At 39.7% G+C, this 274,182-nt stretch overlaps 1 protein-coding gene and 1 pseudogene across 7 annotated transcripts; both read right to left on the reverse strand.

Moving 5' to 3' along the window:
- Positions 1-3,042: 3,042 nt before the first annotated feature.
- Positions 3,043-11,961, reverse strand: LOC109249820 (actin-related protein 2/3 complex subunit 2-like; annotated as a pseudogene).
- A 79,607-nt stretch (positions 11,962-91,568) lies between these two features.
- AKAP7 (A-kinase anchoring protein 7) lies at positions 91,569-243,475 on the reverse strand. 7 transcript variants are annotated; one of them, XM_019420616.2, is made up of 9 exons: positions 243,169-243,468; positions 236,684-236,821; positions 220,290-220,429; positions 207,646-207,782; positions 201,193-201,353; positions 184,718-184,830; positions 155,203-155,350; positions 130,245-130,313; positions 91,569-92,707 (listed from the first exon to the last, which is right to left on the reverse strand). In XM_019420616.2, the coding sequence occupies exons 1-9, from the start codon at positions 243,422-243,424 to the stop codon at positions 92,502-92,504; spliced, it is 1,368 nt and encodes a 455-aa protein (XP_019276161.2). In that variant the 5' UTR covers positions 243,425-243,468; the 3' UTR covers positions 91,569-92,501. The 7 variants fall into 7 exon arrangements, with proteins under 7 accessions (XP_019276161.2, XP_019276163.2, XP_053760462.1 ...); XM_019420617.2 differs by having other exon boundaries at positions 92,593-93,590; positions 243,169-243,475; XM_019420618.2 differs by lacking the exon at positions 130,245-130,313 and having other exon boundaries at positions 243,169-243,456.
- Positions 243,476-274,182: the final 30,707 nt, after the last annotated feature.

Here is a 274,182-nt window from a genome sequence, read left to right on the forward strand (position 1 = left end):
GACAAAAGTGTGCAAGGTGTTCAGCCTGGTGCCAACCCCGTGGACAGTAAGTGCCAGCCTTCATGGTGCCGAGAATAAACATGGCTCTTGCTGCCACTTATCATACATCCAAAGCTTATAAAATATTTTCAGCTCTTTTTCAGGTCAAAATTCCAGGCTGACTCAACTGAGGGAGGTTGAATTCAAATGGAAATGATATTTGATGAGTCTGTTTATTGTCTAACAGTCATGAAATGCTGAAAAATGTTTTTAAATATCTAAGGTTTCCTTCTGACTAGATTCAGAAATTCTCCCAAGTTGGTATGGCAACCTCCAGAAAAATTAAGTGCCCAGGAAGCATTTTCTGCCTCCAGACCTTTTTAAGAACATACATCTAAGGGCACCTGGATGGCTCAATCAGTTAAGCGTCCAACTCTTGGTTTTGGCTCAGGTCATGATCTCAGGATTCCTTAGATCAAGCCCCATGTCAGGCTCTGCACTGTCAGATTTGTTGCTTGGGATTTTCTCTCTCCCTCTCTTTCTGCCCCTTCCCCACTCGCTCATGCTTGCGCTCTCTCTCTCTCTCTCTCTCAAAATGAATAAATAAACATTCTTTAAAAAGAACATAATCTACTCTCTAACAATACCATTATTTGCTTGGACATAGTACAATCTAGGCTGTTTTAAAAAAAATAAGTAAACCTCTACGCCCCCATATTTTAACTTAATTTTAATTTAATTTTAATTAAATTTTAATTTAATAGCACATTGGGCATTCAAGGTAAAGTTTGCATCAATTTCCTTCTTAATAAATTGTATATCTGGGCTTAAACTAATAGCTGTGGCTATTCTGTTAGGAGCACCTCATAGAAATTCTGCTAAAGGAGCAAGTTTGTTCATTTTTGCTGATCTTTTTTTTTTTATTTTTTAAATTTTTTTTTAACGTTTATTTATTTTTGAAACAGAGAGAGACACAGCATGAACAGGGGAGGGGCAGAGAGAGAGGGAGACACAGAATCTGAAACAGGCTCCAGGCTCTGAGCTGTCAGCACAGAGCCCAACACGGACCATGAGATCATGACCTGAGCCGAAGTCGGACGCTCAACCGACCAAGCCACCCAGGCGCCCCCATTTTTGCTGATCTTTATTCAGCCTTTGATGCCATGGCCTGGTATTAAGTACTGCTATGAACTAAGCTCTTTGAATTCAAATATAACCCTAGTTATTGATTTTAATAGAGAACTAGCTCCTTATCAGTATGGGACCTGTGGGAACATTCTTCACCTGTGTCTGATAACAATGTTTACTGGGATTATAAGGAGTGTTCCCTGGCCCCCTGAACCCAAAGCACTTGAAATCACTTTCTGATGAGCTGAATGCATAAAGAGCAAAACAATAAGCATTCTTCCATGTGCAGGCAACATGATTCATTGTCACACAACAGTAATTATCTTAACAGAGCCTGGCCCTGCTATTTATAGTACTATTAGAAATAAGAGCTAAAGCTCAATGTTTCCAAAGTAAAAGCTATAATTTTTGGAAAATGACTTATTGTTTTGAGAATACAACTCTTTCAGTTAACTAAGGGTACATTTTACAAGTACCAAAAATATCTAACAAGAAGGTACATTAATTAAATTTTAGCCTCTGAGAGTACTTTGTTGGGGATTTTTTTCGTGACATGAGACAGACCTGTTAATATTGATTTTGAATTTTTCTTTCTTTCTTTTTTAAAGTTTATCTATTTATTTTGAGAAAGAGAGTACAAGTGGGGGAGGGGCAGAGAGAGAGCGAGAGCGAGAGCGAGAGTGAGAGTGAGAGAGAGAGAGAATCCCAAGCAGGCTCTGCACGGCCAACGCCAGCACAGAGCCCAATGCAGGGTTTGATGTAGGGCTCAGTGTGGTGTTACATGCAGGGCTCGAACCCAAGAACTGTGAGATCATGACCTGAGCCAAAATCAAGAGTTGGACACCAACCAACTGAATCACCCAGATGCCCTCTTCTCTTCACTTTTTAATTGGATTTTTGTTTTCTTTTTATCGAGTTTTAAGAATTCCTTGTATATTATCAGATATGTTTTGTAAAGACTTTCTTCTAGTCTGAAGCTTTTTGTTTCATTCTCTTAGCTAGCCTTTCACAGAACAGAACCTTTTAATTTTAATAAAACCTGACTTATTAATTTTTTCTTTCATGGATTATGCTTTTGGTGGTGTATCTAAAACATTATTGCCAAGCCCAAGATCACCTAGATTATCTCCTATGTTGCCTCTTAGAAGTTTTATAGTTTTGCATTTTACATTGCAATCTATAATTCATTTCAGTTAATTGCTTTTTTTAGAACAATTCAGAAAAATAAAATTCTAGTTTATCGTTGGACAACACTGTTTCACGCATATATGAAACAGGCCGGAAAAATAAATAAATAAACAGCAACTTCACTGACAAAAAAAGGAAAAAAAAAAAACCAAACACCTTTATCTTTGGCCTTTTTAACCATCTCATACAAAGCAACTACTTAAAGTATAGCTAAGTACATACACAAAAAAAGTTACCAAAATGCTCAGAGTAAGATTGGTTTCTTGTCGTTTTGCTTTTTTTTTTTTTACAAAGTTTTATTTCTCCTTTGAGATTATAATGAACATGGACTCACCACAAGTAGAGTCAGAAGGAGGACAGAGAATGTTCCAAAGTCTGGTTTGGTCATCAGAGATCATTAAAAATGACCCCTAAAAACATGTGGGAGGGGTAGAGAGAGAGAGGGAGAGAATTCCAAGCAAGTTCTGCACTGTCAGCACAGAGCCCGACTTGGGGTTTGATTTCATGAACCACGAGATCATGACCTGAGCTGAAATCAAGAGTCAGACGCTTCATCAACTGAGCCACCCACACGCCCCGCCCCACAGTTTTTCTTTTTCCTTTTTTTAATTCCTGAGAACTACGAATTCCTTGCAACCACAGCTTGTTTCTGCAGATTATTTTCCAAACATGTACAAAATGGAACCAAAATGGAGAATCCCTTAAGAACCCGAAGAGGTGTTCCATTACTTTTAAAGCTACATTATCTGGTAGCAAGTGTTCCAGCCTTCAGTTGCCAGCCACTTCCTCATCCTGTTCCCAAGAGTTAGCTGGATGAAAACATCTTCCCAGTGATTGTTTTCATTTCTTTTTTCTTGGCACCTGGGCATGCATGATTCAGCACCTTGAGGAATGTGTTTGCCTGCATACTTGTGTGAATATGGGCCTGAAAGTCCTTGATGTGGTAGTGCAAATAGTCCCGGAACGTGGGAATCACCCAGAACATGGTGTTGTCTTAAGACTGGCATTGGTGTAGTGAGGGAACAGCATGAAGCTAAGATAGCCAGTGTTGTCACCCATGATAGCATCTGTCTTTCAGCTCGAGAGGAGGTTCCCTGTGGCTAAAGAGGACCTGTAGGGCTGTATGGCTGGCTCTGCCTCCTTCTTCAAAGTCCTGCATGAACACTTTTCCAATGGCCGCATCATCAACATCCTTAAGCGCTATGCTGAAGACGACTGTGACTCTGTCTTTTTAAGACTCGGCGTACATGGTCTCATCATCCCTACATGGATAACTGCCCTGTTCTCTCCTTCTTTATCCTCTTCTTGGAACTGGAAGTATTTCTCAAAGACAGAGGCAAAACAATTTCATTTCAACATGCCAACCTGATGCACAGTGGAATCTTGGATGCCAGCAGATTTCCAAAGTCACAATAGCAAAAAAGATATTGTATCTTGACTCAGGATTTACCAAGAAGCTCCCATACACTCTCTTTAATAACTCATCAGCACTATGTGCCTCAATTCCTTGCTGAATTTCAAAGAAATACTGACCATCACTTTTGTTTTGTCTCCATTAGGATTTGAAATACGATAGCAGACTCCATCGAAATCTGCACATGTGACTGCTGCTTCTGGTTTGCTGTGAGGGGCTGCATTCTCGAAATTGAGTGCCAGCATCTCCTCAATGATGCACTTGTTTGCCTCCAGCAGGATCCTGGCAGCAGTTGGCCCCAACGCCTGAACCCGCCTGCCCAGCCACCTAGCCACCACCACTGCCACCTCACCCACCTAGGCTGAGTGATTTATTGTTGTTGTTGCTTTTAAGCGCTTTTGAGTTTACCCTGATGATGTTTTCAGAACATTTTTCATCTTTCGGGCTTTCAGATTTAATCATTGTATGATTTCCTGAACCTGGAATGGCTTCTTTGTGGAATTAGCCATTCTGTAGTATTTATTAATCATAGTATTCAGATTCTCTCAGTGGTATTTGCTTATTCCATCAAAAACTGTTAGTGATATCGTGTTTTCTGTCAAGCATCACGTAAGCAGCACATAGTTGAATTTTAATTTAAAAAATAATCTGAAAATCTTTGCTTTGCCCTTTTCCTTTTATGACATAGCTGTTCTATTTAATCTCACCTCAATCATTTTATTGCATGTTTCTTCTTTTTTTTTTTTTTTTTTAATGATTTGAAGTTTCATTTGCTTTCTGCCTTGTACTGTTTGGACTATACTTTATCTAAACTGTTTTCTGGTCTTGTTTTGCTGTATTTCTCATTACATTTTAGACTTTTGCTCACTTTCTCCTTGAAACTCTTGCTTCCTGCAGCATCCATGAAGCCATGTATCTCCTGATTCTTCCGTCTTTCCTCCGGCACTTTCTTCTCAATTATGATGTTAGGCCCCTCCCTCTCTTCCCATTCCTCAAATGCTGATGCTCTTCAGAGCTCCCCTTTTCTTCCCAACCCACTTTCTCCAGGCCATTTTGTCCATTTCCTTGGATTTAATTATTATCCATACATTAACAATTCCCAATCCTTCAGATCTATCCTAGATCCCTCACTTGTACTCAAGACCATAGACATATAACTAACTGCCAAATATCTCCATTTGGACACCCCACAGGCACTTTAAACACAATGTGATCAAAATGACTTGTTTCTTTCCCGGTGAATGTGATTCTCTGCCAGAATTTTCCCTCCAGGATTTGATAGCACTATCCACTTCAATCCTAAAGCCAGAAAATCTGGGAAGATATTTAACCCTCTGGTTTCCCTCAGCCCTCATAGCTCTCACCACACCTTTCAGTATTCTTGATTCTGGATTCTACATAACAATGGAATTCATCTTCCTCTCCCTGTCCCCAGAGCTTCTGCTATGGAGTTAAGTGACTACCAGCTCTTACTTACTTAGATTCTACAAAAGCTGCCTAATTGGTCTTTTTCAATCTATCCTCCCTCTTGCAAACAGAAGAATCTTCTAAAATGCAAATCTGACTGTGTTGCTCCCACACTTAAAACTCTTCAGTGGATTTCCATTACTTTTAAACAAATCTTGGAAGGCCCTCCTTGACCTTGACCTCACTTATCTCTGCCATCTCTTCTTTTTTTTTTCCTGCCACCTCTCCTTGAGCTACCCTCTCTATCTCACTATATTCTCCAGCCATAACTATACTACGTTTATGTTAGCTCCTTGGACATGCCATGAACCCTATGGCAGCCACTGTAAATTGCCACCAGTATCCATCCATTTTCTTCTTTTTAAAGAATTGATCTCACTCCAGATTTGGTAGGGTGCATAACTGCTGGTTACTACTTTTACCAGCCACCCCTGCTGTTAGGTGTGGCTCTGTGACCAGGCTTTCATGAATGGAATGTGTGGAAGAGTGATATGTGCAACTTTAATGTCACTTCCTTAAAAATAAGTTGATTGCCCTTCATTCCTTTCATGGGGCTGGAGTGTGAATGTGGAGCTGGTGAACAACTTTTGACTATGAGAATGAGGAAACACACAAGGAGGTTGGGAAGGCTATAAAACGGAAGGAACCTGTGACCATGAAGGACTATGTGGCATACAGATTTTTGAGTTCTTAATTATAGCAGTTTAGCCTATGTATCAGTCAGGATCACTTGGGTAATGCTGCAGTAACAAACAACCCTTAAAGCTAAGTGGCTTAACACAACAAAGGTTTATTTTTCACTCATGCTACAAGTACAGCACGGATCAGTAAGGTGGCTTTGCTCACGTGGTCATTCAGGGACCCAGCCTAATAGATGGCTTCATCTAAATATATTCTTTAATGAGAGAAGGACACTTGGCAAACTGTGTTCTGTCTCTTAAAGTTTCCAGCTGGGAGTCAGGCATACTACACTCAGGGTGCAAGTCATACTGTCTCACCTAATTCAAAGAGGATTAAGGACAGATAATCCTATCATGTTTCCAGAAGGAAGGGAAGACCAGAATATGTGTGACTAGTCCTGATGACTAGCTCAGCTTCTGCCTTAATGTGTCTTAACTGGTGCTCCCTCAAAAGAGGTAACCTCTGTTTCTCTTGCTCAAGTGTTTGTAGGATGTTTTCTTTATGTTTCCAAATATATATTTCAAAGATCTCACAAGACTATATCTTCTTCTTAATCCTTCCTGCAATAATTACCCTTGGGAATCCTAAAGTAACTATTCCCTTTGCATAATATTTTCCTAAATATTTATCTCAATATCTGAACTCTCTCCAAAGCTCCAGTCCTAGATTTCCAACTGCCAATACCTGTCAAACTTGGCAAGCTTAAAACAATTGACTGCAGTACTTAAATCTGATTCTTCTGAGTTTATATTCTTATTTTGTTTTATCTCTGTATCTCCAGGCCTGAAAATTAGTGCCTGGCATGAGAAGGGGCACTGCATACTTAATGAATGAATGAATATTATAAAGATTTTTATTTATTTTAAATGTTTATTTATTTTGAGAGAGAGCATGAGCAGGGGGAGGGGCACAGAGAGGAGGAGAGAGAATCCAGAGCAGGGTCTGTGCTATCAGCATGGAGCCTGACACAGGGCTCCATCTCATAAGCTGGGAGATCATGACCTGAGCCAAAATCAAGAGTCAGGCGTTCAACCGACGGAGCCACCCAGGTGCGCCTGTAAAGATCTGACAATGGCTTGCCAACCAGGAATCTTCTCTGATTCCAATTTCCTCCTTACGAGCCTGAGCACAGTCCTTCTCCTTGCCACAATTGGCTAGTCCAGTGCTCTTTGCCTAGCAACTAAATGATTACAATAGTTTTCTCACAGTTATCCCCATCAACAAATTTTTTTCATTCTTCTACCTACTTTATGGAATGTTCCCATATTAATTTCCTCGAAGCATGTGACATTCGGTCACACATTCTACAGCCCTGTAAGGAGTGCAATCACATGCAAGCAGTATGGTATGTTCTGAAGGTAAGCACAAATAAGGCACAGTCTCCACGCTTGAGAAGCTTACAGTCCAGTGGGAGACAGACATGTGTCTAGAGACACAGAACCGGGAAAGCAGAGCCAAAAACAGAGGAGCACAAAGGTGGAGTGACAGATGTGACAGATGTTGAATCAGCCAAGGAGTCAGAGAAACGGAGACACTTACTTCATCTCCTAACAGACAATTAGACATTCTCCAGAATCAGCATTAGATGGAAATAGGAATGATTCCTGTTTTGAGTCAGGAGGGGGAAGAACTGGGCACCAACTGGGGCTAGTTTGGGAGTGGGCAGGGATTGACGGCAATTTTATCTGAGGACCTCTGTTTTCTCTCTGATGCATGAGAAGGACAAAGGATGATTCACTGTGCTGTGTAGTCCTCCAGGAAGGCCTGGATGTGCTGCCAGCTGGTGAGAATGGCTTGGTTCCCCATACCTGCTGGAAACCTCTAGCTACGTCCGCAGCATTCGATTTAATTCTACAAACAGGTACTGATGTACTGGGACCAGTGTTTGGCTACAGTACGTAGCTTCTCTTCCTTGTCCTTCCTTGCACATCTCCAGAATTCAAGCTGTGTTTTGGCTTTCACAAGAATACTCAGATATACACTGCTTTCCAGGGGAGGGAGCCTGAAGTCAAATGAATTGTTGCATGGATTTTGTAAATTCAGAGCAGACCCAATTGCTTAGAAGCAAAGCCTTGGCAATGTTTTATTTACACAAGCCAGGCTTTTTTCAGAAAGAAAATAAGAGGGTTTGGGTTGGGGAAGGGGGCCGGGAGGAGTATTATTTTTGGAAATCCAAGGGCTGAATATGAATATAGAGCCAAAGCCTGGAAAATTAAAGGCATAGATTTTGGGAAGGGAAAGATCATCCTGTCCCCTGACTGCACCCCGCCCCCGCCCCGCCACCACATGCACTCCATCAAAAGGAATATAGTCTGACCAGCAGGCAGGAAGATGTGGAATTTTGTAGTTTAAGTGTGCCTTTTGTGCAAGGCCCTTGCAGAATAAAACAGATCATGTGATCTGATGAAGGTGATGGACAAATCCTCTTAACAGAAGCACACGAGGAGTGTTCTTTGTCTTCCTACTGACCTAGACTTTGTTACGATTCCTGGCTCTTATGCTTGGGATTCCAGAAGCATACAGTTTTTTACAAGATACTCTAGAAATGTTCATGGACCTTTCCCTGATGAATTTCCAAAAGGACTAGAAATGCCACTTTAGAAAATACGCAGGATGCTGAGGTCACGTACATGAGCTGCCAAACACCAGCAGAGACAGGGCATTGGATTAAGCAGAATTGTACGCCCCCCCCCCCCCGCCCCACTCATTCGACGAACCCATAAAAAAGAGAACCGGAGGCTTTCTGAAAGAGAAAATCTAAGCTTCTAACTGTCCTCCAAGGCACACCCTAGAAAAGACTTAATAGCTAAATAATAATTATCAGGCAAATCAAATTACCTTTATAATAAGAAGCACACTACTCTTACTTTACACGAAGAACTGCTGAGGATTACCTTGAAATCTCCTTGAAATTGGTCTAGAATTGTTTTATGGTAAAGAACCTAAAAGACACGTTTTCTTTCATTCTCTCTTTCAGGCAGATTTGTAAGAGAAAAATTAATGCTATGAAGCCAGCCATTTCTTTTCAAAAGATAGATCCTCCCCTGCCACACCTATTTTTTTTTTCCATATAGAACTTTAGTATTGCTCAAAAGGATATGAGCATGTCAGGTGGCCTTTAAAAAATGCTTTTAAAAGAAAGAAAAAAATAATCCAGACAGACAGGAAATCACCAGAATTCCTTTAACTCTTTATAATTTCTGGAAACAAGGACACCTAGGGGCGCCTGGGTGGCTCAGTAAGCGTCTGACTTCAGCTCAGGGTATGATCTCACAGTTCATGAGTTCCGGCCCCACATCGGGCTCTCTGCTGTCAGCACAGAGTCTGCTTCAAATCCGCTGTCCCCCACCCCCTCGTCCCCTCCTCAACTTGTTCTAAATAAATAAATAAACTTAAAAAAATAATAATAATTTCTGGAACTGAGAGAAGAGCTTGGAGTGTGGTTAATTTCTCCCCAAGGAGATGTCAAACTCTCATCAGTGGAGAAGCCTCTTGTCAACATTTAGGACTCCAAGGTGTGTAGGAACATGAGGAACCTTATACGCTACTCCAGTCACCTGAACTTTTGTCAAGGCAAACCAGACCGATTCTGAACGGGTGGGTCATGGGTGCAGCCCGTGCCCCCCTGGATCCTGTCATCTGGCTGAGGCGACCATGCCCCAGCTGGTGTGAGTGTTGGCCTCTGATGGCTCACACCTTCCCCTGTCACAAAGGCCGAGCCTTCAGCTGTGTGAGAGTCTCCTGCCTGGGAGGTCATGCCCTGCCCCAGGGATGGACGGTAGAACAGCTGGCACCCAGTGACTGCCTTACACAGAGGTTCAAAAGGCTGGCCTCTCCTCGGGGCATGACAAACTCTGTGGGACAGCTGTGGTCAGCGTGTCCCCTGTGGGGCCTGGCTGAAGCTAGGCCATAGCTCGTCTTGACTTAGCTTTCCTTTTTGTCAGATATCTTGCTCTTGCAACTTTCTCTCTCTGGAGAGGATTCCATCAACAAACGTCTTCCACAAGAATCCTGTCTGAGGCTCTGCTTCTCAGAAAGCCAACCTGAGACAATGCAACAGAATAAAATCTGAGACTCTCTTATGTTATTTCTACAATCCCTCTTTTCTCCTTTTTCCTCTCTATGCCAGTCAATATTCACGCTTTTCATATTTTCTTTCTTTCCTTTTTTTTAATCAAAATCTTCCCTCAGGAAAAGATCTGACAGCTTCAGCCTCATACACATTAATGATATATTAGGTTTAAGGGTCTCTCTCCCAGGGCATTGGCATCTTAACGTGATACAAAGAACAGGACTGGAATTAAGGGATGCATTATTGGTGGCTCCAGAATTCTGAAGGGATGAGTTAACTTTTCAGCAACTCAACCATCACATCACAGGTCATTATGTGCTCTACCTAAACATATTTCACCTTAATTAGAAAGGGCTGATGTCATTTGCTTGTGCAAAATTAGAACTCCTGGCGTTGTCACAAGGACTCCCAGGGGTCCTTCCAGCTTCCCCGTTCTTGTGACGTCATGAAGGAGACTCTGGAAGCAGAAGCCAAGTGTCTCTTTCCCCACTGCTGTATCTCATGGCCTCATTCCTTCCCTGGAATTATGGAAAATTAGACCTGCTAGTTCAGCATTTCTCAAAGAATTCTGTGTTCAAGCACCTTTGGAAAACATAATTTATTATCCCCTTTTCAGGAGGATGTATAGTATTGTTAATATATTAAGTCAAAGAAATAAGATTCAATGTATTAAATAAATTTAAATATATTAAATAAAGAATCCTATTTAATTTACTAAGCCCAGGCTTTTCTAAACTTATCCATATTCGAATCCAATTTTTATGGCTCATCATTTAGGAAATACCCATCTGTTCCAACCTCCTTATTTTACACATAAGAACCGGAGGCCCCGGAGTTAAGCTTCTCTGATTTTTCCACCTCCCTGGGTGACAAGCCACCTCAGTGATGTGACATGTCCTAGAGGCAGTGCTGTCCCGCATCCACACTGACAATGTGCTGTGTGCCATCACTGGACGCTGTACCACTTTTCCAGCTGACGTAGGCTGACGGCACAGCCACCTTCACAGGGTCACTTCATGTGGTTAACAATTCAGGGTTGGCCATGTAAGCTTCAGACCTCCTATCGTATCTGTATAAATAGCCAAAACTGTCCCGGACCCAAGTTGACTAAACAAGTGACCTGTTTGTTTTTATTGGGTGTGTTTTGGTGAAGCTGAAACATGTCTTGGAGATCCCAGGATGTCACCTGTTTTAATACACATTCTCTGTTCCAGCAGATCTCAATGACTTTGATGATACCAATTCTCCGGTTTTTTATCAACGATTTTTTTTCTTAACAAAGTGATTCACATATATTAACACTTAGCAATTCTAGATTCTTTCGCTTTCTGGTTTAAATTATCTACATTCCCTGTTTAATAAGAGTTTGGCTTATTTTAAAAAAAATTATGTTTTATTTATTTTTGAGAGCAAAAGAGACCATGAGCAGGGGAAGGGCAGAAAGAGAGGAAGACACAGAATCTGAAACAGGCTCTGGGCTCTGAGCTGTCAGCACAGAGCCTGATGTGGGGCTTGAACTCACAGGCTGCGAGATCATGACCTGAGCCAAAGTCAGAGGCTTAACTGACTGAGCCACCCAGGTGCCCCATAATAGTTTGGCTTTTTGATCAATGAAGTCAAATTGAAAGGCTCTTATTCTGTGAAAAACCAAAGGGTTTACACTCAAATAGGCTTGTCTTTCAGCTCCAAGCCTGAGGACTCGAGTGTCTTCAGAGATATGTCACAAAGCTTGCGTATGTATAAATAAATTAGAGCCGTGAGTGCGTGTGTGCATTCCAAAATAAATCCTCAGGCTTCCTGCTCCCTTTTCAGCTCAGCTGAGGAAACTGTAGCAAAGAGCTGCTCTAGCTGGAAAGAAAATCAGCCATTTTATACCCTGTTCAGTATGCAGGCTTTTATCTGGGTCTAAATGTGTGTATAAAGAAACCATTAGGACAGCTTACTTCTTGGCCACTCCATCTGCCACCTCAGCAGGAGCGGACACACCACAGAGAACCTGACCAGGCCAGTCTGGTGCGGCCACGCCCCCCATCACTAAAGAAAGCCTCCTGTGCAAGTTCAAGGATGCGCAAGTTCAAGGAGGGCAGCCACGTGTGCACTGCCCTCACTGCCCTACAGCCTTGCAGCTCAGGACTTGCAGCCAGCAGATTGGCTTGGGGCATCAGGACCCCTCTCCCCTTCCAACCATACCAGTGAGAGTGTCTCCTGGTTCCTGACCTGCCATCCATCCTCCTGGTTGGTTCTCACTGTGTACCAGTGAGGAAGAGAGCAAAGCAAAACAAATATTCCCATAGTTACATGCAGAAACATAATATTTCGAAGTTAACGAGGGCCTTGAACATCACTTCCGTGCGTTGAGTTTCACAGGGAAAAAATCTGCTATTCCAGGAAGGCATGCCATCATCATTTCTCTCTCTGTGCTTTTGGAGCAGGTGTGTTTTGGAGCCTTTAGCAATACAGCCTTTCCCTTTGCAAAACCTCGATAGTGATGTAAGCCTCCATGTGCACGTGCACACACATGCTGATTAGGGGGTTGGGAGTGGAAGACACCATGAAATGGAAGGGAGAATAAAGGGTTGCGATGAATTGAGTTCAGAGCCGTGAACAACACTTTGGATCCCATGAAAGATTCCAGAAGCCCCATGTCATGGGCTTAGGAGGGCACTGGCCAAGGCCGAGGCCCAGAAGGCTTCAGCTAGAGCAACCTCTCTCCCCAGTGTTCTGGGGCAGGGGGGGGTCCTTCCTGCTCTCCCCCACACCCCACCCCTTTAATTAAACATATTTAAAGTAGTGCACACGGGTCTGCAAGAAAATTGATAAACAACTTGAAGAACAGATGTTATCGTCTGAAAAGGAAGTATTCGTTTTCATAAAGTAAATTTGTGCGTATGTGTGGCCAGAGCTAATTCTCAGCAGATTTTGTTTCCTGCTTCTCCGGGAAAATATTTGTTTTCTCTGAGCGGAATCATTGCTCATTCCTGGGGCGATTCAATTGTTCACTTGTAATTTCTTTGCTAGGGCTGCTATAGCAGGGTATCGCAGACTGGGTGGTTTCAACAACAGAAATTTATTTTCTCACAATTCTGAAGGCCAGACATTCGAGGTCACCGGACAGTAGTCCCCCCCTTGCCCACGGTTTCTCTTTCTGTGGTTTTGGTTACTGGAGACGAACCTCAGAAGCAGATGACCCTCTACTGTCAGGTTCGTGGTCACCCTAAACTACAAGTGTGCCTACATCATTCACCTCACCCCATCTCACCAGCCAGAGGAGGCATTTTATCATCTCACACCTTCACAAAAAGAAGAAAGGTGAGTACGGCACAAGGAGATGTTTTGAGAGAGAGACCATATTCATTTTTTATTGCAGCATGTTGTTATAATTAGTCTATTTTGTTATTAGTTATTGTTAATGTCTTACCATGCCTAGATTATAAATTGAAATCTATCATAGGTATGTCTGTATAGGAAAAAACAGTACGTATAAGGTTCAGTACTATCCATTGTTACAGACATCCAATAGGGGTCTTGGAACGTATTGCCCACGGAGAAGGAAGGACCACTGTACTGGCCGGCCTGGCTTCTTCCGAGGCCTCTCTTGTTAGCTTACAGATGGCCATTTTCTCCCTCTGTTTTCATATGGCCTTTCCTCTCTGTGTGTCTGTGTCCTAATTCTCTCTTCTTATAGAGACACAAGTAATATTGAAATTAATTTTAAATTATTTTCATGACTTCATTTTAAATTAATTACCTCTCTAAAAACTGTCTCCAAATCCAGTCACATTCTAAGGTACTGGGGGTTAGGGTTTCCAAGACATGAATTTTGGGGAGACACAGTTCAGCTCATCACCTGATATACGTAGGAAGAAAAAAAACACGAAACGAATTGGACTACAGTCATGGCATCTCTAGCTAAACAATGATCCTATCCTATAAATGGTGATGTTATTCGTGACCAAATGTACCGATGTTAGATCGTTGTATTCTGAAGCAGTTCGGTTGAGCAAGTGGATGTTGCTATGGGCAAAGGATAGGGAGTCACCTGAAGGTACACAACGTTCTCACTGTAGGTCATCTGCTGATGTGCTTTTTGCAGAATAGGAAATGAAACGCAGGAAAGCAAACCATAGACCAGGAGAGTCTCAAGAGAAATGGGTCTGAAGTCTGAGACACAGACACAGATTTCCCACATTCTCAGCACGGGTTAAGTCAGCCGCTGTTACAAGGATGAAGTCATGTAGCGTTTTTTCTGGTCAAGCCACTGTTTAAAAGGCCTTGCAGCGGTTTCAGTTTCACCAGTGGGGTTAATATTCACCACCCACATTTGGCCGGCTGCCAGCATGGGGTGGGCAGGGGTGAGGGTTCCTGGATCACAGGAACACCAAGCCCTCTGCTGGATTTTCATCCACTTTCTGAGGCAACAACTTTATCTTTAATTTGTGTGTGTGTGTGTGTTTAACTGTGGTAAAATCATAGAACATAAAATTTACTATTGTTGCATAGGGGTGCCTGGGTGGCTCGGCAGGTTGAGTGTACGACTTGGGCTCAGGTCATGATCTCGTGGTTTGTGAGTTCGAGCCCCTCGTCGGGCTCTGTGCTGACAGCTCAGAGCCTGGAGCCTGCTTCAGATTCTGTGTCTCCCTCTCCCTCTGCCCCTGCCCTGCTCACAGTCTGTCTCTGTCTCTCAAAAGAGTGAATAAACATTTTAAAAAAAATTTACTATTGTAACCATTTTTAAGGGCACAATTCGGTAGTATTATGCAGCCAATCTGCATCATCTTTTAATCTTGCAAAACTGAAACTCTGTCCTCATTAAACAACTTCCCATTCCCCTCTCCCCTCAGCCCCTGGCAACCACCATTCTACTTTCTGTTTATAGGAATATGACTCTAGGTACCTCGTATGAAGGGATATGTACGGTATTTGTCTTTTTGCAATGGTCTTATTTCACTTAGCATAATATCCTCAAGGTAGTTGTAGCATGCGTCAGAATTTCCTTCCTTTAAGACTAAAAGAGTATTCTATTGTATATAGATGCCACATTTTGTTTGTCTCTCCATCCACCGATGGGTATTTAGGTGGCTTCACCTCTTGGCTCCTGTGAATATCGCTGCTATGAACATGGATGTAAAAAACATGTCTTTGCGACTCTGGTCTCCATTATTTTAGCTATATATCCCAAAATAGAATTGCTGGACCATATGGTAATTCTATTTTTAATTTTTTAAGGATCTCTATTTTTAAACCAGATAATATATTCGCTTGGTCCAAAAATGGAGATGACATCAAATGCTTTACACTGGGAAGTCTTAATAATCCATGCCTTTTCATCATCCCAACCACCAACTGTAGGAAACCACGTATAACTTTTTTTGTATCCCTCAAGTGTTCCTTTATGCAAATATGCGTGTATGTCCTCATTTCCTTTTTCTTTTTTTTTTAAAGTTTGTTTGTTTATTTTGACAGAGAGTGTGTGAGCAGAGGAGGGGCAGACAGAGAGAGAGAGAGGTAGAGAGAGAGAATCCCTCACTGTCAGTGCAGAGCTCAATGAGGGGCTCAAACCCATGAACCACGAGATCATGACCTGAGCTGAAATCAAGAGTCAGATGCTCAACCATCTGAGCCACCCAGGCCCCCCTAGATTTCCTCACTTCCCAAGGTAGCTGTGGCAAGCAGGATTTGGGCTCCCATGATCTTTACCCTCTGGTGTCATTATCTGTGAACGTGTTTCATTACATAGCAAAATGGACATGGCAGATGGAATTAAGGTTATGGGGCCTAAAATAAGGAGATTAGGTTGGATTACAGAAGTAAGGACCAAGCTAATCACTTGAACAGCAGAAAAGACAGGAGAGGTAAAGTGGGAGTGGATGTCAGAGAAGCCAAGCACGGGAAGGACTCCATGCACTGTAGCTGACTCTGAAGACAGAGAAAATGGGCCACGAGCCAAGGAGTTCAGGCAGCTCTAGAAACTGAGAACTGTTTGGGGTTTTGTTTTGTTTTATCTCAGAGTTTTTACATTCTGGTGATGAGCTAAGGGACACAGAGACAATCAATAAGGAAACTAGTACATGGATAGCCTGTTATGGAGAAAAATAAATCAGGGTATGAAAGTGCCAGGTGGGAAGAGGACGGGTATAATTCTACATAAGGTGGCATTTGAGCAGACACCCAAAAATAGTATTTGGATATTTGGAGGGAGATACAGTTCATTTCAAAGTTCTGCTCCAATTCACTTCTTAATGATTCCTCAAATGTTTATTAAGGACCCTCTATGTACCCAGCACCAAACTAAGTAGTGACAATGCAAAAAGGAATGTGACAAAGCACATTAGGTCTCCTCTGCCTTTGAGGAGTTTATAGACTAGAAGGGAAAGATTGGCAAGGAAACAATTATCTGAAGAGTTCAATGTGTTGGGGCAGAGGTCCCTGGGAGAGGGGGGATACAGAGTAAATCTGATCACACCTCTCAGAAAGCTTCAGAGAAAGTGTCATTGGAGCTGAGTCTCAAAGGAGAGCAATTGTTTACCAAGATCTGGGAAAGGGCATTCAGGGCTCCAGGGAGCAATCTGCTGGAGGGCCAGGGGAGCTGTATGTAGGTCATTCAGCAAGGATGGGGCGGGAGTTCCAGAGGGGATTGGCAGAGAGACGGGGGTTGGATAGGAAGTTACAGCCCCATGTGGAAGCCTTTACATGCGGTACTAAAAGTTCACACCATGTTCTGTATTTGATGGGGAGCTTCCAAAGGATTTTAAGCGGGGTAATAGGATAGTAGAAGTTACTGAGGCAACAAGAATAAAGACAAGATTGGAGGGAGTCAGGAAACAGAACCCAAGCAGAAACTTACCTTGACTTATCTCTAGGTTAGTAACATGGATGGAACCAAAATTTGGGAGATAAATATTTAATAGCAATGTTGAGAAATGGCTATTGAAGTTCGGTTTTACAGCTTCTCTTTTTTACAGAAATCTGACCAAAAGATACATTTAAATTTACAATTTCCAAACGGTCTGTGTCATTACAATTACCATGTCATTTACAGTTACCAAATTGGAGTTCCTGGGCCCCATGTTCTCTGGTCTACTCGGCGGATAGTTTCCTCAACTTTGGATTCTTTGGTGAGGGATGAAAGCTGAACTCACTGGCATCCATAGAGAGCTATCTTTCTAAGTGCTTTTTCATATTCCAAATGTGTCTCGTCAGGAGCAACTTGCTTTGTGTCTACAAAGGTATTAAGCAGAAATGCAGTTCACACTTGATAATTGGTTTTCTCTTGGGCTGACCTTCAATCTGCTACTTAGCAGAGTATACCCACACTTTCGACTGAAAGAGGACGTTAGGGACACAGTTCTGTTGGGGGTGGCTGTTAAGCTAATAATCCTTTCCATTAATCAACACACCAAAACTCTGTGGGCAGAGATCACCCTTTGCAACTTTAACTCTTACATTCGGTTGTGCTTTATTGTGTATTGTTCGGAGAGTGATTGATACTTTTTAAAAACCTTTTTGGCAGCTCAGATGGTGTAAATTTTACAATTTTGTGCCGGTATTTTGTTACCAAAAAAAATGTGTATTTCTTTTTTGTTATTTTATCCTGCAAATGGTACCTATTTGTACAGGAAATAAAGCTACAGCCCTAAAGCATTTGTTTTCATTTGTACCATCCACTTGGGCCTTATCGTATCCTTTGTCATGTCAGACCAGTTGGACACAGTCACATCCTGGAGCGGTGAGATAAGACTGGGAATGTGGTACTTTTTAAAGCAGTATTGGATTTTAATCAGGAATCTACTTGGTGGATTTGTTTTTACCCAGAAATAAGAGTTACCCCCCAACTTGTAAATTTAATCAGTTGATTTTTTTTTTAAAGATGAACCAAAAGATTAACGACTGTTAATATGTCATTTCTTATACTTTTTATCAGTAATTCTCTTATAATGAGTGCAGTGTCTGATTGTACCTGCTGCAGGGTATCTGCCATCTGTAAAATAAAACAGAGCAGGAAAACACAAAAGGAAAGAACTGGTTCAGAAATCCAGGGAGTAAATGAATTACGTGCTGCAAAAGAGAGTATGATGCTTATTGAAGAAGGCTTTCAAAGTTTTATATTGAGATATAAAACCACAATAAAGCAAAATAACTTACAACCATATTAGAAATGTTGCTTCCTTTGTAAGTGCCACTTAATTTGTAAAGAGAGTTTGAATCAAAGTATAGCAAAATATTGCTTCAAGTTTTCATTTTAAATCTGCTAATTTAAGAGTATGGGGGTATGTTTGGTGTGTTTCTGTTGATTTTTTTTTTTGAGGGAGGTTTAAAGTGATAATAGAGAAATGAAAAGTGCCAGTCACTATGTAGTATCTAGGAAAATCGTGATATTGTTGGTTTTTGTTTTCTCTCCATGAAATAAAATCATTAATTATGGAATCAGTAATAATGGAATTAACCATAAAAAATAGAAATCCCTTAAGAAGCCGCAGTTGGGTAAAGCAAGGTGAGAAATGCACATTGTGCGATATATTTGGGTGTTATTGACTCTTCCGACCCTTGCGGAAGAGAAGGTACTAAAACTCATGAAGGCACTTGCCACAGCCTCTTCCAAGGCCCTGTGCCTAATTTTGTGTTTGTGCTTTCGGATCCTTGAAGAAGGTCTCCCAATTGTTCAAATGCAGACACTATAAAACGTGGACTGTTAAGCCTATATATAGATCAGGCCACACCAGCCCGGGAGTGAGGTCAGATGATAAAAAGAGTTTTTCTGATGCTATGGCTGCTTGTTCTGTGGTCATTCCAGTCCTCCTGAAATTCCTTCCAAATATTTCCAGAAACTTCCAGGAGGATCTCATATATTTCCCAAGCCAAATTCCCTTAGCAATGACTGTTGTCATTTTCCTCCTGCCTGTCCCACTTGGCAATAGAGAGGGATCTTGTCACTGTTGATAGGAGACGTTGGAACTCGGCTGATACCAGCTCAGTCTGCTTGGTACCCACCGTTCCCCAGTCAAAGCCATCAGGACCAGTGCCCAGCAGGGAGACTCCTGCCTTGAGGGCGTGCAGCTTCTTAACTTGTTACCATCTCCTGAGACTGGCGCTTTCCCTCTCACAACACTTTTCCCTGCTCACCCTAGGTTTCAGCCTCATTGCCACCCTGGGGGGCTGGCCTGGAAAATAAGTCAGAGAGAGACATCAGGCTGTCCTCGAACCAGTTTGGCTCTTCCTTCCCCTAGTGGGTGTTCTTTTCCAAGAGGACCTGCGGTCCCCCTGGTCAAATACACTCCCAAAGATCCCACTGCACTAGGCTTACATAGACGTTCCCAAGGATGGAATGGAGGGGACAAAGGAAAGCCATGGGACAGTGGCATGCCACCCACAGCAGTGATAGGTGACGCAGCATGTGCCGTGGACTGGGAGTGCGGGCTCCAGACTTGGCTGGCTGAGCTCTGATCCTGAGGTGCCACTTAACAGCTCTGCAGCAAGTTATGTGATCTTTCTATGCCTCAGTTTCCTCATCTGTAAAACCAGCATAACAATAGCACCTACCATACAGGGTTGCTGAAAGAGCCAAATGACTTGAAGGGCGCCTGGGTGGCTCAGTCGGTTACGCGTCTGACTCCGGATTTCGGTTCAGGTCATGACCTCACAGTTCATGAGATGGAGCAAAAACAATTGTAAAGGAAAATTTTAAACATCCAAAAAGATACAGAGTGAAGAGAACCATCCATTTTCCCTAGTCTCCGGCCAGGGAGATCTCCCCAGATGCCGCGTTACCAGTTGCCGGTGCACCCTTCCGGGGTACACTGCGTGAATACATGCATCTGCGAGATTATGCGGTGCAGGTTTCACTTGTTAGCAGATTCCAGCTTTAGAAAGGTGACGGCCAGGACAGTGACCAGCTCTGCTACAACCAGCCCTGAGGGAACTGGCCATCTGGGGGACGAGCAGATTAACAACAAAACGCAAGGGAAGAACGCTACTCTGGGGAGCCCAGAGAAAGTGAAGTGGAGGGAAGCAGAAGGAATTCTGCCTGGGTGAAACGGCTAGCGGGCGTTACGGCAGAGGCTCAAAGAGCAATTTGGAGCCTCTTATCTGTGCATCTGTACTTCTGATGACTCTAATTCTAAAGGTGTAAACTTTGCAAAGATACTTTAGGTAACCAGGATGATTCTGCTCTATAATGTTGGATATGTGCCAATCGCATTATTTTCTTTTTCTAAACTAAATTAAATTGAGCTCTGAGCCTGGAGGATGATGCCTGAGATCTGTCATTGTCACAAGACCCTTCTTCACAGAATGCTTGATGATACTCGACAAAGGCTTTCTGGTCTTCAGGCTGTCATGGCCCCATGGGGCTGCTCTCTGTCCTAGCCCATTAGTCCATGTACCTAGGGCAAGCCTGCTCCTTCCAGGCCCTGGACATAAGGATCTTGTTCAAGTACACAGACTGATTGAGGACTTAGTGCTCAGGACCCAAGCCTTCCCATCCGGGGTTCTCCCTGCACACAGAACCTGAGTCCCCCCACCTACACACACACTAAAACCTTCTGTCCCTTCCAGCCAAGGGTTGCATCTCCAGTGTTGGCTCCTTGCAACTGTTCTCCCCACAGGAGCCAGAATGACCCTTCTCATTTTTGTTCATCGTTTGTTTGCTCTTTACCAACATATATATATATATATATATATATATATATATATATATATAAAACCATGCTTTCAGAAAAACATCCATGTTGGTTAATGCAATGCAATTTATTTTAGCTTACCCTTTGCAAATTTGAACCAAAAGTTGTCCATAACTTAAGTTTAAAACAAATAAACAAGGGGCATCTGGTGGCCCAGTCAGTTAAACGTCAGACTTCAGTTCAGGTCATGATCTCTTGGTTGGAGGGTCCAAGGGTTCAAGCCCCGCATGGGGCTCTGTGCTGACAGCTCAGAACTTGGAGCCTGCTTCACATTCTGTGCCTCCCTCTCTCTCTGCCCCTCCCCTGCTCATGCTCTGTCTCTCTCTCCAAAATAAATAAACATTAATTTTTTTAAATAAAATAAAATAAACAAACAAGATTTATTTTGCTTTTAAAAATCTATTACAATAGATTAAAATCTAAGTATTATTTTATGCTGCTAAAGCAGGCAGCAAGAACCATGAGCATTTACTGTTGGTTTACCTTTTTGAAAAATGGGAAAAGAAAACCAAGTGCAAAACTTGGTGCAACAAAGCACTTTTGTAATGTGTCAGCGCCAGCTGGAAATTTTTCAGGAACCACAGTATAATTTGGGAGGGTAGGAAGCCTGTTTGCACCCATGTATTAGTTTCCTAGGGCTGTCATAACAAATTACCACAAAATGGGTGGTTTAAAACAGCAGAAATGTATTCTCTCACAATTCTGGAGGCCAAGTGTCCAAGATCAAGGTGTTGGCAGGGCTGCTGCCCCCCGAAAGGCTCTAGAGGAGGCTCTTTCCTTACCTCCTTCAGCTTCTGGTACCTTCTGGCATTTCTTGGCTTATGGCAACCTAATGTCTGCCTTTGTCTTTGCATGCCCTTCTTTTTTCTGTGTCTCTGTAGCTGAATCTCCCTTTCCTTTCTCCCTCTCTCTCTTTTTTTTTTTCAAGTTTATTTATTTTGAGAGAGAGAGAGAAAGAGCGTGTGCGCAAGCATGAGCACAAGAACAGGGGAGGAACAGAGAGAAAGGGAGAGACAGAATCCTAAGCAGGCTCTGCCCTGCCAGCCCAGAGCCCTCCTGGTGCAGAGCCCAGGGCAGGGCTTGAACCCACCAACCATGAGATCATGACCTGAGCCAAGGTCAAGAGTTGTACGCTTAACCCGCTGAGCCACCTAGCCACCCCATCCCTTTACTCTCTGTTAAAAGACACCAATCCCTGGATTTAAGTCCCCCTTAAACCCAGGATGATTTTTTCTGGAGATCCTTAAATATATCTGCAAAGATTCTACTTCCATTAAGGTCACATTCTGAGGTTCTGGGTAGACATGAATGCTGGGAGGACACTGCTCAACCCACTACAACCCATGAAACACCTTCATTAGTTTGTGTATTTAGTTATTATGGCCTGTAGAGTATAAACATACACAAACCGAGATCCAAGTAATTTCCTGAATCTGAGTTAACACCTTCATTCATCTGCTGAGATTAACAAGAGAACTCGACTTATTGGCCGATTTTTATTTTTAAAAGGACATTTGTACCATACTTTTCCCAAGTCCAGGGAGGTAAATTAACTATAGCTCTAATAAGAACGCCAGAATGCATTCTGCATTCAAGCATGAGTCAGATAGCATGCTGCGAAATCTACCTGGGTTTCAGTTCATAAGCACGAAGTGATCAAAAACAAATCTGATTTTATCACATACTTAGTAAACCCATCGGTAATACGCTCATTACTCATAGACAAAGACCTAACACTAAATGCAAACTTCTGTTGTCTAACCCCTGCTGTGGCCAAATACCCAACAAGGCCCTCCTGCAGTTCCATGACCCCCCCTTTTATGGCCCCCTCACCCCTTACACCTATTTTAATGATTATCTAAATAATGCCAGTGAGCCCAATGTAGGTGGATATGAAGTCTATTTGCCATTGTGTCTCCAGCATCCAACACAGAGTACGGCATGGAATCGATATTCAGTATACGTATTTGTTAAACGAGTTACCAAATGAAGTTATGACCTTGACCATCTGTACATTCTCATCCTTCTTTGTTGGGTGTTATAAATACATACAATCCCGGCAGACCCGAATTAAAGTCAGAGCAAAAATCCCTCGGTAATCAGCAGCCTCGTTCCCTTTGAGAAAATGATAAAGCTGAACAAAAGCTAAGGCTGGAGGAGCGAGAACAAACACTGCTTTCGCACAGTCAACAGAGATTTTCACAGCATGCTATCACTTTTTCCCCTTTGGAAAATTAGCCATCTTCTATTGCCTGAGCAGGAGGTGTGCAGTGGAGAGAATCGACCGGGAACTGGGCAGGGGACCCTGCGGAGTAGCAGCGTATGATATCAGTTGACAATTGGGGAGCCCATCCTCTGGGTCCCCCTGCCAGATTGTATTTGAGGTGGTCACATCTTTCCCGAGAGCAGGTGCCCCCTCCTGTGGGAGAAGCTGACAGCCTGGTGCTCTACACCTGCCTGCCAACTCCTGCCGGAGGCTTTGTTGGCCGAAGCACCAGGGACTTTGGTCTCTTAAAGGCAAGCGACCCACTGTTTAAATTTATGTTGGCCTTCACCTGCCACAAAGAAAATCTGCTGAAAAGTTTATGTCAAGTTGAAATGAAAAGGAAACATCTTAAATGAATCCGGCTGTTTGTTTCAGGAATCCTTTTTAACTAGTGGAGCCAACCACAGTGATTTTCAAGGGGGAAAAGGGCTGCAGATGTGTATCAGCCCAGGGTATTGATTTGCACAGGAGGGGGATTCAGTCAAATAACCCAAACGGCATTTCTGGGTAAGAGTCTCCATCTTTTTGGATTTTAATTGGGAAACAATGAAGCCCTCCTCCTGACTGAGGAGGAAATGGGAAATGATTTTCCTCCTTCTCATGAGCAAGTGGTGGTCCATTAGAAACTGGATGGAGGGAAACACCCGAGGGAAGCATGTTTTTAAGGACATCCTTCTGTATAGCTGTCACAAAGCTTCCCCAAACTTGTTTATGTCATGGTACACATTAACAATGATTGCCATTGCACAACACACTATGATAAACAGAAGGGGTCATTTTCTTTTTTTTTTTTTAATTTTTTAAAAAATGTTTATTTATTTTTGAGAGACAGAGAGACAGAGCATGAGTGGGGGAGGGGCAGAGAGAGAGGGGAACACAGAATCTGAGGCAGGCTCCAGGTTCTGAGCTGTCAGCACAGAGCCCGATGCGGGACTCGAACTCACGAACCACGAAATCATGACCTGAGTCATGATGTTTAACCAACTGAGCCACCCAGGCACCCCGAAAGGGGTCATTTTCTGAGGGTTAACTGAAGTAAAAAGAAAAAGAAAATTCCTGATTATCACAGTAAATTTTACTAATAATTAACTGAATTCTCCAGAAAATGAAGCAAATATGGACTTTGCTAGAGACTAGGGAGCTACCCACTTTCCCACCTACTCCCTCAAAGGCATCTACACCCACAACCACCACCAGCCAAGTTCTCCAAAATTACTGGATGATTCTTCACGAGGGCAGGGTAGACTGGGGGTGGATCCCCCAGCAGAGGTGATAGCCAATGAACTATATGTAGACCAAGAGCCCCTACATATCACTGTACATCATGATTCTCAACCAGAAGTGATACTGTTCCACCACCCCCAACCCAGGCCAGGGGACATTTGGCAATGTCTGGAGACATTTTGACCATTACCAGTAATTTAGTAAAGACCAAAGATGCTATTAAACATCCTACCGTGTACAGACCAGCACCCCACAAGTAAAAATTATCTGGTACAAATGGCCATCATAAAAGGTTGAGAAACTCTGCCTTCCCTAAACATGGAGGAGAGAGATGTCCAAAAGAATGGTCTGTTTCTGTGAATGACCATGTCTGGCCAAAGAGACCATGCTTTGTTAAGAAGTCTGCAAAGCAGTACACATGCACCCATACCTACATAGTGGGTCAAGTTTAATGCTGCTGTTAATTGTTTGGACCTCTATGTGGATGATTCTGACGATCTAACTGCAGACCATCCCCACCAGGACCTGGGAACATCAGCCCTTAGCACACAACACAGAACCACAGGAGCAAGTGGTAGCAGTGGAATGACTGGGTTTTGTTTTTTTGTTTTTTGAAACAGCAGCATTTTGCCTTTCATAGGAAATAAGCACTAAAACTGGTTGGACAAAAATGTATTATTTTTTTCCCGTTTTATTGAGATACAATCGTATAATTGACATATTGTGTTAGTTGAAGGTGTAGAACATAATGATTTGACACACGTATATACTGCAGAGTGGTCACCACAATGTCTAGTTAACGTCCATCACTGCATATGGTTAACACATTTTTTTTTACCTTGTGATGAGACCTTCTAAAATCTACCCCCTAAACAACTTTCAAATGTGCAATGCAGTATTGTTAACCCTCGTCTCCGTGGTGTACATTACACCATCAGGATTTACTTATCTCACAACTGGAAGTTGGTACGTTTTGACCACCTCCACCCATTTTACCCACCCCCATTCATCCCATCTGCCCCCCACCTCTGGCAACCACCAATCTGTTCTCTGTTCCTATGGGTTTGTTTTTCTAGATTCCATGTATAATTGAGGTGATACAGTATTTGTCTTAAGGATGTGTGTTCCTTACACCGGCTTAACACCTAAAAATTTTTCCATGCTAGTTGATGCTTCTGAAGGACATTACGAAATTCCTTACTTTCAGAGTGAAGAGATAATGTCCTTAAAATAAATTTGTAAAAGAAGACCCTAGTTGCTAACTAAATTCACTAACAAAAAGAGAAAGGTATTTTGGGGCCCCTGGGTGGCTCAGCTGGTTGAGCGTTCAACTCTTGATTTTGGCTCAGGTCATGATTCCAAGGTCATGGGATTGAGCCCCATGTCGGGCTCTACACTGAGCTTGGAGCCTGCTTGGGATTCTCTCTTTCTCTCCCTCTGTCTCTCCCTCTCATACTCTCTCTCAAATAAAAAATAAAAAAGAAACCAGAAATGTATTTTCACAAGGGAAAGCAAAAGCATTCAGTTACACTTACAATTTCCAAATCTACATCTCCACTTCTGACCCCCTGTGTATCTTCTGGGTCCTTCTGTCCCTCTGGAGTCCTCAATTTTGGGGACAGTAGCAAATTCCCAGCCAGGCCTCTCTCCCTTGGCAACTCAAGGCACTCAGGGTTGTTAAACGAGGTCCCTCCCTCTGCTTAACCATGCCCTGCACCTAGGTTTTGATTGGACTACTCAGGACAGGGCTGGGCCAGCTCAGGGGACACTGCCTTCCAGTCTGAACACAAAGGAGGCAGAAGACCCTCTGTTGTTGAATTTATGCCTGAGAAGGTGAAAGAAGAAAACTAAAACTCTGCATCTGCTCTTTTCCTCCCCTTTCATTCCCTGTTATTATCCTTCACACCAGGAGTTTCCAGCTGCACTTTTCCTTCCCAGTTCAATGGATAGGTTCTTCCTCTATCAGGCTCACAGCCCCAAGGATAGGCTGTGGCCCTTCCTTCTTCTTCCCCACCCCAGCCTGAAGGCTAAACTAAAAGAGGTCTGGAGAGAGGGAGAGGGAACCCATAAGAGAACATAAGAAGAGAGGCGATATTAACATTATTCCATTACATTAGATACGATTATTGCTTCTTTACATCTGAGAAAAGGAGGGTCAAAAGGATATGGTTACAGAGTTAGTGGGCGGTAGAGTTAAGATTCAAACTCAGTTCTCTCTCAGAGAATATGTGCTCCTCTGGTAATATCTATAACAAAACATAGCCCACCTCTAGTGAGCTCTGTGATCTCTTTGTGCCTCAGTTTTCTTATCCATAAAAATGTTGGTGATTACAATAACGCCTGCTTTCTGGGAATGTGATAAAGATCAACTGAGAACTGAGTTAATATATGACAGCATAAAGCATGAGGCAGGTGTCAGAAGGAGTTATTGTTGTGATTAATGCCTCACCCACCACGATGGTGATAAGAGAGTTGGCTCTCAAAAACAGGTAAGGCTGGTGTTCTGCTCCTCCATTGTTTGCAGATATTAGGTTGCATAATTAACATCTCCATTCACTGTATGAGTGATTAGTCTCTGAAGTCATTATCTAAAGAGATGCTGCTATTAGAGCTCTGCCTTTTAGACTCCAGACTAAGTGACCGTTCAGAAGCATAATCTCATTCCTAAGAGCTGCAAGTTGGGCTGGTCTAGTCACTGAAATTACTCCTAAAAGCATACGTCATAAAAATTTATTTGTCTCTGTGAGTATAGTGTGAGTTTTCTTAAAAGGAGATTTACTTTCCAATTAGACCTGGTTTCGTCTGTTATTAACAGAATTGTATATTACCCCAGCATGTGTCATCCCCTCTCTTCTCGGGGAAACTTGTACCAGGAGCCCCATTATTATTCCTTTCTCTCCTTCTGTATTTATCATCTATATTACATGGTTAATACTCAGGTCACTGGCACTACCTCCCACAGTGGTCACGTGATGAGCATCCTCCCTCCCCCTTCTGCCAATACTTCAACCATTAACGGGACACCTCTTCACTAAGAGTGAAGCACTAAGGGTGCTTTTCACGTGGTTGGGATGGTACTGAATCTCTGACAAGCCAGATTCCCTTACAACAGTGACTGGCTCAGGGACAGGCACATGGTAGAGCCTGGACAATCAGGGTCTTCCCAGGGTCTTTTCTGCTAGAGATTTCCAAGGAAACACCTCCAGGGGGTTCCTAAACAGTAGGTGTGGGCCTTGATTTCTGGCAGCCATTTTGCCACTTATCTGGAGAACACCTGCCCAAGGAATGAATCCAAGCAGGGACAAAGGGAAAAATAGACAGAACAAGAGCCTTGAAAATATCTGAGTTCTTAGAACCTGGCCAATCTTAAAGCCTGCTACACCCCAGTTATGTTTCACTAAATTCCTCCTCGGGGCACCTGGGTGGCTCAGTCAGTTAAGGGTCCCATTTCAGCTCAGGTCAGGATCTTGCAGTTCGTGAGTTCGAGTCCCATGTTGGGCTCTGTGCTGACAGCTCAGAGCCTGGAGACTGCTTAGGATTCTGTGTGTGTGTCTCTCTCTCTCTCTCTCTCTCTGCCCTACCCCCACTTGTGCTCTGTCTCTGTGTCTCTCTCTCAAAAATAAACAGTAAACAAAAATTTTAATAAAAATAAATAAATAAATTCCTCCTCTGCTTCTACTTTATTTATTTTGTTGTGATTTGAGTTGGGTCCCTGTCAGCTGCAATTGAAAGCATCCTAATTCTCAGCCCAACTGACCAATCATCATAAGGTCAGCAGTAGCCTAACATTGCACCGTAGCACCTACATCATTGCACCCCTTCATCTCATCATGTAGGCATTCATGATACTAGAAAAATCACTTCTCATTTAGCTTCTTTCCCTTCAGGTGTCAAATCAGAGTGATGGACTAATCTCAGAACATCACTATTACTCTTATGAAATCGCTATGACTCTTACGTCTTGCTTGTTCCCTACATTTGTCTCATTCTCCCGCAGAAATCATAAGCTCTTTCTGTACAGAAATAACACTTGCAACTTCTTTTGTGTCCTCAGCATGTGTGGTTTATATCATTCAGAATATTTTGGTTGGCCAGATGGAAATTTTTTGAAATAAAATTACTCCTTTTTTTAATTAACAAAGCAAATGAAAATAAAGTAGTGAGGAAGTAGAGTGGTCTTTCAGTACTCTGAGAAAAGGGGGATGAGGACCTCAGAAGCTTCATTATTAGAGTAAAATCTCCCAGATTGACCAATAGTTGGAGCAGAGACTCTGCCAAAAATATAAAAGCATAAACCGCAGAATGATAATCAAAGATAATAACTTCTCAGCACAAGATCACTTAATATAAATCTTATTACAACAGTTTTTCCTCATGACAGAGTTAAGTTCTGGAAATTTAGTTCAGAAAGAAAACTTTTTTTGTAATAATTTCATCCATAAAATAATATAATATTATAACTTGATCTATTCTTTTTGGTCTTTTGGGGAGGGACTATTTTTTTTTTCAGCCCCAAATAGGGAGCAAATGGCATGCCCTGCAATTTTTTTCACTTAATATTATGAACACTTTTTCATATCATTTGTTTTGAAGTCATTTTTGATGGTTACAAAATATTCCACCCTGTGGTCAGACCATAGTTTGGTTTTCCCACCATTGAGAGACATTCAAAGTCATTTCTGGTTTTTTCTTATGAAAAATAATACCTCAATGAGCATTCTAGTGTGTAAATCTTCATAAATATCTCTTATTTCCTTAGATGGTATTAATTAATTAACTCATAACATAATGACCGTGATCATCATGGATGATAATGAACGAATTGATTTATTCATATGGAAAAAAAATGAGTTCTTATTTAAGTTCTTGAAAAGGGTTTCCCAGCAAATGCAGAAGCAGTTTTTATGCTGCTTCTTGTAGGGACCCTACAATTTAAAGCTGAGTGTAGAACATTCACGTGCAATGTGGCTCAGGCAATTTTGAGAGAGGCATCAGTGATGAATCCCTTGTCATATACCTGCAGAATCTGGCAGAAATATCCTCAAGATTAAATCTCAGGATGCCCCTGATGCTCAGAAGTGTTCTGTCCACCCAATATCCACCCTCACCAGAGTTTCATCATCTGGTGTTACTATCATGTGACATTAATAATATTTCACATCTACATTTTGCTGCACAATTTACCAGGCACTTTCACAGACACCATTTGATTCCTACAATACATGTTATATCAGGAATATTTCACCTTGTTCCTAGGTGAAGAAAAAGAGGATCAGCATTCTCTCTTACAAAAATAAATCTAAGTCAAGCTCCATTTCTCTCTTTTTGAAAGTCTCTGTGATGGGACGTTGTATTACATATATTTTTACTTTCATGGTAGAATCCTCCATGGTAGAAGTACTCCTCGACATGTGGCCTAAAACCCTTCCACGTTGACCCCAGTCTCCCTCTCCACCCTCTTTTCCCACCTCATCTTCTCTCCTGACCCACCATGGTCTCTGCACACCTCCCCATGGACCCTTTCCCATCCTTTGAAGCCTCTCCCTCCATTGCCTGATAAACCACTCTCATCCTCATAGACCATTTCAAATGGTACTTTTTCAAGAAATTCTTTTGAACTCTTGAAGATACAAGTTTTTTATTTAGAGTCCAGAGTCCTGTATTAGAGCACTTATTGTCTCATCTTTGTATTGTGTCTGATTACATGTGCTTTTCTCCAATAAATGAAACACCTTTTGCAAAAAATAATTTCTTATTTACCTCTGTAATTCCAGTACCTGGCATCCTGCCCAGCACACACTGGGTGCCTTGTTGAATGAATGAGTTTGGGGACTGGACCTCGGATGCTCAGTGTGCACTGATGTGGTCTAGGAATCCTACGGAGGCTCCCAAATCACCACAAGAACAAAAATGTTTGGAAAAGCAGTGATGTAGAAATACAAGCATCTGAGTTCTGTTGGTATATTCCTGCCCTCCATCAAAATTTTAATAATTTGGAGCAAAGCTGAATTTTTATAAAGCGAAGTCTTAACAGAATAAAGGAAAAAGCTAAAAGTATTGAGGAATAATTTCATGTGGGATGTGATAGAAAGAGTCCCGGGCAGGAAGCCATGATGCTTGGTTTTTGTCTTGATCTGGCCACTGTCTAGCGATTAATGAATTAATTGGCAAGCATAGTATTTTTCTAGGCTCAGTTTCATCATCTAAGAACAAAGAGATCAGATTAGGTGCCTCTAACACGCTCCCAAGTCTATTAATTAACTGTGAAAACACTCTGATGTGTTCCACGTAAAATTGATTAGTTTATATTATTTTATGATTTGGTTTTCTAATAATTTTTTGTTACTGTCAATTTTCACTGAAATTACCTAACCTATGTTTGTTAAAGGTTTTTCTATATCTGAGAGGAAAACATAAAGTATTGTTTCTCAGTTGTCTCCTTCTGAATTCTCTAAAGCATTTCCCTCTGCCCAGGCCAGGAGTTTAGATGTGTATGAAATGGATCAGATAAGACTGGAGTTCAGAGACCCTCCTCCTCAGAGAAAGCACAGACCATCTTTCAGGCAAGAATCACCTTTCCCTGTATTTTAGCCAGACTTGCCAACCTAGTATATTGTAACAAAGTCCAGTTGCTGGCCATGGGGACGCTGCCCAGGACACTGATCTATAAATGACATTAAATCATTGCAAAATCGCTTTCAATATGCATTGCCAATCACCTCAGCCTCCACACATGCCTCCCTGAATACCTGAAGAAATGAACATTGGCTCCATCAGAACTGAAGCGGACGGTGCATTTATGTGAGGACAAAGAAAATCGCACATCGGGTATCTTTGCACTGTGTCCAAGAGACACGCTGTGGCCCCACCATCACACTAAGCCAACCAGTCAACACTTAAGTGATGTCAGCAGAGCTAGATGGCTGAACTTCTCAAAGATAATACCACATGATGTGGTACTGTTTGTGGAAATGAATCACGTATTTTAATATTCCAACTTTGGACAATTTACCATGCCCCCAAGAAGTTGCCTGGTTTAGAAGAATTGCTTAGAAACCCTGCCTGAGTTTCCAGCCTGCAGATTTTAGACTCGAGACTGCAATCCCAACTCTTTGAATTTCCAACCTACCGGCTTGCTTTACAGATTTCAGACTTGCCAGCTCCCACAGTAGCCCGAGCCAATTACTGAAAATAAATCTCTCTCTCCTTCATATAAATGTGTGTGTGTGTGTATACACACACATATATAAAAAGTGTTTTCATATATAATGCATATATAATGTGTGTATGTATATGTGAAGTACTGTGAGATTTATATACAGATATAGATAGGTATAGATATGTAGATACAGATATATAGATATAGATGATATAGATATACATATAGATAAATATATACATACACAGTGTATATATATTGTATTATATGCACTGTATTGTATATATACAATAGTGCATCCTACTGGTTCTGTTTCTCTGGTGAACCCTAAATACACTATACCACTGCCAAATTCAATTTGAACTAATATTCAAAGAGTGCCTGCCTTCCAGGATATTAAGGAAGGCCCTGTACCACTGGAAGAGTGTGGGGTGCAAGGTGGCGAAGGCAAGATTTGGAAGCAGCAACTATACTAGAGGATCAGGGACCAAGGTGAATTTTCTTGAGAAGAGGTAGCTCCTAGGTACAGCCCCAGGAACAAGGTAATCTGTACATCTGTGTCCAACAAAGAACTACAGTCCCTGCTGAGTGCTTTTCCAAGGCCAGGCACAGTTCTAAGCTCTTTACATATAATAAATCATTCATCAGGACAGCACCCCTAATGGAGGTAGGCAATTGTGTTATCTTAGGACACAGATGAGGAAAGTGAGCTTCTAGGAGACCAAGTAAATTGCCGCCTAATTGTGGACCCAGGGTCTAGACCTAGACCGCCTGACTCCAGAAATTAGCTTCTTAAACATGATGCTAAAACTCTCCCCAGAAGGAAACAATGCCTGCCAAAAAATCAGGTGTAAGAAAATAAACATTTTAAGTGCAAAGAAATTAGAAAGCCATAACAGATCTTCTGGTATTTGGGGCCAAAGCTCGGCTAATCTTGTCCAAAGAAAGGCTTTTACATTCTGAGCTTACTGAAGCTCATGAGCTTCTCATTGGTTGAGAGGGGTCAAGGGTATGGAAGAAAAAGAAAATAACATATACTGAGTACCTGCTGTGTACTAAGTGCCTTACATATATTTTCTCGTTAAATCCTGACAATAGTTCCCTGGGGCTTAGGGAGGCATATTATTATCCCATTTTTTCAGATGACAGATCTGAAATTCAAAGAGATTCAGTAATTTGTTCCAGGATGAACGTGTTGGAGTAGCAGATCCTAGGTTCAAACCCCAGTCCCCTGACTTTACACATTTTCTAAACATTACAATGCTCCCCATCTACAAAAGGACACCATCCATCATCTACTAGCTGTAGTTAGGATTCAGATGTCTGACTATGACTTGGTGTGTATTTCTTTGAGTTTAGCCTGCTTGAAGTTTACTCAGTTTCTGAAACCTATAGAGTTATGCCTTTTACCAAATATGGGGACTTTTCAGCCATTATTTCTTTGAGTATTATTCTGACCCCACTTTCTCCTCTTCTTCCAGACTTCTAAGAAAATAAATGTTAAGTCTTTTGTTCTAGTCCCACAGGTGCCTGAGGAATATTTTGTTTTTTCCAGTCTATTTTTTCTCTGTCATTCAGATTAGGTAATTTGTATTGTTCTGTCTTCCAGTTCATGAGATTCTTTCTTCTGTGCCCTCCGTTCTACTGATGAACTCATCTGCTGAGCTTTCATTTTGTTTATTATATTTTTCAGTTCTATAGTTTTCAGCTGGTTCTTCTTTATATCCCCTAAATGCTTTGCTGAGACTTTTATTTCTTTGCTGAGACTTTTTTTCAGTCATTTCAAGTGTGTTCATAATTTCTCACTGGAGCACTTTTATGATGCTACATTATAATTTTTGTCAATAATTCTAAGATTTCTGACATCTTGATGTTGACGTTTATTATGGGGCAAGTTGTATCCCCCCCTCAAATTGATTTATTGAAGTCCTAACTTCCAAAACTTCAGAATATAACCATATTTGGAAATAGGTCCTTTAAGGAGGTAATTAAGGTTAAATGAAGTCATATGGGTGGGGCCTGATTTATGTGACTATGGAGCCTTCAAAGCAGTGATTAAGTCAAAATAAGGCTAATAGGATGGGGCCCTGATCCAATATGATGGTGTCTTTGAAAGAGGAGAAAGAGATACCCAGCGTGTGCATGCACAGAGGAAAGGCTGTATGAGAGAGGCCTCAGTGAGAGGGTACCCAACTGCAAGCCAAGGAGGGAGGCCTCGGGAGAAACCAAACCTACCAACACCTTGACCATGGACTATCAGTCTCCAGAACTTTGAGAAATAAATTTTCTTTGTGCAAGCCATCCACTGTCTAGAGTTTTGTTATGGCAGTTCTAACATACCAAATACAGCATCTATTGTTGTCTTTTTTCATTAAGTTTGAGGTCTTCCTAGTTCTTAGTATAATGAGCGAATATCAGTTAAAACCTATACATTTTAGAAGTTATGTTATGAGACTCTAGAAATTATTTAAACTTTCTGTTTTAGCTGGCTTTTCAGACACCACTCCAACATGGGAAAGGAAGGCACCACCTTATTACTGCAGGTCGGGGAATAAGTCCAAGTTTTCCATTTGGCTTCCATTGATACCCGAGGTATCTTCTTCACTACTATTCACTACTTCACTGCTACTGGCCAGGGTTGGGAGATCCAGCTCCTCACTAGGCGTCCACTAATACTTCCCCAGTTGTTAGGGTCAGAATGCCTTGTTATTACTCCCCACGCAGCTTCACTGCACCACAGGAAAAGGGCTGGTTTTGTTATGGCTGGACAGTAGTAAAGGCCTGCCTCTCCATTAGGTCTCCTCTGCCACCTTTCTAGCATGGAGTGGGTAGAGTGCGTCTTCACTACTGGGTTTGGGTGGAAATCTAGGCTCTCCGCATGGTCTTCGCAGATACCATGGGAGGAGTCGTTCTTGTTAGCAACCAGTGGGGATGAAAGCCCTGGTGTCCTAATCAGCACTTTCTGACACCATCTTGGTGAGGGGATTTGGGTGTTATAGCCTAACAAGGGTGAATGTCTAGACTTCCCACTCAAACTGCAGGATGGGCCAGGGTGAGGCTATAGCACAGAAACTATTGCCTAAAACTTTTCTGTTTTGCTAGGCCGCCCCTTTCCTGGTTCGTGGACTAGAGAGAGCAGGCCTTCATCAGGGTTGCTTTTTTGTTGTTTTTTGTTGTTTTTTGTTTGTTTGTACTCACGGACATTCCAGGGTGATGGCTTCTTCAGCTCCCAGTCCTGGATATATTAAGCTGAAAGAAAACTCAAAGAACTCACCACTCTATCTATTGTGCCTTGTGTTCTGAAGTCTCCAAGAAGTCTGCTTTCTTCTCTCCACCTCTCAGGGTCTGCTTATGTTGTTGTTGTTGTTGTTGTTGTTGTTGTTGTTGTTGTTTAATGTTATTTAGTTTTAAGAGAGAGAGAGACAGAGAGAAGGAGGGAGGGGTCAGAGAGCTAGGGGGACAGAGGATCCAAAGTGGGCTCTGCACTGACAGCAGTGAGCCCAATGTGGGGCTCAAACACAAATCATGAGATCATGACCCGAGCAGAAATCAGATGCTCAACCGACCAAGCCACCCAGGTGCCCCTTCTTGTATTTATTTTATATATAATGTCTAGAGCTTTTAGTTGTACTTAACAGGAGGAATAGGAGGAAATGTGTTTACACCATCCTCCTGGAAATAAAAGGTTTGACCAACTTTGAGTACTCAGAAAGCCAATTTGTCAAACCATTTTATAAAGAATCTTAAGTGGAAGAGTTGTCTCCACAAGTTTCAAAAATATTTTCAACTCCTTGGTGGGCATTTTCACATAATCTAGTCTCAGCCTAAAACCATCTTTTTTTTAAAATTTCTCTTTCCCTTTCCCCTTTTCAGTTAGAGAAAACTCAACAAATTATCTTGCCCACCCTTCCCTGAAATCTTTAGTCTGTTGTGTGTCCAATATAGTCTGTTGTGTGTGATTATTTCAAACTCATTTCACATTATCTTCTAAAACGTGTCCATTTTTGAAGAAGACACTCTAAAAGATCAGCCACTCAAAGTCATCTTTAGAAAAATAGCAACAGAATGAGATAAAGGTCTTCAGATTTGTGCTCGGTGCCTGCTTTGCTTAAGTACTGTAATTGAACTAATGGATTAAACTTTGAAATCCTCAATAATACATCTTGTTACTGAAAGTCATGGCTATTAGTACCTTTTAATCTATTTGGAACATATTTAATATATTTTTCCTCTAAAATAAGTAGAGAAGCTGGCATAACAGTGATTAAATCTATAATAGAATCTTCTAAATTATATATTTATTATACATATAAATTACTTAATTCTTCTGCATCATTTCTTATGTACCACAAGGAGGGTTGTCTCGTTTTTAAAATAACAGATTCAGAAAGATGTATTTGGTGAAACTCAAGAGCCAATATTCAAGTCCTTACATTTGGGCATTTTAAAAAGAAAAACACTTCAGAATTCTTACATGAAAAAATCAAATGAGAGTTTTAGAAAACAAGTGATTAAGTACCCTTTAAAAACAGGTGAGGTAAAAGTGTAAAGCATTTCAATTAAATTTCCCATAAAGAGAGGTCAATTTGGGAAGTGAGGGAAATAGGAAGTGAAATGTACTTGCAGAAATTCTGGATGTTATATGTTTTAAAATCTCAGTCCAACTTGTGCAAACAAGTGTTCCCGGACGGTCTCCTCAGTGCCAGCCCAGTATTACCAGGACAGAGAGCTCCTGCCTTGATAGTGGGGAAGACTGAAGATACACATATAAACAAATAAGTAAGATCATTTCAAGCATTGCTAAGTACTATGAAGAAAATAAAAGAGAGTGGTGTTTTGGAGCACTAGAGGGAAAGAGGCACCTTCAGAGAGGGTGGTCAGGGAAGGCATCTTGGAGGAGGTGGCTTCAAAGCTGGGGCCTGAGGGGTGTGATAACTCTTCCAAGCAGAGGGAGGAGCAGGTGCAGGGCCTTTGGAAGGAACAAGCATGACGTGTTTGGGAACCTGAAAGATACCAGTGCCCTAGAGCCTAATGAGCGAGGTAGGAGTAAAAGAAGATGGTCGAGAGAGGCGAGCAGGTGAGAATGACCCTTCACACAATAGCAAGTACTTTGCACATCATACCGCACACCAATAAGAATACACTGGGAATTGGGGCACCTGGGTGCTTCAGTCACCTGAGCGTCTGACTCTTGATTTCATCTCAGATCATGATCCTAGGGTCATGTGATCGAGCCCCATGTCAGGCTTTGTGCTGGGCCTGGAGCCTGCTTAAGATTCTCTCTCTCCCATTCTGCCCCTCTCCCTTGCTTGTGCTCTCTCTCTCTCTCTCTCTCTCTCAACTAATAATAAAGGGGTGCCTGGGTGGCTCAGTCAGTTAAGCATCGGACTTTAGCTCAGGTCTTGATCTCACAGTTCATAAGTTCAAACCCTACTTCTGGTGAGCTTGAACCCTGCTCCAGGTGAGTCCCACTTCTCTCATTCTCTCTCTCTCTCTCTCTCTCTCTCTCTCTCTCTCTCCCTCCCTCCCTCTTTGTCCCTCATGGGATTCTCTCTCTCTCTCCCATTCTCTCTGCCTCTCACTCACTTGAGCACTCTCTCTCTAAAAAAAATTAATTTAGTTTAATAATTTAATTCAATAATTTAAAAATACACCAGGAATAACTTGGAGAGAAACAGGTTAAAGAGATTCCAAGCTTTCTGGTATCCTCTGTTCAGGTTGAACTGTTTGTAAGCATTTAAATACACATTCAATCAGGAAGTTGGTTACATGAATCAGGAATTCAGTGGAGAAGTCTGGGCTGGAGACACTGATCAGTGACCTGCATATATAGTTTCTACTTGTCTTAAGGTAGGTTCTGCCAGAAATAGACCCTGAGACAGGCACTTGGATACAAATAGATTATTTGGGAAGTTCAGGAAAGAGTAGTAGGGAAAGTGTGAAGTGGTTTAGGCAAGGGAAGGTAGCCCCTTAAAAAGGCGGTAGTGGGGCACCTGGGTGTGTTTGACTCTTGATTTCAGCTCAGGTCATGATCTCATGGTTTGTGAGTTTGAGCCCTGAGTCGGACTCTGAGCTGACAGCGTGGAGCCTGCTTGAGATTCTCTCTCTCCTTGTCTCTCTGCCCCTCCCCTGACTCAAAATAAATAAACTTAAAAGAGAGAGAGAGAGAGAGTAGTAGGCCAGTTACCCAAGTCAGTGATGACAAGGAAAGTCTGTGTAAAAGTTCAAAACAGTGCCCAGAATTCTCCCATCTAAAGGCTAATTCCCAAAAGTCATTGGTCAAGGATATCCTCCCGGTCTGCTGCATGCATAAGGAGAACAGACTTCATGGTGTAAGACCCGAAGTTGCAGGTACTGGCAGGTGGAAGGTGGCCAAGCTTTGCTAAAAGGTTCAAGGAATGTAGGAGGATCAGTGACAATTCCTGCAACATCCTTTTAAGACCATGAAAGCTGGAGTATCCACACGTTAATCCCAGCTTTACCACTTACCACTTTCGTGACCTCAGACACGGTCACATGTAACTGAATCTCTCTGAGCTTCCTCATCTGTCATATGGGAATTGTATTACCCAGGGCTCGCCAAAACACCAGAACCAATAAGAGAGAGAGAGAGAGGGAGAGAGAGATGATAGGTAGATAGACAGATAGATAATAGGTGATAGATAGATAGATAGATAGATAATAGGTGATAGATAGATGATAGACAGATAGATAGATACATAAGAAAGAGAGAGAGAGATTATGAATAATTGGCTCACATGGTTATGGAGGCCAACAAGTCCCAGGATCTGCCAGATGCAAGCTGAAGATCCAGAAAAGCCAGTGGTGTGATATAGTCCAAGGGCAAAGGCCTGAGAACCAGAGTTGCTGATGGTATAAATCCCAGTCCAAAGATAGGAGAAGACCAATGTCCCAGCTCAAGCAAGCAGACAGGAAGAAAAAATGGGGCAAATTCTTCCTTCCTCCTCCTTTTGTTCTATTCAGGACCTCAACAAATTGGATGATGCTCACCCACATGGGGGAGGGCCATCTGCTTTACTGAGTCCACCAATCCAAATGCTAATCCTGTCCAGAAACACCCTCATGGACACACCCAGAAATAATGTTTAATCAGGGCATCCCATGGCCAGTCAAGCTGACACAAAATTAACCATCACAAGGATAAAAGTACCTACCTCGCAGGGGCTGTGGTATATTAAATTACTAAATATAGAGAGAGTGCTTACAACAGTACTTAGCATATAATGCTAGAAAAGTATTTTCTATCATTATCACGACCATCTTCATTATCATTGCTATTACTACTACATTATTTATGATTTGGGGATTGATTAAGATTACCCAGATCATTCATTTGAGAACACAAATAAAGATGAAGGCTCAGGTATGAGAGCACTTCAACACTTAGAAGAGCAAAAGCTACAAAGAAGAATGAGAAAGAGGGAATGAGAAAGAATGAGAAAGAGGGAGAAACCAGACAGGTCTGAAGACATGACCCATGGGAAAAACAGCTTTTCAAGAATGAGCAAGATTCCCACATGCTGAATGACGCTGAGAGTTGAAGCAACATGAGGACAGAGATGTGGACACCAGAACTTAGACTGAATGCTTGTACACTAGGAGCTGCAGGCTTCCACCTGCTGTGGAAGTGTAGACCTTACTTTCAAATATCTCTGTTAGTTGACAAGATCTTGTGTAGATACCTCCTGCTTTCAACTGTCTGGTGTCCCTTCTTCTTTCTTCTGGTACCAACATCCTACTCTTCTTGTGAGATTCACATGCCAAACTTAGTATATGGGCCATTATTGTGCTCTACCCTCTTCCACCACAGATGTGGCCCAGCTCAACAGAATCCTCCCCAGAGTGGTCTATTTCAGAGTTGGGGGGATATACTGTACTTTTGTTGTTATGCCGGTAAGATCTTAGTCTGGGGTTATCCACAGACAACGATCTTAGCTGGCAAATGGAGAGACCCACTAAGGGAGACAAAGGCAGAGCCCTGATTACACTGTTGGAGTGTAATATTACATATTATATGTTATATATATATATAGGTAACACTACCTTAAGACTGGATCAAGCAGATCATAGGCTCATTAAGAAGGAATGAAAATACAGGTTAAAGACTTAGCATAGTGTCTGGCACACAGTAATGCTCCATACATTGTAGCTGCTATTGTTATCAGAACTGGATTAGAAATCCAGAGAATTACTTACAGCAAGAGTGATATGATGTACGTAGTCTCTTGAGCTGTTTATTGAATTAGAATTTTGTAAAAGCCTCTGAGGAAGAATAGGATTGATGCCAGATCTTGAAGCAAGGTTGAGCTGCATCTGCTGGTAGACAACTGCAATTCCCTCATCCTTGCCTTCCACCTCCCAACCAGAAGGCAAAAACTTCTTGTTATGAGTTTAACTGTCATCCTTAGGGTGAGGACGTCCATATGTTGAAGCCCTCACCCCCAGCACCTCAGAGTGTGCCTGTGTTTGGAGACGGGGCCTTCAAAGTCGTGATTAAGGTAAAATGAGGTCATTTGGTCATTAGGGTGGGCTCTAATCCAATAGCATTGAAAGAAGAAGAAATTAGGTCATGGACAGACAGGTATAGACAGTAAAGCACATCAAAGCATCCATCTACAATCCAAGGAAAAAGACCCTCAGAAGAAACTAACCCTATCAACACCTTGACCTTGGACTTCTGGCCTCCAGAACCATGAGGAAATAAGTTTCTGTTGCTTACACCACCCATCTTGGTACTTTCTTATGGCAGCCATAACAAACTAATATACCTCTGAATCGACATCAAAGTTCAGCGCATCATCAGCTTGCTACCGTTGTACTTGGTGTGTGAGCTAATGAGCCAGAGTGCAGGAGGTCAGTCAGTCCTGGAGATATTATCCCTGCCGGTAAGGAAATGATCTTCTGGAAACTGTGAAATGATAGAAATGAGCTTGGCAATACTCACAGATAATCAAATCACCGAACAATATTAAAATTTATGATGCAGAGAGTACATCCTTTTTTTAAGTTATTAAATAAGAATTAATCATAGCCAATACCTACTGAAGGTGCTGTTATTTTGCTATAGTAAACACATTTAATGCTGACAACAACCCTATCAATATTAAAATATTTAAAAAATGCATTGTTAATATGAATATAAACAGCATTCTAATTATATCCTTAACATAAAACCCCTTGCACGTGGGGCAACTGGGTGGCTCAGCTGGTTGAGTGTCTGACTTTTGACTTCAGCTCAGGTCATGATCCCAGGGTCATGAAATCAAGCCCTACATCAGGCTCTGTGCTGAGTGTGGAGCCCAGTTGATATTCTGTGTGTGTGTGTGTGTGTGTGTGTGTGTCCCTCTCCCCTGCTCACACACACTGTCTCTCAAACAAAATAAAACAATTAAGAAGAAAACCCTTGCACAGATAAATAGATGAGGCACAGGAGGCAAGGTAATTTTCCCAAGGCCACACAGCCAGTAACTGTCAGATTTAGAACTATGAATCCTGCTCCCACATCTGCTCTCTTACCCATCATTCCACACCGCCTTGCCATACAATGTGTTTATCACAAAATATTTAGAAAACACTGAGAAAAACATTTTAAAAAGTGAAAAGTATTAAGAGAGTCTCTGAGTACATACGTGTATACTTGAGGAATCTTGGTAAATGGAAAGTAAACCTCCTACCTTCTGCCACTTGAATTCTTTACCAATCACAAGTCCATCTTTTGCCCTAATTAATATCAATGTGACTTTTGTTTGACCAAAAAGAGGTTGACGTGACTATTCCTTTCAAGAATCGTCGATGGTCAGGAAAGAGAAATCATCCTGTGCTGAGTTTCAGTGACTCTCCCACATAATCAACTTCTTGGTCATCCTTTCTTCAATATTAAAATCTTCATCATTAACGTGACTATGATTAGCATTCTAATTATGTATTTACATAAAGACTCCATTTTTCCTTCCCCCCGCCCCCATCCCCAGTTTTCAGTATTTGGCAGTCTTGGTGCTGAGGGTCAAGGTTTGAAAGCTGCTCTGGGCCCCCCACCAGCTTTATTTACAACCTCACACAGTTCCCACATAACTATACATGGGTCCTTAGGCCCTAGTCTAGCACAGATTTCTTTCTGTAATGCATGAGGAGTGACCCAGATTTTTTAAATGCCTACAATCTCTTCTGAAATAGCAGCTGCTTCAAAGGAAGCATTTATTATAAGGAATACAAACAAACTATTTCAGCTGGGAGCTACTCAGAGATTTTATAATTTGCCATTAAATGAGATTCTTTGCACTGGCAACTAGAAGGCATTCCACCAACAGTGAACCATTTCAATTGATCAGAGCCACTGTCACATGGCTAAGAAGGCAGAAATAATCTAACTGTCCAATCTAGCTAAGTAGATCAGCCAGAACACTTTATGATTACAACTCCAGACTGCTAAGCAGGCTGTGAAAGAAGATAAGGCCCTGGTGCCAACCGAAAACACTTAATTTTTCCAAGTCCAAGCTTGGTCAAATCATTATTTTCCAGGCACTGTCTTAGAGCAAAAGCCCTATTTCTAAATTTCTTCCAAAGTGTGATATAAAAAATACCCATCTTACTGGAAACTTCCAGAACACTGATGTACAACAGTGCAATATACCTTTAAGACAAATCAAATTGATAGATTATGACTTTTTCACCTTTATCTACATAACTGTATTGGAAATGAAAGCTCAAATTCATTTTGATTTCAAATTAAAGTTCACAAATTCCTCATGCATCCCGTGCAAACCTGTCTACGCCGTAATACTTGCCTATTAAATATTTACACTGTGATTGCTGGGAATCACAAGAGGCAAGGTTGTTGTTCTTGACTACTACAGGCTTTTAAAGTGAAAAACGTATTCCCTTTCTGGAACCCAAGTTCACTGTTGGTATACAGACTACATTAAAATCAACATCAGAACCATCTTAACTGTAAGCACCTCCAAATTGTATTTCGTATTTTGCATAACTTTCAATGTTCCTAACAGTTTCACTGGGGGAAAAAATCTTTCCCATGATCTGGGAGCAGCAGATATAAACATCTAAAAGATGCCTTTGAGATGTCTCCTGCCTGACTCTGCCTTAGAATTCTGCTACGTGAACACAGTGCCTACATCTCCCACTCAGCCTGGCCTTCTCCTTCCTGGCTCCCTCCTTAGCTTGGCGTTTCCCCCACCTGCCCTCCCTCTTTTTAGGCTTAGCCTGACTCACATCATAGCCCTCTGGTAGGAATATGCAGGCAACCTCTATACCCCAACCAACAGTCCCTGTGAGAATTCTCTGCCCTTTCCCCCTCAGCACGACTGCCTCCAGTGCCCTCTCCCAGGTCCCCCTCCTCATGCTGTCGACTTTCCAGTGAGGAGACAAAAGTCTTGGAGACCAACAAACAAGCACTTTGTAAATTATTTTTAGTGTTTATTCATTTTTGAGAGAGAGAGAGAGCACGAGCAAGGGAGGGGCAGAAAAAGATCGTGACACAGAATCCAAAGTGGGCTCCAGGCTCTGAGCTGTCAGCACAGAGCTCGATGCAGGGCTTGAACCCACGAAGTGTGAGATCATAACCTGAGCCGAAGCCAGACGCCTAACTGATTGAGCCACCCAGGCGTCCCTCAAGACTTTGGATTAGAGAAATGGAGATGATCAGAAATCACTGGTATATATTTTGTGACTTGGGCGTCAGGGGCGAGGTGTTGAATCATTCATATTCCACAGTTCATGGCACAACCCTCTATACAAGGGTCCCCTAACATATTGTTTAAAAAATTAATTAAATCATGACACACCTGAGTAGCTTAGTCAGTTGAGTGTCCAACCCTTGACTTCAGCTCAGGTCATGATCTCACAGTCATGGGATCCAGCTCCGTGTTGGGATCCATGCTAGACATGGAGCCTACTTGGGATTCTCTCCTTCCCTCTCTCTCTCTGCTGCTGCCCCACTCATGCATGTTTCCTCACACTCTTTCTCAACATAAATAAATAAACTTAAAAATTTTTTAATTGAATCATTTATTTTTTTATTTTATTTTTTATTTATTTTTTTTTACTGTCTTATTCTCAAAACCAATTCCACTTCCTGGACGCCCCTCTATAAAACTATTCTGATATGTTTGTGTATATTATTTTGATTAAGTGTGTTGCTATAAAATGCTCATTGGTCGGGGTGTGTGTGTGTGTGTGTGTTGCAGATCTCATTGTATTTATCTTCTCACTCTGGATTATTCTGAAGATTCATGATGTAGCTGTATAACCCAATCTGTTACTTTTAACTACTGCGTAATACTCCCTGTGCCCATTCTCCACATTGTGTCTATTAACTCTCCTAGTGATTATCTCTAACTTGCCCAGAACTTCCTGACATCACAATTAATGCTACAGAAGAACATTCTTATACATGCCTCCTCTGGAACTTTGTGATCAGTCCTTTAGGCTCATAGTCGGGAATGGAATTTTGAGTCATCCTCATGACAGCCTCTATGAGGGCCATACCCGTATCTCTTTGGCCTTACCATTGTGTTTGCACACACACACACACACACACACACAGGCCCACTGCCAGCATCTGCATCTCCCTGCCTGTGGGCTCTTTCAGCAGCCCTCAACCAAGTGAAATCCCTCAGGTGGGCAAACTGTGAGGCTCTTATTCTACACTGGCTCCTGGAATCCCCCAGTCAAGCTCTGTTAACCCAGCGTGGTAACGTGCTTAAAAACATACCCTTTATTGAGTGCCTGCTCTATCTTACTTCTCCCCTCCCCTACCAGGGTTTCCTGGGCTCATCTCTCAAATAAACCACGTCCCTTCGAATCCTTATCTTGGCGTCTGTTTCTGGAAGAACCCAGGCTAAGACATAGTGGGAGGGGAGTGTTTATTTACCTTGACTAAGTAGTGGCTAGTTGCTCACCAGAATGACTGCACAGCTCTCACTCCCAACAGCCGTGGTGAGGGTGGTACCCATGTTCTGCGTCTTCCCCAACACTGGCCTTACCCAGCTCTCTCATTTGTGCTTGTCTAATTTGTTTAAAGTCATATCTCATTGTTATTTTCATTTCTAGTTCTCTGGCTACAAATCTTTGTGAGCTGTTCTTTATTTGGGTTATTTCCATCTCTAACTTGTCTTCACCTCTGCAACAAAGATTAATGATACAGCTAACTCTGGATCATCTGTGCATATTCTGAGGCCACATTTCAAGAACTCTCTGTATATTAATTCACTAAATCATGACACCAACCCTAAATACTGTTCTTGCCACCTGCATTTTGAAGATAAACCAAAACACAGAGATGTTAAGTAACTTTCCCAAGGTCACATAGCTAGTAGGTAATCAAGTCTGAGTTTAAAGCCAGACTCAGGCTGAGAATCTGTGCTCTTAATTTCCTTACTCTGCTACCTTTCCTCCTTCAACATTTCAAGAAACCTTCCCCCCTTCCATTCTACAGAGTGTCCTCTGTGTCCCCTTCCAAGCAAATCAATAATGCAGGGACTGAGTCTTAGAAATGGTGGGGATTCACTATGTGAAGAACTGTACACGAAGCATCTTCAATGGCACTATTCAAAGAACACTTGGTGAGCACAATCATTACAAAGTGAAATATTCTACTTAATAAAATACTCTGGTCAACTGAGGATGATACGGCCACCACATTAAAATATTCAAAAATAAGGGGCACCTGGGTGGCTCAGCCAGTTAAGTGTCCGACTTCGGCTCAGGTCATGATCTCACGGTTTGTGAATTTGAGCCCCGTGTCCGGCTCTGGGCTGACAGCTTGGAACCTGGAGCTTGCTTTAGATTCTGTCTCTCCCTCCCTCTCTCTGCCTCCACCCCCACTGTTCACACTGTCTCTCTCTGCCTCTCAAAAATAAATGAACATTAAAAAAATGAATTAAAAAAATAAAAATAAAGAATATTTAAAAATAGTACCCTAAAATGATACCATTTAGTTTGCAGCTGTAGAAATTACCACAAACTTAGTGGCTTCTAGCAATGCACATGTACTATCCCACCCTTGCGTAGGCCAGTTCACATGAGCTCAACTGGTTCCTCTACTCTGGATCCCTGAAGGCCAGCCCAAGCACTCATCCGAAGCTCTCACCTGAAGCTCCCTGAATTAGAAGGAGAACCTGCCTCCAGATTCGCCCAGGTAGGTGGCATAATTCTTTCTATTCCTTGTGGCTGAAGGTCTGAGTTTCTAGTTACTTCACTCATCGTCAACTGGGAGCCCCTTTCAGCAACGTAAGGCCAGCTGCATTACTCATGCGGCGACCTCCATCCTAGGACCAGCAACTGTGTGCAAGTCCCCCTCCTGCTTCTCATCCCTGACTTCTTCTTCTGCATCTCTTTGCCTCAGTCAGAGAAAGTTCTTTGCTTGTAAGAGCTGATAGGGATAGATTGGACCCACGTCAAAAATCCAGGATAGACACCCAACTTTAAAGTCTATAATGTTAATTATGTGTACAAAGACCCTTTGCTATGCAATATAACATTGTCCTAGGTTTCAGGGAGTTGAGCATGGGCATCTTTTGAAGGGGTGGTATTGGTCACAAGATCCTAGTGGGAACCCAGGGTATCATTCCAAATTTCAATGCACGAAAGAGCAATACCAACTTTACAGGGTGATCGTGAGAATTAAATGAGTTAATATTTGTGAAGGGCTTAGAACAGTATCTGGAAAGTGCTGAACAAACCAATGAATGAATGAATGAATGAGTGAATGAAATAAAATTCTGACTGCACTTGAAAGATTGGAAGTTATTGGTGGGTGGGAGGGGCGGGAAGGAAGACTTTAAAAATCCCTGCTGGCAGCTTTGTTTCATTGCCATTTGCAATAGGCAATAGTAGCTGTTATTTAGGATATTCCGGTTATATGAGAGGTTACTGAGAAGGTAAAAAGGTGAATACGGGTCCTTATATGACTATTTTATTTTAAGACCAGTTAGTCAACAAATCTCTGCCCTGGCTGGGTCTTGACAACAGACAATCCCATGTGTTGCATCACACCCTGTGATGTTGTTAGAGAGCCCCGACGCCCTTGCCTTGGTATCCCTAGAAACACAGATTTCCCGGCAGAAGACCATCACCCTGGAAGTTGAGAAGTAAATACAGGCTTTTTCCTACACTCGATGGCACCTCTTAATCTCCATATTGCCATTACTCTCTCCAGTCCCTTTTGCTGTACCCAGGATATGAGTAATGAACAGAGACCATTTGGAGTAATAAACACTTGGGTATTCTCCAATTCAAAATGGGTTCATTAACTAAAGAACCAGTGTGATATGGTGGAGTTGAATCTTAGCTCTGCTATTTATGGACTAAGTTTGGAAATTTGATTTTGGAAAACTTCCACATCCTAGATGCAAAGTGGGGTTAGTAATTACTGCCTTCAGCCACTGTTAGGATGATAGCCAGTGTAATTGAAGTACCTAGAAGTGCCCACCACATGAAAAGCAGTATCAAATGGCTACTACCATCACATATTATTTCTAGGAATGATGAAAAATATAGGATGCCAGGTGAATTTTAATTTCAGATAAGTAATAAATAATGTTTTAGTATTAGCATGTTCCAAATATTGCATGGGCACAATTGTATTGGCATTATTTTTATTTGCTAAATCTGGCGACCCTCGTTATATCATTTGATCCTAGGACAACCATCAAAGTAGACATTGTTTCCATTTTGCAGGTGAGAAAACTGAGGCTCAGAAAAAGTAATTGATGTGAAAGGACCACAAGCAAATTAAATGGTAGAGCTTATCTTATTTTTAACACAGGTTTGGGTGGTTTTCTCTCTCTCTCTCTCTCTCTCTCTCTCTCTCTCTCTCTCAAAAAGAATGTTCTTTTGTGTCTATTACTTTCTTTTCTCTTTACTCTCATCTCACTCCCCAAATGCTTACCACAGTCACCTCAACATAGGTGCTCCATGCACGGGCTGTTGACATGAACGGAGAATAAAGGCTGGCCATAGAATTGCTTTGCTGAGTACACGTGGGTCCTCTCTCACTCCAAACAGGAGAACCGACTTTATTTATTTTTATTTTTTAACATTTATTTATTTTTGAGACAGAGAGAGACAGAGCATGAATGGGGGAGGGTCAGAGAGAGGGAGACACAGAATCTGAAACAGGCTCCAGGCTCTGAGCCATCAGCCCAGAGCCCGACGCGGGGCTCGAACTCACGGACCGCGAGATCATGACCTGAGCCAAAGTCGGCCGCCTAACCGATTGAGCCACCCAGGTGCCCCTGGGAGAACTGACTTTAAACACATGGGTTGAGATGAGATGGGTTAAAAGGAAAGATGGATAGTAAGTCTATTACTACTTACTACTGATAGAGTACATGTTGACTTCCAGGCAATATTTAGTAAGGGTCTACTATGTGTACCCAGCAACAAGCTCAGTGTGGATATGAAGTGGGATGATGGGGAAATACCTTAGGTACATCATTAAGATCCTCAAGGTCAAAAAATGGGATTTTTTTGTATCTTATCCACCCACCCCCCACCCACCTCTTTTTAGTTGTAGCTTGTTCCTCAGGGCTTATCAGCATCCTCATCAAAGAGTGAATAGAGAAGATAAAGTTCAAACTAGCTATTGACTGTTAACAAGTCAATACAGCTTCAGTCTAGGTGCCTGTGAGATTTTACTAAGCCAGATGAGAGCTGATCTTCCAGTAACCATTAAGAGTTGGTGTTCCAGTAATGATATTGATACCGGGTGGTGGGTTATTGACTCCTCAGGCCATGTCTTCTTAAAGGAAAAAATTCAGCTGAGAGGCTCCATAGAGAGTTAAAGGAGCAAAGTGTTTTTATTTAGCAAAAAGGGACAGAGGAGAGGCCGACGGGAGGATGGGTGGAAGGCCACTGAGTTTCCACTGTGTTCCTTTATGGGGGGTTATTGGGTCTCCTCCCATCTTATTATAGCTCCACACTTGGATCCTTGGTTTCTTCCCCTCCAACCCTTTAAACAAGTTTGTGTTAGTCATCGTCCCATGAGTGCCTAAGTGCAACCCAACCAACCCACGGAGGGCCCAAACCGCAATGCAAGTAGCATTATAATGATATTATAATAGCCTTGGGGTTTCTAGCAGACACAGTGTTTCTTAAGTGCGCATGCTCCAAAGTTGGGGACGTCCCTGTACCGTGAACTTCTATTTATCAGTCTGTGCTAAACCGCAAGACGGGTTGGTTGGTGTAAGGGACGTGGGGCCATCTCTGGGCAGAGAGTGGGTAGTCCCCAGCAATCGTCCACCTTATCCCTTCTCCTCACCTGCTCATGTCTTAACTGCTTACTCTAACAATATTAGAAGGAGGTGAGAGAAGAGCTTTAAAATCAGGTGTAAATTGCCTTGCTTTGGGGGCATGCCATTTTAAAAACATTCGCCATAAACCCAGAGGCGAGACTACATCTCCTTGATTCCCATTGTAGGGAAGATGCAGAAGTATGATGAAAAATATTCTGCCTCGGATCCTTTTATCTTCTCTTCAGAAGAGCTAGAATTTCTTATTTCTGCAAGCACACCAAAGAACTTTTCTCTTGATTTTAAGTACATACTCGGAAGAAAATGAGCACAGTAGTACTTATATATGGTGTTAACCCGAGTGGCTAAAACAGGAATTTACCTGTGGAGAAAATGGAGTCCTATGGACCTTCGGATTACCCCTGGGCCTAGAAGGTTGACCCTTCTTTTTCTACAGTGCACTTTGCTGACATTATCATTATTCCCAAAGCCTCTTTTTACTGTACAGTGGTAATCTTTTCTGCCTCCTTTAGATTTTATTTTCATCGGTTTACTCAGTTTGGTAGAGAGACTAAACTTGGAGCATTATTTTTAATGTGCATGAAAAATTCTCCTTTTTTCCCTTTCCATATTTATACCAGTCTGATTTAGCATCTCCAAGAAGGAAACCACTAGAGGGGATGAAAACTTCTTACAGCAGCCTGAAGAGTGACAAGCCAACCGGGCCAAAAAACAAAAAACAAAAAACAACCTGCTTCTTGACAACACCTATATCCCAGCTCATTTCTACACACATAGACTGGCAATATCTGCCATGCAATGTCCATTGTTTACTCCCTAATAAATCTGCAAGTTGCTTAGCTTAGGAACCAGAGTTTCCTTAAAGCACCATTTCTCAAATTATGGGCCATGGACCACCTGTATCGGATTCACATGAGATTCTGATGTAAGAGGCTAATTTCTGGGTCCCACTGCAGACCTACTACTGAATTGAAATCTATAATTAACAACTGGGGGTCTTTAAGACCTTGCCTTAGAGGATGGATAAATGTAATTCACATTGAACTCTATGACTTCTTTCCTCAACTGATTAACGAATGTGGTCTGGCTAATAACCGCCTGTGATTTCACCGCTTTCCTATATTCTCTGCCCCAGGCACCTAGGTCAAGAATGGACGAGGCAGCTTCCCAGTGAGCGAACGCATTTGAGGACTACTGGCCAGTGCTGAGGACCCAGTTTGAGTGAGCCCAGAAGACTGTGGTAGCACCGATGTGCATGATTCTGTGATTTCTCTATAATGAGTTCAATATCTGCAGGACCTTCTCAACTGAGAGCCTCCATTTGATCTCCTTCTGAGGAGGGAGATACAAAGGCATAATTCCACACAAAAATGGAGTATTACATAAAGCTCATTTGAAGAGTAACCCAAGCATGAATATATATGCTAATATATTAAAACTACAGATTAAATACCCCGTGGTTTTTCTGTTAACTTTTAATCCCTTCTCACTGGGAATCAGGAAAATCAGTAGTCCGATACAGTTAATGGAATTATCCTTCTTCTGGTCTGATCTGGATGGTTTTTCTTTGTCCAGCAATTGCATTGTGCCCTGTCCATCTTCCCGTTTAGGCTGGTCTCATCGGAATGGTCATTTCCTCATTATAGGACGCTTGAACATTTTCAGGCGTCCTGTACTTGCCCCAAGTCTGGATCTTACACACCGAAACTGCATCATTGGATTTTTGCACTCCAGCTCACTCCCTAATTACACAGAATTCTAGTAGTCCCCTCTGGGCTGCAACCTCTCTGAAAAACGTCTGTCCCCAGAGAAGAATGTGCCGTTCACACTCTGCCCCTTGGCTCTGAGCCTCCTACGGGCTGCCTGTCACTGTCACGAGAGGGCTGCACGTCTCCTCATTCTGGCAGGTGTGAAGACCTTCTAAATTAAGCCCATCTCAGGGCGCCTGGGGGGCTCAGTCAGTTGAGCCTCCGACTTCGGCTCAGGTCATGATCTCACGGTCCGTGAGTTCGAGCCCCGCATCGGGCTCTGTGGTGACAGCTCAGAGCCTGGAGCCTGTTTCAGATTCTGTGTTGCCTTCTCTCACTGCCCCTCCCCTGTTCATGCTCTGTCTCTCTCTGTCTCAAAAATAAATAAACGTTAAAAAAAATTTTTTTTAATAAAAACAAATTTAAAGATAAATAAATTAAGCCCCTCTCCCTGGAAACATTCCCTATCTACACACAAAAACCTTGCATTTTATCATATGTCCTGTTACCAAACCCTCTCTAAGCCACCAGAGTTACACGACTGTGGCCTGCATGACCCTCTCAACCTGTCTGCAAGTGGGAGAAGAGAGTGAACCCTCTCTACCCTAAGGGTCACAGGCTTTTTGCAGCGGACCCAGACCAGGACAGGTACAGAGAAATGGGGAAGCAGAAGTTTATGGGATGCTTCTTTGGTGGGTTCTGCCTTCACAGAGCAGCCTAGGAGAAGAGGCACAGATTCTGCTCCTTGCTGGGCGAGTGATAAAGAACTCACGATCCAGGGACATTAATAGGCACTTTGGGTGCATAAGGAAGAGGCAATAATGTTGAAGGAGGCACCCTGCCCCTCCTCCCTTAAGAATGAGTATAGTTAGGGTGCCTGCGTAGCTCAGTCAGTTAAGCTTCCCACTTCAGCTCAGGTCATGATCTCACTGCTCTTGGGTTCAAGCCCCGCGTTGGGCTGTGTGCTGACAACTCAGAGCCTGGAGCCTGCTTCGGATTCTGTCTCTTTCTCTCTGCCCCTCCCCCTGCTCTCTCTCTCTCTCTCTCACTCTCTCTCTCTAATATAAAATAAAACACTAAAAAAATAATAGTGAGTATAGTTAGTAACCACCAGCTAATAAAGATAATCAAGTGGGTGGAAAAAACTAAATTTTTCATCAAAAACTCAATCATTGTTGTAATCAGATGATAAAAATAACACAATGAGTAGAAACATAGACTTTTACTGGGTACATGGTAAGTATTAATGGATCCTCCAAAGCAGGAAATTGAATTTTAAACTGTTCTTGGAATTTGTTCAAATTCAATTTTCAAAAAAGATGAGGTGGTATAATTTTTTTAATCACTGCAGAAAATTAGGCTTTCTCAAAAATGGTCTATTCCTTAAGGAAAACATTCTATAATGAAAAGCAATAAAGACCTATAATTGCATGAAATGAGAATTTTCTAGTTAATTTGAACAGACAACTGAATCAGGTTGAAAAATCTATGCCACAAATCTTTGATTGTCTAAATACAGGAGTAGCAGAGCCATTTACATTTATTCTCTGTGTTTTTTGTTTTGCTAGAATGATTTTGACAATACTACGTAGGCCTGAATTGTCAAAATAGAAACTCGATTTACTGGAATAAACTTCCTCATGGGAAGAACAGAAAGTATTGTCACTATGATTTAAAAAAAAAAAAAAAAAAAAAGGATTTAAATGTAGAAATTCCAGGCTCCCTCTAAGCAGGAAACAGACTTACATAAGTGAAGGGATGGGTCCAAGATATTCGTTTATTCATTCAACAGATATTTATTTGCACCAGGAGCTAAGTTAGCCAACACATGTCATGGCCATTCCTTTCCTTTAGTCTTTTGGATCCAACAGCAATACATGCTTCCAGAGACATTTCCAAAGATAAAGATGTTTATAAAGGAAAATTGTTTCCCTTCCTGTCTCCCTAAATGGGCGTTAACAAGCCTTTGTTAATCCCACTAACAATTTTAAATGAGTCCTTTTATACATCCTTTTTAAAAAATATTTTAATGTTTGTTTATTTTTAAGAGAGACAGAGACATAGGGCAAATGGGGGGGGGGGGGGTGCAGAGAGAGAGGGAGACACAGAATCCGAAGCAGGCTCCAGGCTCTGAGCTGTCAGCACAGAGCCCGACCCAGGGCTTGAACCCACAAACCATGAGATCATGACCTGAGCCAAAGTCAGATGCTTAACCGACTGAGCCACCCAGGTGCCCCTTTATACATCCTTTATTTAATTAATCATATTCACATATATTTATCATTTTCTTTACACTATGCATGTTATAAACTAAAGAATAGATACATCATATTACTCTGTAATTTTTTACTTTGTGATATGCATATATGTTTAAGACATACATAGAGATACGTCTCATTATTTTACTTGGTTGCATAGTAGTTTATAGACTACAATTCCAAAATTTTAAAAATCCAATCAGTGCCTTATTGACAAGACTTCAGTTTTTTTCTAGTTTTTATAAATAAGAAAATTGTACTAAACACTCCTTAAATATATATTAAATTTACAATGTGAATACTTTTTTCTGCTGAATGTATTCTCAAAGGTGTACATCGCTATGTTAAAGATACATGCATTTTCAAGTTTAATAAAAAGACTCAGGACACCTGAGTGGCTTAGTCAGTTAAAGTGTCTGACTCTTGATTGCAGCTCAGGTCATGATCTCAGGGTTCGTGTGTTCAAGCCCCTCATAGGGCTCTGCCCCGATGGTGCAGAACCTGCTTGGGACTCTCTCCGTCGCTCACTCTGCCCATCCCCTGTTTTCTCTCTCTCTCTCTCAAAATAAATAAACTTTAAAAAATAATTTTAAAAATACCAGATTACTTTTGTACAAGTTCTGGCAATTCATAATCACACCAAAAATGCATGTGAGTTCCTTACACTCTAGCCAGCACTTGCTATTGTCATTATTACTTAATTTTGGAATCTAATCATTGAAAATGGTAGCTCATCTTTGTTTTAATTTGTATTTCCCCAGATGACAAAGTTTCATATGTTTGTTGTAATATAAATATCTTTCCTTTTCTTTTCTGTGGACTGCCTGTTGATATCTTTAGGCCACATTTTTTGCTGGATTGTTTATAATCTGCCTACACATTTGCTAGAAGCTCTTTGAAATATAATCCTTTGTTATGTGTACCGCAAACATTTTTTCTCCAGCCTGTTTGATTGTCTTCTGACTTTTTAATGTTTACTTTGGTCATGCTTCAGTTTTGAATTTCTGTAGAAAGAAGCCCTCTCAAATTGTGCTGTTCTTTTCTCCTGTCTAAGAAGTTTACCCCCACTGTCATCTGCACCCTAAACGTATACAGATAGTCTCTGCATTTTGTAACCTTGCCACTGTAGCTTCCTATGACATCTTGAAGAGCCAGACTTTAGCTATTTTTTTTCCCAAAACATTTTCTCCATCTTTCTACCTAATCTCTTCCTATGCTCCATTCTCTAAGTCACCCTGGATTTTGTGGCGAGTTTGTTCTGTTTTTGTCTTTTTTGTTTGCACACTTGATCTGTTTTGTCAAAGAAGAAAATACTATGGGAATTTTATTAGCAAGGGCACTTTTGTTTTACAAAAGGGCTAGAGAGAAGAAAGGGCATAATGCAGGGAGGGCAAATCCATGACACCGGCCCAAAGTCTCCCCTGCTCCTGCCACACACACCCACTGCCACACCTTCCAGCACACCAGCTCTCCCAAGCACCATGCGCGTGGCCTGGAATTCTTCTCAATAAAACACCTTCGGTAGGTGGTGTTTCTCAAAGATGGCCACAACTGTATCTTTCTTCCCAGGAGCCTTCCTTCTAGCACCTTGCTGCTCTCCAACAGAGAGGTGGAGGCTAATTTCCCTCCTCTTGAGTCTGGACAGATTTGTGGCTCACTGGTAACCGAGAGAACGTAGCAGATGCAACTGCACTGGCCTTTCAAGGTTAAGTCATAAGAGATGATGCAGCTTCTGCCTTCTTAGCAGAAATGCTAGGCGTGAAAGGGGGAATACCTGTCCTTGAAGTCTGCAGCCATTCAATTACCCTGAGGCCACCATGCTGCAAGGAAGCCTTACCGAGAGACTATCTATGGATAAATCAGTTGGTCAATCGATAGGCATAGACAGATATATAAAGAGAGATCTGTGGCCTGTAAGTCCACAGCTACTCCAGATCCCAGCTGCCCCAATCACTGTCTGTCCTTTATGGAAGACACTCACATGAGCCCTTCCTGAATTCCTGACCTACAGAAACCAAGTCATAATAAAATGTCTATTGTTGTTTTAAGCCACTAAATTCTGGAATGGTTTAGTATACAGCAATAAATAATTATAATGGCACACTAGACAGAGACAACCAATGGAATGGAGATGCCCATGAATTGAAACCTATTTACTATCCCTGGCCTAGCAAAAAGTGAAATTTTGGGCATTTACAGGGAATTTTTTTTTTTATGTTTTATTTATTTTTGAGAGAGAGAGGGAGGGAGGGTGGGAGGAGGGGCAGAGAGAGAGAGAATGAGGATCCAAAGCAGCGAGCCCAATGCAAGGCTAGAACTCGTGAACTGTGATACCATGACCTGAGTTGAAGTCAGAAGCTCAACTGACTGAGCCAATCAAGCACCCACAAGTTAAGTTTTTTGGTTTTTTTTTTTTGTTTTTTTTTTTTCTTTTTGAGAGACAGAAAGGGCACAAGGGAGCACGGAGCAGAGCAGAGAGAGAGAGAGGAAGAAAGAGAGAGATAGAGAGGGAGGGAGAAAGGGGGTGGGGAAAGGGAGAGAAGCTGGGTTTGAAAGGGCGGGCCTACGCCAGCCGACTCCATCTTGTTCTGTGTCCTTCACCTTGACCACACCTCCTCCCCTTGTGTAACCCCCCCCTCATCTGCCTAACAGGACTCAGACCCTTCCCCAGGACCCTTCCCCAGCCAATCGGCTGAGGCCATAGCCATTACCTCACCAACTGCCCCTAGGCCCCAATAAAACCTTTGTCCTTTTGAAACTCGCTCTCTTTCCCTGGTATCTCACCGCTGCGTCGCTGCAGGTAGGGGATTGAGCTCGAGCTAGCTCGAATAAAGGCTCTTTGCTTTTGCATCGGACTCGGCTCCCTGGTGGTCTTTGGGGATCACGAATTCTGGGCATAACAGGTTTACCTGAAGCAGGGCTCAAGCTCACCCAGAATGAGGCTCCGACTCACGAACTGTGAGATCATAACCTGAGCCGAAGTCCAATGCTTAACACACTGAGCCACCCAGGTGCCCCACATGTAAGATATTTTTAAACAGAGAGCTTATATGGGTTCCTCAAATCACTCGGTGCTGTTTCTTTGTTTTCACCTTTAGGTATAATCCTGGCCCAGCTACCTTTCCAGGATATTACCTCACCAAGGTTTCCCTATCTTACCATCATGCCCCACCCCACCCCCAACCCCCTAGAAAAAGCGTAAGAAAACTGTGGGAAAAGAATCTACAACCGAGTACTGGGGCAGCCTTAGAACAGCCTACCTACCGTCCGCCTGGTCTGTATCAGCCCGCACTTGACATGCCCAGGCACAACACCTTTCAGCAAGTGCAAGTGCTAAGTAAGTTCCTCCAAAGTCTGAAGGAGAGTTCATTGCTTCCTATATCTTTTTATGCTCTTAGAGACATTCAAATCTGTGATCACATACATGCTTCATCTTATTTTTTCTTGGCTCCCAAGTGCCTCTCTCCTCTCCTCCCCCCCCCACACCCCATCTCCAAGGTAACCCCTGTTAACTGCTTACATGTATCCAAGCATCCTTCCATATTTCCATCTGTGCTCAAATAACACTATAGGGCCAGAAGCACATGTACATTACCGTATAGAAAGCTAATGCTTTAAACTTGTTAGTCACACAGGCTGTAACTGCCACACAGCCAACGGCAAGCCACACCTCCATGCCTTTTTCTCTTCCTCATTTACCCTTTGATGCAATCCCACTCCCTTTCTCTCCCTGTCAGAGGGCTTACTTCAATTCAGATCATTTGGAAAAGCCATGACAATTCTACTTATGTTTTCATCTCTCCGTTCCTCTTTCTTTCTTTCCAGCGTGCTCTCCCTAGCAAGGCTTGTTGTTATTCTTTTTATTTCTTCTCAAGGAATTCGGGCAGTAAACCAGGTGAAATGCTGGTCACTTAAGCGGAAACTGGAGAGGAATGGTTAGCAGAGGTTCTTGTCCTTCCTGATCTGGAGAAGAGACAATGCTCCCTGGATGGTCTCATCGCTGACCTCGCCCTTCAGGAATCGCTTTGCTGCTGCTTTCCTGTCTGCTACACATTCCAGAAGGCAAGTTAGAAAAACACCATTAGCTTTTCCAGCTATCACTGTCCTATTGTCACCATAGCGACAGATGTTATGTGAAATCCGCCCCTTTATTGTGAAAACAATGTAGGTTGAAAACTAGCCTTGGGGAAGTTACAAAGAACTTGAGATTTAATCTGATCTACTCCCCTGTGGGCTCTTTCCTATATTAGCTTTTCTTTTAAATAAACTTTATTGCACAACAATAATGTAAAATAAAGTGAAAAGTCAAAGGGTCATCTTTTGAATTTCTACAATGATTATTTGATTCAGTCGTGTGAGAACGGATCTTGGTGGCAGACACAAAAGCAAAATCAAATATGTACAAATCTGAAGAACTTCAAAGCAGCCAAAGAAACCGTAATGGTTCATGTGTCATGTACTGAACATTGGCTGAAGTCATTTTATTCTTCTGAACATTAAATTCTATTTCTGGACCAAAATTAAGAATAAACATACATACACTTGTAATTTGATACCGTCCAATTAACTAATTAGAATCCTGATTCATCACAAATGAGGTCATTCAGAATCCAAATGGCTGCTGATAAATCAAACTAAATCATGGCACAATCAAATTTTTAATCCCAAAGAAGATACATACATACCCAGGATGGAATAATGGAATGGGGTGAAAAGCAAAGAGTAAGAAAGCCGTGTTATCCTCATCTGTTTGTGCCAACAATGAATTCAGGAGGCATATTATCTAAAGAGCATGTTTCTGCAACTGGTTGGGGCGTGTCATGCATTGAATAAGCCATCAAGATCAGAAGGACTTTGAACTAGATCTTACTTCAACAACATGAAAAATGCCTGGGTTTTTGCACAAAATTACCCAGGAAAAAGTTAGGCATGAGACAAAGATATTTATACCATCTGGAAATGTGGCATTAGAAAACAAATTAATTAGGTAGTAGGTAGACACAAGTATAATTTCAGTATCTATTCATGCTGTTACAATCACAAATTCGAATTTAGGTATATTGTGGGGCACCTGGGTGGCTCAGCTGGTTGAGTCCAGCATCAGCTCAGGTCATGATCTACCGGTTCATGAGTTCGAGCCCTGCATCCCACTCTGCTGACAGCTCAGAGCCTGGAGCCTGCTTCTGATTCTGTGTCTCCCTCTCTCTGCCCCTCCCCCTCTGCTTGCACTATGTCTCGCTCTCTCTCAAAAATAAATAAATATTTAAAAAAAAGAATTTACGTTTATTGCAAAGACAAATTTTGTGAACTTCTTTCCAATCTTTTTTTAAGTTCTTTATTTATTTGCAATCTCTACACCCAGTGTGGGACCCCAACTTATAACCCCGAGATCAAGGGTCACATCTCTTCCGACTAAGCCACGCAGAAGCCCCTTCCTGAACTTCTTTAAACAGTTACGGATATCAGGTTGAGCACTCACACCACCTATCAGCATATTTCCTTGACGCTAAATAGCATCACATACGGGAATTCGTAGATACAAAATTTCAAAGTTAGAAATCAAAAAATGTTGAAAACCAAAGAAGGAGATCTAATGAATCTGAAGGAAAGGTAGGACTACGTTTCCATATGTAGGATAAGGAGACTTTCTAGGAGTATGAGGCATGGGTACCAAAACCTGAGTCCAGACCTTGAATCTGCTCCCTATTAGATGAGTGATTGAGATAAATTGCTTAATTTCTAAACATCAGTTTCTGTACTTGTAACACCCACTTCCCAGTGCATTGTGGGGATTATATTAAAGAATGCTTGCAAAGAGCTTATTCTAACTCAGAACTTTTATTGTTATTGTTGGCATTCAGCTGTGCAATCTACCTAACAATTTCAATAGCTTTTTTCAAACCTTAGGGGCTCATAGCTAATAATGAACATTTTAAAGCTAACTTTATTAGTGTTTTCTTTGGAACCGGCATAAAAGACGTGTCCGCTGGTCTTCACGTTTACATATGATGCCAAACAGGGCCTGAAACCTATATATTTAATCTGGTATTTCAGACCAGACTTAGAAATCATCACAGAAAACACAAATCTGAAAAGAGGTTTTTTTTAAGAAGACTGCAATAACCTGGAGATACCAGACTAAAAATAAGAAATGATGAGAAGAAAGGACATTGGAAATAAGCCCATGTGCTTGAAATACTTATTTCCATGATAAATAGTAGCCTTACATTTGCAGTATCATATTAAAAGAATATGAATGTCAATTTATTTGGAAACTAGGTTGCCTAGGATTTAGATCAACAAGCTAATGTCATGGATAAGTGTGCTCCTTCAGCCGTCAGAGGCAGAAGAAGAAACAGGAAATAGTGAAGAATTATGCAATTATATTACATTTGCTTAATTTGTGAAGTTGACAGACAGCTATTTACCTCCGAAATTGGTTTCTGAGAAATGAAAAGAACACAGGAATTTGCAGAAAAATCAAATTAGGTTCAGTTAAGAGCTTTTCAAAAGGCAGGGTACTTCTATTCAGAAAGCCGTTCCTACCCTGAGCCTTGTTATTGCCCAACCATGACTTGCAGGATCCCAAGTAACATGATTTGGAAACCGTGGGTCTCAGGCTTTTTAAATATCAGTTTTCTAAAGATGTCCCCAAATGTCCTCTGGATCCAGCCCTCCACTCATGAGAAAACATTTTGACACTCTCTTCTGATTCTCACATCAGATCTTAGAAGTTTGAAGAGAAGATGTTGGTCTGGAGATGAAGGTCTGTCTCCAGTTCCTGTTACCTGAGATTCATGGCTGCCTCTGCAGGTCATGGAGTGAGGTCACCTTCACCTGCTGGCACTGACCCGGAGCGCTCTTCTGTGACTCCTGAGGACTCTCGAGCGCCCACACCCCTCAGCCAGAGTCCTCTTCTCCAGCAGTCCCAATCAGAAAAGTGCCATGTGCCTCCCAGTTTCCATCCTCTATTACCCGAGAGGCAGAAAAGTGTAATGCAACCATGAAATTAAGTAATTGTCCAACTGTCTAAGGGTGAAGTTAAATCTGATGTCTGACCTAGGAGAATGCATACTCAGAAACTTGTTTTGAAACAAACCATCTCAACTTTTACCACCTCTCTCACAGAACTAAATCCTGCTCTTACCTAATCCTGGGACAAATAACTATTATTTCCAATACCCACAGGGTACAAACACAGTATGATTTCAGGAGTCTGGATTGGCCCATTGTTTCCTCTAAAGTGTCTCTTCTTGGGTGCCTGGCTGGCTCCATCAATAGAGTGCGTGACTCTTGAATTCAGGGCTGTGAGTTCAAGCCCCACATAGGGTGTAAAGATTACTTAAAAATAAAATCTTTAAAAAAAAATAAACGGTGTCTTTTCTTATGGCTATCCTACAATTCTGCTTCAGCCTGATACAATAACAATACCCAGCAGATCCCAAACTGTGGCAGCTCTAGGATTTCTCTGGGCCCTCCAAGGTTTGTCATACCTGGACTGGAACATAAGACTGGTCTTTGGGCGTAGAGAAGCAAGGAGTGTCACATCAGGCAGATTCTGGTGAACACTGAACTTCACAGAAGACAGATTTCCCCAAAGAAATCAGCCAGAGAAGCTTGGGGAAATCATTAGACTATACCCTCTTTCTTCAGTTAAAACATTTTTCATGGGACTATAGTCATGCAGGGTACTTGCAATTAGCATATCGTAGAAAGTATGAATTCTAAAGATCAATGCGTATTTATTCACTGACATAGTCTGTTCATTGCATTAAAGCTACTCTCATGTGTCCTAAAACTATATTCTAGAGTTGGCAGAAAAACTCAATGTTTCAAATTCCACCCTTGCTCTGGACTCAATTTTAATTTGTCTTTTTATCTTGAAAATGTCTCAGAAATCAGTCTTTAATTTCTCAGGCCTGAGGTCTGGTCCTTTTGTCAAAGAGGATATTCTTGAACTAATTTCCAAGAAAGCCTTTCTAGCAACACCCATAACCTGTGCCAGAGTGGTCTGGCTCATTAGCAACATTTTCTGGTAAACATCCCCCCACATCTGCATAGTTGATCACCGAGGTTAACAGCTTTGGCAACCCTTTTGTTGTTTTTCACCTCAATAGCTATGAAAACCTGGGCGGTATTTAAGGACCAGAAAGGGATAAGTGCTTTCAGCGGAAATTCAGTAAACACACAAAAGAAGAATAACATGTAGTTCCTGGAATAACATGCTGAGAGTGGTTTTTTCAAACTCAGGTCTGGTACCAGGTTAGCAATTTGGTGAGATGTGAGCACTGCTTCCTGTAATCTCTGATTCTCAAGTGATCACCTGCTTGTCTTCTCCTCCTCTTTCTGCATGGTTCTTGCCTCCCTGGGGAATCTCAGAGACTAGGGCAAAGGCTGTCTACTTTAGCATCAGACTCTTAGGTTTGCTCATGTTCAAGCTCAAATCTATCAATGACTTTAAATTAGTTAATATATATATATTTCCCTCCCAACTCCAGACTATTCTGGGGATAAATGGGAAGCTGTGAGGTGCTCAAGACAAATTGCCAATGCTTTCACTCTATTAGAAATTCTTTGGGGGGCGCCTGGGTGGCTCAGTCGGTTGAGCGTCCGACTTTGGCTGAGGTCATGAGCCCGCATCGGGCTCTGTGCTGACAGCTCAGAGCCTGGAGCCGGCTTCAGATTCTGTGTCTCCCTCTCTCTCTGCCCCTCTCCTGCTCATGCTCTGTCTCTTTCTGTCTCAAAAATAAATAAAAACATTTTTTAAAAATTAAAAAAAAAAGAAATTCTTTGGTAGCAAGAAGACAACGCATTTAACTTGTTTCTGGAAGCACTGGATTATCTTCCTTGCATCTGCCCCTATTCCTCCCCTGAGTCCTTTGAGCCCTAAATAGATTTCCAGCAACCTGCTCTGTGTCTGGGCTTAGTGACATCACTCACTAAATATTAAAACAAATACTCATGAAGCACTGAAAGTTTGCAAAATGAGTAGTAGTGAGAGCAATATGATGATGGGACTTGCTCTCACAGTTAACTTTAAGAAACCACAAGGTTAAAGAATTTACATTTCTGATGTCTTGAAAACAGACAAGTTCTCAATAGATAAGATAGTGGAAATTGCCATGTTTTGTATCCTTCAAAACATGTATGTACTAAAATCTTTTTAAAATGCTTAGTTTTTTTCCCTTTTTATTTAACTTGAGGAAATAAGTTTTGTTTTTTTTTTTTTTTTTTTTAGCGTTTATTTATTTTTGAGACAGAGAGAGACAAAGCATGAACGGGGGAGGGTCAGAGAGAGGGAGACACAGAATCTGAAACAGGCTCCAGGCTCTGAGCTGTCAGCACAGAGCCAGACATGGGGCTTGAACCCACAGACCGCGAGATCGTGACCAGGGCCAAAGTCGGCCGCCTAACAGACTGAGCCACCCAGGCGCCCCTTGAGGAAATAAGTTTTAACTTCCACTATAAAAATAGATTACACTTATGGGAAGGAAACAGTATGGCTTAAAGTTAGGTATTCTCTAGGTTATTTGGACAAGGCCATACATAATTAGGGGTTCACACTGAAATTACTGTTGTCCTACTCCATATAAAAATTTGCTTTTATTACTCATTGTTTTGTAGAGCATCTAGATATGTTTTGTGGGGAGCAGGGGAGGAAGAGAGGGAGGGAGGGAGGGAGGGAGGGAAAGAAGGAAGAGAAAATAAAGGAGAGAGGAAAAGAAGATTCTGTCTATAAATAATCTATTGCCCTATTTCCAGGCAGCCGTCCAGGTACATAACTTACATATTGTCAAACCTACTCCGTTGATTCTCAAATCATAGACTTTGCCCTTAATGCATAATGCAGCAAATTGTCCCCAACTTTAAGTCCTCTTTCTTCAAAATGTTAGTCATACATTTTCATCAATCCCTGCTTTTTTATTACATGTATGAGTCACTCCTGTTGGGAATCATTAGGGAAAAAGAGATGTGCAAAATGAAAGTGGATATTTTCATATTCTGTTGAAATATAAACTGGCGCAAACTCTCTGGAAGGCAACTGAACACTGTGTGCCAGAAGTCCTTAAAATGTGGATAATGTGGGCCCAGAAATTTCCTTTGTACAGTTATAAGTGAACAAATGCAAATGTTTAGCCACTAAATGTTTAATACATATTTTTTCTTTTTTCTTTTTTTTTTTAGCATTTTTTTCTTAAAAGGAAAAATATTAGAAGCAACTTCCGTACCCTACAATGGGAGAATCCATTGAATAAATTCGTTGAAGTCCACAATCATCAAGAAGTTAGAATGCAACACACCCAGGGCTGAGAGCAGGATTTTCAAAGGGTTAAAAAAGTGATTATGTCACAGGTTTTATTTAAATCATTAGGTAATGAGGAAACAGTAAGATGATAAAACTGGTCCAGGGGCACCCTGGTGGCTTAGTCAGTTAAGTGTCCAAGTTCAGTAGCAAGCTGTAAGTTCAAGCCCCACATAGGGTGGGGTCATGATTTCACCATTTGTGGGTTCGAGCCCCTCGTCGGCCTCTGTGCTGACAGCTCAGTCCGGAGCCTGCTTTGGATTCTGTGCTTCCCTCTCTCTGCCGCTCTCTGCCTCTCCCTCTCTCCCACACACGTTCTCTCTCTCTCTCAAAAATAAATAAACATTTAAAAAATTTTTTTAAACTAGTCCAAAAAACATTTGAGAAGGTAAGGATTTATAGGCAATGCAGTAAACAAATGTCCAGATAAGAATTCAGGGCTAGAAACAAAATTGGTTAATGTCCAAGAGGGCAATGAACCATAATCTTTGGGATCACCATTCAGCCCCTCCACCGGCCCACCACCCAACAAGCCAATATAAATTCTTTGCATCTCATCACAAATCTACAAGTTAACCTCTGCCTCCACAGAGTTGTAAAATAGTCCGTCCAGACAATAGAAAATCAAGACAAGTTGCAAGCCCAATAATGCCCTGGAAAGACACTTACTTAACTCTTTTCCTGTTTCTAGGTTTCAGGTAATGTTCCTGACACTACTTTGACATGAGAATTGCACATGTTCATACATGCAAAGCACAGAGAGAAGTGCCTGGCACAGAGGAATCATCAGCTACCATCATCATCATCATCATCATCATCATCACAGCTGTACTTACGGATTTTATTCATTAATTACAAACCATTGCTTATAAAAGGAAAGGAGACAAAGTAGATGACAGAGTAGGAGTTTGTTAATGAAACCGTATATAAGACATTGAGCGGTGTCTTAAGGGGTGCTATTTCACTCCATTTGTCTCTAGAACATCGTGGGCCTGGGAGGTGGAAATCAACATCTTCTAGTGACAAAACATAAAAGGTCTTGAATATTTGGACCAAGAATGAAACAAACTAGGCAGTAGGAGGCAGGGAAGAGGGGGGTTTTTTAGAATACATATTATCAGCAGCAAAGCAAAATGAGTTTGAAAGCAACCCCATGGGGGCTGATGAATAAGTTCTGCAGAGTTAGGAATGGTAAATGGGAATTAATTTTAGAATGCCTATCATTAACTCTTTTAGGATTTATGAAATGTCTCTCTTGCTTGCTTTATTTAATATGTTGCCCCATTTATGTTGGCTTAGCAGGTTGACAGCCTATTTAACAGCTTTCAGGACTTTACTTGTATCCTCAATTTCCTCCCAACTCTGTTCTCCCTTCAACTCTCGGGTTCCTCAATCACGAATCCTTCTACCACCAAGATTCCAAGAGGCCTCACAGTTTGGCAAGTCTCATTTGCACCTCAGGGTCTGTGCAAGAGATCACAGCCTTACAATCTATATTTCTTAGTAAAAACAACAGTTCCAAGAAATAATCCTCATGGAGGGTTGGCTAAAGTCTAGGAAAGTTATTTACTCCGTTTGCTCTTATTTTAGAAAAATAGACTCCTAAAAATGTGATCAGAGTTTTGGGCCTCCTCCCCAGAAAAGAAATGCACGTATGTTCATATAGACAACATTTTGTACATAAGTCCAGGAGGGTTATTGAGCCACTGAAATCCCTCAATGGGTCAGTTGAGCCTATATTAAGAGCTACTGTTTTAAGTTTGTTTAATCTTTTCTTATAGAGATAGGCAAACACACAAGAATAGACAAGAATAGACAGAAGAGCATAAGGCACCTATGTGTACATATCACCTGATCCAGCAGCCATTGGTCCCAGGACGATGCTGTGCCGCTTTAATCTTAATCTGTCTTTAAATCAAGCTAGACCATCAGATTAACCTTACATCTGAGATAGATGATTAGCTTCTAGACTGCTTTCACCAAATAACCCTTAGGCATGGTTATAACTTTGGAATCCCTTGATAAATACCCAAAGTGACCCCTAGAAAACATCTGCTTTTGCACCTCTTATAAATTCATGTTAAGGAAGTTATACACTCCTTACACACCCACTCCCCTCCTAGGGCTCATTACTGGAACAATCGGTTCTTCTCCTAGACTGTTTCTTTGGGGTTATTTTATGAACATTATGAATCTTACAACTAATCATTTTCTGGTGTGTAGTTTAAATATTGGTTGCAGTTGTGAGTGCCACTTCTTTTTTCGCTATATTTAAACTCATTTCTGACTTAAAGGTTGATTCTTGGTGTAATTATCATGTATCCTGCCATTTCAATGAACTTTAGGATTAGTTTCTAGAATTTTTCTGCCGAGTCTTTTGAATTGTCTATGTACAATGATGCATAATAAGCAAATGATAATGTCGTCAAAAAATAATCATGTTGACACTTCCTTTCTAATATATCTTTCTATTAATCCAGTTTTATATCCTATAGCACAGACCAGAAACGCTATACTTATTAAATAATAATGATGATGATAAAAGATCACCTAACATATTTCTGATTTTAAAGGGAATGTGATTGAGTTTCAGAACTAAATAGGTTCAAGGTTGTTGATTTCAAATTGATATGCTTTATCAATTCAGGGAATGCTTTTCCCATTTTTACATCATAAAGAGGTTTGTTTTATTTAAAAAAAGAGAGGATTCTTTAAAATACTTATAGAACCTACTTTGAGATTAACATAGTCCATTTTTAACTTATTCATTAATATTATGTCAGTAAGTTTCCTAATATTAGATTTAACTGCCATTGTATTCCTAAAATAAACGCCATTGTACATGATAGGATATTATCTTACATACTACTGAATTCTATTTCATCTTTTGTTTATAAATTTTCACATATAAATCACTAAGTAAGATTGACTATGGCACCTTGTCCGTGTCAATTTGATATTGGAGTTGTGTTTATTTCACAAAATAAAGTAAGCAATATTTAATATTTTTCTTTATCCCAAATTCATTTCTATAACCCAGGAATTAGTTGATCCTGGAAAGTAGGAAGCAGTATTCCTATTAATCAATCCAAGGTTAAAGTTTTTGGAGGAATACAGACAGCTTTCTCAATTTATTCCACACTTATGTTTTGTGCAATTAAAAAAGGTTAATAAGTGTTTTTATTTTTTAACTTATTTTCATTTTTGTTAAAACACAAAGACTTAAACTCTGCCCTTAACATGGGTGAATTTTACAATTCGTAAATTATACTTTGATTTAAAAAGTGAGTTGAGGAGGGGGAAGCATAGAAGGAAATATCTGAACTCTTTTGAAATTCCTAATGCTTACAAAAATTTTAAGGATTTAAATTTAAATGTAGTCTGATGATACAGATATTTCATATTTATATTTACAGATATTTGTTTTTCTTCTGTGATTATAAGCAGAAACAACTGGGGAAAAAAAGAAGAAACCACTGGGAAGATTGTGGTTTAAGATAGTAATAATAAATTGCACGGTAAAAAAGCCAATGTGTCTTGTACAATGAAAATGAAAGCAGCATAGAGACTGGAATATACAGGTGGCCAAACTTTCACTGTCATTTGTTAATTACTATACCATGGAAGAAACCTAAATTTGGTGCTCAGTCCTAGTACTAATCCTTTTGAGTCTGTGCCAACATATATTATATTAAAATCCATGGCACCTAGTATATATTCAGTGATTGTGAATTGTATTCAGTCATTCATGTAATTTTGGTGTCCTACTGAGGAACCTGTTGTCAAAATATTCAGAAGTTTGTCAAAGGAAATGAAAAAACTAATTGCTTCCTTTGGTAAACACAGTGTGAATCACTCAGAGAAGGAGGACATCTGAATTTTCTCTTTCCATTGTTAATACCAAATCTTGAAAACGAGAATTGATAACCCGATTGGACAGACCGCAGAATCCTAAGTAAAAGAAATTATATTAACTGTGTGCCTGGTGCAGAATTTCATATCCAGTCCCTGACAAATCTAATAAAATCTAGATTTAAGGAGTCAGTGGAGAGAGTTAAGAAAACATTTGGAAGACCCTTGTGGCCTTCCAAGGACTGGTCAGAGATGATCTTCACCGTCACCCAGCTATTGAGGAATGGCTGCTACCAATTCATTCTTGGTCACTGAATCACTATGGAAAACATATACTCTATAAGAGATGTAGATGTCACCAAAGCTTTGTGATATCCTTTAGAAGGTTTCTGATGACAAAGAAAATTTTGCCTCCCTACTATTTTATAACTAATATTAACGGCAGACAGGATTACTCAGTTTGCTGAAAATCATTGAATATCTTAGCACAGACTGGGCTAGATCTAAGAATAAGACGAACTGATATCAAAGTTATTAGCCCAAGGATCTGGAAAAGTAGGACCCAACAGAGACCTGTATCCAAAGGGAACAGGAAAGAGCATCTCTGAGAAAGGGAAAATGGGGTGGGGGTAGGAGCATCCAGTGGAAATGGGGAAATTTGCAGAAAGATGATCTTTGAAACTCAGTACACCTTCTTCAACTCATCACAGGATATAGACCTGTAATCTCTACACTGAAGGCCTCTCTTACAAGTTACCTGAGTTTTGACAGTTCTCTTGGCTTGAGACTAGATCATCAGTAACCACATCTTACTACAGAACCTACTGCAAATTCTCTGTCCACCATGTATTAGTCTCCAGACTAGTGGAGACTGATAACTAACAAAACATTATATGTTCTGCAGAAGAAAAACTATGTCAACCAAGATTGCAGCTTCTCAGAGTATCTCATAGCTATTTCCCAACATTCCTTGCAGTGTGGACTCAGAGACTCTCTGGCATAATCTCACACTTCTTGGTTGGTTTGATGAGTCATTGCAGACCACGCAGTTCCTCACTGGCATCTAGGGAACCCATTTCTCCTGGGTATGCTAGGAAAACGTCAGAACCCCATCCCCTCCCCTTCATCTGGTCAGGTTTTACAATAGAAGAGTGTGCCCTTTCATCTAAGGTAAACTCTACAGGTGTTTCATATCCTGTATCTCAACAAGCAAGAGTCCCATCCCTTCTCCTTCCTGTGTCTTCAACTTCTGCCTGCCCATTCTGTCTTCTCTCGTTAAAAACAAACAAACAAATCAACCAGGTCTGCAACCCCCCCCCCATCTATGTTTTTTTCTCTCTCTCTCCTCCTTTTCATAACCAGATTTCTCAAAATGGTGCACATTCTCACTACCTCTGTGGCTTCATCTCCTGGACCATCTTCCACCCACTCTGTTGGGGCTACCACCCCACCATTCCTCCAGAAGGACCTTACTCAAGCTCTGCAATGTTGCTAAACCCCAAGAACAGCTTCAGACTGTACTTACTTGTCCTTTGAGCTGCAATCAGGTCTCTCAGCCCCATCCTACATGCCCCTCCTCATCACTGTCCCCAACCAATCACACTGACTTCTTTCAGTTTCTCCTGCTCTAGACGCTGTCCTTCCTTAAACAAGGGGGGCTTATCACTAATATATGATAACTTTTCATGCAAACCTGTTTTGTTCATCCCATACCCCCAGGGCCTAGCACACCAGAGGCATTCAGTATACATTTGTTGAATAAATATTTTAAGTTCCAGCACTCTGGGCAGGAGGCATTATTCTAGCATTATTTCTTTGAGCACTTTCTTTGTTCTCGGATCTTGGATCTCCACAAGCCCACCACCATAACTGCCTGGGAAATCTGAAAAAGAAATGTTCTTTGAGCAATTGAAAAGAGAATGGTGGTTATGCATGGTAAAATAAAATTTTAAAAACCCTATTGGCCATCTAACACAACCCACACCCCACACAAACATCATTGGTCAGCTATGGAGAACACTGAAGTCTGGAAATTTCACTAGATTACATAAGGTCTGATTGACATTGGATGGTAGAGCTGAGGCTGGAACCCAGTTGTCCATCCAAGGCTGGATGGTCCCAACATGCACATACATGATGACAACTTCTCGGGGACAGACCTCTAGGACTGGATAATGGCACCAACATCGCATTTCCTGGTACAGTGCCTTTTTTTTTTTCTTTTGAATGCTTGGATTCAAATTTTCATCAGCCTTCAATTTGATATGGAAATGGAATTCCAAATATGGAAATCAACCAGGTCATCCACAAAACAAAAGACAGGCAAGAGGTCTAAATCTGGTTCTCTGGTGCCGCTTGTTGGGACTTTTTCATCTCAAGATTTTGCTATTAAGCTGAGCAGCACTGGGTTTGCCGTCTCCAGATCTGCAGACAAGAGCCTTAATTCGGCTTTTGCTTCACTCTGTTCTCTCTGTGTGATCTTAGGCATATTACGACAGTTTTCATTCTCCCATTCATTCTTCCATTCGGTTGTTCACTTAATAGCCCTCTTTAGGGCACTTTGTATTTGCAGGACATCCTGTTGGGTGCAATGATGTGTGAGATGCAGTCTAGTCCTCAACAAACTTGTAAAAGAAATGAGAAAGGGAAAAAGCAATTAGCACGCTTCAGGATGTAAATGAACATGTAATCTAAAGATCTGCAGGAGAAGAGTGAAGTCTAAAGGAGAGGAAATCCTAAGAAAGAAGGCAAAACTACACCCTGAAATTTATTCATCCTAAATGGGTAGTTACTCCCAAGGACTGGGTCCTGTTGGTGCTGTATCTGAGTGTGATCAATGTAGAAAGAGTATGAGAAGATGGAGTCCCACTTTGCCACACCCTTCCTTTGCATCCTTTAGGCCAGTCACTTAGCCTCTCTGAGCCTCCCTTTCCTCTTCTGTAAAACATGGTTAATAATAAGCTATTTTATAGGATCGCTCTAATGTATGTAAAGTGGTCTTGACATTCTAAAAAGCACATTCATGTATTATTTCACACTCTATCTTGCTTTTCCCCCATAGAATATTGTTAGAACCAGCTTGTGAAGATTCTGCTAACTACCAGCCAGGGACAACTCTTACAGGACAATCTAGGTTGAATTTCAGGAGACTGTGCATTCATTTTTCATTTATTATCGATGAGGCCTTACTTTGTGTAAGGCACTAGAGTCTATGCACCTCTGTTCCTTCATCTGAAAAATCCGTAATAATGCTTATGCCCACAGACTCATGAGGTCGGCATGAGAATCAAGAAAAGTAATATTTGGAATACTTTAAAATGGAATAGAACTGTTAAGGAACAAAAGGAAATTCACCTGCCTTTAAAAGGAGAAATGTTTTACTTCTGGGTCTACTCTTTTCCCTTGGCCAACCCCATGAAAGAACGCCATTAACATTTTGATGGCCATCCTTGCAATGAATCTCTTTACACCTATAAAGCCCTTCACACACCCCCTCCACACACATACATAGTATTTCACATGAATGGACTTTAACAATATATGGTTTTTGAAAAACACAATCACCTTCCTTCATCTTTGACCCCTCGCCAAAGCTTTTTTCAAGTCAATTCATGCTGTATCTCCTTTTTCGAGCCCCTCCTAAACACTGCCTCCTCAAGGTAGAAATTCTCCTTAGCTCTTGGACCCCTCAATGCCTCAGTCACAGCACCCACCGCATTATGGCACTTCCTTCCTTCCCAGCTCTTACCTTCCTGAAAGTGGGGACTGTGTTTTATCCCCATTTCATAACACTGGCATTTAGTACAGTACCTGGTACACTATAGGCACTGAATAGATAATCAAGGAATAAATGAAAGAACAAATGGATGGATGAATGAATGTGAGTGAACTGCTACCTAAGATGTAGACGAAAAAAATTTTTAATGGTTTCTTTCTAAATTAGGAAGCAAATCATAAAACTGTTTTCATCATCTATGTCCTGATTCTATATACAGACCTCATTGAAGCATGTATAATTTTAAATTACATATATAGTCAAATCCAAAATATAATACTTGTGAAAGTTCTATGATACATTATTTGAGAATAATTTTTATGTTTAAAATCTTTTTTTTTCATGATTCCATTTATATGAGGTAGCTAAAATAGGTAAATTCATAGAAACAAAGTAGAATGGTAGTTGCCAGGGTCGGGGGCGGGGGGGGGGGAGGAAAATAGGGAGTTGCCATACAAATTGTATAAAGTTTTAGTTTTGCAAAATGAGTAAATTCTAGACTTCCACTGTACAATATTGTGCCTATAGTTAACAATGCTGTATTGTACACTTAAAAATGTGTTAAGAGGGTAGATCTCACGTTAAGTGTTCTTACTACAATAATAAAAAAAGAGGAGCCATCACCACATAATATATAATTAGATTATTCCATTTACTCAAAGCTTTACATCTCTTCCTTTGATGTTTAATAATCTGCTAAACTACAGTCGGCCAACTCTTTTTTAATCTCATTTTGCCTTTATTTAGCTCTTTGTTATACTTTATCCATAAAGAAGTTCAAATTTTTTTAAAAATTAAAAATAAATCTAAAGCCCACAGGTGAATCAAGAGAAATTATGAAGCCCACAGCATTTAGTCAGCCCTTAAAAGCCTATCTCAAATGTCACCTCCGCTGCAAAGTATTCCCTAAACCCCAAAGCAGGATGAATCTCTCCTTCCTCTCTATTCTTATGGCTCTATGACTCTGGGTTGTGTTAGCATTAATATACTAAAGTATTACATTTCTAACTCCACAAAGGGAGGAAATGTGTTATAACCAGCCTTGTGTCCGAGCCTAGCATACCTGGCAAACAGTAGGTGCTCAGTAAATGTTTGATTCCTGAATGAAGGTAAACACTTTTAGAGGTGCTTGGAAACTGTGTTATTTTGTATATAAAGTAGCATCTTTCAGCTGATTAAGTAGCAACTGAAACTGACAAATCCATAAAGATTAGGCAATGGCTGATTGCTAATTAGAAGTCTGCTCTAATAGACCTTGTATTTTTTGGTTACTTGGCACATATTTTTCAGAAAAATTCACAAGTGATTTTTGAAGTCATTGACATTATCCTTTCGATGTATTTCTCCATGGGTTTTTAGAAACCCCACCCACACCAACAATCTTGGGGAATCTACTAAAGTGTTTCTCATTTTAATTCCTACAGTACTTGACAGATTAAAGCACTTCATAATTCTCATTTTCTGTTGCATGAAGCAATCTAAGTATTTGTGTTTAGCTTTTCAATTCAAAATCTTGTCAGAGAGGGGTGCCTGGGTGGCTCAGTCGGTTGAGCGTCCGACTTCAGCTCAGGTCATGATCTCATGGTTCGTGGGTTCGAGCCCCACATCGGGGTCTGTGCTGAGAGCTCAGAGCCTGGAGCTTGCTTTGGATTGTGTCTCCCTCTCTCTCTGCGAGGGGCAGACATGCTCATGTTCTGTGTCTGTCTCAAAAATAAATAAAAACACTAAAAAAAAAATCTTGTCAGAGAATATAGTGAATCAAGGTTATTAGAGATTTCATGTATTAAGTTTGAGGAGAACAGCTGTCCCAGCGAGATTATAATATTGGTGGTATCCCTGCTATTTCTTTCCTCTCTAGGATAAAATGTGCCAGCTCAGGTTAGCTGGGGGTTTTGTAAAGGAGAATAAGTGCGTAGCACTTCGAGCATTTTAATTTACACGGGAATCATCCTATGAATCATGTTAACATGCAGATTCTCATTAAATCTATCCTGGTGGGGTCTAAGCTTCTGCATTTCTAAAATAACATCCTGGGGTTGTCCCTTTTCTTGGCCCATGGACTGCCCTTTAAGAAGTAAGGTAATAAAGTATAAGAAAACGTAATTGACAATATCCTTGGTCTTAAATCACTATGAACTTAACCACTGCCAATTGAGACCCCAGTTATTGGACTTGTTTTATGAAAAGGAGAACACTTATTACTAGTTCACTCACACTTTTTTATTTCTTGAATGGTTTCTGTGGAGAAATAATTTAAAACCAGAACATCTTACAAAATTTAAATGCTTCCAACATACTATCACCTGTGCTACCAGAGAAAATATTCCATCCGCTGAAGCATATTTCCAAGATACCAAATTTAATGGAAGAACGAGTAAAAAAATATATCATGTTCTACATGCAGCAAAACTCCAGAGACTCTGAGCTCAGCACTGGCATTCATCTCAGGAGAACACATGGATGAACCATCTCAAAGGGAAAACTTCCCTACCTAAAGCGAAAGCAAATGCTACCTAAAAAGATTGTGTTGAATCCGTAGATCAATGTGGGAGAACTGACATCTGAACAATATTAAGTCTTCTGATTCATAAACATGGTATATCTCTGAATTTACTGAGGTCTTCTTTAATTGCTCTCAGTTTTGTAGTTTGCGCTCTACTGATCTTAGACATATTTTATAAAACTTATCGCTACGTATTTCGCGTTCGGGGATGCCATTGTAAATGCCTTTTTAAAATTTCAGTATCTAATTGTCATTGCTAATATATTAAATGCAATTATATTTTGTGTATTGGCTTTGCATCTCCTATGACCTTGCTAAGCTCACATTTTAGTTCTTCTAGCTTTTTAGTACATTCCATGGGAATTTCTATGTATGTAATTATTTCATATGTGAATTAAAACTGTTTTAATTTTTCCTTTCACATTTGTATTCCTTTCATTTTTTTTTCTTTGCTTTGTTGCATAGGCTAGAAGCCCTAATACACAATGAATAGAAATCATCATGACAGTAGGCATGCTTACCTTATTTCTGATCCTATGGGGAAAGCATAGTTACTGATAGTTTTTTCTTTTTTCAAGTTTTAAGTTCCAGTTAGTTAGCATACAGTTTAATATTAGTTTCAGGTGTAGAATTTAGTGATTTATCACTTACACACAACATCCAGTGCTCATCAGTGATAGTTTTTTTTAATAAATACCCTTTATCAGAAAGCTTTTTATTTTCCTAATTTACTGAGAGGCTTTTCTTTTTTTAATAATGACATGGTGTTGAATTTTGCCGAGTGCCTTTTCTGCATCTCTTGAAATAATTATATGTATTTCTCCTTTATTTTATTAATGTTGTAAGTTACATTGATTTTCAAATATTAAATCAACCTTTCAATCATAAGGTGAGCCATACTTGGTCATACTTGGTACACACACACATAGACACACAAACACAGCTGGATTTTATTTGCTAGGTTTTTGTTACTTATTATTGTGTCTGTTCATGAGTAATATTGGTCTGTAGTGTATTTTTCTTCTTGTATTTTCTTTGGTTTTGGAATCGAAGTTATTCAGGATTCATAAAATGAGTTTCAGAATGTTCCCTCTCTCCCATTATTTGGAAGTATTGTGTAAAATTTGTATGACTTGTTTCTTAAATATTTGTTGGAATTTGGTGGTGAAGCAATCTGAGCCTGGAGTCTTCTTTGTGGGAAAGATTTTAAGTATGAATTTAATTTTATTAATAGCTATGGCACTGTTCAATTTTCTATTCTTTTCTTGAGTCAGTGCTGGTAATGTGCATCTTTCAAGAAATTTGTCCATTTCATTTAAGGTTTTTTTTTTATTGGCATACATTTTTAAAGTTTCCTTTATTGCCCTTTTGATATCAATAAAATCTGTAAAGATACCACTCTTTTCACTCCTGGTATTGACAATTTTGCATCTTCTTTCTATTTTCTTAATGGTCTGGCAACAGCCTTGTTTATTTACTTGTTTTTTTCCCGTAAAATAAGGATTTGTTATCCTTTAAAATGTTCTCAATTATTTCTCTATTTTCTATTTCATTGATTTCTGCTGTTTTATTATTTCCTTCTTATTTACTTTGATTTAATTTCTGCCCTTTTTTCTAGCTTCTTAAAGTGGAATCTTAGATAATTGATTTGAGACCTTTCATTTTTCTACTGTAACATTTAAAACTATGGATTTTCCTCTGATCTCTATTTGAGCTGTATCCACAACTTTTAATATGCTTTGTTTTTCCTTTCATTCAGTTTGAAATAATTTATAATTGCCTTTGTAACTTCTCTGATCCATGGATTACTTGCAAATTTGATGCGTAGTTCCAAATACTTAAGCACATATCAGAAATCTTTCTCTTACTTCTTCCTACCTTAATTTCTCTATGGTCAGAGCATATGATCTATAATATTTCAATCCTTTTCAATTTATTGAGACTTGTTTTTATGGCCCAGAATATGGTTTATTTTGGTGAATCTTTCATGTATACATGAAAAGAATGTTGATTTGAGTGGAATATTCTATAAAAGTCAATTAGGTCAAGTTGGTTGACAGTGTTACTTTATTCCTCTTCATTTTTGATTCAGGTACTTTGGAACTGTGTTATTGGGCTTATACATATTTATTATTATTTTGTCTTCTGGATGAATTTTCTCCTTTATTGTTATGAAATAACCAACCTTATCCCTGACAGTCTTCTTTCTGAAGTCAACGTTGTCTGATATTAACATATCCATGCCAGCTTTCTTATATGTAGTATTTGCATAGTGTATATTTTCTCATCCTTTTACTTTTAATGTATGTCTTTATAATTAAACTGTGCTTCCTATATGTACCATACAATTGAGTCTTATTATTTATCCATTTTAAGAATGCTCACCTTTTAAGTAGAAAAATTAATTTTTATGTTTATGTAAAAATTAGCTTTTATGTATTAGTATCATTTTCCTTCCACCTGAAAAATTTTCTTCAACATTCCTTGTAAGGAAAGTGTGCGGACCACTAAGTTTCTCAGGTTTTGTCTCTGACAAAATTTCTTTGTACCTTAATTTTTGAAGAATTTTTTGCTGGTTATATAATTCTAGGTTAATATAATTTTCTTTTGGCACTTTAAAGGTGGCTTATATAGTTTTTGCTGAAAAATCCATTGTCTTTCTTATCTTGTAACCAATTTTCAGAAATTTATGATTTGATGGGGGCTTGAGTATATGGAAGTGTGGATATGTGTGTGTTTATCCTTGTTTAGATTTATTGAGCTTCTTGGATTTGGGGATTTACAGTTTTTATCAAATTTGGAAATTTTTTAGGCATGATGTCTTCAATCATTTTTTTCTATCCCTCATTCAACTGTAATACCTACTTGGAATCCAATTATAAGAATACCAGGCTCTTTAATATTGTCTCATAGGTCACTAAGGCTCTGTTTATTTTATTCCCATTGTTTTTCTCTATTTCATGCTGGGTGATTTTATTGCTGTCTTCAGTCTCATTAATCTTTTCTTCTTCAGTGTCTAATCTGCTCTTAATCCTATCCTGTGAAAGTTTCATTTCAGATATTTTATTTTCAATCTCTGGAAGTTCCATTTTTAGTCTTTCCCCTCTCTTCTCATTATGTTATGTTTTCCTTTACATATTTTACATAGTTATCATTCCTGTTCTAACAATCTGATCTACTCATTTCATTAGTTTGGTGTCTATTTCTCTTGACAACTTTTCTCCTTGTCATGGACCACATTTCCTGCTTCTCTGACTATCTAGTAGTTTTTTATTAGATGCAGGACTTTGCCATTATGAGGTGTTGAGTATCTGGAGTTTGTTGCCTTCAGTTAAAGATCAATGGTCTTTGTTTTTAGATAGTAGACTACTTTGATCCCTTGGATCAAAAACAACCTGTTTTAAGCTTTGCTAGAATGGTGCTAGTGTAACCTTCATTCAAGAGATAGTCCAGCTCTACTACTAAGACATCATCACTCCAAGATTGCCACCAGATGTGGAGTGATCACTGAGGAATCTTCAATTTGCCTGGATGGTTGAAACATCTCCCTGTCCTGAGTGGAATCTGGGAATTGTCCTGCTTGTAACACCGTGGCTTTCTTTGCCTGGTAGTTTCATGTGCTACAAGTGTGGCTTAGCACTTAGCAGTGACCCAAAAGGACCCCCATACAGATTCCTGGAAATCTTCTTATGTGCAGTCCCCTTTTTTCCAAAACTCTGACCCACGACTTCCAGCCATCACAGCTTCCCTGAACACTGATCTCTACATTCAACTTTGTAAGGCTATCAGTGTTTTGGGGTGGGGAGTTCCTTTCCCAGTCTGAAATTTGCCTCTGGGTGAGAGCTGAGACATGTAGGGCTTGTGTTTCTTCTCTCAAGGATGACAACATTATGCTGCTTCTTTTCTAATGTCTGAACACAGTTGTGTTACATATTTTGTCCAATTTTCAAGTTGTTGGTGGGAGAAAGTTATCTCTGGTCATTGATATTGTATCATGGCCAAAAGTAGAAGTTTGCAGTAGTTTTTCATAAGTGACATTGTGAAACTAGGCAATGTGTTTAAAAGTCCTGATGATAAAGTGTGACATGTTACCGAGGTGAGGGGAATACTCTCCATCTCTGTGAGGAACAATCATGGCTTTATTCAGTAAGGGCTGAAGGGAAGGCAGTTCCACTTTGTCACCTTAATTTTTCCACCTTTGGGATGGAATAAACAACACTACCCTACTCATAGCAGCATTCCTCCAGAGAGGCAACAGAGGCATGGGTGGCAGAGCATAGGGTGTGAACGATAAAAGTTCAGAAGCTGATGTTAGGACAGCCCTTTGGTAGAAGGGTGGCAGTAAACAGCACCTAGGGCAGAAAATACTTGATGAGTCTTCTCAGATATTCTTACAATATAGGGAGGAATGACTTGGAAAATGACTGACTTATTTTTATGGAAAATTAGATCTCCAAACCCTTCATTTCCAAAGACATAGTATATTGGCTTTTAGATCTAGAAACAATGGAAAAACTATAATTCTCCGTATGTAAATATTTATTTAAAAATATTTATTGAGGGGGCACCTGGGTGGCTCAGTCAGTTAAGCATCCAACTCTTGATTTAGGCTCGTGTCATGATCTCACGGTTTGTGGGTTTGAGCCCCTCACTGTCAGTGTAGAGCCTGCTTGGGGTTCTCTTTCTCTCTTTCTCTGCCCTCCCCTGCTTGCGTGCATTCTCTGTCTCTCTCTCTCTCAAAAGTAAATAAACATTTAAATATATATGTTTATTGAGACTTCATATGTACAAAGAAAAAGTTCCTGTTATTGAAGTCCTCTGAGACACCTGAAGGAAAGACAGATGCATTCAGCCAATAATTATAAGAGTATGTTCAAGGTGTAATGAGAGTACAAAGAAAAAGCATTTACTACTGTTTGGATGACAGCCAATCGTATACAATTCAAAAGAGATTTTTCATTATGGCATTCCTGAATTCAAAAGAGGGTAACCCAGCCAGAAGAAATGTAGTCAATTTGATTTTCCCAATGAAGTATATATAAACAGTCCCCTAATTTTTTAGTCTTTAATATAGTACTTTATCTTTCTCCAGTGTGAAAGACAAACCAGTGAAGTGTCTCCCAGTCTGATCAGCGCAATAGTGGTGATATAAATAGAAGTATTTCAGGGGGTGCCTGGGTGGCTCTGTTGGTTAAGCGTCCAATTCTTCATTTCAGCTCAGGTCATGATCTCACAGGTTCGTGAGTTCTAGCCCCACATCAGGCTCCATGCTGACAGTGTGGAGCCAGCTTGGGTGTCTCTTTCCCTCTCTGTGTGTCCCTCTTCTGCTCATGTGTGTGCACACTCCTTCTCTCTCTCTCTCTCTCTCTCTCTCTCTCTCTCTCTCTCCAAATAAATAAACTTTAAAAGAATAGAAATATTTCAATGCTGTGCTTGGTTATTGAACTACTCTGTTTCTTGTTCACCAACTTAATTTTAAACATGAAGTTTTAAACAAACATAGAACAGCCAACCTCAAAGGAAATGCAGTCGAAAATTAAAATGGAAAATAAATCCATTTGTAATTATAACACATTTTAAAGAAAACCCTAGGAAGTACAGAGTTCATTGGAAAAGATCAATTAAAATGGCCTGATATTAACCATTTGAAGAAATCAAGCAAGTTTTCATATAGCCATTCTCTAGGCTCTATTCCACCTTGTACATCCCACAACATATCTGCTTCTTCTTGGCAATGTATCATTAAAAACACAACAGCAAACCAGTCTGCAATATAGATTATTCCCGAAAGCCACCGCTCCCACCCCCCACAACACATACGAGTGTGAATGTGTGTGTGCATGTGTGTATGCGAGGATAGTTGGAAACGGAGGTTGCTGCTTTTAATTACTCAGCAGGTACTGAACTCTATCTCTGCTAAATATGTTCATCTCAATGGGAATTCCAAAACACATTATTAATTCCCTCCTTAAATAATGGTTCCCATCATATGAAAGAGCAGCACTCAGCAGCAAAAAAGAACCTATTGCTTATAATGGAAGTGGGAGCACATCCGTAGAAGCTGGAAATGCCCCTCAGGCAGGAAAATGCAAGCCTTGGCTCTTCTCACCTCTTATAGATCCAACTCAATTCTGCGTTGCACATAATTGTGCTGTGCTGTGCTGCACAGCCTGTGCTGAATAAGCCTATGACAGCTTGGAAGGTCAGCAGTTTTCCAGGGAACGAGGAAATGCGCTGCTAAGGATTATCTCACCAGCAATGGAATAAGTTCAAGTGCCCAGCTAACTAAAAAATTTAATTAAAAACTCAGTAATTATGTGTCCACATGCAGAGATTAAGGGAAGTCTGTAGGGAGGTGAGTTTTCTTCCATCATGCCTCTAGAGGACGTGTATTTGAACATGCCCGAAATAGAAAAGGCAAATTAGAATACATATGCTTTAAATAGACAGAGTTCTTGCTACATAGGAAGGAAAACAGTGTTTCAGCAGTGTCTGAGTGACTTCTCCATTTCTTCTAAGATGTCAAGACACAATCCATGGAAGTTCTACAGTAACTGAGTCTTTCCTGTATTCTTTTATCTTATATTCAGCAAAAATAAACATTCTTTAAAAAATAAAAAAAATTTATGTATTATATTCAGTGAAAGATCTCAGCCTCAAATGGGTACCTGCTGTATACTTCCATTTGTGTGACATTTTGGAAAAGGCAAAAGCATAGGAACAGTGAACAGGTAAGAGGTTGCCAGGGGCTCAGGGCGGCGGGAGGGTCGGAACACAAAGGGGCAGCTTCGAAGTATTCTTCAGGATATGAAAATTTTTCAGGATCTTGTCTGTGGAGGTGGTTCCAAGAATCCATGCGTGCACAAAAACTCATAAAACTGTACACCAAAAAAAAAAAATGAATTTTGCTGCATAGAAATGTTTGAATTGGTTTAGAAATTACTTGAGTGCTTATTTTGTACCAGGCAACAGTGAGGCTCTCCTGGTTATAATAATAATGCTGGGTGTTGGGCGTAGCACCTACCGTCTTCATCAGCGCCATTATAGTCTTCTTCCTTGAGTATCATTAACATGTCATTACAGCATTCTTATCGCCAGCATCATGACAATAGCGATGCATAAGTGTCACCTAAGCATCTAAGGTGCTTGCCCAAGTGATGAAACTCAGACAGAAGTCAATGGTGGGCGTGAAGCACCCGCTTCCATTTCCCCGACTTCTACTTTGTGTCTTTAGCTCTGGGCACTGTTTTTATTCGAAAATAATTTTTTTATAGCAAATTTTTTTTATGTTTATTTATTTACTTTGAGAGAGAGAGAGAGAGAGAGAGAGAGAGAGCACGCATGCGTGTGCATGAGCAGGGAGGGGCAGAGAGGTTGGGAGGGAGAGAATCCCAGGCAGGCTCTGTGCTCTCAGGGCAGAGTCTCCCCCAGGGCTCAGTCTGTGAACCGTGAGATCATGACCCGAGTTGAAATCCAGAGTCAGTCGCTTCACCAACAGAGTCACCCACATGCCTCTCTGGGTGCTATTGTTAAAGACACAACTAGCAAGACAGGTTAACTGGTGAGAAAAATAAAGAACAGGATGTTTTTGTTATACCGTAAAGTTGTGCCTCACCACAAATTCTCTTCATTTTTTCCCTTACTCGCTTTCTTCTTTAAAAGAATAACCAGAAATTATAAGAAAATTTTACTAGTTGTACATTTTTGAAAAGAGGTTTGTTCTGTAACTGGGTGTCGGTGATGCCATGACATATGAACCAGAAGTTTCATTATGTTAAGCGAAATAAGCCAGGCTGAGAAAGACAAAACTGTATGTTACCGCTTATACGTGGAATCTCTTGTTTTTAAAAGCCAATTTCATAAAAACAAAGAATAGAATGGTAGTTGCCAGGGACTTGGAGTTGGGGGGATGGGAAGATGTGGGTCAAAAGGTACAAACTTTCAGGTTTAAGACTACATTCTGAGGATCTAACATATAGCACTGTGACTATAGTTAATGATACAACATCGTATACTTGAAATTTGCTCTGAGCGGATCTTAAGCATTGTCACACTCACATACACAAAAGATTAGTTATGTGAGGTGATGAATGTGTTAATTATCTTGATGTTGGTAATCGCTCCACAATGAAAATGTGTATCAAATCACCACACTGTGCACTTTAAATACAAACAATTATATTTGCCCATTATTCCTCAAAAAACTTGGAAAAAATAAAATCGGCCTTTCAAGTTAAAAAAAAAAAAAAACAATGATGCTATGAACAGAGTTCAAATGAGATTCATCTATCATTCCTGTCCTCATTCTCTGGTTTCCTTCCCCCCTTTGTCATTTTCGAGTTGCTTATGAAACCTAGCGTGGTACCTCATGACTGAACACACACAATTGCCATATAGTATTGTCTTCAAACCCAGATTCAGAATCAGAGGCAAAAGACTTACCAATTCAGTTGAGTGTGGATTCAGATATCCACACTCTTTCTAACGCCTCCACCTGAAAACCCTTCCTGGGAAACAGGAATGTCCATGCCATCTCTTCTATTTACATGCCAAAGCCTTTTAGGTCCCTTACCCATAACAAATCCCTGAGATAAACCTTAGGAGGAGAAACTCTCCTCTCACGGTGTGTCTTAGGGTGTCACTGAATTTGGACACCTACCATCACTGGCTCTTCGTGCTTAATATCTGCAAATCTGCCCTTGAGAACACTGTATTCCTACCTCTTCCCACTTACCCTCCATCCTTACTATCTTGCCCTTGCCCATCAGGTGACTCCATTTATTCCCTACATCAGTGACTGACCTTTTCTGGAAGGCTTCCCTCTTCTGAATTCTGTCTTCCAGTTTCATAGTCCCTGACATCAGTTGAGTCCCTTGGTCTAAGACTTGCTAACATTTCCCAGTGTTCACTGATGGAAAGTGAATCCCAGTGCTCTTTCAGAACTTGTCATAATTTCCAAAGAAGGCATCTTCAATCATTTCTTGGGTATCCTTCCAGAACTTCCCTGTACATATAATATGCTCTACACACACACACACACACACACACACACACACACACACACCCTTTTGAAAAAAACACGAATAGGAATATATTACTAGTATTGCCTTGTACTTTGCATTTTGCTTAATGTACTTACTTATCTTTATATTTCAAAATAGCTATATCCATTTTATTCTTTTTACCGGTGGCATGATTGGTGCATACCACAACTTATTATCAGACGTATATTAATTGAGTTTGTGATATTACCTTTGTTTTTGCGGTGGTTGCCATCATAAGCTATGTATGATACAATCAACATCCTTGTACTTGTATTTTTGCAAACATAGGCAAATATAATTATAGAAAAAAATTTTAAGTGGAACTAATTTCTGGGTTAACATTTTCAGTTTATTCGTCTTCATAAATTTCACCAAATTGTCCTTCCAAAATGTTGCATCTGTTCATATTCTCACCAAAACAATTCAAGAGTTCCTGATTCATACAACTTCACCAACTTCATATATTATCAAACTTTTACATCTTTACTTAACCCTGTATGCTCTGATAGGTTTTTAAAAAGCAACTCATTATTGCTTTAACTTGTTTTATTTCATTATTAGTGAGGTCCATATATTTGTATATGATATACAGTCTTGCCAATTACATGTTTTTCTGTGAACTATGGTTTTGTCTGTTGAGGGATAGGCGAAGACCTCTGGTGGCTCTCTGAGTCCTCAGAAAATTCATCACGCAGTGGAGGCAGGTGCTGTCTTTCTCCTCCTCTGGCCCAAATAAGCTCCAGCACCTTTCCTATTCTTACAGATGATCTCTGGGACAGCAGCAAGAGCGTCACTTCTAACCTTGGCTGGCCACTTCTCTGGCACTTCCACCAGAAAAGCAGCAAAGGAACTCCCTACTCTGGGATTCCCCAAACTCAGATGTGGGAGGGGTTCTAGCCTCACCCAACCAACTGTCCAGGGCAACACAGGGAGGCATGGGGGACACCAGCCCAGCCACCCCCTCCATGACGTCCTATTCTGCCTGCCCCCCATCATTCCCAGACTCGATGCTCTTATGTGGCCCAGGCAGAGGCGATGGGAGTCTGATTCGTCATCTTGCTGCAACCAGCTTGTTGAACAAACGGGACTCGTGACATTATCCAAATATAGCTTTGTTTTTGCTTCCCTGTCCCTTTAAACTTTATTTGATGCAGGTAATCTTCTCCTTCACCAGGATGAAAATCCTGGCAGTCCTTTGGATTTTGTGTTTTCTCATTTGCATAATATATATTCCACCAGTCACTTTAAGTGGCACACACATCTCTCTTCAGCTGTCAGAGTGTCCAGTCCTGTGAGAGCCCGGCCATGACTTTTCGCCTGCCCGTGCTCCTTAGGGCGAGAACACACAGTGGCCGGGGCGGGGGGGCGGGGGTGGGGAGGGTCCCTCCTGCCCTGCCTTCACTCACTGACCTTTCCCTCCCACAATGGAAGGTCAGGCCAGGAGACATGAGGGGAGGGGACAGTACTTTGGCTGGGTGGCTTCATGCTCTCAGGACCTGAGGCTTGGTTCACACAGGCATTTGCAAGGTTGAAAACAAGATGGAAGTTTCCTCTTTCTTTGTGGGCTGTTGGGGGTTCCTGCTAGGCCCTCCCTTGACCCAGGGGATACAGCTCTGCTCTGAGTGGGGTGTTCTCCTTCCCCAGCCTCCCACTTCTCCTCGCCAAGGCCTTCTCCTCCCCCCAGCCCCACAACAAGCCCACCTGCCCCTTGATCTGTGGGGACCAGGTCAGCACCTGTCTGAGAGCCAGGTGCCCCCCTCATCCTCTGGATTTCCCATGGTAGGCTTTGGTCATCTCAGGTGCCTGAAATGAGGTGGGTGATGAGGGGAAACAGGGATTATAGAGAAAGGAAAAAATACATCATTCCAATAGATGGGTCTTTCACCTGCCAAGCACTCAGCCCAGTATTTGGCCCATGGGAAATACACAGTGAATGAATGGATGAATGAATGAATGAATCGGCCTGATTTCTGAGTAACGTCATCTGTATGTAGCACTCCTTTAGGGCTGCAATGCAAGAGACTGTCTGATAGCTGAATAGATTATAAATAGATTCTCTTAAAGCAGCATTTAAGATTTTATTTACAGGAATAGATGTTTCTTATATGACATTTTGAAAATACCAAAATGCACAAAGTAGGAAGTGAACTCACTTGTAATCCCACCACTCAGAACTCATCACTGTTAATACTTTATATTCATATATAAACGTATTGTGTGTGTTATTTGAAAGCAAAAATAGTGAATGATATCATATGAAATTATGTGACATGGAATTCATAGAGCCCCAAAATGATACATCCTGCTTGGATACTATGACATTTGGGGGGGTGGGGGGGAGTGTATAATTTTGCTCAAGTTTTCTGTTGTGTTTCAGTTTGACTTGTAGGTCCCACCCTAGTCAGCTACTGCCACAATAATGCTGCATAACAAGAAACCAGGTGGCATAGAACAATAAGCATCTCTTTCTCACCCACGTGTCTGCAGGGGCACAACTGTTCATGGCTGGGCTTGGCTCCAGGCTGAAAGATTGGTTCAGATTTGCTCTGCAGATCTCCAAATTTCAAGCCTTTGCTTGCTTCACATCCGTGTACATCCCATTGGTCAAAACAAGTCACATGGCCACGCCGCCATCAACAGGGCCCGAGAAATAACACTGCTTTCGATGGGATTAACTGTAAAGTCACACAAAACAGGCAGTCACATGGAAAAGGATAAAGGGAAGGGTGAAGAATTGGCAACAATAATCCAATCCACCCAGGCCTAGGCATCCTAATTCATACCATTTTCTTCTGGGTAGATCTCAGATAGTAACTGAGTTTTTAAAAATACTTCATTGTGGAAAGCAACAAACTATAGGCTTTATTTATCATAAGCATAAAAGGCAGACATTCTGAATACAATAAAGACTGGTCATTTCTCTTAAAACATAAAGTTTGAATCCTCTACAATCTATAGTTAATGTGATGCCCTCATTCTCTTTTATTTATTACATTCCTCTTCTGGGAATGCTCGATTTAACTCTTCTCTATATTTCCATGCATGTCACTTGACTCAGAGAGCACCTTTCTTTGGGTTTCAGTGAAGCCCCATAGGAAGAGCTCTTTCCTGTTTTTATGGCTGAAATCTTTCTAGCATGCCTCTCAGGGAAAATTCATATTTTCATATATTAAAGCATTTCTATTCTTCTAACATAGCTCTAATTGACTACATTAAAATATCCCTGTATCTGTTTATTATACACTTTTCCTCTTAAGCACATAATGTAAAATATTTAACTTATGTTTTCATGAAATGAATAAGAAATAGCCCTGTTGTTATATTCCCCATCATGTGATACTACTTTAGAATTTGGAGGTCATCTTTTTTCAGTTTCTAAGTTGGCCCCCCAATTTATATAAACCATCAAAATTCTTTCAACAATGACACCATTACCATCACAATTGAACCTTCCAGCCATTTTCCATGTACAGTAAGTAGGCATTTTGATCCGTGTTGCATAAAATGTGCAGGTGGTTTCGTTTTTCTGTTTCCATCCAGATACCTGACAAAGTGTGGACAGAGCCCCATTGAGCATTGGTTCAAGGCCTCAATTACTTGCTGTAAAAATGGCCATGAAAGGGAGCACAGACTCTTCTTTTTTTTTTTTTTATGTTTATTAAAATTTATTTTTGAGAGAGCGAGCACGTAAGAGCCGGGGAGGGGCAGAGAGAGAGAGAGAGAGAGAGAGAGAGACAGAGGATTGAAGCGGGCTCCGCGCTGACAGCAGAGAGCCAGATGAGGGCTCAAACCCACCAACTGAACTGTGAGATCATGACCCGTGTTGAAGTCGACGCCTAAGCCACTGAGCCACCCAGATGCCCTGGAGCATTAACTCTTTTATGTGGCTAGGAAAGCACTACTCAGTAGTGTGTCCCCCAACTGGAGGTTATGTTGCCCCACTGAAGGGGATCTGGGAAATGTATGGGGCACATTAAGTTAGCACAATAACTGAAGTCTGCTACTGACGTTTACTGCCTGGAAACCAGGAATGGCAACTTCCCACTCTACAGAGAAGTGTCCGATTCAAAATGCCAGCTGTGCTTTGTGTTGAAACACTGATTGAGTGGAGCGTAGCTGGTGTTAATCAGGATTTTTAGTTGTAAGCAACAGAACCAACTCTAGCCAGTTTAAGTGGAAAAGGAGCTTTATAGCAAAAGATATTCAATAGCTCACAGAATCCCCAGAAGGTCCTGCAAATCAGGCTGGGTGGCCAAGCAGCAGGAATGATGCTCCATTACGCTACCAGCTGCTCCAGGGGAACCCTGTCACCAACTCTGGCACTGTATACTACCTACACAGGGTGTGGGGTCCCCCAGATAGCATTTTTGCCACTACTGTTTCTGAGAGCTGGATATCTCTCCACCAATCTCACCAGAATAGATTGATTCCATGCGCAGTCACCCTCTTGCTCGGCGGAGCCCAGGTCACATGTCTGAATCCCAGTGACAAAGAAGGCTGAGGGGTTGAGTTCCTGACCTCTATCTCAGGGCCTCTACTCTGGGGAAACGGGGCTCACAAGGTAGGAAGTTCCCCCAAATTAGGAAGGTGTTCAGAAGATGCTGGGAAGTCACTAGGTATGACAAATATCCATGAAATCATCAAAAGCCCTTATCATATGCCCCTCCATAAAGATATGTCTCAAGCATGAACCTGACAAAAATAGCTTCCAGATTCGCCTTCCAGAGTCTTAAAAAGATATACTTAGTTTCTCCGCACTGTTACATATTCATTCTATTTTCTCTGCCTCAATTACCATATCAGATATTTTTTTGGACTGGTGCATACATATCGCTTTTGTCTCCTTTCTCAGCACAGTAATTCCTGTCCAGTTATAAGATTTATTCTTTGTTCTCTCACCGCCTACAGCTTTATATATCCCATGTGAGCATTTACAGAAAAAAAAAAAACAAAAACCTTTTTTTAAATTATGGATAAGGCACCATATATGTGGTTTAAAAACAAGCAAAGAAAGGACAGTGCACTTTGATTCAAAGACATTATCATGGTCACTCTGTGCCACATGGTTTTTGGCACGAAGTGTGGGGAGTAAACTGAAGAGTTGTGCCAATTTGCTATAAGGTTACTTAAGAACAAGAGCCCCATATGTCATAGCACTGCTTAAGTTGACAGGACTGCAAGCAGATGGGTCAGAGAATAGTGTAGAACACATAAATATATAGGGTAGTGTCACAGGATAGTGGTTTTTCAGAAATAACTTGAACCACTAAAGGGAAAGTAACATAGGCTTACTAGAAAGCATGAATTGATTTCTCAGTTGTATTACTCCTATCTTTGATGATATAACAGAACTTAATGATCTTCCAATAAGTGACTAATAACTGAACACGTAAAGGAATAACTACTGCATTTACATTTTTTTAAATTTTTTTTTTAACGTTTCATTTATTTTTGAGACAGAGAGAGACAGAGCATGAATGGGGGAGGGGCAGAGAGAGAGGGAGACACGGAATCGGAAGCAGGCTCCAGGCTCTGAGCCATCAGCCCAGAGCTCAACGCGGGGCTCAAACCCACGGACCGCGAGATTGTGACCTGAGCTGAAGTCGGACGCTTAACCGACTGAGCCACCCAGGCGCCCCCTACTGCATTTACATTTTAAGATCATCCCAATATGCTTAAATTTATCACTTGCACTAATAGATGCAAATAAGTAGTTTTGAGTGTATTACACTAGTGATGATTATACTACCTTCCATCAGCTCTCAAATTACCTTTTTATTCCTGGAACAGGGATCCAGGGGAAAAGTGCTGTAGCTACTATCAGAATTTTAAATTCACCGAGTCAAAGTGAATTTCTCTAGTGTGCATTTTCACTGTGAATGAAATAATCCAAGGCTTTGTCTTGTTTGCATGTGTCTGCCACCAAACTCATGTAGGGACTTGGAAACTTTTTTTTTAAGTACACTGGGTCTATTTATTTTTTATGTGGATTATCTTTACATGGAAAAAAATTGGAATTCAGAAATGCATCTAAAATTTTTTCATTATTACAGAAGAGTTTTGAACATGATGAAAACAATGGATGACAATAGATTGATTACCCATTCAATTTATGTTTGGAGATTCTACAAGTTTGTTGACCCTAATTATATAATGAAATAAATCTTTTTTTTTTTTTTTTTTTTTAAATTTTTTAATGTCTTTTATTTATTTTTGAGACAGAGAGAGACACAGCATGAACGGGGGAGGGGCAGAGAGAGAGGGAGACACAGAATCGGAAGCAGGCTCCAGGCTCTGAGCCGTCGGCCCAGAGCCCGATGCGGGGCTCGAACTCACGGACCGCGAGATCGTGACCTGAGCCGAAGTCGGACGCTCAACCGACGGAGCCACCCAGGCGCCCCAATAATGAAATAAATCTTAATTTGTTACATAATGTGGTAGCTGGTTTATACGTCTGTGATAAAGTGCAGAAGTGTAAGTAAGTCATAGGTCTGAAATGATGTCTAGATATGAAGTCAAGACTGCTTTATTCACCTCCTTAGGAGAACATCTGGCTGACAGAACACCTGGGTGAGGCACATTTGTGGTTTTGGAGTGAACAGTTTGAATCTTAAGTATGCTTTCTATATAAATCTAGTATATCTCAAAGGGCTTTAGTTACTCTAGACTAAGAAATAGATTAATACAATAATATGATTCTATAAACAGGACCATGTTCAAAGCTGATAGAATCTTGTCCTGCTAGTGAAAATAATTATTTTGGGGCACCTGGGTGGCTCAGTTGGTTAAGTGTCTGATTCTTGATTTTGGCTCAGGTCATAATCTCCTGGTTCATGGGATTGAGCCCCGAGTCAGGTTCTGTGCTGACAGCGTGGAGCCTGCTTGGGATTTTCTCTCTCCCTCTCTCCCTGCCCCACCCCCACTCGCACACATGCACGTGCTCTCTCTCTTTCAAAATAAACATTTAAAAAAATATTATTTTGGGGGTGCCTGGGTTGCTCAGTCGGTTAAGCATCCAAATTCGGCTCAGGTCATGATCTCTTGGTCTGTGAGTTCGAGCCCCGCATTGGGCTCTCTGCTGACAGGTCGGAGCCTGGAGCCTGCTTCAAATTCTGTGTCTCCCTCTTTCTGCCTGTCCCCTGCTCACACTCTGTCTCTCTCAGAAATAAGCATTAAAAAAACTTTTTTTAAATATTATTTTGGAGGCACCTAGGTGGCTCAGTCAGTTAAGCATCCAACTTTGGCTTAGGTCATGATCTCGAGGTTCGTGAGTTCAAGCCCTGAGTCGGGCTCTGTGCTGACAGCTCAGAGCCTGGAGCCTGCTTTGGATTGTCTCCCTCTCTCTTTGCCCCTCCCCTGCTCACGTTCTCTCTTTAGAAAAATAAATAAGCATGAAACATATGTGTGTGTGTGTGTGTGTGTGTGTGTGTGCGTGTGTGTGTGTGTGTGTGTGTGTGTATTATTTTTAACATCCCTTTAACATTCATATAGGATCTGCTATTCTTCCAGTGATTGTAAAATATTGGAATTTTGTTATAAATGTGAGTGTGTGCCCTTGCAGTTTCCCTACCTCAAGTTGAGAACCAACACAAAGGGAACAGAATGTAACACTAAGCATCTTACTGACACTGGATGCACTCAGAGTCACAAAGGGCTCACACGTGGGTGGCCCACCGAGACAGTGGAGCTAGCATGAGCAGCACTGTGGGGCAGTCACAGAGTCTAGGATCCCTGGAAGTCACCTGGCCAAACTGTGTCTGATTCTAATTTGGCAGCAGAGGCTCAGATAAGTGAGCTGGTTTGCTTGAGATCGCTTCTCAGTGGTGGAAGGTCTAGAAGCCATAATCCACCTCCTGGACCAAACTGAGACTCTTTGACCAACCATGTAGCCTCCCTGTCAGAAGCCAAGGCTACATAACATATACTACCATTTTAGGACAACATATTCTGGCGATGAGACCCAGCGAGGGATTATCCTATGAGTTTGAACAGTGGCGGAAGGGTCTTTTGAGTATTTCAGATCCCAAATTTAGACTTTTGCCAATTCTTATTTGGTTGTTAGAAAGGAATCATGAAGAAAATATATTTTATTGTATATTTCCCATGATCTCTGTAAACCTGACTAAATGAAGATTTCACTGATAAGGATTAGAATCTTTAATCTCTAAATTAACTATCTGGGTTTTTTTCCCCCCCCCTCCAGTTCCATCACATCAGCTGACAGCTCTCATGTACATTCATATAACTTCAGGGTTACAAGGGAGCTGGCTGAGTCAAAAGAAAGTGACCCATCCTTAACTTGTGAAATGTATTGTACTTGGTAGAGAGAGGAAGTGTTGCATTGTGGAAAGACTATGGCTTTGAAGTAGAAGACCCTAGTCTAAATTTAGCCCTACCTTTTATTAGCTTTATAAATAGCCACTCAGCTTCATAGCCATTTAACCATTTACAGCTCCAGTTTCCTAGTTTCCTTAAAGGACTTTTTTTTTTAATGTTCACTTATTTTTGAGAGAGAGAGAGAGAGAGAGAGAGAGAGTCAGAGCACAAGTGGAGGAGGGGCAGAGAGGGGGAGACACAGAGGCTCCAGGCTCTGAGCTGTCAGCGCAAAGCCTGAAGCAGGGCTCAAACCCAAGGACCACGAGATTGTGACCTGTGCCGAAGTTGGACACTTTGCAGACTGAGCCGCCTAGGCGCCCGAGTTTCCTAGTTTTCCAAGCTGTAAAACAGTCCTAGTAACTTCCTAGGAGGGTCACTGAAGGGAAGAAATGTAATAGTGTGCTTCAATCACCTGGCACCGAGGTATCTAGCCAATGAAAGCAACAATTCTTAACTAAAGTAAGACCTGTAACCCCAGATTGCAAAGAAGACACTATTTGAGCCTTTCAGATTGTTTGGAAAGATTGGAACAGCTCCTTGAGAATAAAGATATTTATGGAAATAGGCTGAGAAGATCTAATTCTCCTAAAGTACTGTTAACATAGATTAATGGAACAGTGAAAATAGCTCTGGAATGTTGAGATGGAGCCCTTGGGTGTAGTTCAGGGCCAGTTCCCTAATAGGAATGGCCTTGGAAAAGGCACTCACAGCCTCCTCGAGTCTGTTTCTTCATTTGAAAAACAAGGCAAGTCCCAAAATATCTTTGCTTCCTATCTTAAAGGTTTATTTAAGGAAAGCCCTCTACACCACCAAGGGATTTCACGGTAAGCAGCTCCCTGTCTTTGCATCTGGAAGGTTCTCTGCTCCTTTCATCTTCACTCCTGCTGTCACTTCACTGACACATAATTAGCAGTTTGTGAGATGCTATTTAGATTTTCTTTGCATTTCACGTTCTGTTGTTAATTCTCTGTGAGGCTGACTGATTTGAGGTGATTTAAAAATCTAAAGCAGAAGATGCTCTGCAACAGTGCTATCTTAGCATGAAGGATAAGGACATAAATAAAGGTGAAAAAACACTAAAGCGATCAGAGCTCCTGCTGATGACTTCATTCTACCAACACAGATACAACAACTTCCAAGAATCAGGAAAAAAAAGGGAGAGGCAAAAAGGGAAAAACAATACATTTATTAAGAGGCATGAAAATGCATAAACTCATTTATAAATAAATGTAGAATTTACCCAGTGAAAAAATAGCTAAAATCCATGAGTAAGCTGGATTTTGTATCTGAAATGATTACATATTTGATCTCCAATAATTTCCTCTCCAACATGATCTCTTAGTAGCAGCCATTTTGCAATGACCATAGAAAAAGCTGTTACCAAAGATTGTCACGTGAGGGGAAATTTTTCAAGAATTTTCTTTAAAAATGAACCAGTGCAAACAAATTCAGATTATAAGGGATACAGTAAGACCTAGGGCTTATCTTCAGAAAAGTAGAAAATAAAAATCCCAAACATTTATTCATTAAGAAATGAAAAAGCAAACTACATTTTGATCATTGAAAAATAATACATATGGATATTATAAAACATTCTTAACCAGTAATTGTAATAATTACACTTATAAATGTTCATTCAAGTACTAATGTTCAATAAACATTCAAATCCCCATTAAAAGTAACACTAGATACAGACATACGTGGACAATACTACTTCTGATTTAATGACAACAAAAATCACATCAACAGAAGGCAAGTGAACCTTAAAACACTGTATTTTTTTTGTATGTAAATGATTTTTCACAGTCTGTGTATTTTATCTGTGAGAACCCAAGGAACATCTCACAACAGCTAATTAAGAAGTCCTTTCTATAAAATAACTTTTGATATTACAGAAACAAACATACCAGAACACAAGTTGAGTTTAAAACATAACAGGGCAGAATCTGTTTTCTTTGGCAGGAAATTATTCATTCCTTACCAAATGTTGGTTTGCTGTTGTGTGGACACTATGAAAACACTTTTTGGTGTTTACCAAAGACCTATGAAATCATCTGAAAAGGTTTCATTAACTATGGTACCGTGATAACAGCGTAGCGCTTACGTCAAAGTTGCGCCGAAATCAACCTGGTTTCCTTGATTACTGTTGTTAACAGATCTTCCTTCAAAAAGCTCCCTCCTAATCCTGGCCTGAGTCTCAGGTTTTAATAAAAGTTCCTTTATCTGTTTCACTTTGGACTTCAGACCCATCCTTTCTCGACGCAAAGCTTCATTAATTAAGTCCCGGAATCCAATAGGTTTCTTGCCTAGGGGAAAAAAAAATTATATAATACATTTTACATACAAATGCCAGTGAAAAACATTAAATATGGCACACTGACTTATCAAAAGAAGGCTAAAAGAAACCTTTAAAATGTTGCCCACATGTTATAGAAAAGGTTGCATTTTGCCAAAAATATATAATTTGCATGAAACGAATTTACGGTAAATAAAAATCACTGCATAGCCACAGCAGACATAGGACAAGTGTGAGACATTATGGACTGACAGTATGGAAAACGATTTCAACAGTGATTATTTTAAACTTAGCACTTGTTAGCTGTGTGTGTGTTTTGGCCTCAGGTAAAGTGGTCAAATGCCCTGCTAAGCAATATAAATGGCAGTATTCCATTTATGGCAAGGCCCCTTCCAAGGCCTTTAATTTGAGTCCATGAGGCATAACCCAAAGTCCCCTCTCCCTTGGCCATGGCTGAGGGTAAGTGAAACTTGGGCCATTCTTTCATAAGTGAGTTTCCTCTGCTAGCCACGGCACTCCATTCTCTTCTGTTGTGCTTCAGAAATGCAAACACATTGATCACGAAAGTATTAGGCAATCTCCACAGCTTGGACAAGAGACATTTAAACAGCACAATGCAAAGTAGTCCGTTGACTCAGCAGAGGGGAGCCGGATGCTTCTCACGGAGCAGCGGGGGGGCCTGCCTGCATTGGGGTCTCATTTCCTGTTGTTGTCACTGTCAGTGCCATTCCTATCAGCCTCTTGAGTTTTCACAGAGCTCCCATCCCCTGGCTTGCTTTTGTTCTGTGTTTCTTCCAGATACTGCTGGACAGCCTTGAGCACCGCGTTCTCCACCAGCCTCTTACTGAGCCTTACCAGTTCAGCATCATCAGGCTCACCTCCATTCTTATCACCTACATTCCACAATAGAGAAGAGAGATCACTGAGGTCATATTGCCATAGAAACTTGGCATGCAGGGGCCGGCTAGTTCAGTTAGTTAAAAAGAGCAAGTGTCCTTCAATCTGGCAAATTGGATCTGTAAATCCAAGAACACTGGTGTGGCTTTTCATTAGGTATTTGCAGAAACAGGAGACTGCCTATGCCTGAAGATGTCAGGTTGAAAAGCAGTTCTTTAACCCCACTCCAAAAACATTCCACCTAGCAATGCTTGGAGCTTCCTATTTCTACATGGAATTTTTGTCCTTCTCTCATCCATGGCTATTTGCTACTGTTAAAGTCCACGCGCCCACCACCTGGAGCCTCAGACATGTGAATTCACCAACCAGATCTGCATCTGCTTTTCCTTCGCCACTGATAAATGTCAGGTGATCAAGATTTCCCAATCAACTAACTACTTGGGATCACTAGTTGTTTAAATGATTGGCCCATAGATTGGTTGTTAATAAACTCTCAGCAATTCCATGAAGACAAAGGCAGTTATTCCTGCTAGGAACTGGTTTAAAATAAACTTGTAAAATTAATATTCTATGTAATCTCGGTGCTATCACTGCAATTTCAGAAATAAGAAACCCTTCAAGAGTCAGGATGACGATAGTAAATTACTAGATGTTAATATTTTATAGCCATTTTATTTCCCTGCTAGTGATGATCAAGGTTTAATTATTCTACCTTTCATTTCACCTTAAAAGGGCTGGTTCTCATCTATTCCTATGCTACACATTTCCCACTCACTCTCTTCCATGTCTCCATTAACTGGGGAAAAAGAGCAAGGGACTCATCTCTCATGCCCATTCATTCCCTAATCTTCTTCCACGAGCTGTGGACCCAAGAAGGCAGATGAGTGGAGGCAAAGACAATGCAGCACCTAAATATGGTAAACAAATACTAACAGATCTCAAGGGAGTGACAGACAGCAATATAATAATAGTAGGGGACTTCAGTATTCCACTTTCAACAATGAATAGATCATCCAGATAGAAAAACAGAAAGGAAGCATTGGATTTGAACTATACTTTGGACCAAATGGACCTAAGAGACATATACAGAACATCCAGCAGTAATCAAAACAGTATGGTATTAGCATAAAAACAGACACATAGACCAACTGAACAGAATCTAGAGCCCATAAGTAAACTCATGCATAGATGGTCAACTAATGTTTGACAATGGAGCAAGAAAACACAATGCAGAAAGGACAGCCTCTTCAATAAATGGTGCTGGGAAAAGTGACATCGACATGCAAAAGAATGAATGAAATTGGACCCCTATCTTACACACACTCACAAAAATTAATTCAAAATGGAATAAGGACATAAACATAAGACCTGAAACCAAAAAACTCTTGAGAAGAAACCAAAGGAAAAAAAGTTCCTTGACACTGGTCTTGGCAATGATTTTTTTTGGAGATGACACCAAAGAACAAACAATGAAAGTAAAAATCAGCAAGCGAGACTATATCAAATTAAAAAATCTTCTGCACAGCAAAAGAAACAAACAACAAAATGAAAGGACAATCTACAGAATGGGAGGAAATATTTGCAAGTCACATATTTGATAAGGGGTTAATATTCAAAATATATAAGGAACTCCTACAACTCAATAGCAAAAACACAAACAATCCAATTTAAAAATGGGAAGAGGACCTGAATAGACATTTTTTCCAAATAAGACATACAAAAATGTCTAATAAGTACCTGAAAAGGTGCTCAATATCACTAATCATCAGGGACATGCAAATCAAAACCCCAGTGAGATATCACCCCACAACTGTTAAAATGGTTATTATCAAAAAAACAAGAGATAACAAATGCTGGCAAGGATGTGGAGAAAAGGGAACCCTTGTGCACTGTTGATGGGAAAGTAAATTGGTGCAGCCACTGTGGAAAATAGTATGGAGGTTCCTCAAAAACTTAAAATTGGAATTACCATATGATCCAGCAATCCCACCCACTTCTAGGTATATATCTGAAGAAGGTGAAATCACAATCTCAGAGAGATATCTGTACTCCTATGTTCACTGAAATGTGTTTCACAATAGCCAAGACATGAAAAAAACCTGTGTACAATGATGAATGGATAAAGAAAATGTGGTATTTGTATAAGATGAAATATTATTCAGCCATAAAAAGAAGGCAATCCTGCCATTTGTGACAATATGGTAGAAGTTTAGGGCATTGTGCTAAGTGAAAGATGGCAGACAGAGAAAGAAATACCGTGTGATCTCATTTACATGTGGAATCTAAAAACACTGGACTCAAAAAAACAGAGAATCAAACGGTGGTTTAAGCAGGGGCAGAAAAATGAGGAATCCCGGTCAAAGACTTTTAGTTACAAGATGAATAAGTTCTGAGGATCTAATGGAAGCACAGTAACTACATTACCAATACTGTATCATATACATGAATATTTGCTATGAGAGTAGAGCTTTAGTGCTCTCACTACAACAACAACAAAATATAATTAGGTAAAGGTAAAGGATGTGTTAACTAAAGTCTCTGTGGCAAATATTTTGCAATAAATATGTGTATCATATCATCACATTCTATACCCTAAACTTACACAATGTTATATGTCAATTATATCTCAATAAGCTGGGGAGGAAAAATAAAAACTAGAATGCTCACTACATTAAAATCACCTCATTTTTGGAATATTACCCTTGGCCTCCAGGAGGCAAAAGCCCAGTGTTACACTTGCATCCTTAGGTCTGGGACAGGTAAATACTGAGGGTCTGAGCTGGAAGATGGATATTGTTTTCTATGCTTATATGTAACAGGGATTGAAATACAAAAGCACATATGCTAAGGGAGAGAACTGGCCTAAAGACCTCCTTCTGAGCCCCACTTCTATTTAACACACGTCCAGGACCAACTCTGCTTATAACCATCATTCCTAGCACCATCCAAGCAGATGAGAGATAGGTTAAAGACCCATCTAGATTTTCTACCAGTGCAAGGCCTTAGCAATTGCTTTCCCTTAAAGAGTGGCAATGTGGCACCCCAGATGACCAAAAGTTCTAGGTAGAACCTTTGAAGTGCAAAATATGCTTAGAATTGAGTAAGCTTCAACTCTGTGATATCTACATAGAAGTAATTCAACGTAAATACGTCAGGATATTATTATTAAAATAAAGATAAAGAAATTAATACCACATTTGGGGGCACTTTAAGACTATTTTTATCAGTAAGAATAAATGAGTATATTGTGTAATACTTACAGGATTTTAGCTTAATCTTACAAGACAGTGTTTATATAACTGATACCTCCAAATGTGTTACCTACCTGGAACTATTTGTATAACGGCTCTTCAAACTTAAAAGGGAAAAAGTCACACTGCAAATGAAGGGACACTTTTTAAGTACCCCCAAAACACTGGGAATGACTGCAGCTGCCACCCTACTGTGCTCAGCGCCCAGGCCAGAGGCGCATTCCTCCGGGCTATTCCTTACTCTGGTCAGCTTTCAGGTAACATCAGTCATCATATCACTGACACTCACTAGTTGTACTTGATCCTAGTCTTTACTCACTCCTAAGATGCCTCAAGTCACATCATCTGTGTTTCTGAGATTTCTCTCGGCCTGCTACGAAGTGCTCTTGTCACTTCAAACACTCAGAGATTGAAAACACAAAAGTTTTCCCACGAAAAGTTATTTTTCCCTTCTGATTTCCCATTTGTGATTATGCTTTTATTATTATTTTATTATCCAAGTCAACCAAGCTCAAAACAAGACGGACACTGTCTGATTCCTGCATTTCCCTCATTAACTCCTTTACTAGCCAAGCCCCATGAATGTGCTTTTCACAATTTGTCTTCTCCTCAATGCATTTGGTATAACACCTTTAGCTTAATATTTATAAACTGTCCCTTTTAGTGTCCATTGTCTCTACAGAAAAATTTAAACTAGTCTTCCTAAGCTTTCTAAAGTTGACTGTTGGTGATCACCCACCAGCACCGTGCTCCCGCTGTCAGCTTCCAACATCTCCTCAGGTGCCTCCACATCATCCTCTACTTCTAGATGGCCCTCCCTTTCTCTAATTAAAATCCCACTACTACAAGAAGCCTTCCCTGACTAACCCAGATGGAAGTGATGTGCTTCCACTGGATTCCAATAATTTTGGCTGCACAGATAGTACATGGTCATTTGGTCATTCATTCACATATGCACTGAGGACCTAAGATACACCTGGCTATTCCAGCCTATGGGGATACAGCAGAGAACAAAACAAAGCCCTACTGGTTTTCCTTTCTTAGTTTCTTTACAAATCAAGAGCCTTATTTATTTATTATTTACTTGATTTATTATTCAACAACTACTGATTGAGTATCCGCTCTGCTAAAGACACAGTCTTGAGTATAGAAACCATGTCCTAGGTTCTCAGTTATCTTCTACTCTGCTAATGTGTGGCACAGCTTATTGAATACAATAAGAGCTTGATAAATATTTGTCAGTCCAGTGAATTGTTGATTAAAGTCCTTGAAGGGAGTACAACATTTAAAAATGTTCCCATCCAAAGGCTTTGGGATGCAGTGAAGGCAGTCCTGAGAAGAAAATACATTGCAATCCAGGCCTATCTCAAGAAACAGGAAAAATCCCAAATACAAAATCTAACAGCACAATAGAAGCAGAATGGCAAAGACATCCTACACCCAGCAGAAGAAGAGAAATAATAAAGATCAGAGCAGAAATAAACAATATAGAATCTAAAAAACTGTAGAGCAGATCAATGAAATCAAGAGTTGCTTTTTTGAAAAAATAAATAGAATTGATAAACCTCTAGCCAGGCTTCTCAAAAAGAAAAGGGAGATGACCCAAATAGATAAAATCATGAATGAAAATGGAATTATTACAACCAATCCCTCAGAAATACAAGTAATTATCAGGGGATATTATGAAAAATTATATGCCAACAAACTGGACAACCTGGAAGAAATGGACAAATTCCTAAGCACCCACACACTTCCAAAACTCAAAGAGGAAGAAATAGAAAACTTGAACACACCCATAACCAGCAAAGAAATTGAATCAGTTGTCAAAAATCTCCCAGGAAATAAGAGTCCAGGACTAGATGGCTTCCCTGGGGAATTCTACCAGACATTTAAAACAGAGATAATACCTGTCCTTCTCAAGCTGTTCCAAAAACTAGAAAGGGAAGGAAAACTTCCAGGTTCATTCTATGAAGCCAGCATTACTTTGATTCCCAAACCAGACAGAGACCCAGCAAATAAAGAGAACTACAGGCCAATATCCCTGATGAATATGGAAGCAAAAATTCTCAACAAGATACTAGCAAATCGAATTCAACAGCATATAAAAAGAACTATTAACCATGATCAAGTGGGATTCATTCCTGCAATGCACGGTGATACAAATCAATGTGATACATCACATTAATAAAAGAAAAAATAAGAACAATATGATCCTGTCAATCAATGCAGAAAAAGCATTTGACAAAATTCAGCATCCTTTCTTAATAAAAACCCTCGAGAAAGTTGGGATAGAAGGAACATACTTAAACATCATAAAAGCCATTTATGAAAAGCCCACAGCTGATATCATCCTCGATGGGGAAAAACTGAGAGCTTTCCCCCTGAGATTGGGAACACGACAGGGATGTCCACTCTCACCGCTGTTGTTTAACAAAGGGTTGAAAGTGCTAGCATCAGCAATCAGACAACAAAAGGAAATCAAAGGCATCAAAATTGGCAAAGATGAAGTCAAACTTTCACTTTGCAGATGACATGACATTATACATGGAAAACCCAAGAGACTACCAAAAGTCTGCTAGAACTGAAACATAAATTCAGCAAAGTCACAGGATACAAAATTAATATACATAAATCAGTTGCATTCTTATACACTAATAATGAAGCAACAGAAAGACAAATAAAGAAACTGATCCCATTCACAATTGCACCAAGAAGCATAAAATACCTAGGAATGAACCTAACCAAAGGTGTAAAAGATCTGTATGCTGAAAACTATAGAAAGCTTATGAAGGAAATTGAAGAAGATACAAAGAAATGGAAAAACATGCCATGCTCATGGATTGGAAGAATAAATATTGTTAAAATGTCAATACTACCCAAAGCAATCTACACATTCAATGCAATCTCAATCAAAATTGCACCAGCATTCTTCTCAAAGCTAGAACAAGCAATCCTAAAATTTGTATGGAACCACCAAAGACCCCAAATAGCCAAAGTAATATTGAAGAGTAAGACCAAAGTGGGAGGCATCACAATCCCAGACTTTAGCCTCTACTACAAAGCTGTAATCATCAAGACAGCATGGTATTGGCACAAAAACAGACACACAGACCAATGGAATAGAATAGAGACTCCAGAATTGGACCCACAAAAGTATGGCCAACTAATCTTTGACAAAACAGGAAAGAATATCCAATGGAAAAAAGTCCCTTTAACAAATGGTGCTGGGAGAACTGGACAGCAACATGCAGAAGAATGAAACTAGACCACGTTCTTACACCATTCACAAAAATAAACTCAAAATGGATGAAGGACCTGAATGTGAGACAGGAAACCATCAAAACCCTAGAGGAGAAAGCAAGAAAAAAACCTCTCTGACCTCAGCCACAACAATTTCTTAGTTGACATATCTCCAAAGGCAAGGGAATTAAAAGCAAAAATGAACTACTGGGGCCGCATGAAGATAAAAAGCTTCTGCACTGCAAAGGAAACAATCAACAAAACTAAAAGGCAACCGACAGAATGGGAAAAGATATTTGCAAATGACATATCGGACAAAGGGCTAGTATCCAAAATCTATAAAGAGCTCACCAAACTCCACACCCGAAAAACAAATAATCCAGTGAAGAAATGAGCAGAAGACATGAATAGACACTTCTCTAAAGAAGACATCCAGATGGCCAACAGGCACATGAAAAGATACTCAATGTCACTCCTCATCAGGGAAATACAAATCAAAACCACACTCAGATATCACCTCACGCCAGTCAGAGTGGCCAAAATGAACAAATCAGGAGACTATAGATGCTGGAGAGGATGTGGAGAAACGGGAACCCTCTTGCACTGTTGGTGGGAATGCAAACTGGTGCAGCCGCTCTGGAAAACAGTGTGGAGGTTCCTCAAAAAATTAAAAATAGATCTATCCTATGACCCAGCAATAGCACTGCTAGGAATTTACCCAAGGGATACAGGAGTGCTGATGCATAGGGGCACTTGTACCCCAATGTTTATAGCAGCACTTTCAACAATAGCCAAATTATGGAAAGAGCCTAAATGTCCATCAACTGATGAATGGATAAAAAAATTATGGTTTATATACACGATGGAATATTACTCGGCAATGAGAAAGAATGAAATCTGGCCATTTGTAGCAACATGGATGGAATTGGAGAGTGTTAAGTGAAATAAGTCATACAGAGAAAGAGATACCATATGTTTTCACTCTTCTATGGATCCTGAGAAACTTAACAGAAGACTGTGTGGGAGGGGGAGGGGAAAAAAGTTAGAGAGGGAGGGAGGCAAACCATAAGAGACTCTTAAAAAGTGAGAATAAACTGAGAGTTGATGGGGGGTGGGAGGGAAGGGAAAGTGGGTGAAGGGCATTGAGGAGGGCACCTGTTGGGATGAGCACTGGGTGTTGTATGGAAACCAATTTGACAATAAATTTCATCTTAAAAAAAATGTTCCTATCTCGCTATAAGCATAGCACACCCTGGCCAGAGATTTAAATTTAATAAATTTAAAGCAAGAGCAGAGAATTCCAGAATAATCCAAATAGTCATATAAAAATATCCAACCACTTTGTTTGATAAACCTGGTCAATGACAAAATATCCAGTCTATGTGACAAATATTAACCATCTACAATTACTAACCAATCAACCAAAAAAGGAAAGAAATTTATAAATCAATCTTCCAGATCTTTCCTGAATTCTTGCCTCCACCTTACGATTTCCACAAAGCATCCTCAGACTACCCATGTTAGTTCAAGGAAGACCCGACTAGAAGGTTCATCACAGAGCCCTGCAAGTATGTAGCAATTCAAAAAATGTGTGTCTTCATTCCAGTAAGACCTTATTCATATTCCCACTTTCAACAGGCTTAATTTAACTTAATTAACAGGAGACATGTTAAGATTCAAGTTATACTGTATTTTTCTTCTGCCTACGACTTGAATGAATGTATCTGTCTCCATAGTGACCTCTAAGATAAATGGCTAGCTTCCTTTTACCTGAAGCATAGTTAAAAATGGCAGTTCGACATGCCACTGCAAGGTACACAAACTATCTTTTGATATTTCAACAAAGGTACACACGAAAGATATTCCCAATGTGTGAAGCAAAATCTTGATAAAATTTTCTTTCTTGGTTTACTTGGGTTATTTAATATCATACCTACTTAAAGTGACAGATTAACCTTTGTCTTTGACACTGTTATTTTAGAAATCTCCCCAGAATATCTTCAATCAATTTCTTAGGATAGTACTAAAAATACAAAAGAAAGGCAAGGAGAAATTCTGTTAGGCCCACCAAATACAGTACTGTCCCTAAAAGGAGAGACTTAAATTTTCAACAAATTTCAAGTAAGTGATTCCACACTCTAAGAATTGTAACACCATTAATCCACTGTATGTACCCATGATTCTGTTTGTGTTTATATTACCTGAGATCTCTGATACCAACCCAATGTAGAGATAAAATTTATTTTTGTGGTCAAAAAAAGAAGTTCCTTTGCGGCCACAAAAATATTTTCTACCAACTAGAATAATTTAAGATCAACATTAATATGGTTCAGCTGTTCTTATGTGTGAGCTAATTGCTTATTTGATGTCATACAATGGGCTCCAGAAACCATCACCATCCCCCACCTACCACAAATATCTAGGCCTATTTGTGTTGACAAGAATAAATCATGCTAATATTTTTTAAAAGTGAACAAAAGAAATTTTTTCTTACAGTGCCATGTAAGACCAAGGAAGAAAGTACAACTACATTAAACGTATTAATTGTCCCAATCAAAATCCCAGCAAATTATTTTGTGGGCATCAGTGAAATGATTCTAAAGTTTCTATGGAGAGGAAAAAAATAACAGAATAGCCAATGCATGTTGCCAGTGCAATATTAGAGGAGGAGAATAAAGTTGGAGGACTTACACTATCCAACTTCGAGACTAACTGTAAAGCCATAATAATCAAGACAGTCTGGTATTGACAAAAGAATAGACAAATATATTACTGGAGCAGAACAGAGAGAGCCCAGAAATGGACCCACACAAAAACAATCAACTGATCTTCGAAAAAGGAGCAAAAGAAATACAATCAACCAAATGGGGGCAAAGACAGACTCTTTAACAAATGATGGAACAATTGGACATCCACATCCATGCACATTAGTGAATCTAGACAGAGACCTCATGCCCTTCCCAAAAATTAACTTAAATGCATCACAGACCTAAATATAAAATGCAAAACAATAAAACTCTTAGAAGATAACATAGGAGAAAATCTAGATGACCTTGGGTATGACAATTACTTTTTAGGTAACACCAAAGATACAACCCATGAATGAAATAACTGATAAGCTAGACTTCACTGAAATTAAAACCTCTGCTCTGTGAAAACAAAGGAAAATGTCAAGTGAATGGGAATACAGGCCACAGACTGGGAGAAAATATTTTAAAAAATAACTATAGTCCAAAATATGCAAAGAACTCTTAGAACTCAACAATAAGAAAACAAACAACTCAGTTTAAGTTGGCCAAAGATCTTACTAGAAACCTCACCAAAGAAGATACGTAGGTGACAAAGAAACATATAAAAATATGTTGCATGTCATATGCCATCAGGGGAATGCAAATTAAAACAACAATGATACATCACTACACACCTATTAGAATGGCCAAAATCCAAAACACTGACCACACCAAATGCTGACAAAGATACAGGGCAACAGAAACTCTCATTCATTGCTGGTGGGAATGCAAAGTGTTTCAGCCACTTTGGAAGACAGTGGGTGTTTTTTTCATAAAACTAAACATATTCTTATCATACAATTCAGCAATCATGCTTAGTATTTACCCAAGGCAGCTAAAAATTTATGTACACACAAAAACCTACATGTGGATGATAACAGCATCTTTCTTTCATGTTAACGTAGTTCAAATTTTAATTTATTTGTTTAAAGCCTCTTTTTCATAGTTGCCAAAATTTGGAAGAAACCAAGATGTCCTCCAGTAGGTGATAGATAGATAGATAGATAGATAGATAGATAGATAGACAGATAGATAGACAGACAGACAGACATGTCCAGATAATGGAACACTATTTGGTGCCAAAAAGAAATGAATCAAGCCATAAAACGACATGAAAGAACCTTAAATGCATATTACTAAGTGAAAGAAACCAACCTGAAAAGACTACATACGGTATGATTCCAACCACATGACACTCTGGAAAAGGCAAAACTATGGACACAGTATAGAAAGATCAGTGGTTGCCAGGGGTAGGGGAGGAGAGAGATTATTAAGCAGAACACAGAGGATTTTTAGGGCAGTGACAATACTCTGTATTATACCATAATGATGGATATATGACATTATACACTTGTCCAAATCCACAGCATGTACAACACCAAGAGTGAACTATAAAGTAAACTGTAGGCTCTGGGTGATAGTGACCGGTCACCCATTGCAGATTCACCAATTGTAACAAAGTATCACTCTGGTGGTAGATATTGGTGGGGGTGGGGGAGGTTATGCATACATCGGGAGCAGAGGCTATCTGGGAAATCTCTGTAGCTTCCTCTCAATTTTTCTGTGAACCTAAAACTTCTCTTAAAAAAATACTGAAATCTTAATTAAAAAAAAAAAGTTCTCATTTTCTCACATCCCAACTATCCAGGACGTCCCATGCTATCTGAACAAAGGCTTCCCAAGCATCTTCTCTTTACTTGTACCATTTTGCCCTCCACATTCCTTCCACATAACTGTGCCCTCCTTAGCAGCAGATTTTTTTGACTGAGCTCACCTTTTCTTTCATCTACCCAGATAAAAAGAAACATTAATGTAGATCTGTAGGCTATTCAAAAAATTGGGGTGACACATCCAATTCCTTTGCATACCACCTACAACTCATCTATGATGAGGGACAGATCAAGAATTGTCCCCAAGTGCATATTTAAACTCACATTGTCCTTGGGCATTCTTCTGCCCAATGTATTAGCTGCAACACCCCAGGAAATAGAGTTCCTGTAAACAGAGCTCCTCTCCTCTTGCCAAATACCAAGATTCCTTCCCACCCCCGATGCACGCACGCACACACACACACACACACACACACACACACACACCAGAAAATTTTAGAACTAAAACACCAAGGCCATATTTTAAATATTTTCTAGAATATAAATTTAAAAAGGAAAAAAAAATCATTCCTCTGTAAGTTTTATTCCAGATTCAGTAGCACAGAATACATAGGAAAATGATTATGCTTTATGTGAATAAGGGACAATCCCCCCATCCTCCAAGGGATTCTGGAGATCACTATACTATATGTCCCTCCACCTACCCCACTCTCACCATTTTTAAATTGGAGTTGGAGGAGGGGTACCATGCAGTTATACTGAGTATCACTAATAGCTTTGAGGGGAAACAGGGGAGATAAAGTCCCAACAGGCAGTCGCCCTGCAACCTAAATGGGCTGGGCATGACCCATCCACACGGCCTTGGCCAAAGCTGTCATGATGACAAACAGTTATGGGCCCCTCCGGCTTTTTGTTAGCACACCCGGTGCTGGCACCTCCAGAGTCTTCACTTCCCCCCATTTTTCCCCAAGTCACAGCCTGAAGCAACCCCCCAATCCACATATCCTTGTAGGAACCTTGTAGGATCCTTGCAAACACTCCAAATCACATGGCTTAGGATGCTTTCTATGACTTGTGTCCTCAAGACTGCTCCCTGTACAGTCATATCAGAGAAGGAACAAGACATATTTGCTGGATGTTTGTAGGTCAAACAGCCTACCAAAGGAATCTTTCCAGACATCACAGAACAGCCTCGTAGAGACTTCTCTTTTTCATCTATCTGTAGCATTAGTTTTTCTGAGTCCACATTATAATCCACACCGTTCTCTATATAATCTCTGCTGTGATGTTGTCATTTCTTCTTGGAAGCTTTGGTGATGAGCTAGAACTACAGGTGGTGATAAGACAGAACTCCTAATATGTGTGTGCAGAGGGAAAAATATATACGTAAGAGTTTGAAATCCAATTCTGCTATGTCTGCACAGCCTTATTCACAATCTCCCTAAACCTAAATTTCCCTTTACTAGGCCACTCATGAGGATAATACACATTGCATTGTTGTTTTAAGCATTAAAGATAAGGTATGGACAGTGCCTAACGTTGTACCTGGAACATAGTAGGTTCTCAAAACATGGTAGCTATTTTATTAGTACACTTTATACATGTATTATGAACAGATCTGAGTTCAATTCATTTTAAGAAGAATGAGTTCAAGGCCTACTATAAGCCAGTCACTAATTTACTCATTCTATTAAGTGCCCACTATGTGCCATTTCTAAGTATTTAAAAATAAATAAAATCTAGTCTCTGACCACACAAAAGTCACCCTAGGAAGATGACCAAGAAAGGATGATTGCAAAACACTAGGTTAAGTGCTGTAACAAAATATGTTCAAGGTCCAGTGGAATTGGGACAGGATAACAAGGTTAATTTTCACAAAGGAGATATTTCGGCTCAGTGAATGGAAGTTTTCAGGCAGGGGGTAGAGGGAGTAGGAAGGTTTTTCCAGACATGACAAAGGCATGAGTGTGTGTTCAGAAGACGGAAAATGCATGACGCATTTCAAGAACTAGAGGTATTTCCATGGTACTGGAGTAAAGAGTTCAGAGTGTCATGGGTTAGGGCGGGGGTGGTACAGGAGGCAAGAAGGCCTGGACAGCAGGTATAGATGAAGGGTCCTATGTACCATACCACGCAGTCTAAGTTCATTCTATAGGCAACAGGCAATTACTGAAGAATTTCAAGCATAGCCATTTTTAGCAAATTCACTGTAATAGCCATGTGGAAAATGGAAGGAGGATTTGAGAGGGGCAAAACTAGAGACAGGTTTTTACAGTAGACAAAAAGAGAAACAACGAGGCCCTGAACTATGGTAGATGCAATAGAAAAGTAAGAGACACATTACAGAAAGAGTTAAGAAACAGGAATATTAGAAGACAGCCAATTTAATTAGAAGAAGGCTTTAAGGAAAGAGGAAGGGGAAAAAATATGAAAAAAAAAAGTGAAAAAAATATGAAGAAATATGGCCAAAAATGTTTGAAATTCAATAAGAACTTCAACTCTAAATTCAAGAAGCTCAAAAATATCAAGCTTAAGAAATGTGAAGAAAATCACACCAAAGAACATCATGATCAAGCTGCTAAAACCAATATTAAGAGAAAACCATCAAAGCAGCCAAAAGAAAAGGGATGCATTATACACAGAGGAACAAAGACAAGAGGATATAGCAGATTTACTCGTCAGAAACAATGCAAGCCACAAGACAATAGCACAACATCTTTAAACTGCTAAAAGAAAAAGAAAAGGCAATATAGAATTCTTATTCCAGACACATTATCTTTCAAAAATGAGGGTGAAAGATTTTTTTCAGACACATAAATGCTGAGTTAATAATCAGCCAACAAGTGCTGGAAGAAATGTTAAAGGAAAAACCTGAAGCAGCAAAAAAAAATGATACCAGATAGAAATCTGGATCTACTCAAAGACATGAAAAAAACTAAAACCTGTACATATGTAGGTAAAAATTAAAGACTTTCTCTTTCTTAATCTCTTTAAAAGACAACTATTTTAAATGGAGTTTATAAAGTATGTAGAAATAAAGTATATGGCAACAATAGCACCAAGACTGAGTGGGAAACAGAAATAACTGTTCAAAGGTTCTTATGTTAAGCGTGAAGTGGCGTATTATTTGAAGGCACACCATCGTAAGTTAAGAATATAGATTTTAAAATTCTAGAGCAACCACTAAAGTAAAAACGAACAAGAGGCATAACTAATAAGCCAATAATAAACATAGTATGGAATCCTAAATACTTAGTACAAAATTAAGGCAGTAAAAGAGGAGAAAAAAGAACAAAGAGAAGATAGGCCAAGAAGAAGCAAGGTGGGAGATTTAAACTCAGAAATGAGTTTGAACACAGAATGGGCTGAACAGTCCAATAAGGTGTTAAAAATTGTTAATATGGATGAAAGATAAGAATCAACTATGATGTCTGCCAAAAATCTACTTCAAATATAAAAACACAAAAAGGTCTTTAAAGGTAAAAGGATGGAAAATGATGTATCTATCACGCTAACGCTAGTCAAAAGAAAGCTAGAGAGTAAATAGCACACAAAGCAGATTTCAGAAAAAAGAGCATTCCCTGAGATAAAGAGACATTTTATAATCTTATGGAAATCAGTTCATCAAGAGGATATAAAAACCCTAAATGTGTATGCACCTAATAGCAAGAGCTTCAAAGTATCTGAAATAAAAACCGATGGAACTGAAAGGATAACAGGTTATCCACAATTAGAGTTTGAGATTTCAAGACCCGTCTTGTAGTTGACAGAACAAAGAAAGAGAAATACGGTAAAAATATATAAGACTTGAACACTAGTAACCAAATCCACCAAAGTGACAATTTATAGAACACTCCTCCCAATAACCACAGAACACACATTCTTTTTAGTATACAGAAACCTTTACAAAAGGAGATCAGGTTCTGAGCCATAAAACAAGTCTCAATGAATTTAAAATTCTCAAACTCATCCAATGCATGTTCTCAAACCATGGTGGAACCAAATAAGAAATCAAAAATAGAAAGATGGAAAACCCCCCAATTATTTAGAAATTGAACAACACAATTCTAAATAATCCATGCTTTAAAGAAGAAATCAAAAGAAAATCAGAAAATATTTTGAACTGAATGAAAATTAAAACACAACACATCAAGTTTGTAGAATACTGCTAAAGCTATACTTAGAGGGAGATTTATACCATTTTATGTTATATTAGAAAATAAGAAAGGACTGAAATCAAGTTATCAAAGCTGCCACATTAAAAACATAGGAAAAGAGAAGAAATTAATCTCAAAGTAAACAGAGAGAAGGAAATAATAAAGATAATAGCAGAATGAAACAAAACAAATACACAATAGAGAAAAACTAACAAACCAAAGGTTAGTTCTTTGGGGGAAAAATTAATAAAATTGATTAATCTCTATCCAAATGAATCAGGAACAAAAAAACAAGAGATACATCTTACCAATATCAGGAAAGGGAAAGAGGACATCTCCATCAATTTATAAACATTAAGAGGATAATAAGGAAATATTATAAACAATTTTATGCCAATAGATGCAACAAACTAGATGAAATGAGCAATTTCCTTAAAAGAAACAAACTACCCAAATGTTCAAGAAGAAATGAATAATTTAAATAGCCATATTAAAGAAACTGAAATTATAGTAAAAAAAAAATATCTTTCAACAGATAGCTTCATTATTGGTAAATTCTATCAAGTATTTTACAAAGACATTTTACCAATTCACAAAATCTTCTGGAAAATAGAAGAGAGAACACTTCCCAATTCATTCTATGACACCCAAGCCAGACAAACTGTGAAAACAAATCTATAGAACAATATCCCTCACAAATAGAGACACAAAAACTTTTAAGAAAATACTGCCAAATCAAATATAGCAATGCATGAAAAAGATAATACATCATAACGAAGAGGAGTTTGTTTATTCCAGAAATGCAAAATTGAGTTAACATTTGAATATCAGTATAATTCACCATACTAACAGATTAAATAAAGAAATACAATCATCTCAATATTTTCAGAAAAAGAATTTGACAAAATTTAATACTCATTCATGATAAACATGCTTAGCAAACTAAAAATAGAAGGAAACATCCTTAGGCTTTAAAGGACTTCTATGAAAATCTACAGCAATGTCATACTTACTAGTAAAAGATGATTTTCCTCTGAGGTCAGAACAAGATAAAGATTGGCTCTTACCACTACTCCTCAGTGCTGTACTACAAGTCCTAGCCGATGCAATTAGACAATCAATCAGTCAATCAATCAATAGTAAAAAAAAAAAAACACACAAAAAAAACCCTTGATTGAAAAAGAAATAGTAAAATTGTCTTCGTTCATGGTATATATGATTATCTATCTAGAAATCCTAAAGAATCTACAAAAATATGTTCAGCAGGGTCACAGAATACAAGGACTATATACTTTTTTAATAATTTTTTTTTTAAAGATTTTATTTTTTTTTTAATTTTTTTTAATGTTTATTTATTTTTGAGACAGAGAGAGACAGAGCATGAACAGGGGAGGGTCAGAGAGAGAGGGAGACACAGAATCTGAAACAGGCTCCGGGCTCCGAGCTGTCAGCACAGAGCCCAATGCGGGGCTCGAACTCACGGACCGCGAGATCATGACCTGGGCCGAAGTTGGACGCTCAACCGACTGAGCCACCCAGGCGCCCCTAAAGATTTTATTTTTAAGTAATCTTTATACCCAGTGCGGGGCTTGAACTCACAACCTGGAGATCAAGAATCACATGCTCCACTGACTGAGCTAGCCAGGCACCCCACAAAGATTATATTTTTAAAAGTCAATTGTATTTCTATATACCAGCCACAAACAACTGGAAATGGAAAATTGAAAATATATTCTTTTTAATAGCATAAAATGTAAAATACTTAGGGACAATTCAACAAAATATATGCAACACCTGTACACTGATAACTACAAACTTCCTGAAATTAAGTAGGATCTAAATAAATGGAGAGATAAACTATACTCATTGATCAAAGGGCTCAGTGGTGTCCAGCTGTCAATTCTCAATTGTTCTACAGATGCAAAACTACATCAATTACAACACCACCAGGCTTTTTCATAGAAACTGGCAAGGTAATTCTAAAATGTATATGAACATGTACTAGGAAAATGTACAAAGTACTAGAACACCCAAAACATTGTTTTTTTAAAAACAGCAAAGTTTTTTCAGACTTTTTATGAAGCTATAGAAATAGAGACTGTGAGTATTGGCATAAAAATAAATATACAGATCAATGGAACAGAACAGAAAATCCAGAAATAGACTCACAAACATATGGACAACTGGTTTTCTTTTTTTTTTTTTTTAATGCTTTTAAATGCTTATTTATATTTGAGGATGGGGGAGGGGCAGAGAGACAGAGACTGAATCTGAAGCAGGCTCCAGGCTCTGAGCTGCTAGCTGTCAGCAGCAGCTCAAACTCACGGGCAGTGAGATCATGACCTGAGCTGAGGTTGGACGTTTAACCGACTGAGCCACCCAGGTGCGCCCCAATGGATTTTCAACATAGGTGCCAAGATAATTCAACACAGAATAATCTTTTTAAAAAATAGTGCTAAGACCATGGTATAGACATATGTAAAATAGAACAATGGCCCTTATCTCACACCATATACAAAAATGGAATCATAATGGATCATAGACCTAATATAAGAGCTAAGAGTATAAAGTGTCTAGAAGAAAATATAGAATTTTTTAGTGACCTTGGGTTAGGCTAAGATTCTTAAATAGGATCCCAAAAGCACAGTCTACCAAAAAGAAAAAAAAAAAGGATAAATTGGATTTCATCAAAATGTAAAACTTTTAAGACACTGTACACTGTTAAGGAGGATGGGAAAAATATTTGCCAGACATGGCCATTAAAGAATGTGTATCCAGAATACAAAAAGAACTCCCACAACTTAGTAAAAGACAAAGAAACAAAGAAAAAAAAATGAAAATGGCCAAAAGAATCAAAGGGTTATTTCACAAAAGATATACAGATGGCCAATAAACATGTGAAAAATGCTCAACATCATAAGCTACCAGGGAAATGCAAATTAAAATCACAGTGAGATACCATCACTCACCCACTAAATTCAAAACTTAAAACACTGACAATATCAAGTGTTGGTGAGTATGTGAAGCAACTGGAACTCCTTCTTGGGGGAAATGCAAAATGGTATAGCCAGTTTGTAAAAACAGTTTGGAAATTTCTTATCAAAGTTGTTCTTATGAAAGTTGGTCATACTCTCGCCATGTGACTAGCAATCTCATTTCTAGTTAGAATTGAAAACAAGTGCAAGGAGAGCATATGGTCACACAAAAACCTACACATAAATGTTTGTACTAGCTTTATTCATAATTTCCCCAACCTTCAACTGGTGAATGAATCAACAGACTGTGGTACATCCACACAACAGAACAGTACTCAGCAATATGAAGGAATGAATTCTCATACATCAGCAACACAGGTGAATCTAGAATGTCTAATACTAAGTGAAAGAAGCTCCAGTCAAAAGCCTGCGTAATGTATCATTTCACTTTTATGAAATTCTGGAAAAGGCAGAACTATCAGTCCTGAAACAGACCAGTGGTTGTCAGGGGCTAGGGACAGGAGCAGGGGTTGACTTTAAAGGGACATAAGAGGATTGGGGGGGATAATGAAACACTTCAGTCTTGATTGTGATGGTGGTTATATGACCCTACATGCTGATTAAAACTCCCAAAAGAGTGAATTCTACTGTACGTCAATTACACCTCAATTTTAAAAAATACTGAGAACAATTTCTTCCTCATGATGAGTGACAACGTCAGGGTCTACTGGGGCAACACGTAGACTTGTGGATTGGAAGTCCCTAGTGCCCTGTCATTCTTTGCAGTTAGCATGTGGCTGATAACAAAGATGATTCCCTCAGCTCCTCTCTCTGTTCTAAAACAACACATCTCAACCGCAATCTCTCAGTCTCTCACAGCTGTAGGCTTCAGATTGTTGGTTGCTTTTCTTTGGAATCATATTCTTCTGTTGTGCTCAGTATAAAAATTTGAAAAAATAATTTCCAGTGTAACAGGGGTGGTTTCTGAGCACAAATGAAACCCAAAACATTTTAATTCTCCCCTTCAGGGTACAAAACACGTATCATTTGTCCCAATCTGCTCAAAAAGAGAAAACTGAATTGGTAGGACAGTACCTGAATGACAAGTGGCCAGCACCGGCCTGTTGTTGAAATCTACTTCCAAGGGGCACTGTACTCCCTGTGGGTTGCTTTACTCACTTGTTTTGCCTTGTATTGTTTGTAGGCTGTTCCCTATCATAAAATGCTCTCTGTTCTACAGAGCCCATGGTTTCTTTCTCCCTGAATTTTGATTCTTATAGTTGCCCAGGTTGGAATGTAAGAAGTTATCAATATCCCTGTTTGCTCAGGACGACTTTACATCATTTTGTACAAAAGTGATTGGGAGTTGCCATTTGAGCAGTAATAAAAGCAGCAGAGATTTCCAACACGAGCCCTGGTACAAAGGAGTATTGACGGAAGTCTGGTTACCCTTGGAAAATTATTCTTGTGACAAAGAGGAAATAAATGTAGTTTCAACCATGTCAAAAGCATCAATTTTTAAAATAATCATGATCAACTTAGCACGGGTAGGGGGCTAGAAAATGAGCACTGCTTTGAATGGAAAAACTTATTATGTTCATGTAATTTTTTATCATCTACTTAAGAGAGTTTTACATAAAACTTAAAAGCACAACTAGCTGGAATTAATTTTCACTTGTATGAAAATGCTCACAGTAACATACTTTTCTTCCTAGGCTGATATTCCCAGCTAGGAGTTGCTTCAAGCAAAAATAAAGGTCACCTTCCTGATCTGAAGGCAACCAACGTTCACCAAGGTTAGATCAGCAGCATAAATGCTGCCATCCATCTAATCTGGTGATATAAATCATTTTTCCTCTTTTACAAGCAATAAGGACACACCCTGGTCAAAAGGTTCCGCCGGCTGAGAAAATTCCCATTGGTGCCAGGTCACTAACAGCCATTACAGAAATACTTCCTTCCATTCATTTAGATAACACTTCACACTTCAAAGTGCTTTCAGAAACATTGCATCTGGTCCTCCAAGAAACCTCCTGAGGTAAAATAAGTGTTATTCTTCCCATATTACAAGTAAGAACAATGAGACACAAGGGATTACACAAACTGTCTAAGATCACATAGAAGTGATGAAAATCTGGAGTTCTCACTCAAAATCAGGTAGATGAGTTCATCCAGGACACTCGCCCCCAGGCAGATACACCACAGCTCTCTGGTGCACCTGCACCCTGGGGAAGTGAAGGTATACAGGAGAGCACATAAATTGGGGGTTGGTTAATTGGGGGAAAAAATTAGAAATTCAGAAAGTTTTGCTCTCAGGTTAACATTTTTAAACTAAACAATGGATATTGATGGGGCGCCTAGGTGGCTCAGTCGGTTAAACATCTGACTCTTGATTTCGGCTCAGGTCATGATCTCAAGGTTCGTGAGTTTAAGCCCCATGTTGGGCTCGGTGCTAACTGCATGGCCTGCTTGGGATTTTCGCTCTCGCTCTCTCTGTCCCCCTCCCAGCTCACATCCTCTCTCAAAATAAATAAATAAACTTTAAAAAAGAAAAAGAAAAAGAAAAGCTAAGTAATGGATACTGATTAGGGTAGTATAATCCCTTCCCTCCATCTCCAAACTTTCCTTCTTCCCTCCTTTCATGTCTCTTTCCACATATTCAGCAAGCACCCTCTGTGTGATAAGCACTGCTATGCATACAGAAATGAATCCGATATGGGCCCTGCCTTCAGGACACCTGCAATTTAGCACAGGAAGAAACACATGTTAAGAGAGAAATAAGAGATCGTGAACGCTCAGAAGGAAAGATGTACAATATAGAGTAGGTACACAAAGGACAGAATGGTCAATTCTACCTAGGGGGAAATATCAGAAGAAAATCTCCTGTAGGAAGTAAGGCTTGAGCTGGATCTTCTAAGTGTTTCTCAGGGGGACCAGGGTAGAAATGATATGACAAGTGGAAGGGGCAAGACCAGGCAGCTTGCTCAGGTAACTGCAGAACTCAGACTAGTATAAACTGGGTGGTTAGTAGGAGGGATCGAGAATGATGAGACTGGAAATGTTCTCAGGGGAGACACCGTGAAGACTCCTGTAGGACATACCAAGTAATATGCACATTCTTTCTTTCTTTTTTTTTTTTAATTTATTTATTTTTGAGAGAGACAGAGACAGAGACAGAGAGAGAGCCAGGGAGGGCAGAGAGTGAGAGGGAGACACAGAATTCAAAGCAGGCTCCAGGCTCTCAGCTGGCTGCACAGAGCTCTAGGCAGGACTTGAACCCACGGACCGCCAAGATCATGACCTGAGCTGAAGTCGGACGTTTATCCAACTGAGCCACTCAGGCTCCCCACCCATAAACCTAATTTTTAAAGTCTGACCAGCGAAAATCCAGGGACACAACTATTTGGTCAGCGTATTCTGCTTGTGAATAGTGATCAATCTGTGGACCGTATCTATCAGGCAATAAGAGTGGGTCAAACAGAGAATGTGTGATGTTAACGAAAACTTGATTATGATAAATCATTAAAATAAAACCAAGAGGAAATACGGTTTAAGGTCATCCTTGGCCATTCTTCAGGCCATGTAATAAAAATGAATAAAGAAACTGAGTACACTTCTGAGCACTGGAACCAGTTTCTCCAGCTGTAAAAGGGGACAGTCATCCTGCTCTGCTGTCCCTATAGACCACTGAGAGTCTCCAAGGGGGACAGTGTCAGTCCCTGAAGAGGGGAGAGGTGCCGAGAGGTGATATCTCCACTCACCCTCACCACCCCCACTTCCTAACACAGTCCTCGCCTGTACTGCCAACTTGTGTTCATTAAACACAGTCTCGTTACTCATTTAAAAAACAAGACAAAACTGAAGCGTGGTGAATTCCTACATTTATTGCATTAGCCTCAGGAAGAATGACTGAAGAGGGTAACTTAGGATATACTTTTCTCTTCTCAATGACCTACGACTAGCAATTTACCAGAGGCTTTCAGAAAGCATTCAGACAAAAATCAAATGATTTTAAAGTTCCCTTTGGTGACATCCACTGCTCATTAAAGTTCTCTGAATATGTGAATTGTTACAATAGGAAATTCAACTAGCATAGAATGCGCTGATGTACGTAAACATTAATTCATTTCTTGGGTCAGTTGATGTTTGCTTCCCAAGCTCTTGATCTCCAAGTATGAAAAACTGCTCGCAGCAAATAAGTCTCAGGTACGGGTTGGAAACCCGCTATATTTACCAGGGTGGACAAAGAACAGTGTCACACTGGGTTCCTCTCCAGGTCACCCTAATGGCAAGCCTGATGTCACTGGGGAAAGTGGGGCATGGAGAAGATGGTTAGAAGGAGGAGATCAGAGAGGACCTTGGTCATGTCCACCACTGCATGTCTGTCTCTGCAGAATAAGCCAGAACCTGTCCCTACGTACAGCTGCTTAGAATCTCTTCCCAGGAGCCTCAGAGGCTAAGGAGCCATGTTCCTTCAGCACCAGCTTCTTCAAAGACCTAGGATACTACACACTGAGCCCCAAGCCTCTACGTAGCAATGTTTTCATAGCACCTGACATTACTTTACTTAGCTGTAATCATCATACCTGTGGGTCCTTTTGATAATAATAAATCTACTTAATATTAAGTACCTATTACGTGCCTGGCTTTTTTCCCCACACATTTAAATCAAAAACTTACATTCTTATCACTCTTTTACCTATGAGAAAACCAAGGGTCAGAAAAGCCAAGAGACTTGCCCAAGTCTATACACCTAAATATGGCAAAGCTGGGACTCAAACCACACTCTTGCCATTATACAAGGATGCTGCTCCTTACCTGTCAACTGGAAATGTATTTTTATGATACTTTCTATATCTTTAGCACTAAAGTGAGACTTCCAAGCAGAAAATATTTCTAATGCTTCCTGTTAAGTTATAGGGTCAGAATGCCAGGACTAGAATCTTGGCTCCCCATTCACTAGCTTCGTATCCCTGTGAAATGTGCTTACCCCTTCTGAGGTACATGTTCTTTATCTGCAAACTCGGGTTAACAGTAGTTCTATACCATAGGGCTGTTGTGAAGATTAAGGAAGATAATAATACAAAGCATTCTGTATACTTCCCTGCTCATAGCAAATATTTATTACTGTTTTAGGTGAAAGGGATATTAAGAGCCTCTTTCAACTCATAAGGCTACAAGGCTATTTGTTTATGATTTCCCTGCTATACATCTCTATAGCAAACATGGTAAGAGTAACTTTCTCACTTTATACTATATATATGTGTATATACATACACACACATATACATATATGTATATTTTTTTTAAATGTTTATTTAGTTATTTATGAGAGACAGAGTGCAAGCTGAGGAGGGCAGAGAGGGAGACACAGAGTCCGAAGCAGGCTCCGGGTTCCGAGCTGTCAGCACAGAGCCCGACATGAGGCTCAAACTCACGAACTGTGAGATCATGACCTGAGCCAGTTGGACACTTAACTGAGACACCCAGGCGCCCCTATACTATATATTTTTTAAAACAATGTTGGAGTGATTGCAAACAATACATTTATGCATTGTTCCTTATGGCTTGCATTCACATTCTGTTGCAACTAAATGACATTCCTTCTTAGGTACAAAGAAGAAGTACTGCTAATTAATCTTACAAAAGGCCTTTCAGCAGACAAACGAACAAACAGATCACAGCTGAAACAGTGAGGGGCAGATGGTTTTAGGTTTCTAGATGTACCACACTGAATGCGAGGCATTGAAACAGTTATTTTCTGAAAATCCCAATTGATAAAAATAATCACGTAAGTCTAGTTTCTATGCAACCTTCCAGGAGCATGTCTACTTCAGAACGTGTATTATGCACGTGTGGTGGATGTGACAATTTTCGCAGCCTCAGCTTTGCTCTTGTTTTCCTAGTAGGGCCATTCCGTATCTTCTTCAGCCACATGCTTCTTTCCATCATTCATCTGTTCATCATCCCGTCTCAAGAAGATTTGAGATAATTAGTGGCAAAAATATATATATAGTAACAAGTACACTATAAGTAAAAAGTAAAAATCGGCACCAAGAAAAAACATAAATTGTCACAGCAAGAAAAGAACAGAGGGAAGTATAGATCACAGAAGTGCAGATCATGAGATCTGGGAGCTGGATTCTGAGCTTCCCAATATTTAGAATGAAAGGGGATGCACGGTGGTTCTTGTCAGGAACCGGAAGAGCACACACAGCACGGTTCCTTCGGGATCAGTGACTGCTCCATTGCTGACCACCCCCACAGGGTTCCGGGCCACACGGACTTCATGATGATTGGCCCCCAATCCTTTCCTCAACTACCTTCCACCCTTTCTGATAAGAGCCGTCCACTTCACTTCTCCCCTTCGGATCACTGCTCATCTCACATTCCACAGGACTCCAGTGGGGCTGCTGGTCTACCAGAGCAACCACTGGTTCATACGGCGCCTGGTGTAAATGTTTTTAAGTGTCCCTTCCTCAAGACACTTCATTTCTAACTCTGGGAAATTTTTCACAATATACAGCTTTTATTAGGGTATAAAAGTACTTTATGCCATAATATATAAATTACAACATCTTTGATACGTATGATACCATCCAAGGGTGTGTAGTTTATAACCCGTACCTTCCCTCAGATTTTATATATGGGGAGTAGGAAAGAGAAATGCATTCTTCTCAAATGCTGAACAGGAAAAATGTTCTCAAGAGCTGCTGGAAGTCACAGAGCTTGAGAGGGTGAGAACACAGAAGCTGCTGGAAGAGACAGATATGGAGGGCTATAATGCCCATCAGTCAGCCTCAAGGTCAACTCTATCTACCCTACTCTTGTTGTTTGCAAGTGTGTGTCAGTAAGTTCTCCCTTTTAATAAAAAAAAGAGTAAATTTGCCTTGATGTATGTGACTTTCTGGCATCTGACCTCTCACTGCTTTGACTCTTCTGACTGCCCTTTTCTATTTCTGTTCTGACTGACTGATTCCCAGATCCTTTTAAGAATTCCTCAGACTTTACAGAACATTCCACAGACAGCCTTGACCTCCTGGCATCTGAGCCTTCGTTTTTCCCTTTAATTTCCAAAGCTGGGAGACCACAGCTTCTCATTCCAAACATTAGTTTCCACCTGGCTGCAGGTGTAATTCCCCCCACACCTAATTCACCAACCTGTCCCTCTATCATGCACTGACAGTGAACATCATTCATTTGGAATGAGAGAATTGGTGTAAAAAAATATTCACCAAAATTATATGTTGATTATGTCTCAATAAAACTGGGGGAAAAAAAGAAATATTCACACAAAAAATCATAAGTAAGATTGGTAAGGTTGCAGAACATATAAACTTTAAAAGATAAATTATTTTTAAAGAATTTCATAAACGATGAGTTAGTTTAAAAATAATTTTGTTCTAAGTTTATTAAATTGACCTGGGTGATGGATTTTGTTAGAAAAACCTTAACAATTAGTTTCATTACTACTACCTATTTTTAAACTGTATTTCTTTTTGAAATAATGTTAAAACACAGCCAACCACTGTGTGCCAGTTACTAAACTATATGGTCCCTCAGCTCTGAACTCACCTTCTTTATTCAGCTTTATGATACTGGAGCTGGGAGCCAGCAAACGTATTCCTCCTTTGCCAGCTAGGTCTTTGATATGATTAGTACCCTCCAGGGTTGTATAGTTTACAACCTGTACCTGCCACAGCTTTTACTTATGGTTCTGCCAGGAAGAAGCTCCAGAGGGAAACTGGACAGCTGCACAAGGGGGAAAGGAACTCGCCTTTTGTGGTTTGCTCATTGTTCCTGGCAGTGTTGCCCCAGCTACAGCTCAGCCCCCGATAGTGGCTGCTCATTCCAGTTGGTTCCAGTTTTCACTTATTTCCCCACTCCTGGAACCAGCCTCACTATATTCCCTCAGAGAGAAGAGCAAAGCAGGCCAGTGTCCGCTCCTTCGAGGCTAGAATCCCAGCTTTCCAGGGCCCATTTCTGAGTTCTGGGGCACCTCCTGGGAGACAGCAACCCCTCCTCAAAGGTCTGAGTCTCAGATCCGTGAGATCCTTCCCCACGGTACCCCAGACTGAAAGTCACTACCTATGTTTTTTCTCAGTATTGCCTATGCAATACTTTATTCCTCCAAAATTTGTTTCATTAATCCCCTATGTGAAATCCTCTGTTAAAAATAACCAGTGTGGGGCGCCTGGGTGGCTCAGTCACTTAGGCGGTCGACTTCGGCTCAGGTCATCATCTCACGGTCTGTGGCCTTGAGCCCTACGTCAGGCTCTATGCTGGCAGCTCAGAGGCTGGAGCCTGCTTCCGATTCTGTGTCTCCCTCTCTCTCTGCCCCTCCCCTGCTTGCTCTCTGTCTCTTTCTCAAATAATAAACATTAAAAAAAATTAAAAAAAAAAAAGTGTAATTCTAATTTGCTTGACCAGATCCTAAATGACACAAACTGTTTCTTTATCTTCCCCACACAAGGTTGTATTTCCCGAAGACTAAGACATGAATGATAAAAAAACAAAGAATACAAAGTCAGGAGCAGCTGAAATGCTGTTTTTTTTTTTTGTTTTTTTTTTTTTTAGAAAAACTGCATGTTTTATGAACATGCTTCTTATAAAACAATTTATTATGCCTTTTAATATTTAAATTTCGTATCGTTTCACATATACATTTTTTAGGTTCTATAAAACCTACAAATCTGCAAATTTAATTTTATAGAGAAGATTAGTGTATACTATACAGTATACAAATAGCATCACATTGAATTATTACCTTAAATTTACTATACCCATATTAGGAAAATTAATTTAAATAAACTTAAATTTGGAAACAATATTTTCATAAATTATGAAATTATAAAGACAATAGGCAACACACCTTAGCTTGTTATCTCTAGGGTTTATTGGTACCAACTCCCATTGTTACTACCGAATTCAACGATCAACATTTAATGTGGTGCATAAGTACAACAGGATACCTAGACAAGAGCCCAAAGTTGTATATTACCTTTCTGTTTTAAAGCAAAGTTGTTGAGGGGCGCCTGGGTGGCGCAGTCGGTTAAGCGTCCGACTTCAGCCAGGTCACGATCTCGCGGTCCGTGAGTTCGAGCCCCGCGTCAGGCTCTGGGCTGATGGCTCGGAGCCTGGAGCCTGTTTCCGATTCTGTGTCTCCCTCTCTCTCTGCCCCTCCCCCGTTCATGCTCAGTCTCTCTGTCCCAAAAATAAATAAAAAACGTTGAAAAAAAAAAAAATTTAAAGCAAAGTTGTTGATTCTAAAGAAGTTAGTTTAAAATAGTTGTTTAATGGTTATTATAAAATAAAAAATAGAGAGGCACACTCTCTTTTTTTCATAAAAACTTTGGTCCTCCATTTAAGGTGGCTTAAAATTAAGAATTATTAATGTAAATTTGACTATGATAATTTCTCTCTGCTTTAGGACTCCATTTCAGTATCTTCATTATTTAAAACAAGAATTATTACAAACATAATTAACATACTACTGGGTTTTATATATCTAAAATCACCAAAAGACAATGTGTAAAAAACTCACACTCACTGTCCTAATTCTGCCTCACCGGAACCATACAGAATAATTCTTCTTTTCCTTCCATGTTAAAGCGACCTCCAAATATTTCAAGACAACTAATTCATCTGCCTTATTTCCTCCTAGTTCAGCAGCCATAATCCCTCAGCCTTCTTTTTTAATTTTTTTTTTAATGTTTATTTATTTTTGAGAGACAGAGCATGAGTGGGGGAGGGGCAGAGAGAGAGGAGGACACAGGATCTGAGGCAGGCTCCAGGCTCTGAGCCGTCAGCACTGAGCCTGATGTGGGGCTCGAAATCATGAGCTGTGAGATCATCCCCTGAGCCGAAGTCGGACGCTTAACCTACTGAGCCACCCAGGCGCCCCTCTCGGCCTTCCTCTGATGATGTGGTTTCCAGGCTCACCATCCTGGCCTCCCTCCACGGGACACACTCCCGCTTGTCAGAATTCTAAATAAGGTCTGACGGCTATAGACCTACATAGAAAGTCTTAGACTAACAGATCATCTGCTTGCCATTTTATTAGCTATCATAAACATCAATCAAAACTCTGAAAAAGCTGAGCTTCACAGCTAACTTTAGCTGAATCTTTTAAATGCTTAGAAAGTGTTAATTTTATTTTTGCTCTAACAGTCAGATGTGAGACATCAAATTAACTTACGTGGCAAATGCCAACACCAACATTCTAACCACAAAGACAAAAGGGGAGGTGAGGGGAGGGGCTGTGGAAACATGTAAAAAAGTAGGTCACCCTTTTCCATCAGATTCCTTCTTCCCTCTCCCATCAGCATTACCAACTAGGTGAGCTCTGTCTCTCTTGGGAATGTGAAACCTCTCTATCTACTCCAAGCATCCTGTTTTCACAACACTTTCTCTCAGGCACTGTAATTTTTCTGTATATATATCTTAGGCTTACAAATGTCCTTGAATAAACTCACAAGTTTTGGGGGCAGTGTGTAGAAACAGAAAATTATAAACCTCACATACCTTTGACTCAGCTTTTGGTAAAATTAGTATCATGTATATCCTAGTTTACCACAGACTTTTAGGTTAAAACTATACTTGTTCTTTATATTTTCATCACAGAGTTCAGTTCTTGTCTATGCCTACTTGCCAAGGACAAAGAACGTGACTGTACAATGGAAAGGTTGCTTTCAACAGTTCTGGGTTCTGTTAACTTGTATCTTTGACATTGTAAGTGTTTGCTGTAGGAAACTTTATTTGCTAAAATGTTTGTTGTAGAAATGGGGTTTGCCTGCGTCAGGCTGTAACCACTACCTGTGACGGGAGTCTGAGGCAACTTCCACTCTGAGTGGTAATTAACTCACTCTTGCTGGACTTGGCTCACGTAGCCGTGTAACTTCCCTGCTGTGGAAGGGGTGTGGCTTTGTTCATGCCACTGAGAACACCAAGATCTTTCATCTTGGCTTTTTCCGCTCAGGGCATAATAAACACTGGGAAACAACACATCTCTTTTTAAAAAGTCATGGTAAATTAAAAAGAAGTCCTCCAACAATAGGGACTGTGTGTCATCATCACTGCACCTTTCATGACCCCTGGCTCAGAGCTTTCCAAATGTATGGTGCTCAACAATACTAGTTGAAGTGCACGGAATACCTCCTTAAAACAGTTCTCACTTAAAGCTAAATTTCATTGCCACCAAAATGGAACATGAAGGTTCAGAAGAAATCAGAGTTTTCACTTTTTTTTTTTTTTTGAGAGGTTTCACTTCTTTGACAGGTTTGTAAATATTTGTTCCAGAATGGGTCCTACTCTTACAGATACCGAGTGTCCTCTGTAATAGTATCTGAAGCCTTCTGGTTGCAGGTGACAAAAACTTAAGCCAGTTTAAGCAAAGAAAAAGGGGAGGACTTACTGCTTTCCGTAATAAAGAAGGTCTTCATCATGGCTGAACTCAGAGGTTCAGATAGTATCATCTGGATTGACTCTTTCTCTCTCCTTCTCTGGTCTCCTTTCTGTGCTGGTTTCATTCTCAGGAAGACTCCCACTGACTCCCTATCAACCAGCAGTCTTACGTTTACATTCTTTCCATGCACAACCCAAAAGGAAGATAGACCCTCTATCATATCTTAGGGAAGACCCTCAGTTAACTCTGCCTGAACCACATGTCTCTCCTAGGGTAGGGAAGTAAGGCATCCTGCCAGACAGACCCCCGGGAGAAGGGGAGGGAGGGCCTCAAAGGAAAAAATGCTACACAAAGTCTACTCAATAATTCAAGGTCTGGGATTTGTAAGGCCCCTTTTTCCCCTTCTGGGGATGACAGAAATAAAACCATAGTTCTGCCAAGCTGATTTTTAAGATGACTACAATTATATTGACTGGGTCTATTACATGCCCATCACAGTGTCAAGCATTTTACAGACATTAGCTTATTTAATTCCCATAATAAGTAGATATTGAAGATAAGAGTACAGAGGCTTAGAGAAGTTATATAGTAAATATTAGAACCAAAGACGTAAGCTGAGTCTGTCTCCAAAATCCCTCGCTTTCAGCACTGAGTTTTAGCACTCTTCTAAGTTTCTTTTCAAAAATCTGTGGATGAAAGCTCAAAGACTTACATATTAGGACCAACTTAATTAACAAGAAGGCAATTATCTACAGAAAGTGATTTATCAGATGCCCTGAAAGAGTTTTACTGGTTGCCCAAAATTCCTCCACTAGAGATTATTTTGAACTAAGTCATTACTGCTGCTTAATTTATTTCATTATTTTACTACAAATACTTCCCAAGAGCCCTTGGGATAATAAGCCTCGTTAAAATGCAAATGCCCCAGGAAGGGGTAATACAGGAAGCTTTCTTCCATTAGCCAAAACCTTTATGTTCATCAGATTCTCCACTCCTTCTTCACATGGCCCTCACCCAGGAAAGAAGACACAGGGACAGGTCACATCACATTGCTCGACAGGGCATCTGGGTAGAGCTCACAGCAGCCAGTGACTGCACTAGAGGCTGGAAAAAAATTCTACAACCTTTGTGCTCCCAATGAAAATTACTCAGTATTTGATCAGACGATCCAGGGAAACTGTAAAAATGGTCTGAGAACAGCAACAAAAAGAAATATAGTTCCTCTATAGCCGATGAATTAGCAAAGGGAATCAGGGAGTTAAGACAGGAATAGTAACTATGAGAATTTGCACTAATGTTCCTATACTTAATTTTAGAAACATAAATCTCTTGGGTATACATTATTTAGCAAAGGAAAAGAAAAATCTAGTCTTTAGTGACTATGGTTAAATTCTTTAGATCACACAACATTACAGGTGTTACCACAATATTACCCACAGGGATCTTATTCAAAGTGTAGTCTCAGGTTACACAGAGCACCACTGGCTTCTCTGTGCTTCGCTGCTTCAGAAAGGGGGCAGAGGATACTGAACTTCCTGGAGTCCCAGCCTCCTCCCAGCTTGTGGCCCCACGCACCCCTAGAGCACTGTGACAGAGAACTCCTCCGAACTCCTGGCTTTGAGCCACGTCCCCTCTCAACTGGGACGCTTTGGAAGCATTTAGTTTTCAATGGTTTCACTTCATAAGCACTTTTCCAAACGATCCTCATGTAGTACCTGACACAGAAAGCATTCAATACGTGAAAAAGAAGAGGAGGGGGGGGGGGTGGACAAGAAGTAGGAGGAGAAGGAGAAAGAGGAGAAGGAGGAGTGTGGAAGAGTGGGAAGAAGAAAGAACTGTATTCTATCTATACTACGTATTTCTTAGCCTCTTAATTCTACAGGACAAATGGGGAGAAGCTGAATAAACTTTCAAGACCATGGTAGTTCAACCCCTTCCTAAATATGAGGAAGTGGGGTCCAGAGAGATTAGTAACTTCCCCAGTGTCAGACAGGATGTTGGTAGCAGAGCTGAAGTTCTCGCCCACACCTCCTTACTCCCAGTCCTGTGCTCTTTCTACAGGAAAAATTTCACGCCAAGGGACAGGCCATATGTTTTCAATAGGCAACAGCAGAAGCAGAGCTTTGCTGTGTCCCTGTGTACAAAACATTTCTACAGGCAAGGAAGGAAAATGAATGTTGTTGTCCACGGATGGGAGGCTCCCTATCACACATTTCCTGGGACACATGCTGTGCCATCTAAGTGAGACCATATTAAAATGCTTCTAGCACATTCAGTAACCAAGTTCTTTATAGGTTATAGCATTAACCAGCGTCATTTCAAATTCTGTACTCTGACAGACTGATTTATACTCAAGTTTTCTCATACTCGTAACAGGAAATGTGTATCATTCTTGTCATTAAAACATTTAGAACATGCCTCCTCTGGGTAACACACTATGTTAACCTCTGGGGCTATGAAGAGAGGTATGTGACAAGGGCCCTGAATACGTGGTACTTTAAATCTGTGAGGAGGTGGAATGCACACATGAAACATAACCTCAAAGTTGGTGCATCTCAGTGCAAAGAAGAAGAGCAGAGGATAAGCCTGTAAGGTTTCTAGGAAGCCGTCCAGAGATTTGGAAAGTCTAAATACAGACTTCCCTTAGTGTAACTGAACAACATCCCCCATGGCAATTAAGGCTCAAAAATTTAAGTATTCACAAGACATGAAATGAACACTGTTTACCTCATTAAATATTAATGTAATATCATCAAATTCCAAATCATCAGAAACAAACTATCTTGAAATCTGGCTCACATTTATGAAACAAATACTATCCTGGTAATTCATGCCAAACAGAAAAACTATATTGAGAAATATTTCATATATAAAAGCAAAATATGTATGCACTGTTTTCTTGGTTTTTTTTTTTTAATTTTTTTAACGTTTATTCATTTTTGAGAGACAGAGAGGGATAGACTGTGAGTGGGGGAGGGACAGAGAGAGAGGGAAACACAGAATCAGAAGCAGGCTCCAGGCTCTGAGCTGTCAGCACAGAGCCTGAGGCGGGACTCGAACTCACGAACCGTGAGATAGTGACCTGAGCCGAAGTTGGACACTTAACCAACTGAGCCACCCGGCGCCCCATATGCACTGTTAAAACATATAACCTCCCAACAAAAAAGGGTTAGGGCTGGATGGCTTCACTGGTGAATTCTACCAAATATTCAAAGAAGATTTAATACCTACTCTTCTCAAATTCTTCCAAAAAACTGAGGAGAAAGGAATGCTTGCAAACTGATTTTATGAGGCTGCCATTACCCTGAGGCCAAAGCCAGGCAAGAACACCATAAAAACAGAAAATTACAGGCCAATACCCCTGATGAACATAGATGCAAAAATCCTCAACAGAGTATTAACACACCAGTTCACAAATCCATTAAAAGGATAATATACCATCATTAAGTCAGATTTATTTCAGGGATGCATGGATAGTTCAACATCAATCAATGTGACATTAACAAAATGAAAGGTAAAAGTCGTATGATCATCTCAGTAGATGTGGGAAAAAGCATTTGACAAAATTCAACATCCATTTATGATAAAAACTCAATGGGTATTGAAGAAATGTACCTTGACATAATAAAGGTTATATACATGACAAACCTACAGCCTTTAAGACCAGAAACAAGAGTAGGATGCCAACTTCCCCCACTTTTATTCAGCACAGTTTTGGAAGTCCTAGCCAAAGCAATCAGACAAGACAAAGAAATAAATGGTATCCAAACTGGTAAGAAAAAAGTAAAATTGTCACTATTTGCAGATGACATGACATTTTATAGAGAAAACCCTTAAAATTCTACCCAACATTATTAAAACTAATAAATGAATTCAACAAAGTTGCAGTACACAAAATTAAAATACAAAAATCTGGGGGGCCTGGGTGGCTCAGTCAGTTAAATGTCTGACTCTTGGTTTTGGCTCAGGTCATGATCTCATGTTTAAGCTCTGTGTCAGGCTCTGAATAAATGAATTCAACAAAGTTGCAGTACACAAAATTAAAATACAAAAATCTGGGGGGCCTGGGTGGCTCAGTCAGTTAAATGTCTGACTCTTGGTTTTGGCTCAGGTCATGATCTCATGTTTAAGCTCTGTGTCAGGCTCTGCACTGAGAATGCTTGGAATCCTTTCTCTCTCCCTCTTTCTCTGCCCCTTCCCTGTTTGTATTCTCTCTCTCTCTCTCTCTCTCTCTCTCTCTCTGTCTCTCAAAATAAATAAATAAACTTTAAATAAAATACAAAAATCTGTTGCATTTCTATACACTAATAACAAACTATCAGAAAGAGAAATCAAGAAAAAAATCTCATTTATAATTCCATCAAAAAATATCTAAAATTAAACTTAATCAAGAAGGTGAAAGACTGACCTGTACAGTGAAAACTATAAGTCATTGATGAAAAAACTAAAGAAGACACAAATAAATTTAAAGATATTCCACACTCATAGACTGGAAGAATTAATATTGTTAAAATGCCCAAATACCCAAAGCAATCTACAGATTCAATGAAATCCCTGTCAAAATTCCAATGGCATTTTTCACAAACCAGAACAAATACTTCTAATGACTGTTAGAACCATAAAAGACCACAAATTAGCCAAAGCAATCTTAGGACAAAAGAATAAAGTTAGAGGTATCACACTCCCTGATTTCAAACTATACTACAAAACTATAGTGACCAAAACAGTATGATATTGGCATAAAAGCAGATACATAGATTAACAGAACAGAACGGAAATAAACCCATGCAAACAAAGTCAATCAGTATATGACAAAGGAGACAAGAGCATATAATGCAGAAAGGACAGTATCACCAATAAATGGTGTTAAAAAACTGGGTAGCTAAATGCAAAAGGAACTGAACCACTATATAAAAAATTAGCTCAAGGATTAGACTTAAATGTGAGACCTAAAACTATAAAACTCCTAGAAGGAAAGACAGGTGGTAAGCTCCTTGACAAGTGTCTTAATGATTTGGTTTTAGATCTGTCTCCAAAGGCAAGGGAAATAAAAACAAAAATAAACAAGTGGAACTACGTCAAACTTAAAAAGCTTCTGGGGAAAAAAACACAAACAAACAAACAAACTCCTGAACAGTGAAGGAAACCATCAACAAAATTAAAAGCAATCTATTAAATAGGAGAAGACCTCTGCTAATTATATATCCCATAGAGGCTAATATCCAAAATATATAAAGAACTCATACAACTCAATGGCAACAACAAGATCTGATTTAAAAATGGGCAGAGGATCTGAATAGACATTTTTCCAAGGAAGACATACAGATGGTCAACAGACACATGAAAGATGCTCAACATCACTCATCATCAGGGGAATGCAAATCAAAACCACAATGAGATACCACCTCACACCTGCCAAAATGGCTATTATCAAAAAGACAAGAAATAACTAGCGTAGGTGAGGATGTGGAGAAAAAGGAACTCTCATGCACAGTTGGTGGGAATAGAAGTTGGTGCAGCCACTATGGAAAACAATAGAAAGTTCCTCAAAAAATTAAAAAATAGAACTACCATATGATCCAGAAATTTCACTTTTGGGTATCTATCAAAATAAACAAAATCACTAATTTTGAAAACATACATGCACATTTATATTCATTGCAATATTATTTATAATAGCCAAGATTTGAAAACAACCTAAATATCCATTGAGATGAATGGATAAAGAAGATGTGGAATACACACACACACACACACACACACACACACAGAATACCAGAATACTACTCAGCCACAAAAAAAGAACGAAAGATAACCATATTACAACAACATGAGGGTATTATGCCATGTGAAATAAGCCAGACAGAGAAAGAGAAATATTGCATGATTTTACTTATATGTGGAAGCTAAAACAAACAAAATAAAACCCAGACTCATAGATAACAGAGAACAGACTAGTGATTGCCAGAGGGGAAGGAATAGGGAAGTGAAATGGGTGAAGGGTAACAAGAGGTACCAAATTCCAGCTATGATATAAATAAGTCAAGGAATTATAATATACAGCATGGGGAATACATATGGTATTAACTTTGCATGGCAACAGACTATAATTATCAGTCCCCAATGTATACACATGTCGAATCACAATGTTGTACACATGAAATTAATTAATATAATATTTTAGGTCAATTATACCACAATAAAAAGACACATACTTGTCAAATTAAAATATGTGTCTTGTTGAAATACATACTGTTTTATTTTCAGTATCACAGAATATCAGGGTTACAAAGTAACCAAGTTGCCAATATATCCAGTTATTAGCTCTTCTGTTCACCCTTCACAACATTCCTAGAATGGCTTCTCATCCTATGTTGAATACCTCCAGTGACAGTAACTACTAGCTTATGAGGCAGTATGGTTCATCTTTGAACATACATCTATTTCATTCTACATAAAATCAATGTACTTCAAAATGGGAAAATCTGCAATAGGGAAAGAGCAAGTAGAGTGTTTTCTAATTAGTTACGGAAGTGTCTGCCTTTAGTTATTAAGTTTTCCTTTGAAGTCTACTTAATGAGATTGATAAAGTACAGTGGTCAGTAAGGCTGTACAATAACATTCCTATTCATGGACATCCCCTTCAGGAAACTCACTACGAGAAACTAGGCAATTCAGAGAAAACAGGAGTTATTATAAGAATTCAGCAAAAACTACTAGATTGAGAGTATATACAACATCTGTTCATCCTACAATATCTACAGTAATGTTTAATGTTATGTGCCTGTGTAGCAACAGAAAGAATTGGTCTTGCAATGAATGCATTTGTTAATCTTGTAAGAAGCATGCATTTATTATCAGTACATGCTATTCATTATGGCCCAAAAGTATACAGTTTAAGAAAATGTTCATTGCTGGGATTTAAACAAAAAGGGTGTAGTCGCTTTGTGCTGCATTAATTGAAAAATAAACCACTTTGGGTTCTACCGTACTTGACTATTCACCCCATTACCAAGATTTCTGACTATGTACACAGTTAACTCCACACAAACTTAGGTCCCTGCACAACTAGTTGATTAAACAATCATTTTGTTTGCTATCAATAGATTAAAATAGCACTAACAAACAAATTAAATGGGAATACTTTTTATGCACCACCACCACCAAGGGTAAAAGCAGGCTAAAGCAGCAGTGGGAGGGGGAAGGGGGTCACTTGAGTCTTACCACTTGGCCAGCTGGATATATCCTTTCTGTACCTCTGCAGGACGGTAGAGGACGGGCTTTCCAACTCACCTGTGTTTTGAGAATGACATCCACAAATTTAAACTTTCACCAAGACCTCGTTCAATTCTCCATAATTTGAGCTGCCCTAAGGAGGTATATTCCAGAGCCATCATCCTTTACAGCAGAACTGAAGGATGTGGGCATTTGCATTTTTGTGCTGTGTCCCTAGTAGGTCCCCACTGAGTTTGTTGGCTCAGAGCAGGCTAACAAGGCTACTAGGTGGGGACACAAGGACGATTAAGACCCAGGAGGTTACTATACAATCAGAAAAATGATGGGCCCTCCCAAATGTCTATTGTGGATTCTTTTACATGTTATCAACACAACTTATGGACTGGCTATCTACAGTTAGTGCTAATTTACTTGTTTCTTGAGGCATGCTGGCTAATGAATTCTCTAAACACTTTTTTTTCCCAAGTCCCCTTCGTAAGTACTATTAGACATGTGTTACCAGCAGCACAGCAGTGCCTGGCAGAGAAGCTTCTCTTTAGACCATCCTGTAGCAGACAAATTAAACACGGCGTCAGAAAACAGCTGATGGGATGTGTGATGATGGAGTGTGGAGCAGATCGTGAGGAGAAAAACAGTGAAGCAATGTCAAAATCAAAGACAACTGCAAGAATGGTGGGGGGCGGTGCAAAAGGTCAGCAGCAGCGGTGGGGGCAGAGGAGAGAAAAGGGGTGCGAATGCATTGATCCCAGCCATAATCTGCACTTCTGAACTAGAACTTCACTTCAGACAGTGTCCTGTCCTCATTTTCTTTTTATAATTTTGGAAGTTGAGGAAGTAACCCCCCAAAGCAGTATATACCACTTCCTATCAAGCTATATTAAGCACTTACATAAAATACGAGACTCTGCACCCCACAATTCCAGATGAAAAAGACAGAGAAGACCAAATTCCTCAATGAGGTGAAAGTTGACTTCTGTTAGCACCAAGAAGACTGCTTACCCAGGGGGAAGGAGAGAAACCGAATAGAAGGAAAGCAGGTGTCGAGGGAAAATGTGGAGCAGTGGAATAGGAAGTGGGGAAAGGTAAAGAAGGATAGGGGAGAATTCGCTGTCCCTACATCTGTCCACACCACAGTGTTTCAGATGCGGGTGCTGTTTAAGCAATCAGTCAATCAACCGTAACCCTTGCGAACTACAAATAAATCATTCTGACAACTACCTGGAAAGTTTCAGGCTGTCACACTAATGCCAGTGCTCATTGTTAAAAAATGAACAATTCTGTTGTAGACTCATCTCGGGTTTTTAAATCAGGTACCGTACGATGTCATTCTCACAGGTAAAATTTGCAGCACACCTATTGGCTCTTGTTAATAATCAAATGCTCCGAAGTCTCCCAACATTTATTCCAAAGCATTCCCAGAAGATTTCTTGTAAAAACAGGCTTATTTCTCAAGTGAACAGGTACAGGATGCATATTAATTTTTTTCAAAACCTGTCCCTGGCTGGTTTCCAGAACAAGCAGCAGGACGTATAAGCCAGATGTGGACCTTTGAGTATCTGAACCAGATATCAGGCGATTCTATAGACTTACTTAAATCTATTTAAGCAAAGCACTGATGTGACACAAATATGGCTGCAAATTTGGTAAGTATGACCACAAAAAGAACTACAAATTCAGTATTGGGGGGGCAACTAGTGTAAGCCAAATCCTATTCAGCACACTAAGTAAGCCAAAACGTAAGGGAGTATGCACGATCCAGTGAGGGAAAAGCAACTAACTAATGCAAGTGTCATCACTTTAAGTTCTGTTTTCTAAACCGTAAGCAGATGTTGAATCTGCCTGACACTGGCTTAAAAACATTCGTGAGGTTCTCGCTGGGAAGCAAAGCCGCATCACTTGCTTGGAGTGGCCTCCCAGTTACACCTGAATCCCCCTCCACAGAGAACAAAGCGGAGGACACGGGAAAATAGCTGCAAATGTGTAATATACGTCATTTTAGACCCAGCTTTACTTCTCTGTCTGCTGTTATCGAGCACCGCTCCCAAAATATCCCAATTTCAGATAAGAAAAATGAAGTCTGGCTCATACAAATATATCAAATCACAAGGCAGTGATTTAAAGAAAGTCAAAACTCAACTCTGACTCTAGATAGTGTGATGAGAATGAGCTGTGGGATTCATCGAACCGCCGAAAAATAAAAAAGGAGTTTTCACTATTTTGTATTTTTAACGTAGCCATTTGTAAATGTACTTTTGTCAGTTAATTATCAACTACATACCTACCCACCCTTTTCAGAAACGCACTTGAAAAACCACAGTTATTCTGTTACCTTTCCCATAAGGAAAACAAAAAACAAAAAACAAAAAAAAAACCCCAAACTACCACTAGAAGACAACCACACAAAACAGGCACTCGGGGTTCTGCACGGCACAGTCACCACACTTACTGATTTTTGCCTCCTCTCTTGAGAAAGGAAAGCAGCAAAGCTGGCCCATGGCACTGGTGCTGTCTTTCCTTCCCGGTGCTCTTCTCCCTGGGCACCCCAAATAGAAACTGCAGTTTGGACCGCGGTCTGCGAGCACGCCCTGCCTATTCCACTCCGAGGAACAGCACGCGTGGCACGGAGAGCCAATGCACAGCCGGCAGAGAGAAAGCAGAAGGCAAGTCGCTGCGGCGGTGAGCAGGCAGGCTCCACCTCCCGGTCCCCAGCCAGAGGCGGCTGCTCCGGGACCGGGACCCGCGTTCGGTGAACCAAGGGGCCATATGCTCCCCCGATTCCCACACAACTGAGAGCTCCCAGCTGCCCAGCCTTAGATGAGAGCCGCCAGCACTGTCTGCGTGACCGTGTGTGTCTTTAAGAAAGATAATCAAGGACAAACCACGCCGAGTCGTCCTCTCTCCTGCAGACAAACAGAGTAATTACACAGAGAAATTCACAGACAAAAAAAAAAAAAAAAAAAAAAACAATCTCTTCACTTTCTGTCTGCTATTTAAGGAGGAAGAGCTTTCTTTTATCCCCAGGAGATTTGTTTCTTTGTTTTATGAATAAGGAACCTGACGTTGCACAACACTGAAAACCCAACTTGAATGAAGTACCACTAACTACCCCACAAACTGCACAAACTGGAGAAATGACAGGGAAAATGGGGGTAAAAGAAGATACCAATGGTTGCCTGCACTTGACAGCGTTATCTTTTAAACACCTGCCTTCTGAAATACAGCTTTGTTTTTCTATTAAGGCAGGAAATCAACATTATGAGTTTTGAAATCAGAGCATCAAATATTCAATAGCCCAGAAAATTCCCCAAACCTAGAAGCATCACTGAGAAAAAGATCACGAGGTGGGTAAGCAAATTTGGGGACAGCACGACTAGTTTTGAACTTCATGACATGAGATAACCGATTTCAAGTAACAGCTCCAAATCTGTTTCCTCGAGTAGGGAACAGCCTTACTGTATGACACTACAGGAATAAAAGGCTGTTCTTAGTGCCAGAAATACCATGCAAATCCCTGCTTTCCTGCTCTACTTCCTGGCAAGGCACATACACCCATTTACCAGGAGGTGGAAAGAGAGGGCTCGGGATGATCACAAAAACCTCCCATGTTTCTGAATGCAGGGTATCTGCTTTCACACTCCCCTAAACAAAAAGAGTAGGCAGCTTGGAAAAATAAAAACTGTCAATTTTTTATGTGAAATACTACTTTGTGCATTAAAGAAAGATCTGTAGTGAACACTCTTCATTGAAAAAAATGAGTGAGTCCTGGCATTCCCTAATCACCAACGTTGCTGTAGCCATAAAACCTTTAGAAGTAGAAAGCCAGAGCTTTGAATCCCAGGTCTGTCAGGTATGAACAGTGATGAAATTCTGACCTGTTGTCAGAGTTTTGGATCTCTTCCTCTGTGAGATCTGCAAATCAGGTAAGTTTATTATAAAGTTTTCATTTGTAGTTAAGTGTGTGGGAGGAAGGGAAGAAGCACAGAACAGACAGGGCACTGTATCTATTTGCACCTCAGTCTTTCTAGCACCAGCCTGCAGTCTCTCCTCCGCCTCTTCCAATTTCCTGCCCTGCTGGCTGCCATCTTAAGCCACTGCTCACATATGTGGACTCCAACCAAAAAGCCCCCTCACTCAAATGCAGCATTCAGGGGAGAATACTCTGTGATGAACCCCACACTGACTCTATTAATCCATTCCTATTGGTACTACTTCTAACCACATGCAATTCAGAATAAAATAGGGGCGCCTGGGTGGGTCAGTTGGTCAAGGGTCCGACTTCAGCTCAGGATATGATCTCACGGTTCATGCGTTCAAGCCCCGCATCGGACTCTGTGCTGACAGCTCAGAGCCCGGAGCCTGCTTCAGATTCTGTGTCTCCCTCTCCCTCTGCCCTTCCTCTGCCCAATGCTCACTCTCTCTCTCTCTCTCTCTCAAAAAAAAAAAAATAATAGGGGCGCCTGGGTGGCGCAGTCGGTTAAGCGTCCGACTTCAGCCAGGTCACGATCTCGCGGTCCGTGAGTTCGAGCCCCGCGTCAGGCTCTGGGCTGATGGCTCGGAGCCTGGAGCCTGTTTCCGATTCTGTGTCTCCCTCTCTCTCTGCCCCTCCCCCGTTCATGCTCTGTCTCTCTCTGTCCCAAAAATAAATAAAAAACGTTGAAAAAATTTTAAAAAATAATAATAATTAAAACATTAAAAACAAATTTAAAAAAAGAATAAAATATATAAAGTGTGTCATTACCTAAGTAACAGTATTTACCTCACAATATTCTGCAATCTCAGGGGGAAATATATATATTAGAGATTTTTTTCATAAGCATTAAGAGTGAACCAACCATAATAAAAGCCTAGAAAACAACTGAAAAATCCAAGACAGGAATTTTTAAAATTGGTTTTAATTGTGTAAATAATTAGCACATTTAAACTCACAGAGCAGATGGAGTCTGGTTTCCTATCACTAAGGTGTCTCTCTATTCTGGAAAGCTCTAGTTTCATACCAAAGGCTAAGGCTACTCTTAGCCCAGGATTTCCAGGAATGGTCTTCATATTGCATTCTTTCCTGTTTTTTTTTTTATAATAAATATGATTCGTTAATTATACAATTAAATCTAATTTCACTACTATAGATTTCCAAAGAGTTTCCATACACTCAAATTTTCAACTCAAAATCATGGACACATTCATGTGTTCAGATGTTTGTTCGTTTATTTGAAACACAAACCATACATATGTTAGGAATACTGGTGAAAAAGCTGACTTTCTTCCCCACCATCATACACCCCTCCTCAAATATGAATAGCTACCATACAGAAGGACCCAGAGAGTAGCCATCATCTACCCAATTGTTTGGGAATACAACAGTATGTAACTGACTTGAATTGTAGAAGATATAAGCCCCTCCTCGCCCTTCCCTATGTCACAAAAACAACCAAGTAGTAGGCTGAACAAGAACAAACACTAAGATATCCTGGACACTCGCTATATGCCAGGCCCTTGCTAAGTGTTTTACATTTACCCACTCATTTCATCCCTTCCACAGTCCTGTGAAGTAGGGAGTATTACTATCCCCTTTTTACAGATGGAAAAGCTGAGCTCAGAAAAATAACTAGGACAAAATCTCTTAGAGAACATGGGACCATAATGGGATCTGAACTCAACGTGTCTGGCTACACAGACCCTGAGCAGCTCTCCCCAGAACTCTGTATCATTAAGCGCAATTTGTGTGTGGTTATCAGGTATATACCTTACAAGGCAGCTCACCACAATTTCAGAATAATGTGCAGCAAAATAGCTATTTAGCCAAGCTCAATGATAGTATGTTTAAATGTCTTGGTTTCTCATGTATTGTCAGGAAATCCCTCTATTAATAGGGCAAGAGTAATATAATCTTCTAAGGCAGATCGCTTATTGGAGCTGGAGCCTAGTTCTGCTACCTGTCACGCTGTGAAGAGATGATCTATCCAGAGCGCAGAGATACCAGAATGGCCCCTGAAAGCACTCACCTTCCAGGAAAAATAGCAACTTATACCAGTCACGAGTAATCCCTGAGAATATTAACGGCGTTCTATTAGAGGGCTAACAGACTCCTTTCAGTAATACAGAGAGATCTACAAAAAGAAAGTAGCCTCAAGGAGAAAAAAAATATCTGATATGGTGTCATGTTCCTAACTTTAAAGCTATAACCTTTGCTCACAGGCCTGGCTTAAACAAATCATGGTTAGGACAGTTCTCTGCCTGCTATAGTTGTTTGGATTCTTGTTCTAACCGCTGAACCAGTAGGGAGGAAACTAAACAGTATGAGGGCTGGCAGCCGCCTCTTCTCCACGTGCTGTGAAATATAAGCTCTGACAATATTGTCTCTAATGTGAAAAGATAATTCTTAACTATGACCAGCTCTATTCTCTGTATCACGGGTTGGCATTATTTTCCATTGGAAAACATGTATATTGGATTTCTGTGCAACCTTGCTATATAAAAGTTGGACTCGAACAAATCTCACTATAAGATTCTGAATCTATAAAACTTTACAGATCCCACCTCTTTTGAAACCTCCAGTTCATTAGTTAAAGGAAAGCTGAGTTTGACAACTTACAGAAACACATGAGAAAGAAAAGAAAAAAGCATATATTCCTTTATTGCAAAGAGAAAAGAGAAAGAGGGCATTAAATTGTGAAGTGTAAAGGTTGGGGGTGGGGGGGAATGCTTCATCCCTCCAAACTCTGGAACCAAGCGTTAGGAGACATTCCTTTAGGCACAAAGAAACACTTCAGGAAGATTTCATTACACAGCAGGTGGCACACTTATGGAAACTGTTAATGCCAAGAAATGTCACAGTTTCAGCAAAAATGTACGTAAGTTCAAGAAATGCTTGACGATTCATGAAAACACAACTCATAAAATTGGGATCTTTTGGAACATATTCCAGTTTTTTATGTTGATACCGGGGTGCCAAAAGATAAAAACTATTAATCTGGGCCTTACAAAGGTTGGATGGACATATTCAATATTGTATTCTGTTTTTCTATGTTCCTGGAAAACAAAATTTCAATTCTCAAGAATCAATCCACAAAGCATATGTCACCCAGACCCAACAGATATTCCTCTACTCTTTAGCCACTGCGACATCCTTGCAGCCATTTTGTGACCAAAGGGCAAGGTCCCGAAGCTACATGATTAAATACTGATCTTTGAAAGTGGTTCTGACGAATGTCTGTCTACACGGAAGAGAGGCTGGAAAAGTTATAACTGAAAAACTTTAAGGATTACTTGTTAATCTCACTGGTAAAGTCCTGTCTTTAATTAGCAGACAAAAGAATCTTGATCTAACTGTGAAATTTGGGAGCCAAGAATATATTTTTACCATTACTCCCATGTTAGTCCTATTTTCAACAAAGACTTTTTCTTTCTCTTTCCAGTGTTTTAGTTGTTTTTCTCTAAAACTGAAAGTTATAGGTAGTTGAATTTGCAATTGCCATATGCTATAGAATTTCAGTATGTAATTGAAGAGAAAATATGCTTTTTTAAAACACAAGCAGAAAAACATAATGTACCATATACAGCGTATGTGCACTTAGGAAATGGGAGGAGGCAAGCAGATAACTAGAGTTAGAGAAGTCCTTCTCCTTTACCAATCCATAAGAATCATAGTCAAATCTCGGCTGCTGCGGGCCGATTTAGTGCTGATTTTCAAATGCCTCCTCCATGCTTATTATGCTGTACTTTTCTATGTGTGTGGCCTAACTTTAAACAATGTATGTAGTTGAGGCCCTTCCCTTAATTGGTAAGAAATAAATTGGGTTGGAGTGCCTGGATGGCTCAGTCAGTTAAGCATCCGACTTCCACTCAGGTCATGATCTCATGGTTCATGGGTTCAAGCCCCATGTGGGGCTCTGTGCTGACAGCTCAGAGCCTGGAGCCTGCTTTTGGATTCTGTGTCTCCCTCTCTCTCTGCCCCTCCCCTGCTCATGTGCTCAATTCAATTTGATTCCAGCCACTATTTATTAAACACTTAGTATGGCTAATATGATAATCACATTGGCTCTTGAGGTGAAGTTAACTTTTGAAACAAGGGGTACAACCAAAATAAGTGAGAGAGAAGGCCCCGGCCAGGCCAAATAGAGTAGGAGGCAGAAATCTGTACACATGAGCCAGAGGGAGCAGGGGGTCATTCGCATTGTGGTAAATCCCATTGGACAGTTTTATTAAGGAAATGCAGTAAGAACGAAGGCCAGTAACAGGTCATCTATTCTGGTTAGCTGCTGTCCAGTCCCGCTTTTACAGTCTGTCTTTCTTTTCAGGCATTAACAACAAACTCACAAAAACTGACATGAGTTACTTAACTCAAGGACAAGTTCAATGATTGGATGTCAAAACTTGTTTTTTAAACAAAAAAGAAAAAAAAAGGAAAAGCAAAGAATACATTTAATCTGCTGGCCAGTATTTGTATTATCTGCTTTCTTATTCAACTGCTTTTAATCCTTTAATGCCCTGAGGCTTTCGGAGAGAAAGCAACACCCTTCACAGCAAGAAAAAATGTATTTTAAAAAAGCCAAGAGGACCCAAATGAATAGATTTTATTTGCAATTTAACAATGTAAACAAAAATTTGGTTTTAGTTTCTAATTTACTGGGTTTTTTTTCACAGGTGCTACTTATCCTTTCTATGGAATATCCTCAGTCTGTATTTAGCTCTGAAGGTGCTCCCCCGGTTGACCTTGAGCAGTTACATTCCCTGCTATATAAAGGATTTGAAGACTTCAAATAAAAGGTGCTTTCATAACTCAATGCATTGTTATTAAAGTTTTTTTTTTCTGTAATAGCAGTGAAATCGATAGGGAAGAATGAAAGTAAATCCACAAAATAATAAAAAGAAAATCCACTTCTACTAGATGAAAGGCAGTTAAGTCAAGATTGGTTTTGGCAGGTCTCGGGGTCTGTCATGATCTACCGTGGCCCAGGGTAACATTCATCTGATACACTATGTCAGTATTCACTCTGTTTTTAGACACTTCTAACAGCATTTGATAACTGTTGTTTAAGTACCCATAAAATTGGGGCCCCTGGCTGGCTAAGTTGAAAGAGCAAGCAACTCTCAACCCTGGGGTCTTGAGTTCAAGCCCCATGTTGGATGCTTAAATAAATAAATTAACAAACTTAAAAAAAAAAAAAGTTTAAGTACCCATAAAACTAAAATATTGATGATGTGGACAACAAAAGCAAAAGAAATGTAGATAATATTAAATGTCCTCACACCTTGCAGCCTACTGACAAGTACTTGAAACAGGCAGAGCAACAGTCCTCAAGGAACTCACAACTGCCTTAATGTTAATGCTTTCCTACAGGCAAAAAGCAACCTTAGCTTGACTTTAGCCAGGCCTCAAGGATCCTGTAAGTCTTCTTTAACATCCTTTTGGAAACTTCCTTTATCTCTGTCCCTCACAACTAAAAAGTATATAATCAATAGTGCCTTACAAGCCCAGTGCAGATCTTTCTGCCCATGGATCCTGTCCCCGTGCTTTAATAAAACCACCTTTTGGGGGACTCCTGGATGGCTCAGTCTTGGTTAAGCGTCTGATTCCTGATTTTGGCTCAGGTCATTATCTCACGGTTTGTGAGATGGAACCTCGCATCTGGCTCTGTGCTGACAGGATGCAGCCTGCTTGGGATTCTCTCATTCCCTTTCTCTTTCTCTGTCCCTCCCGTTTGCACATGCATACACCCGTGTACTCTCTCTCTCTCTCTCTCTCTCAAAAATAAATAAAAACTTAAAAAAAAAAAACACCTTTTGCACCAAAAATGTCTCAAGAATTCTTTCTTGACCGTTCAATCCTGAACCCCAACATTTTCCGTTAATACATCTCTTATTTCATATCCAATATGTATTGAATGCATTCAGCTGCGAGCAACAAAAACCTCTTGATTCAAATGGTTAAAAAGTAAAGAAACTCATTATCTCCTAGAATCAGAGATGGAGTTGCCTTAGGGTTGGTAATTCAGTAATTTAACAAGATCATCAAGAGTCACTTTTCCAGTCTTCCATACACAGTACACATGCTTGTAGTCATCTAGTGTCCCCCATGGTTAAGGTGGCTGCTAAGTCCTGACATCACATGTATAACCAACAATTCCCGATAAAAAATGACGTTCTCTTTCCTTAGAATCTCTAGGTCTCAGCAAACAAACAAACAGACAAGCAAAACTATTCTCTGAGGTCTCAAGTAGACTTCCCCTCACAGATCAGAACTGGGTCACAGGCCACTTCCTAAACTAATCACTGGCAAGAAGAATGGACCCAGTCATCAGCAGGACTAAAGCCAGGCCCATGTGCTCTGAAGTTCACCACAATCCAGGGAAAGTGGGGCTCTGCCAACAGGGAAGAAGGGGAAGAAAATGGACCCATAACAGGCAAAGCACTAGTATCTGTTATTGGTCAATTATAATTAGTAAAGTTACTAAAAAAATTTTTTAATCTGTATTTATTTTTGAGAGAGAGAGAGACAGAGTGCAAGTGGGGAAGAACAGAAAGAGAGGGAGATACAGAATCTGAAGCAGGCTCCAGGCTCCAAGCTGTCAGTACAGAGCTTGATGTGGGGCTCGATCTCAGGAACCCTGAGATCATGACCTGAGCCAAAGAGGGATGCTTAGCCCAGGCACCCCAATAATTACTAAAGTTATTGAAAGGGTTGATAAATAATTTTGCCTAGCAAAAACAGGAAAAAGCCCTAAAAAGTAAATCATTGAAAAAGAGTGCCATGCTAGTAAAATATATACCCCCCCAAAAACACAAAACAAACAAACAAAAAAACAAAAATGGGGGAGCCTGGGTGGCTCAGTTGGTTAAGCACCTGACTTTGGCTCAGGTCATGATCTCATAGTTCGTGAGTTCAAGCCCCGTGTTGGGCTCTGTGCTGACAGCTCAGAGCCTGGAGCCTGCTTCAGATTCCGTGTCTCCCTCTCTCCCTCTCTCTCTCTGCCCCTCCCCTGCTCACATGCTCTCTCTTCTTCAAAAATAAATAAATAAAAAGATCATATATGGATGAATATATGCCACACTTACATACTGAATTCTTGCTGAATGCATAGTTGGAGAACAAGTATCAAAAATATTAACTGTCTTTCTCCTAAACCTTATTATGCTAAGATTGACTTCTTAAATAAAAGCTTTTGCTTTGATCAGAGCTGTCAGCAATGAAAATATTTTTGGCAGCTACGAATCCCTGGTATGAAATACAAAAGTTATGATTATCAAATTCAGTTTCCTATACTCATAACCAGAAGCAAGACAAAATATTCACTTGAATATCCTCATCAGTAGAAGATCAAATAGAACCACAATGAATGAATTGACAAAATGTTGTTCTCCCAGCCACTGTTACGTGTTCTAGGAATTTCATATAAAATATTTTCAAGTCATATAAAATAGTAAAGGATCTTTATGGGTTAATGAAAAAAAAAAACAGAATTTAATCTTCATAAAGAGAAATGAGTATACTCAGTTTCTTCAACCCTCATGATCCCTGTTTTTACCAGAACAAGTTTCTCTGTAAAAGAAGCGAATTTGAGGGGTGCCTGGGTGGCTCAGTCAGTTAAGTGTCTGACTTTGGCTCAGTCATGATCTCACGGTTCATGAGTTTGAGCCCTGAATCAGGTTCTGCACTGGTGATGCAGAGCCTGCTTGGGATTCTCCCTCTCTCCCTCCCTCTCTCTGCCCCTTCCCCACTTGCTCTCTCTCTCTCTCTCTTTCTCTCTCTAAAAATAAGTAAATAGACTTTAAAACATGTTTTTTAAAAATTAAAAAAAAAGAGAAGCAAATTTGCATCGTGAAGGGGCATCTTTATGCCATTGCTGTCCAGACCCTATAGACCAAGAAGAAACAATAAACTGATCTGTCATATTTGTTTAACCAATTTCTACCACCTTTTATTTTAGCTCTTGGTTTTAGATCTCCTTCCTTCCTCTACAATAGTTATCTCAGGTAACTAGCTACAAAACTAGTCTGAAGTCCCAGGTTTCCCAGGTAACCCCCAGCTACTTCATTCATACCTACAGCTTTAACTGCCAACTTAATGCCACTGAATCCCAAATCGATCTCTTGGATAGATCGTCCTCCGTGTCCCAGACCTCCCTCTGGGATGTGTCCCTTGACTGGGCCACAGGTGTTTTAATATGTCTAAAATCAAACTCATCTTCTTGTCACCAAAATCTGTTTGTCTTTTATCCGCTACATTGGTGTAGGGCACTGCCATCAACCCAGCTGTCAAACCCCAAATCTGAGAGCCATCCTAGACCCATCCCCTACGATGATCTGCTGTAAACCTGAAAAGAGTGATTCTCCCGCCTGCCTAGATCTGCAATGAACCCCTCCTTCTCTGTCTCTGCTGCAAATGCTCACTGCAGACAATCGTTAGGACCTCCCTAGGCTACCACCCTAGTCTCCTAATCATCTTGCTGACTGAGTCTCCTGTTCTGTCATATCGAGCTTTTACACTACTGGTAGACTGGACTTTCTAAAGCACAAATCTGAGCACGTTATTCTGAACTCCAAATTTTTGAAGGCTCCCATCCCCTACAAAATAAGATCTGAATTAAGATAAGATCTGAAGGGTAGGGAATTCACGTGCAGAATGCATTACTAACCCTCCTCAGGAAGTTACTCAGCCTGGAAAACACCCTCCCTTTCACTTGTCCTTCCCACATGCTCTCGCTGCAGCTCAGACCTGCCCTCTTCTGTGCAGCCTTCCCCGACAATCCCAGGCTGAATTACAAGTACACTCGGTGGGTTCCCATTAACTTCAGGCAGTCGTTATCACTTTAAATTGCAATTGTTTGCATGACTTGGCTCAGAGCAGAGGCTGTGTTGGCCCACCTTTGATCTTTAATACACAACATAATTCTTGGCACTTAGTAGGTTCCATAACTATCTGTCCAACAAATTGCACAAGTAAAATACAACAAAATGTGTTTATATGCACAGCTAGCACCTCTTCAAATGCCCCGAGGGAGGTAAGCCGGATAGCTCAGGCCAAACAGCTGAGTCCCAATATCACTGTAACAGTAGTGTGGCAGCCACGGGCCATTTACTCACTAGGGTCATGGTCCCTGTTCCGATTCCTATTTTAAGAGTGAATCTAAAACAGAAGAAGAATATGGTAGAACTGGATTTTCAGGCAGAGCTGGACAATGAGAATATTATTGTCTTTCAATTAACCAGATACAATGACATCAAAATGTAGCTCTGGCAAAAACTAAAGTACAACAGCTTAACACAAAACAAAGAATTTGTGAATTGTAACGATGGAAGAAACTTCATGAGGTCCCTCAGGCCTCCGGGTTATATGACCCACAAATGGTACTGTCTCTTCCCCCTTAAAAGATGGTCAGTAAAGACATTTAACAAATCCCTTAACACCTTTGTCCTAGTATTTAACAATCAATCTTTTAGAGTCCACAGTTGTTCCTAATTCCTAAAATAGTATATTCCCAGTAAAGATTAAAAAGAAAATGACTTTTGGGGTGCCTGTGTGGCTCAGTTGGTGAAGCATCCAAGTGCAACTCGGGTCACGATCTCACTCGCAGTTTGTGGGTTCAAGCCCCACATCAGGCTCTGTGCTGACGGCGCAGAGCCTGGAGCCTGCTTCGGATTCTGTGTCTCCCTCGCTCTCTGCCCCTCCCCCACTCCTGCTCTGTCTCTCTCCCCAAAATAAACATCCTGCTCTGTCTCTCTCCCAAAAACAAATATTCAAGAAAAATTAAAAAAGAAAAAAGAAAGAAAGTGACTTTTCCCCCTTATACTAACTCTTCCTTCTCTGTCCTGGGTTTAAGAATTGTACACATACTTTGTGATAAACACAGCAATAATGACGGGCACAAGTGAGTGAGCACTGAGTACGCGTCAGGCATGATGCTAAGTGCCTTTCACGCATTATCTCATTCAGTCCTCACAACATCCTCATGAGGTAACCATCATTATTAACCCCATGTTACAGATGGGTTTAGGGTCAGTAAGTAATGCGTGCAAGGTTGCCTCGCTGGGAAGGAGCAGTGGCCATTACAACAAGGTCTGCCTGCCTCTCAGAACTCCTGGGTCAGCTACCGCGTAGCACATACTCGGCCTCTCCACTATTCTGCATCCTCTGGAATTCCTTAGTGCTTCGCTGAAAGGGGCACGAACTTCATGAGTTTTACATATTTGTCTCCTGTGATTGCATCACATTATCAAATTGCTTTTTTTTTTTTTTTAACAACGTGACACTAAAGAAGATAGACCAAAAACATAATTTTTCCCATAGCCAGGAAAAAACACAGTGAAGTTTTTATCCTCACATTGTACTTATATATATATAAATTATATATAAGTATATATGCAATATAAAATATTACACAAATACATAAGTTAAAACACCTGATATATATCTATGCATTTTTATTTTTTAAATGCACTGATGTTAATCACAGGCCAATTTAAAGAAAGCACTAAAAATAATGCAAATCTATAATAACCTGAAATGGATGTTCTGATGTTAGAACAGTAAGAACACTGTTACCATAAGTATTCTAATATGACTAGTACGGCTATTAATATCAATAACTAACATTTTTACAACGTTATATGTCAGGCACTATGCTAAGCACCTTTAGAGCATTAATTAATGTGATGAAAAAGAGTATTCAGAGGCAATTAGGCAATGCGATGGGCTAGTTAGCCATAACTTTCGGCAACTGGAAAGGTCTCCTAACACTAGTTTACTACACATCTTAATACCTTTGATCACAGACTCTGCACCCCAATATCATTCATGTAGCTTTTTTCTTTTTATTTGAAATTCAATATTTACTTTCCTATTTGCTAAAATACACTTAAAATCAACGGCTCTACAAATCATAAAACAACATAAGTTACTCTTGTATCATTCTAGCATTAATGTTTAATTTGTCAGATCATTACATTTACCACAGAGCACTGCTCCTTTAATACGCAGGGTTCCTACGGCATCTAATATAAATCATAAGGTTTGAAACCAGGCCAACAGATGGTTTCATTTTCAAAATAGCCTGAGCCACAGCTGCCACTTTGTGTTAGCATCCAGATTAATAGCTGATAAATCAGTTAAAATACAGTGAGCCATCACAAAGATTCATTTTTTTTTTTCAGTTACTTAATCCCTGTCTTCCTCTAACTCAAGCAAATGTAAGGAAATAAGCCGAGCGTTCTAATGATCAGTTGCTTTTCATTTTTACTAAGGGCATATAACCATAAAATTTCAAATGCTTTCTTTTTAGAAGACATGTTTCATCAAAGAAATATTTAAGAAGAGGACAATTAGATTACAAAAAGGAATAACATGGGTATTTGAGAAATTTTACTATGTTAAAGGTTCTGCTTTTTCAAGAGCATTCTGCTTTCTAGGCAGAATGACTCAGTTCCAGTTAAATCTGGACAGTCTTGGCTTTCTTTTTTTATCCCAGCCTAGTACACTTACAAGGGAACATTTAAATGATAAATTATACGGTCACTCATTTCTGTGTCAGAAATTAAATGATTAAATACTCTGTACTCAGCTCTTATTTACTTGATAATTTTCAACGGAGAAAATTTCCAACTGCTAAGTTTTCAAGTGGAAAAAAGGCACAGTCTCCTCAGATGATAAACTGTCTTTTCACTTCTCCCTCTCCTAACATACTCGAAATACATTCATCTTAATTGGTCTAAGTAGAGATGAAATTTTCTAAATCATCTTCCCTGTCAGCCTGTGCAAAAGAAAACAAGACAAACTTTTTGGGCCTGCCCACAGCAAAATGGACATTCTATATTTTACAGTATCAGCATCACATAAGAATGATTTTTAAATGAGGCATTCATATAGACATGGTGCTGGCACTCTAGGATATTTTCATTCTTGATACATTTTTATCACAGAATGCTTAAATGGAAATTAAAAAGGAATGGAGGAAAAAATTCGATAGCTAGGTGGCCATCCAAATTGATTTGTTGGAAGAAAAGGCTGGCAATATTGATCAAAGTTAAGGTTGGAGAGTTGTCTGAGGCTTAAGTTTTTTCATGGTTTTCTTGGACCATGAACTGAAGCAGCAACTTAAACGTATTGGCTTCAGGACCACTTTACATTTTTAAAAATTACTGACAATCTCCCCATCTTCCTTCCGACTCAAAGAGCTTTTGCTCCTGTGGCTGATTATTTATCAATATTTACTGCATTTGAAATTAAAACAGAATTTTTTGAAAATTTTTTATTTCAAAATATCTTTTTTTAAAAATGTTTTTAAATGTTTATTATTGAGAGACAGAGAGAGACAGAGCGTGAGCAGGGGAGGGGCAGAGAGAGGAGGAGACACAGAATCCCAAGCAGGCTCCAGGCTCTGAGTTGTCAGCACAGAGCCCAACGCGGGGCTCAAACTCACGAACCATGAGATCATGACCTGAGCCAAAGCCAGACGCTTAACCAACTGAGCCACCCAGGTGCCCCTCAAAATATGTTAAATATTATCATTAGGAGTCTTTTTATGAAAAACAACTGTATTTTTAATTAAAAGTTTTTATAGTGAGAAGAACAGCATTCATTCACATTTCTGCAATTTTCCTTAATGTCTGGCATAATCAAAGACAGCTTTATCCTCAGGTCTGATTCTGCATTCAGTCTGTTGCAACATATGGTTTCATTTGGAGCCTAAGAAAAATCCAGCCTCACATACATACAAATTTTCAAAAGGGAGGAGAATAATAGCTTTTTCAGATAATCATGAATATTCCTCTTTGATACTATACCAAAACCCAACAAGTTGCAGTTTCTTGAAGTTTAGTTGCAATTGTGGAATCTTTTTTTTTTTTTTTTTTTTTTTTAATTTTTTTTTTCAACGTTTTTTTTTTATTTATTTTTGGGACAGAGAGAGACAGAGCATGAACGGGGGAGGGACAGAGAGAGAGGGAGACACAGAATTGGAAACAGGCTCCAGGCTCCGAGCCATCAGCCCAGAGCCTGACGCGGGGCTCGAACTCACGGACCGCGAGATTGTGACCTGGCTGAAGTCAGACGCTTAACCGACTGCGCCACCCAGGCGCCCCTACAATTGTGGAATCTTAAAACTTCTGAACTCCTCTTACTCTTTATAGTCAAATCTTCTGGTATCTTGAATTTTCAATGGATCCTTATATATGCATATGTCTTTGTAACAAATATTGGTCATTTAAGAAATATTGATTGAGTTATGCAGATCTTCCATATTTTGACCCACTTCATTATACAACATCAAAAAACAAAACCCACATTGGACAATCATTAATATCACCCCATGGATTGCAAAAGGCCACCAGTAAACTTCTGATGGTGATGGAAATGTTCAGTATCTTGATGGTGATAATGGTTTCACAGTTGTATCTGTACGTTAAAAACTCATCAAATTGTACACTTTAAATTATATGCAGTCTGCGGGTGCCTAGATAGCTCAGTCAGCTGAACGTCTGACTTTGGATCAGGTCAAGATCTTGTGGCTTGTGAGTTCGAGCCCCACACTGAGCTCTGTGCTGACAGCTCAGAGCCTGGAGCCTGGTTCCCATTCTGGGTCTCTCTCTCTCTCTCTCTCTCTCTCTCTCACAAAGGTAAACATTACAAAAAAAAATTTTTTAATTATGTGCAGTTTTGTATATAAGTTATACCTCAGTAAAATAAAAATAGTGTGACAGAGGGGGAAAAACTGGGAAAACAGAGTTCATTATTCTACTCTGTACTATTTAGTTTTGTTGATGACATTTTCCATAATAGAAAGTGGGAAAAAGTCTTTAAGTTTTAGGAAGCTGCTAAGCTCATGGTAATAAAGTTTTCCAAAATTCTTATTTTTGCCTGAGAGCTTGAATTTTATCATAGTAGTAAATCATGTCAGATACCCCTGATGCGACAAGTTTATTTTAAAGAAAATGCCTGCCAAATGCCCAGATGTGAAAATGATAGTTTGTGAGTCATGTTTCAACAAAAATGACGTTTCAGAAAAGGAAGTCACTACTTTAGCTCGTAGTTTAAATAATGATACAAGTGCCCTTCCTGAGTCAACTTCCTGCTTCAATATGCTGCTGAGGTACTTTATGAACACTTCTCATTTATGTTAATAGAATTCTAAAAAAGACACACATATAGAGATAAATTAAATACAATTAATTACTTTTACTACTCAGCAAAAGCATTCTTACGTGAAATTGGATTTTTTTAGCTTTTTATTTATTTTTGAGAGACAGCACAAGTGACAAGAGGGGCCAATGGAGAGACAGAGAATCCCAAGCAGGCTCCATGTCCTGTCAGCACAGAGCCTGACGTGGGGCTCCATCCCACAAACCCTGAGATCGTGACCTGAGCCAAAACCAAGAGTTAAACGCTCAACCAACTGAGCCACCCAGGTACTCTGAAATTGGCTTTTTTTTTTTTTAATGTTTTTAAGGGCGTGTGGATGGCCTTGGATAGAATAAATTCATTGGTTCACATCACTTGGAATTCTCACTGTGTTTCAGCCCATAAAGTCGGAGTCTGGTATCTTGCTGGTCTGACCTGCTGGGCACTGGATATAGGCTGAGTTGACTATAACTGAGTCGGCTCTAACTTACCTACGACCCCTTTCATCTTCTACAACTGTAACTGTGCACACCTGTATGCTTCTATTTGAGCCCACGGATGGCCCAATCCTAACCCTCTCATTGCCTCTGTGCTATAGTCTGTAACTAACTTAAAGTCTTAACTTCAGGATCCAATCTTGTGTTATTACAGGAAGTATTAAATTTCACCCTCTTTTTATCCCACGTCTATCTGCTCAGTCTTTTTATTACACATCCTCGGTCTCAATATGTATGACTGTGCGTATCTCCTTTCCTACCTCTTTCACCTACTTCTACACCCAAACCTAGCAAGCTCCTTGCCACACCTTCCTTAGCTAACTAGATTACAGGTTCAATCGTTAGTCTTTGCAGTGTGTCTATCACTAATATTGCCTCTTCACTGCTTCCCAACCCATCGCTTCCCTCCCCTGGAAATCATAACTGCTGCTCCTAGAAGGTGTCCTTTTGCTACTCTCCATCTGTCTATTCAGTCTTATCCTATTCTTTTGACCTCTGCCACTCCTTACTCCCACACTCTCTGAGAAGATAAAATCATAAGCTTCTTCCACTGTGTCCTAACATAGCCCACTATTGTCATGGGCAAAACCCTATTCATCTATTCCTCATTCCTCCCCATTTCTCATTGCCCAGTGACTATCACACTTAAGGACTGTCTTATAGTTCTCCATACCTCATTATACCAAAGAGAGACATATACACATTGTAATTTTTTTTAATGTTGTATTTTTGAGAGACAGAGAGAGACTGAGCATGAGCGGGGGAGGGGCAGAGAGAGAAAGAGAGGAAGACACAGAATCCGAAACAGGCTCCAGGCTGTCAGCACAGAGCCTGATGCAGGGCTGGAACCCACGAGCCGTGAGATCATGCCATGAGCCGAAGTTGGACACTCAACCAACTGAGCCACCCAGGAGCCCCAAGGCATAAATGCATTGTATATGCTCAATAACATTCATTAAGTTAATGATGACTAATTATTGTGAAACCAAAAAACAGTCAGGATCCCAGAAAATTATGGTTTCCACATCTACTTGCGAAAGTTATAAAGAAATACACTGGCCTGCCAAAAAAAAAAAAAAAAAAAAAAAACAACGTCTAGACCTTTCAAATTCCCCATTGCCTCCTATAAGGTATGTCTGAGAGCTGAAAGTAAACTAGTCTTTGCAATCATTAAATTGCTCATCAATCTTACAAAGGGTGTCATTTAGTCAATTACCTCCCCTAAGGAAACATAAATGGAATATAGCTGCCTGAGAAAAATTAATTCACCGAACTGTTAAGTAGCTCACTGAGAACAGCTTCCACCATGCTAGGATACCTGAGCCATATTTCATTCCTGGTTTCACCACAAAATTTTTTTTTTACCTTTTTTTAAAAAAAGTCATATTTTGAGAGAGAGAAAGCATACGCACATGCAAGAGGGGAAGGGGCGGAGAGAGAGGAAGAGAGAGAATCCCAAGCAGGCTCCATGCTGTCAGCACAGAGCCTATGTGGGGCTTGAACCTATGAACCAAGAGATCACGATCTGAGTCGAAATCAAGAGTTTGATGCTTTACCGACTGAGTCACCCAGGTGCTCCTTTTTTTTTCCTTTTTGGATTTGAATTTTAGTTGATTATTGCAGTTAGGTTTGTAAGGAGTTGCAGCCCAATATTAAGTAGGCATAATATTACCCAAAGTTTTGATGATGGGAGAACTAAGAGATATAACCTTTTTTTGTATCTGAAAATATGAATGATGTCTCCATATTCTACCAAACTCCCCTAACACTCACATCGAGGTATATGATGGCTAAAGACAGAGGAAAATGCTCAGCATTGAAATGTAAAGCAGGCACAGGAAACAGCAATAGCTGGCAGGGGAATCCAAATTCAGAGGGCTTCAGGAGCCAAGCACAGAGTGTGAACAAGTTCAGCAAATTTATGGTAACAACAACAGAATAAGGGGGATAATAAAAAGCAGCTACTTCTAAGGTCAGTGTGCCTACTACCCTATCTAGAAAATCGCTACCATGCAAGAATGGAGAACCAGTATCACATTTTCTGATTTTTCAGAAGGCAGCAGAAACCCAGATTTTTTACATAAATCACCCCAATACTGGCAAATTACTAAAATTAGAAAACAAACAAACAAACAAACCCTGTGCCAGTGAAGTACAAAATGGAAGATGCTAATTTGTGATCTTAGAACATACAGTTGGGGTATAAAAAATATTATAAAAATATATTCCTAAAGCTAAATCCCTACTTCACACTCACTTTTAGCAACTGGATTTCTGCATTAATCCTCTGTGTCCGAGTACTTGTATAAATGATCCTACCAGGTAGATTAAAAGCTCAAATGCAAAAGCAATAACAAAAAAACTGGAAGACATAAATGAATACGTATCAAATCTTTGATTTGGAGATGACTCTATAATAATGGAAGAAATCACAGGAGAACATTCCATCTATAATTTAACAAAAATTAAAAACATTTAATGTGAAAATTGCCTTGTGACCAAAATTAAATGTAAAATAAAACCCGATAAATATTTGGACCAATATGGCAAAGGGCTAATTGTCTTTACTATAAAAACAAAACCCAAAACAAAACAAAACAACACATCTCACAAATCGGTAAGAGACACGAAAAGAATAGATTCCAACTCCTTATGGACAAGCACGGTTTGCTGTTGCCAGTTCATCTGCAAACACAACGAGCTCTCAACATGTACAACACAACGAGCTCTCAAAAACCTAAAAAGCGTCAGAAGAAAGAAAGTGCCACAAAAGATCCAACAAATAGAAGAATTCACACCCACGGAACCAGAGATTTAAAAAATATGGGAAGTCTTGTTTGGAGAAATGTCTACTTGGCTCTTCTACCCATTTTTAAATCCGATTATTTGTTTTTTTGTTCAAAATGGCCAACAGACACATGAAAAGATGCTAAACATCACTAATCATCAGGGAAATGCAAGTCAAAACCACAATACAATGTCATCTGACACTTGTTAGAATGGCTATCAACAAAAAGACAAGAACCAATAGGTGCCAGCAAAGATATGGCGAAAACAGAAACCTTATACGCTTTTGGTGGGAAAGTAAATTGGTTCAAAGACTATAAGAAAGAGTATGCAGAGTCCCCCAAAAACTTAAAAATAGAAACACCATATGATCCAGTAGATCTGGATATAAACCTAAAGCAATGAGAATAGGATTTCAACCAGATATGAACTTCCATGTTTATCACAGTGTTATTCACAATATCCAAAATACGGATAAAAAGATGTCATATGTACACACAATGGAATATTATTCAGCCATGAGAAAGGAGGATATCCTCCCACTTGCAACAACATGGATGGACCTTGAGCACATTATGCTAAGCAAGATAAGTCAAAGAAAGACAAGTACTGTATGACATCATTTATAAGTGGAAACTAGGAAATTAAATCTGTAAAAAAAATAATAAAATCATGATTACCAGAAAACTGGGGGTTGAGGGAGTAAGAGTAATGGTGTTTTAAAGTGTACAAACTTATAACAAGTAGCAAATAAGTCATAAAGATCTAATATACAATATACTTGATATAAATATAAATATTGTACAGTTATATAATGTGATAAATATCACTACATTGGCAATTAAAGCATAATACATAAATATATCAAAGTAAAAACTTGTACTCCTTAAGTTTATACAAGGTTACACATTAAATTCACTCAATAAAAAAGAAAAACTAAAATACTTTTAAATATATAAAAAGAACATCAATAATTAATTATATTGAAATCCTCAAAGAGCTGAATGAAGCAATAGCATCCACAAAGCAAAGAACAGAAGAGGAAAATATGAAAAAGAATCAACTGGAAATCTTAGAAATGAAGCATATAGTCATTGATATTTTTTAAATAATAATGATAAGATACCCTAAATGGCATAATTGAGACAGCTGAAAAGAAAATCCATGACTTGGAATCTAGTACTCTCCAAGAATGCCTTATTACCAAATTAAGACATAGGAAATATGCCAATCCGAAGAATTCCCTCCCTAGAGAAATTCACTTATGTACCTACATACAAAGTTTTATAAAAAATTCCGAGTCTTTGAACCCAACTTCTTACCCTAGAAATTCTGAATGCAAAATATGTTAAGAATGTAAATCTGTCCCATTCTATAAATGCATACAATAAAATATTGGTTCAAGGTACAGGAAACAGGCTTTAAATTTGAGTCAGGATCAAATCAAAAAGAAGTCAGTTAAATCTGATCAAGAAATGAAACTCACAAAGAAAGTATCCTGAGTCCTCCTAAATACTCTCTATTACAAAACTCGGATAAAATTAAGATTGAGAAAATCAATAACTAGCCATAGCAAATAAAGGAATTCTAGTGTGTATTAATTATAACACAATAATTATTATACTAGATGCAGATATTATTTTAAAATCTTTTTTTTAGTTTATTTATTTTGAGAGAGAGAGAGAGAGTGTGTGTGAGCAGGGGAGGGGCAGAGAGAGACACAGAGAGAGAGAGAATCCCAAGCAGGCTCCACACTGTCAGCGCAGAGCCCAAAGCAGGGCTCGAACTCAAACTGTGAGATCATGACCTGAGCCAAAACCAAGAGTCAGACGCTTAACAGACTGAGCCACCCAGGAGCCTCATCGAGGCAGATATAATTTTAAAGTTCCTTTTGGCATCACAAAATGTGACAGAAAAGGTAGAGTATTTGTAATAGGCAAAATCCATTTTTTAAAATAAATGTTAAATGATCAGTATGGGGATACAAGATTGGTGGAGCTTAAAAGAAGCTAAATTGCTTTGAGTTAGAAAAAGATGAGAGATAAAGAAGCCTGAGGGGAGAATCTAGAGATATTGCCTGGAATAAGGGGAGTTTTGAAGACTAAGCTGAAAAGAGCAATAAAATAAAAAATTCAATGGTTGATGTATTGTGATTTGGGATGAGCTGAACACAGCTGTCTAATGGCAATGTCAGTGATACAGGCCAATCCCACAGTATCTTCAAGAAATTCTACAGATTGCTCAGGGGGTTTTGTTTGCTTTTTAAATGGGAGTGGGAGAGGCAATGAAGCACTGAGCTCTCCTTCAAGGTTGGCCTAAAGTAATCACAGAGAAGATATGGCAAGCTAGCCAAAATCTGTGTTCCACAAGAAAATTGTACATTTGCCATTTGCAATGAACTTAAAAGGAAATGTTCAGCCCTCATCAAAACTTCATGGAAGACAGCACTCCAGCAAAACTCCTGAAAACACAAAAGTCTTCCTTAAAAATCGACTTGAAATGTTTCAGAACATAAATTCAAACGACATATTGAATATCTTCTGTTTAAGATAGCTAAGATCTTTGGAAGATAAGATGACGACCGCTCTGAAGATATCTAGTGAGAATTTGGAAATAAAATTGTGTCTCTGGAACATTTCCTTAATGCATTAAAAAGACTTCAGTATTAAGATTCTTTCAGGATGTATACGTCCATGGGTTTTCTTCAAGCTGATGTGGAGAGAAATTATCTTGGTTGAAGACCTTGAAATATTTAGATATGGGTATTTATCTTCTTTGAATATTTTCATGTTACTTCAAAAGTATACAAATCAGGTTGTCTTGAAGTTCACCATTTTATAAGAATGATGCCTGGATTTGAAATAGCACATGTGAATCACATGTGAACAAATTCCTTTGAATACATTCACACTGCAGAACAGCCCTGCTCTGGCTTAAAAAAAAAAAAAATCTTCATTTGGTTTATACACTTTTCACTTGGAAACGTAATTGTGTATGAGTCTGTCTTAATCACATGCCATCTCCCTGGTAAGATGAGAGAAGTATTCATGTGTGAATCTGTTTCCCCACAAAACATGTTTCCTTTGGGGAAGAAATTGAAGAACACGTTTTCAATCTTTGCAGGCCACCTAGACTTTATCTTCTCAGAATGAAACGTTCTGACCTGGAATATTCTATTCCTAATTAAAAGCAGCAAACATGAAAATGCCTTGTGTGGAATGGTGCGTTCATACAGGTCCTCACTGGAGAAAATGTTTTCTTCATATTCATGAAATAAAATTAAACTGGAATGAATTTCGAATCAACATTTCAAGACTTCATTATATTTAAAGCGCAAAAGTATAAAAACCAAAGGTACTAAAATCTTGACCGATAAACATGAACCATGCGTATGTTTTACAAATTTTCCAATGTATTATCGCCAAAACATAATATTTACAAAAATACATCGCTGAAAAGAACATATACAACTAGCCCTAAGTATCTGCCAAAAAGAAACAATATTAACAAAATCAAAATTAAAGATAATAAGTAATTTTTAAATGGCACTCACCAATCACAATCGAAGACTCACAGTGATAATAACCATTACTTTGTTTTTTCTTTAGCATGGAGCAAAGATCTATGCGATGCACCATTTCTTCTCCAAATCTGTGACTGATAAATTTTTCATAGAATTCGGGGTCTATTTTTTTCACTCCCTTGAAATGACAAAACAAAATCACATCACTCAATCATTCCACTGAGGCAGGGCAGCTACTTCATATTTATATCCCTTTCTTGGAACCTGATATCACACTTCGGTACACAATACTGCCTACTGGCATTTGAAAATGGATACCACAAAATGGTTTTAAAGTTGTTTTTAAAGTCTCCCTGTCTAGGATGAGTTGCATTTAAAAAAAAAAAAAAAAATCATTGAAGAATGTTGGGTTTAAAATTGGCAGCATTCAGAACTTCACAGGCTTTAAGCTTCTGAAATAATAAAGTATATCAAGTTGAAATTTGAGGTATAAAAAAAAGAGTAATTGTCTTCAACAACAGAGAAATGGATAAATTTTTAAAAGTGATACAAATTTTAACATTTTATAGTGTATAAAATGTCTTAATAAGATGAATACAATTTTTTTATTTTTTAAACGTTTATTTTTGAGAGACACAGAGACAGAGTGAGAGTGGGGGAGGGGCAGAGAGAGAGGGAGACAGAATCTGAAGCAGACTCCAGGCTCTGGGCTGTCTGCACAGAGCCCGACATAGGGTTCGAACCCATGAACTGTGAGATCATGACCTGAGCCGAAGTCAGACACTTAAATGACTGAGCCACCCAGGCACACCAGATGAATGCAATTTTTAAACTCCTTATGTAAGAATCATTAAAAAAATAATTTCTTTTAACGTTTATTTATTTTTGAGACAGAGAGAGACAGAGCATGAACGGGGGAGGGTCAGAGAGAGCGGGAGACACAGAATCTGAAACAGGCTCCAGGCTCTGAGCTGTCAGCACAGAGCCCGACGCGGGGCTCGAACTCACGGACCGCGAGATCGTGACCTGAGCCGAAGTTGGACGCTTAACTGACTGAGCCACCCAGGCGCCCCTGTAAGAATCATTTTAAAACAGGGGCACCGGAGTGGCTCAGTTAAATCCGACTCAATTTCAGCTCAGATCATGATCTCACAATTGTTCGATCGAGCCCTGTGTCGGGCTGTACGCTCAGCATGGAGCCTACTTGGGATTCTCTCTCTTCCTCTTCCTCTCTCTCTCTCTCTCTCTCTCTCTGCCTGCCCCCCAAAATAAATACATATTTTTTTTAAAAGAAACATTTGAAGACAAAGGTTATTTGAATTGGAAGAGGAAGTCATCGGATCTTCCAAGTTGTTCTCTACCTGCCTCTCCTTATTCTCAGTGCCTTTCGTATCAAGAAGAAGGCTGGTTGGTGAACTCACAGTGGAAGCCCTTGCTACCCGTGTAGTTCCCCCAAACAAGAGAAGGAATGTCTCCCTCTCCCCTTCCTATGCAATGGTCCTGCAGCCAGCCTCACAGTCCCAAAACACAGTCCACAAGATGAAGGTACAATACTTTCCAGGTCAAGTTTACTGGCTATGTGTGAATTTTTCCTTTTAATTTATAACTTAAAAAAATTTTACCCTGGCAATACTTGTCATCTGTTTAAAAATTAGAAAATACGAAAAATCGGAAAGAGAAGAAAAATAATTCATGTCCTTTCCAACACATTACCAGTGTGGGTATACCCTTCAAGTCTTTTTCTATGCATATATATATATATATATATATATATATATATATATGTATATATTATATTCAGATTATATTAATATAAATCTTATTAAAGTACAGTTAGAATACATATTTTCCCTTTTTATTCACAAAAAAATTATGACAAACATTTCAAAAAATATAAAAACAAAAAATTAAAATGAAATCACCCCACACTGAAACTACTACAATTTTGTTATGTATTTTATTTCTCCTGTGCAAAACAAAGTACTTTTTTTTCTTTTTTATAGGAACGTGGTTGAGCCATGAGTACTATTTGGCAATCAGCTTTTTTTCCCAGTTAGTATGTCAATAAGTAATATACAGATGTACAAGATATTTTTAATATTTTTGTTGCCACAGTACTCCACTATATGGGGGCATCATTAATTTATCCATCCAACTATTTATTGTTAGACATTTAAATTGCCCTTAATTTTTAATATTATATTTAACATGTTTTTGTTGATCTATGTTCTTGTTCTGTATCCAAGCTGAGCTGCTGCCCTTTCCTAACTGCTCCACTCACAGACTTTCCTACCTCCGTTAATAGTAAATGTTCTAGCTGAAGGCGGAAAGCCCTGGGGTCACCCTGAATTTGCCTCTTTCTTTCAGTGTTGCCTCCAATCCAATCTTGTTGGCTCTCCCTTCAACACATGACTAATTCTCACTACTGCCTTGCTACCTTGGTCCTGTCTTTCACCCGGATTATCCTGATAGCCTGCTGTTTTCTCACCCTTGCCTCCTCTACAGCCAGAGTGATCCTATCAAAACATACATCACATCAGGTCACTCCTCTGCTGAAAATTCTCCAGAGGTCCCCACTTTTCTCAAAAGTAGAGCCAACTTCCCCAGAACAGCCCACAAGTTCCTGCTCTGCCCTCTCAGTAATTTCTAGGCCGTGTCTCCTGCTCATCCCCCTTCCTGCTTCCTCTCCTGGCTATGTTCTTCCTCCAGATATCCTCATGGCCAGTCTCCCATCCTGCCATCCTGGGAGACTGCCTGCCATCCAATTTTTTCTTTCTTTCTTTGTGTCTTTGTTTCTTCCTTTGTTTGTTTGTTTGTTTCTTTCTATCTTTCTTTTTATCTGAAAGAGAGAGTGCACATGCACAGAGACAGGAAGAAAGAGAGGCGGGGTGGGGTGGGGGGCGGGCAGTGGAATCTTAAGTAGGCTCATGCTCAGCACAGAGCCTGATCCAGGGTTCAGTCTTACAACCCTGAGATCATGACCTGAGCCAAAATCAAGAGTCCCATGCTTAACCAGGCGCCCTTCAAATTTTATTTTCTTAACAGAATTTTACCTGACCACACTCTTTAATTTGCACTCCCAAATCCTTTCGACGCTTCTCTCCTCATAAATATCTATGTACGTTCTTCCACAGCACCTACCACCTCCTACCATACTGTGTAATTTACTTTACTGTGTTCATTTTTCACGGTCTGTCATTATCTATCTCTCCCCATTAGAATGTATGTTCCCCAAAGACAAAGACTTTTGTCTGACTTTCATTCACTGAAATGTCCCCAGTGCCTAGCACACTGCTTGTCACGGAACAGTGCTTAATAAATAATTGTCACAAATGTCATATGACTTCACTCATATGTGGAATTTAAGAGACAAAACAGATGAACATAAGGGAAGGGAAGCAAAAATAATATAAAAACAAGGAGGGGGACAAAACATAAGAGACTCTTAAATACAGAGAACAAACTGAGGGGTGCTGGAGGGGATGGGCTAAATGGGTAGGGGCATTAAGGAGGATACTTGTTGCGATGAGCACTGGCTGTTATATGTAGGGGATGAATCACTGGATTCTACTCCTGAAATCGTTATTGCACTATATACTAGCTAACTTTGATAGGAATTAAAAACAAAAACAAAAACACCGAAGTGAAAAAAATCGTAATTGTCACAAATTCAGAGGATAGAGTTTCAAAAGAAGGGCAGCTGACAGCATCAAATGCTGCTCATTCTAAATTCAGTAAGAGTGAAACCAAGTGGACTTCTTTTGGTTTGGTGGGTAGGGGGCCCTGAGAAAGCAGCACATGGTACTGAGGGGCAATCGAAATGCGGGAGTTCAAACGAGCTCTGCTACTTTTCAAGATGTGGTTTGGCCTCAGTTTCCTCAACGATAAAATGAGGTTAACAAGTGAACCTACTTCAAAGTGTTATATGGACTAAATAAGTGAACTTCTAAAATGTTTAAAACAGGGAAATAGAGTAAATGCTATCATATTTACACGACAAATGCTATTAAATATATACAACACTCTTATATATTGTCATTAGTGAACTTAGAGGAATAACTTCAATAGAGGTAAGGTTGCAGAAAAAGTTCTTAAAGGTTCTGAGTAAATGGAAACTGACCGTGCTTACTTGTCTTTTAAATGCTTTTTCACTTGTGCATGGGTGCTGGTTGGGAGCGGGAAGGCAAGGCAGGCTGGTGTCATCCCCTTAGGCCAGGCAGAAGGTGACCAGTCATAACTTAGGAAAAAAAAGGAACTTCAGTTTTCAAGGACCAAGGCCAGCACTGGCTAGCCACCATAATCTCCATTTCAGTTTTGTAAGATATCATTATTTTTTTTTTTAATTTTTTTTTTTTAACATTTATTTATTTTTGAGACAGAGAGAGAGCATGAACAGGGGAGGGTCAGAGAAAGAGGGAGACACAGAATCCAAAGCAGGCTCCAGGCTCCAAGCTGTCAGCACAGAGCCTGATGCGGGGCTTGAACCCACAGGCTGTGAGATAATGACCTGAGCCGAAGTCGGACGCTCAACCGACTGAGCCACCCAGGCGCCCCCATTATTTTTTTTTTTAAGTAAGAAATAAGGGAAACATTAGAAACATCGTTAAGCTAATTAATTTAATTTTAGCAAAAAAGTAAGAACCGATTATTTTTGCAGTTCTTCACAGATGACTTCCAACATGAGTCTTCAAGGAATGAATTTTTACTAGAGAGTGGAATGGAATTAATTCTTTAACTCATAATTTATAGAGAGAACTGTGGTTCAAAATGCATGCCTTAGGAGGCACTGAAATTATATGCCCTGAACAGAAAGCATCTTTAATAATAAAGAATCTAGAAACAGGTAAGAATCTGCTTTGTCTGATATATAATATTAACATGGTCTTTGTTCTCTAGAGAATTTTTGGCAATATATTTCTTTTTTTTTTTTTTTTTTTCAGGCACTTTTCCCCATAGCAATATACATCTTCTCTAGTAAAATGTATCTGAATTGCTCTCCTCACAGCTGCAGCAGGTGGTGTTTTTTTCCATAATAAAATAAAGGATAATCATTCTAAGAAAATAAATGAGTATATCAAAGTTGAATATCAGTCAGGGTAAGGCTAAAAAGGTTCCTATTTTCTGAATGGATCCACTGGGTGGCCAAAACAGTCCCAGAGATATCACCCTGAAAGGTTCTAGTTCAAAGCTAAGAAGTCTGGGTTAGCATTATTTTTAGGTTTTAGACGCACCCCTCCCCCCCCCATTATTCTGTTTCCCTTCTTCATAGGCCAGGCCCTTTCCAAGGTACCTTGTCATTTAAGGATTGGTGGAAGTATATCACATCAGGAGAGCTCAAAGAAAATTATAAAAATGGTTAAAGCCAGAAAAATTTGACCTGTAAAGGCCAAGAGAGTTGGGATTATTTCAACTGGAGAGAAACAACGTGTAGGGTATCTTCAACAAGACCATGCCAAGGGAGTTGCAACCCTGCAATGGTGGATAGGCTTGGTGACTGTCTAATGCTACACCTGAATCTTATATTTGCCTTGAACCTAGCAGGCACAGGAGATATTTTCAAGGGCTTCACATTTATCATTTTACCTAATATAAGTGGCATATCAATTATACAACATAACACTGAAGGAAGTCAAATACAAGATAGAAGACTTTGAAACAATAAATTAGTAGCAAGAAACATCAAACAGAAAAACTTTTCAAGACTATCTTAATTAAGCATTAGAAAGGACTAAAGTTTTACTTTCCTTTAGCCTAGTTTCAGGCACGGTTTAGGGAGAATTATCAGTGACGTTCAAAGCCACTTGATAACCTTTGATACGCTATACCGTGAATCCCTCAGAACTTCATTCTCGATTGCAATTGGCACCCAAAGAGCCAATACGGGAAAAATGCCACTGAGACCATGATGAGTATTTTTAGAATCATCCAAGGCGGCATCTGCTAAATAATGTAACCTATTTACTCGGGAAGCACTCACCAACGATATCACTTACATTTAGCTAAATGATGTGTCTAATTTAATATGTGCCAAAGAGGCCTCAGACTGATGTTACTATGCACCCAACTTTATTTCGATATAGAAGTAAAGACAGCCATGAAATATGAAAATTCACTTTAGTTCACAATCTGAATATGAAAATCATTCTAAGGTTCTGAAAGATAAAATTTAATTTCTGTAAGAAGGTTATTGTGATCAGAAGAACAATGGAATACCAGCTTCATTAAAAAGGTTAAGATTTTTTTTACGATAGCAGATAATTTCTTATCGAGACTTGTTATCTTATGCTAATCACGACTTCCATGATGAAAACATAAATAGGCTGTATATCAGATGAAGAAATGATGTGTCCTGCTGATATTCCTGGAGCTCTGCTGTGTTTTCTAATACTTTATTCCTGTTATGCAGTAGCTATAAAGAAATGTATGTTTCATGTGATAATGACCTGAAACCAAAATTCAGAATGTAAATTAAAAGCCAAACCAAACTGGTTTATCATTTTGGGGATTTGATGGTCAAAGAAGAATGGCAATCTTTTATACTCATTTTCATAACTGGGAAAAGTTTACATGTCTGTAGTAGTACGGCATTAGTTAAAAAACTAAAATATTTTTTAATGGCCACTGCTCCTAATGAAAAGTTACATATTGGCAATTCAAAGTTATAGAGAGAATGTGTATATTGACATGGGATTTCTCTGAGGCAGATCTTACTTTATAATTCTTAACGACTCCTTCCTTCATCTCTTGGCATAACTACACTTTTCATTATTTCCACTGTCTCATTTCCACCTTCCTCCTGATACAGACCCTTCAATTACCTTCTTGTGAGCCACAGCCTCCCGCAGCCCCTCTCGGCCCGGGTAAGGGAGGACCTTCCCGTTCAGGCTCAGTTCCATCCGAGCCCGTTCCTGACAGGGATGCAAGCAGGCAAAGGCACCTCACCACACCAGCTAATGGGCTTAGATTAGCATGGTGATTTCGGATCCAGCGCCGGCACCCTGGGTGAGAACTGCCTGGCAGCCTCCCCGTCCCCTCTTCTGCCCCTCTGGACCATCTGTTGGCGCTGGGCTCTACCTTTGTCCCCCTGCCCAAGCATGTCCGTTTGCTGCCTGGGTGAGGCCCCGATACCCTGCCTCATGCCTGCCATTAGCTTTAGAGGTGAAAAAGCAAGAGTGATGGAAAATAGAAAAGACAATGGTACTTTGCTTATTGTTTCGAGCCAATCTTAAACAAACAACAAACAAAATGATGCTCTATCATCTATCTGTATAACAACAGTAAGAGAAAACTTACACAGGTACGTATATATGTACATACTCACATACTATGTACGGGCACTGTTCTAAAACCTTTTATTAACTCACTTAGTAATCACAATAGCCCTGTAAGATTGGTACTGTTATTATCCCCAGAGAAGGAAAGTGAATCACAGAGAAATTAGGTCACTTACCAAAGGACACATAGCTACTAAGAGGCAGAGTGTGGATTCACAGTCAAAATAAGCAGAGAGCAGAGACAAATTGAAAAGAACAGAATGATAACATTCAAGCTCATCACTATTTCCTTTAAAATATTAAAATTCTAATAGTATTAATCATCCTTAATATATAATCATATATAATATACTACCATATTTCTAAAACCAATGTGAAAATTACTTTGGGAATCTCTAGCATTCTAAAAATACCTGCTTTTAACATGCTGCATTAATATTAATAAGTCAAGTGATAATTATATGTCCATAACAAATGAATTTCATAGAGGGAAAAGAGAAATAATTCATAGATGTTACTTAGACATGCAAAAAATTATCCAAATAATCTTTATAAAAAGAGTCTTCTTCTACTGTTAATACCCAAATAATGGAGTAAAATATTGGTGGAGATTGTCTGCATTTTACAAACCATCTCTTTGAATATACAGTATTTCTCAATTATTTTAAATTTTTTTTTTTTAATTTTAAAGAGAGAGAGAGAGAGAGATTGGAGATTGCTAGAAACAGAGAGGGAGAATCTCAGGCAGGCTCCACACTCAGCGTGGACATGGGGCTAAATCCCACAACCATGAGATCATCACCTGAGCTGAAGTCAAGAGCTGGACGCTCAACCAGCTGGGCCACCCAGACATCCCCATTTCTCAATTCTTCATTTTATTTTATGATAGAGCATCTATTACTTTACCATGGGGTTTTTAGATAGGTCTTCTCTTCAATCCCTCTATTTATAAATTTGTGTTGAGCACGACTGCGTTGTTTAATCTTAAGGCTTTAGGGAAAGAAACAGAAACTTTTGGGGCGCCTGGGTGGCTCAGTCGGTTAAGCGGCCGACTTCGGCTCAGGTCATGATCTCGCGGTCCGTGAGTTCAAGCCCCATGTCGGGCTCTGTGCTGACAGCTCAGAGCCTGGAGCCTGCTTCAGATTCTGTGTCTCCCTCTCTCTCTGCCCCTCCCCTACTCACACTCTGTGTGTGTCTCTCTCTCTCTCCCAAAAATAAATAAACATTAAAAAAATTTTTAAAAAGAAACAGAAACTCTTCACTCTAGCACTGTATCTAATATTTATAATACCTTTCAGCAAGTAATAAGTAGAAATACAGCTGCTAGAATTCTATGTTTTTAATCTACTGTTGACACCTCCTTCTACCTATCCTAACACTTTGAGAGCAGCTGAATGCTCTTTAGGGGTATCAAGTGGCAAGGAAAGCCACCACATAGTAAAGATGATGTGTGACTCCTAATACCGCAAGCCACTTTACAAAATCACCAAGAAAATATGAGCTGTATTGCTTCCTGCAGTTTCTTTCCGTGAAGTGCTGCCATCAGAGAGAAGAAGAAACATGGCTTCCACCTGTATTTAGTTCATTTATACTAATGACATATTAACTAGAGAGGTAACATTTTGATGATATCCAGGGCATTCTCAAGGTCACTAGCTCAATGGAAAACTAAAACACCTTTATTTTTATTTTTTTCATCCTTATTATTTTTGAGAAAGAGAGAGAGAAAGCAAGTAGTAGGGGCAGAGAGAAAGGAAGACAGAGGATCTGAAGGGGGCTCTGCACTGAGAGCAGGTGGAGAGTCTGATGTGGGGCTCGAACTCACAAACCATGAGATCATGACCTGAGCCAAAGTCAAATATGAAACTGAGCCGCCCAGGCGCCCTTATAGCACTTCTATTTACAACAGTCTGCTGCCATATAGGTTCATTCTTTGTCTACTTAGCAAAACTCTTCCCAGTTCCTCCTTAAGTTTTCTTGAGGATAGCATGAGAGAGCATACGCTGTTTGTCCATGTAACTATTATATTTGCCTTGGCTTTTTTCATTACACTGGAACAAAGAAAGAACCTGGTCAGTGAGGCATCCAAGACTGCTTCCTACACAGTTCAGTCTCACTTGGATTCTCAATTCCCCGAGATCCAACCCCAGCTGTGTTCTTGGCTCATCACAGTTTTGTGGTCACTCAGACGCAAACAGGCTGCAGCCTACTCCTCCCTATCACATCTGTTTTCCTAATATTTTGCTGTTTGGAACAAATAACAACATGTTCTCCCGAATTCACCAACTTAGCCATTTATTTCCATAAACTAAAGATAAAACATAAAATATCCCCACATCAAAATATCTCGCCATATGTGGTCTATTCACTCACAACTTAATCTAAAATGTTTTCCTCCTTCAATCGATAGCTTTCCCTTCTAATCAACCTTTCCCAACATGACGTAATGCCAGCAAATAGGTGTAAAAACTTCCCAGGGTCTCAACAACGAAACAGGAGAGTAAAGCTGTTCTGCAGAAGATCATTCAGAAACAAGTTCACAGAAAAATCCTAATAATTTTAACTTGTCTATAACACCAGCTTATATACTGCAACATATTTCTATTGTGGTTGAACATGTTCTGCTTTTATAACCTAAAGGTCAAAAAGCATTCACCTCAATTGGTTAGATATCTATAGACAGAATTTCAGACCTAACTGTAGCCACAGGTATGATCCAAATGAAAGTTAAATACCTAGAGAGTGTAGACGGGGCCATATATCTGACGAAATATTTTAAATGCATCCACAGACATCACTAATTTTAACCTTGTGGGTTTTTTTGTTTGTTTGTTTGTTTGTTTGTTTTGAGTGAGAGAGAGAGCAGGGAAGGGGCAGAGAGAGAGGGAGAGAAAATCCCAAGCAGGCTCCATACTGTTAGCACAGAGCCCGATGCAGGGCTTGACCCCATGACCATGAGATCATGACCTGAGCCAAAATCAAGAGTCATTTGCTTAAATGAGCCACCCATAGCCTTGTCATGTTAAGCAAGAGAGACATAGAGTGTTTTTATAATTCATCATGCTCCTATGCATCTAGTACTTGTTATTCTCCCATTTTCTTATAAACTTATCAATTTCCTTGATTTTCCTCCCCTCAACATTCTTCTTTACTCCTCCCTCATCATTCTCAATAGAGCACTTTACTCATTTCTTTCAACTTCCCAGGCATATTCTCTGCACTCTACATAGGACAGAAGACCCTAACAGGGGAAGGTGTCCCAACAAGGGAATGTTATGAGAACTGAGTGAAGGACCAGGAAAGAAGTAACACTAAGATTTACACTGAGTGTGCTATAGGTTAGGAAATGGAACAAGGAAGAAAGGTGCTCAATGATACAGGCCTTTCCACTTTACTTGGTTGGAAACATTCCCTATATATCATATAAGATAAAAGAGTTTGGTAGAAAAAAAGCAATATTTACAGGGGCGTCTGGGTGGCTCAGTTGGTTAAGTATCTGACTGGCTCAGGTCATGATCTCACGGTTTGTGGGTTCGAGCCCCACGTTGGGCTCTGTGCTGACAGCTCGGAGCCTGGAGCCTGCTTCGGATTCTGTGTCTCCATCTCTTTTCCCCTCCCCTGCTCACACTCTGTCTCTCTCTCTCTCAGAAATAAATGAACATTAAAAAAAAATTTTTTTAAGAAAAAAAGCAATAGTTACATATGAAACAGTCATTAAAGATATAACTTGGGAATCATGTGCGCCTCTTAAACCAATTTCAAAATTAATGTTTCTCTCCAGATAGAGCAAGAAATGTATCCAATGATTTTCTTTTTTAATATGATACACATTGCCATGCAAAATAATTTTATACATAATATACAACTGGAATCTTTCTTTTGTCCTCATTTCAAACTTAATCACATTTAACGTGAAATCTCCCCATGGTACACTCTTAAAATACAGAATTACAGGGATTACATAGTTTCCCCAATGGACTCGGTATCAGTATGTATCTATGAATATGAGATGACATATTGCTTCCAAAAAAGTACAGGGATAAACAAATTAGCCAGTTAATTTTCACACAACTTTCTCTTTTAGAAAATTTTTAAATAAGTATATTTTCACAATTTCAGGAAGCACTTCTAGATTAGTAAAATAAGCAGTAGGTTTGGTAGGGGAAAAGATTTTAATGGAAAAGTTAAGAAACAAGGGATTAACATCTTAGCATAGTAGTATGCAAAAAATTAAATGAACTGGCCTATTCTTCTTTTGCTATACCTGGTTTATCACAGTGGGATGGGCCTCAGGAAAGCTAGACTGCCCAAATCCAACACCATCCCTTCCATATCCACCCTATCAAATATCTACCTCTTTCTATCACACATATCTCTACCAGCAGGGATTACAATTTTGGCACCTGCCATTAGGGATATGTGTGATAGAAGGGGATATGTGTGATAGAAGGTTATAACCCACTGAGACGGATATCTGACATGATTTCCATATGCATTCAGTTTTTTCACAGGTGACCACTTCCCTCCCAACACACACACACACACACACACACACACACACACACTTAACTTCACGGAATTAAGTCCTAGCAATGTTTGTGCTAGAAGTCCAAGAGTACAAAGTACTCTGTCTACCATTTTCTGATTATCAGGGTAGGTCAGGGACGGGGAGAAGTAAGAATACAAGACGACCAAATCATGAAAAATGGAATGCGTATGAATAAGGAGGGATGTGGCTAAAAGCGCAGGACCACCAGAGGGAGTCAGAACATTCTCCCAGCTAACAGCTCAGTAAGATCTCACAGTAGTACTGGAGGCCAAACATGAAATTACTGTGAAAGAAATGTTCTGGTCTAAATAAAGTTATGTAACAAATTATTATATAATCAAATTCATCTGTGGGGGAGGCAAGAGCTAAAGAGGGAGAAGTACTTTCATACTCTGGTCACTGCTTAAGGGCAGGGCACAGTTACAGTTGTACTTCAAAGGCCCTAAAGATGGGTCTCCAAAATGGTATCACAAATTCTGGCAACAATTAAAAATGTTGCCACCAGGTAGGTTTTAGAGAAAGAACACTTACTGCAGAAACTAAGCTGGAGTTCCTGTAGTCAAGGGTGGCTAGTCCCGTAGGTGATACGAGCAAGTTTTGTTAGGTCTTCAACTACACATAATGTGAAGTCTGTCCCTGGCAAAGAGTCCAGTAATAAAAAAAGTTTTTCTTTAACTTATTGGAGTAACCAATAGAGAGTCAACTGAGCAATTTAGTAATTCAAACTAGTACTGCTCTGTTTTTAAGTTACCTTTCCTTGAAAGAATAATATTCTAATGAATGGCCAAAAATAATCAGTTCATATTTAGGAACAGAAGTATAATTCCAATAGAAACTAGTTACAGTTCTGGATTGCAACCTTAGTTTCCCCTCAAATCTAAATGGGGCTCCCTAGAAAAATTATAGCTTTACCTTCTTTTATTGTGTAGTTAATTCTTTTTTTTTTAATTTTTTTAATGTTTATTTTTGAGAGAGAGAGAGACAGCATGAGCAGGGGAGGGGCAGAGAGAGAGAGGGAGACACATGTCTGAAGCAGGCTCCAGACTCTGAGCTGTCAGCACAGAGCCCGACGCGGGGCTTGAACCCACAGACCGCGAGATCATGACACAAGCCAAAGTCAGACACTCAACCGACTGAGCCACCCAGGCGCCCCTATGCAGTTAATTCTAATTAACACAGGTAGATGATCACTCTCTAGTAGTAGAGAAAATCTTATTACCATACAAATAATACTAGCTGGTTTGCTTTTATGTGACTAGTCAAGTGGGTAAGGAATTAGCTCCTATAACTAAACAAACTAAATTCTGTACCAACACTATTTTCAAATAAAGTTAAGGTTTTCTGGATCATATGTTCTGTTTTGCTATCCGCTATAACCAATCCACTGTGGGGTTTGCCAGTTTCATACAAGATCATTATGCTCCATTCTGTCCTTAACTAGGATAATGAAATTCATAGAGGTTTCAAAATGTCTAAAAAAGACTTGTTAAAAAAGAAATTTCTAGGACCAAGATGGCAGAGCATCATGGAAGTTCTCTGCATCTCTCATCCCTGAAATGCAGCTAGATCAGCACCAAACCATTTTGCACACCTAGAAAATTGATCTGAGGATTAACACAACAATCTGCATGATTTGTGCCACAGGACTCAGTAGGTATGTGGTGCAGAGAGGTAAACTGAGAGAGAGAAGCCACAGAGGGGCAGGGAGCTGTTTTTAGGAGAGATGACAGAGAAAGGGGGGAGCATATAAGAAAAGGACTCCCCCCAAAAGCAGCTGGAAAGAGAAAGAGTAGAAACATCCACAGGCGACTGATCAAGAAAGGGAGAAAGGAGAGGGTTTCAATACCATTAGGACTCTATAAACAGGGGAGACCAGAGTCGGAAATTTCGCAGCTCAATACCTGACAGTGCTCTGGCAGGAAGGATGAATCCCCAGGAGCAGGCAGTGAGATTCAAGGGGTCCATGGGCTTCATGGGGTTCCCCTGCTATGAGGGCATTTGGTAGAGGCCCTACAGCCTCCCCACAGGCAAAGGTTCCAGTGGACCCCAGAGAACATGATTGCTGGTATTGGAATGAAGATGCCAGGGTGCGGTGAAACCTGGGAGCCAGTTGTGTGTTGTGATTTACCATAATCCCTGAACTGCCACCCAATCGCATGAACTTATTCTGGGGCAAGCCAGCAGTCAGTAACAGTCTCTGAGCCTTGGCAGTGTGATTGGACAAATGTTCCTGGGGACAATCCAGCACCTGGCCATTACTGGGTGAGACCCACTCCCCCTCCCCACCAGAAGGTCTGAGTGGGTCCAAGCCACAGGGCCCTCAGAAGTGAGGGGTTTGGAAACGCAGCCCCATCTGGAATAAAATTCAGAGGGAGGTGCCACCTGGCAGGCTGATGGCTTAGACACAGATAGTGCAGAAGTGGGGAGTGGAAGGAAGCCAGAGACAAAGGAAGGGTGTTTGATTGCCGGTGGGTGAGAGCACAGAGTTCTGGTGCTAGAGACTGGGAGGCTGGGTGATGCCATTTCCACTTATCCCTTCACACACATGCCACACTGATCTACACCAGTAAGCTAAGCAGCGCCACCTAGTGGAGAATAGAACAATTACACCAAACCTCATCCAACTGGGCCAACCAAGCCCTAGAGGAACAACACTCCTGATTGGTTTACAGACTATAAAGTGCTTCATAGTCTGACTTCTAGGGGAAACTGGATGTAATTCATTTGGGTTTCATTCTGTTCACTGGTCTATCCATTTTTTTTTTTTAATTTTTTTTAATGTTTATTTTTGAGAGAGAGAGGAAAAGAGAGGGAACAGAGGAGGAGCAGAGAGGGAGGCACAGAATCCAAAGCAGGCTCCAGGTTCTGAGCTGTCAGCACAGAGCCCTACACAGGGCTCAAACTCACAAACCACGAGATCATGACCTGAGCCAAAGTCGGAGGTTTAAGTGACTTAGCCACCCAGGGGCCCCTTTCTTTTTCTTTTCTTATTCTTGGATACAAAAAGAGGAAAAAGTTGTTTTTATTTTCTGTTTTTATGATTTTTTATTTTTTTACTATATTTTTTATTGTAATTTTTAATTCTATTTTACTTTCTTCATTTCATTTTATTCTATTTTATTGTATACATTTCTTAAATTTTAAATGTTTTCTTACTTTTTTTTTCTTTTCTTTTCTTTCCCTTTTTTCTCTATTCTACAAGCTTCTCTCAACAATCAGACCAAAAACACCAAGGATCTAGATTCCTTTATTTGAATGCTTGTGTTGTTTTTAATTTTATTAATTCTTTGTCTTCCTCCAAAATGATGAAATGAAGGAATTCACCCCAAAAGAAAGAGCAGGAAAAAATGACATGGACTTAATCAACACAGATATAAGCAAGATTTCTGAACTAGAATTTAGAATCATGATAATAAGAATACTAGCTGGGGTTGGAAAAAGCATAAACTCCCTTTCCGTGGAGATAAAAGAAGTAAAATCTAGTCAGGATGAATTAAAAATGCTATACTGAGATGCAATCTCAAATGGATGCCACAGCGGCAAGGATGGACAAAACAGAGCAGTGAATCAGCAATATAGAAGGCAAAATTATGGAGAGTTATGAAGCAGAAAAAATGAGGGAAACTAAGGCACAATATAAGAATTAGAGCACTCAGTGACCCATTAAAAAAGAATAATATCCGAATCATAAGAGTCCCAAAAGATGAAGACAGAGAAAAAGGGACAGAAGGTTTATGTAAGCAAATCAGATCAGAAAACTTTTCTAACCTGGGGAAAGGCACAGACACCAAAATCCAAGAAGCACAGAGTATTCCCATTAGGTTCAACAAAAACTGACCACCAACAAGGCATATCATAGTCAAATTCACAAAATACACTGACAAGAATTACGAAAGGAGCAAGGGGAAAAAAGTCCTTAACCTGTGAGGGAAGACAGATAAATTTTGCAGCAGATCTATCAACAGAAATGTGGCAGGCCAGAAGGATCAGCAGGATATATTCAACATGCTGAATCAGAAAAATATGCAGCCAACCAGCAAGGTTGTCATTCAAAATAGAAGGAGAGATAAAGAGTTTCCCAAACAAAAACTAAAGGAGTTCATGACAACCAAACCAGCCCTGCAAGAAAGTTTAAGGCGGGGGGGGCATTCTCTGTGGGGAGAAAAGATGAAACAAAACAAAAAAGACCAAAAGCAACAAAAACTAGAAAGGACCAGAGAACATTATCAGAAAATCCAATTCTACAAGGAACAGAATACAATAAATTCATCTTTCAGTACTCATTCTAAATGCCAATGGACTAAATGCTCCAATAAAAATACAGGGAGTAACAGAATGGATAAGAAAACAAGATCTTATATGCTGTTTACAAAAGCCCCATTTAGACCTAAAGACAGATTGAAAGTAAGGGGATAGAGAATCATCTATCATGCTAATGGTCACCAAAAGAAAGCTGGAGTAGCCATTCTTATATCAGACAATCTAGATTTTAAAATAAAGACTGCAACAAGAGATGGAGAAGGGTATTATATCATAATTAAGGGATCTATCCACCAAATAGCTAACAATTATAAACATTTGTGCCCCCAACATGAGAGAAGCCACATATATAAATCTATTAAAAACATAAATAAACTCATTAATAATAATACCATAATAGCAGGGGACTTCAACACCCCACGTATAGCAATGGACAGATCATCTAAGCAGAAAATCAAAAAGGAAACAATGGCTTTGAGTGACACACTGGACCCGATGGACATAACAGATATATTCGGAACATTTCATCCTAAAGCAGCAGAATACACATTCTTCTCCAGTGCACATGGAACATTCTCCAGAATAAACCACATACTAGGACACAAATCAGCCCTCAACAAGTACAAAAAGATCAAGATCACACCGTGCATATTTTCAGACCACAGCCCTATGGTCTCGAAATCAACCACAAGAAAAAAAGTTGGAAAGACAACAAATACTTGGAGATTAAATAACATCCTACTAAAGAATGAATGGGTTAGCCAAGAAATTAAAGAGGCAGTTAAAAAATACATGGAAGCCAATGAAAATGATAATACCACATCCCAAAACCTCTGGGATGCAGCAAAGGCAGTCATAAGAAGGAAGTCTATAGCAATCCAGGCCTTCCAAAGAAGGAAGAAAGGTCTCAGATATACAACCTAACCTTACACCTTAAAGAGCTGGAAAAAGAACAGCAAATAAAACCCCAAACCAGCAGAAGATAAGAAATAAAAAAAATTAGAGCAGAAATCAATGTTATTGAAATCAAACAAACAGTAGAACAGATACATGAAACCAGGAGCTGGTTCTTTGAAATAAATGACAAAATTGATAAACCCATAGCCAGTTTGATCAAGAAGAAAAAGGAAAGGACCCAAATAGAGAGGAGAAATCACAACCAATACTGCAGAAATTTATAAGCAATTATATGCCAATAAATTGGGCAATCTGGAAGAAATGGAAAAATTCCTAGAAACATATAAACTACCAAAACTGAAACAAGAAGAAATAGAAAATTTGAATAGGCCCATAACCAGTAAAGAAATTGAATTAGTAACCAAAAATCTCTCAAAAAACAAGAGTCCAGGGCCAAATGGCTTTCTAGGGTAATTCTACCAAACACTTAAAGAAGAGTTAACACCTATTCTTTTGAAGCTGTTTCAGAAAATACAAGTGGAAGGAAAACTTCCAAACTCATTCTATGAGGCCAGCATTACCTTGATTCCAAAACCAGACAAAGACCCCACAAAAAATAAGAACTATAGACCAATTTCCCTGATGAACATAGATACAAAAATTCTCAACAAAATACTAACCAAACAGATTCAACAATCATTAAAAGAATTATTCACCACAATCAAGTGGGATTTATACCTGGGATGCAGGGCTGGCTCAGTATCTGCAAATCAATGTGGTACACCACATTAATAAAAGAAAGAACAAGAACCATATGATCCTCTCAATAGATGCAGAGAAAGCATTTGATAAAATACAGCATCCTTTCTTGATAAATACCCTCAAGAAAGTAGGAATGGAAGCATCATGCCTTAAGATCATAAAAGCCATATACAAAAGACCCACCACTAATATAATCCTTAATGAGGAAAAACTGAGCTTTTCCCCTACGATCAGGAACATGACAGTGATGTCCACTCTCACCACTGTTATTCAACTTAGTATTGAAGTCTTAGCCTCAGCCATCAGACAATACAAAGAAATAAAAGGCATCCAAATCAGCAAGGAGAAGTCAAACTTTCACTCTTTGCAGATGACATGATACTCTATATGGAAAACCCAGAATATTCTACCAAAAAACTCCTAGAACTGATCCATGAATTCAGCAAATTCACAGGATATAAAATCAATGCACAGAAATCAGTTGCATTCCTATACACCAATAATGAAGTAGCAGAAAGGGAAATCAAGGAATCAATCCATTTAAAATTGTACCAAAAACCATAAAATACCTAGGAATGAACCTAACCAAAGAGGTGAAAAATCTATATGGTGAAAACTATAGAAAGTTTATGAAAGAAACTGAAGAAGACACAAAAAAATGGAAAAATATTCCATACTCACGGATTGGAAGAAGAAATATTGTTAAAATGTCAATACTACCCAAAGCAATCTACATATTCAGTGCAATCCCTATCAAAATAACACCAGCATTCTTCACAGAGCTAGAACACACAATCCTAAAATTTGTATGGAACCACAAAAGACCCCGAATTGCCAAAGCAATCCTGAAAAAGAAAAACAAAGCTGGAAGCATCACAATCCCGGACTTCAAAATGTATTATAAAGCTGTAATCATCAAGACACACAACACACAGATCACAAAACAGACACACAGATCAGTGGAACACAATAGAGAACCCAGAAACGGACCCACAAAAATATGGCCAGCTAATATTTGACAAAGCAGGAAAGAATATTCAGTGGAATAAAGACAGTCTCTTCAGCAAATGGTGCTGGCAAAACTGGACAGCGACATGCAGAAGAATGAACCTGGACCACTTTCTTACACCATACACAAAAATAAACTCAAAATGGGTGAAAGACCTAAATGTAAGACAGGAAGCCATCAAAATCCTAGAGGAGAAAACAGGCAAAACCCTCTTTGACCTCAGCCATAGCAACTCCTTATTCAACATTGACTTCAGAGGCAAGAGAAACAAATGAAAAAATGAACCACTGGGATCTCATCAAGATAAAAAGTTTCTGCACGGTGAAGGAAATAATCAGAAAAACTAAAAGGCAATCGATGGAATGGGAGAAGATATTTGCAAATGACATATCAGATAAAGGGTGACTATCCAAAATCTATAAAGAACTTATCAAACTCAACACCCAAAAAACAAATAATCAAGTGAAGAAATAGGCAAAAGACATGAATGGACATTTCTCCAAAGAAGACATCCAGATGGCTAACAGACACGTGAAAAAAATGCTCAACATCACTCATTATCAAAGAAATATAAATCAAAACCACAATGAGATACCACCAGTCACAGCAGTCAGAATAGCTAAAATCAGCAACTAAGGGAACAACAGATGTTGGCAAGGATGTGAAGGAAGAGAATCTCTTTTGCACTGCTGGGGGCAATGCAAACGGGTGCAGCCACTGTGGAAAACTGTATGGAGGTTCCTCAAAAAATTAAAAATAGAACTACCCGATGACCCAGCAATTAAACTACTAGGTATTTATCCAAACGATACAGGTGTGCTGTTTCAAAGGAGCACATACACCCCAATGTTTATAGCAGTGCTATCAACAATAGCCAAAGTATGGAAGGAACCCAAGTGTCCATCAATAGATGAATGGATAAAGAGGATGTGGTATATATATACAATGGAGTATTACTCGGCAATCAAAAAGAATGAAATCTTGCCATTTGCAACAACATGGATGGAACTACACTGTATTATGCTAGGCGAAATTACTCAGAGAAAGATAAATATCATATGACTTCATTCATATGTGGAATTTAAGATACAAAACAGATGAACATAGGGGAAGGGAAGCAAAAATAATATAAAAACAGGGAGGAGGACAAAAATAAGAGACTTTTAAATATAGAGAACAAACTGAGGGTTGCTGGAGGGGTTGTGGTGGGGGGGATGGGCTAAATGGGCAAGGGGCATTAAGGAAGACACTTGTTGGGATGAACACTGGGTGTTATATGTAGAGGATGAATCACTGGATTCTACTCCTGAAATCATTATTCCACTATATGCTAACTTAGATATAAATTTAAAAATAAATAGTATAAAAAAATTTTTAAATAAAATAAAAGGTTTTTTTCCAACACTAACAGTAATAGTTGAGATAGACAGAACATTTATATTTTAATGTAGTGAAGCTAAACCCATGCAATTCTAATTACCTTGAATACTTTGTTATTGCATATTTTAATACCAGTTCTAAAACTCTGTTTCTTAAATTATAATTAAATCAGAACTTTGTCTATGAATACAAATGCAAGAAAATAAGTAAAAATGCCCACTGAATCTGGATGTTCGAAGCGAAAATATCATTTAGGCCTAAATTATCAAGACCAACATTTCCTAAACCCATGTTCTGCCAAACACAAGTGTCACAAGACGGCCAATGAAAAAAAAAAAAAAACAACTTGCTAGTCAAGTACATTTGGGAAACAATGCTGATATTCACTGCCCCTCCTTGTGGTGTCCTTTCCTGAATGTACATTATACATCCTGCTTTGTTGAACTCAGAAGGGATCATGTGACTTGCTTTGGCCAATAAGATATGAGCAGAAATGATGTGCGTCACTTCTGAGCTTTAAAAATTGGCCTATGGGGTGCCTGGGTGGCTCATCCGACTTTGGCTCAGGTCATGATCTCACAGCTCGTGAGTTCGAGCCCCGCATCAGGCTCTGTGCTGACAGCTCGGAGCCTGGAGCCTGCTTTGGATTCTGTGTCCCTCTCTCACTCTGTCCCTCCCCTGCTCATGCTCTGTCTCTCTCTGTCTCTGTCTGTCTCTCTCTAAAGAATAAACATTAAAAAAAATTTTTTTTTAATAAAAATCAGCCTATGATTTGGCGTCTCCTGTTTCCTTCTGCCAAAAGACCAGCAAGGTCCTACACGGAGGCTGCCCAGCCAAGGTCCTCTGTAAAGACGCCGTGGAGTAGAGCCACACCTGACCCATGTTTCTGAGCAGAAAACAACGCTTTGTTGCTGTAAGCTCTTGAGCTTCACAATAAATGTTGCCAGTTTAAAAATCCTAAGAAGTGGTGGAATAAGGAATCAGATTAACTGTATTTAACCCCTCACTTCTAACATTGACTTCAAGACAGAATCGTTGCCTCACATAAAACCCTGGGGGATATTCTGAGAGAACAATTTCAAGAAATGTTCATGGAAATACTTCCTTCAAATCTCCATTCCACTTTGCACAGACTTAAAACTAGGTTGACTGTATCATTTCTTCTAGAGTTCTCAACGTTTTCAAAATCTTTAACAGAATTAGGATCAATCAGGTATATCATTTATTACTCTGACATTAGTCAATTCCTAGAATCCTTCCTTAAAATAATTCAGCTTTCTGTCTGTAATTTTCTATATGTTTCAACCTTAAAGATGTATAAAGTGCTAAACAGTTTCTAATGAACATTCAGTTTACCTGTGTAGGTATCATTTTCAGTTGTTAAATAATTGCAAACTTATTTAGGGGTTTTTTTCAATATATGGAAAGAGACAACACAACAGCATGAAGTTGAAAAATGCCATCAGAAACATAAATGAAGTCATTTGCTATAAATAGTGCTCTTGGACACACTCTAGATGACACAGTTGACTAATGGCACCTAGAATATCTCAGAAGAAGTTCTAATTCCATCTCAGTAGATTTCACTGAATTTTTAGTTTTAAAAAACCATGAAAAAAAAAGAGGTGTGTTGCTGTTTTGTTTATTTACTGATTTTTAATTAAGAAAATTCTAAGAATTCTACATGAGCGTTAGGTCTAAGTGCACCTGATGTACAAAGAAATTCAAAACCAACTAAAACTCACGAGTAATTAAGTCATTTGGCATTGGGAGATTCAGGAATCGGTTACTGAAGAAATCTGCTTTACCTTGTACCAAGGACATTTTTGTTTTAAATATGAAATTGTCAAGCTGGTTTCCATATGACACCCAGTGCTCATCCCAACAGGTGCCCTCCTCAATACCCATCACCCACCCTCCCCTCCCTCCGACCCCGCATCAACCCTCAGTTTGTTCTCAGTTAAGAGTCTCTTAGGTTTGGGTCCCTCCCTCTCTAACTTTTTTTTTTTTCCTTCCCCTCCCCCATGGTCTTCTGTTAAGTTTCTCAGGATCCACATAAGAGTGAAACCATATGGTATCTGTCTTTCTCTGTATGACTTATTTCACTTAGCATAACACTCTCCAGTTCCATCCATGTGGCTACAAAAGGCCATATTTCATTCTTTCTCATTGCCACGTAGTATTCCCTGGACATTTTAAGACAAGCTTTTGTCTGGAATGACAAAGGCTTGCTGATCCCTGCAGTCTTGCAGTCTTTCAGGGACAAGGTGACGGGAGTGGCAGGGCAGTTTTGCAGGCTCCCGTGCTCAGGGCTTCCTCCTCTTCTGAGACAGGGATGGACTATTGTGAGGATGGGCCTGCCCGCCTCCCTGCTGCCAGCCCTGAGCTCCTTGGCTGCTGCTGGAGGGACTCCCCCCAACCCCCACCTTTGGAAGGCGACTCTTCCTGAGAGTCACCTCCTCTGGGCCCCCTTCCACATCTTCTATGCCTTCTTACAGTGGAGCCCTCACCCTCTGGGAGTGAACATTTGCTGATCATTTCTGAGATCCGTCACCCATAGGCCTGCCTCTCCCTCTACCATCTCCCCCACCTGAAGCAACTTCTCATGAAAACCCCACTAGTTCCAGTTGCTTCTGGACATATTTGCACATCTGTTGCTTTTTACAGATTTCTCTTTCACTGAAGATGCAGTTCATGATATTTTCCCCATCATCTTTATTGTTCTGTATGGTTCCAAGAGGAGAAATGGGGAGATCCATATCTAAATTGCCACCACCTTCCTACACTTAAAGACCTTTCTCCTTTCTGCTAGGAGAAAGCCTCCCTCCATGCATATAAGAAAATCTATCTGAGGTTTTAAAAAAACAAAACAAAACAAAAACATCTCTATTTGAAGCCAAATTCACCTCTTTGGGCAAAATGCTTACTATATAGACATTTCAGAATAGCACAGGAGTCAAGAACCATTAAGGCTAATGAGTTGCATTGTAACTCTATGAGTCAGCAAAGGTCAAGAAAGACTATAAGATTTGTCCAGAGCTAAACAACAAAGGTAACACAAGAAAACTTGTGCTGTTCCAAATTTATTATAGAGACTCCCTTGAGAAGGAACAGTCTAGCACTCCTGAGTTTTGAAATGGTTTATAAAGGCACATCATTGTGCAGAACCAGGAAAGTCAGTGGCAGCTACATTATACCAGCCACTTAACAAAATCCTGAGAAAATGTGCTACCTGCTAGATACATAAGAGTAAATAATGGCAGTAGGTGAGGAAAGACAATGGCAGAAGGTCCTGGCAGAGGAAGGCTGGGATTCAGCCAACCTAGCGTAGAAATTCTGTACTACAACTGGTCCTGTATATTGAATCAGGGACTGGGTTTTCCCCCTTAATTGTGCCACCATCATCCATACGCTCCTTTTCCACTTCCCATTGCCATCTCTACTGATGACTGACCTGTATTCTCCTCCCTGCTTCTCCCACCCAGCCTCATCATCTTATGGTCCGATAACCACTTCTTTGCCCATGCTTTCTGCATATCAAATCCTGCACTCAAAACAAACCAGTCTAAGTGACATTTGTAGCTAACAATTTCAAAGGAGACCATTTCTTTCATTCTAAAGTTCTCTCACTGTCTAACTCTGTGAAAAGTTGCTACAAGGAAGTGCCAATTAACAAACTATAGCTTTGTTGGTTTAGTGCTACCTTAGTAATTTGAAAGAGTCATAGGCCAGGAAAAGGATCTAAAAAGGCTAGAAAATAATTAATGCTTAAAAACAACGGATTTATCCATGAAAAGATCACATTTATTTCTTAAGGAATCTAGATCTGCATTAAGATACTTTTTGATTTGAAACTGGTCTTCTTCTGCCACCAAGTGTTAGCACACATTTCTAACCAACCAGTTTTTGCAATGGTTAAATCACAGAAGTACGAGGTCCCGCAGTGAGAAAAATATATCCAAAAGAAGGCATATAAAAAGCATGGACTTAAAAGCATGGATAAAAAGCATATAAAAAGTTGCAGACTAACCACATAAAACAAATACATTCCAAGAAAACTACACAGAGAACTTGAATTTTAGTTACTATTTCAGACACATGGCAATTTAATAAGATTTTCTAAGGCTCCATTCATTTAATGAAAGAAACTACAACTCTCAAAGCACAATGATAATCAAACTACCTTTAAAATATACAGTAACTATTTTCAATAGTCTCTAATGCAATATACCCTACTAGAATTTCATGAAACTAAGAATATGCAAAACTAACACATTGACTAAATGCCTCCTACTGTTAGAAAAACATATAATGCCAAGGGAAATCTTAAGTTTCTCAGATTCTAAATTAAGAGAACTCACTTCTGAGCTTGGGAACCAGAAAGTCATGCTGTAGCTGAGGAAGTTCCAACCAGGAAATTTGAACAAGAGTTTCTGTATTTTCAAAATGCTGATCACAATCTACAGAACTTCTGGTTATCCCACTGGACTTTTGGTTAATTCTACTAAGTGGTATTACCTACAAATAGGTGCCTATCAGAGGATGGCACCCCACAGCCTAGGACTTCTGCAGCCAACACTAAACACCACTGGGAAATCCTCATAGCAGATCCTATGACTGTTCCAGTGGTGGTAAACATTCATCCCCTGCACCAGAGATCTGTTCATATCTTTTACACCAGTGACACATGTTATCTTCATGAACAGACCAATTATGGCTTCAGCTTTAAATCTTTATACACACACACACACACACACACACACACACACACTGGCATGGATTAACAGCTTTTTAAATTGTAAAAATGATTCAGTATATGGTGAAAAAAAATACCAGTTGAAGTCCTATTACAGAATAATTGGTTATACTTCCCGTAGATAGTAATGAATGGATAATCTTAACTACCTCAGAATCTGCCTATAATGATGCAGAGCACCCCTCCACCCAGAACACCCTTTTTACCAATAATTACCATGTCTACAGTAATAACAGCGGTATCTTAGGAGTATATCAGTATCTACTCACTACACAAAGTGATTTCCGGATGACCTTCTAGCAGGTCACACTGAAATATAAAGAGTACACCAACCTTCCAAACAGCATCTTGGTGGGAGATACTATTAGCTCTTTTCTAGATACTTTCGCTACGTACCACCTATCCATACCAGAAACAACACTCCTCAGGAGGATGGAAAACCTTCAAGTTTTCTGCATCTGGTGGCTTCGCCTTACCCTTCATTGTCATGAGACATCTAACTTGCCCATCACCATTTCTATGATCAGCCCACTAAGGCTCCACTCTTCCTCAGAACCTCAGCAAACTCCCAACCAACCACAAGAGAAATCCTGTGTGTGTCAAGAGAAATTTACTATATTCCAGGTGACGTTAAGATCAGAGGTATTCAGTGACCTACCAGAAGAATTATGGGCTAAAAGAGCAATTGCAGGAACCCACATTTTACCGTCAAAATACAAGGAAGTTTTGTGCTATTAACACAGTCCTTATAAGTATCTATTTTAATAGCTTCTTAAATCATTGATATACCATAACTGACTTAAAAATTCCCTCACTGTAATGGAAGCTTTTTCTAATTTTTCTCTATTACAGATAGTGGTTCAGTAAACATCTTTACACATAAAGAATTTCTTCTTTTAAATTGTTTCTTAGTCATAAAATAAGTAAGTCCTACGGATATAATGTACAACATGGTGATAATAGTTAAAAATAACTATATTGTTAAAAAATACTACATTATATATTTGGAAATTACTAAGAGAGTAGTAAAAGTTCTCACAACAACCAAAAATGGTAACTATATGAAGTGATGGATGTGTTAACTAACCTTATTACGGTAATCATTTTGTAATATATTCATATACTAAATCATTAGGTTGTACACTTGAAACTTACACAATGCTATGTATCTATTTTAGCTAAATAAAAACTATTTGTTTGGGATAATTTCAGAAGCATGAACCTCTTAAAGAATATAAATATTTTAACTTTTTATAGGAATTGCTCAATGTATAGCTCAAAGGGCCATACCAAGCCACCATTCAAATCCCTGATGGTCCTTCTACCTCAAGCGTACACTAACAAATGTTCCTCTAATACAAAATGGTTGGAAGTATAAATTAGGACCACTGTGTGTGGTGTTTTTAAAAAGTTAAAATGTACAATGCCCTTTGACCTTGACATTCCACTTCAAAAAACTGGTTCTTTGAAATAATGGCATATTTACCCAAAGAAAAATGAACAAGGATGCTCACTGCAGCACTGTTTGTGCTAAAAAAAAACAAAAAAAAAACCAAAAAACAAAAAACCCAGACATTAATGTAATTATTCATCAAGGGGAGAATAAATTATGATAAATCAAAATAATGTATATTTATTTCTGTTTTAAAGAAACTATATGCAGGTTATTTGCACCTATCTATCTACACGTTTGCAGTGTATAGAGAAAAAGTCAAGAGGATATACCACTAGCAGTGGTAACCTACAGAGAAATTGGGGAAAAGGTGGTGATGGGATAGTGATGAAAGAAAAATTATATAATTCACTCCATAGGTTTGCATGTGTTTGGACTGTTTACAGTGACCAAATATTCATCTAATACTTTTACAATTAAAATAACTTTTAAAATAAAAGAAAGTACTTGCAATAAGACAAACTTCGTAACACTTGAGTGATTGAAACCTATTATTTCCTACCTCTCTCTCTCTTCCTCCTTTTATTCTTTGTCAATCTAAATAACACTGAACACTAGCAATACTTTCCATTACTGATTTTATCAATGTCCATTGCCTTGTAAATGAGTGAACCAGAATAAAAACCAGGTAGAGAATTGGTGCTGAGAAAGGAGAATAGATGTTTGGAAATGTAAAAAAATTAAGAAGAAAGAGACTGAAGAACCACATATTTTCAAATAATCTGTATTCCAAACCACAAAGCATAATAAAAGTGTACTTTTGTGCACGCTATCTTTTCATACTGGCTTTAACTTTTACAGTGGAACAAACGATTTGCTGCATAAAGAAAATGCTGGGTATTTATTTAAACCTGCAGGTCTCAGACTAAACCACTCTGCAGACCATCTGATTAGAATCACCTGTGGTACTGCCTGACCATCAAAAGCAAGGTCTTTAGGTACAACTCCAGATCTGAAGCTAGAGGGTGGATATCTTCAAGCTTCAATGTTGACATATGAATCCCACAGTTTAAAATATACATTCTTAAGCATTCAGGAACACTGGGCATCATAGTAGTACACAGGAACAGAGTCATTCCATATTGAAAAGAAAAAGATCTCACTTGGCTGTCTGAAAGACAGTAAAGTCATAATTTATTTTCTAGGGGCATCTGGGTGTCTCAGTCAGGTTGGGCATCCGACTTCGGCTCAGGTCACGATCTCACGATTTGTGAGTTCAAGCCCTGCGTCGGGCTCTGTGCTGACAGCTCAGAGCCTGGATCCTGCTTTGGATTCTCTGTCTCCTCTCTCTCCTCTCTCTCTGCCCCTCCTACTTGTGCTCTGTCTCTCTCTGTCTCTCAAAAATAAATAACTGTAAGAAAAAAAATTTTTTAATAATAATAATTTGTTTTCTAAAGATTACGCTTTCTAATCTAGACAAAATACAATCTGATTTAGATTTTATATACCATTCAGGCAGGGACTGTTTCTATTTTGATCATAACTCTGAGCCCAGCACCAATGTCTGGCACGTACTAGGCACTCAGTAAATATCGGCTGACTTAATAGGATTTGGACCAGGGAGCTCCTCACGTAAATACAGAAATTAATTTGGATGAACTGGATGTGGCCAGTGGGGGCAGAGAATATGAGCCTGGGAAAGAGATAAGATGGGTTCCATGCAGGGCTCTGCAAATGGAGGAACAGGATCTCATTCAGCCACTTAACATTTGTTAGTCTCATATCCCTTTTCTATAAAATAAGGGAGCAGATTTGCGGAAATTAACTGCCAAGGAATCATTTAAATTTAGCCTGAAACGTTGAAATTGAGATTCTGGAGTAGCTGAAACACTCCTTTGATAAATGTCCTTGTGTGCTCTCATGTAAAAGCTAAAACTGTAAAGACAAAGAAACATTTTGAAATGATGGATATTACCTTCACCACTGATTTGTCATTCTGTGATTAAGTGTGAAATCACTGGCAAGAGGACAATCCATTTGAAAGCAAAACAAGAAAGATAATGAGTAAAAACAGTAAACCATCAGTCTGCAAGTTTTGACAGTTGTTAGTCCAAATTTCAACATCTGTTACTTAAAATATTTAGGAATGTTACCTGATAGAGTTATTATTGAATGTGGGGCATAGTCACCAAAAGAAAAAAAAAACACATCTTTTTGAGAAAGTATTCACAATAGCTTGTAAAAAACTCACAACCACAGGATGGTCAATCACCCAAACAGAGGTTCTAAAAGACTGAAAAGACCTTCTGAGCGAAAAGACGTTAAATGCAATATACGCCAAATTTAGAAAAGAGATCTACTTACTAATAAACATGACCTTCATTTATAAAGCTGCAAATCAGTCTTAACTGCAGCAAAGGGTCATGGAGAGTAGGAACGAATATTAATCTGCATGGCCATCTCCAGAACTCTGGTATGTTAGAGCAGGTCAGATGTCTAAATGTGCATAAGACGCTCCCTAGGCTGAAATGGGAAAAACAATGAAGGGTGCCCTTAGGATTCCAGGAGAAAAGCTCATGAATCCTGAAGAAAACCAAAAGTTACTCCAACCTGTGAGAAGGCAGAAAGTCACCCTAAGATGTGGGAGGTCAAGAGACCGGTCCCTCAGCTCGTGTCAGGAAAAAGTACTTTTAAGTGATGGGAGGATGGGAGCTCCTCAGTTACCCTCTTGCCCAGTCCGTGGAACACCTGTTCCAAGCCCTAATGGCAACAACTGCTGAACACACAAGGTCGTCTACTGGAGCCCTTGAAAGAGATGCGTAAAGGAGCATAAAAAAGCTTGTCCCACCTTGAAGAACCCAGTTCCAGTGAGCAGCACCAGGGTATGCAGGCCAGAGGAAGAAGCTTTGAGGGCAGCAGGCTGTGAACAACCATAAGCAAAGAAAGCAGTAAAATGGGGCCCCAGCCCTGCCTCAACACCCTTCAACGGAGCAGATATGGCAACAGACGAAGCAGCAGGAAACGTGGGTCAGAGTATACAGCTAACAGCCACAGAGGCAAAGGAGGGCACAGGAGTAATGGCCTGCATGGAGTCTCGTGAGCCAGCTCAGCATCCCTAGGAACTGGAAACAATCTCACTTGGAATCCCGGGACCAAGAGTAGCAGGGGGTCAAAAACGACCGCAAATGTCACTCATGCCCCAACCATGCTTATTAAGGCTGGTGTAGCGGGCAAAACAAGGCTTAGGATAAAACTGTCCACTCACCTTCTTCCGGAGCCGTGGTGCTTTGGACAATTTCATAAAAGTCAAATGAGGCTTAAAACCCCTGTTTTCTCCGGCCAAGATGCCCTTTTCTTGAAACGTCCTTTTTGCAGTCTCTAAAGAAAATAAAAACCAAAAACTGCTACTGCAACACATAGCTACCTTTCATTATAAAAATGGCAGTTCAAAAAATAACAAATTACTCTATAATGAAGATTAAATACCTGTATGACATTATTTTTTAAGAGAGGAAAAACCACAATGTGTATAACAAGTATATTATTAAATTTGCAGAGATTTCAAATTTTAAGTTAAGCACGCAAAAGCAACAATTTGAAAAGGAAACATTTAATAAAACAAAAAAAATTTGTCTGATATGTTGATTTTCACTGAATATCCCAGTGGTATCCATACTCATAAAGAAGGACCAGCTTATCTGTAACCCATAATATCTAAAGACCAAGATGGAATAAAAGAAATCAGATTCACCCTCCCATCTGAAACAATAAAAGGACAAGGTACATAAAATAATGGTTTGCAAGACACTGTATGTATTGGGCAAAAACAGGTCAGTGATCTCTTAGAGATGAAAAACAAGGTAAGCCCCTTAGGGTTAGAGTTAGGGGTTAAGGGTTAGGGTTTGGGGTTAGGGTTAGACATAGTGTTAGGGGTTAGTGTTAGGGTTAGGGGTTAAGGGTTAGGGTTAGAAATAGTGTTAGGGGTTAAGGGTTAGGACTTGGGGTTAGGGGTCGCTCCTCATCAGGGAAATACAAATCAAAACCACACTCAGAGATCACCTCACGCCAGTCAGAGTGGCCAAAATGAACAAATCAGGAGACTATAGATGCTGGAGAGGATGTGGAGAAACAGGAACCCTCTTGCACTGTTGGTGGGAATGCAAATTGGTGCAGCCACTCTGGAAAACAGTGTGTAGGTTCCTTAAAAAATTAAAAATAGACCTACCCTATGACCCAGCAATAGCACTGCTAGGAATTTACCCAAGGGATACAGGAGTACTGATGCATAGGGGCACTTGTACCCCAATGTTTATAGCGGCACTCTCAACAATAGCCAAATTATGGAAAGAGCCTAAATGTCCATCAACTGATGAATGGCTAAAGAAATTGTGGTTTATATACACAATGGAATACTACGTGGCAATGAGAAAGAATGAAATATGGCCCTTTTTATCAACATAGATGGAACCGGAGAGTGTTATGCTAAGTGAAATAAGTCATACAGAGAAAGACAGATACCATATGGTTTCACTCTTATGTGGATCCTGAGAAACTAACAGAAACCCATGGGGGAGGGGAAGGAAAAAAAAAAAGAGGTTAGAGTGGAAGAGAGCCAAAGCATAAGAGACTGTTAAAAACTGAGAACAAACTGAGGGTTGATGGGGGGTGGGAGGGAGGGGAGGGTGGGTGATGGGTATTGAGGAGGGCACCTTTTGGGATGAGCACTGGGTGTTGTATGGAAACCAATTTGAAAATCAACTTCATATAATGAAAAAAAAAAAAAGAAATAGTGTTAGGGGTTAGTTTAGGTTATGGGTTAGTGTTAGGGTTAGGGTTAGAAGTAGCGTTAGGATTTGTATCAAGCTTTGCTAAGTGGTAAAAAATGGGTTTAGAGAGGTGGGCAGGAGCATTACAGACATGGTAAAATCTTCAGATTGTATTCTCAGTATGGCGGGAAATCCTGGATTTTAAGCAAGGGAAATGTACGTGTGAGAATAACTTTCTTTATTCATCTCTATTTTAACTACAAGGTACATTTCTTTCTCTGGAAGAAATTTAATCTCAGACAATCCAATGGTCCCCTCTTTTCGTAGGACTGTAGTTTAGCTGTATAGAAGGTAGCTAATGGGGTGTCATACGTTTTAGAAGGGGATGTAGCATCTGGCTCTTGGGTCATCATCCGCAACTCCTGAGACACGCACCATGCTTGGTTTTTGTAGTGGACCCTCCCTCATCCCTATATAATGACTGCAACTTCCCTCCCACCTCTGGTGTGCAAGATTTCATTCTGTTGGTCACGATACCCTGGCAAGCAGGAGTTCGCTGAACCTGTCTGAGCCCCTTTCCCACTTTCTTGCTATTCTTGAGCACGCAAAAATAGCACAATTACCCAGGACCAAGGGGGAAAAGGCCGAAACCCTGTAAGACCACCCATTCACACAATACCACCCTCACTTCACCTCTACCACCCCTCTAGAAGCACAGGGGCTTCTTCCTTGCCACACTTATAGGCACACTTCAGGAGCAAACCACAGGGTCACCCCTGCTCTCGGACTCATGCGAGTTTCTGCTCTTCCAGTCAGGGTGATGGAGGGGCAAGAACTCACACTCTACCTTGGGCTCTAACTCTCTTCTTTGCCTGACCCTGGGAGTCTTTTCTAGCATCAAAGCAGGAAAAACTTACCATTATGTTTAGGTGTTGAACTCCCAAAGCCTTTCCTCGATTTTTCTTGCTATATTCTATTCTGTGAACATGGGTGCCACTGTCGGGGTGGGGGGAGGTGGGGAGAATAGGCACAGAACACGGCATATAAGAAATACAAAGAGAGGGATGCCTGTGTGGCTCATTCAGTTAAGCCTCTGACTTTGGCTCGGGTCATGATCTCACGGTTCATGAGTTTGAGCCCCACATCAGGCTCTGCACTAACAGTGTGGTGCCTACTTGGGATTCTCTCTCTCTCTCCCTCTCTCTCTGCCCCTATTCCCACCTTGCTCTCTCTCAAAAATAAATAAATAAACTTAAAAAGAAACAGAGTTAAAATATTAAGCGAACTCATACACAACTGCCATTTTTATGGGTCAAAAATAGTCAAATATTGGCAGTGTCTGATACCTTAACATATACCATGGTGGACTAACTTATTAAGTTCCTAGGATCGGACTGAAGGGATTAGGACATATTTCCTAAGTCCTCAAGTATTTGAAGAATTAGCACGGAGAAGAGTTACTGGTAGCAACTCGGCAACATGTTCGTATCAACCCAGAAAACAGACATGGCATGAAGGTGCGAAAGCAAAAATTCATTTGTGCATTTATTTACTGAGCACTTCCCAAGTATGTCAGGCACACTATCTGCTTAAGACAGCAAACATGTCCCTACTTTCAGAGAGCTTATAGTCTCAGGGGACAGATTTGGGTCCAGTAAAGAGAAGGACTTAACAATGTTCAGAATTATCAAAAACTACAAAAGATACAAAGAAAGGAGTTTTGTGAAGAGAAATTAAGAGAGTAGGCATCTGTACTGTTCATTACTATCTATATTAGTTTACACTTATGTATTTTACTTGATGTAACAATCTTATTATCAACTGATTCTAAAGATATAACATTTTCCTATTTACTGGTTTCAGTTACATTAAATTTTGACCCAACAGTTTTCATTATTCACTGGGCGTAATTTTTTTTTTTTTCTTTCAGAGAGAGAGAGACAGAGAAAGCATGAGCTGAGCTGGGGAGGGCAGAGAGAGAGGGAGACAGAATCCCAAGCAGGCTCCTCACTGTCAGTGCAGAGTCTGATGAGGGGCTCAAAGCATGAACCATAAGATCATGATCTGAGCCGAAATCAAGAGTCAGACACTCAACCAACTGAGCCACCCAGGTGCCCTAGGCCTTAAATTTTTGATGATAGGTATCTGTTTACAATACTGTTTTAAATAATATGTCACAAAGCACATATAATTTGTTATTGTGTTTTGTTCAGTACAGTATATTCTCTAGGTAGACAGAAATAAGAAAAAAAAGAAATTGTTGTCTTCTTTTTGAAAAGTATTTCTTAGTGTTGGTGTTTTGCTCCTAATAGCAGTATAATCTATTGCTTAGCTAGACTACAGGGTAATGGTTATAGATATATCATTCTTGAGGGACACCTGGGTGGCTCAGTCGGTTAAGCATCTGACTCTTGATCTCTTGGTTAGCGAATCTGAGCCCAACGTCAGGCTTTGCTGACAGCACAAAGCCTGCTTAGGATTCTCTCTCTTCCTATCTCTCTGCCCCTCCCCTGCTCGTACACGCTCTCAAAATAAACAAACATTTTTTTGAAAGGTCACTCTTGAGATGAGAAGACTTTTTGCCGGTGTGAAAACCACGTGTCATTTTTCATCTACGCCAACTCACATTCTGAAGAGAAGCTTATGAATAATTTAAGAGATTGTTCAATTCCTCCTAGTCCACAGCCATTCCTCCAAGCACTAAATAGAAAATCACACAGCAAATATATCAGACACCCTTCAAAAGCCAACTAAGAACACTTCCTAAATAATACATGCCTCATAGCTAAAGGTGCAAAATGTCCGAAGAACAATTTCTTGAAATGTATTTAAACACTATGAGACTTCACTATATAAAAGAAAATTGAAATGCATATTTCATTAAAGAAACTATATTTTGTAATCCTAACAAATACAGTTTTATCTATTTGGGGGAAGGGGTTGTTTTATTCAACAAACATTTATGAGTATGCTAAGCACTGGGAAGTTTTATCTGTTTTTTAATTTTTTATATATATTTTTATATAGGACATTTTCTTCAAATGAACTCTTAAGTATGTAGCAACAATAAATTTATAGCTAAAATGTAAAGAAATTGCTAAAGTTGTCTCAAAGTAACTGTTGCAACAGACCAATTTTAATAAAATCATGTCTTTTTAACTAAATACACCTTCTTGTAAATTTTTTTCCTTTTTTCCTCTTTTGCTGTTTTTACCCTTTTGCTAACATTGTAAGGGATATTTATATGATAGCATGATCTATAATTTGAGAATAATCACAAAGAGGTTTATTTTTTTATTGAGGTATACAAAAAGTTTACTAATAAGAGTTGTGTAGGGGCGGCTGGTGGCTCAGTTAAGCGTCCAAGTCTTGATTTTCATTCAGGTCATGATCTCACATTCCGTGAGACTGAGCCCCGTGTTGGGCTCCATGCTGACAGCGCAGAGCCTCCTTGGGATTCTCTCTCTCTCCCTCTCTCTCTGCCCCTCCCATCTGTTCACGCAGCACACGTGCACTCTCTCTCTCAAAATAAAAAGAATAATTTAGAATACTAAATGTAAATTATATAGTCCTAATAAATTCTTAAGTTTTAATATTCTATTTCAGATGCAACAGAAATAAGTAGCTGGATTTTAGCTTTAAGACTGATTTGTAATTAGACAATACACCATACAATAGGGGGTGATAAAGTCTCTCCATGCTTTCTAATTGGAAGATACTTTCTTACACTATTTTAAGTTACAGTAAATCTATGTCACATATAGTATGAAAAATCTCAATTTTAGAATCGCTGTTTAGCCATCTAACCTTGAATGAAATAAAAGCCATACAACTGTTTTTGTTGTTCCTATGTTATTACTATTTGATGGATTCTTGTTTCCATATATATGCTAAACTGTTTCATTTTAGATTTAGTAAGTCATTTGAACTGTATATACACTTCAACATAAAGGCTGCCATAATATGAACTTCCATTAAAAAATTTTATACTCATCATTTTAAGCAGATATTTCCAATTCATTACTACGTAAAACTGTCCAACAGAATTTTAAAACATTTCATTCTTGAAAGCAAGTCTAAAATTACACCTTGATGCCACAGGAATCATATTCATTCCACTGCAGTTGAGGAAAGAGACCCAGACTGAGCGCTCTAACACTGGCTCAGTTCTCTTATTATTCAATTCGTGTCCTTGGACAGATTCCTTAAACTTGACAGTAAAAGTGATGAGGCCATTACAAATGATCTCTCAGCTCCCTCTTCTATCCCCACAACCAGCCAGTCCAGGTGAACAGTCAGAGAATGCTGGTACAGTATCCATCAGGGATTCTAGGCACCAGGACTGGATTTTACGCTCATGCAGAGATTTAGACACAAATATAAATAAGAAAAGAGAGACTATGTTCGTTCAGTTACACTTTTATGCTTACATCATACATTTTTCATTGACTTATACATCTCTTTAAAAGACAGTTATTGAATATCTATTAAATAGCAGGCTCTGGGGACCCAAAGATGAAAGATTCCCTCCAAAAGCTTTCACTCTAGTTGAGAAACATCGATTTTAAACAATCAAATGCAATGAACTACTGTAGTTTCTACAGTAGATAAGCATTTATATACAGAATATAGGGAAGGTTAGAGAAGAAAGTGGTCATTTCTATTTTGAAGAAATCAGAAAAGCCTTCATTTTGGAAATGACATTTGAAATGAGTCCTATAAAAGATCAATTATACAGTCTGAAAAAGAAATTAAGAAATTAAGAATAAACTCAACTCCATTTACAATAGTATCAAAAATAATACAATACTTAGGAATAAACTTTACCAAGGAGGCAAAAGACTAACAACTACAAAATGGTACTGAAAGAAACGGAAGAAGAAACAAAGTAAATGGAAGACATCTCACGTTCATGGACTGGAAGCCTTAATACTGTGAAGATGTCAATACTACCCAACGTGATCTACAGACAATGCAATTCCTATCAAAGTTCCAATGACGTTTTGTGCAGAAATAGAAAACAACATCCTAAAATTGATATGAAATCTCAAGGGACCCTAGCCAAAAATTCTTAATAAAGAAGAACAAAGCTAGAAGTCGCACATTTCCTTGTTTCAAAATTTACTACAAGGCTACAGTAATCAAAACAGTGTGCTCACACCTGTCAGAATGGTTAAAATCAAAACAGAAGAAACAAGTGTTGGTAAGGGTGTGAAGGAAAAGGAACCCTCTGGCGCTGCTGGTGGGAATGCAAGCAGGTACAGCCATTGTGGAAGACAGAGGTTCCTCATAAAGTTCAAAATAGAACTACCTTATGACCTAGTAATCACACTACTGGCTATTTATTCAAAAAAGACAAAAACACTAATTCAAAGGGATACATGTATCCCCATGTTTATTGCAACATAATTTACAATAGTCAAGATATGGAAGCAGCCCAAGTGTCCATTGACAGATAAATGGGTAAAGAAGATGTGGTGTACATATACAATGGAATATTATTCAGCCATTAAAAAAGAATGAAATACTACCATTTGCAACAATATGGATAGAACTAGGGAATACAACGCGAAGCAAAGTGAGTCAGGAAAGACCAATACCATACGGTTTCACTCATATGTGGAATTTAAGAAACAAATGAACAAAGGAAAAAGAGACATAGAGGCGAACTAAGAAAAAGACACTAACTCTAGAGAACAAACTGATGGTTACCAGAGGGGAGGTGGGGGGGGGGGGGGAATGGGGGAAATAGGTGATGGGGATTAAAGAGTACAGTTATCATGATGAGCACTGAGTAATGTACAGAACTGCTGAATCACTATATTGTACACCTAAACGAATACAACACTGCATGTTAATTATACTGGGGTAAAACAGTGTGGCACTGGCAAAAACACAAACCTACAAAACCAATGGAATAGAAAAGACTGCCCAGAAATCAACCCTCTTGTATATCGTCAAATGGTTTCCAACAAGAATGCCAAGACCATTCAGTGGGGAAAGGACAGTCTTCTCAACAAGTAGTATTGGAAAAACCGGGTATCCACATTGCAAAAGAATGAAGTGAAACCCTTGCCTTATACCGTATACAAAATACTAAAGTTGGGGCAATGAACCAGTGAAAAAAAAAGGTAGAAAATACAGAAGTACAGGAGAGAGAGGAAGGAACCAGTAAAGCAATCTCCAGACTGAAGTGTCAGATCAAGAACACAGCTGAAGATATTAGTCTAAAATATACTGAAGATACATCTTTTCCTAAAACTATATGAGGCTTAAAAAGCCAAACACAGCAGCAGGTTTACTAAGTACAGGGAACAAATGAAGTAGGTCCCAGCCTCAGTTTTGTCTGTGGAGGGAAGGGCAGAAGGCTAAGGGAACTTAACAGAAGCCTGGAGCAGTGACAGGGGACAAGAGAAAGAGAGGCAGGAGAAGTGGCCTGTCAACAGGACGCTGCTGAGTCTTGAAAACTTACACTTGCAGGAGAACCAATATACATGACATGAAAATGTTTTCTTCCTTTTCCCGTGCCTTTGATAACTACTCATTAACACCTGTTATGTGTCACGCTTTCTAGAAGGTACTAGGTAAATAACCGTCAACAGAACAGTCATGGTCCTTGCCATCATGGAGCTTAACCCAGGGAAGACTGTCAAACAAAATTACACTGTTATAACTGGTGATGAGATCTGCGAAGGAGACACACCAGGTACAATGACAGAGAACTTACTCATGAAGAGACTCTCTTTACAGAGGAAAGGGAAATGGTCTCTGAGGTGGTGACATTTGAGCTGAACAATGAAAAGGTCCAAATGGAGGGTTAACTCATATATTTGCAAAAGTTCCATGGCAAGAAAGAACTCGTTGAGTCCCAGTACTGGAGAGAAAGCAGCATAACCACGTGAGCACGGTAGGCAAGATGAGAGAACCACGACGAGACAGGAGACAGCACACCAGCACAGAGACACTGTGGACCCAAGCAAGGAGTAGGGATTTTATTTTATTTTTAAATGTTTTATTGTAATGTTTGTTTATTTCTGAGACAGCGTGACCACACATGCGAGCGGGGGAAGGGGGAGGGGGCGGAGAAGGGGGGACAGAGGATCCGAAGCAGGCTCTGCACTGACAGCACAGAGCCCGATGAAGGGCTTGAACTCGAGAACTGTGAGATCATGACCTGAGCCAAAGCTGGATACTTAACTGACTGAGCTACCCGGGTGCCCCAAGGAGTCTGGATTTTAATTTGCCCAGGTTGTTGGGGTAAAAAAGCAAATGACTGAACTGATCTACCATTGGTATTTGCCAGACCGGTCACAAAACAGAAGAACAAGAAGACAGGGCACCTGAAAGAGCCACCAACAGAGTAATGCACCATGAAGCCATGACCAGTTTAAGAAGGAATAAAACATGTTGGCCAGGAAGAGGAAACAAGAGGGCTCAGTGGGGTCCCACAGCATGAGTAAAAATGGAGAGAAAGTGAAATAGCATGAAGGGTGGGAAGTTAGGGTGATAGACAGCTCTGTCCAATGTACGGTCTTACAGTAGTTCTGGCAGGTGAATAGCCAAAGGTTTCACTATACTTATGAACTTGCTGGAGCACAGTATGAGTGTAGGAGGCTACCTTCAAAGAAGTCAAGGGATTTTAAGAAAAGTAATAGTGATGGTAGCAGGGGGGTGGAGGGGTAGGACTTATCATTATTAGTAATGATAACAGCTACCATCTATTTACCGCTGTATATGTGCCAAACTGCGCTAAGCACTTCATGTACGTTATCCTATTTTGAGAACAGTTACTATCATGCTCATCTTACAAATAAGGAAACTGAATGCAAAGTCAGTCCCAACAGACTCCACTTCCACAGCTCACTCTGAGCCAGGATGGTTAGATGGTTGTGCTCATGGTGCTGCAAGAAAGGGTCGCAGTGTGAGGTAGGAAACAAAGTGCTCAACAAGTGAGAGGAAATATTTGGACAACAGCAAGAATGAGAGGTAGAGGGTGACAAAACTCCACAGCATGAACCACCAATAAGGATTGTGCATGAGGGCAGATTGGGGACAAAGCAACAGAGAACGGAGAGAAAATGGATGACCTCTGGGCCTCATGGTGTGAGGCATGTGGTGGAAGGAGCAGCCTTCACCCAGAGGAAGCTGTGATCTCAGATTAGCAAATCTCAGATCAGCTAAGGCAAGAAGGTCAAGGGGATGCTACCGCAAACTAGGAGTCCAGTTGCTAATTTACAGTGTAACTAGTACAGTGATGAAGAACACAGACTCTGGTGCAGGGTGGACAAAATGAGGGCAGGGAATCAAAAGTACAAATTTCCAGTTATTATATAAATAAGTCAGGGGATATAAGGTACAACATGTTTTCTATACTTAATAATACCATATTGGTATTTGAAGGTTGCTAAGGGAGTAAATAAAAGTTCTCATCACAAGAAAAAAATCTGTTACTATGTGAGGTAATGAATATTAACTAGACTTTCTGTCCAGTCATTTCACAATAGACACGTACGTAACAAATCACTATGTTGTAAACCCTGAAACTAATATAATCTCATATGTCAATTATTCCTCAATAAAAGAGGATGTCTAACAACAGGGGAACAGTAAAATAAATTAGGATGCAATGACATATTATACAATCATTTAAAAATACAATTACACAGGGGTGCCTGGGTGGCTCGGTCGGTTAAGCGTCCAACTTCGGCTCAGGTCATGATCTCATGGTCCGTGAGTTCGAGCCCCGCGTCGGGCTCTGTGCTGACAGCTCAGAGCCTGGAGCCTGTTTCAGATTCTGTGTCTCTGTCTCTTTCTGCCCCTCCCCTGTTCATGTTCTGTCTCTCTCTGTCTCAAAATTAAATAAACGTTAAAATAAATAAATAAGTAAATAAGCAAATAAATAAATAAATAAATAAATAAATAAATAAATAAATAAAAATAGTCACACAATTAAAAAATGCTTTTGGAAACTATGCTGTGATGTTGATAATGGTAACTAACATTTCTTGAGTGAGCATTTGTTCTGTACCAAATACTCTTCTTAATGTTTATTTATTTTTAAGAGAGAGAGACAGAGACAGAATGTGAGTGGGTTAGGGGCAGAGAGAGAGGGAGACACAGAATCCAAAGCAGGCTCCGGGCTCTGAACTGTCAGCACAGAGCCCAACGCGGGGCTCGAACTCACAAGCTGTGAGATCATGACCTGAGCCGAAGTCGGACGCTCAACCGACTGAGCCACCCAGGTGCCCCCCAAATACTCTTCTTTATGGACATTATATATCACACATATATTATAATGAATAAGAGTAACAATAATAGTAACACTTTTTTTAAAATAGACTTCCTGGATTTGAGTCCTGGCTATACCACTTACTAACGAATTATTTAGCTGCTTTATGCCTTAGTTTCCCTACCTATAAAGATGGGGATGATAATAATGGTCCCTCTCTCATAGAGTTGTTAAAATTAAATGAACTAATGTCTGTAAAATGATTAGAATAATGGCACAAAGTAAATCCATTTAAGTGTTTGACAGATAATCAGGTAAAACAAAAGAGGAGATGGAGGGAACCAGAATATGCCACCCCAAAAGATGCTACTTTGGCATAAGAACTTTGAGCTAGAGGCAAAGAAGACTCAGCATATGTAGAAAGAAAACTTCCCAGAGCCTCTCTTATCTGTCTAAGAGCAAACACTTCTAAAAAGTGAAACTGCCCCAAATTCCCTCTCCCAGGAAAATTTTATGGTCAAGCTGGACCTCTACAAACACACCTTACTTCATGAGAGTCTCGCACATACTTACCTTCCCACAATTTACCACTCTGGAAAGCCTAAAACCTCTTCCTTTGTCTTATCACTTCTCTACAAAGTAACTGTTCTTCCGTTAAGATGCTCTAGTGCCCAAGTTCTAACCACCCTTTTTTTTTTTAAGGTTTATTTATTTTGGAAAGAGAGAGAGAAAGACAGTGTGTGAGCATGGGAGAGGCAGAGAGAGATGAAGACACATAATCCGAAGCAGACTCAGGCTCTGAGCTGTCAACACAGAGCCTGACGTGGGGCTCAAACTCATGAACCATGAGATCATGACCTGAGCTGAAGTCAGATGCTTAACCGACTGAGCCACCCAGATGCCCCAACCATCCTTTTGAGCTACTCTTCATTGAGGCTTCTCCACTGGATATGTACTGCACACATTAATAAACTCCTTGTTTTTTTCTTGTTAACCTTTTGTCAGTCTAATTTTATGGGTCCTTGGAGGACAATCCAGGAGGGCAGGAGGAAAAACACTCTCCCTCCCCTGCGGGGACAGTGGAAAAGGGTAAAAGAGCAAGGAGAAGGGGCAGGAAGTGGGGGGGGGCTGTACCTACAGAAGCCTGCGCATGAGGTGGGGCATGCAACAGAGGCTCTGAAGGTCGTCAGTGGTGCAGGGTTGCCATTCATCCTGAGTGGGGAGAAAAGTTGGTCTTTGCTTCCTCTAAATGAAGTGTGGCTAAGGTGTTCTGATGTTTTTGAAGACAGCCTAACCCAGGCCATGAAGGGGAAGGATGCCCACTGCCTGTGGTGGTTAGAAGTCCAAGATTTCATGTGGTCATAGAGCAGCCTAGAAAGGCTCAAAGATGCCAGCAACCAAACGGAATCCCCACAGGGAGCAGAAAACACAGGGCATATGCTCTCCATCTTTTGGGGGAAGTGACAACATAAGAGAAAGCTTAACGTTCAAATGAATATCCTTAAAACCTTTCACTCTTCTTTATATGAGATAAATACACTTGGAGTCTTTTCACATGCTAACCAGGGGCACTTTCCTCATTAAAAAAAAAAAAAGAGAGATTTGCAAAAACTCTTATAATTCTAGCAGGCTACATTTTTAGCAATCTCTCAATCTAATACATATCTTAACAAAATTACATTTTGCTGAAATAAATTAATAAAATCACATATTCACTTCCACACAAAAAGCTTTTCAGTGCAATTTCAGCATTGTAAGATGTGGAGAAGTGCCACAAAAATGCATAATTTTCAGTATCTTCTTAGCTCTATGAGCTACCGTGTCCTGCTAAGAAAGGAGAAGGTGCTGTTTTATTCTGGAAAAACAGGACTTCTCAAGGTCAACATAGGAAGCTGACACTCAGAGCTCTGATGCCACACGTCTTACCAGCTTCCTCAAGCAGCTATCGCCATAAACCTACAAGGACACAGTGTGCAAACATAGGCTTGGTCTTTCGGCCCACTAGGCGGCTCCCAGAAATAACGGGTAGTAGCCAGCAGATCCAGGGGTATAATTCAAGTACTGATGGCAAAAGCACATATATTCAGACTGTATTAATTCAAAATGTACAGTAATTTTCTTCAATTTTACACATTAAAAATTCTAAATTATTCTTTATCTTGCAAAATTTTCAGCAATGACTTCAAGTGTTAGTGTCTAAAATTCAGTCCTCTTTTTTTTTTTTATAACAACTATGTAATATTTTAAGAATTTGTTCTATTAACTTGTAAATTTTAAAACTCTATGAAAATCAGGTAAATCACGCTATTCATGAATTACAATTTTGAACTACTTTTCAAGTTGGTTTTACTTCAGAACATGTACTTAAACTTCTTTATCAATACTTTAATAATTAAATTTCTCTAAAAATTCTCCTTTCTATTAAGGGCATCTAGCTCTGTATTCTGAACAAAAAAGATTTTAAAACTCCTGTATAGGCATATACATATGCATAGTTTAGCACAGTGTTAAGAAATGTAATGGCCTGGTCAATGGAATATATTCTTTTAAAAGTTGGAATGTATTATTTGAATAAATCGTCTATAAAATATGACACAAAGACAAATATTACATTATTTACTGATACTGTTGGACTAAAACAATACTAATCCTGAGGCATTCTTGTCAAAATAAATCTAATGAAGTGAAATACTGACAAAAATTTCATGTATTGAACAGCCTATCTGAACACTGTATATATAGAGTGCTCCAACTAAAAACTTCAATGAAAATTTTACATACACATATTTAAGTATTTAGACTTCTTATACCAGTGCATACAAACTATAATCAAAAGCAACAGTAAAATATATGCACAAGAGATTAAAAGCAAGTATAACAAACATTGATTACATGAGGACAGAATGCTATTCCCCCTCTATTTTCCATTTTTGTAATGTTTTGTTTAAATTTTGGAAAAGTATATACATTTTCAAGCAACAGTCTCTCCCATCAAGAAAGGAATTACAGGGGCAGTGGCCTTTCCTAAAATGACAAACCAATACCCTTCGGCTCATACTCATACTAAAGCTGGCAAGATTTCACATTCCTCGGCACACAATGGATCTTTCACCAATACTGGAAACCGCCTTTGTGAGAATATTTGCTAAGAATGGATGGAATTCTCAATGTTGCAAGCACCCATTGAATTATTTAAAAGAACAATGAATGAATGACTAGTTAGAAATGTTTCTTGAGCTCAGAGAAATTTATATTACAAAAGAAAAAACCTAAATCGAGCATTTTCTCCAGAGCAGTTAGGAAGAACAGATTAAGTTGCTAACTGTGGACAGTGGTTCCCAAATGCTTTATGCTATCAAAACTGTCAGAGTTGCCTTCTCCTTGACCAACTAATAATTTTAAGTCCTTCTTGACTCATAAATATTGTTTGCATGTTTGTTTATATGTACTTTGCTTCACAAAAGAAAACTTAACCAACAATGAAATGAAACTTAATCTTCAATGCCTCCCTTAACCCTAAAAGAGATGTACTTCTGTTTTTTGTGGGTGTTTTTTTTTGGGGGGGGGGTATTTAGGTTTTTTGTATTATTTATTTCTTTAAGTAATCTCTATAACCAACATGGGGCTCCAACTCATGACCCTGAGATAAAGAGTCACGTGCTCTTCAGACTGAGCCAGCCAGGCACCCCAAGAAATGCACTTTTGAATAGGCAACTATAAAACTGCATAACGGCAATATAATATTAAGTAAAAAAAAAAAGTATGTCTCAAAAAATCATATACATGATAACCTTTTTATAAGGTTAAAACCACTTGAAAATACATACACTTTGGGAGAATATAAGGACATAATAAACACCAACTTCAGCTTCAGGATGATGGTTAGCTTAAATGAAGGACAATCATGGGATGCGTTGACAAAAAGGATAATACAATTAGATTACTGCCAATGTCCTAGCATTTGTTTTATGGATTTTGTTTTGTGCTTTTTGTTTGGTGGTGGATTCCCATGTGATTATGATACCATTTTAAAATAGATGGATGAAGGGGCGGTTCAGCTCGTTAAGCATTCAACTTCAGCTCAGGTCACAGTATCACGGTTCCTGAGTTTGATCCCCACATACAGTTCTCTGCTGTCAGCATGGAGCATGCTTCAGATCCTCTGTCCCCCTCTCTCTCTGCCCCTCCCCTGCTACTACTCTCTCTCTCTCTCAAATAAGCATTTTAAATTAATTAATTAATTAAATAGATGGATGGATGGATGGTAGATAGATGACAGATGGATAGATAGGTATACCGAGCAAAACAAGCATGGACCAATGGTGAGTGTGTTATGAACCAAAAATCACTAAACCTGAAATGAAATGACCTGAAATGATCTGACAGAATATGCAAATAAAATTTTTTAAAGCATGTAGACTAACACCCAAACAAGTCTCTGGATCAACTCAAAAGTCATCCATCCAGATTTTGTAATTTTCTGCTTATATTTCCCTAAACACTTTCAATTGTGCTGTACTAAGCAACTTGTTCTCAACGGATAGGAGACCTTCTAACATCACCAATGGACCTGCTCAGAGAGTAGAACCTTCAGGAAGGGGGGAAAATGTGGTACAAAGGAAAAAGGTGCTGACTCTCTGGAACAGGGCTGACAATGCCCACAAGCCTCTGAATAGGCAATTGGTGATTCTTATTCACACAGTTGGTACTTATTAAATGCCAAGTTTATATCAAATGTCATGAAAAGCACTGGAACCCTTCAGACTTATGATTAGGACCGTCCTAGCAGGTCCTTGAGTCCAACCCACCACCTTCTAGATAGCCAAGAATCAACATATCCTCAGGTCAAAGAATCAAGATAGTACACTCACTCTGGAAAACAGTATGGAAGTTCCTCAAAAAATTAAAAATAGAAACACCATATGATTCAATACTTCCACTCTTGAGTATTAACCCCAAAACAACAACACTAATTCAAAAAGATACATGCATCCCTATGTTTATTACAGCATGATTTACAATAGCCAAAATATGAAGCAACCTAAGTGTCCATCGGTAGACAAACAGAGAAGAAAGACTGGTATATATACAATAGAATATTACGCAGGCACAAAAAAAGGATGAGATTCTGCCATTCGAGACAACATGGATGGACTTAAAGGGTATTATGCTAAGTGAAATAAATCAGACAGAGAAAGACAAATACCATGCGATTCTATTCATAAGTGGAATCCAAAAAACAAAACAAAACAAATGAATAAACAAAAAGCAGAATCAGACCTATAAATAGAGACAAAAATGATGGTTGCCAGAGGGAAAAGTGGTAGGGGGTTGAGCAAAATGAGCGAAGGTCAGTAGGAGACAGACTTCCAGTTATTCATGGGACTAAAATGCACTGCATAAGGAATACAGTCAATGATACTGTAATAGCGATGTATTGGGTCAGCTACAGCGATGTGGTTAACAGAGCATAATGTATAAACTTGTCAAATCACTATGTTGTACACCTGAAACAAATGGAACACTGTATGTCAACTATACTTAAAAAAAAAAAAATCAAGATAACTTTCAGGTGTTTTATTTGGCTCGTAACTACACAAGCAGATACTGAAGCGTTTCACTTATAAAGTAAGGTTACAATGGCTCCCCAAAGTTAAAACCTCTATTATAAGAATTGGGGATGGGGAGAAGATTGCTTTTTTAAACAGATGAGATTTCAAATGGATGTGTTGCTGTTCATTTTACCTGCTATCTCCAAAAGTGGGTTTATGTGATCTCCTTCTGCCAGCTTCACAAATCCAACCTGATTTCCAAAAGTGTCAATCCCTTGAAAAGGCAAAATCAACTGTTTTCCTTGGAGGATTTCTTCTATGAATGGTTTTAATTCCAAAAGAGCACCAATACCACTGGTAAGAGATAATACAATTTTCAGTAATAAATTAGGTAATAAGATATACAAAACCAAACAAGAAATAATCAGTTTTTAGAAAGATAAGTTAATTTTGATATTTGTTCTAATTATTTTAGAGCTCAAAAATAACTTCAAAATCTAATCTGTATGATTAAAATACAACTAATATTAATTTTTAAATAAAAACTATGGAAGAAGTGAATTACATCTTTACTTAATTATAATTTATATCAAAGACATGAAAGAAAATACTATTTTATTGTTCACCAAGAAGTTTTTAATCAAGGAAACACTGCAGGGACAACTCAAAAACATTACTGATAATATATTCCAAAAACCTAATACCACAAGAGCTTATATTATTAGATTATAAGAAAAGTTATAAATTCTTATCAAAAGTACTAATACAGTATTTACTATTTGCAAGGCACTCTACTAAAACTTCATTATCTCTTAAACTACAATAGCCTCCGTAATAAGATAATACTGTAACTGGATTAAACAAAAATAAAAGGTTATATTTGCCAACTGCAACCACATAAGTTTGTTATTTCTGTTTAACCTATGTGATCATAGGGCTACTCTGTGTTTCAAGTGCTTTATTTTTCTTTATAAAACAAGTGTTTACTATATTAATGAATTAAACATCATCAGGTTTAGAATATTTTGAAAATTAGGATGAATTATTTCCATCTTAAAGAGAATTCTGGTGCAGATATGTTGTTATGAGAAAAAAATTAAAATCTCACTAGAGGGCAGCAATTACTCCAAAAAGAAATAAGCACAATCTTATATAATAGGGTTTTAAAACACCCTTCTGGTGAAACATCATTAAACTATCTTGATCATTCACTAGTAATTATAAGTTAAATGTGTGAAGAGAAATTTAAGTATTTTTTTAGTTCTTTCATATTTCTAAATTACCTTCCATATAAAGTTTTTAACTGACTTCATAAATAAATTCATACTGAGTCTCAATTCTTATCTATGTCATAACATAATATACAATTGTTCAAAATAGCTTTAGAAGGGGCACCTGGGGGGCTCAGTTGGTTAAACATCCAACTCTTGATTTTGGCTCAGGTCATGATCTCATGTTTCATGGGTTCGAGCCCCCCATCGGGCTCTACACCAGCAGTGCAGAGCCTTCTTGAGATTCCCCAGCCTCTGCCCCTCCTCTCACAAATAAACAAAAATTTAAAAAATAGCTTTGGAAATGTCCACATTTCTCATTGTACCTCCAAATCCACATCCTAAACCCAATCCTTCCTAACCTTATTTGTGTCCATCCTAAAAGACAGTGTCCATACTTTTACTGAGGCACGGTCCTTCACCGTGTGCCATGAGCTAGAACACATGAAAACAGAACAGCCATTTCTGGCTCATCTTGCATAAATTGGGGGAAATCAAGATACTTATTTTAATTATAACTATATACTAAAGCAGGCCATGCTAAAGGTTAGGGCTTTTCAGAGACCGTGAATTCTATATCCCATTTTTCATTAAAGAAATATAGATGATTTAAACTCAGCCCGGTTTTTTCAGTTCTCCAGGAGCAAAAATCAATAAATAGGTCCCAGTGAGATGTCACTGATCCCAGAGTGAGAAAAAGTCATAGTGTCTGTTGGTAAGTATCACTAACTTTCAAATTCTTTTAAATAGAATACTTTCGAAGAGTGGTTTATGGAAAGACTTCTTTATGGTAAAATAAGTAAAAAGTATATGTGTATAGAAAAAAAGAACTCTCAAACTAGAGTTCAGACTAAAAGGAGTATTTGAAATTAAGAAGGACAGTCTTCTTTTCAACTCAGCAGCTAAGTGTGGTTGGCCTTACAAATTTCTATGCCTCTCTTCTGCCCTGTAAGGGCAAAGGACCTTACACCTAAAGTCCTTTGTGAAGAAATTCATGATTTTTTAAAAATTTTTAAGTAATCTCCACACCCAACATGGGGCTCAAACTCATAACCCCATGATCAAGAGTCACATGCTCTACTGACTAAGTCAGCCAGGCGCCCATGAAGAAATTCATGATTTCAAGAAAATGCTTCTGCATACTCCACACCCAACCCATTGATCAATACATCATTAAACACCCAAAATATGATGCTAGATTTTGAAAAGTAAGAACACAGAACAAGAAACCGACAACATAGATGTCAGCATATTATACAGTACAGGATGAAAGGTAAAATGAAAAGATTAGAGACTTAGAAAATCCTTCATATAAATAACGTCTTACCAGAAAACCCAATTCATTTCTCTCTCATGATATAGCAACGCAAAGCGAAGCCACACCTTGATTCTGTTCCTCCCTTAAAAGTTCATACTGCCACAGACACTTCCCTGGTTTCCCAAACTAGTAGTAAATCTTTTCTCCTTTGAAATTCCATTAATATTTTATATTTCATGAAACACACCATGTTTTACATTTCTATATTTTAATTTTTGAGTTCATATGGTATTCAGTCAACTTAACTGTATAATACATAAGCATAAGAGCCATTCCTGACTCGTCTTTATTTTCCCCAAAGCACTTAACTCAGTATCTTGCACATGGCTGATAATCTTGGTTGAGTTGTAAAACACTATCTTGTCTGTATAGCAAACCTTATTTATTTCTTAGATTTTTCATTATAACTTAGTCAAGAGCAGGGCGCCTAGGTGGCTCAGTTAGTTAAGCATCCGACTTCAGCTCAGGTCATGATCTCGCAGTTTGTGAGTTCGAACCCTGCATCGGGCTCTGGGCTGACAGCTCGGGGCCTGATTCTGATTCTGTGTCTCTCTGTCTCTAACCCTCCCCTGCTTGCACTCTGTCTCTCTCTCTCTCTCTCTCTCTTTCTCTCTCTCTCTCTCGCTCAATAATAAACAATAAACATTAAAAAAATTAACTTAGTCAAGAGGAATTACTGAATTGCAATATCTGGTCATCATCTTCTAGTAGAGATAATATTTCCAGTATCATAAAGTTGCATAAGGATGCCACTTTAACTCTTCAAACACAAAGCAGACTTGCTAAACATTTAGGGTTTTTTTCCCACAAAACTGAAAGTATTTGCAAAATGACATGGTGAAACACAGGGATGAATGATGCAGACCGTCACCATGCTCTGTACAGTAATTCTTCAATGAGTGATGCCATGATTTAGGGCAAGAAAATGCTTCCTAGTTCCGGACTCTCCCATGCACCGCAGGTGGTTTAGCCACCCTCGCTCCTGCCCATCAGATGCCCACATTACTCCTCAGTAATGGTGACGGCCAAAAATGCCCCCCAAATATTTCTAAAAGTCTCTTAGGACTTAGAGGCAGTCCCACCTCCACTGAGAAATGTACACAGTACAATACATCGGGAGGCATACCTGCCCCCTCACCCTAACCCCACTGCACACCACGTGCTCATCAGTAGAGACCACTGAGATACAGGAGGCCCTTCATACCTATGCAGACTAATCCTCCCCACTGCTTTCATGCCCTTGTGCTCATCCTCTCCTTTGTCTCCATCCTACCCCCTCTCTCTCCGCCTCCCCATCTTTCACAGACATGCCCCATGGAATAATAAGAGAACGGACTAGTTCTGGCTTCTCTACTAACCAGCATTTGCTTAATTCCTAGGGCTCTTGCTTCCCCGTACGTATAAGAGAGATGACATTTCTGTGCTGCCTCACAATACTGTTAAGAGAATAAAGCAGAATATTTGTATGGGAGGTGGAGGCTGAGGAACAGGACTGACACACGGATGCCATTTGCCACGGCCAAGACCTACTTCTGATGACAGAGATAAACCTAAACCTACTGGTCAACGGGGATCTTTGCTGGTTTCAAAAGGTCTCTTTGGAGTACAATTATTCAGTTAATTCAAACCTCCTCTCAGGAGTTTTTCCCTTCCCTCTCCTCTTCCTTCCCAAGGAATCCAGCATACTCTTCCTTTTTTAAAGAAAACATATTCATTTATTTTTGAGAGACAGAGAGAGACAGAGCACAAGTTGGGGAGGGGTATAGAGAGAATGAGACACAGAATCTGAAGCAGGCTCCAGGCTCCGAGCTGTCAGCACAGAGCCTGACGGGGGGCTCGAACCCACAGACAGTGAGATCATGACCTGAGCTGAAGTCGGACGCTTAACCGACTGAGCCACCCAGGTGCCCCTCCAGCCTACTCTTCTAAGAGGACTGAGGGAGGTCTCTAGACTGCCTGCTGTTTGAGTCCTCAGAGATTCCCATTTTGGGGGGACTGGTCTGGCTATATCCTTGGGTGTCCCATATCAGGGACCATGAGAACATGCTTATTCTTTCTGGGCTTTGTACCAGCACATACTGCAGAAGCACGTCCCTGCCAGAGTCTCTCATCAAGAAACATGGATGTTCAGCAGTGTGCCCTTGTCTCTTATCCAGTTCTTTCTGACCCACCAATTTTTTCTGAGTTGGGCCTCCACATCAACCCACCATGGCACAAGAAATTTCTGGATTCATCTATATGTCTTGATAGGAGATGGGGAATTGAAGAAACTACCTCAGGTATATCTGTTGGAAATCTTCCTCAACTGTAATCTACCACCTATGTGACACCACATTCTTGTAGCATCAGTGAACAGGAACTTCTCCAAAGAGCTTGAGCTTTCCCCAGCTTCACCCTGAGAACCCCAAACCAATGTGAATGTCTCTATCATTCCTAGTTCTCTGTTCCAACACCGGTGAGGGCCAGGTTTGGAAAAACATTCAGCCCCGAAAGGGGAGCCAGGACATTGTATCTGGTTCCATACTTCTTCCTCTGCCATTGCTTACTCCACCTAGCACTGGAAGGGCTCTATACTCCCTCCCACCCTGGACAATAAGTCTCAGAGCAGCCACCTACAACCCTCCTCAAAGCTGTCTGTGTTTTCACTGACCACACTGAAGGTCTTTTGAATTTATTGCTGGCTCCATGTCTCCTACTTGCCACCCTTCACGCCAGCTTACCGAAACACTGAGGTCCCCCGAGAAAGGAATTCTGCCTCCAGACTGCCTTTGGACTTGAGACCACAGCAACTCTTCCCTAGGTCTCTAGCCTGCCCTGCAAACTTTGTACCTGCCAGGCTCCACAGGCACATGAGCTAATCCTTTAAAGTAAATTCTGTATGTAGTCACAGATACAGATATATTGAGATATCAATATATCTAGATATTCATACAGATATACATCCTGTTGGTTGTGTGTCTCTGGAGAACCCTGACTAATTCACCACTCTAACACACACAGGACACTTCTCTCAGGCTTTCGACTCCTCATGTCACATCTTCTTTGGCTCTTTTTCCCTTAAGAGCATCACAGTATTTATTTTGTCTTCTGACTGGCAAAGTGAACAGTGAAAGCAAGCCAAATAAAATCTTCTGGTCCTCTCTGCAAATGCAGGGTGCCCCAGACCTGCTCTTGGGTAGATCAGGTTGGAATAGAATGGAAAACTGATCTCTAAACACATGAGGGTCTACTGTTTAAAAGACATAACTACAAGAATCATAATTGGGCTTCATATTTTGAGTCACTAGTTTCACGTTTTCTCCCTTTTCCTCACCCCCTTCCCAATTCAAGCCTTGTTCTTCATTCCCTCAGAAGTAACCTGCAATACATTCTGGCTCTGGTTTTCCAAAGAGCTAAAGCTTAAGCTCAATCCAGAGAGCTATACAGGTAGTAACAGGGAAAGGAGTACCCCAGGGAATTGGGGGAAGACCAAGGGTTCTCCACTCCAAGCAGCAATCAATGACTTATATACTCAAACTTTATGGCACAACTCTGGAATTAGGAGTGGGTAGTATATAGGTACTCAAGAATGAGTAAGGTAAAATTGTAACTATCTACTGGAATAGAGGACAGCTCTAATAACAATAACATCAGCCACCTACTGTGGGCCAGGGCTGTACAAAGAGTCTTTACATGTATTGAAACTATTATTTTTTTCCATTTACATAAAAAGTAAACAATTTGCCCAAAATTAGGCAGCTATTCAGAAATGGTTGTGTCACAGTTCCAGAATCTTTACCAAGAATCCTAACCTAAATGGTCGGCCTCCAGAGTGCTGACATAATTAACATGGGGAAAACAACTACATAACCAAGGGCAACTATTTGATAACAATAACAATTTAAAGTCTCGATTAGGAGGAATATTTATATTGCTAATTCTGTACATTGACTATTAACCGGAACAAATTATAACAAAGAATACTTCCTTACAATTTCAGTGCCTCTTTGGGTTCTATGTTTACTCACATTAAAGCAATAATTTGGAAAATGATATTCAAGGAAGACATATTACTCACCTGTTTACTTCCTCTTCATTTAATAACTGCATCACTAGCAGGGTAATATGAAAGGAGCCATCACTAATCATTGCTTTGGCCAGTTGTTTGTCTTGTTGTATTATTGCATTTTGTAGGATCTTAATTCCTCTTGTAATCTAATCTCACACACACACACACACACACACACACACACAAAATAGAGATGAGGTAAGCAATATTTCTTTATGGCAAAATGTAAATCAAGAAGAAAAATAAGCAACAACCAAAATTAGAACAATGTCAAGATTCTTCAACCAAACAATGCTTAATCGCCTACTTGTTCTCAAATATCCTGGATAAAATGACTTGGGAAGCTTAATATGAGGTATGAGTTTTTTTAAATCATATAATTCCTGTCCATCTTGAAAACATCAAACCTAATACCCTTGTTTTACACACTGGGTCACTGGTTGAACCCACTGGTTGAAAATCTCTCAGTGACCATGCATCTTTTCAGAAACTTGCAGTATGACTCATGATAATTATGATCTTTCCTAAAATTTAAAAAAAAAAAAAGTTTTTCTTGCCACAGAAAGGTCAAACCAGCAGACAACATTCCATTCCTGTTGGAAGTATTATTTATTTGTCCCCAAGTGAATGTGTCTGAGAACCCATTCTTCATGGCCTTTAAAATTTTTTAGGACAGCAATAATCTCAACAGGAGTGACTACTGTGACTTTTCCAGATGTGTGAGGAGGGGCATAACGATGGAGAGAGAGTTGCAAAGACGTCCAATTGTGTATGTTAGAAAAACAATTACAGTCGCAGAGAGGTGCAACCCCTCCTCTTCCATCAGACTTCCCCTCTCCGTCCCTGCTCTGAAACAAAAAGGGGAACAATGTTCTTCCCTCCTCCATTTCCAGTCAGATACAATTCTAGTCAACTTGTACATGTGACTAGAAAAGTGTATCGGAAAATGGTTTGAATATGAAATAGCAAACCAAGCAATACTCAGAGAAAAGAGAGCACATAGAAGTCCTGAGGCAGCAGAATTAGAGAGAAAAGGGGAAGGAGAGGAGGCTGGCAATAGAAACAGAGTCCATTAAAAAAAAAAAAACAGCAGAGATAAGAAAAAACTGAATCATGAGCACAGCAGACTGTTCTGATACTAGAGTAGCTGTTTTATCCTGAACAATGTTCCCATTATCTGCAGAATGTGACTGGACAAATCATGAGATGCCATCCTGGGATCTGACTTCCCACGTGTCTTTATGATAAATCCACATCACCCAAAATAACCTCAGCCTTTCTCTATTCCTTGCAATATGGAAGAGGGCGACACAGGAAATGGTGTTTTCCTGGGAGGAAGTTATGCAGTAACACCTAACATAATATTTCCCAAGGCAAGAGATCACTTCTGTGAAACCCAGCAAAAGAATACTGATTGCCTGATAAATAAAATGCTCTTGATGTAATAGTACACAAAGATCTTATAGAGTCACTTTCTTCTACTCTATCTCAATAAAACTAAGTTATAAACTCGAGGGTAATGTTTATTTCTTCTAACCCACCATCTCACCACAGTGACCAGTAATAATAATAAAAACAATACTTAAAATATACCTGAAACTAATATAACACTGTATATTAATGATATTAGAAATTTAAAAAAAGTAATAAGATAAAATAAAATAGAATAGAATAAAATAAAATAAAATAAAATAAAATAAAATAAAATAAAATAAAATAACTGGCATGAGGACACATCAGTAAATGTCAGTTCACATTATTCTAAAATGTGCTTTTTCGGGGGCGGTGGCTCAGTTGGACAAAGTAAGCGTCCAACTTTGGCTCAGGTCATGATCTCACTGTTCCGGAGTTCGAGCCCTGTGTCAGGGCTGTGCTGGCAGTTCAGAGCCTGCAGCCTGTTTCAGATTCTGTGTCTCCCTCCCTCCCTCCCTCCCTCTCTCTCTCTCTCTCTGCCCCGCCCCCCCCACTAGCACTCTGTCTCTCTTTCTCTCTCAAAAATAAACATTTAAAAATAAACATATAATAAAATGTGCTTTTTCACCTAAAAGGGATTAGACATTTTTCATATCATTAAATATATAATGTCTTCACTTTTTTAATGGAATAGGGTCCCATTGTACAGATGTCCCATAATTTAGTTACCTAATCACTTACTTACCGAAATAAAGTTTTTCTCAAAAAAAGTTTTTAATTAATAAAAAATAAAACAACAATATTTAAAAAACAATAGCAGTAACTAACCTTTATTGTGTGATCACTAGGTTCTAGATACTAAAGCGAGCATTTTATATATATGAGTTCACTGAAGCCTCTGAACAACCCTATAAGGTAGATATTAGTATTAACTCTATTAAAATAAATTGAAAAACAGAAGATTTAAAAAAATCTCTTCAAAATCATATACCCAAAACAGCAAAGGAATGTAAATAAAGGATAAATTACAATACATGAGAAAAAATGCAACAGTGACAACGAATTGGTTTGTTTTCAGAGGGGACAAAAAGGGGGCAGAGATGTGGGTACTGACTTAAGAAATGAAACCCTGAGGGGAAAAAGGAATTCAAAGGAGATTTTTAGAAAGTCTTACTGAATACTGTGTAACAGAATACACTGGCCCTCTCAGAAAGACCTTTATTATAAAACTGTATTGCTCACAAATGATTTTAAATTTGAATTTTTGAGTTTTTCCAGGTACAATGAAGCGCTGAGATTGGCTCATGGCATGACAAAGCAGCTCAAGAGGATCGAGGTTCATATGCCAACGGCCGGGTCCAGCGTCAAGGATATTAAAGGTGCTCAAAAGTGTTAGACCTCTGGACACATATATCAATGGAACAGAAATCCCAAAAGGAAAAATACTCTTATATGGCCAACTAATCTATGACAAAGGAGACAAGAATATATAATGGGGAAAAGACAGACTCTTCAACAAATGACATTGGGAAAACTGGACCGCCACATGCAGAAGAATAAAACTGGACCACTTACTAACCCATACACAAAAATAAACTCAAAACAGAATAAAAGGCCCAAATGTGAGAAATGAAACCATAAAGCTCCTAGAAGAAAACAAAGGCCGTATCTCTTTGACATTGGCCTTAGCAAAATTTGTCTACATACGTCTCCTCAGGCAAGAAAAACAAAGCAAAAATAAACTATTGGGACTACACGAAAATATACCTTGCAAGGCCAAGGAAACAATCAACAAAAGGAAAAGGCAACCTACTGAATGGGAGAAGATATTCATAAAAGACATATCCACTAAAGGATTAATATTCAAAATGTATAAAACTTATACAACTTGACGCCAAAAAACAAAACAACAACAACAACAAAAAAACCAATCTGATTAAAATGTAGGGAAAGGACCTAAAGAGACATTTTTTCAAAGAAAACATCCAGATGGCCAAAAGACACATGAAAAGATGCTCAACATCACTAATTATCAGAGAAATGCAAATCAAAACCGCAGTAAGATATCACCTTACATCTGTCAGAAGGGCTAGAATGAAAAAGACAACAAAATAAATAAAATGAAATACATGTTAGTGAGGATATAGAACAGAAGGTACCCTCATGCACTGTTGAAGAGAATATAAACTGGTACAGCTCCTATGGGAAACAGCATAGAATGTCCTCAAAAAATTAAAAATAGAGGGGTGCCTAGGTGGTTCAGTGGGTTGGGTGTCAACTCTTGATTTTGGCTCAGGTCATGATCTCACGGTTTGTGGGATCAAGCCCCATGACAGGTGCTGACGGTATAGAGCTTGCTTAGGTTCTCTCTCTCCCTCTCTGTCTCCCCCTCCCCCCCTCAAAATAAACAAACTTAAAAAAATAAATAAAAGTAGAAACACTATATGACCCAGTAATTCCACTACCAGGTATTTACCCAAAGAAAACAAAAACACTAAAAAGATGTATGAACCTCTATGTTTATTGCAGCATTGTTTACAATAGCCAAATTATGCAAGCAACCCCACTGTCCACTGATAAATGGGTAAATTGTGTGTGTGTGTGTGTGTGTGTGTGTGTACACACATAAAATGTGTATAAAATGCAATGTTACTCAGACATAAAAAGGAATGAGGTCTTCACATTTGCAAAAATATGGGTGGACCCAGAAGGTATTATGCTACGTGAAATAGGTCAGACTGACAAAGACAAATACCGTATGATTTCACATATATGTGGAATCTAAAAATCAAAGCAAATAAACAAACACCAGAAACAGACCCAAAGATACAGAGAACAAGTTGATGATTACCAGAGGGGTAGGTGATGGAAAGATAGGCAAAATGGGTTAAGGAGAGTGGGAAATACAGACTTTCAGTTATGGAAAGAGTAAGTCATGGAGATGAAAGGTACAGAATAGGGAATATCATCACTGGTATTATAACAGCACTGCATGGTGACAGATGGTACCTACCCTGGTGGTGAGCAGAGCAAAACACAGACTTGTCAAATCACTATGTTGCATACCTGAATCTAATATAACATTGTGTGTCAACTAGACATCAATTAAAAAAAAAAAAAGTCATACCTCTAAACAATATAATTACATCTACAAATCTCAGCTGGTACAAATGATAATATTGTTTTAACTGCACATGAAAAGTATCTTATGATGAGAACTCTGTTTTACAATCAGAGTAATACAAATTAAGGATGCTGGACTTGGCTCAGAAATTCTGGATTTTTTTTTCAGTTTATTTATTTATTTTTTTTTTTTTTGAGAGAGACAAAGACAGCTCAAGTGAGGGAGTAGGGAGAGAGAGAGAGAGAGAGACAGAGAATCCAAAACAGGCTCCACACTGTCAGCACAGAGCACGATGCAGAGCTCGAACTCAAGAAACTGTGAGATCATGACCTGAGTGGAAAATAAGAGTTGAATGCTTAACCAACTGGGCCACCCAGGCTCCCCAAAATTCTGGATTTTAATTCCAGGTCTACCACAGGTGTGACCCCACACCTGTCACCTCTTCTCACTAAATCTTGGCTTCTTCAGTTGTAAAATAGGAATGATAAAATCTGCCCTGCCAAACTTACAGCATTGTGTTAGAGATCACAGTAGGCAAGCTACATGAAAATACTTCACAAGCTCTACACCATTTGCCTAATATAAAGCATACAACACTGCCAAAATTAAATTCAGTGGTTCTCTACCCTATGTAGTTCTGCTTCCCAAGTACCATTTGGCAATGTTTGGAGGCATTTTTGTCATAACTGGGGACTTGCCACTTGCACTTAGTGGGTAGAGTACCTGCATTTTCACAAAAATATACTCTTGATTCTGGGCTCAAACACTAATTATGTATAAAGTCAGGGAAATGCTCAAAGAATTCCACTCATTTGTGTATCCAGCATTTTAGTGCAATGCTCTGCATAGTAAAATAGTTTTAGACCATTCCTATTTTTTAATTATCTGGAAGCATGTAAACTGCAAATTAAAAACTGTAAAATACTTGGAAGACTAATTCTCTGATGTCACACAGTACTTATGATGCAGGATTAACCTCAATCTAGGAAAATTCTACAGATAATCTAACCAAGAGATGTATTTCTAGCTATGCTTTGATGCTCCAGATTAATTTATATATTCCTTGATATCATCTTAAGAGCTTTTTTAAATGCTTTTTTATTCCTAATTACATTCTTATAAAAGAAAAGGGAAAAATACTTGACTCTTCTCTGTATTGCATTTTAAGAACTACCAGTGTCATTACAGGCCAAAGGAAACTAATTTTTAGAGCTGCTGTTTAAAATTCAATAAAATCATTAAAGCTTATCTGTCACCATAATCCCAGCTATTGACAGTACTGCACAGGCACATTTTAAAAACCTAATACTATAGAGTCACATTTAAATATTATATTCAAAGAAACTTTCAAAAATAAGAGCATTATTAAATCTTAAATATTTCACTGAGTATTATCTTTGTGTCTAGAAAATAAAAACAAACATCCATCTGTTAAACCTCAGCACTAAGCGATATTCCACATGCCTAAAAATAATGCAATAAGAAAATACATGTTTATATCTTTTAAGTTTTCTAATTGACTCGAAGCATATATATATGAGTGCAGATAAAAACCCTTAACATTATGTACCTCTGCACGAGGGAGAGAAGTTACATTCTAGCACAGAGTACAAGAATGTCTTTGACCTCAACTTTTGACATTATTTTCAGAATTTTTCTAAGGTGTTAACTTATATTGTTCCTAAATTTGCTGCCTCATTAATATTTACCAGAATTATCACTTCAATTTGCTACATAATTTTTCTTCAGTGCTGAATACTTTCATTTTTCTCGCTTGTCTACAACCATGAAAAGAACTTGAAAAATTGGTAACATAGCAAAACTGGAGTAAAAGTAAAAAGTCCTTCCGAAATAGGAGAATTTTCTATGTCTACCAAATGCTCAACATATGCACCATGATAGCAAATACTTTTACAATTATATTTCCCAGGCAAGAATTGAATGACTGAATGCACAAATCTACTTTTATTATTTTTATAAGACCAGCAATTTTCACATTACTAAATGATGAAATATGGAATTAAAGGTTACAAATGCCTTTTAAAACACCCAGAGAAAAATCATATCTTTCCAATAGTATAAAAATATTATCTGGGGCGCCTGGGTGGCTCAGTCGATTAAACATCCAACTTTGACTCAGTTTCTCACAGTTCATGAGTTTGAGCCCTATGTCGGGCTCCAGGCTGACAGCTCAGAGCCTGGAACCTGCTTCAGATTCTGTGTCTCCTTCTCTCTCTAACCCTACCCAGCTCATACTCTGTCTCTCTCTCTCTGTCTCTCAAAAATAAAATATTTTTTAAAAATTAAAAAAAAGTATCTTCTAAAAAATTAATATACTCCTGAATTCAATCAATTTCTAATTGTTCCCTTGTACTTCAATGTTGATTTACCTTATATTTATTACTAGTCATAAAGAAAGCCCATAAAACCAACATGAGTAATCCAACTAGAACTAATTAAACAATTCTAAGCATTTAAGAAACATATAGGATTTATTATAACTCCATTAGATTCTTTTATTCTTTATTTTTATTTTTAAACTAATGTATAATTGCAGGTAATGGAGAAACACATCCTTTCACATACTTGCAACTTGGATATTTTATCCAGTCATTCTAGTGCATTTTCCAATTCTATTTCTTAAAAGTATGAAATTATGGGGGCGCCTGGGTGGCTCAGTCGGTTGAGCGTCCGACTTCGGTTCAGGTCATTATGTCGCAGTTGGTGAGTCTGAGCCCTGCACTGGGCTCTGTGCTGACGGCTCAGAGCCTGGAGCCTGCTTTGGATTCTGTGTCTCCCTCTCCCTCTGCCCCTCCCCCACTCACCCTCTGTCTCTCTCTGCCTCTCAAAAAAATAAAGAAACGTAATAAGAAAATGTTTTGAAGTATGAAATTATGATTTTCCATTAATGAAGAACTTCAAACATCTAAGAATGTGTTTAAAAATCAAAGACCCATGTCAGTCTGAACACTTTCTTCTTTAAAACTAGATGCCAACAAGTAGAGGCCAAAAGTAGAGCAACTCATTGTGAGTGTGCGAGCTTCCAAAGGCTTGTTTGCAGGTCACTTAATTGGAACTTGGAATACAGTCTCCCATTGAAACAATGTTATAAATGCTGCTTCTTTTCCCAGGCCTTCCCACAAAAGCTCATAAGCAGTTTAAAAAAGAAAATTAACATTTGATACTTTAAAACAAACAAACAAAAAGGATGTTCATAGAAAAGATGTAAAATGCACCTCCTAATCTCCTCCCACCCTACCTCTCCTCTCTGTATTTGTATGTACACCTGCTACTAAGCACAAATAAGTCTCTTGAGAGGGAAACATTAAATTATTTGGTTTCCAGGTCACTTGACACCCGCATTCCCCACTACTATGAGTTACGCGACCCTCAAAGGATGGCTGTTCAACCTATATTATGAAACCAACATTGTAACACTGTATTTCTTATTTGTGAATTATTGTAAATGTTCTGGTTGCAACTTGGTATGCCACGAATACGTCTTCAGCCCTGAAATGACAGTATTTTGTGTGTGTGTATTTCTGCTCCTGCCAAGCTCTGCTCTAGGTACTGGGAATGAGCCGAAGACTTTGTGAGGAAGACAAACAAGTTCCAATTGCAAGAATGACAGATCACAAAAGGAAAGCTATGAGACCTTGGAGGTGGCAAACTAGGGGGTGACCAAGGCAGGTGGTCACAGGTGAAGAGGTTTGAGCTGAGATTTTGACATTAACAAAACCAAGAGGGGATGAAAGAAAACTCCTAGACAGAAAAGGTTTCCTCTGGGGGGAGAGGGCCCCTGGCAAGTTCAAGGCCAGAGGGACTCAAGCAGAAGGAACAAGTGCCAAAGTGGAGAAGGTTGAACCATGTAGAACCTCACAGGACATGGTAGAGTCTTTGTCTTTATCCTAATACCAACAGGAAAAGAGTGAAGTATATAAGCGGGTGACATGTCCAGATTTGGGTTTAGAAAATAATCATTATCACCTCCATTTTACACCTAAAGAAATGGAAGCTACGGAAATTAAGTAACTTGACCGACATCCACAGAGGAGTTTGCAGCCCAGATGGTACTCAAACAAGACGTGTAGGACTCCAAAGTCGCACTCTTCCCGATCCCACACCACCTCCCAGAAGGTAAGAAGCAGACACGATGGCTACGGCAGCTTATGGATGAAAACTAAGAGCTGCAGACCGTTCTCTCCCATCCCCTTCCTCTGGTCACTTTAGTGGCCCAAATTCTGAATTAAGCCTCAGAAAGAAAGAACTTCTCCAGCCCCTTTCCTCTCCAACCCCTCTCCTTGCCCTTCCCCACCAGTCACCCCATTGATCTTCACAGTCAGAACAAGGCTAGGAGAGGAAGGACAGGCATGAAAGGGACACAGAGCTGCTGTTCAGACTACCAGGGGCGCCAAGAATGAAGGTGTGAAGGGGCGCCTGGATGGCTCAGTCGGTTAAGCATCCGACCTTGGCTCAGGTCATGATCTCGCAGTTCACAGGTTCGAGCGCCGCGTCAGGCTCTGTGCTGACAGCTCAGAGCCTGGAGCCTGCTTCGGATTCTGTGTCTCTCCCTCTCTGCCCCACCCTTGCTCATGCTCTGTCTCTCTCTGTCTCTCAATAATAAATAAACGTTTAAAAAAATTTTTTTAAAGAATGAAGGTGTGAAGGGAGACAGACTCCATGAAGGGCCTCATTAAAGCAACTTATAGAAGTGCTTCCCAAACTTCTATAGTGCAGTGGAAAAATCTCTAAGCAGCAAATCAAAATAAGGAACCCGGGGTCTTGTCCAGTCCCGACGTCCTTGGGGAAGTCGCTTTGCCTATTTCACATTCTGGGTCCTTAGGACCTGGCATGAGACTTCTCACTTCAGCAGCACCACCTTTGACTTCTGGCTTTCTTCTAACTCCCACATGTACATATAACCCTAAATTTCAAAGAAAACCTGCCCAAATAAATCAAGGTATTTTAATATATTTAATATACAATTGCTAATGACATTAAAGTTTGTATCACCTCGGGGCACCTGGGTGGCTCAGTTGGTTGGGCATCCGACTTCAGTTCAGGTCATGATCGCACGGTTTGTGGGTTTGAGCCCCACATCGGGCTCTGTGCTGACAGCTCAGAGCCTGGAGCCTGCCTTGAGTTCTGCGTCTCCCTCTCTCTCTGCCCCACCCCCACTCACGTTCTGTCTCTCTCTCAAAAATAAATAAACATTAAAAATAAATAAATAAAAAATAAAAAAATTAAGTTTGTATCACCTAAACACTTTTAAGCATTATAACGGTTTTTACTGGCATGTACCAGTAAAATCAGAATCTAATTCTTTACTGCATTAAACTCTAAAACCTTGCATTGCTAGGTTATACAAATTTCTCTTATGTATCTTCTTTCCCCAGCTAAACTGTATCTCACGGACTAGAAATTTCTTGGAATGCCTCAATAAAATTTATTTTTTTTCTTTTAATATTTATTTCTTTGATTTCAACTTCATTTGCTTTGATTTTTAAAAATTCATTAGCATTCCCTAGAAACATTCCAGTTAAATAAGGGGAGAAACAAACTTAAAATGTGCCTCCTGTTAAAAAGAAAACCACAGGCACCTGGGGTGCCTGGGTGGCTGGGTCAGTTTGGTGTCTGACTTCTGCTTGGTCATGACCTCACTGTTCGTGAGTTCGGGCCCCGCATCAGGCTTTGTGCTGACAGCTCGGAGACTGCTTTGAATTCTGTGTCTCCCTCTCTCTCTGCCCCTCCCCTGCTCAGGCTCTCTCTCTCCGTCTCTCAAAAATAAATAAACACTGAAAAAACGTTGTTGTTTTTTTTTTAAAGAAAACCACAGGCCCAACATGGGCTCTTAACACATGTTAAGAGCCTTACGTCAGCAAACCAAGACTTAACATGTAACTTAAGTGCAGTTTCAGCCCCCCAGGGATGTAACCAGTCAACACACAATTTCCTGGTCAGCACTAGGAAACTTCTGACAGACCCCTTCCATTCTCCTTCAGAGGGTGTCCCCGCCTAACACGATGGATTCTTTGCTAATTGTTTCCTTCTTTCCCCTCCCTCTCTCCCTTTAAAATCCTTTCCTTTTCCGCAGTCTTGGGGAGCACTTTTCTGTCTGCTAGATGGGATGCTGCCCGATTCATGACTCGTTCAACACAGCCAACTGGATCTTCAGATGCACTTGGAATTTCTGTCGTTTTACACTGGTAAAAGAGATCATACAGAAATTCAGATCTGCTTCTCAAATCGGGCCATGATATGAAAACGGTCGGTCTTCCAAGTAAAGTGTTCTTTCCTCCCTCACTGCTTCACCAGTTTGAATTAGATACTGTAGCTCTCGGCCACATACAAGGGTTTCTTAGTTTGTGCCAACTGGCTGGTCCCATTTCCTATTATTCATACCACATAAATTTTCCAGATTTTTAATAGATTTTTACCCAAGTTTATCATGCAGTATTAAACTTGTACAGGGAGTAATTTTTAAAGAAACTATGTCACAATAATCATTTCCATGCACAGGACTGAGCAGCAAGAAATCCCACTACTTTCCCAGCAGAGATTTCAAATCCCTCTTTTTCTACCTGGTCACTGCTTTCTGCTTCTGAAAGGTTCCTCAGTTGTGGTGAACAAACAGAGAGAACCTTGACATGCCATCTGGCAACACACTCAAAATTATTACTTAAATATGTTTAATATTTTTTCTAAATTACTGTTTAAGTACATTTTATTGTTTAAATAGGATTATTTATAGGGCACTTGGGTGGCTCAGTCAGTTAAGTGTCTGACTTCAGCTCATCAGGATCTCATTGTTCATGAGTACGAGCCCTATGTTGGGCTCTGTGCTGACAGCTCAGACCCTGGAGCTTGCTTCGGATTCCATGTCTCCCTCTCTCTCTGCCTCTCCCCACTCACTCATGTGTGTACTCTCTCTTTCTCTCTCTCTCTCTTAAAAAAAAATTAATAAATATTTTTAAAAATTTTTAAATAGGATTATTTCCAAGGAACTACCCTACAACCCAGCAACTGCACTACTAGGTAATTATGCAAAGGATACAGATGTACTGCTTCAAAGGGGCACATGCACCCCAATGTTTATAGTAGACTATCAACGATACCCAAAGTATGGAAAGAGCCCAAATGTCCATCTCCTGACAAATGGATAAAGATGTGGTACATATATATACAATGGAATATTACTCAGCCATCAAAAAGAATGAAATCTTGCTATTTGCGACAACGTGGATAGATCTAGAGTGTATTACGCTAAGTGAAATAAGTCGGTCAGAGAAAGACAAATATCATATGATCTCACTCATCTGTGGAATGTAAGAAGTAAAACAGATGAACATAGGGGAAGGGAAGGAAAAATAAGATAAAAAGAGAGGAAGGCAAACCACAAGAGACTCTTAAATACAGAGAACAAACTGAGGGTTGCTGGCAGGGTACTGGGTGGGGTGAGTGACATTAAGGAGGACACTTGTTGGGATGAGCACTGGGTGTTATATGGAAGTGATGAATCGCTAAATTCTATTCCTGAAATCATTATTATATTATATGTTAACTAACTTGGATTTAAATTTCAAAAACATGTAAGATGATAGTAAAAAAAAAATAAAAATAAATAAATAGGATTGTTTCCTATGGAGCCCACCTAAAATACCACCAAAAACACTTAAGAGCTGAGAGCAAATGGGCTTACAAGCATTTAGTGTAGCTTAAATCTAATTTAAAATAAAACTTTATAGTAAAAATAGTTGTTTTTTAAATAGCACCTCTAAAACGAATCAATAAACAAACAAACAAAAAGCAGAAACAGAGCCATAAATACAAAGATCTGATGGCTGCCTGAGGGGAAGACAGTGCAGGGAAGGGCTAAAGAGGTAAAGTAGAGTGGGGGACACAGGCTTCCAGGTACAGAATGGAGGAGTCAGGAGTTGAAAGGCACAGCACAGGGACTTTGGTCAATGGTATAGTAATAACGCTGTATGGTGACAGATGGTAACTACGTGGGTCGTGAGCACAGCACAACGTAGACCGTCAAAGCACCATGTTGTACAACTGAAACTAATGTAACATTGTGTGTCAACTACACTTCAATTAAAAAAAAAAAAAGCACCTCTTTGTTGGTGATCGGAATGGATAGGAAATAGTTGGGTTGATAATCTTTTTGCTTTTTTTTCTTCTTCTTTATCTGATCTTTACTGATCCGTTCATTTTCTTTACTTCTCTCCAAATTTATGTGAGGTACATCAGTGACTAGAGGGAGAAAGTCAAACAATAATATGTCTAATGGATTTAAACAAAGATAATTTAGTAAAAAAAAAATAAATAAAAAGGAAACAAGCACTACATAAATAGCAATCATTCATAATAGTCATTTTCAAATTTAAAGTAGGAGCTAGCAACTATTCTGTAAAGGACCTCAGAATAAATATTTTAGGCACTGCAGATCATATGGTCTTTATCAAAACTACCCAAGTCTACTGTAGACAAACGTAGATGAAGAGGTATAGTTGTGTTCCGATAAAACTTTATTTACAAAGCAGATAGTTAGCCAGATTTGGCCCATTATCTAAAGCACAACTAACAACCATTCTCTCCCCCATGCCACAAGTTTCATGATACTAGAAAAGATCACTTTTTTCATACATCTTGTAAATGTACATTTGTGACTCCCACAACATAACCACTCATAGCAATGCCACTCAAAGTTTGGTTTGTGGTCAAGGTCATGCTACAAACTTGGAAAAATTTAGATTGCTTTAGAAACTTTCATAGCAAGTAGGCAAAGAAATTCTGTCTACTGAACTTTGGCTTCTATTATGTGTGGGTTTTTTTTCATTTTTCTAATAGTTCATCTTTTACCGTATTTTACACAAGTATCAGTTGGCAACAAATAGGAAATCAAAAACAAAAAAAACTGGTCCTTAACCATAGATAATTGAGAAGCACTTAGCTACTTGTTAAAGTCACCTTCAAAAGACTCATTTATAACACCCAAAATAGTAATTATGAAGCTATGTCCCCAGAAAGAATTACCAAATCAGTATGAAATGCCATGGTTTCCTTTTTCAGATTTGAGCAGGAGGTCCCCTATGCATGCAAAACTAACATTGATTGAGTTTTCAGGCTGTGTCTTCCCGAACATTAGCTTACTATTCAAAATGGAGTGCCTTATAGAGACTTTGTAAAAATTCAAATATAATTGTATACTCTGAGGTATCATTCCCGAAAGGAGTGGGAGGAAGAAAACACCTTATTTACATTCAATCCTATGAAGCTGGCTCCATCTTTGGGATCAACTCTTACTGACCCTGGTGATCACCTGCACATAATGCCTTAAAAAGGTCTGTGGGGAAAGTCTGAGCTCAAGCAATAATGCAGAGTCTGTGTGTCTATGCGATCCTGATCTAACTCAACTCCTTATTAAATACAAGGAAACGGAAGTGCAGAAAAACTTAAAAACTACTCAATGTCATGGAGTCAAATGTGGCATTTAGACCTTTTAACTCTCTCTACCTAGTGTATTTTCTATTAGATCAAACTGCTTCTCTGTCAAAGTTCTGCAAAACCAAAGAGCAGAAGTCATTTTCCTTATCCTAGTGTTCTATTTTTTTTCCAACATTTTACTTTTTTAAGTAATCTCTACACCCAACATGGAGCTCAAACTTACAATCCCAAGATCAAGAGTCGCGTGCTCTAAAGAGTGAGCCCGCCCCTACTGTTCTTTAAAATATCAAGAGCAGGGGCACCAGGCTGCCACAGTCGGAGGAGCATGTGACTCTGGACCTTGGGGTCAGGAGTTCAAGCCTCATATTGGGTGTGGAGATCACTTAAAAATAGGTGGATAAACTTTCAAAAGATTTTTTAAAATAAAAAATAAAATATTAAGGACAATTTTTAAATAAATGTCACAAATAGTGTCTTAATGCTAACCTCTAGAAAATGAGTAGAATATGTTAAAAATTTAAAAACTCAGGGTTTGTGGAAACATGTGCTTTCTTTCTAGGACTAACACACACTTGTGACATCCAGAAGGTGGGGGTAAATTAAAAGCAAGGGGACCTGGGTAATAAGTCTGACTAAGTCATTAAGAGTTAGGACAAAATTATCTGGTGTCTTTGTGCATCCACTTCCCTACTACCGATGATTTATATGGTTAAAATGATACATCTTCACAGAGAATACATATTTGAAATATAAATTATTACTTTCTTTTACATACATGAGCGTGTCAGAACTTTATAAATCCTATTGCTAAGAAAAAGTTTCCAGCATTCTCATCTGCATTATGAGCATTATCAGAATTGCCTCATGTGATGCCACTGGGTTTTATTCCACATGCAATTCTTTAAATATGGAAAATGACATCAATATGCTGTTGAGCTGCTTGTAATTTTAGACATCTAAGAAACAGTCCTACATTTGACTATAGTAACACAAACTAAATCTACTAATTTTAAACAGAAGCCACAGAATATGCTAATAAAGTACCACATATATTTTAAATCCATGCCCAAATATATTTCTAGCCCACCTCCATCTGCTCTTAGTAAAATGGTACATTAGAAATGGAAACCAATTTTAGTATAGTCTAGATCAGAGTTTGTGGGTTAGAATCCTGGCTCCCCTACTTACTGGCTGTGTGATCTTAGATTAGTCACATGAACTCTCTTTACTTCAGTTTCCTCCTAAGTTGAGAATAATAATATTAGCTACCTCACAGGGCCATTTTTGAGTGAGTTAATACATGAAAGCTCTTAGACTACATTCTGGTACAAACTAAGCACTATAATTAGCTATAACTATTAGGTGTTACCCAGAGCTCAAAAGAATTAGGGAGATAAATGTGTATCTGCTAAGATCATTTAGAAAACTCCAAAAGTAAACTGACATACAGTATAAAGTATCCATTGTTTTTCATCATCCAGACCACTTGTATCCCCTATGATTATATAAAATGAAAAATAATCTTAAGCAGTTTTTTAAAAATTAAATATAATACTGCAAAATAGTTCTAAAGTAAAACACCCATTTTTTAAAGTAAAATCACAAATTAATTCTAGATAAGTTCTCAGCATCCTTCTTTTTACATCCCATTGTCCAAATCAGGACACAACCCCAAACAGCACCGGAAGCCGAGATAGTATCTGCCAGTTCCCAACCTATGCCTATGTGGAAAAAGAAATCTACAAAAGGAAAAAAGGAGGGGGAACAGAAGTTGGCAAGGCAACTAGCCAGGTCTATTTCAGTCCTGCAGAGGCAGCACTAGATACTGAAAAGAGCATTAACCCCAAGACTAATCTTCCAACAAGCATCTTCCTATCAAGTCACTTCATTTCTCTATCTGCAAACTCAAAAAGTTGGCCAATCCTTAGAGAAATAGCTTATTCTAGGTCTGAGGCATAAAATATACCAGAGGATCCTGGCTCTTCAAAGACTCCTGGCACCATGTCAGAAGGTCTCTAGAACCAGTTTGAAAGTCCCAACACTGGCCAATGATGGCACAATTTAAGCATCAAATAGAATCATCACTTCAACACAATACGAAATTCAGAGCATTTTTGCAGCAGTCTTGCCAATATTCCAAAACGTATCAAGATTCCTTAATCTGGGGTGTCTGGGTGACTCAGTTAAGCGTCTGACTAGAATGTAAAGGGCAGAGGAACACATTAAGTGACCATAATGTAGGTACTTCTATACAACTTCATTTCTTCAAAACACACACACACACACACACACACACACACACACACACACACGAAAGAAAGGAGAACTACAGATGAAAAGAAACTGAAGAGATGTGTCAATCAAATACAATGTGTGGACTTTACTTCCTAATTCAAAACAATTTTTTTAATTACGACAGAGAAGTGTGAATACTGACATAATATTTGATGATATTAGAAATTACTCTTATTTTTTTGTCATGAGAAGCATATTTTGGATATGCTTTTTGTTAAGTATCCTTATCTTTTGAAGACACATACTTAAGTATTTACAGATAAAATATATCTGGAATATACTTCAAAATAATCTAGTGAGGAAGAGGTGATATAAATAGATGAGGCTCAGTCTACTATTCTACTTTTGAATATGCTTGAAATTTGCCATAATTTTATATATATATATATATATTTTTTTTAAACACCCAGGGGCATAGGAAGGACAACTAGATAATCTCTATCTAGAGTCTCTTCTAGTTATAGTTTTCTGTGTTCTGTGATAAAGGTACTAACTTAACACCCATAACAATTAGGACTCTCATGGTAAAATTCGATCAAGAATGGTGTCCAGCAGCTCCTGGCTGGCTCAGTTGGAAAAGCATGCGACTCTTGATCTCGGGGTCGTGAGTTGAAGCCACACACTGAGTGTAGAGGTTACTAAACAAAAATAAATAACCTTAAAAAAAAGATGTCCAAACTAATAATCCAGCTGATTTTATAACCTCTAGTTCATTTCAAAATTAACATAGTAGAAAGAGAATCCTGAACCCAAAGTCTAGTTTTTCTTGTTTTTTTTTTCCAAACTGCTAGTATCAACCCACTACTAGGTTACTAAATCAACATAGAAGATAATTTAAAAGCACTTTTTAAAACCTAGAATAGAATGGAATATGGTGGGGTGGAGTAGAATGAAATGGAAGAAAATGTTGTAGACTAGAATACTACAGAACAGGATAGAATAGAAGTAACATTCCACCTGCTTATGGCGGGTCTAAGTACTGCTCCATGAATTTGAAGGTTTTTCATGCACGTGTGTACTGGATGGCAACATGAATGTATTCCTTACTGTGCACTAAGACACTGAATTGTTTCTGCTATATTTTACTCAATAAGAACAGGCTTAAAAATGTGGTATTGGGGGCCTGGGTGGCTCGGTCGGTTGAGCATCCGACTTCGGCTCGGATCATGATCTCACGGTCCGTGAGTTCAAGCCCCACGTCGGGCTCTGTGCTGACAGCTCAGAGCCTGGAGCCTGTTTCAGATTCTGTGTCTCCCTCTCTCTCTGCTCCTCCCCTGTTCATGCTCTGTCTCTCTCTGTCTCAAAAATAAATAAACGTTAAAAAAAAATTTTTTTTTTTAAAAATGTGGTATTTAAGAGACCACTGAGGGGCACCTAGGTGGCTCAGTCAGTTAAGCGTCCAACTTCAGTCTAGGTCAAGATCTCACCGTTCCGACTTCAAGCCCCACATAGGGTTCTGTGCTGGCAGCTGGGAGCCTGGAGCCTGTTTCAGATTCTGTGTCTCCCTCTCTCTCTCTGCCCCTCCCCTACATGTGTTTGTTTCTCTCTCTTTATCTCAAAAATAAATGAACATTAAAAAAATTTAAAAAAAAAAGAGAGAGAGACCAGAGACTTTTAGCATTTTCAGTTTTATACCTTATCTGTTCAAAACTAAACTATGCAGCCGCTCTGGAAAACAGTGTGGAGGTTCCTCAAAAAACCAAAAATAGATCTACCCTATGACCCAGCAAGAGCACTGCTTAGGAATTTACCCAAGGGATACAGGAGTGCTGATGCATAGGGGCACTTGTACTCCAATCTTTACAGCAGAACTCTCAACAACAGCCACATTATGGGAAGAGCCTAAATGTCCATCAACTGATGAATGGATAAAGAAATTGTGGTTTATATACACAATGGAATACTACGTGGCAATGAGAAAGAATGAAATATGGCCTTTTGTAGCCACGTGGATGAAACTGGAGAGTGTGATGCTAAGTGAAAAAAGCCATACAGAGAAAGACAGATACCATATGTTTTCACTCTTATGGATCCTAAGAAACTTAACAGAAGACCATGGGGGAGGGGAACGAAAAAAAAAAAAAGGTTGGGGCGGGGGGAGCCAAACCATAAGAGACTCTTAAAAACTGAGAACAAACTGAGGGTTGATGGGGGGGGGGGGGGGGAGTGAGGGGAGGGTGGGTGATGGGGATTGAGGAGGGCACCTGTTGGGATGAGCACTGGGTGTTGTATGGAAACCAATTTGACAATAAATTTCATATTAAAAAAAAACAACAAAAAAAGAACAAAAACAAAAACTAAACCGTTCTTCCTGTAGCGACTTATTTTTGCCATTTCAAACATTCCATAAGTCCATTCTACAGATATCCAGAGAAGGAAAACCATAACCTTGGAATATAATAGTCATAATTGTATAACAACTCTTTTAAACAATTCTGGTATCATGAGAATGAATTGGGTAAAATCCCAATTCAAAATACCTCTTAAAGGGTCACCTGGGAGGTTCAGTCAGTTGAGCACCCCATGCTGTCAGCACAGAACCTACCTGGGATTGTCTCCCTCTCTCTCTGCCACTCCCAGGCTCAGGTGCACACACGCACTCTCTCTCTCTCTCTCAAAAACAGATAAACATTTAAAACAAACAAACAAACAAAAATAACTCTTAAAAGCAAACAAACAAAAATCCTCTTGGTAAAAATAAAGAAGTACAGAGTTTTTCTTTTTTTTTCTTTTAATTTTTTTTTAATGTTTATTTATTTCTGAGACAGAGAGAGACAGAGCATGAGTGGGGGAGGGGCAGAGAGAGAGGGAGACACAGAATCGGAAGCAGGCTCCAGGCTCCAAGCTCCTAGCTGTCAGCACAGAGCCAGGTGCGGGGCTCAAACTCACAAACCGGAAGCACGCTCCAGGCTCCAAGCTCCTAGCTGTCAGCACAGAGCCAGGTGCGGGGCTCAAACTCACAAACCGTGAGATCATGACCTGAGGCGAAGTGGGTCGCTCAACCAACTGAGCCACCCAGGCGCCCCAAGAAGTACAGAGTTTTTCTAACTTCCCTTAGCTTTCTCTAATCTTATCCATAACTATTTAACTTTCTTTCCAACTGGATTACCTAAAATTTTCTTTTATGGGCACCTGTCTGGCCCATTCAGTAGAGCATGTGACTCTTGATCTCACAGTTGTGAGCTGAAGCCCTATGTTGGCATAAAGCTTACTTAAAAAATAAATAAATAGGGGCGCCTGGGTGGCGCAGTCGGTTAAGCGTCCGACTTCAGCCAGGTCACGATCTCGCGGTCCGTGAGTTCGAGCCCCGCGTCAGGCTCTGGGCTGATGGCTCGGAGCCTGGGGCCTGTTTCCGATTCTGTGTCTCCCTCTCTCTCTGCCCCTCCCCCGTTCATGCTCTGTCTCTCTCTGTCCCAAAAATAAATAAAAAAACGTTGAAAAAAAAAATTTTAAAAAATAAATAAATAAATAAATAAAAATAAATAAAATTTTCTTTTGTTAGGCATCACTGCCAGGGTAAAGTTGGAAATTATATAACAAGAGCTGGGCAAAAAAGAAAAAGAATGCTGTGACTACTTATTGCTATACCACAGTTATATTTGCCCTTGTAATAAGTTTATTATTTCTATTTTTTAATTCAGTGAGTCCTGCGTATTTATGGTCAGGGTTACACACTGAGCCCAATACCTCTTTTCCCTGGTTTGCATATCTTCTTTGCCTTGTATTTGCAAATTTAATTTGTATGGCCAGAACATAAAATCTCCTCTTTCCTTATCTAACTTCATTTTATTTCTAACTTTGAAATCACAATCTAAATTCTAAAGTACAATCTGCAATTATTCTTTTAATTTACTTTATATGAAAATATAATGAGCAAAGTATTCATGTAAAATCTAGTTTACTAATAAAAGCATTAAAGATCAGTGATCACAGAAGCAAAATGGAAAAAGCTTTGACCATGCACCCTGGGTCTTTCACTGGATTAGAGCTCATAACCTCATCTCATAAATTTAATTCATTACACTGCTAATTTTCATAACGATTTCAGTAGCCATTTCATTGTACTCTAATGAATCTGGTCCTGTTGATAAAGGCTGAAATTCTCTGATCCGTGCATGTGTTTTCTTACCCAAAGCACATGTCATTTTATGCAATTTATCTAGTTTTTCCTTAAGTTTTATTTATTCCCTCAAAAAAAAAATAAACTACAAGAGAATGAATTATGAGAGAAATTACTTTAATTGCTATTGTTGGTTGATTGTTTTCAGACCTCCTCTTAGCCAAAAGGCTGAAAACAGACTAGATTCTTGTTTTGATAATCTTTTCTTTTTTTCTTGTCATATAAGCAGTCAAAATCTTTGAAGTAACCATTTTTAAAACTTCTCGATTTATGACTTAGAATATTAACTTCTCTATTTCATAGCATTACTCCCCCTTATTATCTGAGTAATCTTTAGCAAATTACTAAAACTTTCAAAAAAAAAAACTTTACCTCCCTCATTGAGTTTCTCTGAGGATTAAGAAAATATAAAGCATTTAGCGATGTGTTGGACACCCTTGATAACATGATTATAAAATACTGCTCTCAAGATGAAATTTTTTTTAAATATTTAATTTAGCAAGTATACTTGGGCAAAAACTTTGCTGAGATTTATAAAATTTTACACGTATTAACAAGTTGAATCCTCTCAACTCCTGAAATAGCTACAATTATAATGACAATTTTCCAGATAATGAGACGGAGACTTAGACATTTGCTCAAAGGACACAATAAGGAAGTATAACAGCATGATGTTGGGATAACTAGACAGCTACATGGCAAAGAATGAAACTGGATCACTTTCTTACACCAGACATAAAAATAAACTCACAAAATAAATGTGAGATCCGAAACCATAAAAGAAAAGGCAGTAATCTCTTTGACAGTTTTCAGCAACATTTTTCTAGATGTCTCCTCAGGCAAGGGGAAAAAAGGCAAAAATAAACCATTGGGACTACACCAAAATAAAAAGCTTTTGCACAGCAAAGGAGACTATCAACAAAAGAAAAAACAACCCACTGAATGGGAAAAGATATTCACAAATAATATATCCAATAAGGGGTTAATATCCAAACTATATATTGAACTTATACAAAACCAAAAAAACAAAAAAACAAAAACAAAAAACAAAAACTTAAAACATGAGCAGAGAACCTGAAGAGACATTTTTTCCAAAGAAGACATACAGATGGCCAACAGACACATGAAAAGATGCTCATCAGGAAACTAATTATCCAGAAACTACAGATCAAAACCACAATGAGATATCACCTCACACCTGGCAGAAGGGCTAGACTCAAAATGACAAAAAATAAGCAGCATTGGCAAGGATGTAGAGAAAAAGGATCTCTCATGCTGTTGGTAGAAATGCAGGTTCGTGCAACCACTGTGGAAAACAGTATGGAGGTTCCTTAAAGGGGTGCGTGGATGGCTCAGAAAGTTAAGCATCTGCTTCTTGATCTCAGCTCAGGTCATGATCTCATGGTTTGTGAGTTTGAGCCCCATATCAGGCTCTGTGCTGGTGGCACAGAGCTTGCTTGGGATCTCTCTCACGCACACACACTCAAAAATAAACTTTAAAAAATAAAATTTAAAAACAGAAATACCATATGATCCACTAATTCTACTAGTGGGTGGAAAACGAAAATGCTAATTCAAAAAATATATGCACCCCTATGTTTATTGCAGCATTATTTATAATAGCCAAGATATGAAAACAACCCAAGTGCCCATGGATGGACGAATGGATAAAGAAGATGCAGTATATACATGGGAGTATATACACTGTATATACATCATATGTGTATATATATATATATATACATATACACACATACATACACACACAGACACACACACACACATATATATATATATACACATACATACAATGGAATATTACCCATAAAGAGAATGGGATCTTGCCATGTGCAACAACATGGATGCAGCTGGAGGGTATTTATGCTAAGTGAAATAAGTCAGACAGAGAGAGATAAATACCATATGATCTTACTTATATGTGTAATTTAAAGAAATAAATAAAAAAACAGACTCTTAAACACAGAGAATAAACTGATGGTAAAGGGGATTAAGAGGTACAAACTTTGAGTTATAAAATAAATAAGTCATAGAGGTAAAAAGTACAACATTGGGAAAACAGCCAAAAATACTGTAATAATGTTGTATGGTGACAGAGGGTGACTACATTTATCATGATGAACAGAGTAATGTACAAAATTGTTGAATCAGTATGTTGTATATCTGAAACAAACATAACATTGTATGTTAATTACACTCCCAAAAAATTTTTTTGCGGGGGGAACGGAGATGGGCAGAGGCAGAGAGGGAGAGAGGGAGAGAGGGAGAGAGGGAGAGAGGGAGAGGGCGAAGGAGAGAGAGAGAAAGAGAAAATCTTAGGCAGACTCCATGCAGCCCAATATGGGACTCAATCCCAAGACCTTGGGTGAAATCAAGAGTCAGATGCTCAACTGACTGAGCCACCCAGACACCCCCTGAAAAAAAATTTTTTTTAATTGATTTAAGTAGTATCTACACCCAACATGAGGTTTGAACTGACAGCCAGCCAGACACCCTCAAAAAATTTTTTTGAAGAGAAAGTGTAGAACCCTGTCAGTCTGACTCCACAGCCCTTGCTTATAACCACCACAGTTTAACACTATTAGGAATAATGTTAGTGGACATGATCAAAGAGGAATAAGTTTATCCAACTTTCTATTTAGTGAATCAATGAAGCTTACATTTTTAAAAGCAAGTTTTTAAGCACATTTAAAAATTCTAATTGTAGGGGCGCCTGGGTGGCTCAGTCCATTAAGCTTCTGACTTCGGCTAGAGACATGATCTCACTACTCATGGGTTCTAGCCCTGTGTCGGGCTCTGTGCTGACAGCTTGGAGCCTGGAGCCTGCTTCTGATTCTGTGTCTCCCCCTCTGCCCCTCCCCCACTCACACTCTGTCTCTGTCTCTCTCTCACACAAAAATAAACACTTAAAAACATTTTTTTAATTCTAATCATATTTTTTCATAAAAAGAATAAAAGCCACTCATAAAAAATTAGCAAAAGGAGCTAAAAAATTGCTCAAAAAATCGCTATCTTAACACAACCACTATGAATTCTGGTGACAGGTCACACAAAGTACTTACACTACTGTAAACAAACAACGCATACTTTTTTCCACCTACTTTTTGACTTTGCACTGAAGGTATGAAATATTCCTCCCAACACAGTTTTCAGAAATATTATTTTCATAACAACATGTAATTACATAATGTGTAATTTAAAGCATTAGTATAGCTTACTCAATCACTCTCTAATTTTGGACATTTGGGGTTTTTCCCCCAATATTTCTACTATTTAACAGACACTGTAACACATATATTTATGAATAAGACCTTTTTCCACAAGTAAGACTATGTCCTTGCATTGGGAATCCCATGAGTGGATCTATCCCGTGTTTGAACATTGCTGGAGGTCCCAACAAACTCCATTCTAAAAGGACTCAGTACATTGTCACAAGCAAGGTAGACAGGACATTAAAAGCACTGCATATTATTTTGAAATTGATATTTTTGAAAAAGATATTGCCAATCTGATAAGTTATAGCCATATTTTAAGGTACATCCTTTAATACATCTGAAGTTGGATAACTCTCCGTGTACTTATTTACTAACTGAATTTTATCTTCTACTTTGCCCAGGACCATTATTACCTGACACACTGCAGGCACTCAATGTGTGTGGAATGAATTAATGTATTTATTGGGATTTTCCAATGTTTTTTGTTGTCTTGTGTGTTTTTCTAAGGGAAAAAGATAAAACCTTTGTAGTATTTGACACAAATATTTGCCTTAAGCCCTTTCATAAAAATTTGGAATGTGTACTCCATGTTTCCCCAATCAATTAGAGATGATACAGAACATAACTGATCTTTTTTATTTTTTTTTAAAGTTTATTATATATTTTTTTAGTAATCTCTATTCCCAAAATGGGGCTCAAACCCATGACCCCAAGATCAAGAGGCAAGAGGCATACACTCTTCTGAATGAGCCAGCCAAGTGCCCCTACTTTATCCTTTTTTAAAATTGACTCACCAATTTGACAGTAAATTTCATATATTAAATAAATAAATAAATAAATAAATGGAAAAAAATGAATAAACGTTAAAAAAATAAAAAAATAAAAAAATAATAAAATAATAAAATAAAATTGACTCAGGAGAGGCCTCTGAGTGGCTCAGTCAGTAAAGCATGCAACTCTTGATCTTGGGGTCGGGAGTTCCAGTCCCATGTTGAGCACAGAGATTACTTCAAGAAAAAAAAGAAGTTAAAATTGACTCAGGATAATCACTTACTACACCAGGTGTTAAGATTCCATCTTTATTTGACACAGCATTCTTCTATAAAAAATTTTATTCCAGAAAAGGTAGGTTTCAATCAGTATTTTAAAATACTTAAGAGTTGAAGAACTTTTTAAAATACATTTTAATGATATTAGCTAATAAGCAAGTAACAAAATAACTTCCCAGATCTTTAAAGTCTCCAATAATTACAAGGTTAGAATTCTGTGTGAGGTAAAATAAAGATAATAACTTTGACATGAGAACTGAATTCTATACTTATGAAAGAAAAAAGGCACTCAAATATTTTATTTTGAATCTTCATTTAAAATGTGGCTTGATAGGTAAGGGCCACGATTCTCTTAAGAGAACTGAGTTGGTTAAACGAAAGCTCTCCACCAATTTACAGTCCATGGGAAGCACACTAAGTTATTGCTTCCAGCAGCAGAATGACTCTTCGGTGCAGACTCTCATTCAACTTTCAGAGGCAAGACTAACAGCAACTCCAAGCATTTTCCGGATGGTTTGCTGGGTTTCTAACCAACTAACCACTGACACTTCCATCTTGTAGAGAGAATAGACCCACCCAGGCCCAGGTCAACAACTCAGTGATGTTATATTTTCTCCCAGAATATGTTCAACCTATAGAGCCAGAAGATGTGACTTAGGTTGTATTGCTTCCTCAATATTTGTAGAAGATTTTCTTTCACACTTACATTTAGATAATTTATTTCCAGTGTGTATATTTATATTCTAATATATATAGTTCTAATACGTTTTATGTTTAATTCAGCATAAAATTCTAATACATTTTATATTGCAGCATATAGTAAAATAATCTCTTCTCAAAAACAAAACAAACAAAAAACGTAAACACCCATTTTGGCCAACCAGACCACACAACACCTAATCGTGACACAGCACCCACACTCAAGGTAACACAGTTGGCGCCTAAGACCCTCTGAACCAAGCATTTGGGGAGGAGTTTTCTTATTGGCAAGGATTCTCCTTCCCACGATGTTCTTGTTAGCACTACTTTCCTCGTCACCCTGCCAGGGTTTCTATCGGCAAGAATGTCTTGGCAGTTAACTCACACTTTCCACCCACCAAAGGAAACTAAAAGAACCAAAGGCAACAACCAGCAACTTCAGAATTTTAAGGTTGTCGTCTACCACAGGCCAGTAAATTGGTTACATTTCCATGTTAATAAATGTAAGAGAAAAGCCACACGAAGTCCATTCAAGCCACAAACCAGTTTTGGATACAAACACTATTCCTATAGCTATCTTAAGTTGAAGGGTTGACAACAAAACTCCCAGTTCTTGTGCATTTCTATAAAAATCTCATTTCACAAAAACTAGCTAGTAGTTTCTAGTTTGCGAAGAATTTTAGTATTTGTTTCTAGTGTCTTAGTAAATGCTATTATAAAAGTGAGAGAGAACAAGTTGTCCCCAAATAATGAAGGGATATGTTTCAAAGCTTTTGTAAATAGCATTTGTGCATTATTTTACATCTCTCATGGCCCTCTTGCCCACATTACCTCCTCTGATCTGTAGAGCAACGCTGGGAGGAAAACAGTAGGGAATTCCATATGGTTCACAGTCGAAAAGCCCAGCTCACACAGTTTAAGTGTCCAGGGCTAAACGAGTAGAAAATGAAATAACCAAAACTCAAAACCCAAGTTTTCTGTTTCTCTCATACCACACTGACTGTGTGTAACTGGGAACTTAGAATTTGAAATCTATCTTTCCACAAAAATAATATTGTACATGGTGGTTTGGAGTCTAGACTAACCCACAAAGCCCTCTAACTCACAAAGACTGAACTATCCAAAAGTACTATACAGCTAAAAATGGACTTATGTGTGAGCCTGGGTGGCTTGGTCGGTTGAGCGCATGACCCTGGATTTGGCTCCAGTCATGATCCCAGGGTTGCCGGATGGAGCCCTGCTTCGGGTTCTATGCCGAGCACGAAGCCTGCTTGGGATTCTCTCTCTCCCGCTTTGCTCCTCTCCCCCTATTCACAAGTGCGCTCTTTCCCTCATTAAATAACTTTTTTTTTTAATTTAAAAAAAAAAAAAAAAAAAAAAGGACTTGGGAGCCTCAGTGGCTCAGTCAGTTAAGCCTCTAACTTCAGCTCAGGTCATGATCTCACAGTTCGCGAGTTTGAGCCCTGCATTGGGCTCTGTGCTGACAACTCAGAGCCTGGAGCCTGTTTCAGATTCTGTGTCTCCCTCTCTCTCTGCCCCTCTCCCACTCGTGCTCTCTCTCAAAAAATGAATAAACATTAAAAAATTAAAAAAAAAAAAAAAAAAAAGGACTTGCGTGGACTGACCCAAGCCCCTAACTTACACGCATAACACTTCTTTAGTAATAAATATAACATATACTGCAGGGAAAAGATCCTATCTGTATAAACGATTAGCTAACCTTCCCAATGCCCATCCTCTGAAGAAGTGGCTAGTCCATTCAGAGCAGGAAAGGAGTGCAGAGCCACAAACACATCCCCTTCCTTCTTTCTGGTCTCAGTGGTCATTGTTTCTCCTCACCAGTGGAGATCTAAGAATACAGCAGCTTCAGAAATAGTATTTGCTCTCTGGGATTCTGGCAGTATCTCTCTGTCAGTCCCAGGTAAAAGCTGTTTGTTCAAACAGATAAGCTCCGTGTCAGTTATGTAAAGTCATAAGTACCTAGAGCTGGAAGGGTAAACAAGTCCCCGTCTTGTTCCAGCCTAACTGATGAACACTCCAGTGGGAATGATTCGAATTGGAACAGGGCTGAGGGGCAAGAAGGGTGGATGGGAGATGCCCATCACAGGCATGTAGGCATGGCTACTCAGGAAAATTCTGCTTTATTTTACCTCCAAGTTAGAGAAAGTAATGAAATCAGAAAGAAGGGATTGCATTTTTTAGATAACACTCAAGGCATTCGCTCAAAAAATGGAAAATTAAAAGGAAAACATGATTAAATCCTTGCTATTCTTGCCCCTTGTTTCCAAAGGATACCTTCTTCCATCTAACAGGTATAGTACTTCTTCAAATGAAGGCTCCTTGAACAGCTGTAAAACCCCTAAAAGCGGCTCTTCTCTACAGGCTAGCTGTAAAGGATAAGACAGGAAACCGTGCCCTGCCTGAGGAAACACCTCTTTGTCCTTCCTTTTCCCCTTAGATTATGGAATGGAGAAAAAATTACCAGAGATTTAATACATTTTAAGTATCCCTCTCTCCTTCTATCATCCCAAAACATAAATCAGCCTTGCTGGGTAGGAAGACAGTGAGATAGAGAGCAGTGTGGTTTCTGAGCCTGGATGACCACCGGAATCGCATGGGATGTTTAAAAACAAAAAAGATCCCCTGGCCTAACACAAAGGTGGAAAAGAGGAATCTGTACTTTTCCATCACTCCATAGAAAATCCAGATGATCAGCTAAATCCAAGGACAGTTAATATAAAGGAAAGAACCCTGGATGGTTCATACTTATCCACCAGGCCTGTACTCTTGTCAAACCTCCAGGATGCTTCCCAGGACACCTACTAACCCCACATCCAGGTCAGATGCCTCTCTTGACACACCCTCGCCCCATACACCCCCAAAGCATCCTGCACAACATTCGTCTCAAGAGATTGTAACTGTTCACCAAAGAAATGACTAACAAATCAGAAATCACAGATTTTGGAAGTAGTTATTTTCAACTGTGTGAATTTAGCTAATTAACTTCTCTGAGTATCATTTTTTTCTTAGAAATGAAGAGATTAAACTAATTCTCTTAATGTTTACTTATTTTGAGAGAGAGAGAGAGAGAGAGAGAGAGAGAGAGAACACGCAGGGGTAGGGGGAGAGGGAGACAGAAAATCTTAAACAAGCTCCATGCTGTCAGCACAGAGTCTGACACACAGGGCTCGAACTCATGAACCCCAAGATCATGACCTGAGTAGAAACTAAGAGTCAGACGCTTAACCGACTGAGCCACCCAAGCGCACTCTAATTGTTCTTCCAAACTACCACCTCGATTTGTTGTTCAAATTGCAAACTAAACACTGAGAGTAAGTAAGGACCCCAAGAAGACAGAGTCCACACCCATGGAGGCAGGAGTGGGCCCAGCCCCTTCTACCACCTGGACAGATGTTCCTTGCAAGGTGGCAAGGAACCCCACAACGGGGGAGAGCCAACTAATTTCTTATGGATCCTCTAGTTATAGAACCTCGTCAAGATAAAACCGTATCAAATGATAGCCAGGCTCTACAGAAGACAGCAAAGTAAGGGGCACAGAGTATACAGTCAATAAACATTTGTAGACTATATTGGTGCTTTCAGTTGTTTTCTATTCGCAAGTAACCTGGATGGTAGGCAAATCTGCCTCGTTTTCAGTACTTACTTGCACACTCATCTTGAATATCTACGGTGGCAAATGGCATGTCTATCAGAGAATCCATAGCACTAGCTTCAAACTCTTCTTCTTCAAATGCTTCCGTTTCTTTTGACACGTTTTCACACTCACTAGACTCCATTCCTCCTGTAACATACCAAAAAGAAAAATGTATTATTTAACTTATTTTTGAACATTGTATCCTACACTAAAACAAGTCACCTGAATTCAATATAAATTAACATCTCTTGAGAAATGACACAACTTGTCTTCAAACATACTGTAAACCTAAGTATTATTTATATCCTATTCTACATTTTTACAATGCACTTTTATGTCAAACAGCATTAATAATTTTCTGAAGCACAGTATTCAACTCAGGGTTAGACGGAGACAGTTAATCAACAATCCTCAAGATCTTTTGTAGCTATCTTTTCTTCATTCTAAAATTGCATTTTTGGGGCACCTGGGTGGCTCAGTCGGTTGAGCGTCCGACTTCAGCTCAGGTCACGATCTCACGGTTCGTGAGTTCGAGCCCCGCGTCAGGCTCTGGGCTGATGGCTCAGAGCCTGGAGCCTGCTTCCGATTCTGTGTCTCCCTCTCTCTCTGCCCCTCCCCCATTCATGCTCTGTCTCTCTCTGTCTCAAAAATAAATAAACATTTAAAAAAAAATTAAAAAAATAAAAATAAAAAATAAAATTGCATTTTTTTCCGCACACTTTTGAAAACAAACAAATAACGTTTTGTCAGTCTCCTTCGTGTTTATTTTTAACAATATGATTTATGTGTACTCATTTGTACAAGTTCTAACCTTTATTTTTTTTCCAATAAAGACTTTTAAATTTTTTCTCTCCATTATTATATTCATATTGGAAATTCAGTTTAAAAGGCAAGGCTCTAAATATGCTTCCTAGAAATTCAATGATTAAAAAGCAAAAGATCTTATAGCTTCCTTCACAGGCCTCCCAAGGACATTTGCTAGTATTAAAGCCACATTTCACATTTGGTCTTTGTTTTGTTTTCTTGTTATGGATGGAATAGTCTATGTCTCGGGTGGAGGTAAAGGGAAAGAGGGTGTCTGTTCAAGCTGATAAAGTTAACTGCAAAATGTATCAGTAGGTGGTAGTTCCAGTACCATTATTTTGCAACACTTTTATTGAAAGAACATAAGTGTGGTTTGAAGTAGGACTGAACAAAATCTTGGGATAATTGTATTTACTAAAGACTAATTTACCATGAAAGGTATTAATGAAGTTATTTATTTCATTTTGTTGTAATCCTCTATTTTCAAATATAATACCTAAAAAACACACTCCATTAAAAATATGGCTTATAATATGGGGCACCTCGGTGGCTCAGTCGGTTGAGCATTCGACTTCAGCTCAGGTCATGATCTCAACGGTTCATGAGTTCAAGCCCCGCATCAAGCTCCGTGCTGACGGCTCAGAGCCTAGAGCCTGCTTTGGATTCTGTGTCTTCCTCTCTCTCTGCCCCTGCCCTGCTTGCACTCTCTCTCTCTCTCTCAAAAATAAATAAACATTAAAAAAATAATAATTTTAAAAAAAGGGAGGAAAGAAGGAAAGAATAAAAGAATATGGCTTACAGTATACAACATAACTATCACTGAAGGTCATAGTTAACATATATATCCAAAAAATCTAAATTTTTATTGCAATCTGAGTGGTCTCTATTGTTCTCACATACACACCACACATGCACGTGCACGCACACACTCATCTATTTTCTAGATATAAGCAAAAAAAAAACACAAAAAGATTTTTATATAAATTAGTCGTGTTAAATACCAAAACAAACAAAAGCATCAGTACATTCTTAATAATGATGCTATTTATCAAGTACGAGTGCCTGGCACTCAAGTGTTCAACAAATATTATTTTAGCATGAGTCTAATCATAAACTTACAACTATTTGAAATATGTGAGAACAAGTAAAGGTTCCCTCTCTATTTTTTGCTTGCATTGAAAAATACAAATGCAGTTTATACCGAAACAAAAATTTTAATAATAGATCGACACACATCTAGTACCTTTGGGCACTTGCAGCTACATGTAAAGAATCATTACTGACCCGCTTACACTTGAAAAGGTAGCAGCAAAGAGTATTTGGGCAGTTAAATATGCACAAAGCTGAATGAAAATCAGAACAAAATGAAACAAACCCAACTTTCGTTTTTCTCTATTGTATCCTTAGCCTAAGAACCCGTTACTAAGCTCTGAAGAACTAATGTACCCCATGGTCACTGTAATTAAATAATGTAGAATATACTTGAAATTTGCTGAGAGACCTTAAGCATTCTCATCCAAAAGAAGTATGTGAGGGGATGGATGTGTCAATTAACTTGACTGTCGTAATCCTCTCACAATACATTATAGAAAATCATCACGCTGTACACTTTAAATATATACAATTTTATTTGTCAATTACATCTCAATGAAGCTGGGAGGAAAAAAATAACTCAGTGACATGAAATTGGCCATTAGCACTGACATTTCAATTGTAGCTCTAAAGTCCATGTGCCACTTGGAAATAGACTGGATTCTTGACAATACATGGAATGGCATAAGAGGCTGACTTCTGGGCTCTAATCATACACTTTGAAGGCAAAAGGAAAACTTGAAAAGCATGATGAATTAAATTTTGTCATTTTTTAAATGAAAATAGTTCTTGAAATACTTTAGTTTCTCTCGAGCTCAATTAACCAATAGAGGACAGGGTGATGTGGATCCCTCTAGCTACACCAAAAGGAGACTCGGGAAAGGACAATGGTGATAACAGAGGCATTTAGGTAAAGAGGCGAGGCCAGCTGGCTGCTGTAACAGAAAGGGCCTGCAGGGCTCCCGGGGGGCTCAGGTCATGATCTCGCGATTCCTGAGTTCAAGCCCCGAGTTGGGCTCTGTGCTGACAGCTCAGGGCCTGGAGCCTGCTCCGGATTCTGTGTCTCCCTCTCTCTCTGCCCCTCCCCTGCTCGCTCTCTCTCTCTCTCTCTCTCAAAAATAAACACTAAAACAAATTAAAAGAAAAGAAAGAAAGGGCTTGGTACCAGAAATCAGAAGGCTGGCATTCCAGGGTCGTGTTGCTCCCACTCACTAGCCATGTGATCCCAGGCAATTCATACCAACTCTCCAGGCCCGACTATTTATCTCATCTCCTAGATGACATCGTTGTCCTAGTTGAAAAATTCTAAATCCTGGCTGCATTTAGAATCACCTGGAGCTTTTTAAAATTACCAATGTCTCGGTCCCACTCCAGGACAATCAAATCAGAATCTCTGGAGATCAGGACAGCTGCTGGTATTTTCCTAAAGCCTCACAGGGTGATTCTAATATGCAATCGAAGTTTTAAAATCACTGCTCCAAAAGATCCCCTTTCAACTTCTTCCATACCTTGATTCTACACCACACCAGATTATGTTAACAGTTGAGAATAATCAACTTAAAAGTGAAAACTTAGGGGCGCCTGGGTGGATCAGTCGGTTAAGAGTCCTACTTCAGCTCAGGTCATGATCTGGCGGGGAGTTCGAGCCCTGCGTTGGACTCTGTATTAACAGCTCAGAGCCTGGAGCCTGCTTTAGATTCGGTCTCCCTCTGTCTCTGCCCCTCCCCCACCCATTCATTTTTTCTCTCTCTCTCGCTCAAAACTAAATAAACATTAAAAAAAAAAAAAGTAAAAACTCAGATCAGATGTTTACTGTTAGGGAAAACTTTCTTATCCCCAGCTCAGGGCTGAGTTAGGGAATCCTATCCCCTTCCCAGTACCTAGTGCTTCCTCCAGTCATAGGACAAATACACAATGTGGTACGTCTCCATTAGTCTGTCTTCTCCTTTAGACACTAAGCTAAAGTAATCACATATAATTTACCACTGAAACTGGGACACTTTTGAAAGTGAAAGAGGACACTTTTCATAATTACACCCCTACCAATAAGTATGGTCCCCATATAAGTCCCTTAAGTGCCACACCTTCTCACTTGATTCCTCAATGCCTAGTACAATGTACAGCTCACAACTGGTGACCAGTACATTTGTACTGAATGACTGGATACAGAGAAGCACACACTTGAGAGTAGTTAATAAATCACTCAGTTATACTGCAGTATGGCTACTCAATGCCCAAGAACAAATCATTTCTGGTGCTGAAACAGCAGCTTCAGCATGTCACAGATTCTCCTTTTCACGGGACAATGAAGGAAAGGTACTGCTATCCCAAACTATAAAAGGTAAAGCATATGACTTGCTCACTATCGTTCTCCATCTTGTTAAATAAGGCATATATAAACTCTTGAATGCAATGCTATGTCAAATCAACAGTCCAGAACTTGAAATACAGACTTTGTTCCATTAAACTACAGAACAAAAGAAACCATGTTTGTAGATATGAACTATTAAATAATAGCATTTAAACCATAAACTGGTTGTTTTGAGTACTTAAAACTTGGTGCAACTATAGTTAAAATTATCTTTTGCACAAATCCAAATAAGAATGATGCTAAGTGCATTCGTAACAAAAATGAGATGAAACCGGGAAACTACTCCTACTAAAAACAACAGCTAACACTTGAGCATGTAGTAACGTTAGGCTAAGCTGAAAGCACTTATAGATAATGACTCCTTTAATCCACACAACCATGGTATCGGGGAGGTACTATTAACTTACTGATTTTACAGACTAGCCAGTGAAGTAACTTGCCCAAGGTTACAGTTTAAACATACGTAGTTTATGGAGCTGTAAACTGAGGGAATCCTTTCAAAAAACACTCTGGCAATAGATCAGGAGCTGTAAAAATGTTCTTCTCGCTAACATATCTGTGTCTATCACATATATTGACAAAGACTCACCACAGCTTTGTTTAAAGAAAAAGTGGAACAACTTTTCAGAGAATAAAGCATACTCACTCTAATGACAACCAAGAATAATGGTTATGAAGACTAGCACAACCAAAGAAGTTTGTTACTAATACTGACTTTTTAAAGCAAATACAATATTGTATGTTCTATACAGACAAAGACTAAAGGAAATATAAATCATTTCTAAATGATGACATAGCCATACTCAATATATTTATATTTCCCCCCCTCTGCTAGTCAAACATTTTAAATAAAAAATTACTCTTATAAAAATGTAAGGCGTACATGCAAAACTATATATAAGTATACACTAATATTCGAATATATGTGCACTTCAGCAAGTGACTTTATTAAAGACAGGCCAACAGAGGGGAAAAAGGATAGCCAGTTTTGCCCTTTGCCACAAAAAAGGCAAGTTTCCTACTTGGATAATAAAATGTGATTTCATTAGATAAGATTCTTCTACTCAGTCTGCTAGTTACATTCCCCAAGACCCAATGGAAAGGGTCACTGCCATCCATGCCAGTCCCGGTGTGGCTACTAAAAATAGTAGCATCCTACATCTAGATAAGGGTTGAGCTGTGTGATAATCAACAAGTCAGCTTAGCTTTCCTCTTCATAAAAAGAGACCAAAAATACAATCCATTACCAGAAAGAAATGAAGAAAATAAGTTAATACTGTGTGAAAAGGAACGTTACTTGGTAAACTCCAAGATCATCTTAAACTTCGCTAGTTTGAGGGAAAGGCCCAGATGCGCCATCAGTATCCAGAACTGCAAGGACACGCACTAAGCAGGGCGCCCGGGGTGTGGGTCTCCTTTCTCCCGGACGATTCCCCACCCACTCGCCCCGCCCTCCGCACCAACCCACAAGGTCATCTCCATAACATCTGTACACAAATTTCTATTGGTTACTGGCTGTCATGTAACACATTTTAACATTTTAAGGGTCTTTATATCTTTTTATGCGTTTACACTACAAATATCCCGCCGGGGAGCGTCTTTTCTCTGATTGGCTTTTGGTCCCTTTCGCCCCAAGTCCAACCCTTCGCTCGCTCTACCCACAAAGTTCAGTTCACAAGAAATGCGGACTTCAACTGGAAATGAATTCTGGGCCCCACTACAGATTTGGCGCCAGTTTAAAAGAGGTCATTTCCACACCTAGAATAAAATTCTACGTGAAACAGCGGGATAGCTCGGGTCTTTAATGTCTGCGATAAACAAGGAAAACCGCGATTTTGTGGGTTTCGTTGACCACACAAACACCGTCGGGGGGCGGAGGGGATGACTTGAAATTTGAACTGAAGGTCACAAGATCAGAAAGGGGGAAACAAAAGTGAAACTTGGGGCAGGTTCACACCCCTCGCCTCCCGCCACACCAACAGCGCCTGCACTGGAACGCTGGGTTCCAAGCAGCAGCCAGCACACCCGGTTGCGCGGGGGGCCTCGGCGCGACCCCCGAGTCCCACTGGCACCGACAAGGGACCCCGAGCGCGGCGGGCGTGAGGTCGCGCTCCCAGCGCTGGTGGCGCCGGCGGGGCGGCGAGGCCCGGCCCTCCCCGAGGCCGGGCAATGAACGGGGCCCACGCCCCCGGCCGCCCACCCGGCCCGCTCGGCAGCCCGGGCTCACCGGCTCCGGGGCGCTCCATGGCGGCGGCGCGTCGGGGCGGCGCGTCCGGGCAGGCGGCGGCGGCGGCCCGGCGCTGCGGCCCGGGGCCGAGCGCGAGGCGGAGGCGGAGGCCGGGGCGGAGCCGGGGACTCGCGGGCGGCACGGGGGGGCGGGACTGGAGGAGGCGACGGCGGGGGGCGACGGGGGCTCGGGCCGCGGCGACCAGGCCGGCGGAGACGCCGAGCCCCCAGAGCCGCAGCGCCCGCGGGAGCCGCATGGTCAGGCCCGGCGCCCGGCAGCGGCGGAAGGGGCCGGGCGATTCGCCCGGCGGTACCCGGATTGGGGCGAGCGACGCCGGCCCCGCTCGGGGAGGGCGGAGAGGCCGCCGCGACCGGCGCCCGCGGAGATCTGGGGGCGCCTCTGTGCCTCGCGGCGCTGCGTGCCCGTCTGCGCTCCCGAGCCGGCGGCCTCTTGCGGCCTTTGGCAGCCCTCGGTTATTTCCCGTGGCGCGGCCTTTCCCGCCCCAAGCTTTGGGATTAGGGTGAGCTTGGGACCTGCCTCCAAGCATTCCGTGGCCCGTGGCCGCCTGAGGATCCATGTGTTTAGTTTTGCAAAGAGCTTTCAAAAACAGTTCTGATTACAAAATATTTGCAAAGAACGAGATGTACAAGAACGAGACCATGTCCATCTGTATAATTAGATGTGTTATTGACTTTGCTTGAAAAAACAAAAAAGTCAAATTGTGGCAACGTCTCTAATTTTTAACAATGGCTTTATGCCTAGAAATGGAAACCGGCTAACTGATTTTTGTAGATTAAAGCATTGGTAAAATGGGAGGAAAAAGCAATTTACTTAGTTGGGGGAGGGGAGGCCTTTTGACCTTGGAGCAGAATTCTACTGGACTTTTAAGTGCAAAGAAATCTGCATTTAAGAAAAATTAGACGCACCCCCTAAATTAATGTAGCCTGTTTTGCGGATACCACTTGACTTATCTTAAATGCGTCCTAGAATGGGAATGGAAGCAAAGAAGACCTTGGTACAACCACAATAGTTGACATAAAGATCATACACAGAAAGTAATAAAGCTCGTTACTCTCATTCTAAAATTATTCTAGCAAGTTGAGTATTTGATTTGCAGACTCATAACAATCATGGGCTGATTAGAGAGGCCTGACGGATTCCCCTGTCCTGAGGTTGTGCAGGTGAATAAGACATCTTTTTTTAAGGAGCTCATCACCTAATAACAGAGAAAGAAACACGAGTATCTGCAATAAGTTATACACTAAAAGCTGCAAAAACAAACAAAAAACAATCCACACTGCTATTGAAGGGGATAAGAATATGCCACCCCAAAATATGTCACTCTGACATTAAGATTTGGGACTGGGGGCAATTGAGAAACTGCAATGAAAGAACTCTGCCTTCCCCCTTTCTATGAAAAGCAGGGTAAGTGTCACTTTGTGAAGATGACATACATTTCCATTTGTAAAGATTTTCCCCTTTTCAGGAAGAGGGGGGAGTCATACCAGGAGAGAAGAGTAATTCTTACCTGCATAAGGAACCGTACTAAATAACCCTTATTTACCAAACATTTCCTGGTCACCACCTGAAGGCAGAGACAAAGTCTATATTTACAAGTGCATAGAGGTTATTCAATGTATTGTTGAATGAAACTTTTATAAGCATCAGATCTGCTTAAGCAGTCAGATTTGTGAAAAAAAGAAAGCAACACACCCAAATAAGTTTCATAAAAAAGAAACAGTGTCATAAGTAATAATGTTCTTTTTTATTTAAAAAAAAAAATTGTTTAATATTTATTTATTTTCGGGAGACAGAGTGCAAGCAAAGGAGGGGCAGAGAGAGAGGGAGACACAGAATCCAAAGCAGGCTCCAGGCTCCAAACTGTCAGCACAGAGCCTGACACGGGGCTCAAACCCACAAAGCGTGGGATCATGACCTGGGCTGAAGTCAGACGCTTAACCGACTGAGACACCCAGGCACCCCCCTAAGTAATAATGTTCTAAAGCTTCGCCAACCTGAGGCTAAAAAAATAGCTGACATTAACATTAAGATCTGACTGTTAATTGCTGCCCCTGCAGAACTCTAGCCCCTGATGAAATACCTCCAAAATACCTTTGGGGTTCTAAATGGTGTCTGACATCGCTAATGAATCTTCCAGGCTGCCATCCTTCCCCAGCCTTTGCCTCACTGAGCCCTTCTGGTTCAGTCTCCTTTCCAGGAAGCCTTCTATCCTCACCAGACATTTGCTGATTGGTGGTTCACCTGGCCACATGGTAACAGTCCTCATGGTTACAATCTCTTGCAAATGAGAAGACTGATTCTTCCCCCCATGCATTACATTCTGCTTGGTGATGTTGAGAGAGACGGCCAGAGACAACAGATCCAAAATGGAGTCACTTATGCTAAGTCTCACGTCAGTAAACCAGGTCTTGATAGATACCTCACCTAATTACAGTTTCAACTTTTCCCAGCAACGTAATCTTAAACAAGTAAATCTGGAAATTCCTGGTCAGCTATAGTGAGATAATCTACCTGTTGCCCCTTTCCAGCCCCCAAAGAAAGATAACAGTCTGCCCTTTCCTTTTCCCTGCCCCCTTTTGCCTATAAAAGTTTCACATTTTGTTCAGGTCTTCGGAGCTCCTTTTTATTTGTTAGATGGTATGCTGCCCCTATTCATGAATCATTGAATAAAGTAAATTTGATCTTTACATTTATTCGGTTGTTAACAGCAGATAGGGGGACACACAAGATTGCTTGGACCTCTGAGAGTTAGAGAATTCATTGAGATAGCATGTTCCTTTTGTGAAAAACAAGATAGGAGGCCCCAAACAGAGTCACTTATGCTAAGCCCTCCGTCACCACACCAAGACTTATAATAGTTTCAACTGTCCTAGAAATGGAACCTTAAACCAGTCAGTCAGGAGTTGCCTGATCAGCATTAGTTAGGGAATCTGCCTGATAGACCCCCACCATCAAAAGGAAAGTAACCTTGCAATAGTCCATCTAGTTTTTGATCCTAGTATAACTTCCTTGTTTCCCCTCCCTTCTGCCTATAACAGTCTTTCATTTTGTACAGCTCCCCAGAGCTCTTTTCTGTCTGCTAGGTTGGATGCTACCAGCTTCAAATCAATTTTTGCTCAAATAATTGTTAAAAATTGAATCTGCCTCAGTTTATCTTTTAACAATTCACACACAGTCTTTTTCTCCCCTGAGGACAATGTACAGTGCCAAGATGACTGTATTGGAAAGATTCCGGTTAAGCTGCAACAACACTCCTGTGCCAGCACCCCCTCTGACCACCCCTTGGGGCCTACTAGTGAATTGACTCATTCATGCAGCCAACTCCATTCCACATGGTGAGTTCCCTCTTCAGGTCCCTCGATTCTCTTCTGTGCTGTGGTCCTGTCCCAATGCATTGTTGCTGTTTTGGTTTTTGTCCTAGAAGGTTCTTTGGTCCTCCCAATAAACTACACCTACAAATGGTTATCAAGGAAAATGAAGTCATGCAGTTCAGAAAGACATAGTCAAGTATCAGTGAAAGTCAACTGGAACCCTTGGTCACCCAAGGCAACTCAGGATGACCTTTTATTTTGTTAGACAAGAACTATGTGTTTAACTATAAAATATGTATGCTTTTTTTAAAGAAAAAAAAACAGCATATTGGTTTATTTTAAGACAGAGAGAGAGAGAGCATGCACAAACAGGGAAGGGGCAGAGAGAGAGGGAGAGAGAATCCCAAGCAGGTTCTGTACTGTCAGCACAGAGCCTGACCCAGGGCTTGAACTCAAACCAACTAAGCCATCCAGGCACCCCAAAACATTTATGCTTTAATGTCTGAGTATAACATTTATTTAAGAAATCACTGTTTTGGAGCACCTGGGTGGCTCAGTCAGTTAAGCATCTGACTCTTGATTTCAGCTCAGGTCATGATCTCATGGTTGGTGGAATTGAGCCCTAAATCAGTCTCTGTGCTAAAAGCATGGAGCCGGCTTGGGATTCTTTTCTTTCCCTCTTTCTCTCTCTGCCCCTCCCCCACTTGTGTGTGCACGCGCATGCTCTCTCTCTCTCTCTCTAAATAAATAAACCTTAAAAAAAACTCACTGCACCCATTTAATAATAGATTTATTTCAGTAGCCAGACACAGTTAAAAGGTCTGAAAATATTAAATATTCAAATGCAATATTTTAAATTATTTTAAATACTTCTGGCTTCAAATCTCTAATTTCTAACTTATGTAAGTAACCTGTGTTGTTTTATACAATTTTTAAATTCAGAAAAACTCATGGAATAACATTCAAAATTATCTGTAATACATCAAGCAGAAGTATATCTCCTTAGAAACAGACATACATACACACATGTGCACACACACATGTGCTATAGTATATACTTTATAAAAAAAAGAATGATGTGGCGTCTGGCCTTGTAACCTACTTTTTTCCTTGCAGTATGTTGTGATGAATTTCTCATATCCTTAAATATTCTTGTATACCGTAATTTCAAGGCTGAATTTTATTTTATTTATTGTTTTTTGTTTCTTGCTTTTGTTTCAATGGCTGAATTTTAAATCTTTATATAAATGTGGGTCCTGGAGTATGCAATACTCATTCATCCTGACTCTCTCTGCTGCACCAGCAGCTCTCCCTGCTTATGTGTGTTGTAAGGATAAGTACTGAGCTTCAAACAAGAGGGCCCAAACTTGGAAGTTTCCCTAAAGCTGCTGACATATACTTGCTCTACTGGAAAGAGGCAGAGACAAGTACTCCTGCCCACAGTGCCTCGTGTACATCTAATGCGTCATGATTATTAGATACTTCTTGGTCTTTCCATCCCTCTTAATATGTATCTACATTTAACATGTACTTGCTTCACTTACTATTGATCTATATGTAATGCATCTTAGTTCATTCATTCCCTCTTTTCTTCTATAACAAAAGAAACAATTATAACAGCTTTCTTCTATAACAGATCTGAATATTCTTCTATAACAGATCCAAAGTGCATATTACAAATCTCTGACACAATTCTCTGACTGGCTGATCTGTTGCCATTTTAGCAAACCTTTCTAACCCACCTTGGATTTCAATTTAGCATCAGAAAGTCTGACCTTAACTTTTGGGTTTTATTTATTTCTCCTAGTACTGAATAGCTCCTATTCTGTTTCCAAGGTAACAATAAAAAGAGGAGGTTGTGTACCTGTCTAAATACTCCTCTTAGTTCTAAGATTTGTACTTTTGCCACCCACTTAGCTCCTTATTAAAACTCCTTTACTTGGAATGTATCTTTGTATTCACCCTTGCTCTTTTTGGCTTTTCTTGATTCCTTCAAAATTAATTAACTTATTTATTTATATTAAATTTATATGTAAATTAATTTATGTGTGTGTATACATATGTATAATGCAAGGAACTGCAGAAACGGATCTCTCTTTGGCTATGTGTTTATCGGAAGGTCTCTGCCCCATTTGGCGTATCCTTGGGGCCAGGAAGTGTCCTCATTCACCTTCCTTTTCCTTCCCTTGAGTTTTTTGTGGACAGCCCTAATATCTGAATTTCCACAGTAGGTATCCACAAAAGGCACTGCCTTCCCTTCCTGCCCATGAACCCTCACCACCTGCATTACAGGTAGAGTGACCAACTGTCCCGGTTAGCCCAGAACTGTTCAGTTTTAGCACTGAAAGTCCCATGTCCCAGGAAACCCCTCAGTCCCTAACAGAGACAATTTTCACCCTAAAACAGATCAAGAGAAATGAGATAATGTGACCAAAGGATAGAGGTTTCCATGGGCTGAGAGAGCCAAGGAAGGCTTAGCAGAGGAGGTAATATGTTTGAGTATAACATTTATTTAAGAAATCACTGAAAATGAGTGGATGAAGAAAGCTGGAGCATGGGGGTAACACATTCCAAGCTGGAAGGCAGGACTGTGCAAGTAGACACAAAAGAGGGTCTACCAGTTCGACTGGTTCAAGTGGCAGAGGACTGGGAGATAAGGCTGGAAAATTAGGTTGGGACCAGATTGTAGAAGGTCTTAAGTGCCAGGATAAGCAATTGGGACTTTTATTATATAAGAATTGGGATTTGCTAAAGATCTCTGACCTTGGAAGTGACATGATAAAGGATGGCTTTAGAAAGACACATCTTTCGGGTCTGTGCAGGATTTATTGAAGAAGGCAGAGAGTCAAAGCCCTGAGTCTAGTTAGTTCACTGGGATACTTTAGTCATCAAAGCATGAGGGACAGAAACCTAAACTAAGGTGTTGGCCCAGAAATGAAATGAGAGTGCTAGATTTAAGAGATTGCGAGACAATCAATGGCAAAACCTAGCAAACAATAATGTGGAGAAAGAGAAAATTGATTGGTTGGCGCATTAGAAGTGGTGTGAGATTGGTGTTCCCAGAGCAGTACAGAATGAAGAGGATGAGAAGTGAGAGAGAGGGACAAGTTGAGCAAGCAAGGTGCAGGAAGTGTGCACTGGGTAATGTTACCCTTCTCCTCATTCCTCGGGGATCTTGAATAAAGGCAGTAATGAAATTCACCAATTTTAGGTGTGAGTGATTTTGCTGTGAAAACCAAAGAGAAGACTGAGGAACATAGAGCATGCAAGAACTCCTGTGGTTAGCAGCTGGGAGGGTCCTATGGTTGTAAGCACCTAAGAATTTGCAGCAATGGTGCATGGGTGGTTGGACTTCTGGTGAATTTGAGCAGTTTCAGTAGCTCTTGAGGGGTGGGAGTGCCATTCAACTGGGTTCCATTTAAAAAAAATTTTTTTTAAACGTTTATTCATTTTTGAGACAGAGAGAGACAGAGCATGAACGGGGGAGGGGCAGAGATTTCAGTAGCTCTTGAGGGGTGGGAGTGCCATTCAACTGGGTTCCATTTAAAAATTTTTTTTAAACGTTTATTCATTTTTGAGACAGAGAGAGACAGAGCATGAACAGGGGAGGGGCAGAGAGAGAGGGAGACACAGAATCGGAAGCAGGCTCCAGGCTCTGAGCCATCAACCCAGAGCCCGACGCGGGGCTCGAACTCACGGACCGTGAGATCGTGACCTGAGCTGAAGTCGGCCACTTAACCGACTGAGCCACCCAGGCGCCCCAACTGGGTTCCATTTAAATGTCCGCGGAACTCAGTCAGTAGAACATGCAATTCTTGATCTCAGGGTTGTGAGTTCGGGCCCCACGTTGGGTGTAGAGATTACTTAAAAATAGAATATTAAAAAAAAAAATGCCTATGGAAATGAATTAGTAGAGAGGTAAAGGAGAAAAACTGGTGGAGTAATATTGGGGGTATAACGTCAGAACATGATGAAGGTGTTGATCTTAGGTAAGAAGAGTAGGAGGGATTAGTAGGATAGATGAATTCTGTTACATTTTTGGATGGGGCTGTTTAAGGGAGCTACTCTCTAAAGATGTCAGTTTTCTTGATGGAAATAGGTGGTGGACTCATTTGCTGGAAGGAGAAGACACTGAAGGAAGAACCCTGGTGATTTAGAAGTTTTATAGATGTACAAGTGTTCATTGAAACTATGGGTTTGTTTGAGAACATCCAGGGAGAGTGGATGGAACACTTTCATCATCTTTGTGATTATAATCTGAATTTTTTTTTTAATATATTTCATCAGCTTCTTGAATTATTACATACTTACTACATTTCTTACTTTCTGGGTAAAAATAAGACAATCACTAAGAATATATTCATCAAGAACATGATTCTTTTCTTCAAACAAAAGGGGATCATTTACTTATTATGAGGAGTATGCTAGTTTGTATCATTATTTAGAGATAATAATGTTCTTATATTGTTGGTCTTGAGATGATCTCTTTTTATGCACTAAAGCAGTTAGTGCTTCTGACCACATTTGGTCACATGCCAAATTGAGAGATTAGGCTTAACAGCTCTAATTAGGCTTCCTGAATTTGATTAGTGCTGGGGATTTGTTTCTCAGTTGATAGTTTATCCTATACGATTTAGCTCAAAACCACATGCTTTCTTAGCTATTTTTTGTATCATATACATCATGTAAACTATCTACTTTCCAATAGACCATTGTGCATCAACGATTTGTTATTGTTACTTTCTGGTAAGATTTGCTGAATAATGAAACAAGCTGTGTCAAATTTCGCTTTGTGAGTCACAAGGGCTTTTTTTGTTTTTTGTTTTTTGTTTTTATATTAAATATAATTTAGTGTCAAATTGGTTTCCATACAACACCCAGTGCTCATCCCAACAGGTGCCCTCCTACCAGGGCTGTTTTTTACTATTTGTTGGTTTCATTGTCCTCTTAGTGTGCTAGAAAGTGTTGGTGTAGTTTATATTTAAATTTCTCATTGTCCATTTTAACTGTGTGTTACAATTCTTTTTCGGGGGGGAAATGTAACAGACTAGATTAATGGGATATTAATGAAAGATTTCACACCTTTCCAAATTTAGTAACCTCATTGCTTGCTTGGCATAAGTATTCCCCATTTTTAGTTGTGAAATTGATATTTAAAACAATATTGCACAAAATGACACTGGCAAGACTACTCTTATTTGCCCATCAGAATATAATTGACGATTATATTATGTGGTTTTCTTTGAATCATGTATGCATTAGATGATTTAACGAGAGGGAGAAAAATAGAAAAAGTTCAAAAGTCCTAGAAAGAAATAGAATCAGAGATGGAGGAAACTTGAATCTATTCTCCTTTACTATGTAAAAGATTTCCTTAGTGATAGTCATCTATATGAATATATTCACTACCTAACCGCTCTTTGCTTAAATATTGAGTGTTTTCAAATCAAAGAATATCTTTTCATTTCTGTTGGTCTGGCTATGTAATAAAAGAAACACATGGGGCGCCTGGGTGGCTCAGTCCGTTGAGCGTCTGGCTTCGGCTCAGGTCATGATCTCACAGTTTATGAGTTCAAGCCCTGTGTCGGGCTCTGTGCTGACAGCTCAGAGCCTGGAGCCTGTTTCAGATTCTGTGTCTCCCTCTCTCTCTGCTCCTCCCCCACTTGTGATCTGTCTCTCTCTCTCAAAAATAAATAAACATTAAAAAAAATTTTTTTAAAGAAAGAAAGACAAAATAATTATAATCAGCAAAAATGCAAAACTCCCCTCATCACAAGGTGTCAATACCCAAGGTCTTCTGACACTTTCAATCTTTGTCACATTGTGGTAACACAATACATTTTCTAGACACAATTTCTACATGTAACTAAACAATATATAATAGTTTATGCCACCTTTTCCTCTAATATATTTTCCAAAATCTATTTCAAATAGGTATTTTTTATATGTAGCCTAATTTGCACTATATTATGATGCTTTGTTGTATTCTGCCATCATTTATTTGACTAGTCCCTAAATCTTGATCATTTTGACAATGTTGGCTTCTAGTAGAATGCACTTACAAATATCCTTGCAGTTTTTTATTCCCCTTTCATTTGTATTATTTTCTCGATGCATACATCAAAAATAAATTTACCAAGAAAAACTTGTTTGATTTTTATGACTTTTCTTAGTAGTATATCACATTGTTCTACAGGGTTTTAAAAACAAAGTGTAACCCCAAAAGCCCTCACTATATTGGGTTTACTCTTCACTTGTACTTCCTAAGTGTTTACATTGCACTTCTTTTCCATCCCAGCCCCCACCCCACCTCTTGGTTAAAGTAAATTCTACTCCCAAATGGGGCTTGAACTCAAAACCCTCTGAGATAAAGAGTCACATGCTCCAGCCAGCCAGGTGCTTCTACAGTTGCACCTCAGAAATCATCAGCAATGTTGAAATTTTTCTAATAGTCAAAAATTTATCAAGTGCCTAATATTTTGCCAAAAAATCACTGGGTCTCATACATAGGCATCATGGTCCATAGGTGGCATAGTGGAATGGTTTAAGAGCTTGGACTTTGAAAGCCAGATTGCTACCTGTGATGAGCATTTGAGGCAGGCCTCTCATACAGTTAAGATTACCTACCAAATTAAGGACAAGTTCAGTATGCATTCAAGGCCCACCACCATTCATTTCTACACACTCTTTTTTCAGTGCAATATTTGGGACATGCTTGTAGTAAAAATTATTCATTGGTTACTTGAAATTCAAGTTTAACTGGCCATCTTCTATTTTTATTTGGTAGATTTGGCAACCCCACACACTGGTAGCTTGAATATGGCTTCAAACCCACATATGGATTTGCTTAAGGTTACAACGTCTCAGAGAATTTTTTCCCCATTCTACCAGGGCAAAGGTTGAGACAGATAATTTTGCAAGATCTTCTTCTTTAAGGTAGAGGTATTCCTTTTAAAAAAAAATTTTAATGTTTACTAATTTTGAGAGAGAGAGAGAGAGGAGCGGGGGAGAGAGAGAGAGAGAGAGAGAGAGAGAGAGAGAGAGAATCCCAAGCAGGCTTGACACCCAGCACAGAGTCCCATGTTGGGCTCAGTCCCACAGCTGCAATGTCAGGACCTGAGCCAAAATCAAGAGTTGACCACTCAACTGACTGAATTACTCAGGTGTCCCAGATAGTTGTATTTCTTACTCATTCTTACTTAACACTGGTAGTGTTGTTTGTTAGAATCTCAGATCTGTGCAATGATTTTGCATAGCTCCTTGACAGTATCTGCTGTCCTCTGCATACCATGTAATTTGCAAAATGTACACTCATAAGTCCCTTAGGTTGATCATTAGGGTGAAAATCAGCTTTACAGATCACATACCTTTCAGGACTCTTTTCCTTCTTCTTTTGTTTGTTGGTTTGTTTGTTTGTTTCCTTAGATCCCTGACTGTTTTATGAATTCCATGAAACATTTACAAATATTTTTACATTGTTTATCCAGTACTTCTAGTTGTTTTTGGCAGCAGGGATCAAGGAGAAGGTGTTCTGAGGAGAGAGTCGTTCAGAGTGTCTCAAATGATATTCTATCAGAACCCGATATCCTTCAATCCTGTGTTCTTGTTAACTCTGAAATCTGGTATTCTCAGTGTCTCTTTCAAGTTTTAATATTCTTTACCAGTCAATCGGTCTAGTCCAGAGTATTTAGTATCATTTGGCTTTGCTTTCACACGCTGTATAGCCTGGTGATCTGTCCAATGACAGACTATGGGAGCTTTCTCTGAGTTACATCTAATGACTTGAGCCACTACCGTGTTTATCTCCTACCGGTGCTCTTTCTCTAAGTTGGAACCCATTTCCCTATGCCCTAATAGCTCAAGTGGTATAGAATAAAAGCCAATCTAATGCTGCCACCACCAGTCCCCCAACTTATCTTCTGATTCAGTCCAAAGGAATACCGTTCTTACTGGTGTTTCTGGAACCATACCTGAGACCCTCATGGAATTAGCCTTAGATTAGTTTTCTACTGGCCATTAGAAAGACCAAATTTCAGAGTGAGGTTAGATTCCCCTGGGCACCCCTGCCCAGTGCCTTCCTGGGTGAGTGACCAGTGGCTTCTTTCCCCTATTGGTCCTGGTCAGAGTTTTAGCTTGTTTTTATTCTAGGTCCACCCAGCCCTGTACATTCTTGGTATCAATGGTGTACTAGAGCTGGTTCAAACCAGATTGCAAGAGCCAGTGAAACTTCTAGAACTGAGACCTGGTGAATAAGACCAGTTGTGATTAAAAATTAAATTATGGAGTGGTGCCTAGGGGGTTCAGTCAGTTAAAAGTCCGACTCTTGATTTTGGCTCAGGTCATGATCTCACAGTTGTGAGGCTGAGCCCCACATCGGGTTCTGTGCTGAATGTGAAGCATACTTGGGATCGTCTGTCTGCCTCTTTCTCTGCCCCTTTGCTGCTCATGCTCACTCTCTTTCTCTCAAAATAAATAAATAAATATTTTAAAAATTAAATTATAGAAACTTATAATTAAATTACATTAAAAATGATGGTAAATACAAAGTTCTTAGGAGAAAACATAGGAATCAATCTTTTTGTCTTGAGTTAGCAATTCTTTCTTTTTTTAAAAAAAAAGTTTTAATGTTTATTCACTTTTGAGAGACAGAGAGACAGAGCACGAGAAGGGGAGGGGCAGAGAGGGGGGGGGCACAATCCAAAGCAGGCTCCAGGCTCTAAGCACTCAGCACAGAGCCCAACGCAGGGCTCTAACCCACGAACCATGAGATCATGACCTGAGCCGAAGTCGGATGCTCAACCGACTGAGCCACCCAGGCGCCCCAGCAATTGTTTCTTAAATATGATACCAGAAGCACAAATGACAACAATTAAAAAGTAGTTAAACTGGACTGCATCAAAATTTAAAAGTTTCATGCTTCAAAGGACACTACTAAGAAAGTGAAAGTACAGTCCATCCAATGGGACAAAATATTTGCAAATCATATATCTGGTTAGAGATTTCTATGTAGAATACATTTTTTTAAACTCCTTTAACTCAATAATACTTTTTAAAAAAATAACCAAATTAAAAGACTCATTAACGATTTGAATATTTTACCAAAGATGTCCAAATGGCCAAAAAGCACATGAAAAGATCCTCGACATCATTAGCCATTAAGGAAATGCAAATCAAAATCACAATGAAGTACTTCATACCCACTAGGATGGCTCTAATCAAAAAGACAATAACAAATATTGGTGTGGACGGGAAGAAATTAGGAATGTCCAGAATAGGCATGTCCATGGAAACAGAAAGTAGATTTGTGGTTTCCCAGGGCTGGAGGGGAGGGGGAGATGACTGGAATAGTCACAGGTGTAACTGAGCCCAAGGACACGCAGCAAAGCCAATCACTGAGACATTGAGTATGAAGCAAGAGAAAGGGTTATTCAAGCGGCAGCCAAATGAGACAGAAAGGTGGCTCAAATCTGTCTCATCCAACTGAGATTAGAATAAGCTTTTATAATCATAGGGGTTGGGTTGAGATTATATACATATTGAAGAAAAGGGCAGGAAAATGTATAACTGTTGATGAGGAAAGACAGAGCATGTGCATTGAACAAACATATATGTAACACACATCCCGTGTTCATTTTAGGGTGGAGACTTAACATTAAAGTAAGGCAAATTTTCGCATCTGACAGCAGGAGGTCATGTGCAGGACAAGGGGAGGGGCTGTGGGCGTGCTCTGAGAGCTGGTACAAACTGGATGGGGTCTTGGGCTCATTATCTCAGGTAAGGAATGCTTGTTCATGGGCCAGAACCCTATCACTGACCTTCATTTGTGTCAGTCCAGGCCACTGTGGAGATGGCTAGTGGTCTGTTTAGCAGGGTCTGAAAAGAAACAATAGCTGATTAGGGAGACACAGGTCTTTGAAAAACAAGCTTTAAATTTCCCATTGGTCTTAATTTCATTAATCCCATGGGACGCAGTGTCCCAGAGTTTCTTTTTGAAATGTTGAAAATGTTCTAAAATTAGATTGTGGTGATGGTTGCACAACTCTGTAACTATACAAAGAAACCATTGAACTGTGCACCTTAAATGGATGAATTTTATGGTATGTGAATTATATGTCAGTAAGCTGTTGAAAAAAAAACAAAACAAAAAAAAAACAGGATAACAAGTAATCAAAGCATACCACTTTCTGATTATTTTACGTTTTACTATTACCTGTGCTCTTGAAGTTATTTACTAAGAGATGGTGCCCAAGTAGCCCCAGAACACAGGATCAAATTGTATATGATATTAAACCAGCAAAAAACTGTTTATCTCAACTAATATCTTGTTTATTTCTTCCTATCAGACAGACAGATGGCAGGGAGTGATAATACGCTCTACTAATCCCTTAGGAAGACTCATTTGCTTGAGATTTAGACACAAACAGTAATGATCCACGCGATTATAACAAATACAATGTTGCCGCAAAGGGCTTCATGACAAAATTATTAGAATATGTGCGCAATGGATCTACTCAGTCATCCTGTGGCACTTCATCAACGGATTTTGTTGAGCATTATAGAAACTGCAAAAATGAATTAGGTCCTGTTTCTGTATGCAGTCAAAGCTCAGTCAAGGAAGCAAAAACTGGGGCGCCTGGTGGCTCAGTCGGTTAAGCGTACAGCTTCGTCTCAGGTCATGATCTCGGGGTTTGTGGGTTTGAACCCCGTGTCAGGCTCTGCTGACAGCTCAGCCTGGAGCCTGCTTTGGATTCTGTGCGTGTGTCTCTCTCTGCCGCTCTCCTGCACATGCTCTGTCTCTGTGTGTCTCTCAAAAATAAATAAACGTTAAAAAAATTTTTTTTTAAAAAGAAGAAAGTAGAAACCAATGTAAATATTTAACACTAAAGGCATTTAATACGGAGAAACAGGTACTTTAAACTTTCGAAAGGGCTTAATGAGTGAAAGTTAGGCAGCTGCCCCCAGCTGCCAGATTTACTAAAACTGAATCTGAAACTTCTTGCTTTCATGCACAAATCAGAAAAATGCAAGAGATGGCAATCAGTGATCATGGTTGCCTTGCAGCCCTGGGCTGAAAAGCAGGAAGGGAAATGCAGAGGCCCCCTTAGGCAAACAGCCTTGAGCAATGGAAATGTACAGCAAACCCCAGGCGGAATACACCTTAAAATATCTATAGACCCTACCTGACTAAAGGGCTGCTTACAACCAGGCACAGTTACCAAAAAAGGGAGATTCCATACCTGGCCTTACCTCCTCATCTTCCTGCTTTAAAAACAGCACCCTCCCTAAACTGTCTCGTAGTGCATAGCCTCTCCTCTGCAGTCCTGCCTGAGGCGCCCTTGCAGTGTATTCGGTAAACTTCTACTTCCTTTGATCTGCCTCAGGTGAATTCTTTCACCTCCTGTGCATCCAGCTTCCGCGCAATCGTCCCCCCACATTTGGGGGCCCCCAATCCAATTGAGAGACACCCCATTTAGACACCACAGGAAGTGCCTGCAAAAAGTCCTATCTTAGGCTCACATTTCCACCACCACCGCAGGAGAAAGAGGAATGGCTTCTACTTCTCTTCTGCCTTATAACTTATAACCCTTCACGCCTTGTAACTCACGCATGTGTACATCTCATTGGCCCAATCTAAACTGTCCTGGGAACCCTTCCGGCAAGGGGCTGTGGGAAATGTAGTCCTCATTCATCCAACTCCTCTGTTGAAAGGGAGAGTATAAAGGGAATGGAAATGGTACTAAGTACCAACAAATAATATTGGATTCATTACCCTCCACGGTAGTCAGGTAATTTTCTGAGACTGTACACAGGATGAGACAGGAATTGTTTCTTAGCAGTAGGGGATGCAAGTTATAGAAATTTAACCTTTCCAGCTGGTAACTTGACAGGCCTTGAGCCATTGGATTCCTAAGCAGTTGACCAAATTGGCAAGCCCTGAACTTCTTGGGAGCTTTTCTTCTTATGCCTTAAGAACATGCCTTAAAAAAATCATAAAGCGAGGGTGCCAGGGTGGCCCATTTGGTTAAGTGTCTGACTCTTGATTTCTGCTCAGGTCATGATCTCTTGGTTTGGTCTATGAGTTTGAGCCCCTGTGTCAGGCTCCATGCTGACAACATGGAACCTGCATGGATTCTCTCTCTCTCTCTCTCTCTCTCTCCCTCTCCCTCTGCTCCCCACCCTGCCCTCTCTCTCCCTCTCTCTCAAAAATAAACAAACTTAAAAACAAAAGAATCATAAAGCGTACTTGCAATCCTCACTTGTTCCAATCTTTACGTCACTAATGTGGAGGGCCAGTATAAAGTCCTATGTGATGGCAGGCTATCAGATTTCCTGGGGATTACATTATGACAGAAAGCTGGAGATCTGATACAGCCCAGGGACAGGACTCGAGTACTGCTACTCTTCTGGGTAAAAGTGAGCTGTTTCTGGTGGTCTTTACTTATTTGTATAGAAGAGGAGTCGGAAAACTAGAGCTTATAGACTGGTCATTTGTTTAAGCAAAGTTTCATGGGATCACAGTCCTGCCCAAATTTCCATATCATCTATGGCTGCTTTCATGTTACCAAAGCAAACTGGGTAATGACCTTGCTGAGCAGCCAAAATATTGCCCTCAGACGCAAGAGAAATAGAAACAAAACAAAGTGTCAGGTTTACTTTTAGAACAAAACCATGGGCCCCTTTATGAAAAGGAATCACGAAAGTATATTTATAGGGGCACCTGGCTGGCTCAGTCGGAAGAGTGTATGACTCTTGATCTCAGGGCTGTGAGTTCGAGCCCCACGTTGGTGGTAGAGATTACTTAGAAATAAATAAAATCTTTAAAATAAATAAATAGGTAGATGGATAGATAGATGTGTATTTACAATAGTTAAAACCAATTTTTTTTCCTGAGAATTGAAATAATCAATATGTATTTAAATGAGCTTTCCCCCTCAGTCTGCACATTCTAGTATAAAACAGCCAGAGCTGTGCTGCTCTCTTAACCTCTGATTGGAAAAAAAAAAAAAAAAAAAAAAAAAAGCCTGTTTAGAAAAAATCTATGTATATTCTTTACACCATTGGGCAAAGTAATTTGCAATATTTGATCGACAATTCATTATTACTTCTAATGAGGCACACTAAAGAAAAATCTTTGTTCTGAAAAACCTCCAAGGCAAATTTCAGCACAAGTCAGGACCCTCAGAATTCACTGAGGGGTTACTGCTGAAGGGTCACATTGACCTAAATGAAGAGAAACTGGCCTACGGTATGGACCCTGAGGTCTGTGTTTATCAAGTAAACGATCTCTCTGAGTTCAAAATCTGGTGGTGGATTGGGAAAAGACAATGTCCAATGTTGAGTCTCTGACCTTTGAACTTGTACTGCCACTCACAGTTTTTCTTATATTTTGAATTCTCATTTCCTTATAATAATTTGCAATTTATATAATGCTTCATAGGCTTAGTGTTTCAAAAAACATCTCATATGATTTCCATATCTACCATATCATAGATAAGAAAATTGCTGCTCACAGAGACTCTGTAAATTATCCAGCTTCACAGAGACAAAGGCGAAAGAGAGCAAATATTCACCAAGCATCCGTTATATTGTAGGCAACATCTTTTTTTTTCTTGCTTTTTTTTTTTTTTTTTTTTTGAGAAAGAGAGAGTGAGTGGGGAAAAGAGAGAGAAAATTTTTTTGCAAATTTATTTTTCTTTGAGAGAGAGAGAGAAAACATGAGCAGGGGAGAGGCAGAGAGTGAGGGGGACAGAGAATCCAAAGCACGCTCTGTCCTGACAGCAGAGAGCCTGCTGTAGGGCTCAAACTCGTGAAGTGTGAGAGCATGACTTGAGCCGAAGTTGGATGCTTAACCAACTGAGCCACCCAGGCGCCCCGAGAAAGAGTGAATCTTAAGCGGGCTCCATGCTCAGTGCAGAGCCTGACGTGGAGCCCAATTTCAGGACCCTGGGATCATGACCTAAGCCAAAATCAAGAGTGGGATGTTCAACCAACTGAGCCATCTAGGCACCCCTGTGGGCAGCATCCTAAGCCAGAACTCACATTTGATTTTTTTTTTTTAATGTCTTTTCATTTTTGAAAGACAGAGACAGAGCACAAGCAGGGGTGGGACAGAGAGAGAAGGAGACACAGAATCCGAAGCAGGCTCCAGGCTCTGAGCTGTCAGCACAGAGCCCGACATGGGGCTCAAACTCACGGAACTGTGAGATCATGACCTGAGCCGAAGTCGGACACTTAGCTGACTGATCCACCCAGGCGCCCCTCACATTTGATTTTTAGACTCCAAATCTAATATTCTTACTACCACAGTTTAATGATCCCCATCATTATGAGTACCAGGAATGCCAGAAGTGGTGATAACATTTCAACACATAAAAATATACCAAGCACTGCCCCCAAACTGAGAAATAAGGTGACCAGGAAAAGGGAGACACAACTGTAAAACTTCATGGCAAATGCTATTGATGAAGTTATTGAATGAATGGCCTCGAAAATATGCTTACGTTACAGCATGAAGAATTAGGCTGAAGAATAGGAAGTAATTTTTAAGAGTTTGGTTGTGACATTCTGAAATATTTAACTGCAAGAAGTTATAAAGTGTCTCTGGATAATAATTATTATTATTAAAGAGCAAGTTTATCTTTTGGGAATGATCCAAACACAGTCCTGCTTAAAGTCAGCAGCTGTATGAAATGTTGCCCTTCTAGACCTATTATTTTTATGATACTGTCTCCAGTTAACAGGATGTCTCCCCCGCCCCTGACTTTAACGTCCTATAAATCTGTTGCGAAATAGCTGTAATATCAGATATGGAACTGCTTCTTGAAGGATGTGTCTTTGGGCTCTGTGCAAATGTGCAGCAGGCGTAAGTATGTCTTTCTGTAGCTCTTTGCTGAGGCCACAGGCTATCAGATTCACAAGTTATTTACTTACTAATTTATCTGATAAACACTTAAATTTTTTAAATGTTTATTTATTTATTTTTGAGAGAGAGAGAGAGCAGGCTCCATGCAGAGCCCGATGTGGGACTCAATCCCACGACCATGAGCTCATAACCTGAGCTGAAGTCAAGAGTCGTTCGCTTAACCGACTGAGCCACTCAGGCGCCCCATGATAAACATTTATTATGCACACCCTGTGAACTAGACTTGTAAAGACTATAAAATAGCTTAGTAAAACGTTTTCCTATCTAGTAGTTTTTGAGTGACTTAGTCAAAACCTATGCTAGTGGCATATGTGAATTATTACCTTCATTAGAAAGGTGGGGGGGGGGTGCCTGGGTGGCTTAGTCAGTTAAGTATCCAACTTCAGCTCAGGACATGATCTCACGTCTCATGGATTGGAGCCCCGCATTGGGCTCTATGCTGTCAGCATAGAACCTGCTTCGGATTCTCTGTCTCCCTCTCTCTCTCTGCCCCTCCCCTGTTCATACTCTACCTCTCCCTCTCTCTCTCTCTCTCTCTCTTTCAGAATAAATAAATAAACACTAAAAAAAAAAAAAAAGAAAAAAAGAAAGGCCAGTTAATACACAAAAGAAACAAAACAAGCATCCTTTTGCTATCTAGGACAGAGGTCAGCAAACTTTTCCTGTAAACAGTTATACTGTAAATATTTTAGGCTTTGCAGGTCCATATAGTCTTTGTTGAAGCTACTTAATGTCCCATCATAGTGCAAAAGTGGCCATAGATCCCATGTAAATGAATAGATGTGACTGTGTTCCTACAAACATATTTATGGACACTGAAATTTGACTTTCATATGATTTCCACCTGTCACAAAGCATTATTCTTTTGATTTGTTAAAAAGCATTTAAAATGGGGACGCCTGGGTGGCTCAGTCAGTTAAGTGACCGACTCTTGGTTTCTGCTCGGGTCATGATCTTGCAGTTCGTGGGTTCAAGCCCCGAGCTGGGCTCCGAGCTGCCAGTATGGAACCTGCTTGGGATTCTCTCTCTTCTTTTTTCTCTGTCCCTTCACCACCCTCTCTCTTGAAAATAAATAAACTTAAAAAAAAAAAGCATTTAAAATGTAAAAGCCATTCCTAGCTTGGTCATACAAAACAGGCCATGGACCATAACTTGTCAATCCCTGATTCATGAAATTGCTGTCTATGAAAGAAAACACAGTAGTAGATAAACATGAAGGATGCAGGCAATATAATAAAATATTAAAATACATATATAAAACTAAATGATAAATATTTAAAATATTTTCATACCAAGAGTTGGAAAGAGGGTAAAGGGTTATGTGGGTTCTGTATTTAGATGCAGCAGACTTGGGGCACCTGGGTGGCTCAGTCGGTTAAGCGGCCGACTTCGGCTCAGGTCATGATCTCACGGTTTGTGAGTGCGAGCCCCATGTCGGGCTCTGTGCTGACAGCTCAGAGCCTGGAGCCTGCTTCAGATTCTGTGTCTCCCTCTCTCTCTGACCCTCCCCCATTCATTCTCTGTCTCTCTCCATCTCAAAAATAAACACTAAAAAAAAAAATTAAAAAAAAAAGAAAAGAAAATAGATGCAGCAGACTTAACTTTCTTTCCTTAAATGAGTAATTTTAGCAACTGGTAGAGAAGCGATTCAAATAACTGCATACTAAAAGATGAAAAATAAAGACTTAATACCTTCAGATTTGTTGTAGTTCTTAGCCTTGTGTTGTTGGAAGTTGGAATTATTTCCCATACAATTCTCGTATATTTTTGTTTTTGTTTTTGGAATAACTGACCTGTGTATTGATCAGGGTTCTCCTGAGAGACAGAACCCAATGGGAGCATATGCATATGATTTCTTTCTTTCTTTTTTTTTAATGAAGGTCTATGGCCAGGCCTGAGATCTTGCGTTTCTTTTGTTCTTTTTTTTTTTTTTTTTTTTTTGTTTTGTATGGTAGTTTCCATGCCTAACATGTGGCTTGAACTTACGACCCTGAGATCAAGAGTCACACGCTCTACTGACTGAACCAGCCAGGTGCATTTTTAAAAAAAATTTTTTCAATGTTTATTATTTTTGAGAGAGAGAGAGAGAGAAACAGAGCACGAGGAAGAGAGGGGCAGAGAGAGAGGGAGACACAGAATCCAAACAGGCTCCAGGCTCTGAGCTGTCAACACAGAGCCTGAAGGTGGGGCTCAAACTCACGAGCTGTGAGATCATGACCCAAGCTGAAGTCGGACACTCAACCAACTGAGCCACCCAAGCACCCCATATATGTGCAATTTTTTAATAAGGAACTGGATCATGTGATTATGGAGGCTGAGAAGTCCCATGACTGTCAGTGAGCAGGCTGGAACCCAGGAGAGACAGTGAAGTAGTTCCAGTCTTAGTCTGAAGACCTAAGAATCAGGAATGCAGTGGGGGAAGTCCCAGTCATGGAGCAGAAGACCAATGTCCCAGCTCAAACAGCCAGGCAGGGAAAGCAAATTCTCCTTTCCTTCACCTTTTAAATTTTATTCAGACCCTTAATGGGACTGTATGATGGCCACCTATATTGGGGGAGGTGTGATATTGTGATTTATAATCAATACATTTTCCAACAGTGACGATTTTCCCACAAGAACATACCTCTTACAAAAGATCTCCTTCATCCCTCTCCAGAAGAGAAGAGGAAACACAGGAAGTGCCTGGTTCCTACTTCATGGATGTGAAATACCTAGGACAGGTTAAAATCACCACCGTCTTAGCCGTGCCCAAACCTGAAGCAGCACTGAAAGCACCCTGAATCAAGATGAGTGGGAAACTATCCCAATAAACACATTTTGGATTATGTTCATTTAATTATGTATTTACTTATTCATTTAGTTTTAAAGTTTATTTATTTTGAGAGAGAGAGAGAACAGGGGAGGGGCAGAGACAGAGGGAAAGAGAGAATCCCAAGCAAGCTCCTTGAAGTCAGTGCAGAGCCCAACTCTGGGCTGTATCCCACAATGGTGAGATCATGGCCTGAGCCGAAATCAAGAGTCAAATGCTTCAGTGACTGAGCCACCCAGGTGCCCCTGGATTTTAAATGCATGTATGTATATTTGTATGTATACATATTTGCATATTTGCCCTTGTTTCTGGTACAGAGCTCCCAAAACCCTTGGAATTTTCTGAGTAATAAGAGAAATGGGAGGATCTTTTGTTAAAATGTTTGGTCTCTTATCTTCAGTTCCTGAAGTCACTTAAGAGCCATCCAAGACAAATGGATGTCTTGTATTCATAACAAGCCCTTTTCAACTACAACTGAGTTTGTGAGGTGACTTATAGAAACCCCCTAAAGATGGGGGTGGGGAGTGCTGGTTGTCAGGAGAACCAATCATGTGATTACTGGGTTGGAATTTTTCTTTTTAAAAAAAAAAAAATTTTTTTTAACATTTATTTATTTCTGAGAGACGGAGAGACAGAGCGTGATCACGGGAGGGGCTGAGAGAGAGGGAGACACAGAATCCGAAACAGGCTCCAGGCTCCAAGCTCCAAGCTGTCAGCACAGAGCCCGACACAGGGCTCGAACCCACGGACCGCAACATCATGACCTGAGCTCTAGTCGGCCACCCAGGCACCCCAGTGGGTTGGAATTTTTCAGTCCCACCCCCTGACCTCCAGGGAGAGGAGAGGGACTGCAAATTGAGTTCAATCATCAACAGCAAATGATTTAGTCAACCACACCTATGTAATGAAATATCCATAAAAACCCAAAAGGAGAGGGTTCAGAGAGCTTTCCCGGTTGGTGAACATCAGGTTGGAGATGCCAGGATCGTGGTGCTTCTGGAGAGGGCACAGAAGGTCCACGTGCCTTCCCACATACCTGTCCTATGCATCTCTTCATCTGGTCAGCAAGATGTATCCTGTAATATACCTTGTAACAAATTGGCCACCAGTACATAAAATGTTCTTCTGACTTCTCTGAGCTGCTCTAGAAAATTAATCAAACCTGAAGAGGAGGTTATAGGGCCCTCCGATCTATAGTGGATTAATCAGAAGCAGGGGTAACAACCTGGGCTTGCGATTGGTGGTTGAAGTAAGAGTGGGGAGCAGTCTTGTAGGATTGAACCCTTAACCTATGGGGTCTGATGTGATCTCAGGGTATGTAGTATAAGAACTGAGTCGAATTGCAAAAGCTACCCAGCTGGTATGGGAATGCTCCCCACCCCTCAGGTTGGAATTGGGATCCCTATGAGGAGGACAATCTGTTTTACTCAATCTACCAATTCAAATGTGAATCTTATCTGGAAACACCCTCACAGACACAGGTCAAAATGGAATTTAATCAAATATCTGGGTACCTCATGACCCAGTCAAGTTGACACATAAAATGAATCATCACACCTGTATTTCCAAAGCTATGTGTCACTCGTGGAGACTATGCTAGAAAAGTAGATCAATGGTGTATCGTGAGAGGACCAATCAGCTCTCCTAATAAAATCAAACTCCAGCTCTCAAATTCCAGTTTGGAATTGAGGGAGGGTCTTCAAGTGAAGGCTGCGACTGCACCTTGGAGTGAGTGCTGGAACTCACTGGTTTCACTAGAGTATCCAGAAATTCCCTGCACTGCCCATGTCTTGTTCCCTGCCTCACATCCTTTTGCCCATTTTTTACTCTATTGTTGCAGCAAATAGTGTCACACAGTCATCAGGCGACAGCACCTTGCCTCGGTTGCATTGTTTAACTCCCGTTTGTAACCATGACGCTTCCCTGATAGCATAGGGTGGGATGTCTGCGGGAACCTACCTGGCATTCAAGGAAGTGCAGAGTGGAAGTGTGAGGGAATTAATGCCTCGTGGGTGGTGTGGGAAGGAGCCAGTGGGTCAAGTGCTCCACACTTCCTTTCCTTAATGGCTACTTCTAAGGCTCCTTAGAAAGCCCTCGCAAGATAGCATCTTTTATTGGCTTCCTCTCCTTTCTTGTTACTCAGGCTCAACGTTGAGGGTGAGTAGGGTACCAACAGTGTCTTAGTCGGTTTGGCTGAGATAATGAAATACCTGACTGGGTGGTTTAAACAACAGAAATGTATTTTCTCACAGTTCTGGAGGCTGGAAGTTCCAGGCCAAAGACTGGTAGGGGTGGTTCCTGGTGAGAGCTCTCTTCCTGCTTGCAGATAGCAACCTCCTTGCTATGCCCTCACATGGCCTTTCCTCAGCGCCTATGCAGAGAGGGAGAGCAAGCTCTTTGGTACCTCTTTTATAGGGGCTACTAATACCATTGGACCAAGCTCTGCCCACATGACCTCATCTAACCCTAATTACCTCCCAGATACCATCACACCAGGGGTTAGGGCTTCACTCTATGGATTTGGGGAGGACACAAACATTCAGGCCATGACACAGGGTAAAACATTTACCTCTCCCTTAAAAAAAAAATCACTGAATTATTTTTACTAGTCCAATTATCCTGGCTTCAGAGGCCACCACTCATTTTGTAGTGTTCTGATCCAAGCCTGGTGTTGGTAGCCATAATTGGCCAACTGAATCCCTGTATTGACAGCAGTAGGACACGAGTGACACTATTGTTGCTAATTGTAGAGGACCTGGGCTAAAAAATAAGACTTTCTCTGTGTTTTCTGAGGGCTCCAGTGGCAACGCAGATGATTGATCCCAGATTTGCCCTAGATCAGAGGTTCTCAGCCCTGGCTGCATAACAGAATCACCTGGGTAGGTGGGTGCAGAGAGGAGGGTGAAAAATACCAAAGCCTTCGTCCACCTCCAGATTCTAATTTGGTTGTTCTGGTGCAGGGATTAAAGCTTAGGTGTCCTTTTGTTTCTAATATGCAGCCTCCGAGGTGAAGGCTACTGCCCAACATGGACCAGTGCAAAATTGCCCACGATCTGCTGTGAGTTTTGTCTTTTGATAAGCAGAGACTTTTTTAAATGACTTGCTAAATAATCTTTAAATTTTTTTTAAATTTATTTTTGAGAGAGAGAGCATGAGCGAGCGCATGAGCAGGAGAGGGGCAGAGAGACAGGGAGACAGAATCCAAAGCAGGCTCCAGGCTCTGAGCTGTCAGCACAGAGCCTGATGCGGGGCTCAAATTCACAAACAGTGAGATCATGACCTGAGCCGAAGTCGGACGCTCAACTGACTGAGCTACCCAGGTGCCCCCTGACTTGCTAAGTAATCTTAACTAGAGGTTTAGTGTGGGGCTATATTTTACCAAGAGGCCAAACAGTTGATTTAAAAAGTTCTTTGAATCAGGAGAAACTAAACATCATTATAAAAAACAAAACATTGTATACCAATGTGCATAGGAGCATTTTTCACAATAGTCAGAAGGTGAAAACAGCCCAAATGTCCGTCACCAGACTAATGGATGAACAAACTGTGGTATATATGAACAATGGAGTATTATTCAGCTTTAAGAAACAATGAATTTCTGACACGCTATGACATGATGAACCTTGAAGATATTATGCTGAGTGAAATAAATCAAACACAAAAAAGACAAATAATTTACCATTCCACTTATATGAAATATCTAGAATAGGCAAATTCTTAGAGACAGAAAATAGGTTAGAAGTTACCAGGAACTGATGGTCAGGGGGTACAGAGTTTCTGTTAGGGGTGATAGAAAAGTTTTAGATATGAAAGTGGTGATGGTTAGACAACATTGTGAATGTACTTAATGCCGCTGAATTGTGCACTTAAAATGGCAAATTGTACGTATATTTTACTACCATAAAACAAAACAAAACCTCCTCTTTGTAGGTGTGATACTTCTGAATGAAGATTTAAGCTGCCTGGTAGTTGTAAAACATATCACACCACTAATAATAAAAAGATAAATTGGAAGGGCGCCTGGGTGGCTCAGTTGGTTGAGCTTCCGACTTCGGCTCAGGTCATGATCTCACGGTCTGTGAGTTCAAGCCCCTCATCGGGCTCTGTGCTGACAGCTCAGAGCCTGGAGCCTGCTTCGGATTCTGTGTCTCCCTCTCTCTCAGCCCCTCTCCCACTCATGCTCTGTCTCTCTCTGTCTCAGAAATAAATAAACATTAAGAAAAAAAAAGATAAATTGGCGACAGTGAAAGGAAATTCCATTTAACAAAGGTTTCTAGAATGTATCAGCAGCCTGAAGTCACTATAAAATGATGTCCTTGCTTTCGTTTTTTTTGTTTGTTTTTTTTGTTTGTTTTTTAATATCAGTAAGTATGCTCAAGTCTTTTAAAGGAAAAGTAATGCTTTCTCTGTTTGGAATTTATATTTCTGAAAACTTTGAAGTCAAACTTAGTGTCTGAAAATACAAATAATGATCTCATCAACAGCATCTGGTATTACAACTATAGAATTTTAGATACAACGGTAGGAAGTGTGTAATTCTCAGCTTTAAATATTACCCACCAATGATTAACATAATGTTGGAGCAGGTGCCACAAAAGGATGGAGCTTATCATGCTCTTGGTATTTCTGACTCATGCTATAGTCTTCCATAAAGAGCAGTATAAAAAAAGGATTTGTTCAGACTGAAGAAAATCACATAATTAGTTCTTCTAGTAGCTGTAAGAAGTGCATGTAGTAAGATAATTCTAGGCCAAAAGATTTGTAGATGAACTGTCACCAGCTCCCTTATTCCTTCCTGTCAACTTACCCAAGATTTTATTCCTTTTAAATTTGGATAATGCCTCTTTCTTTGCTTGCTATTAACCTGATTAATCTTTCTCACGCCTTCATCTCTCTCACTTTTCTGCCTCTCTCTCATGTGAAATCTTCCACGGTAACATATTCTTAGAAGTTATAATGAATGTAGCGAGAAAAAAAGTAACTCATGATTTCAACATTTTCTTTGCAAACAACTCTTTAGTTACAGATGAGCAGTAAAAGCCTGTGGAGTGTCTGTAAATGGCTGGGACGCTGGGAAGAGCTTCTCCAAGCTGTTCACCAGACTCTCCATGCAGATAAGATTTATGCTATGTAAAAATTTTAGAGTTGAATGAATGAATAAAGAGAAGATGCAAAAATAGTCTAAAACATTCAAATTTATAAAGACTTTTACAGAATGTTTTGGAGTCCTGGTGCCCTCCTGTGATGAGATTTCCTTCCACATTTCTCTCCCACATCCATAGTTTGCTCCAGAGTTGAGAGGCTTTGTGAGTGATATTCTCTTTTTGTTCTTTGTTTCCTGATCCCAAAATGCTTGGTTGGTCCAAACAAGGGGTCTCTTCTTCCCCCAGTTTATGGCCCTTGCCAACCGATCGCAGCTCTGCTTGTGTGTGTAAGAGGGAGGGTTGGCAACAGCATTTCCTCCGTATCTTCTGACTTGACTAAAAATTTCTAGAAGCTTCCTTTTCCTTCCCTGCTTTCTTTGGACCTTGGAGAATCTTCACTCCAGTAGCTGGGGCTACATTTTGGGGAGGTGTTTTCTCATTAGCCAGAATTGAACATCAGAATGAGTTTCCACTTAAAAGCAATGCCATCCAAGGAAGTATGTCCAATAGGTATATGTATAGATACATCCAAGGAAGTATGTCCAATAGGTATATGTATAGATACATCGTTGAGCCACATCATGGTTTCCTAATCATCCACTTATTGGTTCAATATGTACTGACATATTTATTTATTGAGCAATTGCTATTTGCCAAGCACTGTTTTACAGGCTAGGTATAAAACAGTTAAGAATCACAGCTTTTGTGGAACTCATATTCTAGTGGGGTTAGTTAAAAAAATAAGGATAAATAACTAAAACATTCAGGATGGTAGATGATGATAGAGCCAAGAAAAAAAAAGTAAAGTGGAGGATGGAGGAAGGAAGAGAGAGGGAGGGAGGGGAAGACGGGAAAGAATGAGGAAGCCTGGGAGGGAAGAGAGGAGGGGAGGGAAGGAGGGAGGGGAGGATGAGAGGGAGGAAAAGAGAGAGGGAGGGAGCGAAAGATGTGCAATATTAGGTAGAGTAATGAAAGAAATACCCTCTGAGGAGGTAACCTCTGAATAAAGATCTGAAGGAGGAGAAAGAGCCAAGCTTGCGACCCTTGGAAAGAAAAACATGCCAGGCAGAGAGCTCAGCAGATGCAAATTATCTATGTGAGGTAGTTGTGCATGTGTGTTCCAGAAAGAGCTGGAGTGGAATAAAAAAATGGGAGAGCCTCAGGGGATGAGGACAGGGAAGAGCAGGCTGGGTCAAATCCTGTGCGTCCTTACAGAGCATTCTAAGGACTCGTTTTTCTCTAAGTAACATTGCAAACTATGGGGAGGGCAGGTGTTAAGCTGATAATTGACAAAATCTGACTTTTACTTCAAAAGGCGAGTACTAGATACGACATTGAGAAAAGTATGCGGGGAGCATAGGCAAGAGTAGAAGCATTGAAAGGAGCTAGGAGGCTATTGCCATAACCCAAGAGATTGACGATGGTAGTTTAGACCAAGACAAGAGCAGCAAAGGTGCTGAAAGAAAATATGTCTGGAAATATTGTGAAGGTACAGTCAATAAGCCAATACCTATGGATCTAATAAGTTGTAAGTGAAAAAGTGAAGAGCTTAGATGATTTGGTCTGACTGAAGTGTTCTGGATGATACTGACATCTCAGTTTGTCAATCTCCAATTGATACAGCTATCAAAAATGCCTGTATTTACAGGTGGAAAAAACAAGTTTAGAGAGGTTAGGTAATTTGCTTAAAGTCACACAGTTTGTAACGGGGGAAGAACCAAGGCTTAAACCAGATCTATCTGATCAGAATCCATAATGTTAATCATCATTATTTAGTGACATACTTTCTAGATAAACACAAGGACAATAGTTTAACTTGGGTACTTACCCTAAAAAAATTTTATTTTTTTTTTAAGTAGCAGGAGTCATTGTACAGATACACGCAAGAGAAGAACAGCTACATGTACTGAGTTGTGAAATCGATACCTTCTGTTTCCTATCATCATTCATAAAACGAATGTATGATAAAGCCGGCTGATAAGCATGGCTTACAGGGGCAGGAACACTCCTTAAAGAACACAGATTTGGCCCGGAGCGGACTTTAAGTAGGAGAGTGTTGTCTTTTATAAAGTCCAACTTGTCCAGCCTGATTGATGGTCTTTACAGAGCTCTCCCCAATTTGGAGGGGCTCCACTGTATTCTGGGGGTTTAAATCATGAGTCACCTGGCATCGTCCATCCCACACCCTGTTCTTTGATATATTTTCAACCTCCTTTCAGTACACCCTCCATTTACAGCTCAGCCTAAGCTGATTCAGTTTGCGTTGAATTTGGTACATCCTGGCCTCAGGCCTTGCTCTGATTCTCAGCTATTATTTTCGTCTCCTTTCCACAGTTCAGGCAATCAGCGAACAGTTGCTCAGGCAACACTGCTCTTGATTTATTTATATGCCTTGGGTTTTCCCCTTTCAGTTTTTGTTTTTAAATAGCCCCCTCCTCAGACCTGTCCTGGCCTCCTGCATCCATTTGTAAGTCAGCGGTTTAAAACTCAACAGTCATTTTCCTGCTGACACTGTACAAAATCACTTGTCCCTTAGGTGCACGTGTAAAAGCAAATGGGGGCATTTTTGAACAAAAAGACCATGAGCGTTAGAGTCAGACAGGCCTAAGGAGTATGAGGCTAAAAATGAGCCGATATAATAAATCTAAGGTATTGTATGGCTCAGAATAGGGTTCAGTAGATAACGGCGTTTTTTCCTTAATCCATGACCTACTGCCAAACAAAATACTCTCTTAAAGCTTTTCCCCTACACTTCTGTCCCTAAAATAAACACAGAATCCTCTTAAGGATTTCCAGTGTTTGAAGCAGTTGGTAACAATGGAAAAATATAAAGAATACGGGAATTAAAAAAAAAAAAGCCCAACCTTTATGCACCACCCCCTTAGATCATGAAGTGAAAAGCCAATGTCACATACTGACACCAACAGTGAAAGGAAGGAGGACGCAAAATGGAAGGAAAGGGAAAGAAGGAGAAAAGCTTTAAAGAGCATATACTCAATGCTAGGTGCTGTGTTAGACACTTCCAGCTTTAGGTCACTTAATCATCTTGTGTTGTGAGGGTATCTCTATGCCAGACAGAGGAGAACATAATGGTTCTGAGTTGATAAACCTTGCCTGAGTTCATGCAACTAGGAAGCGATGAGCTGGAATTTAAAGCTAAATCTGCTGACCTCTAAAGCTGTCGTGTTTTAATATGGCTCATATGCACCAAAATGTATATAAATGGCATTTGACATTACTATTAAAGCCAACATTTGGGGCGCCTGGGTGGCTCCGTTGGTTAAGTGGCCGACTTCGGCTCAGGTCATGATCTCGCGGTCCGTGAGTTCGAGCCCCGCGTCAGGCTCTGTGCTGACAGCTCAGAGCCTGGAGCCTGTTTCGGATTCTGTGTCTCCCTCTCTCTGACCCTCCCCCGTTCATGCTCTGTCTCTCTCTGTCTCAAAAATAAATAAACATTAAAAAAATTAAAAAAAAATTAAAGCCAACATTTATATATCTATTGCAGGGTGAGTACTAAGTCATTGTTCTCCCAAAGAGTAAACTTGTATTTCAATCCTAATATTTTTGGATGTCTAGGCTTAATTCATATGAGAAATCTGAGTAAAGTGGTAATGGTCATTTAGCTTTGTTTTTCACAGACTTACTTTATAAGGAATTTATAATAAAAATACCTTCCTAAATGTAACTGTGGCATAACTTCCTCAGCTCTTTAATAGCTTCCAGATGTTTAGATAATTTTGTTTAGAAACTTTGTAAATTGTCAAAGTCCTTTGCTGATTAAATAAGACTTATAATAAAGTAAGTCTTCTCTGCCCTGTTAGACTCCATGATGTTGAAAACCTTTTTGAAGTCATAACTTCAAAGCAGTTTACATGGTTATAGTCTCATAATAAAGACAGGATTATAGACTTTTCTGTAGGATTATAAAGGAAATGAAACCGAAATCATGACAAACTGATTTCCCATGTTCCTATCTCTTCCTTTAAATGTTTATCAATTCTCCAGCAAACTCGATATACTGAAAATTCTTATTGCCATCAAAGGATACTTTCTCTAGTACATAGGGTCAAGTGCAGTGCCTGGTCAAGTCACAGACTACTGGTAAGGGAGTTAGACCATTTAATTGGCCTTGAGATAACGTCAAAATGAATGACAATCTATGCCGGCGGGAGGTAAAAAGGCTAGATTAACAGATTGGAGACGTGAATAGTAAAGAGTTAGTGAAAGGTGAGGAACTGATTGGGAAAAGGATGGAGAAATATCAATGAGGTGGTCAGATACAATGGTTACACTCCAAATCCTAAGGAGTCTGAAGCTTGGAGAGAGGGATTTGATTTAAAAATAAAAGTGAAAAATATACCAAAAACAAGACTTATGACTGAAAGTGAGAGGGAAATTTTTTTTAATTTGATTTTTTTTTTGTCTTAAAGATAGACCGTATCTTATAGCTGCAGAAAATAGAATAAAAAGGACAACCTGAAATTTAAATGTGGCATCATAACAGCAGAGAGTCACTTGTTGCCATTGTCATTTAGTGCATGAGCTGAACTCGCCCTCCTACCACACTTTTGGATGGAGCTCTAGTGTCCAGCTTGTGTTCTCTCTTTTGACCATCGTCACCCTTTTCATCTGAATTGGTGGAGGTACAAAAACACACATCTCTTTTTCAGAGGGACTTGGAAGACAGCACTAAGCCAGTAAGAATGGTTGAGAACTAAGACTTCAATCCTCTTATAGTAAACTGGCTTTTAGAATATAGCTTAAAGAATTTTAAAGCAGGCAATATATTACTAAATATGTAAGTAT

Source organism: Panthera pardus, unplaced genomic scaffold (assembly GCF_024362965.1).
Source record: "Panthera pardus isolate Hobbes unplaced genomic scaffold, ASM2436296v1 HiC_scaffold_17, whole genome shotgun sequence".
Classification (NCBI taxonomy): Eukaryota; Metazoa; Chordata; class Mammalia; order Carnivora; family Felidae; genus Panthera; species Panthera pardus.

Bases quoted from the DNA above. Each gene is read 5' to 3' on its own strand.
- AKAP7 (XM_019420616.2), bottom strand. From the start codon at position 243,424: ATGCGGCTCCCGCGGGCGCTGCGGCTCTGGGGGCTCGGCGTCTCCGCC. The intron at 155,351-184,717 runs GTGAGTGGACAG...TGTCATTTCAAG, and splicing joins CACCACGGCTCCGGAAGAAG to GGAGTGAAAAAAATAGACCC. The intron at 130,314-155,202 runs GTGAGTGCCATT...CTCAAAACACAG, and splicing joins TGAGTCTTCGATTGTGATTG to GTGAGTTGGAAAGCCCGTCC.